The sequence below is a fragment of the Dendrobates tinctorius genome, unplaced genomic scaffold (assembly GCF_039654945.1).
Source record: "Dendrobates tinctorius isolate UK_male_01 unplaced genomic scaffold, ASM3965494v1 ptg000046l, whole genome shotgun sequence".
Lineage (NCBI taxonomy): Eukaryota > Metazoa > Chordata > Amphibia > Anura > Dendrobatidae > Dendrobates > Dendrobates tinctorius.
In genome coordinates this window covers 43,753,341-44,041,698 of record NW_027361714.1, presented here as the reverse complement: position 1 = coordinate 44,041,698, position 288,358 = coordinate 43,753,341, and the positions used below count along the sequence as shown (strand labels likewise).

Sequence of the window (288,358 nt, the reverse complement as noted above, 5' to 3'; positions counted from 1 at the left end):
GTTCTTACATGGTGGATGGTATCACCTCCAATAGCACCTAATTTACTATTGGTCATACAATATAATGTCCAGAAAATTATAGAAATAGGAGCAGTCTTGATTACTGATGAAGGCTATTTGATACAGCCGAAACGTCTATATTTGTGACTGCAAATAAAAATTCTTCATCTTTGCAACGACTTGAGTGCCAAAAATTTTTTGATTATTCTATACTGGTGAGGGAACCTTCTTTTGTGCACCGACACAGCTGTGCCACGTTATACTATTGATCTACACATACTAGGACAAACTCATACACTTCGAGTAGTTGTATGCAGTCAATCTGCAGTCTCTCAAACGCGTAAAGAGGCCTTGGTGTCACTTTCCAAGGGACTTTTACTATTTTACCTGGGTTGTGTTGTGCACAGATGAGGCAGGATTGCACGTGTTTTGCAACTGCGTAACTTTAACCAGGAGCGATCCAGAAAGCATTTACCATGGTACACGTCACTTTTTAAGGCGTGAGTGGGGCCATGTGTTGCCTGTGCCATTACAGGGAACCTGGACCTTGATAAACAATATCCCTATTCTCCCATACTCCATTTGAGTTCAGCTCAGCTCCCATTCTCCCTCAGTGATCCTTCTCTGTTTGAGTAACGTGTTGCTGTTGAAATTTTAGGACATCTAGGCTCACCATGGCTGGAATTTGCTGATTCCCCACCACCATCCTCTGCTCCTTAGGTTGCTTTGCTTCTACTTTAGCAGCCTCATCTGCCCTTCTGTGGCCCTCTATCTCCAGAGAGACACCATTTGTGTGTGCTTTCACCTTGATTATGCCAACCTGGACTGGTAACATCAATGCCTCCATTTATTGTTTCACCAGCTCTGCATTTTTAATGTGCTTACCAGCTAATGTAAGAAAAGCTCTCCTTCTCTAGATAGGGATGTAATCATGTGATATTCCCATCCATAATTCGAATCTGTGTAAATGTTAGTGACTCTACCTGCAGCAGCTCTACAAGCCTCAATGAGTGCCTTCAACTCCTGTGCTGACGTGGAGAGAGTGGTTCACCTCGGATTACGTCATGTGTGGATCCTACTGCATATCCAATGTAGAATCTCCCATCCTGGTGGTATCTGGATGCCATTTACAAAAAGCACAAAATCTAGATGTCCTATGGGCAGTAGTGGGGTAATGATCAATACATTCAAAATATGTTCAATAAGCGCGCACATCAATCAAATAAATACTAGATCAATCCAGCACTAAGTGTGCTTACAAATAGTGAATGCTTTCAGGACACGACCCCCGGCCTTAACACACACAGGAGGCTACCCCCTCCCCACATACAGCCCCTGTGTTAAGCAGTAACCTACATTATATAGGTATAACCACACCCAGGAACCTATCACATGACTAGTCACATGACCATTACATCACTGCAGGTCCTGAAACACATATAGAGGTATGGTGATGCCCCTACCCAGGGATGTGGTATATAGGTAGGCAGACCCTCCTATCTCTCAGAGCTATCCATAACCTGGACCCAAGTGTACTAAACGACCCCTTAGCGCTTACGTGCACTAAAGAAAACACTCTGGGCTACATCACAGAGAAAAGCCATCTCTGTGACACATACCTCCCATCGACTATATGACCCTTAGCCATGCTACCATATATACAGCTCTGGCAAAAATTAAAAGACCACTGCAAAATTTTCAGTTTGCCTAATTTTTCTCTTTATAGGTATATTTTTGAGTAAAATGTAAATTGCTCTTTTATTCTATAAACTACTGACAACATGGCTTCTAATTTCCAAGCATTAAATTTTGTATTTATTTTCAGAAAATGAGAAATGTGCAAAATAACAAAAAAATGCAGTGCTTGCAGACCTTAAATAATGCTAAGAAAACTATTTCAATCATTTAGAAACAACAATACTAATGTTTTAACTCAGGAAGAGTTCAGAAATCAATATTTTGTGGAATAACCAGGGGCGTTACATCCCCGGTCGCAGGGGTCGCAGCTGCGACGAGGTCCCTGAACGCTTAGGGGCCCGGGCCCCAGGGCCGCCAGTCAAGGCATTAATGAGCAGAGGGGGCCTGCATCGGGCCCCAGTGGCGGAGAGGGGGGTCAGAGACGCACCATGTCAGCGCCGACGCTCCCTCTCCCACAATTCCCCGCTCTGCCTCTGACACACAGCGGGTGCGCCATGACATCATCGCGCACTCACTGTGTATCAGGCAGAGCAGGAGACAGGAGCAGCCAGCAGCGCGTGCACGAGGAGAAGGTGAGGAGAGTTTCTTTTTTTATGCAACAGTGAGGACAGCCAGGACTATGGGGCCATTCTTGGGGGGGCTGTATACCATGGTGCTGTATACCATGGGGGGTGCTGTGCTGTATACCATGGTGCTGTATACCATGGAGGGGTGCTGTGTTGTTCACCATGGAGGGGGTGCTGTGTTCCATGGGGGATGTATACCATGCCATGGGATTGCTGTGCTGTATACCATGGGGTGTGTATACCACGGTGGGTGCTGTGCTGTATACCATGGGGGGTGCTGTGCTGTATACCATGGGGGTGCTGTGCTGTATACCATGGGGGGCTGTATACCATGGGGGTGCTGTGCTGTATACCATGGGGGGGTGCTGTGCTGTATACCATGCGGTGCTGTATACCATGGGGGGTGCTGTGCTGTATACCATGCGGTGCTGTATACCATGGGGGGGGCTGTATACCATGGGGGGGTGCTGTGATGTATACCATGCGATGCTGTATACCATGGGGTGCTGTGCTGTATACCATGCAGTGCTGTATACCATGGGGGAGTGCTGTGCTGTATACCATGGGGGGCTGTATACCATGCGGTGCTGTATACCATGGGGGGTGCTGTGCTGTATACCATGGGGGGCTGTATACCATGCAGTTCTGTATACCATGAGGGGGTGCTGTGCTATATACCATGGGGGAGTGCTGTGCTGTATACCATGGGGGGCTGTATACCATGTGGGGCTGTGTTGTATACCATGCGGGGCTGTGCTCTATACCATGCTGGGCTGTGTTATATACCATGTGGTGCTGTGCTATATACTATGCGGCTGTGTAATATACTATGGGGGTACATTATATTCTATGGGAGAGGCTGTGTTACATAATATGGGGGTGACATTATATTCTATGGTGTAGCAAGTCGGACACATGCCCTCCGCTTCTTTCATTCTTTATGTGGGGGTGGAGTTATGGGAGCGGTGGGGCTGTGGACAGTTCAAGGTATGGAGCCTGGGCTGGTCTCAAGGGGGCACCAAATATTTTGCCAGTATGGGGCCCCAAAATTCCTAGTGGCAGCCCAGGGTGGGGGGCCCCATGTGAAAGTTTGCACCGGGGCCCATAATTTTGTAGTTACGCCACTGGGAATAACCATGTTTTTTAATCACAGCTTTCATACGTCTTGGCCTGCTTTCCACCAGTCTTTCACACTGCTTTTGGGTGACCTTATGCCATTCCTGGTACAAAAATTTAAGCAGTTCTTCTTTGTTTGATGGCTTGTGACTATCCATCTTCCTCTTGATTACATTCCAGAGGTTTTCAATGGGGTTCAGGTCTGGAGATTGGGCTGGCCATGACAGGGATTTGATGTGGTGGTCCTTCATCCAGACATTGATTGACCTAGCTGTGTGGCATGGCGCATTGTCCTGCTGGAAAAAACAGTTCTCAGAGTTGGGAAACATTGCCTGAGCAGAAGGAATCAAATGGTGGCGCCGCACCCCATCTCCAGCACAGGCCACAAACCACCGTATTTACTGACAGCTGTGACTGCATGGAGGTGGATGGGCAGGCAGCGGCGGGACACACACCCCACACGCACACACACACACTACAGACAAGAATGTACACACACTACAGACATGAATGTACACACACACATACAGTACATACATACACGTATTCACATATATACACACACACACATAGACATGCATACATATACAACCCCTGGCAAAAATTATGGGATCACCGGCCTTGGAGGATGTTCATTCAGTTGTTTTAATTTTGTAGAAAAAAAGCAGATCACAGACATGACACAAAACTAAAGTCAATCCAAATGGCAACGTTCTAGCTGTAACCCCTTTCCTACAATGGCCATAATATTCCGTCCATGTGACCTGGGACCAAGGACGGAATAGTACGTCTAATGCGATCAGATGCGCTCATGGGGGGAGCGCAGCTGATCGCGGCAGGGTGTCAGGTGATTATCATGGCTGACACCCGTCAAAATGTGTCAGGGGTGGTCACGGACCGCCCCTGACACGTTAACCCCTGGCACACCGCGATCAAACTTGATTGCGGTGTACCGGGGGTTAAAGGAAGCATCGGCAGGGAGGGGGGCTCTCTCCGTGCTTCCCTGCGACCCCCACAGCGGCACAATGTGCAGCGCCACTGCGGGGGTCGCCTTCCCTGCAGGTCCCTGGATCCAATATGGCGACGGGGACCTTCGGGGGCCTGCAGGGAGGTGGCTTCATCACTGACCGCAGAGCGCAGGCATGAGGAAGCCTGCAGCAGTGCCAGTGACAGATCGCTGATCTGTCACAGCGATTGACATTTTTTGAAAATAAAAAACAATAAAAGTACACATATTTGGTATCGCCGCATCCATAATGACCCACCCTATAAAACTGTCCCATTAGTTAACCCCTTTAGCAAACCTCTTAAAAAATAAAAATAAAAAACGAAGCAAAAAATAATGATTTATTATCATACCGCCGAACAAAAGGACGCATATAAATATCCATGGTACCGCTGAAAACATCATCTTGTCCTGCAAAAAAACGAGCCGCCATACAGCATCATCAGTGAAAAAATAAAAAGTTATAGCTCACAGAATAAAGCGATGCAAAAATAATTATTTTTATATAAAATTGTTTTCATTGCATAAAACCGCCAAAACATAAAAAAATGACATAAATGAGGTATCGCTGTAACCGTACTGACCAGAAGAGTAAAACCGCTTTATCAATTTTACCGCACGCGGAATTTCATGAAGCGCTGGTTTTTGTTCATTCTGTGTCCCAAAAATCGGAATAAAGAGCGATCAAAAAATGTCACGTGCCCAAAAATGGCACCAATAAAAATGTCAACTCGTCCCGCAAAAAATAAGACCTCACATGACTTGGTGGGTCAAAATATGGAAAAATTATAGCTCTCAAAATGTGGTGATGCATAAACTATTTTTACAATAAAAAGCGTCTTTTAGCGTATGACAGCTGCCAAAAATAAAAACCCGCCATATATAGTAAATCCAACCCCCCTTTATCACCCCCTTAGTTAGGGGAAAATAATAAAATAAAATTTTTTTATTTATTTCCATTTTCCCATTAGGGCTAGGGTTAGGGTCAGGGTTAGGGCTAGGGTTAGGGCTAGGGTTAGGGTTAGGTTTGGAGTTAGAATTGGGAGGGATTCCACTGTTTTGGCACATCAGGAGCTTTGCAAACGCGACATGGCGTCCGATCTCAATTCCAGCCAAAAAAGTTAAATGGCGCTGCTTCCCTTCCGAGCTCTGCCATGTGCCCAAATAGTGGTTTACCCCCATATATGGGGTATCAGCATACTCAGGACAAATTGGACAACAACTTTTGGGGTCCAATTTCTCCTGCTACCTTTGGGAGAATAAAAAATTGGGGACTAAACTATCATGTTTGTGGAAAAAATATGATTTTTTATTTTCACTCCCGGGCGTTATAAACTCCTGTGAAGCCCTAGAGGGTTCAAGGTGCTCACCACACATATAGATAAGTTCCTTAGGGGGTCTAGTTTCCAAAATGGAGTCACTCGTGGGGGGTTTCCACTGTTTGGGCACATTGGGGACTCGTCAAACGCAACATGGCATCCAATATCAATTCCTGCCAATTTTAGGTTGAAAAAGTCAAACGGCGCTGCTTCCCTTCCGAGCCCTGCCATGCACCCAAACAGTGGTCTCCCCCCCTACATATAGGGTATCAGCATACTCAGGACAAATTGGACAACAACTTTTGTGGTCCAATTTCTCCCGTTACCCTTGGGAAAATTAAAAAATTGTTGCTAACAGATCATTTTTGTGACTAAAAAGTTAAATGTTAATTTTCTCCTTACATGTTGCTTCTGCCTCTGTGAAGCGCCTGAATGGTTAATAATCTTCTTGAATGTAGTTTTGAGTAGCTTGAGGGGTGCAGTTTTTAGAATGGTGTCACTTTTGGGTATTTTCTGCCATATAGACCCCTCAAAGTGACTTCAAATGTGAGGTGGTCCCTAAAAAAATGGTTTTGTAAATTTTGTTGTGAAAATTAGAAATCGCTGGTCAACTTTTAACCCTTATAACTTCCTAACAAGAAAAAATTTTGTTTCCAAAATTGTGCTGATGTAAAGTAGACATGTGGGAAATGTTATTTATTAACTATTTTGTGTCATGTAACTCTCTGGTTTAAGGGCATAAAAATTCAAAGTTTGAAAATCGCAAAATTTTCTAAATTTTCGCCATATTTCCATTTTTTTCATAAATAAACGCAAGTTATAGCGAAGAAATTTTATAACTAAAGTGAAGTACAATATGTCACGAGAAAACATTGTCAGAATCGCCTAGATCCGTTGAAGCGTTCCAGAGTTATTACCTCATAAAGGGACAGTGGTCAGAATTGTAAAAATTGGCCCGGGAGTTAGCGTGCAAACCACCCTTGGTAGTAAAGGGGTTAAGAAACACTAAAAGAAATCTAGAACAAAAAATGTGGTAGTCAGTAATGGTTACTTTTTTAAACAAAGCATAGGGGAAAAATTATGGAATCACTCAATTCTGAGGGAAAAAATTATGGAATCACCCTGTAAATTTTCATTCCCAAAACTAACACCTGCATCAAATTATATCTGCTCGTTAGTCTGCATCTAAAAAGGAGTGAGCACACCTTGGAGCACACCTCACAATATATATATTGTGAGGGGTTGACTCGCTCTGCTGCTTCACAAAGCCAGTGACTCTGTCACATATTACCCCCCTCTGCCCAAAGCCGGGGGTTTTAGCACCATCAGACAATAGACAGGGAATTTGGAAGAGGGCATCCGTGTTGCCATGCAACCTCACTGGCCTGTGTTCGACATGAAACCAGAAGTCCTGCAGAGCTAAGAACCACCTAGTCACCCTGGCATTCTTACCCTTTTTCTCACTCAACCATCTCAGCGGGGCATGGTCAGACATTAATTTGAAACTACGGCCCAGAAGGAAGTACCTTAGTGTATCTATGGCCCACTTTATGGCCAAACACTCCTTCTCCACAATTGCATAATTCTTCTTGCAAAAAGAGAGTTTTCAGCTCAGATACAGGATGGGATGCTCTTCTCCGTTTATTTCTTGTGAGAGTACCGCTCCTAATCCAGCCTCTGAAGCATTGTTCTGTACCACAAACTCCTTCTTAAAGTCTGGTGTGACCAAGACCCGAAGCCTACACAGAGTCGACTTGAGTTCCTGAAATGCCTTCTCTGTGGCAGGAGCCCATTTTATCACAGACGGCGAAGTTTGGGATAAACCGCTGGTAATATCCCACAATCCCAAGAAATGCCCTCACTTGTTTCTTGGACAGCGGTTGCGGCCATTCCTGAATTGCCTCTATCTTATTCCATTGGGGCTTGATTATACCATGCCCGATGATGCAGCCCAAATACATGGCCTCCTCCTTCCCGATGGCACATTTCTTCTGGTTTATCTTAAACCCTATTTCGTCAAGGCATCGAGGACCGCCTGTACTTTTGGAAGATGCGAGCTCCAGTCATGGCTGAAGATGACTATGTCATCCAAGTAAGCGGTGGCATACTTCCTATGTGGTGCCAAGATACGATCCATTGCCCTCTGGAAGGTAGTGGGGCCCCCCTGCAGACCGAATGGCATCCTGGTGTAATGGAAGCAGCCGTCCGGGGTTGAGAAAGCCGTCTTCTCTTTGGGGCTCTGCGACATGAGAATCTGCCAGTACCCATTCGTTAGGTTGAGGGTGGTGATATACCTCGCAGGCTCCAGTCGCTCGATCAGTTCATCCACCGGGGGCATAGGGTATGTGTAGACACTGGAAAACTTATTGAGCTTGCGGTAGTCATTGTAAAATCGCCACTCGCCACTGGGCTTTGGTACAAGGATGATGGAACTGGACCAACCACTTTTTGATTCCTCTATTACCTCGAGGTCCAGCATCCTCTTCACCTCTTGTGAGATTATCTCCCAGTGTGCTTCGGGGATTCTGTAGAGTTTTATGTTCACCCGTACCTGCTGTTCCATTAATATGTCATGTTCAACTACCTGTGTGTTCCCTGGCAATTCCAAGAATAGATCACGGTCAGGGGCTGGCTGGCACTTTTCAGCCTGGGGGGCAATCACAAGGCAGTGGCCCTCGAATTGTGGTGGCCCACCTCTGCCCTGCTTATCTCTGGCCGCTGCATTAAAGCAGCAGCGATGACAATCTTTAAAGACAGGCCGGTACATAGATATTGGAACAGAACAAAGCTTGCTGCATAGATATGGGAGTAGAACCAAGCTTACTGCCTACATAGATACTGTAACAGAAGCAAGCTAACTACATAGACACAAGAACGGAACCAAGATTACTACGTAGATAAGGGAACTGAAATGAGCTTACTACAGAGATAAGGGAGCAGAACCGAGCTTGCTACAGAGATAAGCGTGTAGAACTGAGCTTACTACAGAGCTATGGGAGCAGTACCGAGCTTACTAGAGAGTCATGGGAGCAGAAATGAGCTTACTACAGAGATATTGGAGCAGAACAGAGTTTACTACAGAGATATGGGAGCAGAACAGAGCTTATTCCAGAGATATGGGAGCTGAATCGAGATTACTAAGTCTACTACATAGATACGGAAACAATACCAAGCTTACAGCATACATATGGTACCAGAATCTAGATTACTACATCGATACAGTACCAGAACCAAGCTTACTGCTTAGATATGGTGCCATAACTGAGCTTACCTTCAAACATACAACTCCAGAAACACGGGCATATAAACACACAGTATGCAGGAGCATTGCTAGGGTCCTAAAAGACCAGGGGTCCAAGCCCCAAAGTGCATGTTTCCCCATATGACCCCCTATATCCATATAAAATAGCATCTGTACATACAGTATGTAATTACAGTATATCACTGTTGCTAGCCAACAACACACAATGCAAAGACCAATATTATCAAAATGACTACTACAGAAGACAAAACAATACAGCTACACAATGTCCACTACCATCACCACTACACAGCGAATACATAATAATATGACCATTACCTCTACATAACAAGACACTCTATACAAAGACCAATGATACCACCATACTCCTTCTACTACACAATGCCTGAAACACATTAACCTGTTACTAAATAAAAAAAATAAAAACACTTCAAAAAAGAGCAATATTACCACCTTACAGTAACCGTATGTTGGTAGATACCAGTCCCACAGAACATACACGTGATTACAGTACAGTTTAACTTACACATGACGTTCTTTCTGATTCGGGTTGTTCACTTTTCCAGTCTTTTCCATCTGGCCCAGACCTCCATTACCACTTCTCCAGCCACAGCTTGTCTGCACAGATTACAACAAAAACATATTTAAAGCGATGTCGCCATCCATTTCCAACCTACAAAAACTCCCCACTCTGCGTGCACTTGCGGTATGGAGCACTGACCTCAATATTTAAAAAATGGTGCCATTATTAGGATTACTCCCTCCCCAAAAAATTAAAGTGTCCCATAGAAAGTATTAATGCCCCTACTGGTCAAAGGCCTGTATTCTATATAATATCCTAAGTGCCCCCTTCCAAGCAACAAATACCCTTGAGTGTCCACTTAAAGTTAATAATGCCCCCCCAACAAAATAAATAATGGGACCTGAGTGACCCTATCAAAACTAATAATGTCCCCTTTTATAACAAATAATGTCCTCTGAGTACCCACACAGCTCTGTATATACAGAATGATGGTCCTACAGCCCTCAATACACAATATGATGGTCCCCAAAGCCCTTTATAATACATTGAGGACCCCAGAGCTTCCTATATATAGTAAAATGACTACATAGCCCCTATATACAATATGATGTCCCCACTGCCCCCTATATATAGTGTGAAGGTCCTCACTGTCCTATATGTATTATACAGTGGGGAAAAAAAGTATTTAGTCAGCCACCAATTGTGCAAGTTCTCCCACTTATAAAGATGAGAGAGGCCTATAATTGACATCACAGGTAGACCACAACTATGAGAGTCAAAATGAGAAAACAAATCCAGAAAATCACCTTGTCTGATTTAGCAAGATTTATTTTGCAAATTATGGTGGAAAATAAGTATTTGATCACCTAAAAACATGCAAGATTTCTGGCTCTCACAGACCTGTAACTTCTTTAAGAGGCTCCTCTGTCCTCCACTCATTACCTGTAGTAATGGTGCCTGTATGAACTTGTTATCAGTATAAAAGACACCTGTCCACAATCTCAAACAGTCACACTCCAAACTCCACTATGGGGAAGACCAAAGAGCTGCCGAAGGACACCAGAAACAAAATTGTAGCCCTGCACCAGGCTAGGAAGACTGAATCTGCAATAGGCAAAAAGCTTGGTGTCATGAAATCAACTGTGGGAGCAATAGTAAAAAAATGGAAGACATACAAGACCACTGATAATCTCCCTCGAACTGGGGCTCCAAACAAGATCTTACCCCGTGGGGTCAAATTGTTCACAAGAACGGTGAGCAAAAATCCCAGAACCACACGGGGGGACACAGTGAATGACCTGCACAGAGCTGGGACCACCATAACAAAGGCTACCATCAGTACTCACTACACAGCCAGGGACACAGATCCTGCAGTGCCAGACGTGTCCCCCTGCTAGTACATGTCCGGGCCCATCTGAAGTTTGCTAGAGAGCATTTGGATTATCCAGAAGAGTATTCTGAGAATGTTATATGGTCTGATGAAACCAAAGTAGAATTGTTTGGTAGAAACAAAACTCGTCGTGTTTGGAGGAGACAGACTGCTGAGTTACATCCAAAGAACATCACCATACCTACTGTGAAGCATGGGGATGGCAACATCATGCTTTGGGGCTGTTTCTCTGCAAAGGGACCAGGACGACTGATCTGTGTAGATGAAAGAATGAATGGGGCCATGTATTGTGAGATTTTGAGTGCAAACCTCCTCCCATCAGCATGGGCATTGAAGATGAAACATGGATGGGTCTTTCAGCATGATAATGATCCCAAGCACACCTCCAGGGCAACAAAGGAGTGGCTTCGTAAGAAGCATATGAAGGTCCTGGAGTGGCCTAGCCAGTCTCCAGATCTCAACCCCATAGAAAACCTTTGGAAGGATTTGAAAGTCCGTGTTGCCCAGGGACAGGCCCAAAACATCACTGCTCTAGAGGAGATCTGCATGGAGGAATGCATACCACCAACAGTGTGTGCCAACCTTGTGAAGACTTAGATAATTCGTTTGACCTCTGTCATTGCCAACAAAGGATATATAACAAAATATTGAGATGAACTTTTATTAATGAACAAATACTTATTTTCCACGATAATTTGCAAAATAAATCTTGCCAAATCAGACAAGGTGATTTTCTGGATTTGTTTCCTCATTTTGACTCTCATACTTGTGGTCTACCTATGATGTCAATTACAAGCCTCTTGTCTTTTTAAGTGGGAGAACTTGAACAATTGGTGGCTGACTAAATAACTAAATACTTTTTTCCCCCACTGTGTGTGTATACATATATATATATATATATACACACCCACATTATGAAGGCCCTCACCCCCACCATTCCTCACACAGCGCCTCATCATCCACCTATCCCCCACACAGCCCCTCATTATCCCCCCATTCCCCGCACAGCCCCTCATCATCCCCCTTCTCCCTACAGCCCCTCATCATCCCTCCTTCTCCCCACAGCCCCTCATCATCCCCCTTCTCCCCACAGCCCCTCATCATCCCCTTCTCCCCACAGCCCCTCATCATCCCCCTTCTCCCCACAGCACCTCATCATCCCTTCTCCCCACAGCCCCTCATCATCCCTTTTCCCCACAGCCCCTCATCATCCCCCCTTCTCCCCACAGCCCCTCATCATCTCGCCACAGCCCCCCTTCTCCCCACAGCCCCTCATCATCCCCCTTCTCCCCACAGCCCCTCATCATCCCCCCTTCTCCCCACAGCCCCTCATCATCCCCTTCTCCCCACAGCCCCTCATCATCCCCCTTCTCCCCACAGCCCCTCATCATCCCTTCTCCCCACAGCCCCTCATCATCCCTTTTCCCCACAGCCCCTCATCATCCCCCCTTCTCCCCACAGCCCCTCATCATCTCGCCACAGCCCCCCTTCTCCCCACAGCCCCTCATCATCCCCCTTCATCCCACAGCCCCTCATCATCCCCCCTTCTCCCCACAGCCCCTCATCATCCCTTCTCCCCACAGCCCCTCATCATCCCTTTTCCCCACAGCCCCTCATCATCCCCCCTTCTCCCCACAGCCCCTCATCATCCCCCTTCTCCCCACAGCCCCTCATCATCCCTTTTCCCCACAGCCCCTCATCATCCCCCCTTCTCCCCACAGCCCCTTATCATCCCCCTTCTCCCCACACACCCTTTATCATCTCGCCACAGCCCCTCATCTCCCCACAGCCCCTCATCATCCCCCTTCTGCCCACAGCCCCTCATCATCCCCCCTTCTCCCCACAGCCCCTTATCATCTCCCCTTCTCCACTCAGCCCCTTATCATCTTGCCACAACCCCTTATCATCTTGCCACAACCCCTCATCTCCCCACAGCCCTTTATCATCTCACATTCTCCCCACAGCCCCTCATCTCCCCACAGCCCCTCATCATCCCTTCTCCCCACAGTCCCTTATCAACCCCCTTCTCCCCACAGCCCCTTATCATCTTGCCACAGCCCCTCATCATCACCCCTTCTCCCCACAGCCCCTCATCACCCCCCTTCTCCCCACAGCCCCTTATCATCCCCCCTTCTCCCCACAGCCCCTTATCATCTTGCTACAGCCCCTCATCTCCCCACAGCCCCTTATTATCCTCGCTTCTCCCCACAGCCCCTCATCATCCCTTCTCCCCACAGCCCCTCATCATCCCCCTTCTCCCCACAGCCCCTTATCTCGCCACAGCCCCTCATGATCCCTTCTCCCCACAGCCCCTTATCATCCCCCTTCTCCCCACAGCCCCTTATCATCTTGCCACGGCCCCTCATCTCCCCACAGCCCCTCATCATCCCTTCTCAGCACACACAGCTCCTCATCACCCCCCCTTTCTCCTCACAAAGCCCCTCATCACAATCTTCCCTTTGCAGGCCCACTCAAGTAGCATCAACCCCTTTCCAAAATACATCCTGAGGGTCCTCACACCAAGTCCTGCGTCCTCACTCCCATTTGCAGCACCTCAGTCCTCTCCTCACAGGGCTCCATGCTGCAGCCCCTCAGTTTCATTCTCCAGCAGCCTTGCCAAAACACAGCTTCACTTCCTGCTATTGGATCGTCACTGGACTGAAGGAGGCCCCGCCCCTTCCAGTGACATCATTACCTCAAGAAATCAACTCCGATCTTCTAGACACAAACCCTGCTGCCAGCTGTATTACACCGACAGTACTGTGCTGCACAGCAGATACAGCCACACACAGTTTGCTGTGTGCAGCCATCAGGAGGCCGGCCCTGCACAGCTGCTGGGTGAGTGGCCCGGGGGGCATTTGCCTCCCTGCAGTCCGCCCCTGATCACGGTTCTGCTGTAGTAGCACTCAACATTGCTGCTTCTGGGCTGGCATTAACATCTCTGCAATCACGACCTCCTCGACCTTAGCTTCGGGACAGGCCTCCTTGGCAAGGAGCTTCCAGCAGTTCACGGTCTTGCCATGGTTTGAGCAGGTTCACATGGTACACCTGGTATGGCTTTCTGCGACCGGGCTGGTGTACATTATAATTCACGTCCCCAAGTTTCTCCACGACCTCATATGGGCCTTGCCACTTGGTCAGGAACTCGTTCTCTACCATTGGTATAAGAACTAGCACGCAGTCGCTGGGCTGGAACTGCCTCAGTCTGGCTGATCGGTTGTACATCCTGGCTTGGTCCTCCTGCGTATGGAGCAGATGTTCCTTCACGATAGGCATTATGTGAGCCATCCTCTCCCGCAGCTGGGTGACATCTTCTATCATGCTTCAGTGCGGTGTGACCTCGGCTTCCCAGGTTTCTTTGGTGATGTCCAGGAGCCCTCGTAGATGTCGGCCGTACAGGATCTCAAACGGCGAGAACCCTGTGGATGCCTTTGGAACTTCTCTAATGGAGAAAAGCAAGAACGGGAGCATATACAGTAGACCCAGTCTTGACCATCCTTCTCAACAACCCTCTTGAGCATAGCCTTCAAGGTTTTGTTGAAGCGCTCCACCTTGCTCATAAACAGTGTTCCCTGATCCATCAAGATTTCCTTGGGCAAGCCGATCCTGGCAAAGATGTGTACCAGCTCCTGGGCGATACCTTAGCTAACAAGTTCCTCAGTTGCACTGCTTTGGGGTATCGGGTGGCATAATCCATCACATTCAAGATGTATTGGTGGCTGCGTGCCAACTTAACAAGAGGACCCACCAGGTCCATAGCGATTCTCTCGGAGGGAGTTTCCATCTCCGACAATGGCACTAAGGGGCTTCAGAAGTGAGACACAGGGGCAGTTATCTGGCAGATGGGGCAAGACCTACAATAATATAGAATCTCATGGTAACAACCTGGCCAATAAAATCTCTGCAGTATTCTCTCCTGGGTTTTCTCTACCCCTAGATGACCACCCAGAATATATGAAAGGGCCATATCTAGTACCCTCTGCTGGTGTGATGTCGGAACACACAGCTGTTCCACAATTTTTCCACACCTCAATTTGGTCACCCAATACAGTAGCTCTCTAGTCACCATAAAATGAGGGAACCTGGTGTCCGCCCCCGGCTTTTGAGCAACCCCATTACAAACAGTGACATTTTCAAAAGCATATTTCAACGTGAGGTCTCGAAGCTGAGCAGTCCCGAAGTTTTCCCCGAGCACCTCTAAGACATTGAAGCTGGGATCCTCTGGTACAGTCTCGTTCCCCTCTCCAGCAAGGACACAAAGGGAAAACTCAATCACCTCCGTCCCCAACGGAGTTACCTTCAGAGGGGCCTGGTTTTGCACCTGGACACTTGGTACAGCCCCCTTCTGCCACAAATCCCAGAATAGGGTAAAGTCTAGCCCCAGTATGACGGGATGGATCAAGTCTTTAACTACCCCAACCTTGTGGGTCTTTTTACCACAGTCTGTCCCCATAGTTACTCTGGTGACAGGGTAGTCCTTGGTGTTTCAATGTATGCAGCGCACACCCACCAACTTATTGGGGATTAACTGGTGGGGTACTGCAGCGCTGATTAGTGTCACCAGACTTCCAGAGTCCAGCAGCCCGAGGACCTTCACCACATTGACGGAGACTGCACACGACTGGGGGCCGTCGCTGGGTTTACAGTCCACCCTGCAGACCGGGTAAGCATAATACGAGCACCGTCTGCTGAGACTGCTGTCCATCGGTTCAGGGAGTATATTGCACCAGGTGGCTACGTGCCTGGGATTGTGACATCAACAGATCACATCTTTCATCCTAGTCTTAGAGGTTCCCTCAGCAGGATTGGGTCATCACCATGTCGTGTGCCTAACCATCCTCTTTGGTGATCACGTCCCCTTTTGGGTATCCCAGTATAGGGAAATAGTAACGTCTGGTCACCCCAGGAATTTCTCCACCATATGGTACCTCTCAACGAGTCCAACCAAATCGTATGTGTTCTGGGGGTCACCCTGGGAAACCCAGATCTGTATTGGCCTGGGAAGGAATGAATGAATCAGTCCACCACCACCCACCCGACCATCTAGGCCAGCGGAAACGACTCTGGCTGCAGCCACTTTGGGACCAGGTGTAGCAAGTCAAACATCTGCAAGCGAGGTGGTTTATCTCCAGCATATACCCTGCGGTGGACTCGCTGAGCCCTTACAAACATTGTCACCCCCAGGCGTGCCAGTATATCAGTTTTTAACTTCCAACACTCCTTAGCATCCTTGAGGGCTAAGTTATAATATGCCTTCTAGGGCTCCACTGTTAGATATGGCGCCAGTACCTCTGTTCACTGCTCCGGTGGAAGTCTCTCCCATTCAACCACCCGCTCAAAAACTGTTAAGAAGGCTTCCACATCATCACCCGGAGTAATTTTCTGCATAGGTCGCCTTACCGCCTTCCGGGCGTATGCATCACCTTCCGGAGATGAATAGGAGACCACCGGCCTTACCCGAACCGCCTCTGCGAGGAGCTCGACATGTTGCGTTAGCGACTCCTGCTGCTGTCGCTGCTGCTGAAATTTCTGAAGCTGCTGTATCAACAGCTTATTTGTTTTTTGCTGTGCTAGCTGTGCCTGCTGACTATCAAGTTGGTTTCCAAACAGGGGGCCAATATAATAATGCTTACCCAAAAACAAATCATAAGTACCCAAAGACAAAGATTGGACAAAAGAGCAAGTACTAAATTAATATATTCAAATTTTATTAATAAATATACAAAAACAGCAAATAAAAATACAAGATAAAAAGTTCTTTATAATAGCAAGGGATGGCGACACTTAGGTGCCATGTCCAATAGGGTTGGCATATAAATCCATTAAAAAATGCCAAATCAAGGTAAAAAAAGTCTCCACAAAATTGTAATACTCAATATAATAGGGTGGTAATAGTGCAGAACAAAATCACAAGACCTTTTTCATTATATATAGAAGGACCAATGGTCAAGACATATAAAGTGATAAATGCAGCAGTGTGGTCAAACCAGACTTACAAATAAATAGAAAGCCCATTCATAATTTAGAAAAATGGATTTTTTTAAAAGTGCAAAAAAAGAGGAGAGGAGACACTCATATAATTAAAGATACATGCAGGACCCTTATAAATAAATAAAGACCAAGTGGTCATCTAGGTAAAATACTGTATATCATTGAAGAGACCAACCTGATAGAGAACGCGGGAAGAGGGACCCCAATGCGCATTTCGCAATTGTGCTTCTTCGGGGGCGTTTTGCAGATGTGCCTGCACAAGATGTTTCACCAGCTCCTCCATGTTGCCGGACGTATTGTGCTGGATGGCGGAATTCACCCAAGACATGCAGATGTCTGCAGCCTCTATCTGGGTTCCTGGATCGCTGCCCACACTCAAACCACCACGTGTGAGGGCTTGACTCGCTCTGCTGCTTCACAAAGCCAGTGACTCTGTCACAATATATATACATATATATATATATATTCAAACAATGTAAAAAACATATAGCCAGCTCACCATAAAGGAGTTCCTCTTAATGCAATAGTCGGTGTTCACCTTATATTCTGCACGGATCCAGGCAGGGAGTATGCCCCAACAAATAGGAATATAAGAGAATTGGGATCCAGCAAAAAGATGAAAGTTCACCAGAATTATAAAATCTTCTTCTTTATTTATCCATCAAATCATATAAAAAATATGTGAGGAACTCCAAACAATTGGTAACATTCCAGCAAGGGACTACATGTTTCAGCACTATGTGCCTTCTTCACGGTCCTATTTATTTAATAGGACCGTGAAGAAGGCACATAGTGCTGAAACATGTAGTCCCTTGCTGGAATGTTACCAATTGTTTGGAGTTCCTCACATATTTTTTATATGATTTGATGGATAAATAAAGAAGAAGATTTTATAATTCTGGTGAACTTTCATCTTTTTGCTGGATCCCAATTCTCTTATATTCCTATATATATATATATATATATATATATATATATATATATATATATATATATATACAGTGAGTACGGAAAGTTTTCAGGGCCCTTTAAATTTTTCACTCTTTGTTTCACTGTACAGAGATATCTTGGATGAAAACCTCTTCCAGAGTGATCTGGACATCAGACTTGACTGAAGGTTCACCTTCCAACAAGACCATGACCCTAAGCACACAGCTAAAATAACAAAGGAGAGGCTTTAGAACAACTCTGTGACCATTCTTGACAGGCCTAGCCAGAGCCCTGACCTATACCCAATTGAGCATCTCTGGAGAGTCCTGAAAATGGCTGTCCACCAACGTTCATCATCCATCCTGACAGAACTGGAGAGGATTTGCAAGGAAAAATTGCAGAGGATCCCGAAATCCATGTGTAAAAAACTTGTTGCATCGTTCCCAAGAAGATGCAACAAACAATTTTGTATATCTGCTGTTTGATAACGTTCAAAACTAGACAGAGACAGCGTGTGTCAGTCCCTATACAAATAGACGGAGATTGACAATTTTCAATACACACACCGTATAGAGCTGTCTGATTCTCAAACAGTATTGTATATCTGCCGTTCGCATTACAGTCACATCTATACAGAGTCAGCATGTGTGTGTGTGACACTCCCTAAATACATATACGGAGATTGTTAGTTACACAAAAAACGTATACAGCTGTACACTTCTGATACAGTTCCGTATATCTGCTTGTTGGATTCCGGTCCAATACATACTGTGAGAGCATCTGTGACTAACAAAATATATACGTAGATTTAATTTTTTTAATACACCTTACACAGCTGGACGCTCCTCATACAGTACCATCTCTCTGCTGGTATTTTTGGTACATTTTCCCAAACATGAGGAAGTGTGGTGGAAGAGTCCACAGACGTGGGCAGGGGGGCGCAGCTGGTACTGATGGTGGTGGTGCATCGGCTGGTTCTGGCAAAAGCACAATAGCAGCTAAGGCAGGAGGTGTTGAGCCTGCGTCATCCTCTGGCCCAAGAAGGCCTGTAAGGTTGCCTTTTCTTGGAGTAGGAAAACTGCTTTTAAAGCCGGAGCATCAGGAACAGGTTTTGGCATACATTGCCGAAACAGCCACCAGCTCTATTGCCTCCTATTCTGAACGTTCGAATCCTGCAAGCACGGAGTCGTCAGTGCAGGGTTCTAGTCAGGAAAAACACCTTTCCTTGTGTCCTTCACCCCCATCAAAAGTTTAGGATGCGGCAGCCCACACTTCAGATTACTCTATGGAGCTCTTTTCACATACCATGCCTGGGTTATCCAGTCAAATTCAGAATTCCCCAGTCCAAGATGAATATGACATGGAGTGCACTGATGCACAGCCACTGCTAGCTGATTCTGCTGGTACATCGACCCAGAGCACTACATTGCCCTCGCAGTCTATTGAGCCAGAATCTGACCCTGATGAAACTCAGGTGTCCCTTCCCGCATACTATATCACATTACACGGTGATACAGAGGAAGGTAAAGAGGAAGGTGCAGATGACTTTGAAGAGGAGGTGATGGATGACTCAGTTCTTTACCCGGATTGGCATCCATTGGAGGAGGAGGAGGGTGGCGCTGGCCATAGTTCAGATAAGGAGAAGGACCTGCAGCAGGCATTGACATCGCAGCAGCGGTTATCTGGCAGGCCCGTAACTGTCCAAAAACTTGGATCAAAAACTAAAAGAGTTGCAGGACAGCTTGGCCAGACGGTCAACTTAGCACAGCGTGCAAGGTCAGAAAATGTATACCATAGTAGGAAGAGTGCAGTGTGGCACTTCTTTGTCCAAAATCCTACTGATGAGGCAAAGGTTACCTGTAAGAAGTACGGAAGGACCTTTAGCCAAGGTAAACAACTCAGAAATTTGAATACCAGTTGCATGCTTAGACATTTAATCAACATGCACTTGCAAGCATGGACGGACTACAAAACCTCAGGTAGTACGTGTGCACCTGCTCTGACTGAAGGTGGCCAGCAACACTCCATCGCTTCCCCCACTGTAAGACCACCGCCACCGTTAAGCACACCACCAGCACTAAATGTGGAGGTGTTGTCGCAAGGCCAAAGCACTCAGGGAATCACAATGGTTTTACAACACAACACTGAATCTAGGCCATCACCACCAATACCATCACCAACCCCCTCTCACTCCGTCCGGTCCACCGCTACTTCCCCCATATGCAGCTCCCCAGTCCAGCCCACCCAACCAGACACTCTGAGTAGGACAAGAAAGTACTCATCCTCTCATCCGCGTACACTGTGTTTGAATGCCTACATTGCCAAACTACTCTCATTAGAGATGATGCCCTACCACTTGGCTGAAAGCGAAGCTTTCCGTGACCTCATGGCCTACGCTGTCCCATGCTATGACCTGCCCAGTCGGCACTTCTTTTCTCGAAAAGCCATCCCTGCCCTTCACCGACATGTGAAAGACCGCATTGTCCATGCACTAAAACAGTCTGTGAGTGGAAAGGTACACCTCACAACAGATGCATGGACCAGTAGGCATGGCCAGGATCGTTACGTGTCCATCACTGCGCACTGGGTTAATGTGGTGGATGCAGGCTCCACTGGGGACAGCAGCGGTGGAACAGTGCTGCCTAGCCCACGGTATAGGAAACAGTGGGCTATAGGCTTTCGATCCTCCTTCTCCTTTATCAGCGAAAGCTCGTCCACAGAGCGCAATCGCACGAGCACTCCATCCACAGCTGGCAGTGTTGCACACGAGGTGTCCCACTATGGAACAGCTAGTAGTAAGCGTCAGCAGGCTGTGTTAAAGATGATGTCTTTGGGCGACAACAGACACACCGCGGAGGTACTGGCCGACTACTTGCAGCAACAAACAGAATCATGGCTGGGCAGTCTACATCTTGAGGCAGGCAAGGTAGTCAGTGATAACGGCCGTAATTTTGTGGCAGCCATAGCCCAATCAAAACTCACACACATACCTTGCCTGGCTCACACTTTGAACCTGGTGGTGCAGTGCTTCCTTAATAATTATCCGGAGCTAACATCCCTGCTCCATAAGGTGCGAAGACTGTGCTCGCACATCCGTCGCTCGGCCGTACACTCCAGTCGTATGAAGAAGCTGCAGCGATTGCTCCACCTCCCCAAGCACCACCTAATCATAGACGTTGCAACAAGGTGGAACTCCACCCTGCACATGGTTGAGAGGCTGTGCGAACAGAGGCAGGCTGTAATGCATTTGTGGGAGGATACACGGGCAGGCAGTTTGAGGGAAGACATGGAATTGTCGGGTGTGCAGTGGTCAAAGCTGAAAGACCTCTGTAAAGTCCTTCAGTGTTTTGAGAAATACACACGGCTGGTAAGAGCAGATAACGCCATCATAAGCATGAGCATCCCACTTATGCGTCTGCTCATGCAAAGTTTAATGCACATTAAGGATCAGGCGTCTGCAGCGGAGGAGGAGGGAAGCCTTGATGACAGTCAGCCATTGTCTGGTCAAGGAACTGTCTTGGACGAGGTGGAGGAAGAAGAGGAAGAGGAGGAGGATGAGGGGGATTATTATTTTGGGCAGGAGGATGCTTCTCAGGGGCCAAGAGAAAATGTTGGCGTTCCAAGGTCAGGTACAGTGTTTGTGCGTGACTGTAGGGATGTGGATTTGCCAGAAAGTGCTCCTCCACCCAGCACTCGCAGTGCATCATTGACACCTAGAACATTGGCACACATGTGCGATTATGCCTTGCGGATCCTAAAAAGAGACCCCCGCATTGCCAAAATTATGAGAGATGACGACTACTGGCTAGCCAGCATCCTCAATCCACGCTACAAAGGCAAATTACACAACATCATGTCACAGGAGAACCTAGAGATAATATTGGCTAACAAACAAGCAACTCTGGTAAACAGGTTGTTTGAGGCTTTCCCAGCACACAGCAGCAGTGCTGTTTCTCCCACGAGCCGTAGTGGGCACAATGGAAGAGGTGTTCGTGGTGCACACAGCTGAAGTGGCGTTGGAGACAGGGGTTTATTGACCATGCTGTGGAATGATTTCTCAAGTACCGCTCACACGATTGCTAATACTGCATCGATTAAAAGTGACAGGAGACAGCAGTTGTCAACTATGGTTACAAACTACTTCTCCTCCCATATCGATGTTCTCCCTCACAAGTCATTCCCCTTTGACTATTGGGCCTCTAAACTGGAAGCCTGGCCTGAATCGGCACAATATGCCTTACAGGAGCTTGCTTGCCCTGCTGCTAGTGTGTTATCTGAAAGAGTCTTCAGTGCTGCTGGATCAATCCTGTCAGAAAAAAGGACCCGTCTGTCTACCCAAAATGTTGATGATCTAACCTTCATTAAAATGAACCATGCACGGGTTGCAAAGGATTTTCTCCCACCTTCCCCTGATGACACATAGGTTCCCAGAAAACTGCCTCGCTTTTGTCCTCCTCTTCCTCGGACTTGCCCAATTCCGCCCTTTGCAGCAGCTGAATGTCCAGCCAACACATCAACATATGCCATTTTTTAAACCTCCCTAAGTGGGTTGCCCACCCCCCCAATGGCTGGGGTCAACACCTGGCGCACCCGGGCAAGTGCCGTTGCTCTGAACAGGTGGATGGGCCCACAGATGGCCAACGGCACTGGCACAGGGCCCCTCATAGTACAATACAGTGTCTCTGACGGTGGGGGGGCCCACTCGCCGTCAGACACACCAGCATACTATGAGGGGCCCTGTGCCAGCACCGTCGACCACGAGTGTGCACCCCCGCTTGGTCATGGCCACAGCACTTGCAAGTTGCAATACTTACCTCTCCCTGCTCCACCGCTGTGTAGTCTGGGTAGTTAAATCCTTCACAGGGACGGCCACTAGAAATTTGGTGTATTGATCGATGATGGTTAAGATGTAGCTATGCCCTGTCCTGCTGGCCTCTACCTTCAGATGATCACTGGCTACCATTTGTAATGGACGTCAACTTACAAGCGGATGCAGTGGTGCTTTATGATCACCTTTCACAGTTGTGATAGTCACAGACGTGTGACATTCCTGCCACCATTTTTCAATGTTTCCTCTCATGCCAATCCAATATAATCGCCTGCAGCCTGTGGCTTCTGTCTTTGGCACTACAAAATGACCGGACCCATCATGATAGGCAGTGAGGACCATGTCTACATCTCTCCCTGTGATCACAGTTTGATGGAGACGAGTAACGTCTGATGTGATCATAACGAGTGATGTGATCCTCGCTACTGCGATAAAGCAATCCTTTCTTCACAAAGAACTGTTTTTGCTGTCTCCACAGACATAGTAATTGAGGGTCAGCATCGCCTCTGCAACATCTACCAGGAGGTTTTCCCGCGATGAGTAATTCCCAAATTTCTGCTAACACTCGACTTTCCGTCTGTACTTGCATCCATGTAGTTTCCAGTAGCGAAGAGTCTGGACTGGCTTATTGAGATTGAAATATATACGAAGATTTAAAAGTACCACAACACTGTATACTGTTGTACGCTTCGACTACCTTTCCCTTTTTCTACTTGTTAAATTCTGGTGTAATACATACTGAACCTGTGAGTGTCTGTGTCTGACTCCGGAAGTATAGACGGAAATTTACAATTACCCCTAGACTGGATACACCTGGTTTGTGCTGATACAGTACCTTTGTTCCAAATTTTGTATTACGGTATCATCCATAGTGAGTGTGTGAGCGTGTGTTGTTGTGAATTCACTTTCTGGTCTACCTCTGGTTACTAGTGAAGGTAGTGGAGCTGGTTATATTGACAGAGGGGTTGTGAGTTCTCTTTCGGGCTCCCTCTGTTGGTTACAGGAGGTAATGGAGCTGATCTAATTAACAGAGGCCTGCCACCTGATAATGAGGAGGACGATTGGACATCTGGAGTTTCTGACTGGATTTAAGACAGCCGACTCCCTCTATCCCTGCTGGTGATTTTTTCCTGATCTAATTAACAGAGGCCTGCCACCTGATAATGAGGAGGACGATTGGACATCTGGAGTTTCTGACTGGATTTAAGACAGCCGACTCCCTCTATCCCTGCTGGTGATTTTTTCCTGCCTCCTGAGGTCTTAGTTTCTGTTAGAAACGGCGGAAAGCACTAAATAAAAATATAAATAAAGTGCGTTCGCCGCTCGGGGTCCACCGTGCAGTAGATGGTATAACCGCTGCTAGATGGTGGCAGAGCAATATGGCGGAGGTGCGCACGGGGTTTGCCTTCACCCTGGTGCGCAAAGCAATCGCTGTTTAGTCACAGAGATGGTAAAAACATAAAGTACTGAGCCTGTTAGGGTCACAGGAGCTCAGAGCAATAACACACACGGTAAGCGGTCACAGGAATAGCCCAAGATGGCGGCACTAAGTCATTCTAGACCTACCGTGTGTGTCCGAGTATATAGCGTCGCAGCCGCGAACGCTCAAGTGGGCTGCTACTGCAGCGCGGCGTGAATACTGCCGCTCAACGACATTGCTATGGCGCAGGCGCAATGTCGGACGCTAGCAGCTGAGTATGGAGCAATAGCGCACTAGCACTGGTAGTAACTCAATCCCTCACACAAGCGTATTATCAAAGGAAAGGGGTTTCAAATGACTCATTCACCAGATCATGCATCCATCAAACATTCACTCAGCAGCAAGTATGTCTATACTAGCGCATGGCGGAACAGCCATGCGCGCCTTTTATAGCAGCCGGGACCTTCCGCACGCCTCCAGATCTCAGAGATGGACAATTGAGATTTGGAGCAGGACCTGAGCACATGACTCCCGATCTCCAATGGGAGATCGTCCTATGAGCATGCTCAGTAAGTGGAGAGAAGGACTTAGCCTCAGGAGAGATTTGCTGCAAGGCAATCTCCTCTGCAATCTCTTCTGCAGTGGATAAAGAGCAGGAGACTACAGAATGTGAGGGTCTGGATTCCTGCATAGCGACCGCAGAAACCTGACTCCTAACATTACCCCCCATCCTAGGGCCCCCCCCCTCCCTGAGACTTCCGACCCGTCAACTTGTGCCTTTTAGTGGCGTAGGCCTCAGACTCGTACGAAGGCAAGTTTGATGTCCGGGTAGGTGACAAGGAAACCCGGGACGCGCGGAAGGCATCAGGGATGGCAAGATGGCCAGGTTTGAGAAGGGACACATGGGATACAACGGGAGCGGAAGTTAAAGTGGGACGCCGCCGTGTGTCAGCGGGCGTCGCCACTCTCCATTTGGAGAGGCTATCCCGTGAACAAAAGGCACAGGCCCGACTATATTTTTTTTTTACATCCCGAGCCCTGTGCGGCCACCAATAAGACCCAGCCAGGAGTTTTGTGGTCTGCATATAGCCGCAGTGACCACTCCTCCTGGAAGTGTGTGCCCACGCGAGAACCCTCGGCCGAAGGTGATGAGGGACAACGGTCTTACCCGGCGGCACAGAGTTTGGCCATTGCAGGAGCAACAGCATGTTGACAACGGTAACCGCAAATGGAGTCTTGTGCCGGACACGCCTCGAGAACGGCGCGAGACACCTCCATGGGCTCAGGGGGTGGAAACTCTGGCTCGGGTGGTTCCAGAGGCTCAAAAAAGTTGGGAGCTGGGTTAACTTTCCGCTTGGATTGAGCACGCTCCATACCGCGCTCCGAAAAACGGAGGTCAATGCGGGTGGAAATGGCAATCGGCTCCTCCAAAGTTGCGGGTACCTCCCTGGTAGAGAGAGCATCTTTGACGTGCTCCACCAAACCTCTCCAAAACACAGGGATAAGGGCTTTCTCAGACCACTCCAGCTCGGAAGCCAGTGTCCGAAAACGAACGGCATATTGACTAACCGAGAGGGATCCCTGGATCAAAGCCAGAAGCTGAAGAGAGGTGTCGTGCGTGACCCGTGGACCGAGGAAGACCTGCTTAATAGCTGTTAAAAACTGAGCAGCAGTCCGAACCTCTGGGTCACCTCGCTCCCATAGTGGCGTAACCCACTCCAACGCCTTGCCTGACAGAAGGGAGACAATAAACCCCACCTTGACCAGCTCCATAGGGAATCACGCAGCCAGTAGCTCCAACTGGATAGAGCACTGGCTGATGAAACCCCTACAGGAGGCGCCATCGCCAGAAAATTTATCAGGCAGCGGGAGGCGGTTAACAGTCGGCGCGTGGGAGGACGTGGACATACGCATAACCGCGTCAGTGATTGCCTGCACAGCAGCTTCGGTGGATTGCGCAGCTGAGGGAGCCCTCTCAAGAGTGGCCAACCGGCCCTCAAGCTGCCGAATGCACTGCAAGAGTTGCTGCTGTTCTGCCATCAATAGCCAGACCCTGGCGCTAGTATAATGTTAGGAACGGTGGAAAGCACTAACTAAAAATATAAATAAAGTGCGTTCGCCGCTCGGGGTCCACCGTGCAGTAGATGGTATAACCGCTGCTAGACGGTGGCAGAGCAATATGGCGGAGGTGCGCACGGGGTTTGCCTTCTTCCTTTCTAATTCTGTTAACCTCCTTGCTCTTACTGAAACCTGGATCCAGCAGTCAGACACTACCGCTGCTGCTGCTCTTTCATACGGGGGGCTACACTTCTCTCAAACCCCAAGATCAGACAATAGAGCAGGTGGAGGCGTTGGTCTGCTCCTATCTCCAAAATGTACCTTTCAGGTTATCCCTCAAGTACACTCACTTGTCTTCCCTTCTTTTGAGGTCCATGCCGTCAGACTCTACACCCCCTTCTCCATGCGAGTGGTGTATCGTCCTCCCGGACCCTCCCATCAGTTCCTGGATCATTTTGCCACTTGGCTTCCACATTTTCTCTCCTGTGACATCCCTACCCTCATCATGGGAGATTTCAACATCCCCATTGCTCTTCCCCTCTCATCACCTGCTACTCACCTTTTATCTCTAACCTCTTCATTTGGCCTTTCGCAGCTTACTAATTCTCCAACGCATGAAGACGGTAACTCCCTCGACTTGGTCTTCTCTCGGCTTTGTGCAGTGGATGATTTTGCAAACTCCCCTCTCCCGCTCTCTGACCACAATCTTCTTTCATTCTCTATCAAGAACTGCCAGGCTGCTCAGGTCACCCCCACTGTCCAGACTTATAGAAACATACAGGCCATTAACACCCAGAAACTTATGAAGAACTTACAGTCTTCATTGGCCCCTATCTTCTCCCTCTCATGTCCTGATTCTGCATTGAAGCATTACAATGAAACACTTCAAAGTGCCCTGGATGAATTTGCACCCCCTATAAATAGAACAACACAACGCAGACGGCGACAACCCTGGCACACGGTGCAAACACGTTTCCTGCAGCGGTGCTCCAGGTGCGCCGAACGTCTGTGGAGAAAATCCAATCTACACGGAGATTTCATCCATTTTAAGTTTATGCTTAGAACATACAGCACTGCCCTTCACCTCTCCAAACAAACCTATTTCAACACCCTCATCACCTCACTGTCCAATAACCCGAAACGTCTCTTTGATCATGCTCAGTAAGTGGAGAGAAGGACTTGGCCTCAGGAGAGATTTGCTGCAAGGCAATCTCCTCTGCAATCTCTTCTGCAGTGGATAAAGAGCAGGAGACTGCAGAATGTGAGGGTCTGGATTCCTGCATAGCGACCGCAGAAACCTGACTCCTAACAGTTTCCAGCTCAGTCCCTGCATGCTCAAGCTAAGTGTTCTTTTGCTATTGTTCACATTTGATTTGGTTTTGACTATTCAGTTTTGTGTGGTCAGCCAGCCCCGGCTGGGGCTGTGCTGAATTTCCATCCTTATATTACTGCTTGTGCCAGTTTGTTTTTGTCCCTTATTAGATTGGCCTCTTTTTTCTCTGGTTTCAGAATATGCCAGAGTGCTGATATAATGGGTGAAGTCGAGTGACTTCAATATTTTTCTATCAGACGTGTTTAGACATTTTTTGCAGGGTTTTTTGCGGGATTGCAGAGAGTCTTTCCTTTCCTGTCCTGTCTAGTTAGTGTGGGCCCCATCGTTTGCTCAGCCTATTTTCCTACCTGCGTTTGTGTTTTCATCTTGTCTCACCGACAATATATGTTTGGGGGCTATCTATTCCTTTGGGGTCTGCTCTGGGGCAGTTTAGATTTCCCCTTTCTTGCTTTAGACTTATTTAGTTCTCCGGCTGTGTCGAGGCATCTAGAATCATCGTTGGTACGCTCCACGGCTACTGCTAGTTGTGTGGATAGGATCAGGGGTCTGCAATCCGCTTAGTTACCAACCTCTCTGGTTTTCTGTGGCTTAGCTTGGTCTTGCTTTCCTCCTCGGTGACCCAATCATAACAGAATCACCAGCCAAAGCCGCAGATTCTAGGGTACTCAAAAGCAGGAGAGAATTGTAAAAAGAAAAAAAAAAGTGTCAGAATTTTTTTATTTTTTTATATATATATTTTCCTCTTTTTCTCTGGGGCCATAGGAGGATTTTTTTTTCTCTTTAATGGAGATTGTTAGGAACGGCGGAACGCACTAAATAAAAATAATAATAAAGTGCGTTCGCCGCTCGGGGTCCACCGTGCAGTAGGTGGTATAACTGCTGTTAAGTGGTGGCAGACAAGCAATATGGCGGTATGATGCACACGGGTTCAACTTCACCCGGAGTGCGCAGAGCGACCTCTGTTCACACACAGAGGTGCCGCAACAAAAAACATACAAAACGCTGAACCTGTTAGTGACACAGGCTTCAGGTAGATGCACACACGGTATATGGTCACAGGAGCAGGAACTAAAGACAGAGGAGTTGCGTCCCTCTAGACCTACCGTGTGTGAGGCGTCGCTTCTGCGGATGCCAAGGAGGGCTGCAGCGCAGCGTAGGACACTGCCGCTCAACAACAAAGCCAGAAAGCAAGAGCGATGTCGGACGCTAGCGTAGCGGTGCGGTGAGCACAGTGGCTTAAGGCTTGCCACTGACTGGCGCTGACTGCTAAACTAATTCCCTATCCACATGCGTATTATCAAAGGGAAGGGGTTTCAAATGAGTCAGTCACCAGAATCATGCATCCGTCACCATTCACACATAGCAAGTATAGTCTATACTAGCACATGCAAAGTAATCTTCTCTGCAGTAGATGGGCAGCAGGAGACTGTAGTGTTGTGTGTTCATTCTCTGGATCACCAGTTGTGAGTTCCCCTTCTGGATTCCCTCTGGTGGTGACGGGAGGTGGTGCGGCTGGTTTGATCGGTGGAGATCTGCCACCTGAGAATGAGGATGACGATTGGATCTCAGGATTCTCAGATTGGATTTAAGACAGCCGACGCCCTATTCAGTTGCTGGTGATTCCTTCTGGCTTGTCAGCTCTTGGTTTTCAGCTCTGTTCCAGTCATCTAAAGCTAAGTTTTTCTGCTAATGTTCACACTTAATTTTGTTGGTCTATTCAGTTTTTTGTGTGGTCTGCCAGCCCCAGCTGGAGGCTGAGCTGAATTTCCACTCTTATTTATCAGTATTTTGCCAATTGGCTTTTTGTCCCTTACTAGTTCGGTCTCTTTTTGCTCTGTCTCAGAATATTTCAGAGTGCTGATATAGTGGGAGAAGTCTAGTGACTTCAGGGTTAATTTTGCTATCAGAAGTGTTGGAAATTATTATTGTAGGGTTTTTTGCGGGTTGCAGACAGTGTCTTCCCTTTCCTTTCCTGTCTAGTTAGTTTGGGCCCCATCATTTGCTCAGCCTATTTTCCTGCCTGTGTTTGTGCCTTCATCTTGTTTCACCGTCAATACATGTGTGGGGGCTATCTATTCCATTGGGGTCTGCTCTGGGGCAGTTAGTTTTCCCTTTTCTTGCTTTAGGCTTATGTAGTCCTCCGGCCATGACGAGGCGTCTAGGTTCATCGTAGGCACGCTCCACGGCTACTGCTAGTTGTGTGGTAAGATCAGGGATCTGCAATCTGCATAGTTACCAACCACTCTGGTTTTCTGTGGCTTAGCTTGTTTTGCTTTTTTCTCTTCAGTGACCCATTCATAACAGAATCACCAGCCATACCGCAGATTCTAGGGTACTCAAAAGCAGGAAAGAATTGTAAAAAAAAAAAAAAGTGTCAGAATTTTTTTTTATATGTGCATTGTTTCCTCTTTTTTCTCTGGGGCTGTAGAAGGATTTTTTTTAATGGAGATTAAGCAATTGTCTGATCGTGTGGAGCAGCTCACTGCTGAAGTGCGGGGAATTTCTGCCTATCTCGCTCATTCACATGCTGCTGAACCAAGGATCCCTACTCCTGATGTGTTTTTTGGGGATTGGTCTAAATTTTTGAATTTTAAGAATAATTGTAAATTATTTCTTGCCTTGAAGCCTAATTCATTGGGGAGCTCTGCACAGCAGGTTAAAATTGTCATCTCTTTGCTGCGCGGCGATCCCCAGGATTGGGTGTTTTCTTTGACACCTGAAGATCCTATTCTGACTAATGTGGATGCATTTTTTCAAGCCTTGGGGTTGTTGTATGATGAACCTAATGCTATTGATCAAGCTGAGAAAGCCCTATTGGCATTGAACCAGGGTCAGGATTTTGCAGAGTTATACTGTCAAAAATTCTGAAAGTAGGCGGTCCTTACTACCTGGAATGATGGTGCCTTGGCAGCTCTCTTTCGGAAGGGTTTGTCAGAAACCGTAAAAGATACTATGGTGGGATTTCCTGTTCCCTCTGGTCTTGACGATTCTATGTCATTAGCCATTCAAATTGATCGGCGTTTACGTGAACACAAATCTACACGAGAGGAGTTGCCACCTTTTGGACAAATGTCTGAACCTATGCAATGTGATAGAGTTTTGTGTAGGGCGCAACGTCAGGAGTTTAGAAGGCGTAATAAGCTGTGTTTTTTCTGTGGAGAGGTCTCTCATATTATTTCTGACTGCCCAAAACGAGAGAAACATTTTGCACACACATTTGCTGTGGGCAGCATACAACGTAAGTTTCTTTTGGCAATAACTCTGATCTGCTCCTTATCCACATTTTCCACGAAGGCTTTTGTGGATTCAGGAGCAGCATTGAATCTGATGGATTTGGACTTTGCTAAACGTTGTGGTTTTTCCATGACGCCTCTGCGGATGCCTATTCCTTTGAGGGGTATTGATGCTACTCCTTTGGCGGAGAATAAACCTCAGTTTTGGACCCAGGTGACGATGCGGGTTGCCCCAGACCACCAAGAAAATTGTAGATTTTTGGTGCTGCATAATTTGCATGATACTATTGTTCTGGGTTTTCCTTGGTTGCAAACTCATAATCCAGTTTTGGATTGGAAATCTGGGTCTGTGGTGAGTTGGGGTTGTCAGTGTGTTCTTAGGGATGCTCCTGTTTTCTCCACCTCTCCTCAGTCTCATGATATTCCTGATTATCTAGCCGATTCTTCTGATGTATTTAGTGAGAGTAAGTCTGCGTCTTTGCCTCCTCATAGGAGTTATGACTGTGCAATTGAGTTGATGCCTGGGTGTAAATTTCCCAAGGGTCGGCGTTTCAACTTATCAGCACCCGAACATGATGCTATGCGATCCTATATTAAGGAATCATTGAAGAAGGGTCATATTAGACCATCCTTTAGGTGCTGGGTTTTTTTTTGTGGCCAAGAAAGATGGTTCATTAAGATTGTGTATTGATTATCGTTCCCTTAACAAGATGACGGTTAAATATCAGTACCTGTTACCTCTGATGTCTGATTTATTCTCCAGAGTTAAGAGTGCCTGCTGGTTTACTAAGCTTGACCTCAGGGGGGCGTATAATCTTATTCGCATCAAGCACGGGGATGAATGGAAGACGGCGTTTAATACTCCGTAGGGACATTTTGAGTACCTGGTGATGCCTTTTGGGCTCACTAATGCCCCTTCTGTCTTCCAGTCCTTTATGAATGATATTTTCCGTGACTTTGTGGATAAGGTTTTGATCATCTATCTGGACGATATTTTGATCTTTTCTAGTGATTGGGATTCTCATGTGGAACACGTCCGGACTGTGTTCCGTATTTTGAGGGAGAATTCCCTGTTTGTTAAGGGATCGAAATACCTCTTTGGTGTACAGAGGATTTCATTTTTGGGATTTATCTTATCTCCATCGACTATTGAAATGGACCCATCCAAGGTACAGGCCATTTATGATTGGGTTCAGCCTACTTCTTTGAAGGCCCTCCAGAAGTTTTTGGGTTTTGCTAATTTCTATCGTAAATTTATAGGTAATTTTTCTGGTATTGTCAAACCACTGACTGATCTGACCAAGAAGGGCGATGATGTGCTGAATTGGTCTCCTGAGGCTATCTCAGCATTTCAGGAGCTTAAGCAGAGTTTTACTTCAGCTCCAGTTTTACGGCAACCTGATGTCTCACTTCCATTTCAGGTGGTGGTAGATTCTTCTGTGATTGGTGCAGGAGCTTTTTTGTCCCAAAAAGACCCTGTGACTTCTAAGATGAATCCCTGTGCCTTCTTTTCTCGAAATTTCTCCCCATCTGAACGCAACTATGACGTGGGGAATCGGGAATTGTTGACCATGAAGTGGGCATTTGAGGAGTGGAGACATTGGTTGGAGGGAGCTAGACATCAAGTTGTGGTCCTCACCGATAACAAGAATTTGATTTATCTGGAGTCGGCCAAATGCTTGAATCCTAGACAGGCTAGATGGGCCTTGTTTTTCACGCGTTTTAATTTTGTTGTCTCTTTTCTTTCTGGCACTAAGAAAATTAAGGCAAACGCCCTTTCTAGGAGTTTCTTTGCTGGTTCTCTTAGTGTGACCGAACCTACTTCCATCCTAGGTGAGGGGGTAGTTCTTTCTGCCTTTTCACCCGATTTGAGACGTGCCCTGGAGGAATTTCAGGAGGATAAACCTGAGCGTTGCCCTATGGGAAAATTGAATGTTCCTGACCAGTGGAGAAAGAGAGTGATGTCTGAAATTCATTGCTCCGCGTTGGCTGGTCATCCGGGTATTTTTGGTACCAGAGATTTGGTGAGTCGGTCCTTTTGGTGGCCTGCCTTATCCCGTGACATCAAGAGTTTGGTACAGTCCTGTGGGACTTGTTCTCGGTCTAAACCCTGTTCTCGTTCTAGTGGGTTGCTGATGCCGTTGCCGGTGCCCAAGAGGCCATGGACCCATATCTCAATGGATTTTATTTCTGATCTTCCTGTCTCTCAGAGAATGACTGTTTTCTGGGTGATTTGTGATAGATTTTCGAAGACGGTCCATCTTGTACCACTCCCAAAGTGGCCATCTTCTACTGAGTTGGTGCCCTTGTTTTTACAACAGGTGGTTCGGTTACATGGGATTCCTGAGAACATTGTGTCCGACAGAGGAGTCCAGTTTGTTTCCAGATTCTGGAAAGCCTTTTGTTCCAATCTGGGAATTCAGTTATCCTTCTCCTCCACGTTTCATCACCAGACCAATGGTCAGACTGAGAGAACAAACCAGACCCTGGAGTCTTATTTAAGATGTTTTATATCTGCTGACCAAGATGATTGGGTCTCATTTTTGCCCTTGGCCGAATTTGCGCTGAACAATAGAGCTAGTTCTGCCACTCTGATGTCACCCTTTTTCTGTAATTTTGGGTTTCATCCTCGATTCTCTTCAGGGCAAGTTGAATCTTCGTCTTGCCCAGGTGTGGACACTGTGGTTAAGAGAATGCAGCAGATATGGGACCAAGTGGTGGATAAGTTGTCACTCTCTCAGGAAAAGGCCCAGTGATTTTCCAACCGACATAGGACCATTGGTCCCCGATTTAAATTGGGTGATATGGTTTGGTTGTCGTCTAAGAATATTCCTATGAAGTTTGCGTCTCCAAAGTTCAAGCCAAGATTCATTGGACCTTATAAGATTTTGGAAATTCTTAATCCTGTTTCGTTTAGATTGGTTTTTCCAGTTACGTTCAAGATCCATAACGTATTTCACAAATCTCTGTTGAAGAGGTTTGTTGAGCCAGTAGTTCTTATGGCGGCACCTCCTGACCCTGTATTGGTTAAAGGCAATGTGGAATATGAGGTAGAGAAAATATTGGATTCTCATTTGGCTAGACGGAGACTCCAGTACTTGGTCAAATGGAAGGATTATGGCCAGGAGGATAGTTCTTGGGTCTCTGCTTCTGACATTCATGCCGATAGATTGGTTCGTGCTTTTCACCGGGCCCATCCTGATCGGCCTGGTGGCGTGGATGAGGGTTCGGTGACCCCTCCTCAAGGGGGGTACTGTTGTAAATTCACTTTCTGGCCTACCTCTGGTTACTAGTGAAGGTAGTGGAGCTGGTTATATTGACAGAGGGGTCGCGAGTTCACTTTCCAGGCTCCCTCTGGTGGTTACAGGTGGTAATGGAGCTGATCTAATTAACAGAGGCCTGCCACCTGATAATGAGGAGGACGATTGGACATCTGGAGTTTCTGACTGGATTTAAGACAGCCGACTCCCTCTATCCCTGCTGGTGATTTTTTCCTGCCTCCTGAGGTCTTAGTTTGCAGCTCAGTCCCTGCATGCTCAAGCTAAGTGGTCTTTTGCTATTGTTCACATTTGGTTTGGTTTTGTCTATTCAGTTTTGTGTGGTCAGCCAGCCCCGGCTGGGGCTGTGCTGAATTTCCATCCTTATGTTACTGCTTGTGCCAGTTTGTTTTTGTCCCTTATTAGATTGGCTCTTTTTGCACACAGTTTTTGAAGGAACTCGGCAGGTATGTGGTTAGAGACGAAGCCACCGATCTTTTGTGGATGTAGGCCTGCACAAATTCTTTGGTCTCTTTATGTAATCTTCATGTAAACCCAGATGGACTCATTGATGTTGGGATCAGGGCTCTGTGGGGGCCATATAATCACTTGCAGGATTTCTTTTTCTTCTGTACGCTGAACATAATTCTTAATGACATTTGTGTATTTGGGTTTGTAGAATATATTTGGAGCCAATCAGATGCCTCCCTACTAATATTGCATAATGAATTAATATTTTCTTCTACTTCTCAGCATTGAGGACAACAAGAAATGGATAACATTGAGGACTGCGTATGCAGTGGTCAGAGAAGAAAACTTAGTACAGCAGATAAAAGACACACCGTGCTTTCTACCCTTTAAAATCTGAAGATATCAGGCAGTACCATGGTTGGTTCCTTTGATTGTCTGTTTAGCCAGACCAAATAATTGTCCCTTAAAAGATTGAAGCATTCTGACTGCGCAAAGTTTGCCTCTCCGTCTGCTTCACTGCCATTAACTAAGTCTAATGCATGGCAAAGACAATTGCCCTGAGAACAGAGGCAGCTAAAAAGTGTGACAAATAACAGAAATTAAGAATATAGAAATATTGTAGAATTCTGATCTTGAACATTTCCAATGCAATCTTTGTCCAGCCCATCCTTACTGAGGAGCCAAGGAAAGTTCAGGTAAGGCTGGAGTCACACTGCCATATTTCTCGTGCGATAATCGCATCTCACTTCACAGACTGGCCGGCACCTCTCCTGACCTGAGCATGACAGCATAATGGATTACTATGCAGCTTTCAAGCTCAGGTCAGGTCAGGAGAGGTGTCGGCCAGGGCAAGTTTACCATGCAATTCTCGCACGAGAATGATGGCAGTGTGACTCCAGCCTAACAACCTCCTTGGCAGAAGTAAACTGATTGTAAATTAGCTTCATCAGAAGTACATATGAAAAATGGCTAAATAGGTTTGGTAACAAATTATCAGAAAAGAACAAGTACTCTTTCTCAATGGAGGTCCTAACCATACAATGAACTGCTTACATCCGCAGTCAGTAAAGATCTGTAGAAAGTGAATTATGCAATTTCACTGCATAAAAGTCTCATTGTGAACACTAGCCAAGGGGAATTTTTTTTACTGAGTCACAGCTACTGATAAAAACAAAACAGATGCTAGTTCATTAGCGGGCCAAAACTTTGTATAGCCAAGCTTTGTGTTAGGTGTACAATAGTGCTGATCCTGTTTACCGGCAGGGTACTCTGTCTTCAGCTGCATCTATAGGTAGCTGGTATATCCTCCGCACTGCCTGCAGCTAAATGATGGTTTCTTTGAAAGAAACCACAGATTATTTTATTTATTCATGCATTGTGAGGCTCTTTTTGCCTCTCACACCCCCACATCACTAATTCAGAATATTAAATTAACCGTCCTTTGTCTCTAGATGGTTCCCACATAATCATTCACCTGGTTTTGTTTTACAGATACAGTATTATACATAGGTAAAATTAATACATGCCTTATAGAGCTCTAGATTTGTGATATTCAGTCATGGCCGAAAATGTTGGCACCCTTAAAATAGTTCCAGAAAATAAAGTATTTCTCGTAGAATATTACTGCAATTATACATGTTTTGTTATACACATGTTTATTTCCTTTGTGTGTATTAGAACAATACAAAAATTTTGAGGAAAAAAAAGGCAAATTTGACATATCTTCATACTAAACCTCCCAAAATGGTCCAGACAAAAGTGCCACCTTTCCAAAATTGTGGGTAAACAACTTTGATTCAAGCATTTGATGCTTGTTCAAACTCACCTGTGGCAAGTAACGGGTATGGGCAATTTGAAAATCACACCTGAAACCAGATAAAAAGGGGAGAAGTTGATTCAGTCTTTGCATTGTGTGCCTGTGTGTGCTACACTAGACATGGAGAACAGAAAAAAGGTGAAAAGAACTGTCTGAGTACTAAAATTGTTGATCAGTATCAACAATCTCAAAGTTACAAGTCCATCTCCAGAGATCTTGAAGTTCCTTTGTCCATGGCGAGCAACATAATCAAGATGTTTACCACCCATGACAGTGTAGCGAATCTCCATGGATGTTGACAGCAGAAAAAAATTGATGAAAGTTTGCAAAGCAGGATAGTCTAGATGGTGGATAAGCAGCCCCAATCAAGTTCCAAATAAATTCAAGCTGTTTTGCTGTCTCAGGGTGCATCAGTGTCAGAGCAAAATATCCATCGACATTTCAATGAAATTAAACGCTATGGTAGTAGACCCAGGAGGACCCCATTGCTCACACAGAGACATAAAAAAGCTTGACTGCAGTTTGCCAAAATGCACATAAGTAAGCCAAAATCCTTCCGGGAAAGCATCTTGTGGACAGATGAGACCAAGCTAAAGCTTTTTGGTTAAGCACACTATTCTGCTGTTTACCAAAAACAGAATGAAGCCTACAAAAAAAAGAACACACTACCTACAATCAAATATCATGGAGATTCAAATATTCTTTTGGGTTGTTTAGCTGCTTTTGGCACTGGGTGCCTTGACTGTGTGCAAGTCCTCATGAAATCTGAAGATTACCAATAGATTTTCGATTGCAATGTAGTGCCCAGTGTCAGAAAGCTGGGTTTGCATCCTAGGTCATGGGTCTTCCAGCAGGACATTGATCCTACACATACTTCAAAAAATACCCAGAAATGGATGGAAACAAAGTGCGGGAGAGTTCTGAAGTGGCCAGCAATAAGTCCAGATTTTGTCTGGACCATTTTTGGGGTTTTGTGTGACATTGACACGGTTCCACCCCTCAGTGTGTCTGGGATCCAGTTACTGACAGCTCAGCCATCCAATCTGGTGCAGGGGCATGCTGAATCTGTCAGTACTTTGATTGACAGCTCAGTAGTCCAGTCTGGTGCATTGGTGTTCTGAGCTGTCAGTGTGTTGATTGACAGCTAGGCCATCCATTCTGAGACTGGAAGGAGCTGGATGTATCCAAGTGTTCATTATCCCAGGTGATTGCCAGGCTACTTAACTGGGCTGTATCTCCCAGACCTCTTCCAGACGTACATTCACCTACTCTACGGTTTGTCTCTCTGTGCCTTGTGTTCTGTTGGTAGATCTTTTGTTGCCTGCCCTTGGACCTCATTCGGACCATTTGTCTGTTTAACCACTTCTGCTCTGATCCACTATCCACCTGGTATTCTGACCTTGGAATGTTACCTGACTATGCCTTCATCTCTTCCTTCTGTTTATAAAGTACCTTCCTGGCTTTTGACCTTGAACTTTGAGTACGCTGCTTCACGGCTAGTCCATGAGTATTGACTATTGTCACATTACGTCTCGACAATACGTTTTTCTTTTTTGCCACTATGGAGCCTGTTGCCACGCTCTGTGACCAGGCGGCGAATTTGATGCAGATAACTCAGGATATGGCTAAGGAATGCCAGAGTCTGGAGTCATCACAATGTTAGTTGCAGGGTCAGATAAGTAATTAGTTGAAAATCTCCTACTGCCCTCCAGGACTGGCAGTGGCTGTGACAACAGTACCCTCTGATGCACAGTTGGTCTCTTCCGAACCTGTAATGGCCCTCCGTGATAAATTTTCAGGAAAGAGCAGTTTTCAGGAAGAGTTATTTTTTACCCTGAGCCTCAGGTTGTTAGGTTAGGCGTTCCAGCAGGTAGGAATAATCATGTCCCTACTGCGAAGGGGCCTTGGACATTTTTCTTGTCCTACCAAGCCTCAGAACAGTTTTCTGCTGACACCTTTTTTGACAGTTTAGGTCTGATACATAACAAACCCAAAAGGATCCAGAAGTTGCTGAGGCTAATATCATGAACCTAATTTAAAAAAACTGACCACCACATCCAAGCATAAACTAAGTGTGAACAGGTGCTTAACCTGGAGTCACCAACTCATATACACTCAAACAAAAAAGGAAGCACTCTGTAGCGCCATAGCATGCAAACATGAAATATGAAAAATGAATTGCATTACTGCATTAGAATTATGAAAAACTTGCTTGGCCCGTGCAAAATTTTCGCACATTGGTCGTTGAGGATGCAGGCAATTTCAGCAAAAGCAAGCTGGTCAAATGTAAATATATTTCATGAGCTGATGAACACAGACAGGTATTTATATATGTAGATTAGTATTACAATAAATAGTTTTGATAAGTAGAGGCCAAAAAAATGTTTCCGGTTGAGGTGCCACTTGCAGCTCATTGTGTCTTTCTGCAGGTTTATGAAAATGAATGTTTAAACTGTATTTAGTGATAAAATTGTGAATGTGTGGCTTGTTTGGCTGTTTTCTTGCTGAAGGGAGCAAGTTTACCTTTCAAATGGTGTATCATGTGTGTGTGTGTGTGTGGGGCGAAGTAATGAGCAAAAAAGCAGTGTATGTTTACAAATGTGTTGGTAGTGTGCTTTGGGGTACTGTGGTGCCACCTGCAGGTAATTCTTCCTTACTGCAGGTTTATGAAAATTAATGTTTAAACTGTATTTTGTGATCAAATCGTGGATGTGTGGTTTGTTTGGCTATTTTCTTGCTGAAGGGGGCAAGTTTACCTTTCAAATTATATATCATTTGTGTGTGTGGGTGCAATATGAACGGGGATACAAAGGAATCTCTGAAAAACAATGTTTAGAAATAATAGAATAGCTTGAGAAAGCTTAGCGCATAAAATGGCCAAGTTATGGGTACCTGGAAGCCACGTTAAGGCGTTTTTTGCTTTCCAGGACCCTAACCTAAAGCTAATCCTCACTTAGACTAAAGTCTTCATCTGTATGGTAACCTATGTAAATCCTCTCCTTAGACTGAAATCTATATCTTTGTGTAGGGGTGGTGGCCCTCCTGTGATTAAAAACGCCTGCGGCTAAGAGGTGGAGCGCTCAGTCAGAAGGTTAATGAATACAAATTTCAAAAAACTGACCATCACATCCAATCATAAACTAAGTGTGAACAGGTGCTTGACAACCCCTGGGTCATCCAGCTACAGAAAGCCTCTGAGACCATGCTCACAGCATGGTCTCAGAAGCTTTCTCCATAGGGTATAATACATTGCAATGCTAGAGCATTGAAATGTATTATACCTGCAAATCAAAGTGAAAGTCCCATAAAGGTAAAAAAAAAAACATTTTTTTTTTAAAATTATGTTAAAAAAAATTAAAAAATAATAAAAATAATTTTAAAAAATCCCCTAAAAAGTACACATTTTTATGTAAAAAAATAAAATGAACAAAAAAATACACGTTTGGTATCGTCGCGTCGGTAAAAATCCCATCTATAAAAGTGTCACCTTAGCTAACCCCTTCAGTGAACGCCATAAAAAAACACAAAAAAGTAGCAAATTATACTTTTTCCAAGAAGTATCATCATACCACATACTGCTTGGAAAAAGTGTAATAAAACACTATAAAAAAACGAATGGTGATAAAAATAGTATCACTGAATGCGCCATCTTGTCCTGCCAAAAAACAAACTACCATACAGCTCCATCAGCCGAAAATTAAAAAAGTTATAGCTCTCAGAATAAAGTGATTCAAAAATAATTATTTTTTCTATAAAAGTTTTTATTATGTAAAAAACGCCAAAACATAAAAACACGATATAAATGAGGTATCGTTGTTATCGTAGTGACCCAAAGAATAAAGCTGCCTTACCAATTTTACCACAAGCGGAACGGAGAAAAAAAAAAACAATTCCTGAATTGCTGGATTTTGTTCATTCTGCCTCCACAAAAATTGGAAAAGAAAGCGAACAAAAAAACGTTATGTGCCTGAAAATGGTGCCAATAAAAACATCAGCTCATCCCAGAAAAAACAAGCCCGCACATGACTCTGTCGGCCGAAATATGGAAAAATTATAGCTCACAAAATACGGCGATGCTAAAATTTCTTACAAAAAATTCTTCCAAAAAAAAGTCTTTTAGTGTGTGACAGAAGCTAAACATGAAAAGGAATAAATCTGGTAACTCTGTAATCGTACCGACCCGAAGAATAAAGTCGCCTAATCACTAATACCGCACAAAGAATGGCGTAAAAGATAAGACAAATTCTTCACCTTTTGTGGATTTGTTCATTCTGCCTCCCAAAGATCGCAGAAAGGCGATCACAGTGGTTTACCCCACATATGGGGTATCAGCGTACACAGGACAAATTGCACAACAACTCTGGGGGTCTAATTTCTCCTGTTACCCTTGTGAAAAAAAAATTGGGGGTAAAAGATCATTTTTGTTGAAAAAATGATTTTTTTATTTTCACGGCTCTACGTTATAAACTTCTGTGAAGCACTTGGGAGTTCCAAGTGCTCACCACACATCTAGATAAGCTCCTTGGGGGGTCTAGTTTCCAAAATGGGGTCACTTGTGGGGGGGTTTCCACTGTTTAGGCACATCAGAGGCTCTCCTAACGCGTTGAAAAAGTCAAACGGCGCTCCTTCCCTTCCGAGCTCTGCCATGCACCCACACAGTGGTTTACCCCCACATATAGGGTATCAGCGTACTCAGGACAAATTGCACAATAACTTTTAGGGTCCTGTTACCCATGGTAAAGTGAAAATTGGGGGTGAAAAGATCATTTTTGTGGAAAAAATATGATTTTTTAATTTTATGGCTCTATGTAATAAACTTCTGTGAAGTCCTTGGGGGTTCAGAGCTCTCACCACACATCTAGATAAGTTCCTTGGGGGGTCTAATTTCCAAAATGGGGTCACTTGTGGGGGTTTCCACTGTTTAGGTACATCAGGGGCTCTCCAAACGCGACATGGCGTCCGATCTCAATTCCAGCAAAAAAAGTCAAATGGCGCTCCTTTCCTTCCTAGCTCTGCCATGCGACCAAACAGTGGTTTATCCCCACATATGGGGTATCAGCGTACTCAGGACAAATTGCACAATAACTTTTGTGATCCTGTTACCCTTGGGAAAATAAAAATTGGGGGTGAAAAGATCATTTATGCGGAAAAAATATGATTTTTTAATTTTACGGCTCTACGTTATAAACTTCTGTGAAGCCCTTGGGGGTTCAAAGTGCTCATCACACATTTAGATCAGTTCATTGGGAATCTAGTTTCCAAAATGGGGTCACTTTTGGGAGGTTTCCACTGTTTAGGTACATCAGGGGCTCTCCAAACGCGACATGGCGTCCGCTCTTGATTCCAGCCAATTTGACATTGAAAATCTCAAATGATGTTCCTTCCCTTCTGAGCACTGTCGTGCGCCTAAAGATTCCACACATGGGGTATCAGTGTACTCAGGAGAAATTGCACAACAAATATTGTGGTTTATTTTCTCCTGATACCCTTGACAAAATAAAAAAAATTGTGTCCGAAGAAAATGTTCATTTTTTCCTTCCACATTGCTTCAATTCTTGTGAAGTACCTAAAGGGTTAATAAACTTATTGAATGTGGTTTGGAGCACCTTGAGGGGTGCAGTTTTCAGAATGGTGTCACTTTTGGGTATTTTCTGTTATATTGACCCCCCAAACTCACTTCAAATGTGAGGTGGTCCTTAAAAAAATGGTTTTGTAAATTTTGTTGGAAAAATGGGAAATCGCTGGTCAACTTTTAACCCTTATAACTTCCTAACAAAAAAAATATGTTTCCAAAATTGTGCTGATGTAAAGTCGACATGTGGGAAGTGTTATTTATTAACTATTTTGTGTGACATCACTCTCTGATTTAAGGGTACAAAAATTAAAAGTTTGGAAATTGCAAAATTTTCAAAATTTTCGCCATATTTCCATTTTTTCACAAATAAAGGCAAGTCATATCGAAGAAATTTTACCACTAACATGAAGTACAATATGTCATGAAAAAACATTCTCAGAATCACCAGGATCCATGGAAGTGTTCCAGAGATATAACCACATAAATTGACAGTGGTCCGATTTCACAATTAAGGCCTGGTCATTAAGGCCTGTTTCACACATCCATTTTTCCCCATCAGTCAAAATCCGCTGTTTTGCAAGAAAAACGGATCCGCCATTTTTCTTGGCGGATCCGTTTTTTTCCCCATTGACTTGTATTAACGGTGGATCTTGACGGATGGTCATCCGTTCGATCCGTTTTTTTACGGATCCGCCAAGATTTTGCCGTCCGCAGAGCGGACAGGACGGACAATGAAACATTTTTTTTTATACTCGGGCAAAATGCCTGTGTCGGAAATTTAACCCTAAACTCAGTTCTGGCGTCTGGAAAAAATTCTTTCTCTCTCCTCCCCGGGCAGCGGTTCCTTTAAAATTCTTCCTTCGCCGGATCCGTTAAAACAACGGTCTGGTGCCAAACGTTGTGGTCAGTACAGAAACGGATCCGTTGTCCGCCATTTTGCGGATTTTAACTGACGAAAAAAACTGATGTGTGAAACAGGCCTAACCTACAAAGTGGCTTGGTCCCTAAGGGGTTAACAGGACTCTTTCTCCCAGATGCACATTCAGCTACTGGGTGGTTTGTCTTTGTGTCTTGCATTCTGTTGGTAGATCTTTCTTTGCGTGACCTTTGACATCGTTCTGACCATCTGTCTGTTAAACCCCTGCTACTCTGATCCGCTATCCTCCTGGTATTCTGACCTTGGAACGTTACCTGACTACTTATTTGTCTCTTTTTTTGTTTGCCTTTTTTTCTGTTTTTTTTTGTGTTTCTCAATACACACAAAGGAAATAAACATTGGAATAGCAAAACATGTGAAATTTAAATAATTTTCTGGTATACATACTTAATTTTCTGGAAAAAGTTCAAGGGTGCCAACAGTTTCGCGCATGACTGTGTATGGCATCTTACAAAAGTATAGAACCTAAAAAGATCCAAATTTGTCAAGATTCCATTGACACATTGGGGGAGAAATACTAACCTAAATGCCCTCAGAATATTGCTCCAATTTGTGGGAAAACTGTTAGCACTACTCTAAACAGATAATTTAACAATATCAATACATTTCTTAATAACACATTAGTAACTTGTTCACCAGTCTAACTGAGGGCATTGGCTGCTCTTGCATGTCATAGCTGCTCACTCACTCGCTTATCTGAAACTGGTCTCATATACTGGAGCTTCCTATATGGAGCAAAATATCCTAAAATGTCATTATTAGGCAACTTCCTTTCCTTTGGCAAAATAGGTCCGAAGAAACATTTGACGGACTCTGAAAAGTCAAAAATTGTGAGATGTCTTGCAGAGAGATGCAGCAGTCTTGAAATTGCCAAACTTTTGAAGCGTGATCACCGAACAATCAAGCGTTTCATGGCAAATATCCAACAGGGTCGCAAGGAGCGTGTTGATAAAAAAAAGGCGCAAAATAACTGCCTATGAAATGAGGAAAATCAAGCGTGAAGCTGCCAAGATGCCATTTGCCACCAGTTTTGCCATATTTCAGAGCTGCAACGTTACTGGAGTATCAAAAAGCTCAAGGTGTGCCATACTCAGGGACATGGCCAAACTAAAGAAGGCTGAAAAATGACCACCTTTCAACAAGAAACATAAGATAAAATGTCAAGACTGGGCCAAGAAATATCTTAAGATGATTTTTCTAAGGTTTTATGGACTGATGAAATGAGAGCGACTCTTGATTGGCCAGATGGATGGGTCCAAGGCTGGATCAGTAAAGGGCAGAAAGCTCCACTCTGACTGTGACATCGGCGGCTGTGCCCGCCGATGTCCCTCCAGCGGCAGCGCACGCCGCAGCGTCCTCTTACCTGCGCGCCCCCGTCCAGGCGCGCGCCCGTCCTGCGTTCCCCCTCACAGCGGCTCCTGGCACCCGCTCCCTGCCGCGCGCACGCCCCCTCCCGCTCTCTCCCTCCGGCGGTGGGCGGCGCTGAGGGGCAGGACAGGTGGACGCACTTCCGGGTGTTAGTATACTTCAGGCATCCTCGCTGTTAGGAGGACGCCTGATGATTGTGTAGCTTACTGCACCCTCTGGCCGCTACAGTACACCTGTAGTCCTCCCGTTCTCTGCCTTGATCTCCTCCTTCTCCAGCCCCTTCAGGCTCAGCCTCCCTGCCGTCCTCGGTCTTGTTTCCCCCTCTCTCCAGCCTGTCCAGGCTCAGTTCCCCTGCTATCCTCTGCGTTCCTCTCCCTCTGTCTCCAGTCAGTCCAGGCCAGCCCTCTTGCCATACCCCCGTATTGTGTTTCCTCTGTGCCCTCCGGTCCCTGGCCGTATCTAAGCCCACCGTCTCCCGAGCCCTCTTATGTCCGTGGAGCCGTCCCTCTTGGTTCCGGCTGTCGCGCCTCCGTCCTCTGTGGTCCTGCCCCAAACGATCCCTGTATAGGGGTCGGTCTTCACCTGGCGTGCTCGGCCCAGGGGCTCCGGATCCGCGATCCAGAGGGTCCACTCTCTGACGTAGTTTTTACCTAAAAACGTTACAGTATCATCAGGCCATGGACCCCGCCGGTGCCGCGGCTGCCACTCAGAAAGAACTGCTTTTCTTAAGAGAGAATCAGACCCGAATTATGTCATTCATGAAGTCCATGGACACCCGGCTCTCCGCCCTGCAAACCGCTGACCCAGCGCATGCTCCTCTCTTAGCCAGCCTCCAGCAGGAGCTCGCGCAGCAGCACGATGTGCAATCTCACATTTTGGGGTATATGGCGTCCGTGGATGATCGGCTGCTTGCTCTGCAGTCCTCCGCGGCCGCTTCTACCCAAGCCCGGGACGCTGTCTCATCCCCACCTCCCCGCCTTGGAAAGCCGCCCAGGTACTGTGGGGACCCAACGTTGTGTAGGGGTTTTTTAAACCAGTGCAGACTGCACTTTGAGCTTCTGCCCCAACAATACCCCACGGACCGTGCTAAGGTGGCCTTTATAGTGTCCCATCTAGAGGGAGAGGCGTTGGCTTGGGTGAATCCGTTGTGGGAGAGGGATGACCCGGTGGTTACTAATATCCTGAGTTTTTTGGAAACATTTCGTAAGGTGTTTGATGAACCCGGGCGCCTTGCTTCCTCTACGGAGGCCCTTTTTAACCTCCGCCAGGGGTCCCTTACGGTAGGGCAATACGCCATCCGTTTTCGGACCTTGTCCTCGGAGCTGGGGTGGAATAATGAAGCCCTTGTTGGTGCCTTTTGGAGAGGCCTTTCTAGTAAAATCAAGGATGAGCTGGCCGGGCGTGACTCCCCAACCACCCTGGAAGATCTCATCTCTCTAGCTACTCGTATTGATCTGCGTTTTCAGGAACGCGCTAGAGAGTCAGCCAGGGAGAAGAGGCCCTTTAGGTTATACCAAGCCCCCATTCCGCACGCTGTTGCTCCCTCTAGTAACTCTGCTCCTGAGCCTATGCAGGTGGATCGCGTCAAGCTGTCCGAACAACGGCGCAAGGAGAGGATGACTAATGGACTCTGTTTATATTGTGGAGGGGCCAATCACTTTGTACGCACTTGTCCTGAGAGACCGGGAAACGCATCCACCTAGGCCAGGTAGGAGAGGGCCCCCTAGCTGATCAGACCCCCTCTCTTCCACTTACTCTTTCAGCTCTGCTTATTACAGGTCGGGGGCGTGGCTCCGTGGAGTCGTATGTGGACTCGGGCACAGCAGGCAACTTCATCCGCCAGGAAGAGGTTGACAAACTCCAGATTCCCGTGGTCGTCTTAAGTAATCCGCGAGCAATCACCTCCGTCGATGTCAAACCTCTGCCTGGACTCATCACCACGGTTACCACCGAAGTTAAGCTACAAATTGGCGCACTTCACTCCGAGAAGATTGCCTTTTATGTCCTGCCTCAACTATCCCACGCCATTCTCTTAGGGTTACCTTGGCTTAGGCGGCATGAGCCAGTTGTCGACTGGCGCTCCGGGGAGATCTTGCGCTGGGGGCACGCCTGCCATGCACGCTGTTTGCGTACCCTTGTTCGTCCCCATTCTCTGCCTAGGCCAACGGATCTCCCGGGCCTTCCTGTTCCATACCACGCCTACGCTGATGTTTTCTGCAAGAAGGAAGCGGATTCCCTGCCTCCACATCGGTCCTATGACTGCCCTATCGACCTGATTCCCGGAGCTGTCCCTCCCAGAGGAAGAACGTACCCTCTTTCTCCAGCCGAGACCTCTGCCATGACGGAATACATTCATGAAAACCTGTCCAAGGGGTTTATCCGGAAGTCCTCTTCTCCTGCGGGCGCAGGTTTTTTCTTTGTCCGGAAGAAAGAAGGATCACTGCGGCCTTGTATAGATTACCGGGGCCTAAACAATATCACCGTTAAAAATCGATATCCCCTTCCGTTGATTCCGGAGCTCTTTGACCGGCTGAGAGGAGCTCGGATCTTCACGAAGTTAGATCTGCGGGGAGCTTACAATTTGATCCGGATCCGCGCAGGGGATGAGTGGAAAACGGCCTTCAATACCCGTGACGGGCATTATGAATACTTAGTCATGCCCTCCGGCCTTTGCAATGCCCCAGCTGTGTTTCAAGAATTTATCAACGAGGTGTTCCGGGATCTGCTCTATTCCTGTGTGGTCGTGTATTTAGACGACATTCTCGTTTTCTCGCCCGATCTGTCATCCCATCGCAAGAGCGTACGCTTGGTCTTGCATCGCCTTCGAGAGAATCAACTCTATGCCAAGATTGAGAAATGCCTTTTTGAGCAGACGTCATTGCCCTTCTTGGGATATATTGTCACCGATTCCGGTCTGAAGATGGATCCCGGAAAACTCAGTGCGGTACTCAAGTGGCCCCGTCCAGTGGGGATAAAGGCCATCCAGCGGTTCCTTGGGTTCGCAAACTATTACCGTCAATTCGTGCCTCATTTTTCTACGGTTACTAAACCCATCACGGCCTTGACCCGTAAGGGAACGAAGCCCAACAGCTGGTCCCCCGAAGCGGAAAACGCCTTCCTGGCTCTGAAACGTTCTTTTGCATTGGCACCCATCTTGCATCGGCCAGTGACCAGCAGGCCCTTCGTCCTAGAGGTGGATGCCTCCTCCACTGGAGCGGGGGCGGTCCTGTCCCAGCAGGCTTCATCCGGGCGGCTGGTCCCTTGCGGCTTCTTTTCTAAAACCTTTTCGCCTGCGGAGTGCAACTACTCCATTGGAGACCGGGAATTACTTGCCATTAAGATGGCCTTGGCTGAATGGCGATATTTACTCGCGGGGGCTGTACATCCCTTCACCATCCTCACGGACCACAAGAATCTGGCTTACCTGCAGTCTGCCCAAAGACTCAATGCCCGGCAAGCCAGGTGGGCCCTGTATTTCTCTCGCTTTGACTTTCAACTTCACTTTCGACCTGGTAATAGGAACATCAAGGCCGATGCCCTTTCCAGGTCGTTACAGTCACCGGAGAGGGATGAAGACCCATCCTATATTATCGAGCCTACTAAGATGATCACTGTGGCTCCTGTGAATTTTTCTACTCCTCCGCCTGGTAAAACTTTCGTCCCTCAAGGCAGACGTTCAGAGGTGTTGCGCTGGGGGCATTCCTCCAAAGTTGCTGGACACGTTGGGACTAAGAAGACTCTCTTGCTGCTTTCCCGGTATTACTGGTGGCCCACGCTTCGCCAGGATGTGATGGACTATGTAGCTTCGTGCACAACCTGTGCCCAGAACAAGGTGGCTAGGGCTTTGCCCGACGGTCTTCTTCACCCATTACCAGTTCCAGAGGCTCCCTGGCAGCAAATCGCCATGGATTTTGTGACTGATTTACCCCGCTAAGCTGGATGTACCACCATCTTAGTCGTAGCAGATCGTTTTTCCAAGATGGCCCACTTTGTTCCCTTACCGGGACTGCCGTCCGCCCCGAAGTTGGCCGAGATCTTCATCCACCAGATCTTCAGGCTACATGGTCTTCCTCAGCGGATTGTGTCGGATCGGGGGGTCCAGTTCACCTCTCGCTTCTGGAGGGCTCTCTGCCGGCTTATGGGTACATCTCTCGACTTCTCCTCTGCATACCATCCTCAGACCAACGGGCAAGTGGAGCGAATTAATCAGGTGTTAACCACCTTCCTACGTCACTTCTCCAACGCCCATCAGGACAATTGGGTCGCGCTCCTACTTTTTGCTGAATTCTCGCACAATAACCATCCCAGCGAATCTACCGCCAAGTCACCATTCTTTGTGGTAACCGGTCAAAATCCAGGTATTCCGCTACCTTTTTCCACGTCTACGGGAGTGCCCGCAGCTGATTCTCTCGCAATGGAATTCTCGCAGATTTGGATAGAGACCAGGGAAGCGCTCAAGAGTGCCAACAACCGAATCAAGAAACATGCGGACAAAAGACGAAAGGACGTGCCTCCGTACCATCCTGGTGACAAAGTCTGGCTGTCAACTCGACATATCCGTCTGAGATTTCCCTCTTACAAGTTGAGTCCTCGGTACATTGGGCCGTTTGAAGTGATCGGACGCATTAATGAAGTGGCTTATAAGCTGAGGTTGCCTGCTTCGCTCCGGGTTCCCAACGCTTTCCATGTCTCGCTCTTGAAACCCGTAGTCCTGAATCGGTTCCAACCAGTTTCCATCACCCCTCCTTCACCTGTTGTCTCGGACAACGTCTTTGAGGTCAGGGACATCTTGGCTATGAAAAGAGTCAGGGGAAAGACCCTTTTTCTCATCGATTGGAAGGGTTTTGGCCCCGAGGAAAGCTCCTGGGAGCCTCGAGAAAATATCAATGCTCCCCGGATTCTGAAAAAGTTTTTGGCCAATCTCAGTGGGGGAGGACGTAAGGAGAGGGGTACTGTGACATCGGCGGCTATGCCCGCCGATGTCCCTCCAGCGGCAGCGCACGCCGCAGCGTCCTCTTACCTGCGCGCCCCCGTCCAGGCGTGCGCCCGTCCTGCGTTCCCCCTCACAGCGGCTCCTGGCACCCGCTCCCTGCCGCGCGCACGCCCCCTCCCGCTCTCCCTCCGGCGGTGGGCGGTGCTGAGGGGCAGGACAGGTGGACGCACTTCCGGGTGTTAGTATACTTCAGGCGTCCTCGCTGTTAGGAGGACGCCTGATGATTGTGTAGCTTACTGCACCCTCTGGCCGCTACAGTACACCTGTAGTCCTCCCGTTCTCTGCCTTGATCTCCTCCTTCTCCAGCCCCTTCAGGCTCAGCCTCCCTGCCGTCCTCGGTCTTGTTTCCCCCTCTCTCCAGCCTGTCCAGGCTCAGTTCCCCTGCTATCCTCTGTGTTCCTCTCCCTCTGTCTCCAGTCAGTCCAGGCCAGCCCTCTTGCCGTACCTCCGTATTGTGTTTCCTCTGTGCCCTCCGGTCGCTGGCCGTATCTAAGCCCACCGTCTCCCGAGCCCTCTTATGTCCGTGGAGCCGTCCCTCTTGGTTCCGGCTGTTGCGCCTCCGTCCTCTGTGGTCCTGCCCCAAACAATCCCTGTATAGGGGTCGGTCTTCACCTGGCGTGCTCGGCCCAGGGGCTCCGGATCCGCGATCCAGAGGGTCCACTCTCTGACGTAGTTTTTACCTAAAAACGTTACACTGACTCAGACACCAGCAAGGTGGAGATGGGTTACTGGTATGGGCTGGTATCATCAAAGATGAACTTGTGGGACCTTTTCGGGTTGAGGATGGAGTGAAGCTCAACTCCCAGACCTACTGGCAGTTTCTGGAAGACACCTTCTTCAAGCAGTGGTACAGGAAGAAGTCGGTATCGTTCAAGAAAAACATGATTTTCATGCAGGACAATGCTCCATCACATGCATCCAAATACTCCACAGTGTTGCTGGCCAGTAAAGGTCTAAAAGAAGAAAAAATAATGAGATGGCCCCCCTTGTTCACCTGATCTGAACCCCATAGAGAACCTGTGGTCCCTCATAAAATGTGAGATCTACAGGGAGTGAAAACATTACACCTCTCCGAACAGTGTCTGGGAGGCTGTGGTGGCTGCGGCACGCAATGTTGATCGTAAACATATCAAGCAACTGACAGAATCTATGGATGGAAGGCTTTTGAGTGTCATCGTAAAGAAAGGTGGCTATATTGGTCACTGATTTTTTTGTTTTGTTTTTGAATGTCAGAAATGTTTATTTCTAAATTTTGTATTGCTTTATTGGTTTACCTGGTGATAATAAACAAGTGAGATGGGTATATATTTGGTTTTTATTAAGTTGCCTAATAATTCTGCACTGTAATAGTTACCTGCACAAACAGATATCCTCCTAAGATAGCCAAATCTAAAAAAAAACCAACTCCAACTTCCAAAAATATTAAGCTTTGATATCTTTGAGTCTTTTTGGTTGATTGAGAACATAGTTGTTATTCAATAATAAAAAGAATCCTCTCAAATACAACTTGCCTAATAATTCTGCACACGGTGTAGTGGCAGTTAATTTTTTTCATTTATTGCGTAGCTTTGGGGTGATTGTACCAAAGTATAAATGTGTGTAAATATGTTTGTGTATATATATATATATATATATACTGTATATATACCGTATATATATTTACATTCATATACCCTGGACGATTGCTAGACAAGTGTGGAATCAGATGTATATATAATATATGTTCCCGGTGAAAGCACCAATAACCTGCCTAGTAGCAATATACACAACAATATATACAACGCACAGGAAAAACTGTGACTGGTGCATATACAGCATATAGAAGATATCGGGATTGGTTTTCCTACAGCACATAGGAGACCCTGGGACTAGTGTATATACAGCACATAGAAGTCTGCTTTATATACATAACATAGGAGACACAGGGACTGGTTTATATACAGCACATAGGAGATACCACAACTAGTTTATATACAGCAAGAAGATAGATAATGAACAACATTGGCTATCCTTAAATCAAGTCATGTAATATTAAATATAAATCGAGTACTACCAATGTCATGCAAGAACATAATAAGGACAAATCGTCAATTAATACCAGGAAAAAAACAAAACGGGAAAGACGATCCAAAAATCCAAAAAATAGAAAAATCAATTTTATTGCACACAAATTACAGGCATTAAAAGTAACCTTGAAATACACACGCAAAGAATGAATAAAAACATAAAGGACATACAGGATCCAATGGGACAACTGTTAGGGCAAAACAATCACAAAATGCAGAAACATAGGAAATATCCCCTGGTGATATGGCTAGACCAAGTCCACAAAATCCAATAAAGCAGGGAATATCCCTATCAATATAACTAGAACAAGTTCAATAATATATCAGACCTACCTATTGGAAATAATATAACTTCCTACAGTATGCATTAGGCAGGACCTAATACCAGGGAATAGTATTGTAAGGGATATATCCCATAAATGTGGACCGGATACGGTAATTAGACATCCACAATATATCAACCTACAATGTGCATAAGACAGTACATTGTAATAGGGCATGGCACTCAGAGTGGTATAACCCATACAGGAAACCAAATAGGGTAGAACACCCATAAACAGATAATTACCTTTTAGGTTGCACCTACAGAAGCCAAAGGGGTCCGCCAGTCCGCCCACATAGGAGACACTGGGACTAGTGTATATACAGCAAATAGAAGTCTGCTGTATATACATTACATAGGAGACACAGGGACTGGTTTATATACATCACATAGGCGATATCACAACCAGTTCATATAAAGCATATAGGAGACACTGGGTCTGGTGTATATATAGCACATAGGAGACATCAGGATTGGTGTTTATACAGCACATAGGAGACACTGGGACTAGTGTATATACAGCACATAGAAGACACTGAGACTGCTGTATATATAACATAGGAGACACAGGGACTAGCTTATATAAAGCACATAGGAGACACTAGGACTGGTGTATTTACATAACATAGAAAACACTAGGACTGGTGTATATAAAGCACCTAGGAGGCACTAGGATTGGGGTACACAGTGGCATGTAAACATTTGGGCAAGTTGAAGATTAAATGATCACTAAAAGGCATAAAGTTAAAAACGATATTACCGCCATGTCTGCCTGTGCTCCCCACGCTCCGGTCTCCCAACGGGCTGCTGGGATCGGGACGCGCCACGCTGTCTCTATGCTCCTAGCCTTGCAGCCTCCCCAGGTCCCTCGATGTCCACACATGCACACTCTTAGGCCTCGGCCGTGTGCTTGCCGTGGGCACTAGGCTTCTGCCAGAGTCCTGACCTGGAAGTGATCTCACCGCGCCCGGTGTCAGGTACATCAGACTGCTTCGGCTGTTACTTGGCGCCTGATTATTATTTCCTGCACTTGCCTGTGTAGGTGCTCTTCCAGGTCCTTGTACGCTTCCAGTGCATGCGCTGCTCCGCTCTGTCCTTGTACACTTCCAGTGCGTTCTCTGCTCTGTCCCTGTACGCTTCCAGTGTGTGCTCTGCTCTGTCCCTGTACACTTTACAGTGCGTGCTCTGCTCTGTCCTTGTTCACTTCCAGTGTGTGTTTTGCTCTGTCCATGTACGCCTGCCAGTGCGTGCTCTGCTCTGTCCAGGATCTCGCACCCTCTGTGAACTCTGCCTTGTTCAGGACTCCGTGTCTCTCTGCGACTGCTCTGCTCCGTCTCATTCTCAGTGAGTACCCGGATTCTTCTCTTTGTCTTCGAGCCATTCCTCTGGCACTAGCTATTGTGGTATACCTTCCTCCTGGGCCTGCCCTTAACAGTCCCTGTATAGGGGTCAGTTCCACCTGGCCAGCTCGCCCAGGGTCGGTCAGCACCGCGATCCAGTGAGTCCACTCTAGGTTTCATAACAAACAACACATTTCCTTTGCATTTTAGGAGAAAAAAAAAACAACAAAAATGTTCATGTTTTACATTTGAAAAATGACAAAAAGGAAAATGGGTTGATGCAAAAGTTTGGGAACCCTGTAAGGTTAGTACCTAGTAGCACCTCCTTTTGAAAGTATCACAGCTTGTAAATACTTTTTGTAGCCAGCCAGGAGTCTTTCAATTCTTGTTTGGGAGATTTTCATCCATTCTTCCTTGGAAAATTCTTGGAGTTTCTGTGAGATTCCTGTGTTGTCTTGCATGCACTGCTATTTTAAGGACCAGTCACAGATTTTCAATGATGTTCAGATCAGGGGACTGTGTGGACCATTGTAAAACCTTCAGTTTGCGCCTTTTGAGGTAGTCTACTGTGAATTTTGACGTGTGTTTAGGAACACTATCCATTTGTAGAAGCCATCATCTTTTCAACATCAGCTTTTCTACAGATGGTGTTGTGTTTGAATCAAGAATTTATTTAAATTTCAATAAATCCATTCTTCTTTCTACCCCTGAAATGTTCCCGTGTCATTGGCTGCAACGCAACCCCAAAGCATGATTGATTCACCCCCAATTGGCGAGATGTTCTTTTCCTGAAATTTTGTGAGCTTTTTCTTCATACATACCTTGGATCATTGTGGCCAAAGAGTTCTATTTTAACCTCATTGGTACAAAGAGCTTGTTTCCAAAATGCAGCAGACTTGTTTAGATGTTCTTTTGGCGGTGTTTCCGATCTTTGCCGCCTCCCCATCCTTGGCCGCCGGCCGCAGTTTTTTCATGAATAGGTGTAGGTGTCCGCCATTTTTCCCGCGTGCGCTAAGCATTCTTGGCTCGCGCACATGCAGTATGCTTTGCCCAACTGCGGGCAAAGCCGAAAAGCCTGACAGCGCATGCGCCGGTTAACTAAGCCCTGGAAGTAGAGTTGAGCGAAACGGGTCGAAAAAATTCAAAAGTTGCCGACTTTTGGCAAAGTCGGGTTTCATGAAACGAAACCCGACCCTAGGATGAGGTCGGCCACGAGGTCGGCGACTTACGCGCCAAAGTCACGTTTCAAAAGTTTGTTTTGCGCTCTTTTTCAGCCAATCAGGATCCACGGACACTGTGGGCAACGTGATGACCTAGGCACGGGTCACCACCATCTTTCAGAAGGGCATGCAAGTGATTGGCTTGCTTTGGTGGGCGTCACAGGGGGTATAAAAGGGCGTGCACGCCGACCGCCATCTTACTTCTGCCGATCTTAGTATAGGGAGAGGTTGCTGCTGATTCTGTAGGGAGAGCGTTAGGCAGGGAAGAAGACAAAAAAACTGCTTCTGCTGCTAGCGATTTGGCCTGCACAACACACAAGTCACTGTGTGTGCAGTGCAAGGGGAGGCTATATTGTGGTGTATCAGTGGTGTTGGTTGTTGGGCTGCCTTTTAAGGCTTCCTGACACGCTGGCATTGCTGTTTACCCACTGCTCCGCAAACTGCTTTTTTAAAAGCAATCCAATCTCCCTTATCCTCTAGTCACTTTTGTCACAGCTGTGCCATCGAGCCTGTCACATAGCGCTCAGATATCAGTGGGCCTCACACAATCCACAAGTGTCCAGTGTCCAAAAGTGTGCGCAGAGATTCAAAATCTCCATTATCCTCTCGTCACTTTGGTCACAGGCAACTGTGCCATCGAGCGTGTCACATAGCGCTCAGATATCAGTGGGCCTCACACAATCCACAAGTGTCCAGTGTCCAAAAGTGTGCACAGAGATTCAAAATCTCCATTATCCTCTCGTCACTTTGGTCACAGGCAGCTGTGCCATCGAGCGTGTCACATAGCGCTCAGATATCAGTGGGCCTCACACAATCCACAAGTGTCCAGTGTCCAAAAGTGTGCGCAGAGATTCAAAATCTCCATTATCCCCTCGTCACTTTGGTCACAGCTGTGCCATCGAGCCTGTCACATAGCGCTCAGATATCAGTGGGCCTCACACAATCCACAAGTGTCCAGTGTCCAAAAGTGTGCGCAGAGATTCAAAATCTCCATTATCCTCTCGTCACTTTGGTCACAGGCAGCTGTGCCATCGAGCGTGTCACATAGCGCTCAGATATCAGTGGGCCTCACACAATCCACAAGTGTCCAGTGTCCAAAAGTGTGCGCAGAGATTCAAAATCTCCATTATCCCCTCGTCACTTTGGTCACAGCTGTGCCATCGAGCCTGTCACATAGCGCTCAGATATCAGTGGGCCTCACACAATCCACAAGTGTCCAGTGTCCAAAAGTGTGCGCAGAGATTCAAAATCTCCATTATCCTCTCGTCACTTTGGTCACAGGCAGCTGTGCCATCGAGCCTGTCACATAGCGCTCAGATATCAGTGGGCCTCACACAATCCACAAGTGTCCAGTGTCCAAAAGTGTGCGCAGAGATTCAAAATCTCCATTATCCTCTCGTCACTTTGGTCACAGCTGTGCCATCGAGCCTGTCACATAGCGCTCAGATGTCAGTGGGCCTCACACAATCCACAAGTGTCCAGTGTCCAAAAGTGTGCGCAGAGATTCAAAATCTCCATTATCCTCTCGTCACTTTGGTCACAGGCAGCTGTGCCATCGAGCCTGTCACATAGCGCTCAGATATCAGTGGGCCTCACACAATCCACAAGTGTCCAGTGTCCAAAAGTGTGCGCAGAGATTCAAATTCTCCATTATCCTCTCGTCACTTTGGTCACAGCTGTGCCATCGAGCCTGTCACATAGCGCTCAGATATCAGTGGGCCTCACACAATCCACAAGTGTCCAGTGTCCAAAAGTGTGCGCAGAGATTCAAAATCTCCATTATCCTCTGGTCACTTTGGTCACAGGCAGCTGTGCCATCGAGCCTGTCACATAGCGCTCAGATATCAGTGGGCCTCACACAATCCACAAGTGTCCAGTGTCCAAAAGTGTGCGCAGAGATTCAAAATCTCCATTATCCTCTCGTCACTTTGGTCACAGGCAGCTGTGCCATCGAGCGTGTCACATAGCGCTCAGATATCAGTGGGCCTCACACAATCCACAAGTGTCCAGTGTCCAAAAGTGTGCGCAGAGATTCAAAATCTCCATTATCCTCTCGTCACTTTGGTCACAGGCAGCTGTGCCATCAAGCGTGTCACATAGCGCTCAGATATCAGTGGGCCTCACACAATCCACAAGTGTCCAGTGTCCAAAAGTGTGCGCAGAGATTCAAAATCTCCATTATCCCCTCGTCACTTTGGTCACAGCTGTGCCATCGAGCCTGTCACATAGCGCTCAGATATCAGTGGGCCTCACACAATCCACAAGTGTCCAGTGTCCAAAAGTGTGCGCAGAGATTCAAAATCTCCATTATCCTCTCGTCACTTTTGTCACAGGCAGCTGTGCCATCGAGCCTGTCACATAGCGCTCAGATATCAGTGGGCCTCACACAATCCACAAGTGTCCAGTGTCCAAAAGTGTGCGCAGAGATTCAAAATCTCCATTATCCTCTCGTCACTTTGGTCACAGCTGTGCCATCGAGCCTGTCACATAGCGCTCAGATATCAGTGGGCCTCACACAATCCACAAGTGTCCAGTGTCCAAAAGTGTGTGCAGAGATTCAAAATCTCCATTATCCTCTCGTCACTTTGGTCACAGGCAGCTGTGCCATCGAGCCTGTCACATAGCGCTCAGATATCAGTGGGCCTCACACAATCCACAAGTGTCCAGTGTCCAAAAGTGTGCGCAGACATTCAAAATCTCCATTATCCTCTCGTCACTTTGGTCACAGGCAACTGTGCCATCGAGCGTGTCACATAGCGCTCAGATATCAGTGGGCCTCACACAATCCACAAGTGTCCAGTGTCCAAAAGTGTGTGCAGAAATTCTAAATCTCCCCTGTCCTATAGACACCTTGTACCTTGTTTTACATTACTATATAGTTTGTTGGATTTTGTCTACATTTCTACCAAAAATGAGGAAGGCTGGTGGAAGAGGCCGTGGAATTGGGCGGGGGTTGGCAGCTGGTAATGATGGTGTTGGTGGTGGATCTGATGGTAGTGGCAAGAGCAAAATAGGACCGAATGCAGGAGGTGCTGACCCTGCGTCATCGTCTGGCTACATAAGGCCTCGAACGCTTAGTTTTCTAGGAGTTGGCAAACCGTTTTTAAAGCCAGAGCATCAGGAAAAAGTTTTGTCTTACATTGCTGACTCAGCCTCCAGCTCTATCGCCTCCTCTTCTTCAGTTGTAAAAAGTAAAAGCACTGAGTCGTCATTGGAGGCTCATGTTCATGAACCACACCTTTCCTTGTGTCCTTCACCCCAACCAAGATTGAAGGATGACGCAGGCCATACTACTGATTACTCCATGGAGCTGTTTTCACATACCATGCCTGGATTATCAAGTGAAATGGTGAATTACCCAGGCCAAGATGAATCTGACATGGAGTGCACTGATGCACAGCCGCTGATGGATGATTCTGCTGGTACATTCACTCAGAGCACTACATTGTCCTCGCAGTGTACAGAGCCAGATTTTGACCCTGATGAGACTCAGGTGCCCCTTCCCGCACACTATACCACCATACACGGTGACACAGAGAAAGGTGCACATGACATAGAAGAGGAGGTGATGGATGACCCAGTTGTTGACCCAGATTGGCATCCATTGGGGGAAGAGGGTGCTGCTTCCAATAGCTCAGATGAGGAGCATCCACAGCAGACATCGACATCGCAACAGCTGTTATTTGGCAGGCCCGGAGCACTCCAAAGACAGGTTCCAAACATCAAAAGAGTTGCTGGACAGCTTGTCCAGAGGGTCAAAAGATCACAGCGTGCTAGGCCGCAAAATGTCTGCCAAAGTAGGAAGAGTGCAGTGTGGCACTTTTTTGAACAAAATCCTCATGATCAGGCCAAGGTTATCTGTAAGAAGTGCGCAAAGACCTTTAGCCGAGGGAAAAATCTGAAAAATTTGAATACCAGTTGCATGCTTAGACATTTAACCAGCATGCACTTGCAAGCGTGGACACAACACCAAACCTCAAGTGCCACATGTGCAACTGATCACAACGAAGGTAGTCAGCAACGCTACATTGTTTCCCCCACTGTAAGCCCACCGGTTAGCACAGCAGCAAATGTTGAGGTGTCGTTGCAAGACCACAGCAGTCAGGGAATCCCACTGTTATATCAACGAAAGACTGATTCTAGGCCATCAGAAAGAACACCAACTCCATCACCATCATCAACCCTCTCTCAGTCCGCCCTGTCCACCGCTACTTCCACCATATGCAGCTCTCAAGTCCAGCTCACCCTCCCAGACACTATGAGTAGGTCAAGAAAGTACTCAGTCTCTCATCCGCGTACACTGGGTTTGAACACCCACATTGCCAAACTAATCTCGTTTGAGATGATGCCCTTTCGGTTGGTGGAAAGCACAGCTTTCCGCGAACTCATGGCCTATGCAGTACCACGCTATGACCTACCCAGTCGCCACTTCTTCTCTCGCAAAGCCATCCCAGCCCTCCACCATCATGTGAAAGACCGCATTGTCCATGCACTCAAGCAGTCAGTGAGCGGAAAGGTGCACCTCACAACTGATGCATGGTCCAGTCGGCATGGCCAGGGCCGTTACGTGTCCATCACTGCGCACTGGGTTAATGTGGTGGATGCAGGGTCCACAGGGGACAGCGGTGGTGGGACAGTGCTGCCTAGCCCACGGTATAGGAAACAGTTGGCTGTAGGCGTTCGACCCTCCTCCTCCTCCTCCAGAAGCGAAAGCTCGTCCACAGAGCGCAGTCGTACGAGCACTCCATCTGCAGCTGCCACTGTTGCACACGATGTGTCCCCCTATCGAGCAGCTAGTGGAAAGCGTCAGCAGGCTGTGTTGCAGATGATGTGTTTGGGCGACAGACACACCGCCGAGGTGCTGGCCGAGTACTTGAAGCGACAAACTGAGTCATGGCTGGGCAGTGTACATCTTGAGGCAGGCAAGGTAGTTAGTGATAACGGCCATAATTTTGTGGCAGCCATAGCCCTTTCAAAACTCAGCCACATACCTTGCTTGGCTCACACCTTGAACCTGGTGGTGCAGTGCTTCCTCAAAAATTATCCGGAGTTAACAGCCCTGCTCCAGAAGGTGCGAAGACTGTGCGCGCACATCCGCCGGTCGCCTGTACACTCCGTTCGTATGCAGAAGCTGCAGCGATTGCTCCACCTTCCCAACCACCGCCTCATTATCGACATTGCAACAAGGTGGAACTCCACCCTGCACATGGTGGAGCGGCTGTGCGAGCAGAGGCAGGCCATAATGCATTTGTGGGAGGATACACGGCCAGGCACTTTGAGAGCAGACATGGAGTTGACAGGCGTGCAGTGGTCGAAGCTGAAAGACCTTTGTAAAGTCCTTCAGTGTTTTGAGGAATGCACACGGCTGGTAAGCGCAGACGACGCCATCCTAAGCATGAGCATCCCACTTATGCGTCTGCTCATGCAAACTTTGACGCACCTTAAGGAGCAGGCGTCTACAGCCAATGTTGATGAGGAAGAGGAGGAGGGAATCCTTGATGACATTCTGCCATTGTCTGCTCAGGGACCTCTCCTGGACGAGGTGGAGGAAGAAGAGGAGGAGGAGGAGGATGATGGGGATGATTACTTAGGGGAGGAGGATGCATCTCGTGGGGCAAGAGAAAATGTTGGCGTGGCAAGGTCTGGTACAGGGTTTGTGCGTGACTGGAGGGATGTGGATTTGCCAGAAAGTGCTCCTCCACCCAGCACTCGCAGTGCATCATTGACACCGGGAACATTGGCCCACATGTCAGATTATGCCTTGCGGATCCTAAAAAGGGACCCCCCGCATTGCCAAAATGAGGAACGATGACGACTACTGGTTGGCCAGCATCCTGGATCCACGCTATAAAGGCAAATTACAAAACATCATGCCACAGGAGAACCTTGACCTAATATTGGCTAATAAACAAGCAACTCTGGTAAATCGGTTGCTTGAGGCATTCCCAGCACACAGCAGCGGTGATGGTTCTCACACGAGCCGTACGGGCCGGGGGCAGCTTGGCAGAGGTGTTCGTGGTGCACACAGCAGAAGTGGCGTTGGAGACAGGGGTTTCATGACAATGTTGTGGACTGATTTTTCAAATACCGCTCACACAACTGGTAATACTGCATCGATGGAAAGTGACAGGTGACAGCAGTTGTCAACTATGGTTACAAGCTACTTTTCCTCCCATATCGATGTTCTCCCACACAGGTCATTCCCCTTTGACTATTGGGCCGCTAAACTGGACACCTGGCCTGAATTGGCCCAATATGCCTTACAGGAGCTCGCTTGCCCAGCTGCAAGTGTGCTATCGGAAAGAGTCTTCAGTGCAGCTGGATCAATCCTGACAGAAAAAAGGACCCGTCTGTCAACCCAAAATGTGGATGATCTAACCTTCATTAAAATGAACCACGCATGGGTTTCCAAGGATTTTGTCCCACCTTCCCCTGATGACACATAGGGTGACAGAAAAATGGCTTGCTTTGGTCCACCTCTTCCTGGTACTTCACCTATTTCGCCTTTTGCATCAGCTGAATGTCCAACATCAACATATGCCACTTTCTAAAACTCCCTAACTGTGCTGCCTCCCCCCCCATGGCCGGGGTCACCACCTACCGCACGACACCGTGCGAGTGCCGTTGCCCTGGACAGGTGGGTAGGCCGACTCTTGGGCGCGGGCACTGGCACAGGGTCCCTCATAGTGCAATCAAGTGTCTCTGACGGTGGTGGTGCACACCCGCCGTCAGACACACCGCTGTACTATGAGGGGCCCAGTGCCAGTACCGACGCCCACGAGTGGGCCCCCCTTGCTTGGGCAGGGCCCCAGCATTTGCAATCTTTACCTCTCCCTGCTCCTCCGCTGTGTAATCTGGGCCGTCAAATCCATACTGTGCCTGACACCGTCTGAGCCTGCCTCCTGAGACATATATTTTGAATGTGTACGCTATCCATACATATTATCCGGGGATACGGTACCCTTTCTAACCTTTGTGCAATCACGTGCAATCCATACTGGGCCTAACACCGTCTGAGCCTGCCTCCTGAGACATATATTTTGAATGTGTACGCTATCCATACATGTTATCCAGGGATACGGTACCCTTTCTAACCTTTGTGCAATCACGTGCAATCCATACTGTGCCTGACACCGTCTGAGCCTGCCTCCTGAGACATATATTTTGAATGTGTACGCTATCCATACATGTTATCCAGGGATACGGTACCCTTTCTAACCTTTGTGCAATCACGTGCAATCCATACTGGGCCTGACACCGTCTGAGCCTGCCTCCTGAGACATATATTTTGAATGTGTACGCTATCCATACATGTTATCCAGGGATACGGTACCCTTTCTAACCTTTGTGCAATCACGTGCAATCCATACTGGGCCTAACACCGTCTGAGCCTGCCTCCTGAGACATATATTTTGAATGTGTACGCTATCCATACATGTTATCCGGGGATACGGTACCCTTTCTAACCTTTGTGCAATCACGTGCAATCCATACTGGGCCTAACACCGTCTGAGCCTGCCTCCTGAGACATATATTTTGAATGTGTACGCTATCCATACATGTTATCCAGGGATACGGTACCCTTTCTAACCTTTGTGCAATCACGTGCAATCCATACTGGGCCTAACACCGTCTGAGCCTGCCTCCTGAGACATATATTTTGAATGTGTACGCTATCCATACATGTTATCCGGGGATACGGTACCCTTTCTAACCTTTGTGCAATCACGTGCAATCCATACTGGGCCTAACACCGTCTGAGCCTGCCTCCTGAGACATATATTTTGAATGTGTACGCTATCCATACATGTTATCCGGGGATACGGTACCCTTTCTAACCTTTGTGCAATCACGTGCAATCCATACTGTGCCTGACACCGTCTGAGCCTGCCTCCTGAGACATATATTTTGAATGTGTACGCTATCCATACATGTTATCCACGGATACGATACCCTTTCTAACCTTTGTGCAATCACGTGCAATCCATACTGGGCGTGAGAACGGCTGGCGAGCTGTTAAGCAAGCTACAGCACCTGTCCAGACAAGTACAGGGATTCCCTAGCGAGGAGACTTATTTGATTGTTTTCAATGTTGGGACAGCAATTTTTGGGGAGCACTATACTCTGGAGAATGATAGATGGGGCCCACCATACACTGGAACATTCCAAAGGTGGACATCAGACACTGGAGCAGCATTTACAGGGCCCATTATACACTAGAGCATTAGAAATGGGGCCCATTATGTTTGGAGCATTATTTGGGCCCATAAGACAGTGGAGCTTCATCCATGGGGACCAACATATACTGTAGCATTATGTGGAGCTAATCATATACTGTTTCAAACATTATATGGGACCAATGATTCTGTATGGAGAAATAGATGGGCCTCGTCATGAGATGTAAAAAGTGAGGTATTTTTCATTGTACTATACCGCTATTTATCTGCCGTATCGGAGCATGATGAGTTGTGGTATGTGTTAAAGGGGCGCTCTTTCGCCCAGGGCACATGAAAACCTGCAGCCAGCCCTCCCCCCCCCACAACTTTAGCCAAATAACCCCCATTTTTCAGTGCGTAACTTGTATTATGAAGTTAATTAAGGTTGACAAGCTTAAGTAAGAAGAATTGATGCTTTTGGCATTCAAATGGGCACTGTAGGTGTGTTTCCTGTCCTCCTCTCACTGCCGACTTTTATTCCCCATTGACTTACATTGGGTTTCGTGTTTCGGGACGACCCCGACTTTTCCCTATAATCGGACGATCTTGCTCGACCCGACTTTTGGAAAAGTCGGGTTTCACGAAACGAAACGCGACCCTAAAAAACCAAAAGTCGCTCAACTCTACCTGGAAGTATTTTGCTGCGTTCTGGGGCCTAGTTACCCGGCACATGCGCAGTCAGGCTTTTCAAATCTAAAGGTCTTTTACAGTCAAGAGGGGGTTCTGATTTGCCTCTCTAGCAATCCTACGAGCAGATCTCACTGAAAGTTTGCTTGGTTTTCCAAACCTTATCTTGACCGCCACTGACTTGTTAACAGCCATTTTTTAATTACATTTCAAATTGAGGAGAGGGCAACTTGAAAATGCTTTGCTATCTTCTTATAGCCTTCTCCTGCTTTATGAGCCTCCACCATTTTCAAGGTTAGAGGAGGCTGGGTTTTTATAAAGCTGGAAAATTTGCATCACCTGGCCTTTCCTAACGATCAGTGTCAGACTGGGGTGCCAAGAACCCACCAGTAGCCAACTCCAGGGCCCCACTTTTCAGCTACATGCAAATGTGACATTATACTTAATCACAAATTTCTATAACAATGAACTGTGTAGATCAGGGGTCTCAAAAAAGTGGCCCGCGGGTGGCCCCTGAGGCTGCTTCATCCGGCCCTCAGGCACTGTACACCCCTTGGTGATCCCTGCCCGTTCAGGGGATCCACAAATGTTCGCGTTTTATTTCAGCTGAATGTGCGTCCATAGGCACATATTCAATTGAAATGATGTACCTGCTGTGGTGGGGAGGTGGGGTAGCGGCATCGGTGGAGCTGCAGGTCACAGGAGGCAGGAGCCAGCTGCCGCGGCTAAACCATGTGCCTGCTGTTAAAGAGAAATGAATATTCATGACTCTCCATGCCAATGGGAGTGGAGAGCAGTGAATATTCATTTCTTTTTAATAGCAGAGACAGTTGGCGCAGTCTCCGGCTTCCTGCAGCTGGCTGGGCACACATGATCACCTGGCTGCAGGAAGCCGGCTACTGTGCCCGCTATTAAAGATCAATGAATATTTACTGCTCTCCACTACTATAGTCTCGGCATGGAGAGCAGTGAGTATTCCGGCAGCTGTCCTCTGCTTGCAAGCGGCGCATGATGTCACTGCCATGTGCTGTTTAGAAACATAAATCAGCTGCTGCAATCAGAACAGGACACTGCAAGGGAGCGTAGTGAAGGTAAGTATAATGGTTTATGTTTTTTTATTGTTTTTCATGATGGGGGCCAAGTTTAACAGGATAGGGAAGAGGGGGCAATGCATACCAGGATGGGGATGAGGGGGCCATGCATACCAGGATGTGGTGAGGGGACCATGCATTCCAGGATGGGCGCCATGCATAGCAGGATAGGGATGGGGATGAGGACCATGGAAACCAGGCTAGGGATGGGGATGGGCACCAAGCATACCAGGATAGGGATGAGGAGGCCATGCTTACCAGGATAGGGATGAGGAGGCCATGCATACCAGGATAGGGATGAGGAGGCCATGCATACCAGGATAGGGATGAGGAGGCCATGCATACCAGGAGAGGGATAAGGGGGCCATGCATACCAGGAGAGGGATGAGAGGGCCATGTATACCCAGGAGAGGGATAAGGGGGCCATGCATACCAGGAGAGGGATGAGAGGGCCATGTATACCTGGATTGGGAATATATATATTAGTAATTGACCGCATTTTTGCTTCACTTTTTTTCTATTTTCCTCCACTAAAACCTAGGGACATAACTACAATATGAGAACCTGGATGGGGACATGTCTACAATATGGGGACCTGGATGGGAACATAACTACAATATGAGGACATGGACAGGGGCATAACTACAATATGGGGACAAAACTACAATATGAGTGCACAATTGTTATCACCACATCCATAATTACACAAGCTCTAAAAAAAATAAAAAAAAACAGCAAAAATGTTCAAAAAGTGTATAGGAAAAAAATGATATCACTAAAAATGTCACTTTGTCCTTCAAATAATGTGGCCCCCCAAATTCAATTTTTTTCTGTATGCAGTCCATATACCCAGCCGAGATTGAGACCCTTGGTAAAATGAATAATATGCTGCCTTTGTCTGTACATAGTGATTCAAGCACACTGTGCCATGTACTGCTCATACAAAGAGTGAAAAATGTAAAGGGGTCTGAATACTTTCCGTACCCACTGTAAGAGGATAGTTGCACAGGGGCCCACTGGAGGATTCTTCTGTGGATCAGTCCAAGCCTGCTAACGATGATAGTGAACAAACCATAAGGCTGGGTGCACACACAGCGATTTTGTTTAGCGGATTTGCCAATAAATCCGCTATAAAAACGCTAAAAATAAGCTTCCCATTCATTTCTATGCATTTTGCACATATTGATGCGTTTTTTACAGCGAAAAAAACGCAGCATGCTCATTAATTTTGCGGATTTTTCCGCATTTCTGGCTATTTCTTTGTGTCAGGAACCGCGCAAAAAAAACCGCGCGGTTTCTGGGGAGTCCGGTTTTTAAGCAGAAATTTTCTCCTACGTTTGCACATAGCCATAACAGGCTAATTAAGGTGTGGAGCCTTGGTTGAAGTTATCCAAGCACACAAATCTCAAAGGGTGCCCAAACTTTTGCATCAGCTCATTTTTCTTTTTGTAATTTTAAAAATGTAAAAAATATTTTTTGCCTAAAATATAAAGCAAATGTGTCATCTTTAACTTTAAAACCTTTAGAGATCATTTCATGTTCAACTTGCTTATGGCTGTGTTCACACACAGTTTTTTTTAGCGGTTTTTCCAATAAAACCGCTGTAAAACCGCTAAAAATAAGCTTCCCATTCATCTCTATGCATTTTGCACTTTTTGTGCATATTGATGCGTTTTTTACCGCGAAAAAAAACACATCGCGGTAAAAAACGCAGCATGCTCATTAATTTCTCGTTTTTTTCCGCGTTTCTGGCTATTTCTTTGCGTAAAAAAAAGAAAGAAAAAAAACGCGCGGTTTCTGGGAAGGGAGTCAGGTTTTTGAGCAGAAATTTTCTGCTACGTGTGCACTTAGCCTAACTGTTCAACATCAGTAATTTTGACCAGGGGTGCCCTAACATTCACATGCCACTGTATACAGCACACAGGTGCTCAGGGAGCGGCGCCACTGAGGACAGTTTATAAATGTGCTCCAATGTGGAGATTGTGAAAACCTCCTTCTTTCACAGAGCAGTGGCTCGAGATGACCAGAAACTGCTAAACTCATAAAGTTGGTTCAAAACTTTGAACAGGATCCGTACGTGTCGCTACGTGCGTGTGAAAAACTCCGCTTCTTCTATGGCCTTCACAGCAGTCAGCTGGACAGAGAGGCGAATCATTGAAAGTGAGGTCTTCGGTAAAATGGCCGCCACCTTATCACTACGGAGTTGTATCACGAGACATTTTACTGATGTGTCCAGAATAGTTCGGCCTCTAGTGACAGGCGCGTTCCGTACGCTTCGTCGGCCGCATACAGTGACGTTGGCTGCAGCAGTGGCGGCGCCGGAGCTGTAGGGGGCGGGCAGAAGATGTGCAGGTGCTGAACGGAGGAAAAGGAGAACGCTGCGTCCGCCATGGCCAGGCACCGAAACGTGCGCGGGTACAACTATGATGACGGTGAGAAGCTGAGCGGCTGGTGGGAGGAGCCTCAGTGGCCGAGCCTGCTGTCTGTGCACGGGCGCTCTTCCATATGTTTGCTGGGCACTGCCCGTAGGTGGAGGGCAGTTTGCTCTGAGGCATGGTTACCATAGGATGGCCGGTATGTGCTGTCTCCTCTGTGAGAGCCGCCCGCTCCATGTTATACTATGGCTTCTCATAGAGAGCTGTCAGTATAACCGGGCCCAAGTGACTGCAGCTTCCTGATTGGTTGGCGTGGGCCGGCCATCCATAGTCTCCTGTTTCTTTTTAAAACTTTATTCAGATCTATTGTACGGTCACCCACCCCCCTATTCAGATCACCCACCCACCCCTCTATTCAGATCGCCCCCCCTCTATTCAGATCGCCCCCCCTCTATTCAGATCGCCCCCCCTCTATTCAGATCGCCCCCCCTCTATTCAGATCGCCCCCCCTTATTCAGATCGCCCCCCCTTATTCAGATCGCCCCCCCTTATTCAGATCGCCCCTCCCTTATTCAGATCGCCCCTCCCTTATTCAGATCGCCCCTCCCTTATTCAGATCGCCCCTCCCTTATTCAGATCGCCCCTCCCTTATTCAGATCGCCCCTCCCTTATTCAGATCGCCCCTCCCTTATTCAGATCGCCCCTCCCTTATTCAGATCGCCCCTCCCTTATTCAGATCGCCCCTCCCTTATTCAGATCGCCCCTCCCTTATTCAGATCGCCCCTCCCTTATTCAGATCGCCCCTCCCTTATTCAGATCGCCCCTCCCTTATTCAGATCGCCCCTCCCTTATTCAGATCGCCCCTCCCTTATTCAGATCGCCCCTCCCTTATTCAGATCGCCCCTCCCTTATTCAGATCGCCCCTCCCTTATTCAGATCGCCCCTCCCTTATTCAGATCGCCCCTCCCTTATTCAGATCGCCCCTCCCTTATTCAGATCGCCCCTCCCTTATTCAGATCGCCCCTCCCTTATTCAGATCGCCCCTCCCTTATTCAGATCGCCCCTCCCTTATTCAGATCGCCCCTCCCTTATTCAGATCGCCCCTCCCTTATTCAGATCGCCCCTCCCTTATTCAGATCGCCCCTCCCTTATTCTGATCGCCCCTCCCTTAGGCCGGTTTCACATTAGCGCATTTTCAGCGCGCGCACGGCCGGGGGTAGCTCCGCCCCCGAGCCGGCTCTCTGCCCGGCGTGCCCGCCCCTTCCTTGTAGCGCCGCCTCCTAGCGGACAGCGGCGCCTGCGATCGGCGCACCCTATCTTTAGCATAGGGTGCGCCGATCGTGCGCAGGCCGTGCGCTAGTTGCGCTTTGACCTGCGCTGCGCACTTTTGACGGTGCGCCGTGCGCGCCAAAATCCGAAAAGTTGGATTTTGGCGCGCACGGCGCACCGTCAAAAGTGCGCAGCGCAGGTCAAAGCGCAACTAGCGCACGACCTGCGCACGATCTGCGCACCCTATGCTAAAGATAGGGTGCGCCGATCGCAGGCGCCGCTGTCCGCTAGTAGGCGGCGCTACAAGCAAGGGGCGGGCACGCCGGGCAGAGAGCCGGATCGGGGGCGGAGCTACCCCCGGCCGTGCGCGCGCTGAAAATGCGCTAATGTGAAACCGGCCTTATTCAGATCACCCCTCCCTTATTCAGATCACCCCTCCCTTATTCAGATCACCCCTCCCTTATTCAGATCACCCCTCCCTTATTCAGATCACCCCTCCCTTATTCAGATCACCCCTCCCTTATTCAGATCACCCCTCCCTTATTCAGATCACCCCTCCCTTATTCAGATCACCCCTCCCTTATTCAGATCACCCCTCCCTTATTCAGATCACCCCTCCCTTATTCAGATCACCCCTCCCTTATTCAGATCACCCCTCCCTTATTCAGATCACCCCTCCCTTATTCAGATCACCCCTCCCTTATTCAGATCACCCCTCCCTTATTCAGATCACCCCTCCCTTATTCAGATCACCCCTCCCTTATTCAGATCACCCCTCCCTTATTCAGATCACCCCTCCCTTATTCAGATCACCCCTCCCTTATTCAGATCACCCCTCCCTTATTCAGATCACCCACCCCTAGACCCTCCAGGTCCTTACCGGGCTACACAGACACTGGTACCTGCCAGAGGTCCCCGACACTTGTGATACTTGCCACAAAGCGCCTTCTGTGTGTCATCCATTTTACATGGACCCCCGTAAACTTTAAAGGGTTTGTTCACTACTCGAACAACCCTTCTCAGTCCTCTTGTAAAATAATATCATCTATACTCACCTCTGGTGCCGTTCCAGCAATGTCGTCATTAGCTGTCCCAGGGCTCACGTGACGTATTATGTCATGCGAACCCTGCGGCCAGTCAGCGCTGGCTTCTCTCTCATCACCTCCGGAAGGAATGAGAGAGAGCGCAGCTCCGGATGTATATGATTTATCTAAAGACGGTAGAGTGAAGCCACAATGTTGTGCGATTCCCGGGAGAGCCAGTGCCAACATTGCTGGAACGGCGCCGGTGGGCATGTGTGTCGTCATTTTATTGAGGGAAGCGTAGGGATTGAGGAGAAGTTGTTCGAGGAGTGAACAACCTCTTTAATGTACGAGTTTGATTCGCAAAACTGCTGAGTAGGACGAGCTTCAGTCAGAGACGTGGATCTTTATGGCTCAATAAAAGTCTGTTGGGTCAGTGTGTTGGTCAAGGAAAAGCCTGATGTCATCGTGTCACCCGGATGTGTGAATGCAGGCCAAAGAACATAGCTTCCCTCCTGGATGGATTGTGGTGAACACCTCCTTCCACATGGATTGTGCTATAGAATGATGAATGCTCCGTACAGCAGAATTCTCCGTTAGGTCGCCATCAGACAGGATGCGTCTGCACCAAGCGAACAAATCACTGAATGTATAAAGTCTCTTTAAAGAAGAGAAGCAAAATAAAGAAAAATGCAAAATTATATTTTCATGTGTTTAGAGCGTAAAATTATTTTTTGCACTTGGGTTTCACTGAAGCTTTTGCTCTCTATAGCCGCTGTACAGTCATGGCCAAAAGTTTTGAGAATGACACAGATATTATATTTTCACATGATCTGCTGCCCTCTGGTTTTTATGTGTGTTTGTCTGATGTTTTTATCACATACAGAAATATAATTGCAATCATATTATGAGTAGCAAAAGGTTATATTGACAGTTAGAATGAGTTAATGCAGCAAGTCAATATTTGCAGTGTTGACCCTTCTTCTTCAGGACCTCAGCAATTCTCCCTGGCATGCTCTCAATCAATTTCTGGATCAAATCCTGACTGATAGCAGTCCATTCTTGCAAAATCAATGGTTTATTTTGTCTAAATTTGAAGGTTTTTGTTTGTCCACCCGTCTCTTGATGATTGACCACAAGTTCTCAATGGGATTAAGATCTGGGAAGTTTCCAGGCCATGGTCCCAAAATCTCTGTTTTGTTCCCTGAGCCATTTAGTTATCACCTTTGCTTTATGGCAAGGTGCTCCATCATGTTGAAAAAGGCATTGTTGCTCGCCAAACTGCTCTTGGACGGTTGGGAGAAGTTGCTCTCGGAGGACATTCTGGTACCATTCTTTATTCATGGCTGTGTTTTTAGGCAAGATTGAGAGAGAGCCCATTCCCTTGGCTGAGAAGCAACCCCACACATGAATGGTTTCAGGATGCTTGACAGTTGGTATGAGACAAGACTGGTGGTAGCGCCCACCTGGTCTTCTCCGAATAAGCCGTTTTCCAGATGTCCAAAACAATCGAAAAGGGGATTCATCAGAGAAAATGACTTTACCCCAGTCCTCAGCAGTCCACTCCCTGTACCTCTTGCAGAATATCAGTCTGTCCATGATGTTTTTCCTGGAGAGAAGTGGCTTCTTTGCTGCCCTCCTTGAGACCAGGCCTTGCTCCAAGAGTCTCCGCCTCACAGTGCGTGCAGATGCACTCACACCTGCCTGCTGCCATTCCTGAGCAAGCTCTGCACTGCTGGTTGCCCGATCCCGCAGCTGAAACACTTTTAAGAGACGGTCCTGGCGCTTGCTGGTCTTTCTTGGGCGCCCTGGAGCCTTTTTGGCAACAAGGGAACCTCTCTCCTTGAAGTTCTTGATGATGCGATAGATTGTTGACTGAGGTGCAATCTTTCTAGCTGCGATACTCTTCCCTGTTAGGCCATTTTTGTGCAGTGCAATGATGACTGCACGTGTTTCTTTAGAGATAACCATGGTTAACAGAAGAGAAACAATGATGCCAAGCACCAGCCTCCTTTTAAAGTGTCCAGTGGTGTCATTCTTAATCATGACAGATCTCCAGCCCTGTCCTCATCAACACCCACACCTGTGTTAATGGAGCAATCACTGAAACGATGTTAGCTGGTCCTTTTAAGGCAGGGCTGCAATGATGTTGAAATGTGTTTTGGGGGATAAAGTAAATTTTCTAGGCAAATATTGACTTTGCAAGTAATTGCTGATAATCTGATCACTCTTTATAACATTCTGGAGTATATGCAAATTGCCATTAGAAAAAATGAAGCAGTAGACTTTGTAAAAATTAATATTTGTGTCATTCTCTAAACTTTTGGCCATGACTGTATAATGCAGGCTGCAGAATGAGATCCCTTAGAATCCACCAGTCAGCCCGCCATGCTTGTCTGACGGCGACTCTGTAACTCTTGTATCTGACTTTTCCTGAGCTCCTCTCAGCTGATTACTGACCACACAGACCTTGAATGTACCAAGGCACAATTAACAGTGCAAAATATTTAACCCCTTTACGACTTGACATAGGTAAATCCAAAGTCATGTACCTACCTTTGGTGCGGGCTCCGACGCTGAGCCCGCATCTTTCCCCGCAATTGACAGCTGATCTGAAAAGCTGTCATGTGCCTCTAATAGCTGCGGCTGGATTGGAGATCCGTCCGTTGCTGTTAAGATGTTAAATGTCACTGTCAGTCTCTTGACAGCTGCATTTAACACCTATTTGTGCTTATACATCAGATATACATTAGGTCATATCAGAGAGAAAGTGTTAATGTTTGCTACCTTACCGTGTCACAATTCCTTGGTCTACTCTGTCCCTATGCAGGTTGCCTAAATTCCTTCTTTTTTCTTTATAATTTATGGTGTATGTGATATATAAGCACATTTTTAATCTTTCTGTATCACCTTTTAAAAATTGACAATCATGATGTAATTATTATAAATCTTGCCCTCATCCCAGTATAGTATAACAATTATATAAAAAAAGTGTAATGTAACTTATAAGAGAAATCCGCTTCTTCTCCCTGAACTCATTATTCAGAATACCCTGAAAAAACTTCAAATCCATCTTCATCACAGCATGATGTACTGCCCCTGTTACTTTGTAGGTTCATGGGGGTTAATGCCTTCATAATAGTATATTTTGGTGATTGATACACTCATGCTTTAACTAGACTTGTCCTGACTATTATTTTTATTTTTTCTTTTAAAGATTTTGATGATGATGAGATGTATGGACAGTCCGTAGAAGATGACTACTGTATCTCACCAGCAACAGGTATACATGAACTCTATTCTCTGACAGCTTGTGGAATGTGAAACGTTTCTTAGGTGTTTGGCTGGCTAACCAGGTCCCACATATGCCACAAATACGGCTGTGTACACAAAGCATGATACAGTTTCTAATGATTGTGACCTGCCCAATCCAAACATTATTATTACTGATAATGATGACTACAAATGGATGGTGGTAATGATTGTGACCTGCCCAGTCCAACCATTATCACAGATAATGATGACTATAGATGAATGGTGGTAATGATTGTGACCTGCCCAATCCAACCATTATAATCACAGATAATGATGACTGCAGATGGATGGTGGTAATGATCGTGACCTGCCCAATCCAGCCATTATCACTGATAATGATGATTATAGATGAATGGTGGCAATGATTGTGACCTGCCCAATCCAACCATTATAATCACAGATAATGATGACTATGGATGAATGATGGTAATGATTGTGACCTGCCCAATCCACCCATTATTATCACGGATAATGATGATTGATGGTAATGATCGTGACCTGCCCAATCCAATCATTATAATCACAGATAATGATGACTATAGATGAATGATGGTAATGATCGTGACCTGCCCAATCCAACCATTATAATCACCGATAATGATGACTATAGATGATTGATGGTAATGATCGTGACCTGCCCAGTCCAACCATTATAATCACAGATAATGATGACTGCTGATGGATGGTGGTAATGATCGTGACCTGCCCAATCCAGCCATTATCACTGATAATGATGATTATAGATGAATGGTGGCAATGATTGTGACCTGCCCAATCCAACCATTATAATCACAGATAATGATGACTATGGATGAATGATGGTAATGATTGTGACCTGCCCAATCCACCCATTATTATCACGGATAATGATGATTGATGGTAATGATTGTGACCTGCCCAATCCACCCATTATTATCACAGATAATAATGACTATAGATGATTGATGGTAATGATCGTGACCTGCCCAATCCAACCATTATAATCACAGATAATGATGACTATGGATGAATGATGGTAATGATTGTGACCTGCCCAATCCACCCATTATTATCACAGATAATGATGACTATAGATGATTGATGGTAATGATCGTGACCTGCCCAGTCCAACCATTATAATCACAGATAATGATGACTGTAGATGAATGGTGGTAATGATCGTGACCTGCCCAATCCAACCATTATTATTACTGATAATGATGACTACAAATGGATGGTGGTAATGATTGTGACCTGCCCAATCCAACCATTATCACAGATAATGATGACTATAGATGAATGGTGGTTTTGATCGTGACCTGTCCAATGCAACCATTGTAATCACAGATAATGATTATAGATGAATGGTGGTAATGATCGTGACCTGTCCAATCCAACCATTTTTATCACTGATAAATGACTACAGATGCATGGTGGTAAAGATTGTTACCTGACCAGCACGATCATTGTTATTATGATGATGACTACAGGTGATTGGTGGTAATGTTTCTGACCTGCCTATTGAAATAGAAAACTATTTTGGAGAACAACATGTAAAAATGTACGAAGCTGATATCTGCTGCAGGTAATACAAGGCAGGGAGCAAAGATGTCACCTCCCACCTTCCTTTTTTTCACTGCTTGTGTAAAATAAATCAAAGTGACAGGTTGCACCATCCATTGTACTTGCTTCGCCTCTGTGACAGTATATTATTGAAACCTGTTCGTGGTTCTCTGTGGCACCTTTGACTCCCAAATATTTTTTCTCTGGTGCAGCCTGCCTTCTGATTCCCTTGCTTTTCACTGTTGAGTTCTTACTTGTCACTACTCCTTATTTAGCTGAATCTATAATATCACTGACACTTTTTCGTATCTCAGTCCCAATCGAGGCCTGTTTTACACAAGCATTTTTGCGCCTGTAACACTCAGTCTGATCATGGTTCTATTAACCTATGCAGCTTCTTTGGGAAACAATAAAACTGGCCTAACACCCCTCATACACATTAGACTTTTGTCAGCCAAAGCCAACAGAAATCAGTGGGTTCAGCCAACAGCCTATCATGTATGGGGACAACGAACCGATGATAGTCATCATGGGTGTTCCGGATCTGGCATGCCCCTTTTTGGACTGCCAATCTTCTCTCTGAGATAAGCCGCCACCAGACGTGTTTGTCAGCGGTTCTCTCATAAAGAACATGGAGTGCTCGCTTGGCTGAGATAGTCGCTGAAGAAACGTTTGGCCAAATAATGGTTAGACCGATTAGATATCTTAAGGTGTGGGAGTAGGGATGGCGGAGGGGTTGGTTCTTAAGGGTCTGTTAATGTCTTGGTTTTGGCCCTGTATTCGGCATATGTGCTGTAAAACACTCGTGTACACTTAATGTATCCTTAAGCCCCCACTTAGAGTATTCTTTTGTCATACACTGTATCGATATGACTATAGGTCGTGAATAGCACTTACAGTAAAACATTATACCCTGTGTTGTGTTTTTAATGAGAGGTTATTAGACAAGTATGTGGCTACAGGCCTTTTAGCAGGGGTGTACAGTAGGGGATCCTTTTATAGGAAGCTCTTTGCTTGATGTTTTCAATAAATATATATACCTAAGGGAACAGATGCATAAAAAAAGAGTATACCATACCCTGAGCATGTCGACCAAAGATTGCCACAAACCAAAAGGTTTGACCCCCAATTCATCAAGCAGGGTACATTTGCTTTTTGCATAAAACTTCATGAAATGTTGAAAAATGTGAGTACCATTAGTAGCAATGGAAAAATTATACTGCACCAATCTCAGGTAGCTGTGCTAACTTTCTAACATGTGGGTGAACCTCGGCCGGGAGCGGGTGTGGCAGAACGCACCCAACAATTTTTTATGTAATGAAGTGTCACCCTGTGTTGTTGGACACAATCATGACGTGTTGACCTTGTAACTAAGCTGCATTATTAACCCTCTACCATAAGCAATGGCCCTTGAACCAATGCAATGGGTGCTAATTGGGCAACAGTAATTGCTCATTCATGTAAAAGTAATTTTTGGACGTTTGCTGGTGGCTTTTTCTATGTTTAATTAATAACTAAGTTATGTCATAAACGTCTTGCTTTATTTGATTTTTTTTTTTTAGCAGGGTGACTCCAATTATTGTAACTTTTTTAAGAATTTAGGAAATTCCTGAAAACACAAAATTGCTGGGTAAAAGTGGACATTTTTAGCGAATGCTGAACTCCCTCTAAGGCCAAGATCAAACATGCGAAAGACTCAGACGAGTCTCACATCTCAATACCTGGCACTGTCGCAAGCACTCGGGAGCGGAACGTGCCGCTGCCTAGAAATACATGGAGCCGCACACTCTTGTCAAAATGGCCCTATGAGGACTTGTTTTTGCAGGACGACTTGTACTTTTGAATAATGCCATTGGTTTTACCATGTTGTGTAATAGAAAACAGGAAAAAAAAATTCCAAGTGCGGTGAAATTGCAAAAAAAAGTGCAATCGCACACTTGTTTTTTGTTTTGCTTTTTACCACGTTCACTAAATGCTAAAACTGACCTGCCATTATGATTTAATAATAATAATTTTATTTCTATAGCGCCGACATATTCTGCAGCACCTTACATTTCAGAGGGGACTTGTACAGACGATAGACATTACAGCATAACAATAATCACATAGATCATAATAGATACCAAGAGGAATGAGGGCCTCTAGGGAATGACGGCCTTCTCTAGGTCATTACAAGTTCATTAGATACCAAACATGTCTAGGTTCTTTTTTATCTAAGTGGTGAAAAAAAATTCCAGTCTGTAAAAAAAAAATAAAAAGTTGCCATTTTCCAAGGGGACGCGTAAGGGCTTATTTTTTGCCTGCCGACCTGACGTTTTTATTGATACCATTTTGGTGTAGATACGATCTTTTGATTGTCCGTTATTGTATTTTATTGCAGTGTTCCAGCGACCTAAAAACGTAATTCTGGCGTTTCGATTTTTTTCTTGCTACACCGTTTACCAATTGGATTAATTGTTTTTACATGTTGATAGATCAGGCGATTCTAAACACGGCTATATCAATTATGTGCATGTTTGAGTTTTTTTATTGTTTTATTTTGAATGGGGCAAAAGGGGGGTGATTTGAACTTTTATGTAATTTTTTTATCATTTTAAAAACTTTTTTTTTTTTTTACTTGCTTCAATGTTCTCCATGGGAGACTTGAAGCTGCAGTTGTCAAATTGCCTCTGCTGCAACCCTGCTCTATGTAGCAGATATGCTCACTTCCTATGAGCGCCGACCATAGCGTTCCAGCAATGACAACCACAGTGTTCTTCTGCTGACCCCGGGTTGTCATGCCAACCCGTGGTCATGAGACATGGGCGCCGATGGGAGGAGGTAATGACGCGCTTCCTGAGTGCGCATGCTAGATGCCGCTGTCAGAGTTTGACAGCAGCATTTAACATGTTAACAGCCACGGGTGAATCGCGATTCCACCCGTGGCTGTTCCGGGCACATATCAGCCGTCATGTGCCGGAAAAAGGGCGGGCTCATTGTCGGAGCCCTCACCAAACGGGTTAAAACACCACTCCGGCGTTTGTTTTTTTTCAACGCTGGAGTGGTGCTTTAATTTTATATATTCACCTTCTGGTAACTTCACCTTTTACCGCTACCGCTTCGGTCCTGCGGTGCCATCTTGTGAGCGGGGCTTCCGACTGGCTGGTACTCTTGCAAATCTGTGTGGGCCAGTAGGAGACTCACAGACTTGTATTGATTAATGACCTCTGTTGCGCTTGATGAAACACTGGCGCAACCGGTAGGTCACAAATTGCGATGGTGAAAACGGATGAAAATGCCAGAAGGTGAGTAGCAGGCAGGGGACCGGATGCGAGTCATTAGCTCCTTCCATCGGCGCTGGAGTGGTGCTTGACCCCTTTACCACTTTACCACCTTGAGTTTTTACATTTTTACTCCCATCAACTCCTTTCAGAGCAAACAGGCAGGTAGTTAGCAACTGCCAGCCTGTAAGTTCTTGGCCTCAAAAGAGAAAAAATCGAAAAGTCTAGGGTAGCCCCTTACATCAGAGCAGGGGTGTTTATTAATATGTGTATCAGGTGGTAAGTGAACACTAGCTTATTTCCATTCCACTTCTTGCTTGTGTGCAATGGTCCTTACACAGAACAGTGTTAGACATTGTGCAAATGGCCTATTTTATGCACAGACTTGAAAAAAGATTAGCAGCATGTGCTAGTCTGGTCCAGACTAGTGCTTGTAAAAAGTATGCAGCTCCTGCGTCTGCGGGCGAGTACACAGAGCTGCACACGGAGCCAGTTTCATCTGTAATGTGGGGACATGATTGGTCCACAAAGCTCAGTGTTTTCCTGAGCGTAGCCTCAGGCAGCTTTTATTAGACTTGGTATAACCTTGCAGTTGTGAAATATTTGCTTGTTTTTTAGCTTCCTAGCATTTGCGTTGCTTGTACTTCTTTGCGTCAATATGTTATCTAAATAATTAAAAGCTTGCTTTACTTACCTGGCATGATCCACAGTGGTGGTAACTGATGTCCTTGTTGGGTACTGCATGAATACGCATGTTAGTGTTCGTATAAGTTCTGTTATTTTAATCTGTGTCTTTGATTATCTTTTGGGGTTCTCCAAAAGCAGGGCTGTGGAGTCGGTAAGCCACAGTTGCGACTCCGACTCCTGGATTTTATCAGGCTCCGACTCCGACTCCTTCATAAATGGCCAATTCATAACAACAAATTTACTGTTGTAAAATATTAAACATCGTGCTTATTCAGTTTCTCACCATCATATAAGTAATCAGACCACTTAGAGCAAAAACTAAATTAGAATACAATTAGAATATAGCAAATAACTTTTATAAACTTTTCTAAACTGTAAGTAAATATGCAATAAACACTTTTATGCAGTTAATAAGAAGAAATCTATAAATTTGTCCTCAGAAAAAGTATTGCCTCTGTCAGATCCTCCTTCATGGATGCCCTCAAATCTGATCTAATTATTTTGAGAGCAGAGAACAACCTCTCTACACTAACTTGTGTTGGTGGCAAAGCAGTAACCACTCGGGCAACATCTCTGACAATGTCAGGATACAGAGGAATCGCTTGTTGCACTGTTATTTTTGATGAATGGTCAAATTTCTCAATTTCTTTTAGGGCACATGAAAAATTCTGCTGAAATGTACTGGCTGTGTTCCTTGATGGGGATGACTCTTCTATGCGGGAACGCTTTGCACGGTCCTTGTGATCCAAATATTTTTCGAAATTAAATTCTTCATCAGTTGATGATGAGGGTGAAGATGTGGCAGGACGACCAAATTCTTCTTGTTCCTCCTGACTGTTCTGCAACCCTTTCATCCTTACTGCTATTTCAAACAGAGCTTCTTTTCCTTTACTTAGCTGTTGATCATCTAGAAGAATCCGATGCATTGGGTCTACATAAACAGCTGCCAAAAGAATGTTATTTTGTAATAGTAGCTCCTCTCTCCGTTTCATTGATGTAGCAATGCCACTTGCAATTAACCCTCCTTTTTGGGACAGGCGAAACATCAGGTTCTTCCACTCCTTTAAGAAAATACCTGGAGTTAAGTCCTCTGCTTGTAATTTTTTAGTCACTGTAAATGGGTGCTCTAGCAATTTTTCCAGCTCAGTCACCTGATTCCACTGACTTTCATTTAGCATCAGTTGAGGGTTAGCCATGTCTACAAGAAAGGTTTTCAGTTCAACCAAGCGCTGAATCATTAAGTAAGTACTGCCCCATCGTGTGGCTTGATCAATAATTGCCCCTTTTCCAGAACGTCTCTTCAAAATTGAGTCAACTTTAGGGGTTCTAGCAACAGTAGCTAATTTTCTCACCTTGCCAATCAGTGCAGCAGCATGTCCTTCTTGCAGACTGTCTCTTATAGCCAGCTGTAGCATATGCACAACACAGCGCATGTGATGAATGAAAGAACATATTGACAAAGTTTCAACAAGATCATCTAAACTATCATGTTGCTGTTCATCTGAAGCAACTTCAGTTTGCTCCTCAGTTACAATACTGTGTTCCTCTATTTCAAACATTTCTGTGTCTGTGGACCCAGAATGTTCTTCTAGCTGCTGGTCACCATCATTACTCTCATTCATTAGCTTAATAGTACTTATCATATTTGAAGCATTGTCAGTTACGACAGAAAGAACTCGTTCTTTTTTAAGTTCATAGTCTTGCAGAACCTTTTCCACCAAGACCTGGAGAAACTCACTGGTGTGATGAGCTTTGGTGTCTTTTACTGCCAATGTCTTGGTAACTATTTCATTTTTGTCACAAACAAATCGGACATTGATGGCAAAATAGTTCACTCTGTGACGTGTGCAGGCATCCATTTTAAGAAACAGAAAGCGTCCCTTGAGAGTTTTTTTAAGTTCTTCCTTTTGTTTAAAAGCTTCTTCGATTACTAATTTTCTACTACTCTCTCTCTCCAGAGAAACACCAAGCTTGCGGGCCATTTCCCCATTCAGACACATAAAAGCTGGTCGTGAAAATAATGAAATAGGCACACTATCCTTTACAACAAGCTCTATGATCTGTTTTTTAAATGTATCTACTGTCATTGTCACAGTAACTTTGTCACTGACAAAATATCTTGCAACTGATGGCTGCAAAGTTCTCTGCTCCTTTGTTTGGCTGGAAGAGCTGGGCACTGGTTCATTGGTTTGGATGCAGTCTTTCTCATCCACTGCTTTCAGTACTTCTGGATGAAAGCGCTGTAAATGTCTCTTTAGATTAGAAGCTCTGGTAGGAGCATTTTTATCTTTGCCTGAATATGCACTCATCTTGGCTTCACAGCATTTGTTTTCGTCTGGATCATTTGTCATACACTGACAGACATAATGTTTTCTATCTTGAGTGATGGTGAAATGTTCAAATACAGCTGATTTAATGTGATGCTTCTTTGACATTCTCAGGTTTTTAATTCTGCATTCACAATCCAAATGACAATTGTTTTTCCTAAAAACAATTGTACAAAATTATTGCCATGTCGTACAACTGATATAGTGGTCAGTAATACTGACATTATTCCTCATGTACTCACAGTTTACTGATGCAAAGTTTGTTGAAAGGATAATACTTCTTACAGTCTTCCTCTTCTGAGTAGCAGGCAGCTGTGAGATGCTTGGAAGACGCACACCTAGTATGATCTAGTCTAGAGGAAGAGCTTTACTACTAAGAATTTGCAACACATTTTCACTTTCAGTTTCATACATTGTAAGTAGGGGGGTTGGGGCAGCATGAGGTTAACCAAGTATAAGATTAGATACAGTCGTATGTTAAAGTTTGGGCACCCCAATTAATGTTAACCTTTTTTCTTTATAACAGTTTTGTTTTTTGCAACAGCTATTTCAGTTTCATATATCTAATAAATGATGGACTCAGTTATATTTCTGGATTCAAATGAGGTTTATTGTACTAACAGAAAATGTGCAATCTGCATTTAAACAAAATTTGACCGGTGCAAAAGTATGGGCACCCTTATCATTTTCTTGATTTGAACACTCCTAACTACTTTTTACTGACGTCCTGAAGCACTAAATTGGTTTTGAAACCTCATTGAGCTTTGAACTTCATAGCAAGGTGTATCAAATCATGAGAAAATGTATTTAAGGTGGCCACTTGCAAGTAGTTCTCCTATTTGATTCTCCTATGAAGAGTAGCGTCTTGGGCTCCTCAAAACAACTCTCAAATGATCTGAAAACAAAGATTATTCAACATAGCTTTTCAGGGGAAGGATACAAAAAGTTATCTCAGAGATTTAATCTGTCAGTTTACACTGTGAGGAACATAGTAAGGAAATGGAAGAACACAGGTACAGATCTTGTTAAGCCCAGAAGTGGCAGGCCAAGAAAAATATCAGAAAGACAGAGAAGAAGAATGGTGAGAACAGTCAAGGACAATCCACAGACCACCTCCAAAGACCTGCAGCATCATCTTGCTGCAGATGGTGTCACTGTGCATCGGTCAACAATACAGCGCACTTTGCAGAAGGAGAAGCTGTATGGGAGAGTGATGGGAAAGAAGCCGTTTCTGCAAGCACGCCACAAACAGAGTCGCCTGAGGTATGCAAAAGCACATTTGGACAAGCCAGTTACATTTTGGAAGAAGGTCCTGTGGACTGATGAAACAAAGATTGAGTTGTTTGGTCAAACAAAAAGGCGTTATGCATGGAGGCTAAAAAACACAGCATTCCAAGAAAAACACTTGCTACCCACAGTAAAATTTGGTGGAGGTTCCATCATGCTTTGGGGCTGTGTGGCCAATGCCGGCACCGGTAATCTTGTTAAAGTTGAGGGTCACATGGATTCAACTTAGTATCAGCAGATTCTTGACAATAATGTGCAAGAATCAGTGACGAAGTTGAAGTTACGCAGGGGATGGATATTTCAGCAAGACAATGATCCAAAACACCGCTCCAAATCTACTCAGGCATTCATGCAGAGGAACAATTACAATGTTCTGGAATGGCCATCCTAGTCCCCAGACCTGAATATCATTGAACATCTGTGGGATGATTTGAAGCGGACTGTCCATGCTCGGCGACCATCAAACTTAACAGAACTGGAATTGTTTTGAAAACAGGAATGGTCACAAATACCTTCATCCAGGATCCAGGAACTCATTAATAGCTACAGGAAGCGACTAGAGGCTGTTATTTTTGGAAAAAGGAGGATCTACGAAATATTAATGTCACTTTTGTGTTGAGGTGCCCATACTTTTGCACAGGTCAAATTTTGTTAAAATGCAGATTGCACATTTTCTGTTAGTACAATAAACCTCATTTGAATCCAGAAATATAACCGAGTCCATCAGTTATTATATATATGAAACTGAAATAGCTGTTGCAAAAACCAAAATTGTTATAAAGAAAAAAGGTTAACATTAATAGGGGTGCCCAAACTTTAACATATGACTGTAAGGGCAGTGGAGAACAGTGACACACAAGAAGTAAGAAATGTCTCTATCTCCAGCAGAACTGCTTATCACTGTTGTTCATAGTTTGATAGAACATATATATTTGAGTAACATTTATAAAATTCATATGAAAGTTCAATTATGAAATATTAATACATTTTTTTTAAAGTCGGATTCGGTACATTTCTACCGACTCCAACCAAAACTAACTCCGACTCCACGACTCCGACTCCACAGCCCTGTCCAAAAGTAAAATATTTTTTTAGGGTTGCATTGCTTGAAAATAACAAACAGAAACATAATCCCCTTCCATCTCACTCGCGGATCCAGCACAAGCCTCGCAGAATGTCTGTGCTGACTCCAGAAATGATGATACTTGCTTCGCTTGGAAGTAACAGTACCACTGCAGTGATGAAGAGACTATAAGAGCTCGTCTTAAGATGTTTTTCTGGTTACATGCTCTTCTAGCTACGTGAACACTGCAGCAAATCACTAACTGTAGTGGTACAGTGAAATCTGAACCAGTTACAGAGCTTGCACAGAATTCTGAAGCTGCCTACACTGGGTTTGCGATGGAGCTTTAGAATTAGTTTTAACAAACTTTTGTATAAATCAGTAGTACAAGAGAATATAACAAACTTTCTCTTTCCCCCATGACGGCACCACGGATAGAGAGGGGATCTGCCCCACGGGGACAGGAAACTTACAGAAAAAAGGCGGTACCTCTCTCCCGCATCAGTTGGTTTCCTCATTCTCGAATGCAGCTAGAAGGGCCCTATGGCTCAATTGCTGGACGGGAGACCTGCAGACAAAATCAAAACTTTGCTCCATTCCCTGTGAAGGTGAATTCCTTTTCGGACCTACGCTAGACGATATACTTGACAAAGCGGGGGATAAAAAGAAGTCTTTCCCTAACCCATCCAATTTCCCCTTCAAGCATTTTCGGAGCAGGAAATTTATCCAGAGGAAGCCGCCTAAGAATTCCCAGGACAAGTGGGAAGATAGAAGAGGCAAAGGAAAGGGGTTCATGTTTGGAAAACCGGCAGACAAGAAGCCACCCCAATGAAGGTGTCTCCCTGGTAGGAGGAAGATTGGCCCTCTTCTTCCCAACCTGGGAAGACATTTCAAAACAGTCAATGGATCTTAGACATCATAAAAACAGGCCTCAAATTAAAATTTCACATCTCACCCAAACCCTCTTTCGTAGTGACCCCACAGAGGCAGTCGGCAGAAGAACAAGCCGCAATTCAACAGGAGATTCAGACCCTGGTGGAGAAATCAGTACTGCAAGAGGTCCCTCACCAAGAAAGAGGAGAAGGCTTCTATTCCCCTATCTTCCTGAGGAAGAAGCCAGATGGGACATTCAGGACAATAATAAACCTAAAAAAATTAAACAAGTCTGGTAATCCACCCATTCAAAATGGAAACAATAAAATCTGCAGTGAAAATGCTGTTTCCGTCCTGTTACATGACTGTACTCGATCTAAAGGACGCGTACTACCACGTCCCCATACACACGGACTACCGCCAATTTCTCAGGATAGCAGTAACCGTGGGGGGGAGAGATAAAGCACTACCAGTTCAAAGCTCTTCCATTCGGGCTGGCCATCATCCCGAGGGTATTCACAAAAATCATAGCAGAGGTTATGGCACATCTAAGAAAACAGAACGTCCTAATAGTCCCATACTTGGACGATTTCCTAGTAATAGGCAACTCCCCATCACACTGCAGGGACCAGTTGCACAGGACCATGGATTCTCTGACCGACCTAGGTTGGCTGCTAAACCTACCAAAATCCCGAACGGTCCCGAGCCAAGTACAAGAGTATTTGGGCATAACCATAGATTCCCTCAGGCAGGAATGTCGACTCCCGGAAGGGAAAATGCTACACATAACGCAAATAGCAACAGGGGCTATAACTCACACAGTAACAAAACTGAGGAAGGCCATGTCCCTACTCGGGTCATTGACTGCCTGTATACCAGCCGTATGCAAATATAAAAAGAGAGAAGCCAGCGCTGCTGGTGGTCAGAACGCATAACATGAAGTGCAATGCACATATTAACATTTAACTGTATTCAAAATGAGACATTTGGCAAAGGCAATCTCATGTGGGGGGTCCTACTCTACATTATTATTCACTCTGCCATTACGGCCTCCTGAATATTTTAAAAGTAAGACCATATCTATTGCAAATGTACCTGAAACATGTCTGAATCGCTCCCATGCAGCCAGATGAAACAAGTGCAGATAAAGGCCAACCAGATAAAGATGTTAATATGTGCATTGCACTTCATGTTATGCGTTCTGACCACAAGCAGCGCTGGCTTCTCTTTATATTTACATATTGTGTTGTGGCCGACCACCACTGTTGCCGTGCGCGCTGGGTTATGTTAGCCTTTTTTGCTGTGTTCATTGTGATGGCTCTAGGCTGCTGTGCACACACACAGCAGCCCCGACCTGCCCCAGGCTTTATTTAATTTGTGCACCTGTGTCTGAGCCTGCATCGCCCTTCATCTGTGTTTGCTGGTCGGGCAGTGTGTGGAGGTCAAACCTGAGATGTCTATGTTCAGACCTGGCTGGCCTTTATCTGCACTTATTTCATCTGGCTGCACGGGAGCGATTCAGACATGTTTCAGGTAAGTTTGTATTAGATATGGTCTTGCTTTTAAAATATTCAGTAGGCCGCAATGGCACAGTGAATAATAAAAATGTAGAGTAGGACCCCCCACATGAGATTGCGGCGGGGTGGCTCAATTTATTGATCAATATTTTGCCAAATGTCTCATTTTGAATACAGTCAGATGTTAATATGTGCATTGCACTTCATGTTATGCGTTCTGACCACAAGCAGCGCTGGCATCTCTCTTTTTATATTTGTATACTAGCCGTGCAGTGGGCTCAAGCCCATACAAGGGATCTACAGGGGGAAATACAAGCGGCAGAATTTTCCCTTCACGGAGTTTTAGAAGGGCGGTTAGACATATCACCCGAAACAGCTCATTCACTACAGTGGTGGACGGAATCAGCCATTATACCGGGGTCCCTTGGGTAATACCGGTATCTCGAGTCCTCACTACAGACTGAAGCCCCAGGGGGTGGGGGGCTCACTTGGACAATCAGGTAACTCAAGGGGTCTGGACAGAGGACGAAAAGGCAGCCTCCTCGAATATGAAGGAGCTGTTAGCGGTAAAACTCGCCCTCCTGCACTTTGTGTAATCCCTCAGATCCCACCACGTAAGGGTGTTTTCGGACCACAGCACGGTAGTGGCTTACGTAAACCATCAGGGGGGCACAAGATCCCGCGCCCTAATGACAGTGACAAGATCAATCCTCCAGTTTGCAGAGGGAAACCTGGGCTCACTGACGGCACTCCACATAAAAGGGGACAGACAACGTCACGGCGGACTTTCTAAGTCGCACACAGTTGAGACAGGGCGAGTGGGAGTTGAACCAGGAAATTTTCAACTAGATCACGAAACTATGGGGGAAACCCGGTATAGATCTATTCGCCAACAGGACGAATCGGAAGGTGAAAATCTTCTATTCCATAGACCCCTCCGGGAATCCAGTAGCCCAGGATGCCCTCATGATCTCCTTGCACTTCCCTCTTGCTTATGCGTTTCCACCAATAGCCCTAATTCCATCAGTTCTGAGGAAGATTCGGGAGGACAAAGAAAGGGTAATATTAATAGCGCTCTTCTGGCCAAGAAGGACGTGGTTCTCGTGGTTGAGGAGAATGTCCATCTCCGACCCTTGGGTCCTCCCGGATATCCTGAACCTACTCTCTCAGGGCCCGGTACTACACCCTCAGGTGGAGAACCTACATATAACGGCCTGGAATTCGAAAGGGCTCTATTAATCAACAGAGGCTTCTCCCAAAATTTGGTATCCACTCTACCACGAAGCAGAAAACCGATAACCACTAAACAGTACGGGAGGGTCTGGAGGAAGTTCCTTTCAGTATCAAGGGCCTGTCCAAAGGGGAAGGTACCCATACCAAAGATCTTTGAGTTCCTGCAAAAGGGCTTAGAGCAAGGTCTGGCTACCAGCACATTAAAGGTTCAAGTGGCGGCCCTGAGAGCCCTATACAACTGTGATTTGGTAGGGAATCGTTGGGTGTCCAGATTCATTAAGGCAGCCGGTAGATCCAGGCCCGTGTCTTCCTTAAACACCCCTCCCTGGGATCTAAACTTGGTACTCTCAACCCTGACCAACCCGCCCTTTGAGCCTTTGCAAGAAGCTCCGCTAAAATTAATATCTCTCAAGACCTCCCTCTTGATAGCCCTTACATCGGCCCGTAGAATTAGTGACATCCAGGCCCTATCAGCCTTCCCTCCATTTACACAGATCCTGGATGACAGGGTGGTACTTAGGACAGACCCAGCCTATTTGCCAAAGGTAGCGTCCCGATTCCACAGAACTCAAGAAATCTCCCTCCCCTCCTTTTGCCCCATCCCAAAAACAAGGGAGAAGAGCACACATTAGATGTCAGGAGATGCCTAATTGAATACCTAGCAGCCACCAGGGAGTGTAGAAAGGATAGGTTTCTTTTTGTCTGCTTCCAGGGGTCAAAGAAAGGGTGAAAGGCATCAAAGAGCATGCTGGCGAGGTGGAAAAGGGACCCCATCACCTTGTCGTACTCGTCACAAGGTGCGGACATTCCAGGCAGAATAACGGCCCTTTGCACAAGAGCGGTGTCAACTTCCTGGGCAGAGAGAGCAGGCGTCTTCATTGAACAAATATGTAGAGCCGCCGCTTGGTCCTCTCCTTCGACTTTCTTTAACCACTATCGGCTGGACCTAGCCACCTCCTCTGATCTAACCTTTGGTAAAAGGGTGCTGGAGGCAGTGGTCCCCCCCTAATAAATAGTCTCTGCCATTCTCTCCGTGGTGCCGTCATGGGGGAAAGAGAAAATCGTAGTTACTTACCGTTAACGGTATTTCTCTGAGCCCATGACGGCACCCATATATTCCCTCCCTACACGCATGGGGTGCGCACTTATTGTAAATACAGTTTAATCGAAAAGTCACGTGGTGTCTCCTCTACGCAGTTTATTGATTATAGAAATTTATTTTTCTTAAAGTTGTTGTGTTAGTATTAGGCTGAAGTTCTGTTAATGCTCTGTAAAACAACTGATGCGGGAGAGAGGTACCGCCTTTTTATCTGTAGGTTTCCTGTCCCCGTGGGGCGGATCCCCTCTCTTTCCGTGGTGCCGTCATGGGCTCAGAGAAATACTGTTAACGGTAAGTAACTACGATTTTGTATTGTGTCTTAAAATAGAACTCTGCTCCTTTCCAGGACGTCCTTCCTGACAGCCGCATGGAGGTTGTCCTTCCTTCCTTACAGGGACAGGAAATTTACGAGAGGTTAAAAGTCCCCCCCCCACCCACATTCAACAGTGTTTTTCCTGTCCCTGTAAGGACAGGGACGAGAGAGAAGGTTGGGGTTGGAACTCCGGAGGGATTTACCTTTTTGATGCGCTCGGGGGTGCATCTTCTTCTTCCCCCTGTTAAGACACCCGGGGCCGACACCCCCCCGAGGGGGGGTTCCTCAGCCAGGTTCCCCGTTGAGCGGGTTGGAGCTGCTGACATCACATCTGGGGCAGCGGAGGAACTTCCGGATGTGTTCCAGGCTGGAACGCAAGATGCGACGCTCTTACTAGTGACGTCAGACGCCGGGTACTCAGCAGATGGATTCCGGAAAAGGACCTGCCGGGCAGTGGGAAGAGAAGGTAGGAAATAAAACTGCCTAAGGCTAGTTTCACATTAGTGCTTTTGAGCGCAGCGACGGCCTGCGCACAGCCGCCGCTAAGCCCTGCCCCCCGCCGCGCTTCCGCCGGTAGCGCCCCCTACCGGCGCATGACGCTGCATGCGTCCTGCGTCCCCTATCTTTATCACTGGGGGCGCAGGCCGTGCGCAGTATGCGTTTGGCGGCGCATGTGCCTTTTTGACGGTGCGCCGAGCGCAACCAAACTGCAGCAGGTTGCAGGTCGGCGCACCGTCAAAAGGACGCATGCGCCGCCAAACGCATACTACGCACGGCCTGTGCCCCCAGTGATAAAGATAGGGGACGCAGGACGCATGCAGCATCATGCGCCGGTAGGCGGAGCTACCGGCGGAGGCGCGGCAGGGGGTGGGGCTTAGCGGCGGCCATGCGCAGGCCGTCGCTGCGCTCAAAAGCGCTAATGTGAAACTAGCCTTAGTCAGTGTCAGGCTGTAACAGAATAAACCTCTGGAACAGCATGGAGGACCCTGTGAGGAGTATTGCCCCCCCGAATCACCAATGATTGCTAATACAATACCGGCCTCAACACCTGTGGCCAGGAGGTCTGCCATTGCCTCAGGGAAGTCCAGGAGATGTGCCCTCTGTAGAAGCAAGCTGCCTGACTCGGGCTAAACAGCTGTGTGAAGAATGCATATGTAAAGTCATCAAGGATGAACAATCTTCCTTTCTGAAGGAAATGCGATCAATGGTTAGAGAGGAAGTTTAGGATTCCATCTCAGGCCTTTTACCATCCCAGTCACCCCAGCAGGGTCCCCTTTCTAAAAGACCGAGATGGGAAATGGAGCAATCCTCAGAGGAGGAGGATCAGTCCATATGCTCAGACCTGGAGGAAGAGGGGGAAATCACCTCGGAACCTCCTGAAATACCTTTTTTCCTCGGACGACACAGATGAGCTGCTCCGGGCCGTCAGAGCGACTATGCAGATAGAAGAATACCAGAGGCCTCAGTCGATACAAGATGAGATGTTTAGGGGTCTGAGGTCACAAATTCTGTCTGTTTCCTGTCAATGACCATATCCGTGCAATGATCATAGAGAAGGGTTTGGTTATCCCTCTGGATTTGAGGCTCCGTCTGCCTTTTGACCCAGACGATATAAAGACCTGGGATGACATTCCAAAAATTGATGTTCCAGTAGCCAGAGTGTCTAGAAAGACTTGAATTCCGTTTGAAGACTCATCTAGCCTCAGAGACCCTATGGACAGAAAGGCGGAAGGACTCCTTTAACCGCTTCCCGACCGCCCACAGTAGATAAACATTGGCGCTTGCTGGGCTTTGTGCAGCGCCGACGTTTATATACTGTCGGCGGTTTTGTGCCCCCCGGGACCCCCACATACTTTACAACACGGGGATCCCGGTGCACAATGCATGCTGGGACCCCCGACGTCATCGAGACCTGATTGGTTCAGGTCCTGATGACGTCAGCGTCACAGCAGCCAATGGGAGCGATCGCTGGGAAAGCTGCTTGTTTCCCGGCGATCTCACTCATTGTAACGTGGCTTCTCCTCTGATCTAACACTGACAGATGATCAGAGGTGAAGCAGCGTTACTGTGTGACTAGATCGCTGCCTGGCAACAGGGCTGTGGAGTCGGAGTCGTGGAGTCGGAGTCGGTGCTCATTTTGGTGGAGTCGGAGTTGGAGTCGGTATAAAATGGACCGACTCCGACTGCTAAAATATATAATAAATTGGGTAGAGTAATTCAATGCAGGATGTGCTGAATATTTTTTCATAGGAGTTTGGGAAAGTTATGAAATGTCCTATAAATGGCTGTTATATTCCTGATCTAAGGCTACATTCACACACAGCGTTTTTCCTGTGTTTTTTGAGGATACGTTTTTCAGCTGCAAAAGCTGATCATCTTTTTAAAAAACCGCATCACCTGAAAGGTTTTTGAGCTCATAGATAATGTTTTCAATAGCAAAAGCAGATTAGAAATCTGCTCTATCTATCCATTTATCCATATCTGTCTATCCATATCGTATCTGTACCAAAAAGAATGAAAACCGGGTAGTACACCAATATATATTCTGTTCTATCTAAATATCTTGATTATTGGATCATAAAAATGATTAAATGTCTGAGGTTCACATTGTACTACAATAAATTTTTCATTTAAATATAAGCAATATGTGTGGGAGTCGGAGTCGTGGAGTCGGAGTTGGAGTCGGAGTCGGTGTAAGGGAAATTGAGGAGTCGGAGTCGCAGGTTTGGCTTACCGACTCCACAGCCCTGCTGGCACAGCTGATCGCTGCCTGGCACAGCTGTGCCAGGCAGCGATCTTGTCACACAGTAACGCTGCTTCACCTCTGATCATCTGTCAATGTGAGATCAGAGGAGAAGTCACGTTACTGTGTGCCAGGCAGCGATCTTGTCACATAGTAACGCTGCTTCACCTCTGATCATCTGTCAATGTGAGATCAGAGGAGAAGTCACGTTACTGTGTGCCAGGCAGCGATCTTGTCACATAGTAACGCTGCTTCTCCTTTGATCATCTGTCAGTGTGAGATCAGAGGAGAAGTGGCGTTACTATGAGTCAGATCGCAGCGCAGCGATCTTGTCACAAAAATAAAAAAGTAAAGAAAAAAAAAAAAAGCAGGTACACGGGTTAGGGTTAGGGCTAGGGCTGGGATTAAGGTTATGGGTGTGTTGGTGTTAGGTTTGTGGTTAGGGTTATGGTTAGGGCTGAGATTAGGGTTAGGGGTGTGTTGGGGTTAGGGTTGGAATTAGAATTGGGGGTTTCCACTGTTTAGGTATTGTACATCAGGGGCTCTGTAAATGCATTATTTTGCCCGCAGAACATTCCATCAAAGTCTGCATTTCAGAACGTCACTACTTCCCTTCCGAGCCCCGACGTGTGCCCATACAGTAGTTTTCTCCCACATATGGGGCATCAGCGTACTCAGGACAAATTGGACAACAACTCTTAGGGTCCAATTTCTCCTGTTACCCTTGTGAAAATAAAAATTGGGGGCTAAAAGATCATTTTTGTGGAAAAAAAAATGATTTTTTTATTTTCACGCCTCTACATTATAAACTTTACTGAAACACTTGGGGGTTCAAAGTGCTCACCACACATCTAGATAAGTTCCTTGGGGGGTCTAGTTTCCAAAATGGGGTCACTTGTGGGGGATTTCCACTGTTTAGGTACATCAGGGGCTCTGCAAACGCACATGACACCCGCAGACCTTTCCATCAAAGTCTGCATTCCAGAACGTCACTACTTCCCTTCCGAGCACCACCGTGTGCCCAAACAGTAGTTTTCTTCCACATATGGGGTATCAGCGTACTCAGGACAAATTGGACAACAACTTTTGGGGTCCAATTTCTCCTGTTACCCTTGTGAAAATAAAAATTGGGGGCTAAAAGGTCTTTTTGTGGAAAAAAAAATGATTTTTTATTTTCATGGCTCTACGTTATAAACTTCTGTGAAGCACTTGGGGGTTCAAAGTATTCACAACACATCTAGATAAGTTCTTTAAGGGGTCTAGTTTCCAAAATGGGGTCACTTGTGGGGGGTTTCCACTGTTTAGGTACATCAGGGGCTCTCCAAATGCGACATGGCATCCGATCTCAATTCCTGCCAATTCTGCATTGAAAAAGTCAAACGGCGCTCCTTCCGTTCTGAGCTCTGCCGTGTGCTCAAACAGTGGTTTAGCCCCACATACGGGGTATCTGCGTATTCAGGAGAAATTGCACAAAAAATTTTGTGGTTCATTTTCTCTTTTTACACTTGTGAGAATAAAAAAAAATGGTTTTGAAGTAAAATGTTTGTGAAAAAAAGTTAAATGTTTATTTTTTCCTTTCATATTCCATTCATTCATGTGAAGCACCTGAAGGGTTAATAAACTTCTTGAATGTGGTTTTGAGTACATTGAGAGGTGCAGTTTTTAGAATGGTGTCACTTTTGGGTATTTTCTGTCATATTGACCCCCCAAACTCACTTCAAATGTGAGGTGGTCCCTAAAAAAAAATGGTGTTGCAAATTTTGTTGTAAAAATGAGAAATCGCTGGTCAACTTTTAACCCTTATAACTTCCTAAAAAAAAAAATTTGTTTCCAAAATTGTGCAGATGTAAAGTAGACATGTGGGAAATGTTATTTATTAACTATTTTGTGCAATATCACTCTCTGATTTAAGGGCATAAAAATTAAAAGTTTGAAAATTGCAAAATTTTCTAAATTTTCGCCAAATTTTGATTTTTTTAACAAATAAGCGCAGCTCATATCTAAGAAATTTTACCACCATCATGAAGTACAATATGTCATGAGAAAACAATGTCAGAATCAGTAGGATCCGTTGAAGCGTTCTAGAGTTATGACCTGATAAAGTGACACTGGTCAGAATTGAAAAAATTGGCCCGGTCACGAAGGCAAAAACAGGCTCGGGTGTGAAGGGGTTAAAGGGCTTGGGAAACATCTGCGGCAATCATTAAAGCAAATATTGCCTCCCCATCAGTGGCCAGGTCCATTCAGATATCCAGTACAGGGGAAGAAATAAGGAAAAGAAAGCGTCAAAATCTTCCTGAGCTAGATGGATAATAGCCGCCATCTCCCTAGTATATGAGGCCCAGGGGTTACTCATCCCGGTAGGTTTGAAAGCCCACTCCACCAGAGCAGTAGCAACCTCTTGGGCAGAGAAGGCAGGTGCCTTGGTGGATCAAATTTGTAGTGCAGCTACCTGGTCTAGCTTAAATACGTTCTGTAAACATTATAAGCTGGATACTTTGGCAGGAAATCAGATGGCCTTTGGCCGTAAGGTTCTGCAGGCAGTAGTACCGCTTAAAGTACTTTGGTATTCTCCATGGTGCTGTCAGGTGGGATGTCGTGGAAAACCGGAATTGGATCTACCGGTAATGTTATTTCCAGGTGTCCATCTTGACAGCACTGGTAATTCCTTCTCTTAAATTTTGTATTTGTGATGTTTAATCTTGTACAAAATTTGAATAAATAACAATTGCACCCATCCAGGTGTTGTACTTGGGAAAAATCACTGGTGAAGGTGGGTGGCGGGGGGGGGGGGGGGACTTTTAACCTCTCGTGCATTTCCTATCCCTATATGGAGGGAAGGACAACCTCCATGGTGCTGCCAGGATGGACTCCTGGAAACAACATTACCGGTAGGTCTAATTCGTTTTTTTTTCCCCACTTAAAAGCCATTTCTTCCCCTATACATCCTGAACTCATCATTCACTCTGAAAAACTGCTCAAATTCATCTTGCAAGGTGAATTGCCTGCAAAGTGAGGTGTCACCTTTCACAGCATATTGGAGTCTATAGAGAAAGTAAGCATGAACAGCAAAGAGACAAATAGATCTGTGCTGCAGATTCCCTAGCATGTCCTTTTTCACCCCCAGAGCTGGATTCACAGCTACAAAGCTCAATGTCCTCCATGCTGTTTCTATGTGCTACCAAAGGAAAGAGCAGGAAACCCTGTTTGTGTGTTTAGTGTATGGGAGCTAGTTACCACTCATTAGCTCAGTCAGTCGCAAATTTAGCTCCCATTCAATGCATTGTGAATAAGATTTCTGGTTTAGATTTCTCTGTTCTTATTTGCAGCTGCTCAGTTCATATATTCTAAGCGGGACAGACATTCTAGCTTCACTGAGCCTTTGGAAGAAGAAGAGGAAGATCAATATGAAGATGATAAATCCAAACCTTCCTGCTCGACGCTGAGTCCTTTAGATCAAGGTAGCGGAGGCTCATTTCTCATATACTCACAGTTTGCACTCTTAGGGACCCATTTAACATATTTCATTTATTTTTCAGCTCGCTTATATTCCTGCCTGGATCAAATGAGAGAAGTCCTAGGAGAATCTGTGTCGGAGCAAATGATGACCGATGCAGTATTGCAATGTGGCTTTGACGTAGCAAAGTCCCTGGATTTCGTCTTCAAGCAAGATAGCAACACTAACAAGAAGCCTGTTACCCAAGACTCCTCTATTGAAAGACCAGGAAAAGGTATGTTTCTTTTATAATTGCTTCTTTTATATTCACACAGTTCACAATTTCACAACTTTGACTATGTAGTGCTAGGTCAGTTGTCAGGCTTTGGAGTGTGGAAGCTTTAATTAAAAAAGAAAAAAAAACCCTGTTCACTGGAAGCAGCTGACACTCTAGTAGCGCTGTTCTAGATGTGTATTTTGGATTTATTTGTGTCACTGGATATTTCCTTGTTTATTATGCTTCAGACATGTAGTAGTCTTACTGTGCATACAACTTTTGATTGTTTTTAAAGGGAAACCTCTGTCACTGTTTTTGCTACCCCGTCTGAGAGCTGCATGATGTAGGGTCAGAGACTCTGATTCCAGCAATGTGTCACTTACTGGACTCCTTGCTGCAGTTTTGATAAAATCCCTGTTTTTTTGCTGCAGATCTATCAGTAGGGATGAGCGGATCTGTGGAAGTTCGGTTCGGGTATCAGAACTGTACCCGAACTTGAACCAACCTGAACCCCATTGAAATAATTGGGGACTCGCACTTTTTATCTGGAAAATATCTCTCTCCCTCCCTCTCCCTGAACTTTCAAACTGTAAAACGGACTTCCAGGAGAAGTTCATGTTCGGAGTTCAGCACTGCACATCCAGTACAAACCCTGAATTTTAGAGTTCGCTCATCTCTATCTACCAGTTCTCTGAATGCTGAGCTCTGTATAACCCTTGCCACATCACTGATGGACAGCTTCCTATGTAAACTGTGCATAGGCAAAAAACTGTCAATAAGTGTGGGGGTGTAGTTATACAGAGCTCATGAATATGGACAGTGTAAACAAAAAAATACCTACCAGATATTGCTGTTTCTATAACGACCTGAGCTATAAAGTGATTTATTTTTCTAATTTAATTTATTGTGCAGAAAAAATAAGGCTAGTTTCACACTAGCGTTTTGAGGTGCAGCGGACGCTCGCCATGAAGCCCCGCCCCTTTCCGCGCCTCCTCCGGTCAGCTGTGCCTATGGGTGCATGACGCTGCATGCGACCTGCGTACCCTATCTTTAGCATTGGGTATGCAGGCCGTGCGCAGGTATGCTTCTGCCGGCGCATGCGTCCTTTTGACGGTGCGCCGGCCGCACCAAAATGCAACACGATGCATTTGGCGCAGGTTGGCGCACCGTCAAAAAGACGCATGCGCCGGCAAAAGCATACCTGCGCACGGCCTGCATACCCAATGCTAAAGATAGGGTACGCAGGTCGCATGCAGCATCTTGTGCCCATAGGGGGAGCTGACTGGAGAAGGCGCGGCAGGGGGCGGAGCTTCTGCTGCGCCTCAAAGCTCTAGTGTGAAACTAGCCTAAAATACAAAAAAAAAATATTTTCAGAAGTGAATCAAACTTCAGAACAAAGCATATAACTTATACCTGGCAGAGAATGCTGTAAAAAAAATAAAAATAAATAAATAATAAAATAAAATCATAGAGAGCAACGTAAAGTGTGTTAACCCTTTTTGGTATTTCACAGGATTTAAATAGTGTTTTCTTTTTTTTTAAAGGTGTTATCCCAGACCTTTATATTGGCGGCCTATCCTTAGGATTTCTCATCAATATCTGATCAACGGGGATGTGATGTCCGGCGCGTTTACCAATCAGCTGTTCCCGGTGCCCATGGCACTCGATGTTCTGAGTGGTGGAGTGCTGCTCCGTCAACAGATTTCAGGCCATGGACATGTACTGCAGATCTACCCCCTATTCAAATCAGTATATCACTATGCACTGCAAAGATATTGATAATTTATCCTAAGGATATAAAAGTCATGGACAACCCCATTAAGTCACTTTAAGGAAAGAAACAGTGTTTAATTCCTGTGAAGTACCCAAAGGGTTAACCAACTTCCTAGTTTTGAAAACTTAGAGCTGTATAGATTATAAAATTGGGTAATTTTTTGATGTTCCCAATATGTCAGCCCCTCAAAGCCAATTCAAAACTGAATTGGTCCCTAAGAATAGGTTTGCAAAATTTCCTGGAAAATGTAAAAAATTGCTCCTAAACTTATCAGGCTACTAAAATTCTATAGGAATGATAGGATTATTAACGTGAGGCCAACATAAAGTAGACTCGTGGTCAATGATGTTCACTACATATTCTGTCTAGTATGACTGTCTTCTAAGCTCAAAAAGTACAAGTTGAAAGGAACATAGTTTTCCAAATTTTCTGTGTATTGGAAATGTTATTAATAAATGCAAGTCACGTTGACCTAAATTTACTACTAGAGTTGAGCGATACCAGCCGATACTTGAAAATATCGGATCGGAATGGATCGGCCGATCTTAAAAAAAAAAAAAAAGTATCGGTATCGCCGATTCCGATACCGGGAACCAATGCAAGTCAATGGGGCCAAAATATCGGAATTAAAAAAAAACCCTTTCTTTCCTTGTAGGTTAATTCTACATGAAGAAAAACAACTAAGAATAATGTAGAATGTATTGTGGGAGGTGGAGGAGACATTAAAGCCATAGAGGTTTAGCCCAATCAAATGGAATAGCAGGAATTAAACTTTTTTTTTAAAGACGTCAGGAGTTACAAAGATATTGACTGTTAGCCTCATTTATATTTTGCCAGACATGTATGTCTTCTTCTTCTTTCTTCTTTCTTCTTCTTTCTTATTCTTCTTCCTTTTTTTACCTTCTTCTTCTTCTTCTTATTCCTTTTTTTTACATTCTTCTACTTCCTTTTTTTACATTCTTCTTCTTATTCCTTTTTTTACATTCTTCTTCTTCTTCCTTTTTTTACATTCTTCTTCTTCTTCCTTTTTTTACATTCTTCTACTTCCTTGTTTTACATTCTTCTTCTTCCTTTTCTTACATTCTTCATATTCTTCTTATTCAAGAATTATTATTCTACATATTCAACTTCTTCATCTTCTTCCTATTCTTCTTCATCATATTCTTATTTGTGTCAGGCATTCCTGTAGTTGTTATCTAGAAAAGTTAGAAGTTTACACCTTCCGTTCTGCCTGTCACAAAAGATTTACAACAGGATTTGTCCGCGTTCAGTTTGGCCTGCAGCAGCAGGCCTTTTCCAGGGACACCACGAGGAGGAACGGACTCACCCCCATACACTGCTTAGTCTTCTTCTGCTTATAAATAAGATATCATTTGCTCAGAGTATTAGTCTTATGCTTAATGTTCTTCTGCTTTGTTTTTTTATGCTTCTTTGTCTTCTCTCTTGTTGTTATGCATCTTGGTGGTTGTCTTCCTGTTCTTTGTCCTCTTGAACCAGCTGACGGTACTGGCACCCGGAGGGGCAGCAGCATGAACAAGAGCCAATGGCACTACCGAGGACCAGCTGACGGTGCTGGAACCGGGTTACTAAGCAGGAGGTACCTGTGCTACAAAGCACTACCAAGGACCAGCAGACGTTGCCGGAACTCGGATACCGAGATGGAGGCACCTAGGCCAAAGGCTCTGCCGAGAACCAGCTGACGGTGCTGGAACCCGGAGGGGCAGCTGAAGTTACCCCTGAAAAGCAAAGTTGGCATGCCGCAAGCTGGCCGCAGTTACCGAATCACACAGTCCTACAGGGGGTGCTTGTCCTACTGGCACTACGGAACAAGCCTTTCTTACCAGAACCCGCAGTCCACATAGGAAGCACCTAAACTGCTGGCACCCTAGCCTCGGCTAACCCAACCGCAACACGACATGGCAACTTGGGGTGGCAAACTGACATTGACACTTCCCGGAAACAGCAGGCAGGGCTGGAACCAAGCTGGGCAGGAGGGAGTACCCGTGCCAAAGTCAGTTATGAGCAGCAACTGGCGATGTTGGAGCCCAGGGACAAGCACTTAGCAGGCTGAGGCCTGATGTGCTGTCAATTGGGAGGCAGCAGGACAGATTGCCATCAAAACAGCAGGGGAACAGCTGACGTTACTGAACCCCACAAACACAGGAGCTAGTGTTTTACTCTGTGAAGACGGCACTTCCGAGCAACAACTGGCTGTGTTGAAGCCCAGGGACAAGTACGGAGCAGGCTGAGGCTGCATTGAAGACATTTTAAGATCGGTTGTAGACTTCTACTAATTTTAACCAAGCTCCACTTAGGCCTGTGGCTTCACTGATTTTCGTATTTCCCCTGTCCTCCAACCCCGCCAGTTACAGCTCCGAAGTGGCGTCTGCACAATCCACACTTGTTCCTGTGTTACAGGTGTTCAGTCCCGTCAGTTAATCCCCTGATGTGTGTCCGGCAATGTCGCCTGCTCTGTCCACATTCCCATGGGAATGTGGACAGAGCAGGCGACATTGCCGGACACACATCAGGGGATTAACTGACGGGACTGAACACCTGTAACACAGGAACAAGTGTGGATTGTGCAGACGCCACTTCAGAGCTGTAACTGGCAGGGTTGGAGGACAGGGGAAATACGAGAGACAGTGGAGCCACAGGCCTAATTGGAGCACGGTTAAAAATCAGTAGTAGTAGGACTGTGTAGGCAGCAGGAGACTTTGCCATCCACACAGCAGGGGATCAGCTAGCGTTACAGAACCCCACTGAGACACGGGAGTAAGTGTCTCTTTCCGTGTGGACGGCACTTCCGAGCTACAACTGGCTGTGTTGAAGCCCAGGAAATAGGAGGGTGTAGGCAGAGGCCTACTGTCTTTGGAATGCGGAGACAGCAGGAGAGACTGCCATCCACACAGCAGGGGAACAGCTGACGTTACTGAACCCCACTGAGACACGGGAGCAAGTGTCTCTTTCCGTGTGGACGGCACTTCCGAGCTACAACTGGCTGTGTTGAAGCCCAGGAAATAGGAGGGTGTAGGCAGAGGCCTACTGTCTTTGGAATGCGGAGACAGCGGGAGAGACTGCCATCCACACAGCAGGGGAACAGCTGACGTTACTGAACCCCACTGAGACACGGGAGCAAGTGTCTCTTTCCGTGTGGACGGCACTTCCGAGCTACAACTGGCTGTGTTGAAGCCCAGGAAATAGGAGGGTGTAGGCAGAGGCCTACTGTCTTTGGAATGCGGAGACAGCAGGAGAGACTGCCATCCACACAGCAGGGGAACAGCTGACGTTACTGAACCCCACTGAGACACGGGAGCAAGTGTCTCTTTCCGTGTGGACGGCACTTCCGAGCTACAACTGGCTGTGTTGAAGCCCAGGAAATAGGAGGGTGTAGGCAGAGGCCTACTGTCTTTGGAATGCGGAGACAGCAGGAGAGACTGCCATCCACACAGCAGGGGAACAGCTGACGTTACTGAACCCCACTGAGACACGGGAGCAAGTGTCTCTTTCCGTGTGGACGGCACTTCCGAGCTACAACTGGCTGTGTTGAAGCCCAGGAAATAGGAGGGTGTAGGCAGAGGCCTACTGTCTTTGGAATGCGGAGACAGCAGGAGAGACTGCCATCCACACAGCAGGGGAACAGCTGACGTTACTGAACCCCACTGAGACACGGGAGCAAGTGTCTCTTTCCGTGTGGACGGCACTTCCGAGCTACAACTGGCTGTGTTGAAGCCCAGGAAATAGGAGGGTGTAGGCAAAGGCCTACTGTCTTTGGAATGCGGAGACAGCAGGAGAGACTGCCATCCACACAGCAGGGGAACAGCTGACGTTACTGAACCCCACTGAGACACGGCAGCAAGTGTCTCTTTCCGTTTGGACGGCACTTCCGAGCTACAACTGGCTGTGTTGAAGCCCAGGAAATAGGAGGGTGTAGGCAGAGGCCTACTGTCTTTGGAATGCGGAGACAGCAGGAGAGACTGCCATCTCCACAGCAGGGGAACAGCTGGCAGTGCTGAACCCCACTAACACTTGAACGAATGTGTTTGGCTCTGTGGAGACGACACTTCTGAACACCAACTGATGCTGTTGGAGCCCAGGATCAGGCGTGGAGCAGGCTGGGGCCTACTGGATTTTGGCAGGTGTAGGCAGCAGGAGACTTGCCATCTCCACAGCAGGGGAACAGCTGGCATTGCTGAACCCCACTAACACTTGAACGAATGTGTTTGGCTCTGTGGAGACGACACTTCTGAACACCAACTGACGTTGGAGCCCAGGATCAGGCGTGGAGCAGGCTGGGGCCTACTGGATTTTGGCAGGTGTAGGCAGCAGGAGACTTGCTATCTCCACAGCAGGGGAACAGCTGGCATTGCTGAACCCCACTGACACTTGAACGAATGTGTTTGGCTCTGTGGAGACGACACTTCTGAACACCAACTGACGCTGTTGGAACCCAGGATCAGGCGAGGAGCAGGCTGGGGCCTACTGGATTTTGACAGGTGTAGGCAGCAGGAGACTTGCCATCTCCACAGCAGGGGAACAGCTGGCAGTGCTGAACCCCACTAACACTTGAACGAATGTGTTTGGCTCTGTGGAGACGACACTTCTGAACACCAACTGACGCTGTTGGAGCCCAGGATCAGACGTGGAGCAGGCTGGGGCCTACTGGATTTTGGCAGGTGTAGGCAGCAGGAGACTTGCCATCTCCACAGCAGGAGAACAGCTGGCAGTGCTGAACCCCACTAACACTTGAACGAATGTGTTTGGCTCTGTGGAGACGTCACTTCTGAACACCAACTGACGCTGTTGGAGCCCAGGATTACGCATGCCGCATGCAGAGGCCAATGGGCAGCGGTTTTTATGGAGGTTGTTGACTACTACTGATTCTAACCATGCTCCACTTAGGCCTCTGGCTCCACTGTCTCTACTATTTACCCTGGCCTCCAACCCCGCCAGCTACATCTCTGAAGTGGCGTCAGCACAATCTACACTTGTTCCTGTGTTACTGGTGCTCAGTCCCGTCAGTTGATCCCCTGATGTTTGTCCGGCAAGTTCGCCAGCTCTGTCCTCATTCCCACTACTGGTTATGGGAATGTGGACAGAGCAGGAGACCTTGCCGGACACACATCAGGGGATAAACTGATGGGACTGAGCCACAGGAACAAGTGTAGATTGTGCTGACGCCACTTCAGAGATGTAGATGGCGGGGTTGGAGGCCAGGGGAAATAGTAGAGACAGTGGAGCCAGAGACCTAAGTTGGGCACGGTTAAACATCAGTAGTGGTTTGAATGTTGATGGAGCTGGTGACTTTGCCGTCCACACAGCAGGGGATCAGCTGGCATTACTGAACCCCACTAACACAGGAGCTAGTGTGTTTCTCTGTGCAGACGACACATCTGAGTGACAACTGGCTGTGTTGAAGCACAGGGATTATAGTTCAGGTGGTAGAAAAATGAACACACCAGCAGACCTGGATACAGTTGCCAACCACTAATTTAGTCTGTAAGAGGAATGGCAAAGTCTTTGGAGATCCAGGCCTTGTTCATTTTCAGAAAAGTCAGCCGGTCAACATTATCGGAAGATAGTCGCGTGCGACGGTCTGTTAGTACACCACCTGCGGCACTAAAGACGCGTTCCGATAATACACTGGCAGCAGGGCAAGCCAGCACCTCCAATGCATACTGACTAAGCTCTGGCCATGTATCCAGCTTAGAGACCCAAAACTTGAAGGGGGAAGAGCCATCTGGGAGTACAGTGACAGGGCAAGACATGTAGTCTGACACCATCTGACGGAAGCGTTGCCTCCTGCTGACTCGAGGCGTCGCTGATGGTGTAGACAATTGTGGTGGACACACAAAACTTTGCCACATTTGGGCCATAGTGGTCTTGCCTTGTGCTGCGGCGCTGCCTCTGCTCCCTCTTTGTGCAGAGTTTCCTCCACTGCCTCGACGCACAGAGCTGCTTTGTAAAGCACTAGTAACAATGCTGTCGGGTGGAATGGAAAACATTATGGACTGCACCAGTGACTCTTCGTACTCCCGCAGTTTACGCTCCCGGTTCAACGTTGGTATGAGCCTTTGTACGCTGTCCCGGTAGCGAGGATCTAGGAGGGTGTACACCCAATAATCAGCCGAGACGAGAATGTGGGCGATGCGGCGGTCGTTTCTCAGGCACTGCAGCATGAAATCAACCATTTGCTGCAGACTCCCAACTGCCAAAGAACCGCTGTCCCCTGTTTGAGGCGTGACCTCGGCCTGCTCTGCATCACCCCACCCTCGCTGTACATACTGAGTAGAGGTTTGTGTACCTCCCTCCTCTGGAGAGATGTCTTCCTCCTCCATCGACTCCTCCTCATCCTTCTCACAAAGTGTCCCCTGCCTAGGCCTTTGTGAGGAAACACATAGCGCAGACTGTCCAGAAGCAGATGGCATTTGGGACTCCTCATCCTCCACCTCTTCCGAAACCTCATCCCTTAGTGCTTGCAGTGTTTGTTGAAGCAGGCAGATAAGGGGGACAGTCATGCTGACTAGTGCATCATCTGCACTCGCCATCCGCGTGGATTCATCGAATGCACGCAAAACGAGGCAGATGTCCTTCATAGAGGCCCACTCAATGGTGCTGAAGTGTGAACGGCGCACAGTGCGACTTGTTTGCGCCTGATGCAGCTGGTACTCCATGACTGCTGCCTGCTGCTCACACAACAGCTCCAACATATGTAACGTTGAATTCCACCGGGTGGTTAGGTCACATATGATGCGATGTTCCGGAAGGCCAAATCGTCGCTGCAGAGCAGCGAGGCGCGATCTTGCCGTGCTGGAACGCCGCAAGTGAGCGCACTCTATGCGGACCTTGTGCAACAGTGCATCAAGATCCGGATAGTCCCTCAGAAAGCTCTGCACGACCAAGTTAAGCACATGTGCCAGACATGGGATGTGTGTGAGGTTGCCTAGGCCAAGAGCTGCCACCAGATTTCGGCCATTGTCACACACTACCAAGCCCGGCTGGAGATTCGCTGGCCCAAACCACACATCGCTCTCCTGCTTGATAGCATTCCAGAGCTCCTGCGCTGTGTGGCTTCGATTCCCCAAAGAAATTAATTTGAGTACAGCCTGTTGACGTTTGGCCACGGCTGTGCTCATATCGGTCGTAACAGGCTCCTGCTCTGCTGTTTCTGAGGAACTTGAGTAGGAGGAGGAGTCTATGTGTACAGACTGGAGTCCTGCAATCCGTGGCGTTGGAAGAACACGTACAGCGCCACTCTCCAGATCTGTACCCGGCTCCACAACATTGACCCAGTGGGCAGTGAGGGAAAGGTATCGTCCCTGTCCATGGTTACTGGTCCACGCATCGGTGGTCAGGTGGACCTTGCTACTAACGGCGTTTGTAGGGCATGTTTTATTTTGCCCTCAACATGTTTCTGCAGGGCAGGGACTGCTCGACTGCTGAAATAAAAGCGGCTGGGCACGTTGTATTGGGGGACTGCCAATGCCATTAAGTCCCGGAAGGTGTCAGTGTCCACCAGCCTGAATGACAGCATTTCAGCTGCCAGAAGTTTGGCAATGCCAGCATTCAGAGACTGTGCTCGGGGATGGTTTGCAGAGTAAGGGCGCCTTTTATCCCATGCCTGTGCTACCGATGGCTGTGATGGATGGGAACGTGCTGCTATGGGTGGAATCTGACAGGGTCTCCGGACAACAGTGGCAGAGGTTCTTCCTTGGCGATCCTGTGAGGAAGCCGAACCAGCAGTGTGTGAGCTGGAGGAATTGGCCCCAACACGAACTGAAGAGGTGGTAGGTGGTGCTGTACGTTGGCCTACGTCTTCAGGGTGTCTCTGCAACTCCAACTCGTGCTTGGTGCGCACATGTTTCCATATATTTGTGGTATTGAGGTTGCTGACATTTCTCCCTCTTTTGACTTTCTGATGACACAGCTTGCATTTGACAAAGCAAATGTCATCTGCAACTGTGTCAAAAAAGGACCACGCACTGCAAGTCTTGGGAGTGCCCGTTTTGCCTTTGGAATGAGGAATGCTCCTAACGGTTGCCGAAGTGGAGGGTACAGGCAACCAAGTCTTCCCCCTCCTTCTGCCTCCTGTTTTGGCCGGTAGGGGAATCTCTTCCTCCGAGCTGCTCCCACCACCTTCCTGTTCCTCACGCCATGATGGGTCAAGGACCTCATCATCTTCCCTCCCCTCTTCAAACAGCTGCTTCTCCGGGGTTGTCTCGCCAGCACCGTACGCACCAGAAAGTGGCAACTGAGTCTCGTCATCATCTGATGTGTACTGAGGTGTGCTGACCATAGGCACTGGCCCACTCGCCTCTTCAGATTCAGAGGGACAAAGAAGTTGCGCATCACTGCATACTCCCTCTTCTTCACATTCAGGAATGCTGTTTGGCTGGCCCCCTCTTTCCAAGCCAACAGATTCCGAGAACAGAAGTAGAGACTGTGATGGCTCCTGTCCATGTCTCTCTGACTGCCTGGGCACTTTGGCAGGTGGTGAAGAGACAGATGGTTGCTCTTCGGTGCTCTGGTCCTGAGAGGCTGTGGAAGTAATTGAAGTCGATGCGTTAGCTGCCATCCATCCGACAACGGCTTCAATTTGTTCCTCCCGCAGCAGTGGGGTACGTTCAGGTCCTACAAAGCTGCGCATAAAGGACTGTTGCCTGCTAAAACTGGGGGATGCTGATCCACTGGTGCCCGCAGCAGGCCCAGAATCCCCACGTCCTCTACCTGCAGAACCCCCACGTCCTCTCCCTGCAGAATCCCCACGTCCTCTCCCTGCTGAAACTCCACGCCCACGCGCCTTACTCCCTGCCTTCTTCATCTTGCCAGACTGCTTAAGATAGGCAGAAAAGTACAAAGGGGGGCCTTAGGCCTCTTTCACACATCAGGTTTTCGCCGTCAGGCGCGATCCGGCGCTTTTGACAAAAACCGGATCCGGCGAAATGCAATGCCGGATCCGGTTCCCCCCCATTGACTTGCATTTGCGCCGGATCGCGCCGGATGGCCATGCGTTTCATCCGGTTTTCGCCGGATCCGGCAATGTGTCGCGATCCGGCGTCTGGAAAAAACGGCTACTGTAACGTTTTTTGTCTCCGGCGAAAAAGCCGGACACGCCGGATCCGGCGCGTCCGGCTTTTTCGCACAATGAAAGCCTATGAGCGCCGCAATGCGCCTGATCCGGCGAAAGCCGGATCCGGTAGCCGGATCCGGTTTTTTTGGTCTGAGCATGCTCAGTAGCTCTGCCCACAAGACATATATAAAAGCAAGACAGTGGGACCCACAGCCACACCCAACATGCCACCCAAGAAAGCAACCAAGCGCAGGAGAAGGCAGGAGACCACTGCAGCACCATCAGCACCACCACCACCCCAAATGGAGCAGCAAATGGAACATGCTGAGGAGGGGAGGCCAGCAGCAGATGAGAGACGGTAATTATCAAATCCCCCATTCCTCCAAACTAGGGCTATTGAATATCAAGATATTCATTGGCCCTTTGTTTCTCTTTATTCAACAGCCGCCCAATAGATGCAGCAGCAGCTGGAACACCACCCACAGGCATGGAGTGTGGCCACCAGGAAGACAGCACATCATCTTCTGGGAGCCCTCCCTCGCATCGTCAGCGTTTGACGGTAAGTTTTTATTTCCAAAATCCATCATCTCTGTAAATATATGTCTATTCATTGCCTTTTATTTCAAAACAGGATTCACAAGATGAAGAGGAGCTCCCAGAAGAAGAAGGAAGGGGTGGACAGACACTTGGAGTGGGCTCACAATTGGTAAGTTTTTTGCATCAAACGCAGAAACACAACATCACACTACACACAACACATAGAAAACAATGTTCTGCAGACCACACACAGCAAACAAATGCCTACATCCAAAGACATAACATTTTTTGTTTTCTTCTCTAGTCTTCCCAATCTGGTGCTCGGCCAAGAGGTCCTCGCAGTGCCTCCCAGGGTCGTCGGCGACAGCAACGCGGCGGTCACCAGCGTGTAAGTATAAATATTTTTGCTTTGTTTTTTTGCACTTTTTATTTCATTTCTTTTGTGGAGGCTAATTATGTTATTTTTGTCTTTTTCTTTAACAGCCTTCACAGCGTGCTCCCGACTCTGACGGTGAGGATGGAGGACTCGATGTGGACCACCTCATCGATCTCGTCAGAGAAAGGGAGCCGCTCTGGAATATGGCTGACCGCCGCCATGCTGACCTTATCGTTACCCGACGACTCTGGGAGGAAATCTGTTCGCTCCTTGTGGGCCGCTGGGAGGACCTCGATGCTCGGGCCCAGATTAAAGAGCGTAAGTATATACAGTACCGGTTGCTTGATGTAAACCAGTGTTTCCCGAACTCCAGTCCTCGTGGTCCCCACGGATCATGTGTTCAGGATTTCTATTTACTATGGAAATCCTGAAAACATGACCCCTGGGGACCATGAGGACTGGAGTTTGGGAAACACTGATGTATACTAACCACTCCTTTCTCGTTTCAGGGAACAGAATTGTGAATCGTGGCGGTCTGTGAGGGATCGTTCAATAAAGAGATGCGGGCCCCGAGTGGATCTGGAGGACGCAGGAGCAAGTACAAGTACGCACAAGCCCTGTCGTTCCTCCGGGAAACAATGGTCACTAGAAGGTAAATATTACACACCACATGTGAAAAAAAAATGTTAGATGTAACTTTTTTTTTTCAGCCAGGGCCATACCATGTCAGTATTTTAATTGTTTTTTTTTCTCTTTATTCCACAGCACGGTGAGCAGCACTCGGGAGCCTGCACAATTGGACCCTTCTGAGGCGATCCCTGAGGAGACCGGCACCGAGGGACACTTCGACCGCCCCGGTACATCTGCACCTTCCCAGCCTTCCCACACATTCGACCCATCTGTCCCATCCACCAGCACAGGAGCATCGTGGCCGCCTACATTACATGAAGCTGCTGGTGAGGAGATCGCTTTCCCTTTACCCCACCCTTCTGCCCCTGCCACCTCTAGTACACCTGCGGGTACTGGGCGGCAGCGGCAGAGGGGTCAGGAAAAGAGTTATGCGCCAGAGTTCTTGCATCTGAATGCATCTTTCCAGAACTGTCTAAAAGTCTTGTCAGAGCAAATCTCCGCAGGCTTTCAGCAGATCAACTCCAGCATTCTGGAGGTGAAGACACTTCTGCAAACCATGCATTCAGAAGCAAGATCTTCGCCAAACCACACCTTTTTCAGGTCTGTTGTGGAGCGCATGGCAACACTATCTCCTACCCAGCAGATGCATGTAATGCATTCGTGCCACGGTGCTCTACAGCAGGTTACCTCCCAACCTCCACCTCCCACCACTGTAGTTCCTCCACCTGCACCCCCTCCAGCCACTTTCCATCCTCCCCCTCCTATTACATCTGCACCCCCTCCAGCCACTTTCCATCCTCCCCCTCCTATTACATCTGCACCCCCTCCAGCCACTTTCCATCCTCCCCCTCCTATTACATACCAGCAACCTCACCAGTACCAGCAACCTCCCCAGTACCAGACATCTCCCCACTTCCAGCAACCTGCCCCGTACCAAACTCCTTCCCCGTACCAAACTCCTTCCCCATACAACTTTCCATCAACATCATCTGCTCCTACAGTCCCTGCCCAACCCTCCACTCCACCGCCCACCACCTCTTCTGCCTCCCACATGTCCACCCATTCTGTAGCTTTTTCCACACCATCACCTCTAACTGTTCCTTCCCCACCACGATCCCAGTCCTCTCTCCACACTCTCATTGTCGAAGTGTCCCGCAGCCCCTCCAGCAGTATTTCCACCCCACACTACACCGAGTTATAATGTTTTTTTTGTAATAAAAATGCCCATTTGGTTGGTTTCAAACCTTTATTAAAAAGTTTTTTTAACTTTAAAAACAGTTTACACAAAAAAAAATATTTTAAATAAAAGTTAAATTGTTTACACTGGTTGTCTGTCATTTCTTTCTGCGGCGAAATATGTTTAAAAAAAAGGTTAAATACAGGGTATTTAAAAGGTAAAAAGGTATTCAAAACCAGGTATATACAGTCATGGCCAAAAGTATTGACACCCCTGCAATTCTGTCAGATAATATTCAGTTTCTTCCTGAAAATGATTGCAAACACAAATTCTTTGGTATTATTATCTTCATTTAATTTGTCTTAAATGAAAAAACACAAAAGAGAATGAAGCAAAAAGCAAAACATTGATCATTTTACACAAAACTCCAAAAATGGGCCGGACAAAAGTATTGGCACCCTCAGCCTAATACTTGGTTGCACAACCTTTAGCTAAAATAACTGAGACCAACCGCTTCCGGTAACCATCAATGAGTTTCTTACAATGCTCTCCTGGAATTTTAGACCATTCTTCTTTGGCAAACTACTCCAGGTCCCTGATATTTGAAGGGTGCCTTCTCCAAACTGCCATTTTTAGATTTCTCCACAGGTGTTCTATGGGATTCAGGTCTGGACTCATTGCTGGCCACCTTAGAAGTCTCCAGTGCTTTCTCTCAAACCATTTTCTAGTGCTTTTTGAAGTGTGTTTTGGGTTATTGTCCTGCTGGAAGACCCATGACCTCTGAGGGAGACCCAGCTTTCTCACACTGGGCCCTAAATTATGCTGCAAAATTTGTTGATAGTCTTCTGACTTCATAATGCCATGCACACGGTCAAGCAGTCCAGTGCCAGAGGCAGCAAAGCAACCCCAAAACATCAGGGAACCTCCGCCATGTTTGACTGTAGGGACCGTGTACTTTTCTTTGAATGCCTCTTTTTTCTCCTGTAAACTCTATGTTGATGCTTTTGCCCTAAAAGCTCTACTTTTGTCTCATCTGACCAGAGAACATTCTTCCAAAATGTTTTAGGCTTTTTCAGTTAAGTTTTGGCAATCTCCAGCCTGGCTTTTTTATGTCTCGGGGTAAGAAGTGGAGTCTTCCTGGGTCTCCTACCATACAGTCCCTTTTCATTCAGATGCTGACGGATAGTACGGGTTGACACCGTTGTACCCTCGGACTGCAGGGCAGCTTGAACTTGTTTGGATGTTAGTGGAGGTTCTTTATCCAACATCCGCACAATCTTGCGTTGAAATCTCTTGTCAATTTTTCTTTTCCGGCCACATCTAGGGAGGTTAGCCACAGTGCCATGGGCTTTAAACTTCTTGATGACATTGCACACGGTAGACACAGGAACATTCAGGTCTTTGGAGATGGACTTGTAGCCTTGAGATTGCTCATGCTTCCTCACAATTTGGTTTCTCAAGTCCTCAGACAGTTCTTTGGTCTTCTTTCTTTTCTCCATGCTCAATGTGGTACACACAAGGACACAGGACAGAGGTTGAGTCAACTTTAATCCATGTCAACTGGCTGCAAGTGTGATTTAGTTATTGCCACCACCTGTTAGGTGCCACAGGTAAGTTATAGGTGCTGTTAATTACACAAATTAGAGAAGCATCACAAGATTTTTCGAACAGTGCCAATACTTTTGTCCACCCTCTTTGTTATGTTTGGTGTGGAATTATATCCAATTTGGCTTTAGGACAATTCTTTTTGTGTTTTTTCATTTAAGACAAATTAATTGAAGATAATAATACCAAAGAATTTGTGTTTGCAATCATTTTCAGGAAGAAACTGAGTATTATCTGACAGAATTGCAGGGGTGTCAATACTTTTGGCCATGACTGTAACTGTGGGTAAATTTTAGCTTTTTGCCACAGTTGTGTTCCTGGTTGTGTTTGAAGCAAAGTATTTCACCTGAAAAGTTGTGTTTATTGTTGGTGATTTCCTAACAATGTACACAACTTTTGTTAAAAGGTGAAATACTTTGCATAAAACACAACCAGGTACACACCAGTGGCCTAAAGCTAAAAATAGAGACCATGACAAGATAGCCAACTTTGGTTGGCAAAGGTATATACTGTTGGTACAGAAGGTACACAAGTTTGGTTAGGGCACAAATCTTTCACACTCTGTCATCCTGCCAGTGTACTCTGCCTTGAGGTGACATAAAGTATAGTGCAAAATTGTCCCTCATTACTGAAACCGTCACAGAACTTCTAGTGGTAATGTCATGGTAATCTTGCAAGGTGGTTTCTTCAGAGGTGTCCTCAATGGAAATGGGTTCCTTGCAGATAACAAAATTGTGGAGTACCACGCAAGCTTTGATCACCTCGTCCACAGTTTCTGTCTTGAGGTTGATCGCAGTCAATAGGACCCGCCATTTGGCTGTCAGAATACCAAAGGTACATTCAACCATTCTTCTTGCTCTTGTGAGGCGGTAATTAAAAATGCGTTTTGGTCTTGTCAATCCTCTGCTAGAGTACGGTTTCAAAAGGTGTTCTGACAGCTGGAAGGCTTCATCCCCTACACAGACAAATGGCATAGGTGGACCAGATGTTTGCGGCAGCGGTCTAGGTGGTGGGAACTGGAAGGTGTTTCCATACAGTTTACGCCCCATGGCAGACAGTTTGAAAACTTGAGAGTCATTGGAGCGGCCATAGGCCCCAATATCAACCGCAATAAATTTGTATTCCGCGTCAGCGATAGCCATGAGGACAATTGAAAAATATTTCTTGTAATTGAAATATTCCGATCCCGATCCAGCTGGCTTTACAATGCGGATATGTTTCCCGTCCACAGCGCCCAAGCAGTTGGGAAACTGACATATCTGTTGAAACTTGTCAGCAATTTCAATCCACCTCTCTGTTGTGGGCTCTGGTAAAAACTCCAGCTAAGGAGTCCCACAGTGCACGGCATGTGTACTTCACAATTCCAGATATGGTGGAAATCCCGAGTCTGTACTGGAAATGCAGTGACGAAAGGGATTCTCCAGTTGCAAGAAATCTGTGGGGAATTAAAAAACAATAAATTAGTTTTAAATCACAGCATTACATACCAAAACTGAGCTATAACACTTGGAGATACAAACTACCACCAACAAGATTGCAGTGAAAGTGTGCTCTGATGCAATCACATCCAATAAATGTGGCTTACCTTAAAGTCACCATCAGACGCTCTGCGGGTGAAACAGAGAAGCGGCAATAGGTGTCCGCTTTTCTTATGAGGTGTGCAATGCGCTCCACCAAGTAATCAAAATTCTCCATTTTCATCCGAACATATCCAAAAAATTTATCCGGGTTTCGTCGAAGGTCCATGCAGAGTGTAGAATAGACCCCACGCGTCATTCTCTTGGCTGTGATGGGGTGGATCCACAAACGTCGGCTACGATGCCTGATGCGCTGCTGTCTCGCTCTCTCCTTCTCCAGAACAATCACCCTCAAACGATTCGCCTCCGCTATAAAATCCGCCAAATTCTTCAAAATATTTCCAATGACAACATCCACCTTCGCCAGTAACTTGCTCTTCTCTCCAACCTGCGCTTTCTCCTCTACAACCTGTCAAAGAAGGGCTGTAGGAACATGCTATATATAGTTTTCCAGTAGCCAATCCCGTTCGGAAGGCCACAAGGGTCAATTTTAAAAACCGGATCCGGCGTAATCCGTCGAAAAACGGATGAACCGGATGAGACGGATCCGGTTTTGTCTGTCAAGAAAAAGACGGATCCGGCAGAAAACCGGATCCGGCACATCAGGTTTTACAAAACATTTGCCGGATCCGGCATTCCGGCACGACGCCGGATCGCGCCTGACGCCGAAAACCTGATGTGTGAAAGTAGCCTTAGTGTGCTTATTCCTGAACAGCTGGTTACAGGTACAAGAAACACTAATTTTATGAAGTGTGTGCGTGTGGACTACACTTTAATAGGAGCTGATGTGGCATACACAAGTTCCAATTGTAGTGTTTGGTGAACTTTTTTTGTGGTTTCTTTGTTGGAAACAAACTCAAAGTATGTGAACAAAGAATTGAAACTGATAGTATCACCAACTTTTTGGAGCTATTACAATGCAGGCAGGTAACCTACAATGCAAAAGATGAGGCTCCAAAAAAATTGGGTAATACTAATCTGGCTGCGCCGGCAGGGCACAAGCCAGAAAAAAAGGCTCCTCTATCTACTCCTATATAGTGTTTGCAACCAACCAATGTTGATGGATACGGATGGATGCACACTAATAGGAGAAGAAAAAATTAGCTGCACTCAAAGACAAATATGTGTGAGGCAGTGACGCACCTTGAGCGTCCTACAACCAGACGTAGCTGCAGGACACTCTACTCAGCGTGAGCTGCACTCACACACAGTCAAGAGACCTCTCAGACAGCCGTGAACAGTGCAGCTAAGTGGGCACTGGCACTGACAGGCTGCAGAAAGGCTCCGCTGTGTACTCCTATGTAGTGTTTGCAACCACCGTAGATGGAGACGGATGGATGCACACTAATAGAAGAAAAAATGAGCTGCACTCAAATAAAAATGTGTGAGGCACTGACGCTCGCTGAGCGTCCTACAACCAGACGTAGCTGCAGGACACACTACTCAGCGTGAGCTGCACTCACACACAGTCAGAGACCTCTCAGACAGCCGTGAACAGTGCAGCAAAGTGGACACTAGCACTGAAAGGCTGCAGAAAGGCTCCGCTGTCTACTACTAGTGTTTGCAACCAACGTATATGGATACGGATGGAAGCACACTAGATTGAAATTATGTAAAAAATGCAGCTCAAAAATTAAAAGATGTATGAGGCAGCAGTGAGGCACGCTGGGCAGCCTACAACCAGACGTGGCTGCAGGACCCACTCCACAGCGTGAGCTGCACTCACACAGCCCTTGCAGACAGCTGTGAACACTGCTGCTAGGGCAAAGAAGGCTACAGTGGTGGTTTATGTAGCCTGGGTAAAGCACTATATGTTTGGTGGAATCGCTATTTCTAACTGTCCCTCACAGTCTTCTACAGCAGCCTGTCCCTAACTGAATTCACAGCAGAGTGAACCAGAAATGGCGGCTGCGGTGGCTTTTATAGTGCATCATGACATCATTTCGGCAGCCAATCACAGCCATGCCAATAGTTAACATGCCTACATGCCTAACAGGATGTGCCCACACTTCGGAGGATTCCCATTGGCTTAATCAAAGCAAGCAGGCTCATAGCATGATGGGAACTTCCGATTCCGGTATCCGATATGACAAAAGTATCGGAAGTCAGTATCGGAATTCCGATACCGCTAATATCGGCCGATACCCGATACTTGCGGCATCGGAATGCTCAACACTATTTACTACTAATGTGCAACGGAGAAACAGGCTGTGAATCACCGGGGTGGATACAGTCATTCCAAAGTTATTACTGCATATCAGAGTTTAAAAATGGATAATACTGCCTGTGACATTAAAGGCAACCTGTCACGTAAAATAAGGGTATTAACCTGCAGATTTGGGGTTACTAGTGTTCTTACACCGTGCGGCTGCTGCAGTGAGAGCCCCGCTGCCGGGAGGAATTGAACTTTATTAGAGGTTCCCTTTACCTGCTTCATAAAAGCATAAACGTTTAGGTGGTCCTGCTTCTTCTTTGCAGTTGCGTCCTAAAGCATCACTGCATAGTAGCGCAGCTCCGTGCCATTCTGTATTCTGGTCAGGGTTGGGAGTAAATGACCCAGTCTTGATCTGATAAATGAAGCCCTCCTGTTATTTTTTTGATTCCTGAAGTGTGTGTTAATATACTCACGGCTCAGTCTTTTCTGCTATACACCACCTATTTAAGTCATGTGACTGCTCTTTCAACTCTGTCCGGATGACCCTGCGCTCTGCGTGACCCAGAAGTGCCTTACAGTGTAAGTCTATAGAGTAGTGTTTCCCAAACTCCAGTCCTCATGGCCCCCAACAGATCATGATTTCAGGATTTCCTAAGTATTGCACAGGTGATGGAAGTACTATTATGGCATCCGAAACTGCCACAGGTTCTGTCATGTGTGCAATACCTGATGTGTTGGGGGCCAAGAGGACCTGGTTTGGGAAGCCCTGCTAACGAGCATGAGAATAGGTCTCCATAGACTTAAAATGTAACCGCCTAACGGGTGACACAAAGTGCAGTGTGGTCCAGAGAGGAGCTCAGAAGAGGAGCGGTGCTGGAAACAGTAGAAGGCGGCGATTGGGGGGCATATAAACACCTACTCATGTTTAGAAAATAAAAATAACGGGAGAACTTTAGGGGGGATAAAACTGGTTTCTACGTAGTGCTGTTATTTGTCTGCAAAAAATAGCTCTTTTCTATGTGCGCAAAAATTTCTTTAAAAAATGATCTATGTTATGTAAGGATTTTCTTGTGACATTTAGCAAATAAATGCCTTTTTTGTCTTTCTTTCTCTTATGTATTGTTCCTGCTGACATCTTGTATGGATTGCATTTTTTTCATCAACCTGAATACTATTGGCCATGGTAAGGTAAGAAGCCTTATTTACCTCTTTACAGCACTTACCCAGTGACCAAGCGTTATCGTCTTTACTCCTGAACTCAGAATGTGCCGACCATTCACAGTTAACGATTAATGAGCCAGCAAGTAGACGGTCGCAGAGTAGTAGTCTTCCTGGTGGTCGTATAGATGGTAGCAAGAACATTTTTTCTGATTCTACTCCCAGTTTGACTCTATCTGCCCTTATAAACGATGGCTCGCAGCAAACCTTTGGCGATGGAAAACCCGTTGCACTGTCACAGATTAGTCTGCAGGATTTAATGAATCATTCGCCTGTGAGTGACATGTCTGTGTCCTGCCATCAACCCTCAGCCCCGCTTCCTGATTTGATGCAGCTAAGTCAATCATCTATTAGTGTAGAAAAATCCATGAATGTGACTGTCGGTGGCCTACATGGTTCTCAAATAAGTTCCTTCCCCATAAATTCTGGGCCAGAAAATCATGTCTTGCGTGAAAAGGCAACTTTATTTGGAAGCCTAAGTTCAGTCTTAAATTCAGAGGATAGTATGTCCTCTGATGGAGAAAATCTGTCTGTACCAAAGTATGGAAGTCCATCACTGACTGATCTGATCCAGGAGCACCAGGAAAGGAACCCTTTACAGATTCTTGTGATCAATTCCCCTCAGAAGAATCGGTGTAATACAGACTTGCAGACTGGATTGTTTGCTCCATTGTCTCAGTTATCTGACGGGCCTAGTGCAGCATTAGATGTCCCATCTCTGACCACATCTCTGTCATCCCTAGCTGTTTCTCAGAGCACTGATCAGGGAGACTTTCACGTTTCCCTGTCTGATCTCATTGTTGAAGCCAACAACAAACCTCATGATGACCTCCACAATTTGTTTCAGTCCAGTGGAGTGACCCTGACGGAGACCGATACCAACATAGATCTCCGCTTTCTCATTAGTGAGCCTCTGGACGGTCTCGATCCTTCAGGTCTTACTGTAAACCCTGCTGCACCTGATCCGTTAGAACACAAAAGTGAGAAGTGTATACCTTCAGTGAAAAGTCTGAGCTCTAAAAATCGCAAGAAACCCGACCTTTGGGTTAAATCGTTGAAAGCCAAGCCCTCCACATTTGCATTAAGCTTATGTTTTACCTACATTCCTAAAGCATGCAGGAAGTCGTTTTTAGTAGCGCAACCACCAAACTGCCGAAATAAGGAATTAACGCTACCTAATTACACAAATCAAACCCAGATAATGCCATTTGATTTCCAGACTCCCTCCCCTGATGACATTGTAAAAGAAAGTCAGAAAAAGGCCTTTATGAGATAGTTAAAGGAGTCCTAATATCTATGTTTACCCCTTTTTTTACAGAAATATTTTCTTGATTGTATGTGTAAATTGAGCTGTATATTTAGTTATATTTTAGAAACTTTTTATATTTCATTATATGCCGAGGAGTTTTATTACTTTTAGATCCAAAAGCAGTATCTTTTTTTTTTTTTTTTCTCCTCTTGAAAGTATTTTGTACGTGAATTTATGGGCCTTAAAGGGTCTTTCCCTCACAGAAAGTACATTTTAATTGCGGTAATAGACATTGGAATAATAAGTTCCACAATTGGATGCGTTTAAATAAAATGTTCCTGTGCTGAGATAATCTTATAAATGTGCCCCTGCTGTGTACTGTGTAATGGCCGTGTCTGACTATACAGGAACATGGTCTGATCATACCACAGCTCCTGGCGGGGGGAGGAAGCAAAATAGTATACAGACATGACAGCATGGGATCACAAGTTATTCATTTTATGAGGCAAAACATTTCACTGCCATTTCTTAAAACAAAGTTTTTCCTCGAAGAAACAATCCCCTGCTGTAATGTCTGTATACTGTTTTGCTTCCTCCCCTGCCCAGGAGCTGTGGTATGATGAGATCATATCCCTGCACGGTCAGACACAACCATTACACAGCAGGGGCACATTTATAAGATTATCTCAGCACAGGAACAATATTTCTAAAGACATCCAATTGTGGAACTTAATATTATTCAAAGATTTGTTGATTTAAATGTTGATTAAAAATAACTTTTTTTTTTTTTGGTTAAAACCGCTTTAAGGGGTTATCTAGAACATGTCTCTAATGCGTTTAGATGTTAAAAGTGCTGTTGACATTGTGTTGACAGCGGGAAATGTTCACCTGTCAGTAAGTGTACGATATGTGCAGGCCATGCATGAGACCTGTCAAACGGACGCCTCTGCAACACCAGCAACTTTTCGATTCGGAAGTGAAAGGGGCCAGATTCTGCATACATTTGGAAAATTCAGTTTTAGGGGAGATAAAGGAGCATTCACTGTATTTTTGATTGCCTAACAACCTACCCAGATTTTTTTTTTTACAACTAGTAATTTTATCAGTGATTTTTCTGATACCTACAAAATACTTTTTATACTCCGTATTATTGATATTTATTTTCCTAAACATGCACTGCCTATTTCTTAGCTTTTGCTCAAATCATGTAAAGCCTGGGCTTACAAATATTTTTAGTTTCTTTGTTGGAAACTTTTTAAATGCCATAGATATAATATTTTTCTTATGAAATATGTTGGCTCTTGTGTGTGCCTATTAGATGTATACTTAATAAAGATGCAAGAGGGAAACCCCTCTATCTAAACGACTGCAGCTTACCCTTTTCATCATTCCTAGTGTATATTATGCGCATGATATTCCAAGGTTTTAAGATTCGCCATTAATGGGTATTTTCAGCTTCTCTAAAATCATTTTACATTTTCCTAATACAGTGCAAAAAAACCAAAGCTAAAGCAAAATCATCCACAAATGATTGTCTTTCTGCAGCTGTGAGGTTCGAGGGTCATATTGTAAAATCTCATGCTTTTTCACCTCTATGCCAAGCTCAGCCTACATTTAAAGGGTTTATCCGCCATGGACGGCTTGTGCCAGCAGCTTGTTTTCTGCTTTGCTCTGTTGGCAGCGCGTCTCTGCCGATGTCATGCTGATTGACAGGTGCCTCCTCCATCACCTAACTGTCCGCCGCCGGCTATCAATCAGCATGCCCCTTCGACAAAGTAGACTAGAATAATGAGGACTGCTCTGTTGCTGTGTAATCAAACAAAGCGGCAGAATCGCCTGCAGGAGCGGTCCATGACCACTCTGAGCCAGCATAAATCGGTGCCAGGCAGGCAGCAAGCAATAAAACATAACTGCGCATGCCCGCAGTAGGGCAGAGGACAGTGCATCTGCACAAGCTGGCTATACTCCGGCACAGGCGCGTGATTTCGTTGGACTATGTGGATAACGTAGGACTCGTGATCCACATCAGTCGAAACCGGAGGACAGTGATTAGCAGCAACGAGGGGGAACAGATGCCAGAGCCGTGTGACACATCGGACCGGACAGTCCTGATTTCCATACAGTGCGGGAGCAATTCAAAAGGTATTTTTGGGGATATACAGGTTCCCTTTAGATAAAAATGCAAAAGTCCCAGATAAGCCCTTTAGCCCCTTCATGAGCTTGTGATTTTCTGTTTTTGCGTTTTTGTTTTTTCCTCCCTTAAGAGCCATAACCTTTTTATTTTTCCGTCAATATAGCTGTATGAGGGCTTGCTTTTTCATTTTACCATATAGCGTACTGGAAAAAGTCCAATTCCACAATTGTTTTATGACTTTTTTATTTACCATGTTCACTGTATGGTAAAACTGACTTGGCAGGTCTTTATGAATAGGCAAATCCCAACATGTATCGTTTTTCTTTTATTTAAATAGTCAAAAACAGTTCAGAAATTTGTAAGACAGAATTTGTCTCCATTTTCCGAGACCAGTAGCGTTTCCATATTTCGGGATCTGGGGCTGGGTGAGGACTTTTTTTTTTTTTTTGCGGCTTGAGCTGACATCTCTTATTGATACCATTTTGAGTTAATGCAATGTCTTGATCGCCTCTTTTTTGCAATGTTGCTGCTATCCAAAAAACGTAATTCTAGTGTTTTTTTTTTTTCTCGCTATGTCATTTACAGATCTGATTCATTTATTTTATCTTTAGATAGATCAGACATTTCTGAATGCACCAATACCAAATGTGTATTTTTTTAAATTGTTTTATTTTTAGTGGGGGATAAGGTGGGTTACTTGAATTAGAGTTTTATTTTTTTCACTTTTTACTGACTTCAGTAGTCCCCTCAGGAGACTTGAAGCTGTGATCGTCTGATTGTTTTTGATATACATAGTGGGGCTTCAGCATTGCTGTGTATAGCAGAAACGACAATCAACTATTTTACAAGAAATTCACATTGTCAGGTACGGGGATCCTCAGTAGAACTACAGATGTAATGACAACCCATTGGTGCCGCGCGATCACAAGACAGATGCCGATTGGCGGGATTAATGACTTTCTTCCGGCTGACGCGTGTTAAATGACGAAAGCCACAGGGGCACGACCTTTGGCGTAAATATACATCAAAAGTGGTGCATGGGTTAATGAGTAGCTATGCCTTTATCATTTTTTCTTATTTTTTTCAAGCATATGGGAAAGGGTCCAGATTATAAATTTTGTTTTTTTTACTTTATATATTGTAAACCACACAATGGAGGTGGTTCATATGAGATTTGTGCCAGTGCACTTCTTCACTGCCGTGGTATTTTGCATTGTAGGCATCGAGCAAAGGATGTGGCTTTTATTACAACAAAACACGGTGTGAACAGTTCAAACACAACATTTTTATTTTATTTTTTGTTTTACCAGCTCGCCCACACTGGAAAGTCTGAGACTCTCCTTCTTTTTTCAAGTACACGTGTATAAATGAATTGAGTAGCCTATAAGTAGATGCTGTTTAATAGACAAACATCTGCTGATCAATATCTTTTAGTTTTTTCCATGTACTCTACAACTGCAGCAAGTGTGAGAACGACATTTCTATTGACGTCCTGCTTGCTTTCCTATAGAACATCAGGCATAAGCTCTTAACCTGTGGGCTCTGGGCAGAAACATGAAATATATCTTTATATAGAGCTGGTGAACACGACACCAATTTTCTAACTAAATATATTTCTAAAGGTGCTATTGACCTGAAATTCTCCAGATGCTGGTAAAAACCCATCCAATCCACACAGGGAAAGAAATCAGACCATAAATGTCCATAAATTAAGTGATGTGTAATAATGAGAAATGACACAGGGAAAAAAGTATTGAACACATGAAAGAGAGACGCAAAAAGCGAGATCTGAGCATGAGCCGCCCACAGCGGCCATTTTCCTGGAGGCCACCACATCGCAGCACAAAGCCTCCGGGCTTTGACAAAATGCCAGCAGAGCCGCCCCCCCAGCACAGCGAGCCGCACAGAGCACCACTACCACAATGAGGTAATAGGGATACTTCACTTACCCCTCGCCTCGACGTCGGGACCACCCCCCCCCCACAATATGTGGTGACCGCAGAGCTCCGCATTCGCCCTATAAGATGACACACAGCGCATAAGACGACCCCCTACTTTTAAGAAAATTTTCAGGGGTTAAAAAGTCGTCTTATACGCTGGAAAATACGGTAATTAGAAAGCAAAATAATATCAGCTGGTTCAACTGATGGCCTATAAAAATGTCTCATTACCAAGTTCACGAAACAATCACTGACCTCAGGGAGACCAGTCAAAGAAAACACTGCGGCAGCCGGCAAAGGCACTCAATCAGTGAAATCCTAGGTGCAATGCTCCCTGGGAAATACGAATATGCAAATAAAGTCCGTGGAGCGTCATTTAACCCCTTCACGACCAATGACACCACATAGGCGTCATGAAAACTGGTGCCAATCTGACCAGTGACGCCTATGCGGCGTCATGACTTCAAAGCCCCCCTGCGGTTCGGGTGACCTAGGTCACTGAAAGGTCACCCGACCCGCAGATACAAGGGGCTTTGTTCTTCACCATAGGGGGCGTGGCTTTGCCCCCACGTGACTACGATCGCTCTGATTGGCTGTTAAAGCGATAGTAATATTTCATCAATGAAAATTGATGAAATATTACTATCCAGCCATGTCCGACGCTGCTGTAGCATCGGACATGGCTGGTGACAGCGATCCGTCCCCCTCCCCGTTAACAGGGGCGATCTGCCCCCCACCACTGAATGACAGCGGCGATGTGCCGCCGCTGTATTCATCTCCCCCCACCTTCCCTCCGCTCCCCCCGGCTTCTGATCACCCCCCGGTACTCACCGAGTGCCGTTATGGCTCCCAGTGTCCCGCGGTCCCGGACCATGGGCGCCGCCATATTGGAAAATGGCGGGCGCATGCGCAGTGCGCCCGCCGGCTGTAATTTCCATTCATTCATTTTGATCACTGTGATAAACTCTCACAGTGATCAAAATAGAATGAAAAGTAAATAAACCCCCCATTTATCACCCCCATAGGCAGGATCTACTAATAAAATAAAGAAATTTTTATTTTTCCGTTAGGGTTGGAAAGAGTGTTAGGGTTGGAATTAGGGTTAGGGTTGGAATTAGGGTTAGGCTTGTGGTTAGGGTTAGGCTTGTGGTTAGGGTTATGGTTAGGGTTGGGATTAGGGTTCGGGGTGTGTTGGGGTTAGGGTTGGGATTAGGGTTAGGGATGTGTTGGGGTTAGGGCTGTGGTTAGGGCTGTGTTGGGGTTAGGGTTGAAGTTAGAATTGTGAGGTTTCCACTGTTTAGGCACATCAGGGGGTCTCCAAACGCGACATGGTGCAACCATTGATTCCAGCCAATTTTGCGTTCAAAAAGTTAAACGGTGCTCCCTCCCTTCCAAGCCCCGACATGTGCCCAAACAGTGGTTTACCCCAACATATGGCATATCAGCGTACTCAGGAAAAAGTTCGCAACAACTTTGGGGGTCTAATTTCTCCTGGTACCCTTGGGAAAATAAAAAATTGGGGGCTAAAAAAATATTTTTGTGGAAATTTTTTTCTTTTTTTTTTTTTTTCACGTCTCTGCGTTATAAACTTCTGTGAAGCACTTGGGGGGTTCAAAGTGTTCACCAGGCATCTAGATAAGTTCATTGGGAGATCTAGTTTCCAAAATGGGGTCACTTGTGGGAGGTTCCTATTGTTTAGGCATATCAGGGGCTCTGCAAACGTAACGACGACCGCAGACCATTCCATCAAAGTCTGCATTTCAAAACGTCACTACTTCCATTCCGAGCCCTTACGTGTGCCCAAATAATGTTTCCCCCCATATATGGGGCACCAGCGTACTCAGGACAAACTGTACAACAACTTTTGGGGTCCAATTTATCCTGCTACCCCTGTGAAAATGAAAAATTGCTGGCTGAAAATCATTTTTTTGAGGAAAAAAAAATATTTTTTATTTTCACGGCTCTGCGTTATAAACTTCTGTGACGCGCTTGGGGGTTCAAGGTACTCACCACATATCTAGATAAGTTCCTTGGGGGGGTCTAGTTTCCAAAATGGGGTCATTTGTGGGGGGCTTCCACAGTTTAGGTACATCAGGGGCTCTGCAAATGTAACATGATGCCCGCAGACCATTCCATCAAAGTCAGCATTTCATAATGTCACTACTTCCCTTCCGAGCCCCGACGTGTACCCAAACGGTGGTCCCCACCCACATATGGGGTACCAGCGTACTAATGACAAACTGGACAACAACTTTTGGGGTCCAATTTATTCTGCTACCCTTGTGAAAATAAAAAATTGCGCACTTAAATATAATTTTTTGAGGGAAAAAAAAATATTTTTTATTTTCACGGCTCAGCGTTATAAACTTTTGTGAAGCACTTGGGGGTTCATAGTGTTCACTATGCATCTAGATAAGTTCCTTAGGGGGTCTGGTTTCCAAAATGGGGTCATTTGTGGGGGAGCTGCAATGTTTAGGCATACAGGGGCTCTCCAAACACGACATGGTGTCCGCTAACGATTAGAAGTAATTTGCATTTCAAAAAGTCAAATGGCGCTCCTTCCCTTCTGAGCCCTGCCGTGTGCCCAAACAGTGGTTCCCCCTCACATATGGGGTACCCGCGTACTCAGGACAAACTGGACAACAACTTTTGTTGGCCAATTTCTCCTTGTGAAAATTAAAAATAGTGTGCTAAAAATCATTTTTGAGGAAAAAAAATTATTTTTTATTTTCACTGCTCTGTTATAAACTTCTGTGAAGCACTTGGGGGTTCAAAGTGCTCACTACACATCTAGATAAGTTCCTTAGGGGGTCTAGTTTCCAAAATGGGGTCACTTGTGGGGGAGCTCCAATGTTTAGGTACACAGGGGCTCTCCAAACGCGACATGGTGTACGCTAACGATTGGAGATAATTTTCCATTCAAAAAGTCAAATGGTGCTCCTTCCCTTCCGGACCCTGCCGTGCGCTCAAACAGTGGTTTATGACCACATATGAGGTATCGGTGTACTCAGGAGAAATTGTTCAACAAATTTTAGGATCCATTTTACCCTGTTGCCCATGTGAAAATGAAAAAACTGAGGCTAAAAGAAAATTTTTGTGAAAAAAAAGTACTTTTTTTTTTTTTTTTTTTTTTTTTTTTTTTTTTTTTTTTTTACAGATCAATTTGAAGTACCTGGGGGGGTTCAAAGTGATCACTATGCATCTAGATAAGTTCCTTGGGGGTCTAGTTTCCAAAATGGGGTCACTTGTGGAGGAGCTCCAATGTTTATGCACACAGGGGCTCTCCAAACGTGACATGGCAACCGCTAAATATTCCAGCATATTTTCCATTCAAAAGTCAAATGGTGCTCCTTCCCTTCTGAGCCCTGCCGTGCGCGCAAACAGTGGTTTATGACCACATATGAGGTATCGGTGTACTCGGGAGAAATTGCCCAACAAATTTTATGATCCATTTTATCTTGTTGCCCATGTGAAAATGAAAAAATTGATGCTAAAAGAAATTTTTTGTTGGAAAAATTAAAATGTCCATTTTTTCTTTCCACGTTGCTTTAGTTCCTGTGAAACACCTGAAGGGTTAATAATCTTCTTGAATGTAGTTTTGAGTAGCTTGAGGGGTGCAGTTTTTACAATGGTGTCACTTTTGGGTATTTTCTGCCATATAGACCCCTCAAAGTGACTTCAAATGTGAGGTGGTCCCTAAAAAAAATGGTTTTGTAAATTTTATTGTAAAAATGAGAAATCGCTGGTCAACTTTTAACCCTTATAACTTCCTAACAAAAAAATATTTAGTTTCCAAAATTGTGCTTTTGTAAACTAGACTTGTGGTAAATGTTATTTAGTAACTATTTTGTGTCACATAACTCTCTGGTTTAATAGAATAAAAATTCAAAATTTGAAAATTGCGAAATTTTCTAAATTTTTGCCAAATTTCTGATTTTTTTCACAAATAAATGCAAAAATTATCGACCTAAATTTACCACTAACATGAAGCCCAATATGTCAGGAAAAAAATCTCAGAATCGCTAGGATGCGTTGAAGCGTTCCTGAGTTATCTTGTAAAGGGACACTGGTCAGAATTGCAAAAAATGGCCTGGTCATTAAGGTCAAAATAGGCTTGGTCATGAAGGGGTTAAGAGTCTCAAACACGGGACTAGCCAGATCTTCCTCCAGGGAAGGACCCAGCCAAGGGTCAGTGATTGTTTCGTGATGTTGGTCTACTAGGTATTGCTCCCACCTAGCCAAAATCCTACTCCACACTGATGAGGGGCAACACCCCAAAACAGCTGTCTGTGGATGGATCCCTGGCCTTGGTGTTTCCCTTGTCATATCTGTAAACTCGTAAAGAGCTGGATATTGATTTAAAGGGCCACTTAATATGGTGGTAATGGTGGTTTCCGAAAGGAGCCACCCCTTGGCTGGGTCCTTCCCTGGAGGAAGATCTGGCTAGTCCCGTGTTTGAGACTCTTAAATGAGGCTCCATGGACTTTATTTGCATATTCATTACCAAGTTGACACACAAGAAACATCTCATGATTTGTAAAACCAGTGAACTGTCTCAAGACCTTTTCAACCTTATTGTTGCAAAATATACTGATGGCATTGGCTACAGAAGAATTTTTAAAATAAAAGTTGAAAGAACATCATTTCACTATAAACCGGCTACGACCATGTGCTCCCCTGAAGATTTTAGACAGGAGTGAGTATAATTATCAGAAGGGTTGTCCAAGGACCACATGTGGAGAGCTACCGAAACTCCTGGAATCAGCAGTTATAATTGTTTCAAAGAAAACTATTAAGTAATGCACTCAACCTCAATGTCCTGTGCGAACACTCACCATGCAAGATTCCAGTGTTGAACAAAAAGCATATGCAAGCGCACTTAAAGTTTGCTCAACAACGTTTAGACAAGCCTGTGAAATACTGGGATAATATAGTCTAGTCAGATGAGACCAAAATTTTTCCTGCTGTAATACACACCATGTTTGCAGGCTAAAAGGCAATGCATATCACCCAAAAACACCATACCAAAATACTTGCCCGAGCTGAGCGTTTTGGTGGGCGGTCCTCTCTTGGTAGGTTTGTTGTGGTACCATGTTCTTTCCATTTGATGATAATGGATTTGATGGTGCTCCGGTGCATCATAAGAGATTGGAATATTTTTTTTATAACCCAGCCCTGACTTCTACTTCTCAACAACTTTGTCTCTGATTTATTTGGAGATCTGCTTGACCTTCATGGTGTTTCTTTGATTAGTGTTGCCTTTTGCTTAATGGTGTTGCAATTTTGTGGCCTTTCAGAAAAGTTGTGTATGTGCTGACAGACCATGTGACACTTTGATTGCACACAGGTGGGCTTCCTTTTGCTAAGTATGTGACTTATGAAGGTAATTGCTTGCATCAGAAATTTTTAGGGGCTTTATAACAAAAGGGGTGATTACATATGCTCATGCCAATTTTTAGTTATTTGATTCCATAAATTTAATTTATTCCTATATTTTTGTCACTTCACCAACTTAGACTATTTAGTGCTGATGCATCACACAAAAATCGGATTACAAAAATATTTAAACACAGACTGTAATATAACAAAATAGGTAGACTTCTTGAATGGAAAATTAGCTCCAATCGTTAGCGGACACCATGTCGTGTTTGGAGAGCCCCTGTGTGCCTAAACTTTGGAGCTCTCCCTCAAATTACCCCATTTTGGAAACCAGACCCCCTAAGGAACTTATCTAGATGCATAGTGAGCACTTTGAACCTCCAGGTGCTTCACAGAAGTTTATAACGCAGAGCCGTGAAAATAAAAAAAAAAAAAATTTTCTCAAAAAATAATTTTTTTTAGCCCACTAATTTTTATTTTCACAATGGTAACAGGAGAAATTGGACCCCAAAAGTTGTTCTCCGGTTTGTCCTGAGTACGCTGGTACCCCATATGTGGGGCTGAAACCACTGTTTGGGCACACGTCGGGGCTCGAAAGGGAAGTAGTGACGTTTTTCAAATGCCAACTTGATGGAATGGTCTGCGGGAGTCATGTTACGTTTTCAGAGCCCTTGATGTAGCTAAACAGTAGAAACCCCCCACAAATGACCCCATTCTGGAAACTAGACCCCCCAAGGAACCTATCTAGAAAGTACACTACATCTCCTGTAAAACGTGATTGAGGCAGTGTGATGGCTTCCAATAGCACTGGGTCAGTCGTTTATTGATGATGTGACTGAAGACAGAAGCAGCCAGATGAATTTTGAAGTGTACAGGGCGATACTTTCTGCTCAGATTCAGCCAAATGCAGCAAGGTGGATTGGACGTCTCTTCAGAGTACAGATGGACAATCACCCAAAATATGTCATTACATTCCTAGGAGTTTTTTTTAAAGAGGTTGTCCACTACTAGGTCAACCCCTTCTTGAATTAAATAGTTTAAAATAAAAAGAAAAACCTATACTCGCCGCCTGTGCCGTTCCCGCGGTGTCAACAATTGTGGAAAGCAATTGCTGACACCCTGGGAATGGCGATGGCACGGGAGGTGAGTATAGGTTGTTTTTTTTTTTTATCGGGCCCAAACATTTAGTTAAAGAAGGGGTTGTCCTAGTAGTTTTAGGCGGAGAAGAGGAATATTCTACATGACTGAATCAATCACCACTTCCTCACCCATCGAGCAGCATTTCGCATACCTAAGACAAAACTTAATGCAGAAAGACTCACAAACGAGCAACAAATCAAGTCAGCTGCAGTAAAGGCGTGACAAATCATCAAAAAGGAGGAAACCTAGTGTTTGGCGACGTCCATGACTTCCAGGCTTCAGGCAGTCATTGCCTACAGAGGATTCTCAAGTTTTCTTCAAAGAATTAAAATGGAGCATTTTTTCTCTCTCACCCATGACAGCACCACGGAGAGAGGGGGTCTGCCCATCAAGACAGGAACCTACAGATAAAAAGGCGGCACCTCTCTTCAGCCCCCAGTTGGGTTCCTGTCCTTGACGGGTGACCCGTGGAACCAGCGGCAGCAGCTTACCTTGAAGAGGAGTCCAGGGCTGTCCCGCCCATAATGCTGGCAGCGGGGAGGCCCCTGTCGCCGCAGGGTCGGTTCCTGAAGCTGCCACCGCTGTAGCCGACAGGCTTCACAGGGTGAGCGGGGGGGAGAGGACCGAGCTGCCGCTCCGGAAAGGAGGCTGAGGGAGGCCGGCACACGCGCCGGCAGCGCTGCGGTACAGAGGTGTACCAATATGGCGCTGCCCCGGAAATGAAGGAGACTACTTCCGGGTCCCCGCGGTCGACGCACTGCGCGCTCCCCGGTGCACAGAGCGGAACAGGCTGGGAGAGGAAGTGACGTCACAGCCGGGAAATTTAAAAGGAGAACGCTGGAACTACTCCTTGCTGGAAGCGTCCTGTAAGTATGGAGGACAGCGACCAGCACGAGGAGCAGCCAGAGCAGCAGCCTAAGCAGCAGCAGCACAGGCAACACCACCATCACTGGCAAAAGGATAAGGACAGGCGCTAGTGCCGGTTCAGTAGCCACTCCATGCAGCGCAGCAAGTCGACTGCGAGGAGCAAGTCACCTTCCTTGGATCAACCCGTGAGGGATCTGAATCCACCTCCCGAACCGGTACCTGCAACCGCGCATACTGGGGTGAGTGATCTACGTGAATGTTCCCCATTGTAATAGACTTCTTTCCCTTATTAGAAAACAAAGACCAGGGAATGCCCCACCTGTAGCAGACCACTACCAGCTTCTTGGGATAAAAAGCTCTGCGAATCCTGGATACAGGAAGTTCTTTGTGATGAAACCCCGGATTACGCCTCGGATCTAAGAGCTGTAATCCGATCGGAGTTTGAGTGCCTTTTCACCCCTAAAACACAAAGGGAAAGCAAAAAAAAAAGGGATGTAGTAGTAGGCTCCCAGTCAGAAGTCTCGACGTCAGGGGAAGTTACCTCACAGACTTCGGACACCGACTCGTCATCCTCAGACGAAGAAACGGGGGGCCGTCACTGTTTTCCCCTAGATGAGGTAGACATGTTAGTAAGGGTAGTAAGGTCTACCATGGAGGTGCCAGACCCTCGGCCTGATAGATCAGTCCAGGACATAATGTTCGGGGGACTGGGCCAAAAGAAACAGTGTTTCCGCTAATCGAGATTGTACAGGGCCTGATAAAGAATGGGAAAGACCGGATAGGAAGAACTACACGGTCCCTTCCCTTAAGAGAAAATATCCATTCGACAAGGAGGCGTCCACGTCTTGGGACAATGCCCCGCAACTAGATGTAGCGGTCGCCAACGCCTCAAAAAAATTTGCACTCCCCTTTGAGGATATGGGTACTCTAAAACAGGGTTCCCCGACTCCAGTCCTCAAGGCCCACCAACAGGTCATGTTTTCAGGATTTCCTTAGTATTGCCCAGGTGATAATTGCGTCACCTGTACAATGCAAGGGAAATTCTGAAAACATGACCTGTTGGTGGGCCTTGAGGACTGGAGTTGGGGAACCCTACTCTAAAAGACCCCTTAGATAAAAAGGCCGATGCTTTCCTCAAGGGCACTTGGGAATCAGCTGGGGGAAATCTTAGACCAGCGATAGCGGCATCATGTACCTTCAGAGCCCTCATGGTATGGGTGGATCAACTAGAGAAACAGTTAAGGGAAGGTACACCCAGGGAGAAGATCCTGGAATCCATTCCAGTAATAAGGGGAGCGGCGGCCTTCTTAGCCGACTCATCAGCTAATTTAGTAAGGTTGTCATCCAAAGCAGCAGCCCTGTCAAACGCAGCCCGAAGAACGCTGTGGCTCAAATGTTGGCCAGGGGACTTAGACTAAGATGAAGCTATACTCCATCCCCTGTGAAGGGAAATTCCTATTCGTCGAGACGCTGGATGACATCCTCCAAAAGGCAGGGGAGAAAAAGAAGGGATTCCCAAACCTGGGTCCTACAGGTTTTGAAAGATCCTTTCGAAACAAAAAGTTTTTTCAGAGAAGACCCCCGAGAGAACAGAAATGGGACGACAGAAGGAGAGACAGGGGGTTCTTCTTCGGTAACTCGTCCCGAGACAAAAAAACCCTCCAAGTGACTGTTTGCCCAGGGTGGGAGGGAGGCTAAGCTTTTTTCTCCCAGCCTGGAGGAAAATATCAAACAACCCTTGGTTATTAAATCTGATAGGATCAGGCCTAAGGATAGATTTTCTCTTTCTCCCACCTCAAAAAATGTGGTGACCCCACTAACATCTTCAATAAGAGAACAAAAAGCTCTCTCAAAAGAGGTCCTAAGCTTGTTGAGTAAAAGAGTCCTCCAGGAGGTTCCCCCCGCAGGAGAGAGGCAGAGGGTTCTACTCCCCTCTTTTTCTAGTGACCAAACCGGACGGTACCTTCCGGACAATTATAAATCTAAAGAGGCTAAACGATTACGTCATAAACCAAAAATTCAAACTGGAGTCAATCAAGTCAAACACCAAAATTCTCTTACCACATTGCTTCATGACAGTATTAGATCTCAGTGATGCATACTATCACATCCCCATCCACAAAGACTCCCGAAAATACCTCAGACTGGCGGTCTCCATAGAAGACGAAATAAGGGATTTCAGTACAGGACCCTGCCATTTGGAATTTCTGTAGCCCCCGCGAGTTTTCACGAAACTAGTAGCAGAAATGATGGCTCATCTGAGGGTATGTGCACATGGTGCGGATTCTGCTGCGGTTCCGCAGCGTTTCTGCAGCTGCGGGCTCGCAGCAGATTCTGCTGCGTTGTACAGTACCTTTATTTCCTATGGAAATTAAAAAATGCTGTGCACATGCTGGGGATTTTTTCGCGCAGTTTTGCTGCGGTTTACATTCCGCAGCATGTCAATTGTTTGGTGCAGAAACGCTGCAGTTTTACACCTCATCCATTATGAGGTGTAAAACCGCAGATAAACCGCAGGACTTTTGTCCTGCGGATTTACCTGCGGTTTTCTCTCCAAAATCCGCACACCAAAAAAACTACGTGTGCACATAGCCTAAGAGAACAAGATATTTTAATAATCCCATATTTGGACGACTTTTTAATAGCAAGCAACTCGGCCCAAAGATGCAAGGTACAGAGGGACAGAGTGATGGACAATCTACAGAATCTCGGCTGGCTTCTAAACCTAAAAAAATCGAGGTTGGAGCCCAGCAAAGTTCAGGAGTTCCTAGGACTAACACTGGTCTCAAACACCCAGGAGTGTTACCTTCCAGACCGCAAAAAAGAGAGAATTGCTCAGATGGTAGCAAGAGCGATTCAGAACCCTTCCATGATGCTAAGAAAAGCGATGTCACTACTAGGGTCCCTCTCCGCCTGCCTGCCAGCGGTCCAGTGGGCGCAGCTACATACCAGAGATCTCCAATGGGATGTATTAGCCAACCAGTTAGCATTAGGAGGTCACTTGGAAGGCCATGTTACACTAGACTCCAAAACTATTCATTCCCTAGCTTGGTGGAGAAACAGAGACAACATATCCAAAGGGATTCCCTGGGTAATAAAAATCATACACATAATTACCACGGATGCCAGTCCCAAGGGATGGGGAGCACATATGAGCAACAGGGTGGCTCAGAGGGAATGGGGAGGTCAGGAACTGGAAGCCTCCTCGAACCCAAAGGAACTATTGGCAGTAGGTTATGCCCTAACACACTTCCTACCTGTGCTACGGGGTCATCACGTCCGCATATTTTCGTACAATCGGGTGACTGTGGCCTACATAAATCATCAGGGGGGAACCAGGTCCCGAACACGAATGAACACATCCTCCGTAATCTTCACCCGAGCCGAGACAAACCTACTATCCCTCTCTGCACTGCATATACGGGGAACAGAAAACCAGAGAGCAGACGTTCTGAGGCGCACCCAGTTACGCCAGGGAGAATGGGTTCTAAAACAGTCCATTTTTCGGCAGATTGTAAAAATGTGGGGAACCCCGGACATAGATCTGTTTGCCGACCCCAAAAACAAAAAAGTAGAAGCATTTTGTTCCCTAGACCCCAGGGGAAATCCCCGGACCAGGGCCCCCATTCGAGCCCATCCAGTCAGCACCCCTAAAAACCCTGTCATTAAAGACTGTACTTCTAGTGGCCCTAACCTCCGCTCGCAGGGTGAGCGGTATTCAAGCTCTGTCAGCGATGCCATCATTCACTAAAATCCTAGACAATAGAGTCATATTGAAACCTGACCCGGCATATCTACCTAAGGTAGCGACACTTTCATAGGTCCCAAGAAGTAGTCCTTCCTTCCTTCTGCCCAAATCCTAGGAATAGGGGAGAGGAGAGATTTCACACCCTAGATGTGAAGAGGTGCCTAGTTCAGTACTTAGAGGCCACCAAGGGATGTAGGAAGGAAGGGTCTCTCTTTGTGTGTTTCCAGGGACCTCGGAAGGGACTCAAGGGATCCAAGAGTACCCTAGCAAGGTGGATAAGGGATGCAATTGCCCTGGCGTATTCATCCAGCTGGAATACCATCCAGGAGGGTTTAAAAGCTCACGCTACAAGGGCAATGGCAACGTCATGTGCAGAAAGATCAGAGGTATCGATAGAACAGATCTGTAAGGTGGCCACCTGGTCAACACCTTCCACCTTTTTCAGACACTATCGTTTAGATCTAGCCTCTACGTCTGACCTGACCTTCGGGAGAAGGGTCCTTCAGGCGGTGGTCCCTCCCTAAGCTACCAATCTCTGTAATTCTCTCCGTGGTGCTGTCATGGGTGAGAGAGAATAGCTTAGTTACTCACCGATAACGGTGTTTCTCGGAACCCATGACAGCACCCGCTTATTCTCCCCCCTTCACGTGTGCGGTGAGCACGGTTTAATGTGTGTAGAGTGTTTTCGTTTAGACACTGTGCTTCTCCATAATATGCAATATTATAATGTTATGTATATACTTTTGTTAACTAACCGGGAGACCCTCTGATGCTCTGTAACCAACTGGGGGCAGAGGAGAGGTGCCGCCTTTTTATCTGTAGGTTCCTGTCCTTGATGGGCGGACCCCCTCTCTCCGTGGTGCTGTCATGGGTTCCGAGAAACAACCTTATCGGTGAGTAACTAAGCTAATTTGTTAGTTAATTTGTCCAATTACCTTTGAGCCCTTGAAATGAAGACGCTTTGTAGAAAAATGGTTGCAATTCCTAAATGTTTCACAGGATATTTTTATTCAACCCCTTTAATTAAACCTGAAAATCTACACTTCACTTGCATTTCAGTTGCTTCATTTTAATTAAAAAATAAAATGGAGGCATGCCGACACCATATAACACAGATTTTTTGGGTTTGGGTTTTCACGGAGTCCTTTAAAAAATAAATATAACTATTTTATGAATTAAAAAAAAATAGGTAAAACCTACTTATTAATATATATCTGTGTCCCGTAATACAAGGTGACCACTGAAACGTAGATTATAAATATTAAAGGGGTAAACACTTAAACAACAAAAACCTTGGGTCCATACAATTGCATACTTGTAAACCAACAAACACCGCTAGTACTTGCCTTCTTTCTGATGCTGCTCCAGACTCTATGTATTGGCTTCAGCAGTAACGTCGTAACTATAGTGCACGTCACCGCTGCAGACAATCGGGGTGAGATAAGTGGCTGTGCTGATATAGATGGCACACTGAACTCTGCGATTGGCTGAAGACAGTAAAAAGAGAATCAGGCAGGGGTGGAAAGAGGATGGGTACCATCTGTGTTTTAAGCAGAAGATTTTTGTAAGTGAAAACCCCTTTTAACATCTACATGTGCAAAAATGTTACTCTACAGTGCTTTATCAGAGATGGCTGAATCATATGAAAATACTATTATTTCACCCTCATAATGCGATGTTATATCACAAGGATATCCAAGTACTTAAAGGGAATCTGTCACCAGGTTTTTGCTGTGTAATCTGAGCATAGCAAGGTGTAGGGACTGAGACCCTGATTCCAGCTGTGTGTTTCAATAAAATCAGTGTTTTATTAGCAGGAAATTATCACTAGAGGATTATTTTTATAGTGCCATGTAATCCTCCTGCTGTATGTAACATCACCCCCACCACTGATTAGCAGCTTTCTGTGTACACTGTATTTTGATTAAAGCTGTTAATCAGTGATGGTCCGGTGGGTTTATACAGAGCTCAGCATCCCGAGATCTGCTACATCTGCAGCAGAGGAAACTGTGATTTTATTACAAGTGCTGCTCCTAGTAGACTAAGTGATACATTGCTTCAATCAGGGTCTCTGCCCCTACATCATTCCCTTTAAAGGGAACCTGTCATGTGAAAAACCTGCATGTGGGATTAATCTGCACCTTAGTAGCATTCTGACCCGGCTCAATTAGCTTTATTCCCCCAGCAGTGTTCAGGTTTCAGTCACGGGGGCAGCGCCAGCGTTGGTTCAGTCACCGCTCTGAGTATAGAGAGCGGCAGATTTAACCGCTCCCCCCGGCCCTGACTGACAGCAGCTCATCATTGGAACCGGTTGTCAGTCATTGCCAGGGACGCGGTTACAGCTGCCGCTCTCTATATACAGAGCATTAACTGAACCTGTGCTGTCACCGCCCCTGTGACTGAAACCCGAACACTGCCCCTGCAGCTGGGATCTAGGTGCAGGCACCAGGCATGTTCAGAACGCTAATAACGTGCAGATTAACCCCATATCTGCAGGTTAATAGTGTTTTATTCACACTACAGGTTCCCTTTAATGGTTAGTGTGACTTTATCATTAAACCGTCACCACTACTGGAAATGAAGGAGTTAATTTAGAGCTACAGTGGGCACGGAAAGTATTCAGACCCCTTTAAATTTGTCACTCTTTGTTTCATTGCAGCCATTTGATAAATTCAAAAAAGTTCATTTTTTTTCTCATTAATGTACACTGTGCATCCCATCTTCACTGAAAAAACATAAATGTAGAAATTTTGGTAAATGTATTAAAAAAGAAAAACTGAAATATCGCATGGCCATAAGTATTCAGACCCTTTGCTCAGTATTGAGTAGAAGCACCCTTTTGAGCTAGTACAGCCATGAGTCTTCTAGGGAATGATGCAACAAGTTTTTCACACCTGGATTTGGGGATCCTTTGCCATTCTTCCTTGCAGATCCTCTCCAGTTCCGTCAGGTTTGATGGTGAACATTGGTGGACAGCCATTTTCAGGTCTCTCCAGAGATGCTCAATTGGGTTTGGGTCAGGGCTCTGGCTGGGCCAGTCAAGAATGGTCATAGAGTTGTTCTGAAGCCACTCCTTTGTTATTCTAGCTGTGTGCTTAGGGTCATTGTCTTGTTGGAAGGTGAACCGTCAGCCAAGCCGGAGGTCCAGAGCGCTCTGGAAGAGGTTTTCATCCAGGATATCTCTGTACTTGGCCGCATTCATGTTTCCTTCAATGGCAACTAGTCATATTGTCCCTGCAGCACAAAAACACCCCCATAGCATGATGCCGCTACCACCATGTTTCACTGTTGGGATTGTATTGGGCGGGTGATGAGCAGTGTCTGGTTTTCTCCACACGTACCGCTGAGAATTATTACCAAAAAGTTCTATGTTCATCTCATCAGACCAGAGAATATTATTTCTCATAGTCTGGGAGTCCTTCATGTGTTTTTTAGCAAACTCTATATGGGCTTTCATATGTTTTGCACTGAGGAGAGGCTTGTGTTGGACCACTCTGCCATAAAGGCCCAACTGGTGGAGGGCTGCAGTGATAGTTGACTTTGTGGAACTTTCTCCCATCTCCCTACTGCATCTGTTGAGCTCAGCCACAGTGAACTTGGGGTTCTTCTTTACCTCTCTCACCAAGGCTCTTCTACGATTGCTCAGTTTTGCTGGACGACCAGGTCTAGGAAGATTTGCGATGGTCCCAAACTTCTTCCATTTAAGGATTATGGAGGCCACTGTGCTCTTAGGAACCTTGAGTACTTCAGAAATTCTTTTTAACCTTGGTTAGATGTGTGCCTTGCCACAATTCTGTCTCTGAGCTCCTTGGCCAGTTCCTTTGACCTCATGATTCTCATTTGGTCTGACATGCACTATGAGCTGTGAGATCTTATATAGACAAGTGTGTGTCTTTACAAATCAAGTCCTATCAGTTTAATTAAACACAGCTGGACTCCAATGAAGGAGTAGAACCATCTCAAGGAGAATCACAAGGAAATGGACAGCATGTGACTTAAATATGAGTGTCTGAGCAAAGGGTCTGAATACTTATGACCATGTGATATTTCAGTTTTTCTTTTTTAATACATTTGCAACAATTTCTATATTTCTGTTTTTTTTCAGTCAGTATGAGGTGCAGTGTACATTAATTAGAAAAAAAAGACCTTTTTTGAATTTACCAAATGGCTGCAATGAAGCGACGAATGAAAAATGTAAAGGGGTCTGAATACTTTCCATACCCACTGTATGTCCTTTTCCTAGATGTCCATGCACAGTGGCTCGCTTGGCCCACCCAGTCGTGCTGCGCAAGGAAGGTTGTGAAGGGGACGGAGCTGTAGCTGATGGCCCCATTTATCCATCAGCTATTTCTCCAGACTCTTCCATCTATAATAATAAATGCCCTAAGCAGCTTCCGGTTGTAACAACTTCCGTCCAGTTGTAACCGGTGACGTCACCGCACACCTCTTTCCATGTTAACCCTCAACACACACACTCCACTCACCTTTCACCATCTCCACTCACTCTTTCACTCCACATACGACCCCTTCTCTCACTCCGTCTCTCATACTCACGCCATCATCGCCGCTGATCCACGATTCCCGACATCTTCCGCCGGCGCCATTTTGGATCCAGACGTCCTCCACGCCGGCGACATGTTCTTGCGGCGACGCCATTTTGGATCGGCGAAATCCCGCGATAGTCAAGATGGTGTCGCCGCAAGAATATGTCGCCGGTGTGGAGGACGTCAGGATCCAAAATGGCGTCGGCGAAATCTCGCGAGATTTCGCCGACGCCATTTTGGATCCCGATGGCATCCACGCCGGCGACATGTTCCTGCGGCGATGCTATTTTGGATCGGCGAAATCCCGCGATACTCAAGATGGCGTCGCCGCAAGAACATGTCGCCGGTGAGGACGACGTCGGGATCCAAAATGGCGTCGGCGAAATCTCGCGAGATTTCGCCGACGCCATTTTGGATCCCGATGGCATCCACGCCGGCGACATGTTCCTGCGGCGATGCTATTTTGGATCGGCGAAATCCCGCGATACTCAAGATGGCGTCGCCGCAAGAACATGTCGCCGGTGAGGACGACGTCGGGATCCAAAATGGCGTCGGCGAAAACTCGAGAGATTTCGCCGACGCCATTTTGGATCCCGATGTCGTCCACGCCGGCGACATGTTCTTCCGGCGACGCCATCTTGAGTATCGCGGGATTTCACGATACTCAAGATGGCGTCGCCGCAAGAACATGTCGCCGGCGTGGACAACGTCTGGATCCAGGATGGCGGCGGCGGAAGATGATGTCGGGGATCATGGAGCAGCGGCGATGATGGCGTGAGTATGAGAGACGGAGTGAGAGAAGGGGTCGTATGTGGAGTGAAAGAGTGAGTGGAGATGGTGAAAGGTGAGAGGAGTGTGTGTGTTGAGGGTTAACATGGCAAGAGGTGTGATGCTATCGCATCCTCCCGATGCGATGGCATCGGGCCATAATCTAGTACTTAAGAAGTGAGAAAGCTGCTGTCAAATAGCCATGATATTGCCTTAGCTCCTGGGGAACAAAAGGGTCGAGTCTTCAAATTGTCCGACCATTATGTCTTGATGTGTTCTGTCAGAGGACAGTCAGCATTAGGCTGGTGGTGGATCCAAACATACCATTCATTTCCATAATTTTCTGTGATCCATATTATACTTGTGTAGGCAGAAAAGACTATTCATGTAAAATACGTAGGGAACATCCTATATCTATACACAGGTCCGTTTTGTGTTTTGGATTATTTTTAGCCCGCTAGCTCCCCCAGGTGGTCGATATTGTCACTGGCTTGAAATGAACAAAATGCAAGGTAAAATTGTTTTTCCAATTCTTCACCTTTGTACTATCTTCATTAATCTAGAAAGGGAATAATGTTTAGGCGGCCATTATGATGTTGTATAAAATGCTGCGCTGCTGCGGATACATTCCATGTGGTGGTGTTAGCAGCATCTCTACTAATCTGTGACAGGACATCTCACAATATTGTAAGCGACACTCGTCACTGCATGATAGAGCATTAGGGGAACTGCAATTAATTCCATGTTATGTGACACATTCTTTTATTGTGTTGCATAGGGGAGTGTTTTTTTTGTCTTGCGGACGTATGTACAGAGGACACACTTGGGTCTGCCGCACGTGTAAAAATTACAAATATCCGACCATGTTGGTGTTAGGCTTATGATATAAACTGGTTGACAAGAGTAACATCTCTTTTACCAGAAAAGGAACATCACAGTTCTAGTATATCAGCTAGATCTTTGTCGTTATATAAACTAGGTAGGGGTTTCTGGAAGAAAGGGTCAACCTTGGTACCCTTATCCCATTTTATTATTTATTTATTTTTTTCTCGCCATTAATTTCCATAGCACTTTACAGACATCTTCATCACTGTCCCCATTGGGGCTCACAATCTAAATTTCCTATTCGTATGTGTTTGGCGTGTGGGAGGAAACGGTGAACCCGGAGGAAACCCTCACAAATATGAAGAGAACATACAAACTCCTTGCGGGGCAATTGAACCCAGCACTAATGACTGAGCCACTGTGATGCCCCTATGTTTTACCCTTTATCACGCGGTACGATAACGCTATAAACCTGCAGATATAGGGGTAATCCGTGTTATGAAGGTACCCGGTCACTGTACTGAAAGTGCAGCACCCGGGAGAAAATGAACTTTATTTCTCCAGGGGACCATCGACATTCCCTCATGCGGGTGTATTAGTAGAAATAACAGTCACAGCTGACACCACTGAGCGGGAGTAACCACTCCCCAACTATGGCTGACAGTCGGCTCAGCAGCGCATCAGTACGGAGCCGACGGTAAGTGCTGGATTTTTCTAATGATTTTTTCCGATCTGAAGTCAGTGACTGCCCAACACGTTTTTTTCCTGATCTGCTTCCATCCCAGGTTTCCTCATCTTTTCACTCATGAATTCATTGTGTTATGAGAGGTGAACTGAACTTATTTCTTTTTCAGTCATTGACTTTCGCAAAGTAAAATGATGGACGAGAAACCAATTTTCATTCTCTTGGACTCCTCTGTTTTTCCTTCCTGAGTCCTTCATAAATGGCCAGTGATTAATCTTTAACAAATTTACTGTGGTATAATGGTAGCCACCAGTATCTGTGTTTTTCTGGTCAGATTGATAAAACATGCGATATATTTATATTGGAAGAATATTTCTAGATGTCAGTGTTCCCATGAAAGTTATTAAGTTAATTAACCAGTATTACAAACTCATGATCTATTTTCTGATAGCTGGAGTCCGTCTTCCAAAACTAGCTCCAACTCCACAGCCCTGGTTTTAACTTCTTGTAATAAAAAAAAAAATGAAAATGTGAATGTTAGTTTTCAACATTTTAGCCTAAAATCTGTTAAAGGGAAGCTGTCATCTGATTTCTGCTGCCCATACGATACATTTGCAGCCGGGTGTAGTTCCAAAGCGTTTCAAGTAGAACATTATTTTCGGCTGTGTTCTCACGATGAGTTTTTGGTGAGTTTTTGATGTTGCAAAATTTCTGCACCTATTGAATGGATCCTGTCTCATGAAAAAACCACTATTAACATGCAGATATGGTGTTAATCTGCAGGTTAATAGTGTTCTGAATTTGCCCAGTGCCTGCACTGAGAGCCCCACTGCCAGGAGGAAATGAACTTTATTCCTCCCGGTAGTGTTCAGGTTTAAGTCATGCGGTGGCACCGGCTAGGTTTCCTTTACCACTCTTTGTATAGAGAGTGGCAACTGTAATTTTGCCCCCGGCACTGATTGTCAGCTGCGCTAATGCTGAGCTGCTGTCAGTTAGTGCCGGAGGCGTGGCTACAGTCACCGCTCTCTATACACAGAGCGGTGACTGAACCCGCAGCAGCGCCGTCCCCATGACTGAAACCCAAATGCTTCCCCAGATCACCATCAGTCTTTGTTGTGTGCCAGTCTCAATCAGTGACATATACTGTAGTTGTGATACCACCGTAGACATTCACGGGTGGCATTGTCTTGCTTTAAAAAAACGTCATTGTTTGAAGGCTGGAAACCATTGCTATAGCGCAGCGAGGGATTGGCAAGCTGAGCGCAGTTTGGATTTCCTACATTTTCATTTTTCCCACATCTTGTGAACCTCTCCCCTAAGCTTAAAAAAATGGGTCCATCAAGTCCATCCTGTTACCCTGCTTTTTTGATCTTGAGGAAGATGAAGGCAAAAGGTCTGTGAAGTAGTTTGCCATTTTATCTTTAGAGGAATTATCTAGAATTCGAAGAAAGCACCTTCTATTGAATGGGGACGATAGACGCAGCCCAGGGACAAGGATGGCATGTTTTCTAATTAAGGACAGCCCTTTAAATAACAGTAAATATATTCTCAATATTTGAGAGGGTCTGGTCACTACGGAGTCAACAATTGATGTGCCCCCCTAGCTTAATAGTTAATAGGGTTCATTACCGTTGGTTTGTTACTTAAGAGAATCTGTCAACAGGATTTTGCTATAAATATAGGACAAGAGCGCCTGCCTGATTCCAAGGATGGGTCACTTATTAGGCTGTGTGCTGTTGTTTCAATAAAATCAATGTTTTATCTGCAGGAGATTATCACTGCAGGACTAGTTCTCATGTGCACAGCACACCAGCTAATCTGTATAACCCCGCACCACCACTGATTAGTAGCTTGTTCACAATGCATAGTATATACAAGAAGATTGCAAAAATGTAGAAATAATGGCACTCACTGGGTAAACTTTACCCGGTGAGTGCCATTCTTTCTACATTTTTGCAATCTGGATTTGCTTATTTTTCATGAATGTGCACCTAAGGGTTAACAGTTAATTGCCGGCTGCGTCTCTCTCACACATACTAAGTACGGTTCGGAGGTGTGGATCTATGTGACGGTGCCCGCCATCTATCTTTGCATTTTTCAATATACAAGAAGATGCCAATCAGAGACACAATTTAGCAATATGACCAGATAAAATGGGGATTTTATCAATACAACACCAAGCAGTCCAGTAAGTGATATATCACTTGAATAAGGCTTTCTTGCCCGATATTGTGCAGCTTTTGGATTACATAACAAAAACCTGCTTCCAGATTCCCATTATTGTACTACTTCTTTTGGGGCTGGAAGCGGAGGAGTCAGGGAATGAGGGTGTTAGTGTATGAATGGGTATGTCTTTGTACGTGGATGTGTGTGAATTTCCCTGCGTGCCTTTAGATGTGTTCCATCTGGAATTGCCCCACTTGTCGCTATAAATCCTTCCTTACTCCTGGATTACAGTGACGTCCTCCTCTGGATGGTGGCCTACGTGTCTTCGGGATGTATATTTACTCCATTTGTATATTTCTTGCTGAGAAGAGTGGGTTCCGATTAGCCTACTGCTAAAATGACAAATGTGCCTTTTGTAGTTTGCTCATAAGTTTCACAGTTTGGTGGCCTGAACTGTGCGCCCTCTGATGCTGCTGGCCGAGGCTGCGGTTTGCCTCTGCAACACCCTAGGAGCACTTTGACTGAAGCTGGCCGTATCCAGCAAGCAGGGCAGCGCTTACAAGCTGTACTGGAAACCGCTTACAACTGCCCGCTCTTTGCCTAGGAGACCAGTCTCCTCTGGCTGGGTGCCCATGCACAGGAAGAGTAGCGTTTTGGGCGCAGTGTATTCTCGCTGCGTTTTACATTCCAAGTACAGTGGATGGAATTTATACAAACCCCACACCTGCTGTGCTTCTTCTTATCTCGGTGGAAAGTGACCTGCGGTGTTACTTTCTGTAGTGGGGACACTAGTCTCTTCTGTACTGTCCCTGAATAGACTGTCATTAGATGCGGTAAATCTGTAGAGTTCTAACAGACAGATGCAGTGAAATGTGCTGCGTCCAAAACGCTACAACTCCTGATCGTGGGGACGCACCCATAGACTGCAGATGCGGCTGGTAACTTTGGCAATAAGCTGGAACTATACAGGGTGGGCCATTTATATGGATACATCTGGGTGGGCCATTTTTAAAATGACCGCCATGGTCACCACCCATCTTGAAAAGTTTTCCCCTCCCAGATACTAATGTGCCACAAACAGGAAGTTGATATCACCAACCAGTCCCATTTTATTTAGGTGTATCCCTATAAATGGCCCACAAAGGTGTATCCATATAAATGGCCCACCCTGCAGAATTAAAGTTCCCTGCATGCATGAGAACAGAGAGGATTTTTAATACGTGATAAATTGCAATGTTACTTGTTTTTGCTATCACTTTGCAATCTGACCGATCTGATAAGATGAGACCACCTCTTTTATGGCCATTTAGCTTACTGTTGTCTGCTTTTGCAGTTGCTGGGTGAAAACCTACTTTCCCCATGCTTGTAGGTGGCCTTGTTTTGTAACTATTAGTAAATGTGCGCTTTGCGCTCGGCATGCTTTCTTCTTTGAAAAACCCTAATGTTCTCTGAATATTTACGCAGCAGCGTTCTGAGTATGGTGTACAGACAGACTGAAACTGTTCAAAGTCTCTGAGAAAGCCCCAGCCTGACTACCTGAATAACCGTATCTGGTCTTTGCCGTATCACAAGTGTATTCATCGCTGCATATGGAAAAGTAGTTACAGCCTAGGCCCTTTGCTGTTGCACTTTGGTTATCCCTGCTATTCCCCTTCTAAGCATAGAAAACCTCATAAGATAATAATGAGGACTGCAATGGGAACTCAGATCTGCAGACCCATCAGATTCTTTTTTTGCAAGGGTTTTTTCCAAATGATACTTTTTGTAAATTTGAAGTGTCGTTAAAGTGGTCCTCCAATGTGACCTAACAATGTAAGGTAGAAGGGAATTATTTGGTAAAGCTACCTGGTGCCCTCCTTTTGCTTCTGCCTCCAGTTCTTGGACCACATGCCATTCCACTAATAGTATTTCTTAGGCTGCATGATACACTGTGTGTAATGGTAGTCAGTGGCACACTTCATGGACGTAGCGCTACCCATTCCAAGAGTTGGGGGAATTCTCAGCCTGCACTGGGTAGTTGAAGATGTGGCCTTCTTACTTGACGTTAGAAGGGACGGATAATCGGCACATAAGTGGCCAAAGCCTTAAGAAGTCTCCAATTGTTACAATTTTACACAAAGTCAAACCCGCAAAAATCTATATAATCTGTATTATGCTGATTGTGCTGGAGAGATGGTGACATAAGCACCTTCTCCCAGTAAAGTGAATAGGATATGTATTTTAGTGGGGAGATGATAAGCGCTGTGACGTATCTCTAGTGGTAACAATGCATCAGACCAAATGAAATCCAACATGCCCCACTCCTCTTTCCCTCATGGAAATAGGTGACAGACAAGAAGCACTGTGTACTGACATTTCTTATGTTCATATATCACCATCTTCTAACGTAAACTATATGAAAATCTATATGCTATCTGAGAACCTAATTCTTTAGGCTGGAACGTCTTTATTTTTTTAGCACTATAGGGGTGTTTGTGCATTCTTAAATTGCTTTAATTAGACAGTATGAAAAATAAGCAAGTTTACAATTGACTTGCTTTTTCTATCAGCTGTCATTCTCCAACAATGAGAGATTTTATCTTTCATAGCAGTGGTGGGGAACCTTTTTCTGCCAGAGGCTATTTTAATATTTATAACCTCATTTGAGCCCCTTGCAAAATTATCAATTTGGAAATGATCATGCTATATAATGAACTCACCCCTAGTGTGATGGCTGGAATCGCTTCTCTTTGGTGAGACGTGTGATCTTAGGTGGTATTAATAATGTTGCTACTCTGAACTGGTTCAGGTTTGTGTTGGTCTGTAACGCAGTCGACTCTTTGCGATATGTTTTGTAAAAAACTACTCACATAAGTAGATTGTTCTGAACACAGATGTATATTTCACTGCAAGTCTCACAGTGAGAAATTCATCGCTGCTCACGTTACATTTATAGAACTCAAGCACTGGGAGGTCACTAGTATACATCACTTGAAGGACACCAAGACTGCTGTATATAATCACATTGAAGGCACCCGGACTGGTGCATATACAGTCATATGTTAAAGTTTGGGCACCCCTATTAATGTTAACCTTTTTTCTTTATAACAATTTAGGTTTTTGCAACAGCTATTTCAGTTTCATATATCTAATAACTGATGGACTCAGTTATATTTCTGGAATCAAATGAGGTTTATAGTACTAACAGAAAACGTGCAATCTGCATTTAAACAAAAATTGACCGGTGCAAAAGTAAGGGCACCTCAACATAAAAGTGACATTAATATTTCGTAGATCCTCCTTTTGCAAAAATAACAGCCTCTAGTCGCTTCCTGTAGCTATTAATGAGTTCATGGATCCTGGATGAAGGTATTTGTGACCATTCCTGTTTACAAAACAATTCCAGTTCAGTTAAGTTTGATGGTCGCCGAGCATGGACAGCCCGCTTCAAATCATCCCACAGATGTTCAATGATATTCAGGTCTGGGGACTGGGATGGCCATTCCAGAACATTGTAATTGTTCCTCTGCATGAATGCCTGAGTAGATTTGGAGCGGTGTTGACCACCTTAAATACCTTTTCTCGTGATTTGATACACCTGGCTATGAAGTTCAAAGCTCAATGAGGTTACAAAACCAATTTAGTGCTTCAGGAAGTCAGTAAAAAGCAGTTAGGAGTGTTCAAATCAAGAAAATGATAAGGGTGCCCATACTTTTGCACCGGTCAAATTTTGTTTAAATGCAGATTGCACATTTTCTGTTAGTACAATAAACCTCATTTGAATCCAGAAATATAACTGAGTCCATCAGTTATTAGATATATGAAACTGAAATAGCTGTTGCAAAAACCAAAATTGTTATAAAGAAAAAAGGTTAACATTAATAGGGGTGCCCAAACTTTAACATATGACTGTACATCACATAGGAGACAATGAGACTGCTGTACACATCACATAGGAGACACCGAGACTGGTGCATTGCATCACATAAGAGACACTGGGACTTGTGTATATACATCATATTGGAGACTCTAGGGCTGGGACTGGTGTATATGCATCATATACTAGCCACTTGGGGCTGGTGTACTTGCATTACATAGGTGACAGTGGGGCTGGTGTATATACATCACTTGATAAGTGACAGTGGGGCTGGTTCATACATTACATAGGAGACAGGCAGGCTGGTGTATATGCATTTCATAGGCAACAGTGGGGCTGGTGTAAATGCATCATACGAGGCATTGCGACTGCTTACTTCATCATCAGAAGGTTGGGAGTGCAGAGCACGCTAATTCCGCCAACAAAGAAAAGAACATTCTGGCACTGGCCAGCTTTAAGACCTATTACTTCATTGCATTTGCTTCAGCATTCGGTAGTGAATACGGCGTGCTTGCAGTGTAGAGAGGAATTAAAGGACTTGGCAGATGGGAAACACATGGTTGCCAGCTCGATCACTGCGGTCACCAGGAATCTGCCCATGGGCTTTAGGTTGTTCCCCCCAGGGCTGTGGAGTCGGTAAGCCAAACCTGCGACTCTGACTCCGACTCCTCAATTTCCCTTACACCAACTCCGACTCCACGACTCCGACTCCCACACATATTGCTTATATTTAAGTGAAAAATTTATTGTAGTACAATGTGAACCTCAGACATTTAATCATTTTTATGATCCAATAATCAAGATATTTATATAGAACAGAATATATATTGGTGTACTACCCGGTTTTCATTCTTTTTGGTACAGATACGATATGGATAGACAGATATGGATAAATGGATAGATAGAGCAGATTTCTAATCTGCTTTTGCTATTGAAAACATTATCTATGAGCTCAAAAACCTTTCAGGTGATGCAGTTTTTTAAAAAGATGATCAGCTTTTGCAGCTGAAAAACATATCCTCAAAAAACACAGGAAAAACGCTGTGTGTGAATGTAGCCTTAGATCAGGAATATAACAGCCATTTATAGGACATTTCATAACTTTCCCAAACTCCTATGAAAAAATATTCAGCACATCCTGCATTGAATTACTGTACCCAATTTATTATATATTTTAGGAGTCGGAGTCGGTCCATTTTATACCGACTCCAACTCCGACTCCACCAAAATGAGCACCGACTCCGACTCCACGACTCCGACTCCACAGCCCTGGTTCCCCCGCTCTTGGTTTTATAGTATCCAGCTCATTTCCATGGAGCTTGGCCTCTAGGGCATGCCAAGATCCTGTCCGAGAGTGTGCAGTAGTTAAATTCCAGGAGAGGGGTTCACTCTTAACATAGACAACTTTCTCCAATCTGTTGATTTTTATACATCAGCTAGCTGCTTGCCTCCCTCCTGTCCCTCTCATCTTCTGAAGCATGGGCGGACAAACCGCTGGTTCAACCGGTGCGACTGCACCGGGGCACAGAGCCGCCAGGGGGCCCTGCAGGGCGGCTATAGATGAGGGCAATCTGGCCGGTTTCTCCGGACCCGAGGCTTCGAGGGCCCCTGGCCAGATTGCCCTCATGTGCAGTGGGCAGGGAGCGATCCCAGCAGCTCTGCTGCCTGCAAGAGAAAATAGCGGAGCTGCAAGGATCTGTCCTGCCTCCTGGCCACCGCCCGCGCTTCCTGTCTCAGACACAGAGAGCAGCGCCGCTGGATGACGTCATCATTCAGCAGCCGCTTCTGTGCCAGAGCGAGGAAGCGCGGGCGATGCTGCGGACAGGTGAGAGGAGAGAAGTGGTGTGTATGTCTGTGTGTGTGTAGGTGGAGCCTGGCCCTGGAGGAGAAGGCAATGATATGATGTGGACATGAGGAGAAGGCCATGATGCCTGGGATGATGGGGTAATGGGAGAAGGCCATGATGGGGTGATGGGAGAAGGCCGTGATGGGGAGAATGCAATGATGGGATTGATGGGCAGAAGGCAATGATGGGAGTGATGGAGAAGGCAATGATGGGGAGAAGGCCATGATGGAGGTGATGGAGAAGGCCATGATGGGGTGATTGGAGAAGGCCATGATGGGGTGATTGGAGAAGGTCATGATGGGGGTGATGGGAAGAAGGCAATGATGGGTGTGATGGGGAGAAGGCAGTGATGGGGTGATGGAGAAGGCAATGATGGGAGTAATGGGGAGAATGCAATGATGAGATGATGGAGAACCCAATGATGGAAGTGATGGGGAGAATGCAGTGATGGGGGTGATAGGGAGAAGGCAATGATGGGGTGATAGAAAGGGCAATGATGGGGTGGTGGGGGAAAAATAAATGATGGGGGTGGTCGGGGAGAATGCAATGATGGTGGTGGTGGAAATGGCAATAATGGGGATGGTGGAGGAGGAGGAAATGATGGAGGTGGTGGAATGGGTAATGATGGGAGTGGTGGGAGAGAAAGCAAAGATAGTTGGAGAGACGAAAATGATGGAGGTGGGGGAGAGGACAATAATGGGATGTGGGAGGAGGAGGACAGTGAGTGGTGTGGGGTATTGGGATTTGAGGAAGGGGGACTTATAACGGCCTTAGGAACAGGGGGAGGTGGAGGAAGACATTATTACCGCTTATTATGTCTAACGCAGCCCCTTAGTATATAGTGTACTCACTATGTCTAACACAGTCCCTTAGTATATAGTGTACTCACTAATTCTGTATAACACCATCCTTAGTTACATAGTGTCATGCCGTCGCTCTCCTCACTCGCTCCTGCTGTGCCACCGCCTCCTGTACCCCGTCTGACTCACCGGCCTGCAGCGTCCCGGCGCGTCCCCGTCTCTGCTCCTGCTCCCATGACTGCGCGTGCCACCTTCCGGGCGCGCGCTCCCCGCGCCCGGGCACTTCCTCCTCTTTGAGCCGGTCCCTCCTCCTGGCCCTCTCTATGGTCAGGAGGACCCTGACCCGAGGGCTCCTCCCCACTCTGCTATATCAGGCCGTCGCTCCCTAGTGACGTTGCCTGATTGTCACTTGCATTCCCTAGTGATTCTGGCCCCACTCCTGCTGGCGGTCGCCGCTGCGTCCTCCGCTGCGCTTTTCCTGTCGGGTCCTTCCATTCTTGTTACCTGTGCCCTCCTGTCTTCCAGCGTTCCTGACGTTCTACCCTGGTCCAACCTCCTGTGTTCCTGACGTTCTACCCTGGTCCAGCCACCTGGGTTCCTGACGTTCTACCCTGGTCCAGCCTCCTGTGTTCCTGACGTTCTACCCCGGTCCAGCCACCTGGGTTCCTGACGTTCTACCCCGGTCCAGTCTCCTGTGTTCCAGCCGTTCTCCCCGGGTCCAGTCCTCCGGCTTCTCTGGCTTCCACCTGTTTGATCTCCCCCGTCTGGCCTGGGTACCAGCTGCCGCGGTAATAGTCTTCCCTGGGCCTGCCCCTAACGCTCCCTGTATAGGGGGTGGTTCCACCTGGCCCGCTCGCCCAGGGAGGGTTCGTTGCCGTGGTCCAGTGGGTTCACCCTCGGGGATCCTAGCAGTACAATCAGGCCATGAATCCCGCTGGTACTCCAACAACCACCCAGAAGGAACTGGCGACTCTACGAGACAACCAGGCTCGGATCATGACTTTCCTAAAATCTATGGAGTCCCGGCTATCGTCACTGCAGCCTTCAGATCCCGGAAACGCATCCCAGCTGGCTAGTCTCCAGCAGGAGCTTGCCCAGCAACGTGATACTCAGGGCCATATTTTGAATTATATGGCTTCTGTGGATAATCGACTCCTCTCTCTCCAGTCTGCCGCAGCTGCCCCTGTTCAGGCGCCGCTTCCACATCCACCACCCCGTCTAGCTAAGCCTTCGTGGTATGGCGGAGATCCCCGATTGTGCAGGGGGTTCCTTAATCAGTGCCAATTGCATTTTGAATTGCTACCTCAGCAATATCCTTCGGACCGGGCCAAGGTGGCCTTTATAGTATCCCACTTGGAGGGCGAGGCATTGGCCTGGTTGAACCCTCTCTGGGAGCGAGACAATCCGGTGGTCTCCCAGCTTTCCACGTTCCTCGAGACCTTTCGCAAGGTTTTTGACGAACCGGGACGCCTGGCCTCAACCACGGAGTCCCTATTCAATCTCCGCCAGGGTACTCTCTCCGTGGGTCAATATGCCATTCAGTTTCGCACCCTGGCCTCCGAGCTCGGGTGGAACAACGAGGCTTTGGTGGGGGCATTTTGGCGGGGTTTGTCTGCTCGTATCAAGGACGAGTTGGCGGGTCGGGACACTCCCACATCCCTAGAGGATCTCATTTCCCTGGCGACTCGCATTGACTTGCGCTTCCAGGAGCGCTCCCGCGAGTCCGCCAGAGAGAGAAGACTTCCCCGGTCCCTTCTAGCCACACGCAGTCCTTCCGGCTCGCGATTTGGCTCCTCCTCCGCTGCCCCAGCCCCGGAACCTATGCAGGTAGATCGCCTTAAGCCGGCAGAGCAGCGCCGCCAGGAGAGGTTCGATAAGGGTCTCTGCCTGTACTTCGGCAGTTCCTCCCATCTTCTGCGCTCATGCCCAGTGAGGCCGGGAAACGCCTCCGCCTAGGACAGGTAAGAGAGGCCTCCCTAGGTGTCAGTGATACCTCTCTTCCCTTGACCCTTTCTGTCCTCTTGAATCTTGGTTCCTCCCGTGTCTCCGAGCTGGCCTATATTGATTCAGGAGCTGCCGGGAATTTCATCCAGCTCAAGGCGGTCAAAAGGTTGCGGATACCTGTCAGATCCTTGGAGTCTCCTCAGCAGTTAGCTTCTGTCGACGGTGCTCCCCTATGGGAGGTCGTTACCTTGGTCACCGAAGAGGTGGAATTACAAGTTGGGGCTCTACATCGAGAGAAGATAGCCTTCTTCGTTTTACCCTCGCTGTCCCACACCCTCCTCTGAGGCCTTCCGTGGTTAAGGTCCCATGAGCCCGTTCTCGATTGGCGATCTGGGGACATCCTTCGTTGGGGTCAGTCGTGCCACTCTTCGTGCCTACTTCCCGTTCAACCCATCAAGACGCCTAGGACTTCATCGGTACCCGTAGGTCTGCCGTCGGCCTATTGGCCCTTCGTAGACGTCTTCAACAAAAAAGAGGCAGAGTGCCTGCCTCCGCATCGTCCTTACGACTGCTCCATCGACCTCGTCCCAGGTTCCACGCCACCCCGGGGCCGAATTTATCCTTTGAATCCTCTTGAATCTTAAGCCATGTCCGAGTACGTCCAGGAAAATTTGGTTAGAGGCTTTATCCGGAAGTCTTCCTCACCCGCAGGTGCGGGCTTCTTTTTCGTGAAGAAGAAGGATGGGACCCTTCGTCCATGCATCGACTACCGGGGCCTCAATGAGATCACTATCAAGAACAAGTACCCGCTTCCCCTCATTCCGGAGCTATTTGATCGGTTGCGAGGGGCACGAATTTTCACCAAACTGGATCTTCGCGGGGCTTACAATCTCATCCGCATCCGCCCTGGTGACGAATGGAAGACCGCGTTCAACACCAGGGATGGCCACTATGAATACTTGGTCATGCCCTTCGGCTTGTGCAATGCCCCCGCCGTGTTCCAGGAATTCGTGAATGACATTTTCCGGGACCTCCTGTACTCTTGTGTGGTAGTATATCTGGACGATATTCTTGTCTTTTCCCCGGATTTGGCTACCCATAGGAGGAGTGTGCGTCTAGTCCTCTCACGCCTGAGGGAGAATCGTCTGTATGCGAAGCTGGAGAAATGCTCCTTTGAACAAACCTCTCTCCCGTTCCTGGGGTACATTGTTTCTGATTCTGGCTTAAGCATGGATCCAGAGAAAGTGTCAGCCGTACGCAACTGGCCACAACCTCGTGGAGTCAAGGCGATTCAACGATTCCTGGGTTTTGCAAATTATTACCGGCAATTCATCCCTCACTTCTCATCCTTGACCGCTCCCATCTCCTCTTTGATTCGTAAAGGGGCCAACCCGCACGTTTGGTCCTCTGAGGCCGAAGAATCCTTCCTTGCCCTGAAGCAGGCCTTTGCCTCTGCTCCTGTCCTTCACCGTCCGGAGACTAACAAACCTTTCATCTTGGAAGTGGATGTCTCGGCCATCGGGGCCGCAGCTGTGCTCTCTCAGAGATCCCCTTCTGGGCGACTGGTCACCTGTGGCTTCTTTTCCAAAACGTTCTCGTCTCCGGAACGGAATTACTCCATTGGCGACAGGGAGCTTTTGGCCATCAAGATGGCGTTACAGGAATGGCGGTACCTTTTGGAAGGAGCTGTGCATCCTTTTAAGATCTACACGGACCATAAGAATTTGGCTTATATCCAATCGGCACAGAGACTTAATCCACGACAAGCAAGATGGTCTTTTATTTTTCGCCCGTTTCGACTTTGAATTGCACTTTCGCCCGGGTCAGAGGAACCTCAAGGCTGATGCATTGTCCAGATCCTTTCTTGCTGTCGATAGCGAGGAAGACCCTACGCACATCCTGGACCCCTCCAAGATCATCACGGTGGCACCCCTCAGTTTATCTACCCTACCACCGGGTAAAACCTTCGTCCCAGTGACCAACCGGAGGCGAGTCTTGCATTGGGGCCATACCTCCAAGATTGCAGGCCACGTTGGATTGAAAAAAACCCTTCATCTGATCTCACGCTACTATTGGTGGCCTACTCTTCCTCAAGACGTTCGTAGCTTTCTAGCCTCGTGCCCATCCTGTGCCAAAAACAAGGTTACCAGGCAATTACCGTCTGGACTCCTGCACCCGCTTCCAGTTCCTTCTGCTCCCTGGCAGTCCATTGCTATGGACTTTATCACTGATCTACCTCGTTCTTCTGGATGTACTGTCGTCTTAGTCGTTGTGGATAGATTCTCCAAGATGGCTCATTTCATCCCCCTGTCCGGATTACCCTCGGCTCCTGAACTGGCGAAGGTTTTTATCCACCATATTTTTCGTCTCCATGGCTTCCCTCAACGTATTGTCTCTGATAGAGGAGTTCAGTTTACCTCCCGATTTTGGAGAGCGCTCTGCAAGTTTATGAACGTCACGCTGGATTTATCCTCCGCCTATCACCCTCAGACCAACGGTCAAGCAGAACGTACTAACCAAGTTTTGGTTAATTACCTCCGTCACTTCTCCAATGCTCACCAGAACGACTGGTCAGACTTGCTCCCATGGGCCGAATTTGCGTATAACAATCACGCCAACGAATCTTCTGCCAAGTCTCCCTTCTTTATCGTCTACGGACTACATCCAGGCGTGCCTCTACCTGTTCCCCCCCGTCTCGGGTGTGCCGGTTGCTAATCTTCTGTCTGGAGAGTTCTCCAGGATCTGGCAGGAGACCAACACCGCTCTCAAAGAAGCTCAGGTTCGGATGAAGAGACACGCAGACAAGAGACGCTTAGACCCACCTCTCTATCATCCCGGCGACAGAGTGTGGTTATCTTCTAAGTTCATCCGCCTTAAGGTTCCCTCGCACAAGTTGGGTCCCCGGTATATTGGACCCTTCGAGGTCTTGACTCGCATCAACGATGTTTCTTACAAGTTGAAGCTCCCTGCCTCGCTTCGCATCCCCAATTCGTTTCATGTTTCCCTTCTGAAACCTGTGGTCCTTAACCAATTCCATGCCACTACCACCCGCACCCCTCATCCTGCTTCCGTCGATGATGTCTTTGAGGTTAAAGACATTCTCGCCATGAAGAGGCTGAGGGGAAAAACCTTTTTCCTGGTCGATTGGAAGGGTTTTGGTCCTGAGGAGAGATCTTGGGAGCCTCGGGAGAACGTTCAAGCTCCCCGGATTGTGGCAAGATTTCTTTCTAGCCTTGGGAGGGGGCGCGTAGGGAGGGGGGGGTACTGTCACGCCGTCGCTCTCCTCACTCGCTCCTGCTGTGCTACCGCCTCCTGTACCCCGTCTGACTCACCGGCCTGCAGCGTCCCGGCGCGTCCCCGTCTCTGCTCCTGCTCCCATGAATGCGCGTGCCGCCTTCCGGGCGCGCACTCCCCGCGCCCGGGCACTTCCTCCTCTTTGAGCCGGTCCCTCCTCCTGGCCCTCTCTATGGTCAGGAGGACCCTGACCCGAGGGCTCCTCCCCACTCTGCTATATCAGGCCGTCGCTCCTTAGTGACGTTGCCTGATTGTCACTTGCATTCCCTAGTGATTCTGGCCCCACTACTGCTGGCGGTCGCCACTGCGTCCTCCGCTGCGCTCTTCGTGTCGGGTCCTTCCATTCTTGTTACCTTCCAGCGTTCCTGACGTTCTACCCTGGTCCAGCCTCCTGTGTTCCTGACGTTCTACCCTGGTCCAGCCACCTGGGTTCCTGACGTTCTACCCTGGTCCAGCCACCTGGGTTCCTGACGTTCTACCCTGGTCCAGCCACCTGTGTTCCTGACGTTCTACCCTGGTCCAGCCACCTGTGTTCCTGACGTTCTACCCCGGTCCAGTCTCCTGTGTTCCAGCCGTTCTCCCCGGGTCCAGTCCTCCGGCTTCTCTGGCTTCCACCTGTTTGATCTCCCCCGTCTGGCCTGGGTACCAGCTGCCGCGGTAATAGTCTTCCCTGGGCCTGCCCCTAACGCTCCCTGTATAGGGGGTGGTTCCACCTGGCCCGCTCGCCCAGGGAGGGTTCGTTGCCGTGGTCCAGTGGGTTCACCCTCGGGGATCCTAGCACATAGTTTCCTCTTTTGTTATGTATAACACGTCCCTTATTACGTACCATCCTCTCTAGTTAAATATGGTGCCGTCCCTTATTATACAGCTTCCTCTGCTGTTATGTATAGTGCTGTCTCTTACATAGTGTATTCTTGTTAATTTTGTTATTCACAGCACCCTCTTTTATTACATAGTTCCCTCTCTTTTTAGATATAAAATGACTGCTGATCGAGGAGCCGGTGACTAAACTACCAGTCCATCAGCTCCTCCATTAGAAAGGACTCTTTCCCATGCTCCATCAGCCATCATTGCATTATACAGCTAACAAGACAGGATGGTATGTAATAAAAAACAGGGCTCTATATAATCCAATATGTGAGGGGGGACGGTACTGTACATAACAAGAGAGGGCACTGTATAATAAAGGACAGCAATATACATACTAAAGGAGACTATGTAATATATAATAATAATAATAATAATAATAATAATAATTTTTATTTATATAGCGCCAACATATTCCGCAGCACTTTACAATTAAGCGGGGACATGTACAGACAATAAATTCAATACAAGTTAAGACAATTCAAACAATGACATTAGGAGTGAGGTCCCTGCTCGCAAGCTTACAATCTACAAGAATCTACAATATATATACATGTATGTGTGTGTGGATATATATATATATATATATATATATATATATATATATATCCACACACACATGCAGCTTTAATGCCATAAAAGGAGGGAGGCCCAGACACATTTCTGCCCCTTTATATGCAGTTATTCATCAGTCTGGCAACTTTCTCACAGTCACTGAAAGCTAAATGTCTGATGGCAGAACTTGTGTTAGGATTGATAATTCTACTAATGCTACAGTATTACTATTCACCAGAACTGTCACTAAAGGAGGAGATTCCGCTCTGCTAAAAAGTAGTAAGTAAGGAAGCTAAGGAGACTGCATTGCTTTGATCTGCTCGAGAGAGAACCTGAGAATACTCTTTTAACTAGTGTAATAGCTGGTATCCACCTAAGTATTCCCACTTCTCAGAACAGCCTGCTCTCCAGTAACTTGGCCACTGGTCTTACAATGGGTTTATAAACCAACCACCTCCTTGTGAAGTAAAGATGGAAATACTGGCCTCCAGTATTGAAGTAGTTCTGCTTCCTACCACCCTAGTATGTATTCTAAAATCCATAAAAATGAGCATACCATGGGACACATCATCATATGGACTTAAGGTCTGATATCATGTAGCCCAACTTGATTCCTGCCCTCGCGGCTTCTACCGAGCCATGACTGTCATATTACTGCCATATTACTAGTATTACTTATACTTAATCGCTAACAAATATCATCTGCATTAAAATACTTTTCACAATGCTTGCAAAAAAACAACTTTAGTCAAAAATTTTAGCCTGACACTTGACAGAATGAAATTTCTGAATGCAGTTTGGCTTTTGTTAGCATCCACGGTTTGGAAAGTCTTGACTACATGACCTGATTAAGGGAGCTGGAGGTGCCCAAAGTGAAAAAAGCCCCTGTCTGACACCTCTGGTAGTGGCTCATCTTCCCTGAAAACAAGAATAGGATAAGACATTGAATTTGGACTGTCCTTTTACATTTTATCCCCTGACAGAAATCGAGACTTTGGTGCACATAACACCAACATTTTTTTTTGAAAGCCAGTCGTAATAAATATGGGCCATTGTGTCTTAAATGGCACTTGTCACTTTCCGAAATGTCATTTATCTCCAGATATAAGAGCAATCTACAGGTAAATATTGTTTAAATCCTGACTGGCCAGTTTACTGGAGCAGCGGCTACAGGGAGAAAATAGTTGTATTTTCCCTGCAGTGGCACACTTCCCATCATCGGGATGGTGCCGTGAGCACCATAAGATTCACCATAAGGTTACCGCACTGTTATCACTCCCTAGGACGTTTTTTGACAACCTGCTCTGCACATATATATGCTGCAAAGCATGTCTCAATCATCTCTGTCTCCCAATGTTCTTGGGAGTGATTACAGCCCTTTAACTATGTAATGCCTGCACGGCTCCAATGACTGGAAGCGAGTCGCTGCTGGGAGAATAAAACTTTTTCTCCTTGTAGCCTCTGCTCCAGTTAGCTGGTTAATTGGGAAACAAAGCAATTTATCTGCTTATAACCCTATACCTGCAGGTAATTAGTCTTTGTGAACGTGAAAGGTTCCCATTAATGCAGCAATTAACATTGGATAGAGGCTTTATATACCCAAACTACTCAATTTGTAATAGATCAGCTAACAGCATCTGAATTTCAATGCAAAAATTGTCATTTTTTTCACCTTAATATTTTTAGGTCTTCAGAGCTACAAGTGCTTTCTTTGCTCCATGAATCGTGCACTTGTAGTTTATCTATTTTTGCTTTTGTCCACTGATAGCAAACTTGCGGTTTGCTGCTTCCTTACCTGAAGCTAATGTGTGACATCTGTAACCACAAAATGTAACCTTAGCAGCGATTGATAATGTGGTATGTAAATGACATTTGTCTAGTCAAACAGGACTCTGGATGAATTTTTTTTTATTATTATGACCGGTGTGTCAAGTCAATGAATTCTTCCTTGTACAATATCCTTATATTGTGTGATTACATCAGAAGGCTTTGAGAGGCTTGAAACTTTTGATTTGAGAAGAAAATATTTCTTGGTTTGGAGAAAGGGGCAATACAATATATCAAAGTTTATGCCACTTTTCTGGTTCTAAAAAGTTGCGGATTTTTGCTCAAACCTTGTTACCGCTGAAGATTTAGCTGTGGATTATCTGCTGCTGGAATGTCCGAAGTCTGGAGAACACGTACCCAAAGAGATTGAGAGGTAGCAGTCACAGCTGGGCCTTCTGCCACATGAGAAAATGGCAGTATTGGAATTGGCATATGGTCGATGGGCACAGTTTCACTTTACGTATTGAGGCTCCGAAACTTCAAGTTATGACTCTGAAATTGTTGATTCACAAAAGTCAATTAAGTAACAACATGCCAATCGTGATTATAAGAAAATCTCAGTTCTTACAACTGATTAGTTGTAAGTAGTAAGCTACCTGTCCTACAGAATGGCTGTTATCAGTTTGTATGAGTTACATTGTCCATACACACTAGTATGGCCGACAGCTCAGTCTTTCCACTCCATGCATGGTTTGATTGGGGAGGGGGGAGAAAGCCACAACCAGGAACCTTTGCCATCGGCTTACCTCTAGATAGTGTTTAAATTCATGCTTTCAGATTCTTCATCAACAACAAAAGATATCAACAAACTGGAGCAAGTTCAGAGAAGAGCGATCAGAATGGTGACCGGTCTGCAAACCATGTCCTATGGGGAATGTATAACTTGCAAAAAAGAAGGCTGAGAGGAGACTTAATAGCTGTCTGCAAATATCTCAAGGGCTGTCACATTGTAGAAGGATCATCTTTATTCTCATTGGCTAGACTAGAAGCAATGGGATTAAACTGAATGAAAGGAGACACAGATTAGATATTAGAAAAAACTTTTTGACAGTTTTTGAGTGGAACAGGCTGTCACGAGAGGTGGTGAATTCTCCTTCAATAGAAGTCTTCAAACTGAGGCTGGACAGACATCGGTCTGGGATGATTTAGTACTTTGAGCAGGGGGTTTGACTAGATGACCCAGGATGTCCCTTCCAACTCTACCATTCTATGATTCTCTCTTCCAACAGTACCTGCCAGAGTACAGTTGCGATTTTCTTTTCCAAAATTTTTATTAGCGTTTTACATAACAATAGAGGGGGAGGGGAAGGGGAAAGGATCGGGAGGGGAAAAGACAAGGGAAAGAAGGGACCAAGTGGACCTTGCGCCCTGATTAACAAGAAAATGGCATGTAAACTTGTACAAACATTTCGCTTATGAAGTAACTACACAGGCACTTATAACACATAGTATCAATTTACCTGGAAGTGACACAATAATGTAGTCTGTCTAGATAAACTTCTAGGGAAATAAATGTATCCAACTGGACCATTTTTTTGTGAATTTGTCTAGGTTGTCATGTACCATTGCTATTTTTTGTTCGAAGGCTTTATGAAGGGTCATTCTGTCAATAATTTCTTGAAAAGTGGGAGGGTCTGGTCTCTTCCAATGAAATGCGATTAAGTTCTTTGTAACTAATAAAATGTGTATCACTAAAGGAGTGGAGGAATGTTCAATGCAATTTGAGTTTAACGATAGGAGAGCTAGTTGTGGATACAAAGTAATGGGTTTAGGAAGTAGTGAGTAAATTAAAGACAATATATCTTTCCACAGAGGTTTAATAAGGGGACAGTGCCAAAATATATGAAGTAAACTACCGTACTGGCCGCAACCTCTCCAACAGGATGAAGAGTGTTCTGGGTTAATCTTAGAAAGTCCGGCTGGCGTATAATACCAACGAGTTAGTACTTTGTAGTGGGCTTCGTGAAGTGACATAGAGATATGAAATAGAGCAGGCTTGCTCCCATTCTTTCTTGCTTGGGGTTACGTGTAATTCTTGTTCCCACTTTAGTAAGTTGTGGGTCTTGACAAGAGCATGACTTTTATTAAGCCACATATATAGGGGGTGCTCCAAAAAATTTTATGGCTTATGTTGATGATGAGGTTGGCAGCTGGTTCCGAAAAGCTTGATTTAGTAGCAAGGAATTTCTCGATTAAATCTTTCAATACGATGTATTGGCAGAATAAAGAGGAGGAGACCTTGAATTTTTCTTTGATTTCAGAGAAGGGGATGGGACTAGAGTCATTGTAAAGGTCCTTAAGTTTTTTGACCCCATGTTCCTCCCAAATGGGATCGATAACTGTGTTGTTTAAGGAAGAGATTATATGGAGTGGAAGATTTTTGAGGTAAGTTAATTTGTTTATACCCCTTTTTTGCTTGGAGAATGCTTTCCAGGCATCCAACGTGGCACAAAATATGGGGTGGGAGGCAGAGGAAGATTTTTTAAGAAGAATGGAGTCAAGAAGTAAACGATACGGTGGGATATTGTTATTAAGGTGACATTACAGTTCGTACCAGGCAGGGGGGTCTGGAAGAGGCCACCAAAGAAGGCTTTGCTTTATAAGGAAGGACATGTATGCTGAGAAGTTTGGTAGACCGGCCCCACTGAATCTTTTGCTGTTATAGAGAATATTAGAGGCGATACTCGCCTTTACATTACCCCAAATGAAGTTGTTAGCACGGGTTTGTAGGTTCGTTAGATAAGGGACAGAGATTGGTAATGACCTAAACACGTATAAAATTTTAGGAAGAATATAGGATTTAAAAGTAATGATCCTACCCCACCAGGAAAGGCCTTTGTCTTCAAATGAGGACATATCATTGGCACTAGATTTGTTAACGGGGGTTAAGTTTAGTGAGATCAGAAACGAGATAAAACTGGAAAATTTCAGGCCTAAATAGGTGATGTGTTTGTATGACCAACTCCAAGGAGTAGACTGTTTAATATCTTCAATGAGAGATGGGTGTAGGTTTAGAGGCAGAATTGTCGATTTAGAGTTATTTATCTTGAAGAAAGATACTTTAGAAAATTGTGAGAATAAAGTTTCGAGTTTCTTGATTGAAGCGGAAGGATTGAGGACTGTTAAAATAATATCATCCGCAAAGAGTCTGATATTGTAATCCCTAGGGCCTACTGGGATACCATGGATGTCTGGGGCGTCCCTAACGAATTGGGCCAACGGCTCTATGGCCAGAACAAAAAGGAGAGGTGAAATTGGACACCCTTGCCACTTTGCGTTTGAAATGTTAAAGGAATGTGACAGATGATTATTGGTGTATAACTTCGCGGTAGGGTTAGAATATAGGGCTGAGATACTAGACAGGATTTTTGAATGAAAGCCAAATTTACAAAGAGTTGCAAATAAATAATTCCAGTTGAGTCGGTCAAATTCCTTTTCGGCATCTAGGGATATTATGACAGCTTTTGATTTCTTGGAACCAATCAATTTGATCAAATTGATAAACCTCCTTGTGCCATCAACAGATTGCCGGTTAAGAACAAATCCAATTTGATCGTTATGAATCAATTTGGGGAGGAATTGATTTAATCGATTTGCTATGGCTTTGGCAGAGTTGCGATTTGCAGTACACATTACATGGTCTGATGGTACTGCTGGTTTGGACAGCTTTAATATTTATTGGGGCCTTTACTTTTGAACATCACGTGAATCCCTCCACAACTGACTGACAGCCTCACCTGTCAGGTTGGAAATGCTGTACAACCTATGGCCAATATTTTATATTGCAGTAGAAGCTGAATAGATTGACATATAGGTTTGTGGGCATACCAATCAAGGGTTAGTTCATGCAAAAGAACATTTACACAAGTCTGATGCATTTTGGAATTAAGTTCTGTGGAGAAATGAGGTTAAAATAGAACTCTTTGGCCACAATAATCACAGGTATGTGTGGAGAAAAAAAGGGCACAGCATTACAGGAAAAGAATATCTCGCCAACTATTAAGCATTGCCGTTGATCAATCATGCTTTTGGGTTGTGTTGCATCAATGGCACGTGGAACGTTTCACGGGTAGAGGGATAAATAGATTCAATAAAATTGAAAAGCTGAAGTTGAAAAGAGGATGGCTTCTACAAATGCATAATGATCCTAAACAAGCTGAAGGTTTCTACAAATGCATAATGATCCTAAACAAGCTGAAGGTTTTACAACGGCTTGCAGTCCCCTGATGCAGTGCAAGCAAGACGACCCAGGAATCTCACAGAACTGGAAGAATTTTCCAAGGAAGAATACATGAAAATCCCTCAAGCAAGAGTTGAAAGATTCTCTTCTGGCTATAAAAAGCATCTACAAGCTGTGACACTGGAAAAAGGGGGTGCTACTAGGTGCTAACTATGCAGGGTGACTTTTGCACTTTTTGCCATTTTTAAAAAGTAAATAATGACAATGTCAATATGCAGCTTGTCAGTAAGATTTTACAAATCTGTAAAATCCTGTTTTTCCACATGAAAAAAGCAGCAATAACGCTACTTGTGAATAAGTCCTAAAGGTTGTCTGATGTTCGAAAAGCTTTTGTTTTGTAGGTGTTCAATAAATATACTTGTTGATTTTCTTAATTTTCAGAACTCCATGGATTGCTTAATTACAGTCCCTCGTGTATGGTCCCAGACGTTCTGTGCCAAGATTCATTAGCTAAGCCAGGTTCCTTCACTATAACTGAACTGAGCCAGACAGCCAGGCTTGTGATAGGCACGGAGGTGAAGGAAGCTTCCTGCCACTAGAGCAGGTGTTGGTGCGTCACAGCTTACACCAGAAGCTCTGTTGACCATGCGACAAGTACTGGAATCAAGCATTTCATTCAGTTTGTAAAGCCAAAATGTAATAGTAACTTATTTTACAATGAAGAACTTTCAACCTCCGCAGACGGGCTCTTTAACCTAACAAATAGACCCATATAGAAATTACCAGGGCACAAAAAACTGATTCAGTAGATCAACACAAGGAGAACTACAGTGTATAGTGCCATAAAAAGGTCTTTTTATTTAAACTTATTAAAAGTTATTCAAAAGTAGAGTCATAAATCATTATTTACAAGTGTCCAAGGCAGCTGCTATCCAAACAAGGAAAACACCAATACAAATGTTATAATTCACTCACAAAGAAAGTGCCCATTTACCGCCCTGTATTTAAAGCCTCTTAAGTATCCTGTTGTTGGTACATGTCAGTACCATTAGAGTCAGGCAATCATTAAAGTATTATAAGGCAGCACTTACATGAGTGATAAATCTGTGTGTGGCGTCCCCATCGCCCCAACGCGCGTTTCGCTTCTTCGTCAAGAGGCGAAGAAGCAAAACGCGCCATGGGGCAACAGAGACGCCACACACAGATTTATAGGAAGCAACAAATTCCAGCGGATTCTTCCTACTTGGCAATTAAAATCCATTTTATTATTTCATCTTTAAAAAATATTCCATTTAGCAGAAATCCTTATTAAACACAGGGGGATCAGATAAAAAGGGCACACTGCTGCTTTATGCTTGCAAACAGCACGTTTCGACCTTCTTAGGTCTTCTAGCGTATACAAGTTTTTACTGATTTGAGTTTTAGTGCATTTAATTTAGAAAATGTTATTCCATATAGTTTGAAAGGAGTACCTGTCATCCGGTTTCCCTTTATAAAGTAGGGCCAGCACCTCTAAGCCCTCTTATTACAGCATTCTAAGATGCAGTACATGTAAGGGAAAAGACCGGACTGCGAGTACTTGCTTGCCGGGACCGGAACTGTTGAGGCTGCATCCCCTGTTTCCTGGGGGAAGGAATAGGGGACCGGACAGGCCCCATGACCCAGGAAGAGGGGGCATGTTTAGTCAGAGAACCCGGCCGGAAGCTGAGGTAGAAAGCGCGCAAAGCTGTTGAGAGGCCCCCCGCCGTCAGCGTGCGAGCAGCAGGGCAGGCAGCTCGCTCCGCCCCCGAACCGCTGACACACTGACGGAATGCAGCAGACAGACCCGGTGACCTAGAGACAGTTTTGGCGCTTGCAGGCGGCGTGCAGCAGGCTGAGAGGAGTGGTCCGTCCCCAGAGCATTGGAGCTGCGCAGGCATGCGTCCGTTAACCCCCGCCACCAACCGTAGGGACTTGAGAGAGATAGAGGTGCAGGGTGCCCGGTGACTACCAGAGAGCAAGGTGCCATACATTCCATGTCCATGAGTACAGCGCACGTGCCACATAAGAGAAACCGGGTACGGGACAAACACTTGCACTCTGATTTGCCAGTTGATACTTGCTGGACTACGTTGGACTCAGACAGAGCTGCGGCCTTAATTGACTCGGCCGCATAAACTTATGGACTAGGGGCTCAGTGGAAGGTACCAGAGACCGACCACTGCTTCCAGAAGACGGATCCTCGTGTCCTACAGGGCCTTCTTGAATAAGCACTGCGCCAGCCGTTGTTGGCGCTATTGACTTCCCAGCAGAAGTCACAATCTGAGGAATTTCTGCCGTTATCTGATTCATTATTCCTTAAGTCTGCATATCCTTTGCAAAGTGAACCTTGTATTCCCTCATTTAACTGTTTACCTCCCTGCGTGCAGTCTCCCAATGTTAATTAAAATTGTTAACCCTTGCTCTGCATCCCGCAACCTGTTACATATATATGTCCCCAATATGCTCTGTAAGGGTCAAAAAAAGCTTGTATTATACTCACAGATGCTTTGGTCCAGCCTGATGGGCATCTCTGATCCTGATCCAGTGCCACCTCTCACTATCGCCGTTGTTCTGCTTGCGTCATATATGTGACATGTCCTATGTCATTCACAGTGTCCTCCATTGCGCTCCTGCCTAGCCACTCTTCTCTTTGCCCTGCTGAGGGCAGAGCAAAGTACTGTAGTACGCATGCGATGGCTTTACCTACATTCGGCATTTCCTGCGCATGTGCACTACAATAATTTAATAAAGAAGATGCCTGAGCAGTAGCGCGATGGAAGACTGTGAATGACGTAGGACATGTCTCCCACATGAAGCAAGGAAGGAGGACATCGATCATAAGAAGAGGCGTAATATCAAGACCAGTGACGCCCATTGGACTGGACTGCGCCGTCTAAGTATAATAAGAGCTTTTATTATACTCACAGAGCGGATTGGGGGGGATATATACAGCATACCAGGATGCTGTAACAGGGCTTACAGTTGCTGGCCATACAGGTACCTTTTTATTAAAAAATTCAGCTTTTCAATGTAAAAACGTACGCACTTCTCAGTATGCTAGTGAGAAATGTACATGTAGTATTCTTCTGGAAAATATCTAAATTATTTGCAAAGGATGTACTTTTACTTTACATGCACCGCTGCTACAGTATGTCTTCATTGTGGCCAGACTTTATAAAAAGGTGACGCTTGTGTGGCAAGAGCCAAGCCCCAGACGTTTGTGGTTCGGAAGATAAAAGTTATTAACTAAGCAGGCTTTCTAACCTTAAAACCAATTGTGGTTACAATCACAACTATGACACACAACTGAAATGTTCTCAGGAGAATGTGTCCTTATTTCTTAAGTACAGTCGTTATCTATGGGGTACCTTTTTATCTTGGGTGTAATTCTTCTCTTAATTAATAGACGTAAAAGTAGCATAGGTTCTTTATTACCTAATTTTATAACTTTTCTGCACGTAGCATTATGGAGTGTTTATTATGGTGTGGGAATGGTTTTTGCCTAACAATGTGCATAGCTAACAATCCATCATAAAGGAGAACTCCTGCATGACCATATTTTTTATAAAACATTCCTTTGGGTTTTACCTTCTGAAAACTCACTAATTTGGCCAGTGAAATTGACTGAATTATTATATGAGATCTTATTCTCATGTAATTAAACTGGTTTAGTTAAACAGCATGAAAATAAGCCAGTTTGCAATTGACTTGCATTTTCTATCCTCTGACATTCTCCTGCAATGATGGTTTTATCTTTCATAGTGCACAGCTTGTTTCCATGGAGCTTGGCCACCTGTGCTTTCCAATACCCTGGCCGAGTTACATTCCAGGAGAGGGGTTAACTCCTTAACATACAAGTCAGTTCTGTAATCAATTGGTTGATAAGCAGCCAACTACTGTACAGTATAGCTCACTCTCAGCTCTCATCAATCCTGTAGAATCATAATTCCCCAACATCCCAGCATCAGCAGTTTCCAGAACAGTTCTCCTAATCTCCGCTCTCACTTTTCTGAGCCTTGTGCTTGTTCAAAGGCACTGTTATCTCTTTATGTACAGTGAGTACAGAAAGTATTCAGACCCCTTACTGCCATTGGGCGGAATAGTACGTCCAATAGCAGTTTCACCTGCTTTGATGTGGGCTCCGTCAGTTAGCCCATCTTAAAGCCAGGACATGTCAGCTGTTTTGAACAGCTGACGTGCCTGCAATAGGCGCAGGTGGAATTGCGATCCAGCCGCGCCTATTAACGAGTTAAATGCCGCTGTCAAACGCTGAGCCCACCAAAACTCTCAGCTCGGACAAGTATTTTGGTATTGTTTTTTTGGCTGATATGCATTGCCTTTTGGCCTGCAAACATGGTGTGTATTATGGAGCACAAAGTTTTGGTCTCATTTGACTAGACTATATTATCCCAGTATTTCACAGGCTTGTTTAAATGTTGTTGAGCAAATTTTAAATTTTTCACTTTGTTTCATTGCAGCCATTTGGTAAATTCGAAAAAAGTTCATTTTTTTTCTCATTAATGTACACTCTGCACCCCATCTTGACTGAAAAAAACAAATGTAGAAATTTTTGCAAATTTATTAAAAAAAACAAAACTGAAATAACACATGGTCATAAGTATTCAGACCCTTTGCTCAGTATTGAGTAGAAGCACCCTTTTGAGCTAGTACAGCCAGGAATCTTCTTGGGAATGATGCAACAAGTTTTAAATACCTGGATTTAGGGATCCTCTGCCATTCTTCCTTGCAGATCCTCTCCAGTTCCGTCAAGGTTGGATGGTGAACGTTGGTGGACAACCATTTTCAGGTCTCTCCAGAGATGCTCAATTGGGTTTAGGTCAGGGCTCTGGCTGTGCCAGTCAAGAATGGTCACAGAGGTGTTCTGATGCCACTCCTTTGTTATTTTAGCTGTGTTTAGGGTCATTGTCTTGTTGGAAGGTGAACATTTGGCCAAGTCTGAGGTCCAGAGCATTCTGGAAGAGGTTTTCATCCAGGATGTCTCTGTAGTTGGCCGTATTTATATTTCCTTCAATTGCAACCAGTTTTCCTGACCCTGCAGCTGAAAAACATCTCTGTAGCATGATGCTGCCACCACCATGTTTCACTGTTGGGTTTGTATTGGGCAGGTGATGAGCAGTGCCTGGTTTTCTCCACACATACAGCTTAGAATTATCACCAGAAAGTTCTATGTTCATCTCATCAGACCAGAGAATCTAATTTCTCATAGTCTGGGAATCCTTCATGTGTTTTTTTTTTTTTTTTTTTTTAGCAAAGTCTATGTTTGCTTTCATATGTCTTGCACTGAGGAGAGGCTTCCGTCTGGCCACTTTGCCATAAAGGCTTGACTGGTGGAGTTCTGCTGTGATAGTTGACTTTGTGGATCTTTCTCCAATCTCCCTACTGCATCTGTGAAGCTCAGCCACAGTGATCTTGGGTTTTTTCTTTACTGTTCTCACCAAGGCTCTTCTCCCATGATTGCTCAGTTTGGCTGGACGGCCAGGTCTAGGAAGACTGCTGGTGGTCCCAAACATCTTCCATTTAAGGATTATGGAGGCCACTGTGCTCTTAGGATCCTTGAGTACTGCAGAAATTCTTTTGTAACCTTGACCAGATGTGCGCCTTGCCACAACTCCGTCTCTGATCTCCTTGGCCAGTTCCTTTGACTTCATGATTCTCATTTGCTCTGACAAGCACTGTGAGCTGTGAGGGCTTATATAGACAGGTGTGTGAAAATCAAGTCCTAGGAGTTTAAACACAGCTAGACTTCAATGAAGGAGTAGAACCATCTCAAGGAGGATCATAAGGAAACGCACAGCATGTGACTTAAATATGAGTGAGCAAAGGGTCTGAATATTGATGACCATGTGATATTTCAATTTCAGTTTTTCTTAATACATTTGCAAAAATGTCTACATTTCAGGTTTTTTCAGTCAAGATGGGGTGCATAATGTACAATAATGAGGAAAAAAAATGAACTTTTTAGGATTTACCAAATGGCTGCAATGAAACAAGGAGTAAAAAATTTAAAGGGGTCTGAATACTTTCTGTACCCACTGTAAATATATTGATAACAGTGTAGACTCAAAACAAGCAATGACAGAAAGTGTGTAGGAGCAGAATGAAGCTACTCTCCAGAATTGTCCAGCAATGAGGAGTGGTCAGTCCCCCAAGCAACCAGGATACTTCATAGCTTTGAACTGGTCAAGTGACAGCTTGAGAATACCCTTTTAATGTAAACTTACAAGTAGCTATTGATGTTCTAGGGTTGGGTCTGAGGGGATATACAACTGTTCTGTATTGTTCAAGGGGTTGTGAAAGCATTGTATCCCTTAAACATGGGATAGATCACAACTTGTTGATGGGTCAAAGCCTGACCACTGGGACCTGCAACGATCAGCAGAATGGGAAACAGTTATCATTGATTTAATTTAGCGGCAGTGCGCAAGCTCGAACTGCACTCCATCCAGTTTCTATGGTTTTTCTTGGCTGTATCCAGTAGCCCCAAAGAATGAATGGAGAAACACAGGATCTTGGGAACACTTGCCCCTGCATGCATCCTATGTCTATCCTATAGCTTTTGGTCACAACTTGATCCATGTCTGTCTCCCAAAACTGCTTATACCTGATGAAGGGCAGAGTCAATGACCGAAACATTCTGCACTCACTTTTGGAATGCAAATACATTTTCTATCTAATATCTGAGTGATTAGTTTTTTGGATTTACAGCAGGAGTGGGGAACCTCAGGCCTGTGGGCCGTTATGACTGACCTTTTATCCAGCCCCGGGCAGATTTCTGAGGACCTCTGTACTTGGCTGGCAGCTGTATTTTGATCGCCGCTGGCCTGTTAATGTCTTCTTGCCCTGTGGACATGGGCACGCAGTGGTCACTACTGAGCGCTGAGGGGCATGCTGTGAAAGATTACTTCCTGAAACCAGTGCCAGCGTCAGGATGTACTTTGTGTGAGGAGATAGCTCGCAACTTGTACGGCCCCCGAAGGATGATATAAATTTTGAAATGGCAGAAAAAAAGATTCCTTTTCCCTGTTTTACAGTATACAACGGCTGTGCTCCAACTCACACGATCACATCTGGAGTGCCGTGGTTTATACAGAAATTGTGTGAAGTCATACGCAATCATTAGAACACATGAAAATAAGAAACTTATGTAATAGAACTTATCAGGGAAATCCAATTTTTTTTTCTCTACCGGGACTGATCGCTCATGCTCGAAATTCTTGGGTAAAATTAGTATTCGGTGAAGACAGAAGTCACATTGCTGAGATTAGTTGCTGCTGATGTGATTTTTTGTGTAGATGGGGAAGACTAGGGAGGAGCTCTGCCTCTAGCTCCTTTCTTTTACACTTCCCTCAACCCTCTACATAGAATCTTATCAGTAGCAACTGTCATCTCCGTAATATACAAATCTGTCTTCATTGAATACTGATTTTACCCGAGAATTGAGAATTTTTTAAATGAAGGATCAGTCCAAAAAAAGTGGATTTCTCTCATAAGATACATTACAAAGTTTATTTTTGAGTGTACTATTGTTTTATCTCATAGTTACTCATCTCAGATGATGTGTCCTTATTTACAATACTTTTCAGTGCATTTCCTATACCATTAATTAATTCCATAGTTATAAAGATGTTCTATAGGTTCTGCTCATTACAAAGAAATAAGCTTAAGGGAACCAAGTCGGTGCAATGATTGTTGTCAAATTCCCAACCTCCCACCACCTAACATTGCAGAGTGACAGCAGATGACCGAGCCTGTTGTTGTGTAATGTTTAGAATTCAGGTAAGTTCCATGTTAATGAGGACCTATCCATTATCCGGACATTTCTGCTTTAGTAAATACATTACCCTTGAGATGGTGGTGACAAGTCTTCTTTAATAGGCGGTTTATTGTAGTAGGCGGTTTATTGTAGTACACGAAAAAAGACGTTTCGGTCAATGTGACCTTCTTCAGTTATGAGGAGAATAATCTCTCTAAGGTGATGAGCTTGGTAGTATACAGGAGAGGGGCAAACGTGCCTCAGATGCGGTGTCCACCGCATCTGGAGCACGTTTGCCCCTCTCCTATATACTGACAAGCTCATTACCTTAGAGAGATCATTCTCCTCAATGCCTAAAGCACCATCGTCCTTTCTGATAGATGCCTATAAGCTCTACACAATCTATATACCACACGTAACTGAAGAAGGTCACATTGACCGAAACGTCTTTTTTCATGTACTACAATAAACCGCCTTACAAATACCTTTAAGTTGAGTGCTAGGTTTATATTTGTTGCTTTAACGGTTTGGGAACCTAACCTTAGCACCATCTTGAGTTGTGCTCACGGTGTTCTTTCTATATAAGTCTTCTTTAATGTCTGCCCACAACAGAATTTTCACCCTTAAGTGGGATCCAAGAAGTAGCGTTTCCCCTTGCAGAGAATTACATGTTAAGCATGCCAAGATGAGGAGACTTAAAGCTGCAATGCTCCCCTGTGGAAAATGCAAATTGTCTCTTCAGAGAGGAAGAGGACTAGAACTCTAGTGCCACCTATTGGAAGTAGCATTCCTAGAAGTCAATGTCGACCCTTTAGCCAGCCTTGTCACATGACTTAGGATAAAAGCCAAACCAGAATCTCAGTTTGCAGACACTGTTTCGGGGTACTGCCCCTCTTCAGTGCAAAGTGAGAGATCTGATTTGGCTGTGTGAGAGGCCAAGTCAGATCTCAAACTTTGCACTGACGAGGGGCAGTACACTGAAACACAGTGTCTGCAAATTGAGATTCTGGTTTGGCTTTTATCCTAAGTCATGTGACAAGGCTTGTTAAAGGGTCGACATTGACTGTTAGGAATGCTACTTCCAATAGGTGGCACTAGAGTTCTAGTCCTCTTCCTCTCTGAAGAGTCAATTTTCACATTTAAGTGGAGTAGTGTTTTAAACACCATGGTATTGATCCAAAGCTTATGGTGTTACAACAGATTTGTGTTCTTTCCTTTCATTGTATCTTAAACCAGTGGTGGTCTAGTCATGCACTGTTCAGTTGTGTGCAGGATCCTACTGGGGTACGAATTCAAGTTGTAGCTGCACATATCACTTTTCATTATTCCTCCCTGATCTTGGTAAGCTTGGAATCTGTATGTTCTGAACTTTTGGGGCAGCTAATACAGAACTTCATTTTAGATAACTGATCGTTTTTCAATTTCTGTTTCATTATAGGCAAATCAAAAGAAATGCCTTCTCCAGATATCCAGATTGTTCCTAAAATTGCCAAGTTGACTGTTTCTGGAAACAAGCAGACGATGGGATTTGCTGTTCCAAGGTGTGTGTATAATCATATGGATGAGTGGAAACCACCAAGAGGAATGTGTAATTTTGCTCTAACAATGTAAAGTTGGGGACAGCATGACTGGTCATAATCCATATGGAGCAAAGACCATAGGGTCTAATGGCACTTATAGTATGAGCTCTTATGCTACAGGAGTCACAGCAATGGGATGCTCTGCATCTCACTGTGTATGTAGGAGCAGCACAGGCTACTAATAGTAAGAGGTGAAGAACTCCTGGCTCACAATCTCTTTTCAAGTTTTTCCCAAAGATGTTTGATGGGGTGGAGGTCAGAGCTCTATGCAGACCAATTCTTTTCTTCCACATAAAGCTCGCCCAACCATGCTTTCATGGGCCTTACTTTGTACTTGTTCCACAGTCATTGGGAACAGAAAAGGACCTTCCCCAAATTGTTACCATAAAGTTTGTTTTTTCCTCCCCATCTTCGACGAGCCACTACCTTTTTATTTAAAATCTTTCTCAGTCGATATACCATGTTTCCCTGTAAATAAGACGGGGTCTCATATTTTTTTTTCACCAAAAGATTGGTTAAGGCTTATTTTCAGGCGATGTCTGAAAAATCAACATTTATTCAAATCTAATCATGTCATCACAAGCACACACAGCACATACACAAGTGTGTGTATATATACACTGCACATAGATACACACTGCACAAATGGTACATGCCAGTGTGTCTTATCTTCTGTTCCTCTAGACTTCCGCAGTTAAAGGACCAGTTGGTGACGACATGGTCACATGACTGTGATGTCGCCAAAGGCCCTTAAAAAGTCTTAACCTCGGAATTAAAATGCTGGGGACCGCTAAGAGTGTGGGAGCCCTGGCCAATTGCTCAGTTACACCCATTCCCTCCGAACGTTGGCCCTTCTGGTAGCGACGGCTTATTTTTGGAGTAGGGCTTACATTTTAAGCAATCTTAAAGATCCTGTAAAATCGTGGTAGGTCTTATTTCCTGGGAAACACAGTAGCTGCATGAGGGCTTGTTTTTTTGTGTGGAATTGGTTATTTTTTAATGGCAATACTAATTTTACAGTAAGTTCACACGTACCGGAACTCTCGCGGAAATTACTGCGAGAATTCCGGAATTCCATTCCGCGGGAAAATCGCATTTTAAATTCCCGCCATTTTCCCGCGGAAAAACTAGCATTTTGCAAGCGTAATTAGCTTGCAAAATGCTAGCGTTTTCCAAGCGATCTGTAGCATCGCTTGGAGAACTGATTGACAGGTTGGTCACACTCGTCAAACACAGCGTTTGACGAGCGTGACCAACTTTTTACTACTGAGGCCGCCTATGCAGCATCAGTAGTAAAAGATAAAATGTAAAAAAAAATAAAAAATGGTGTTATTCTTACCTTCCGACATCCCGCGCAGCCGTTCCCAGTAATCCTTTGCGAAAATGCCCGCGATTACATACGTTCTCGCGGGATCGCGACGTCTCGCGGTTATTCGCGATGACCGCGAGACTTCGCGATCCAGCGAGAACAGACGTCATCGCGGGCCTTTTCGCAAAGGATTACTGGGAACGAGAGCGTGGAGAGAGGCGGGAAGGCTGCGCGGGACGTCGGAAGGTAAGATTAACAATATTTTTTATTTCAAATTCTATTTTTTACAGGGATATGGTACCCAAAGCCCGGAGGACAGTCTCCTCTCCTCCGGACCGTGGGTACCATCCGCAATTGTTCTGCTTACTTTTCGCATGGTGTGCACAGCCACATGCGGAAAGTAAGCGGAACAATGCATTCCTATGGGTGCGGGATCGCCGCGATTCCGCAAAATTAATGAGCATGCTGCGGTTTTTACAGCGAAGCGATTCCGCCGCGGTAAAAACAGTAGCATTAGCACAGCATTGCGGAATCCCATAGGAATGCATGGAATGCTTATTTTTCGCGTTTTCGCGGCAGAATCGCACGGTTAAAACCGCCGCGGAAACGCGAAAAAAATGCAACGTGTGAACTCAGCCTTATGGTTTAGTTTTTTCCAGCATTCATTTTGCAGTAAAATTGACCTGTTAACATGATTCTCCTGGTCAGGTTGATTATGATTGTACCAAATGTAAGTGTTTTTTAATTGTATTCAAGTGATGCAATAAGAAATAAAAAATAGAAATAAAAAAATATAAGAGATATATATATATATATATATATATATATATATATATATATATATATATATATATATATATACATACATTTTTTATTTTTTCTTCTTCTGGCCTATACAGATTGACATGTTCCTTTCCCCGTTCATGATCTGCTAAGTACATAGCATAGTTGACTTGTCATCTGGAACAGGATATGAGCCTAGCTTCTGAGGAAGGATAGAAATGTATTTCAATTGGACAGGTGGGGTGGGTTGAGTCAAACTTGAGAGAAATTGAGAAGAAGGCATTAGTTACAGCAGGAAGATTCTGTAGGTAACAAGTGCAAAGATGACTAATATCTGTGTCCGTTACTTAAATCATTTGGGGTTTTGCATTTTTCTATATGTGAATGGCCGTTACAGTCCCAGCTAGGTTGCACTTCTAGCAGTTTGCAGACTTTTTTTTCTGTGCATCTTAAACTCAGCTGAAATGTTATTTGTTTTATACGAGTCGTACAAGCTTGAAGAGCTGAGACACTATAAATTGATAACATTGAAATAATTTATACTAAACCATGCATGATACAAGAATGGAAAAAAATGAAGTTATAACACAACTGTGCTTTCCACTCAATAGCCATCTGGGCGGCGGAGTTGACTTGATTTTTAAAAGGGTTTTCCACTTTCTAGAACGTCGACCCCCAAATGCATTAAAATGCCTAAAATAACAAACAGAGCAGGTGGTAGTCCTCCCTGGGTATGGCTCTGCCTTCCCGCCACTGCTCGAAAGTTGGCATCAGTGACATGATGTTGACGGCTCTCATTACCGCTGTAGCCAATCACTAAGCTCAGCTGCTGGTGCTTTGTACTTTTGCTGACTCTCAGAGCTTAGCGATTGGCTATAGCAATGATGCGCAAAGTTAATGTGACGTCACCGCTGTAGCCAGAACACCTAGACCTGATCAGTTGCAAATAGCCTGCCCTGGACCCAGGATGGGTGAGTACCTGCTTTGTGCTCTTTTAGCCAGTTAAAGCGGTATAGGGTCCACATTCCTCAAAGTGGGAAAAAAAACATTTACTCTCCCCTGACTTCCCCATACACAGGAATATTATTCAGCCTGGTTAAGCGCTTTAGTGTTCTCTGACAGAGCTGCTGCCAGACTTCTCTGGCAGTAGCTTTTCTCCCGAAGAACCAAAGGATCAGCCACCAGAATTACAAAATGCCGTTCCTGCTCTCCTCCAGCTGTGTGGGGAAAAGTGAGGAGACCCCACTCCCCCATGCATATTAGATTGTTGGTTGATCATAATCAATCTTCTTCATTGATTGACATCCTTTTAACATGTCCCACTCACAGTACAGTTAGTATTACTATTACTGAAGATAGCAATTGAGAATTAAAAGGACTGAGCAATTGCTCTAGCTCTTCAAACTACTTGTTTTGTTATACTTTCCATTCAGGCTGTTCTAGTATAAATTATGCCTAAAATATCCTTCTTTTTATGACTTGTAACAGTGCATCTGAATTGAATGGTCAGGGTGGTACTGTGTGTACGAGGGGCCAGGCTATGGACGACACTATGGAAGAAGCTGACAGCAGTGTGGCATCCCTCAATGTAACTAACATATCTCCGAACTCAGAAGACCTGAATTCTACCCCATCACAAGGGAAAGGCGCCGGCAAATCCAAGCAAAAGATAAATATTAAAGAGGAGCTAGAGAAAAGACAAGGAGGAAAACAGCTGCTCAACCTTGTTGTTATAGGTATAAATGTGAAGATTTTGCATTTATTGCCATTATGTTTTATGTGAAACGTAAAGGTTTTCTAATGAATAATCGTTTTCACCTAAACCATCATAAATGTCTCATTGCTTTGGGTCCAGTGGGACCCCTATCAGCTGGGCTTCCAAGCCCCACCATTCTTCTTAAAAGGCACTAACGATTGAAAGGAGTGATGCATGCGTATCACTGTTGTATTAATTATTTATGGGACTATCGGCCATAGCTGGTTTTACACAGAGCAGATCATTTACGGCCTCATTTACACATGAATAAAAATCAGGAAGGCAGCAACAGATGGAAGATATAAAGGTGTCAATGGATTTTGATTTCAGAGACCAGCATGGACATATATGTGGTTTGGAGTGGGTTGATCTTACTAACAGATTCACTTTTAACTATGATAAATATTTTAAGATAGGGGAACAAAGTCAATTAGATAATACGTTCCGGCGTAGGTGCATAACTCGCTGCATTATCATTGTACACTTTACAATAGTTTAGGTAAAACATAGAAGCTGGAAAGCTGACTATGCATCTTCTTGGCAAACATAGGACTTCCGTAACTGTAGTAGACTAAGGAGTATGGGTGAGTATACATGCTGTGTTCTCCGTTTCTTACTCTCTCTCAATTCAGGTCATGTCGATGCCGGTAAAAGCACTCTCATGGGCCATTTATTATATCTCTTGGGACATGTGAACAAAAGAACTATGCACAAATATGAACAAGAATCCAAGAAAGCAGGAAAAGCTTCTTTTGCATATGCGTGGGTGCTAGATGAGACGGGAGAAGAAAGGCAAAGGTATTTTGTCCTTTACGCGTTGTGTGACGTGTACAAAGGTTTCTGGAGTTGTCTGGGTTACTCATTACCAGGTCAACCTCACAATTGCTTGTCCAGTAGTTTTTATTGACCTGAAAGTAAATTGTCATTAAAAGTGAGCCCATATTTAAGAATCTATAATGCTTCTTAGCATCTATGTACTATAGCTTAGAGACTCCCTCTATGACTTCCATGCGCCTCTTTAGATCATATGTTAAGAGGTTGTTCAGATAAGACGACACTTCTTTTTAACTGGTATCTATTATTCATTTTTGTAACTTTCAATTTTTCTTGCTCTTGTGGTAGAGGGGTAACTATGGATGTTGGCATGACAAAATTTGAAACAAGGACTAAAGTTATTACTCTGATGGATGCTCCTGGGCACAAAGACTTCATCCCAAACATGATAACTGGAGCTGCACAAGTAAGTTGATGTTCTATTCTGCACCCAGTGCTGCGCAGAAGTCAGTGGTTGTCGTCCATTTCATTATTTTCCTATCACAATAGCCATTTAGTACCAGTCATTCAGTCTTCAGCTTCAGAATCCGTCAAAAACTAGACAAACGCCAATATTTTATAGTGAAAAAAAGGAGCAGCTTCAGAAACAGTAGCAAAAGAAAGTTAAAGAAAATATAGAAAACTGGAAATTAAGAGAAACCTGCCATCTCTAAAAATGCTTTTTATTTGCAGATAGAGTAATGTGCTGCAGGTATCTAGCGTTTAAATCTTGTCTGGCTAACTTACTAGAGCAGAGGCTACAGAGAGAAAATGAAGTTTTATTCTCCCTGCAGCCACTTCCTCCCAGTCAGGGCGGTGCAGGGGCTGTTACAGCCAAATCTCAGTACCCAATGAGGGCGCTGAATTCACTCACTGGAACACTGACTGCTCTGCAGTGTATTTGTATGGCATGTGTGCCCAGCTGGTTGTCAATGACCTGCGGTGTGAGAACAGTGACTAACAGCTCTCTGCACCGCCCCAATGACTTGAAGCAGATGGCTGCAGGTAGAAAAGAGTTTTATTTTCTCTCTGTCTCGGTTTGTCTAGTACAGTAGATTGGATTTAAACCTTTGCCTCCCATAGAGGGTTATTAATTTTGGGTCATAGGTCAAAGTAGCTTTCACTGCTTTGTTACCTCCTATGCCTCTAGCTATGAGATCAGTACTCCTTTGAGGATGTATGTAACATTTCGAGGGGACAATGTGTTTTAGATTGATGGCAAACATCTTTTAATACACCATAGAATATGTTTATATTAAATTATTTGTTATGCAATCTTCTAGTTTTTACTGATATTTTTTCCATATGATGATGAATAAGTTAGTTGGTATGCTGCTGTTTTTTTGTCTGCCACTCAGAAAAACGCAGCTTCACCTGTAATACTCCCATTAATTCTAATAGGAACTTTCCAGAAGTTGCGTCCGGCCTTGTAGGAGCAGAGATTTAGGTAAATGAAACTGTTCTGTAGATGGTTCAACCCTAACAAATGTATGACATACCTAATATATTCTTCCCAAAGTTGGAGATGTATAGATGGAATGAGTGAAATCATTGCTATATAGAAACATAAGGAATAAATCTGTAAATCCTTGAATTTAGTGTCTACACTTTTATATAGTGGTTTATAGTTATATTGTCCTCCTGTCTTTTAGGCTGACGTGGCCGTTTTGGTTGTAGATGCCAGTCGTGGAGAGTTTGAAGCCGGCTTCGAAGCTGGTGGACAAACCCGTGAACATGCGCTTCTGGTCCGATCTTTAGGAGTTACTCAATTAGCTGTGGTAGTCAATAAAATGGATCAGGTATGTTATGCAGTCATCATTTCAATGTGTATCTAGTGCCATTGTTGTAACGACTATGGGATCGTTTAAGTGCGTTTACTATTCTAGCAGAATCTCTGTCCTTCTTGGTTTGGCCTAATTTATTCCAGAGCTCTGCTGCAGAAATTCTTCAGATCGTCATCTCTTCAGGTTCTTACATTTAGTTTGCACTTTATTTCAGCTGTGGGCTTCATCTGATGTACTTGTGTGGAGACTATCCCAAAGTTCAGTGCCCCTTACATTTTACTTTATTACTGTCATTTGTGGGTTTTTTTATCAGGTATGTTATGCTGTGTACAATAGAGATGGGGGAAACTGGCCATTGTGTCTGCCAGGCTGCAGTGATGTGGTGATCAGACGATTGCCAACTTTACTTTGAAAAGGGTTTTGTCTTCATAGTACTACACTTTTCAAGTATATAATCTGTTGGTGTCTGGACGGCAGATTGCTAGGTGCAGACCTCTTATAGGTGGCTGAGAATTAAACTGACCAAATGAGCTGGATTGAATGGATGTCCACCTCAAGTAGTCGTCTGTGTGCAGTGAAAGTTCTCTTCAGCTCATCACTACTGTTGATATATCACAAATTGTCAAGATATGCTGTATATCAAGATCCATGTTGTTTCATGCATAACACGATAATCCCAAACATTTTCTGAGCACTCAAGCAGTCTAGTTCCAACAGGTTAACTGGCAGGAGGAAAGGTTTCGTGAAGTTACTAGTAAGCTCGGACACTTCCTAAAGCAAGCTGGTTTCAAGGTACTGTGGTCATGAGTTAATACTTCTGATATAAAGTGTAACGTGTGACAACTCGACCTCACGCGCATGTCACCTCTTGTAGGACAGTGATGTTCATTACATTCCTACCAGCGGTCTAAGTGGGGAAAATCTGTCGAAAAAGAGCGAAATTAAGGAACTGACACGTTGGTATCAAGGACCGTGCCTTATTGACCAAATTGGTGAGACTTGAATTTTGGACAGATGTCTCTCTACAATAGCAGCTCTTGTTGTTCTAGATAGGTTATTTTGATTCTATGTCTGTGAATTAATCTGCAAGTCCACATTGTACAGAAGCTTGTAGCTTTAACATGACCACATTACAGGCAGTCCAAAAAAAAATAACCCATGTCTGTTGATTTTATTTGTTCAATGCAGATTCATTTAAAGCACCACAGCGTTCAATAGACAAGCCTTTCAGGTTATGTGCATCTGATGTTTTCAAAGGTAAGAATTTAACTTTAGTTAGCATGATGGATTTGTGATATGTGCTTATCACGCCTCCTTCTCTGCCAGGCACAGAAAATGTCAGTGTGAGCTGAGTGTGCAGCAGACCTGTTCTTCCTTACTTTTCTTTTTGGCTTCACATATTCAGATGAGTAATGAGGGAGAACCATCTAAAAGAAGAACCTCGACGTTTACTTTACTCTGGCATTTTTGGCATTTTAAGTAATGTAAAAGTTTTTGAGGCTCTATTCGTCAAAGTGTTTAAGGCAGCAATGTGGACCGGGCAAACATTTGGCAACCTTTAGCATTTTGGCAGCTCTGCCAAAATGAGAGGAGTTGGGGGGTGCTGAGACATGGTATTCATACCATAGAGTAACATTTCTGGTCAGGCACACACCACTGCTGTGCAATGCCGAATTCATTAATTGGCATGCGCTTTTTAATGAATTAAATACATCTTATTTTTGCATGTCCCCCATTAGAACTGGTATGCATGACGCCAGTCTTAATGAATTGGTGCCTTTGTTTTTAAAATTTACACCACTCTTTTCATCCAAGAATTAAGGAAGGAAACATTTGGGAGCATAAATGAATAGCAAATCAGAAAGTTATCTGTAAAATATATGTATGAATGCAGGTTAAGGCTAGTTTCACACTAGCGTTTGGGAGCGCAGCGACGGCCTGCGCACGGCCGCCGCTAAGCCCCACCCCCTGCCACGCCTCTGCCGGTAGCTCCGCCTACCGGCGCATGACGTTGCATGCGTCATGTATCCTCTATCTTCATCACAGAGGGCGCAGGCCGTGCGCAGTCTGCGCACAGTCTGCGTTTGGCGGCGCCAAGCACAACCAAAATGCAACAGGTTGCGTTTGGCGCTGCTCGGCGCACCGTCAAAAGGACGCATGCGCCGCCAAACGCAGACTGTGCGCAGACTGCGCACGGCCTGCGCCCTCTGTGATGAAGATAGGGGACGCATGACGCATGCAACGTCATGCGCCGGTAGCTTGCTACTTGTGGCCGGGGCTTGCTACTACACATCCGCCTCCTATTCAAATCAATAGGAGACAGATGTATTGTACCCTGCGGCAGCCACTACAAGTAGACAGCCAGCTCCACAAATAAGTACTTACGACTCCCGACACTGATAACAGCTGATCGGTGGGGATGCCGAGTGTCGGACCCCGGCTGATCAGACATTGATGACCTATCCTAAGGTAAAAGTAGTGGACAACGTCATTAATGCCTGGGGAAATCTTCTTTCAAGCCAGCAAAATTACAAAAAACAGCTCTGAGCTCTGGTGTGACAACCCAAGAAAAGATGAATCTTTTTATATAGAATCATTGTAAGACATACGCTTGAAGTATATGGTAAAACTATGATCACAAAGAGCAGTCATATTATATAGATTAAATAAAAAAAATACAAAGAATGAAATCGACTATAAAGAGACTCATGTTGATAGGGGTTGGTAAAGTTCAAGATTTTGTATCTTTCGAACAGTGGTTGATTGTGAAATGCAATCACTATTTAAGGAGATGCACAAGGTGCATACTGTGTAACATGGATCTGTAATGAGTGAGGAGTTGGTGTGAAATCTTCTGGGGCATGAAGCTGGCAACAGCTGGGTTTACCAAAGTGAATTTGTAGCCCCTTCATAAGGCTCGATATTGATGTTGCATCTGACTAGATTGCCATCAGTGTAGGCGCTCATTTACATTGGATGACCCGTGACAAAAGCCAGCTACATGTTTGCCTGTCATTTAGGGCTCATGCAGATGAGCGTATAAATGAGACTTTGTTATTCAGTAGGGCTGTTCAGATGTACAATTTTTTTCTTGGTCCGACTGTCCTTGAGAAAGGAATGGCAGCGTGCACTGCTTTCTTTTGAGTCTCGGATGAGACTCACACATTGAAACCTACGGGTACATGAAAATAATCGGATACATATGTAACTTCTGAGTGCCTTCCGATTGTTACAGATACATTTCTATTCTAAAGATAGGAAACCGTAGTTAAGGAAGCTTAAAAATCATTTCACCTGATGAATGATCGCTTTGCTTATTCTTCGTGTGATTGCCTGTTTACGCTGCATGATTGAGAAACGAGCGCTTCTAGGAGCATTCGTTTGCCATAACCGGCCAGTGTAAATGCACCTTCAACCATTTTTAAACCCTTCACTGTCAGGTATTTTACCTTTTTATATCATGAGATTGGATAAGAGAAAGAACTTTGATTGTATTTAATTTACACAGATCAAGGCTCTGGATTTTGTGTGACTGGCAAAATAGAAGCTGGGTATATCCAGGCTGGTGAGCGCTTACTAGTGATGCCCCCTAATGAGACCTGCACGGTGAAAGGTGAGTAGCTAGACATGGCTGGAGTCTGTTATGGAAGATACCCTAGCTCATCTCTCACAGCATCTGTTTTGGGACGGCTTCTGAAAGCCCTTTCTGCACCTGAAACTGGAACGCGCTGTCAAACTGATACTGACTGTTGAATAATTTATCCAAAATCTTGAAACGAATTTCCTCACAGGTGACTGTGTCTGAACATTTCTGGGGCTAGATGTTTGAGACATTTCACTTGATGCTTGATCTTGAGGCTTCTTTTTCTCACGCCATGGTATGATTCCCCCATTGATTTATTAGTCATCTTGTTTATACACCGTTTCTTTGATTAGTATCTCTTTGCATCATGCTGCAATCAGACTATTAGGACGAGTGAGAGGGGTTATGTTTTGGATTTAAGGTCCTAAAAATAAAACGTATGTACTTGTATTTGATCATTTTGAAAGTCTGATATTTCTTACAACATCAGCAATATAAGTGCAAGCTTGTCAAGCTAAAGGGGTTTCCCCATCTCGACACGTGAATATCTCTATGTCTCTGAGTGTCGGCAACATAAGATTGGGGCTACGAAAACAGGTTGCAGTGCTTCCATAGGTCACGTTCTTATCTCAGCCATTCATCGTCCCAAAGAAGTGAATAACCTTTCAGGCACAAATTCGACATTGTTGTGAAGTTCTGAAGTGACTAAACAGCTTTCTATATGACGCCATGTAAAAATCCAGTTCACATATAGCAAATTAAGTCTGCACAAAAATCAGAGCGTGGTGCGAGTTTTCAAATCTACAGCATTCACTTTCTTTAGTACATTTTCCAATGCTTGTAATAGACCAGATTGAAATCTGTAGAAATGTTCTGCCATGTGTGACCATAGTCTGAAGGTATTGTAAACCACCCTAGTCTTTAATTTTATTTTCTTCCTACAGTAATGGTCAATAGTTTGTTCTTATTGGAGGTGTACACATTGTAGATTCAGACTGAAGGCAGCAAAATCACAAAGGAACACATGTGAAACAAACCGGAGGACATGATAAACCTTAGAGACCTCAAAGTACCCCCTTATTCTGAGGACCCGCTTTACACTCCCTTGGTATTCTTCATCAGTTAATCCCTTGGCATGGCTTCTAATAGTCTTGAAAACATTCCTACTGGCGCTGAGCACTTGTTGGCTGCTTTGACTTCCTTCTGCAGTCCAACAGATCCCAAACCATCTCAGTTAGGTTGATGTCAGGTGATTGTGGCCATGTCACAGACACAGCACTCTTAACTGGAGATATGTTTTGGATCATGGTCTTATTGCAACACAAATGATGGTCCCACTAAGTGCAAAGCGAATGGGATGGCATGTCATTACAGAAAGCTTTGGTAGCCATGCTGGGTAAGTGTGTCTTGAATTTGGAATATATCTCCAACAGCGTAACAAGCAAAGTACCGTGCATATACTCGTGTATAAGCCGAGATTCTCAGCCCATTTATTGGGGCTGAAAGTCCCCCTCTCAGCTTATACACGAGTCATATACCTGGGGGTCGGTGGGGGAGGGGGAGCGGGGGTGTCAGAGATCATACTGCCCCCCTTGGCACGGTCTCTGCATCCCCCACGCTTCTCCCACGGTCTCCCTTCCTGCCTTCAGCGGTAACGTGGTACTGCTCATTAAACTCATGACTATGTGCATATTCATGCGTTTAATGAGCGATACCACGTGACCGCTGAAGGAAGAGCTGCCGGAGACCGTGGGAGTCGGAGAAGCGGGGCTGCAGAGATCGCGCCAGGAGGGGGTAAGTATATCAATATTCACCTGTCCCGGGTCCATCGCTGTCTGCTGCGTCCTGTGTCAGTGACGTTTAGGCCGCAGGGGGCGCGGTAACGTGGTTAGTGTGCGCTGCGCCCTCTGCTGGCAGAACAGTCACCGACACAGGAAGCGGCAGACAGCGGTGAGCAGCAATGGACCCCGGAAAGGTGAATATCTCAGGTGCCGGGTCCTGAGCAGGAGAGGTGAGTATGGCTTTTTTTTTTTGCAGCAGCAGCATATGGGGGCATATTCTAAGGGGCAGCATATGGGGGCATAGTCTATGATGCAGCATATGGGGGCATAGTCTATGGAGCAACATATGGGGGCAGCATATGGGGGCATATTCTATGGAGCAGCATATGGGGGCATATTCTATGGAGCAGCATATGGGGGCATATTCTATGGAGCAGCATATGGGGGCATATTCTATGGGGCAGCATATTCTATGGGGCAGCATATGGGGGCATATTCTATGGAGCAGCATATGGGGGCATAGTCTATGGTGCAGCATATGAGGGCATATTCTATGGAGCAGCGTATGGGAGCATATTATATGGGGCAGCATATGGGGGCATAGTCTATGGAGCAGCATATGGGGGCATATTTTATAGAGCAGCATATGGGGGCATATTCTATGAGGCAGCATATGGGGGTATAATCTATGTGGCAGCATATGGGGGCATAATCTATGGAGCATTTTATGGGTGCATAATCTGTGGAGCATCTTATGGTGCCATTATTAACCTTTGTGCAGCATTATACGGGGTGTATTTTGTATGGAGCATCTTATGGTGCCACCATGAACTGTATGAAGCAGTATCTAGCCTGATGAAGAGACCTGAGTAGTCTCGAAAGCTTTCAATGTGTTACCATCTTTTCAGTTAGCCATTAAAAGGTATCAACTACTGAGGACTCTCAATCCTGAATATTTTTATATGGGGCTCCTGATTCAATAAGGATATTCAAAAACATTTAACCTACTGATGTTTCAATTAATTTCACTTTTATTGGTATCTATTTTTATTTTTGAAATTTATCAGTAGCTGCTGCCTTTTCCACCCTAGGCTTATATGCGAGTCAATAATTTTTCCCTGTTTTTTTGTGGCAAAATTAGGGGGGGTCGGCTTACACTCGGGGCGGCTTATACACCAGTATATACGATACCTTAATGCCATCACACCTCTCCCTCCATGCATCACCGTGGGCACCACACATGTAGAAGCCATCTACTCACCTTTTCTGTGTCTCACTAAGACAATTTTTTTTGTACCAAAAATCTCAACTTTTTACTTTCTCAGACCAGAGTAGAGATTTCCATTGATGTAATGTCTCATTTTTTCCACATTAGTTTAAGAGTGAAACCTGACCTATGATTGGTTTATATTCAGTTTTTCGGTCACGTAGTCTGGATAAATATTTCCTGCTGTTATCTCGCTAGGAGGTCTCACTGATTTTGGGGAATGACTGGGTTTCGTTTTCAGAATCCTACTCCTGATACCATCCAATATGGCTGATACAGATATTTGAGAGTCTTGTACATTCCTCCACAGGAATTGAAGTAATAGAAGTTTGGAGCACAAACAAGAAGACAAAACTGCACATTTATGGTTGTCCTAAAAAGATAAGCGAGGTCTCTTATTTGAGATTTCAGCCCAGTTATCTAAAATGTGGCTTTACAAGCTGGTATCTGAGTGGCCATCCATGTAAGACCAAGAAGTGCCAGCCATGCAGAGAATAGTCTGCACTTAGTGATGGGACAAAAGTGGAATTCAATAACCCAATTACGTTATCTTGTTTTGGTTCAGTGCATACTGTCCAGTGCAACCAGTGTCCTCTCCTGATTATCCATGTGCCTTTCTAAGCTTTACTAGAGTTTCATAGAGAAGCCTATTAGGTCTAGGTAGAGCGGGCAGTCTTCTGCTTCTTGCTTTGGTGGCTTATGGGAATTTCTACTCATTTATTGGCTTTTTTTATAATAGCAACAAATATGTTGTGTGCCTCTAATGCTGAAAAGATTTGTAATAGCAGTCAAAGAAGTTTTTATAATGTGAAGAGACCTATGATTTGAGATTTGCCATGCTGCGCTATTGGGTAATGTGCACTCAATGTCTTTTTCTGGCAGAGTCCGCTCAGTGCCTGCCTGAAAAGCAACGCAAACTGGCCCTTAAAATGAACGTAATGCACAGCAATGTCAAAATGACATCGATGTGCACCTGTTCTGTCTTGTGTAATTTCTTTTAACCACTTCAGGGTGCGGAATCCCTGAATTGGTTAAACGAAACGACATACGTATTCTTTGGGCGTCTTCCACTGGGAAGCTGCTCGCTCTCTATACTTCACGCTATAGAGTGAAATACACCGGTGGTGGAGCTGCCACAAGAACGGCAGCAATACGCCTGCAAATCCGCTTTAAGACAACACCCGCTGGCATTCTCCTGAAGCTGCTTCACCTATGAAAACTTGACTGCTGCACCTAAAAAAAATATTATATGTTTTGTGCACATAGCCTTACTGAACTGTATGCTGGTAGACGTTATCCAGGATTTTATACTAATGGACTCATCTAAGATGCTGGATTATTTATTTTTTTGCTAGTCTGTAGCTTATTATTTCCTCTTCCAGTGTTATATGATCAAAGATTATTCACTGTAAGGTGAAAAGTTCTGGAACTATAGTTTATGATTCAGTTCTTAACTTTTCCAAGCTCACTGCTTGCAGGCAGTGAACTGATGAAGCTTCCACATCATGATTAATTGACCATGAAGTGCATATGATTTCTCTATCCAGCCGTGCCCATAAAACCATATCAGGTCTGGTTCTCAGCATGGCACTGTTCACATTGAGTCGGAGCTTCTCAATACGGGTATACAAAGCGGTAAAGATCTGCCAATCTTTTCCAATGATTGGAGGTTTGTTGACTACCACTGTATACGGGATCTCTATAACGTAATTACACTTTTCAAAAATGGCGGAGACTGAAACGGAGTAAAGAACTTTGGAAGATGGATCCTGGGCATGGAATATTCTATAAAAATATGAAGCCCTGTGTTACCTGCAGTGCATGCCCCCTCATATTGCTGCCATGTAGGTTTTCATTCTAACCATTTATAACTGAAATACAATGACTCATGTATCATGTTTGGCACCTGAGAAAACCTTGTGGTTCTTGCATCCAGCAATAATGTTCTATTCTTACTCATTTCCAGGAATCACATTACATGATGAAGCAGTTGATTGGGCCGCTGCCGGCGATCACGTTAGTCTCACTTTGACCGGCGTGGATATCATCAAGATCAAGTAAGTGCTCATCAATCAGTGTCTGACTCAGCAGCAGTTTCAGGACCTCGTGCGGAGGGCGTAGTCTCTGAGAGTTGAGTGGTTTTATTTTTAGACAGAATTAACTGTTACTTAAAATTTGTCAATTGTTAATGAAACCGGGTCTGAAACCGATCTCCCGTAAACAGGAACATATTACTCTGCAGTTCTCAGCCAGAAGGCATCGGTTGTCACCACATTGCAACCTTTGCAAAACTCGGCACCTGGGTGTGGTATTCCCTCTTGTAGCTTTTCAGTCACGTTAGTGGCTTCTTCGTTTGCATTGCGGTTACCAGTGAATTGGACTCTGATTTTGGAATTGTCCTGCGGTCAAGAGATGTTCTAACTGCTTGATGGATATTGACGTCACATTAAATTCTGGCTTACAATGTCATATTTACAGCCTTTCATTTAGTGTTTCCTCTCCCAACTCAATCCGTCTGGTATCCTTGCAATATTGGGTATAGATCTCCAAAAATTTTCTCCTAGATTCCACTTTTGTTTTTTTAACAACTTGTTAGCCCTAGGCACAGATTATAGAAAGAAAGTCACCTGTAGGAGGCATACTTACTGAATAATTATTGGACATCTTGTTGGTATGCCATAAATGTATAAGGGTATGTTCACACTAAATGTTTCTGAGACGTTTTTTGGTGCAGAAACTACCCTAAGTGGAAACTCTCCAGATCCTCCTAAAAACTCAAAACACCTCAATGCCTTAAAGTTTCCACTCCAAAAACTCGGCAAAAAACTGTGTTACTATCCTGATGGTATGTTCACCCGTCATCTTTGATGCCACCTGAAAAAGCGCCGCAAAAAATGAACATAATGCACAGCAATGTCTAAACGATATTACTGTTTGCTTGTTCCCTCATATGTCACTTCTTTTAATCGCTTCAGGGTTTGGAAACATTGGAGAGCTGAAAAGAAATATGTTCATTCTTTCTGATTGAAAGTGTAGAGCTAAAACGACTAAAAAAAAAAAAACACCAGCAAAGACTTTTCAATAATCAGCCACTTGGGTTTTGCTGAAGCTGCAAGACGCCTTGTTCACATACCCTATGGTGGGACTACCATTATGGTTCTTTAGTAGTGGTCCTGGCAGCAGTCCTGAGGTGGTAAGATTGAGCCACGGACACAAGCAAAATACTCTTTATATTAGCTGTGGCTTAGCACATCTATACAATCCTCAATTTTGAAATAAAAAGAGACTTCACAATTCGCAATCATCTTTATGTATATAACCTGCAGGAACACCTGTTTTGAAAAGCTTACTGTGTTATTGGTTTCAATAAGTGCTAACTAGTGATGAGCGAACCTGCTCAGATAAGATGTTATCTGACTGCGCTCGGGTATTGTCAAGCGAACCTGCTCATATAAGATGTTATCTGACTATGCTCAGGTGTTATTGAGCGAACCTGATCGGATAAAATGTTATCTGACTATGCTCGGGTGTTATCGAGTGAACCTGCCCAGATAAGGTGTTATCTGACTATGCTCGGGTGTTATCGAGCGAACCTGTCCAGATAAGGTGTTTTCTGACTATGCTCGGGTGTTATCGAGCGAAGCTGCCCAGATAAGGTATTATCTGACTATGCTCGGGTGTTATCGAGCAAACCTGCCCAGATAAGGTGTTTTCTGACTATGCTCGGGTGTTATCGAGCGAACCTGCCCAGATAAGGTGTTATCTGACTATGCTCGGGTGTTATCGAGCGAACCTGCCCAGATAAGGTGTTATCTGACTATGCTCGGGTGTTATCGAGCGAACCTGCCCAGATAAGGTGTTATTTGACTATGCTCGGGTGTTATCGAGCGAACCTGCCCAGATAAGGTGTTATCTGACTGCGCTCGGGTATTGTCAAGCGAACCTGCTCATATAAGATGTTATCTGACTATGCTCAGGTGTTATTGAGCGAACCTGATCGGATAAAATGTTATCTGACTATGCTCGTTTGTTATCGAGCGAACCTGCCCAGATAAGGTGTTATCTGACTATGCTCGGGTGTTATCGAGCAAACCTGCCCAGATAATAAGGTGTTATCTGAGTATGCTCGGGTGTTATCGAGCGAACCTGCCCAGATAAGGTGTTATCTGACTATGCTCGGGTGTTATCGAGCGAACCTGCCCAGATAAGGTGTTATCTGACTATGCTCGGGTGTTATCGAGCAAACCTGCCCAGATAAGGTGTTATCTGACTATGCTCGGGTGTTATCGAGCGAACCTGCCCAGATAAGGTGTTATCTGACTATGCTCGGGTGTTATCGAGCGAACCTGCCCAGATAAGGTGTTATCTGACTATGCTCGGGTGTTATCGAGCAAACCTGCCCAGATAAGGTGTTATCTGACTATGCTCGGGTGTTATCGAGCGATCCTGCCCGGATAAGGTGTTGTCTGACTAGGCTAAGGTGTTATCGAGCGAACCTGCTCGGATAAGGTGTTATCTGACTATGCTCGGGTGCTAACCGAGTGACTTTGCTGTACTCGAATAATATGCTCAAGTCCCTGCGGCTGCATGTCTCGCGGCTGTTCGACAGCAACAACACATACAGGGACTACTTGTTTGTTAGGCAATCCGTACATGTATTGGGGCTGTGTAACAGCCTCGAGACATGCAGCCGTGGGAACTTGAGCATAGTATTCGAGCACGACAAAGTCACTCGGTTAGCACATGAGCATGCTTGGATAACACCTTATGTGAACACATTCGCTTGATAACACCTGAGCATAGTCAGATAACACCTTATCTGAGCATGCTCGCTCTTCACTAGTGCTAATAAAGGTGCATTACCTTTGCTTATCACAAGCATAGAATATTCTGTCCAATTACAGCCCCGTTCTGATCTTTTCATTACTCCTATGTTAAAAACGTGTGCTTTATACCTGTTTGGTGCAGAAATGAATTACCAGATAAGGGCTGGCAACATCAAAGCACAAAAAGGACTTTTATACATGTTTGTTATAACAATACATATACAGTAATAATAGATAACGACGGTTTTGGTACCGAAAAATGAAATAAGTCAAGAACCTATTGCCCTATATGAACCCATCGTGACCCTGGCATTTCAGGAAGTGTATACCATATGCCAGTCTCCTGACTACAGTAATACGTGGCACCCTTTGAAGTGGCAAACAGATTTCCTGATTACAAAAACCATTTAATTGTCGAAGCTCAGCCAAATAACAGACACAGGTTTTGTGGGTTTAGTGTATGGTTTGTCAGTAATAAGGGATCACTATCTTCTAATTGTTGCAGTTTAGTATGCGTCCTATGGATAAGGAAGGGAGCTGGCAACACACAGTGTAAAGTTGGCATATTTAAAAATTCTTGTTCTGTTGATCTGTACATTCACGTTTTTGCCAATCAGGTATGTAACGGATATTTTCTGGCCATCTGTGATGATCAGTGTTAAAGCCTTCCTACACGTCTGAACTCTGTATCATGGGGTTTGTGATTGCAGCCTGACGCCAGTATTCTTTCCTTTACAGCGTGGGCTGTGTGTTTTGCAGTCCTAGTGAACCTATCCGAGCAAGCACACGATTCCGAGCCAGAGTTCTCATCTTTAATTTTGATATTCCTGTAACACAGGGATTCCCAGTAAGTGTTTGATCTTGCATGCTTAGTCCTAGATAAAGGACTTTGTTAGTGTCTAGTTAGTTGTCATTACTTTCTAGGTCCTTAGTCCTGTTACCCGCTCATTGTTACATGTTGCCCTTTTTTCTTTCCCCATGTAGGTTATTATACATTACCAGACTGTGAGTGAGCCTGCCACCATCAGGAAGCTGATTAGTGTACTGCACAAGAGCACAGGAGAAGTGGTCAAGAAAAAGCCAAAGTGAGAGGCCGCTTCTATCCTGAGTATACACTACTGTACTATATGGAAGATCTCTTGGCAATGTGATGGACAGAGTACTGTGTCCATACAGAAGTGTTCAAAATAATAGCAATCTGTTCAAAACATGAGTTAATCACAAAATCTTTATACTCGTTTTTATTTCCAGCATTGGGAACATTGCACACTGTTTTCTAATTCAAAACATGTAGATAAATGTATAGAATTTTTAACTACTTTACACAAAATAACAAAAAAATGAACATCGGGCTGTTAAAAAAACTAGCAGTGTCTGCATTTGCTTTTACAAACACATATGCACTTTTTTTTTTTTTTGAGGATTTAGCACTCCTGTGAATCACTAACCTAATATTTAGTTGAATACCCACAGTTTTTTAGAGCTGCTTCCACTTCTGTGTTGCTTAGAGTGAAGCAACTTCTGGCCTGTCACCTGTTATTAAAGCCCAGGATGCTTTGCCTACATCCCACAATTTTTTTTGCCATTTGTTGGCTTTGCCTCTGAAACAGCATTTTTAATGTCACTCCACAAGTGTTCTTTCAGAATAAGGTCCAGGGATTGGGCTGGCCACTCAATAATCTTAATTTTGTTGGACTGGAACCACCGAGATTTTTCTAGTTACTGGTGTTTTTTTAAGGGTGGCTGTATTGTTGAAACACACATTTCAAGGGCATATCCTCTTCAAGTTTTTTAATTTATGCAAACTGGTCCCTAATCCCTGGTATTCGGCACCATAGTAAGAGAAATATGCCATGTGATTCTTGCACCACTATGCTTCGCTGTCTTCACAGTGTACTGTGGCTTGAATGCAGAGTTTGGGAGTTATCTGATGAACTGTCTGTAGCCCTTGGACCCAAAAAGAACAATTTTACTTTCATCAGTCCACAAAATGTTTCTCCATTTCTCTTAAGGCTGTGTTCACACGTCGCATTTTTTTCGCGTTTCTGCAGCGGTTTTAAACGCGCGATTTTGCCGCGAAAAATAAGCTTCCCATGCATTCCTATGGGATTCCGCAATGCTGTGCTAATGCTGCGGTTTTTTCCACAGCGGAATCGGTTTGCGGTAAAAAAAACGCAGCATGCTCATTAATTTAGCGGAATCACGGCGATCCCGCACCCATAGGAATGCATTGTTCTGATTACTTTCCGCATGTGGCTGTGCCCACCATGCAAAAAGTAAGCAGAACATTTGCAGATGGTACCCATGGTCCGGAGGAGAGGAGACTGTCCTCCGGGCTGTGGGTACCATATCCCTGTAAAAAATAGAATTTTAAAATAAAAAATACCACCATGGTTACTTACCGGTAGCCGTTTTTTCCGGAACCCATGACAGCACCACCTGAGAGAGGGATCCGCCCTGCCAGGACAGGAACCTACTGAGACATAAGGGGCGGCACCTCTCCCCCGCTTCAGTTGGGTTACAGAGCACTGAGAGGACTTCCCGGTTAGTTGCATGTTTAATCCAACACCACAACACACAAAAACACCCTACTAATTGTGCACACCCATACGGTGAAAAAGGGGGGGGGATTATACGGGTGCTGTCATGGGTTCCGGAAAAACCGGCTACCGGTAAGTAACCATGGTGGTTTTCCCTTCACCCATGACAGCACCACCTGAGAGATTTTTGGAGACTTCGAAACACCTAAGGGAGGGACCACCGCTTGCAGCACCCTTCTACCGAAGGTTAAGTCAGCAGAGGAGGATAGATTTAACCTATAGTGTTTAAAGAAGGTTGAAGGTGAGGCCCAGGTAGCGGCCTTACAAATCTGTTCAATCGATACCTCTGCTTTTTCAGCCCAGGAGGTCGCCACGGCTCTGGTGGAATGAGCCTTGATGCTGTCAGGAATCGGGATACCACTAGCTGTGTAGGCTACACTAATGGCCTCCCTAATCCATCTAGCAATAGTCCCTTTTGAAACCCCATAGCCTTTCCTGGCACCCTAAAAAGCTACGAATAGGGACTGGGACCTCCTCCACTGGCTAGTGACAGATATGTATTCTACGAGAGCTCTCTTAACATCCAGACTATGGAATTTTTCCTCCCCCAGATTTTTTGGGTTCTCGCAGAAAGATGGAAGGACAATTTCCTGACCCCGATGGAAATCTGATGCTACTTTGGGCAGATAAGCGTGGTGTGTTCTTAACCTACCCTATCCTGAAAGACTTGCGTATAAGGTGGATTTACTGAGAGAGCCTGTAAGTCGCTTATTCTGTGGGCTGACGTAAGGGCCACTAACAGGATCGTTTTTAGGGTCAGAAACTTTAGGGGTAGCTGATGTAATGGCTCATACGGATCTTTTGTAAGGGCTTCTAGCACCAGGTTTAAATCCCAGGGGGCTATCCGGGGTATTGGGATAGGCCTAGCTCTATGGCAGGATTTAATAAATCTGGCTACCCACCTATTTGATGCCAATTTGCAGTTGTAGAGTGCCCCTAGTGCAGACACCTGAACTTTAAGTGTGTTCACTGCTAACCCCACTGCAACCCCGATTGTAAGAACTCCAGGATGGCATTAATTGGGGGTTCTTTTCCTAACTGCTTACCTAAGAACTGCAGGAACTTATTCCATGTTCTACCGTAGATGTTAGTCGTCACTGGTTTCCTACTCTTTAGCAGGGTGGCCACCAACCCGGGGGAGAACCCTCTATCCGTTAAAAGCGACCTTTCAAATTCCACGCCGTCAGATGGAATCATTTGACCTGAGCGTGGAATATTGGACCCTGAGCTAGTAGGTCCGGGATTTCTGGCAGAACCCATGGATCGGAGAGGGACATCCTTCGTAGCAGAGCAAACCAGGGCCTTTTTGGCCAAAATGGAGCTATTAGAATCACCCTGGCTTGATCATTTCTGATTTTTCTGACAACTGTTGGGATCAGAGCCACTGGGGGAAATGCATAAGCCAGCCTGAAGTTCCACTGGATGTGCAACGAGTCCACTGCCCATGGTTTTTCTCTCGGGTTTAGAGAGCAGAACCTTTCTGTTTGCCTGTTGTGGTTGTTGGCAAAGAGGTCTATCACCGGTTTCCCCCAAAGCTGAGTTATTTTTTGAAAAATCGACCGGTTTAGCACCTATTCCCCTTGCTTCAGGGTTTTGTGACTCAGGAAATCTGCCTCTATGTTTTCTGCCCCTTTTATATGTAAGGCTGTCAAGGAGTGTAGGTGTTCCTCTGCTCTGCTCAGAAAGTCTGTCGCCGCTTCCATTAAGGAGTGTGATCTTGTCCATCCTTGGTGGTTGATGTATGCCACTGCTACCTTGTTGTCTGACATGATGCGTACATTTCGACCCTGGAGTAGTGGAATGAAGTGACTTAGGGCCTTGCTCACTGCCCACAGTTCTCTCAGGTTGGAGGATGCTTCCCTTTCTTGACTCGTCCAGGAACCTTGACCTATGATGCCCCTTAGGTGTGCCCCCCACCCCGAGGAGCTTGCATCTTTTAAGATTATATCTGACGTCTGTCTGTCCCACGGTATTCCCAAGGTCAGATTTGTCTTGTCCAGCCACCAGTTGAGAGAGTCTCTGGTTTTTAAGGAAAGCTCCAGCTTCCCTTCCAAACGCCCTCTTAGCGATCTTTGTGCTGTTAGTATCTCCCCCTGGAGTTGCCGGGTGTGAAACTGAGCCCACCTGATCGCCGGAATACAGGATGTCAGGGTACCTAGCAGGGACATTGCTCTTCTTAATGTCATACGTGGTTGGTTTCGGCCCGTCAAGGCCAGATTTTGCACCTTCTCTATTTTGGACTCTGGGAGCAGACCCTCTTGCGTTTCTGAGTCTAGTATAAATCCTAGGAAGGTCTGTTTTTTTAGGGGTTGCAATTTTGATTTTTTGAAATTGACTATCCACCCTATTTCCTGCAAGGTGTTGATCACCCGGGTCAACTGCGCTGTACAGTGGTCCTCTGAGCTGCCCACTATAAGAAAATCGTCCAGGTATGGTATTATGACCGTATCGTGAATCCGGAGAAAGGCTGTCACTTCCGCTATGACCTTGGTGAAAACTCTCGGGGCTATAGATATGCCAAACAGAAGAGCCCTGAACTGAAAGTGCCTTAGTATGCCTTGAATATAAAGTGCTACCCTCAAGTATTTCTGGTAATCTGGGTGGATAGGGATGTGATAATACGCATCCTTTAAATCGACTACGGCCATGAAGCAATCTTGATGTAGCAGCTTCACCGCCATAGTTACTGATTCCATCTTGAAGGTCGGGTTCCTTATCCATAGATTGAGCCGTTTGAGATTTATGATTGTCCTGAATGTTTGATCTGGTTTTTTTTATCAGAAAAAGGGGTGAATAGAACCTCTTTCCTTGTATGCGTGGTACCTCGGAGAGTACCCGCTTGTCTATCAGGCTCAGGATGTCTGTTTCTAAGGCCACCTGCTCTTCGGTCACCTTCCTGATGGGTGTGATAACGACCACGGGTTTTGGCTGACGAATAAAGGGGATTTTCAGGCCTTCTGTTAGGATGGTCAGGATCCAGGCATTGGAGGAGATCTTTTCCCAAGCCTGGAAAAAAAGTGCCAATCCCCCACCCCCACTGGAATACTGGCGTCACTGTGGCGACTTCTTTGAGGTGGATGTGCCTCCACCAAACATAAACCCAGATTCTTTTTTTTTCTTATCCTCCCATCTTCTCCTGTCAGCGGGAGGACGCCCCCTATTGAATCTCCCCCTCCGAAAGGGCTGTCTCCTCTGATCCATAGGGAATCTGGGGAAGCCTTTTTTCTTATCGCCTGCTTTCTCCAGATTATCGTCCAAGTTCTTGCCGAACAAGAATCGACCATCGCAGGGGAGGGAGCACAATTTGGCCTTGGACTGAAGGTCACCCGGACAGCCATTAAGCCATAACGCGCGTCTAGCGGCATTTGATAGTGACGCTGCCCTGGCTGTCATCCGCGTAGAGTCCGCCGAGGTATCTGCCAAAAAAGCTGCTACCCCGTGCAAGAGATACATATCCGATAGGATTTTCTCTCTTGGGACCCTTGAAGCCAGCTTCTCTTCTAACTGCTGCAGCCAGATCATGAGGGAGCGTGCCATGCAAGTGCCCGCTGTCGCCGGCTTTAGTCCCCCTGCTGTCGCTTCCCATGTGTGCCTCAAATATGAGTCCGCTTTCTTGTCTAGCGGGTCTCTAAGAACCCTGCGTCTTCCAGGGGCAGGGCCGACCTTTTGGAGGACCTGGACACTGCTGCATCTATTTTGGGGATTTTGTCCCATATCTCCGCATCCTTATGATCAAAGGGATATCGTCTCTTAGAGGTGGATGGAAGGGCCCCCGATTTTTCGGGCTTTTTCCAGTCTTTCTCAATAAGTGCCTGGATTTTCTCGTTTACTGGAAAGGTTCGTTTTTTCCTCTGCTGAAGCCCCCCAAACATGACGTCCTCTAGGGTTTTAGCCGCCTTTTCTTCCTGTAGGCCCATTGTAGCTCTAATGGCCTTTAGGAGGGCATCTGTGTCTTCTACGGGGAAACATGGTTTATCCCCCATGTCATTGTCTGAGGAGGATGATTTTTCCGCTTGAGACGACATTGACGCGGAATCCGAGGGGGAACTAGGGGGATCCTTACTGCTTTTTTTCCCTTTTTTCAATAGGGACTTAATTGAACCTTCCATTTCTGACCTTAGGGCAGATATCAGATTGGCTGCGAAACTAGGCGCTTCCTCCGCCATAGTCCACTGAATGCACGAAACACAGAGATCTTTTTGCCAATCTCTTGCTAGGGGAGATTTACATATAGCACAATCCCTATTGTTCTTCTTGCTTCCCGCTTTTCTGGGCCTTTCCTACAGGGTGAAGCATACAACAGAAGCCCCTATTAACATAATGCTAACATTCACGAAGATCACTCACCACCCGAAATCAAGGGTACCGGACTCGGAGCCTGCGTCGGAGCACGTGACCTGCGCTCTTTGGATCTTGAGGAGTCCCCCGACCTACGGCTGGGGCGACTGCTGCTTGAATGGCTTCCATGCTTTCTGCCAGAGGGCTGAGAGGGAGGCAGGGACGCTGAACGTTCCTGCTCTGACTCCATGTTGCACCGCCCGTTTGCTGCCTCCTCTTTTTAAATGACGCGCCTCCGCTCTGGTGAGCGTGTTTCTCCCCTCCCCCTGCGACCGCCGGCCGACCGCTTCAGAAAGCTGGCCGGCGTCGCACCCGGCGCCATTACACCGTCGCCTTTTTCTGACGTCAGCTGGCGCACCCAGTATCCAACGCGCCGCTGACGTCAGCGGCCGGAAGAAGCCAGCGTCTCTCCCCTGCTCTGGGGATCGAGATGCAGCATGCGCGAGGGGAGGGCGGCGCGTTGGGGACTTCCCGCAGACCCCAGGGATCCCACCAGCGCCCACACGAACCCGGATACCCCACATATGGGGTATCTGCATACTCTGGAAAAATTGCACAACAAATTTTAGGGTCCATTTTCTCCAGCTACCCTTGTGAAAAACATTTGGAACTAAAGTAAAAGTTTTGTGAAAAAAAGTTGAATGTTTTTTCCTATCACATTGCTTTAGTTCCTGTGAAACACCGGAAGTGTTTTTCAGGGTCTTGAATGTGGTATTGAGGGGTGCAATTTTTAGAACAGTGTCATTTTTTTGCGTATTTTCTGTCATATGGGCCCACAAAGTCACTTCAAATGTGATGTGTTCCCAAAAAAATGGTTTAAATGGTGTATATTTTGTTGGAAATATGAGAATTTGCTGATCACCTTTTAGCCCTTGTGACTTCCTAACAAAAAAATGCTTAAAAAATGATGCAGTGTAATGTAGACGTGGGAAATGCTATTTATTAACTATTTTATGTAACATAACTTTCTGATTTAAGGGCATAAGAATTAGTAGTTTGAAAATTACAAAATTTTCAAAATTTCTGCCAAATTTTCAATATTTTCATAAATACAGACGTCCTATCGAACAAATGTTACCACTATTATGAAATTCAATATGTCATGAAAAAACAGTCTACCAATCAGTGGGATCCGTTGAAGCGTTCCAGAATTATTACCACATAAAGTGGCATTGGTCAGATATAAAAAATTTGGTCATTAAGGTCAAAATTGGCTTGGTCACTAAGGGGCTAATGATCGTTATCACCTGTTTGGTATAATTAATTACTCATACTCCTGACTATAAATCCTGCAAAATCCCTAACTTTGCAAGTGTATGTAGAAGAATTGATGTTGTTTTGCAGGCAAAAAGGTAGTCACACCAAATATTGATTTGATTTTTTATTTCTCCTTTGTTCATTTACTTTGCATTGTCTTAATTTACAAAAATAAAATATTGACACCTGTATTTTTTAAATTATTATTACTTTGCAGCAGTTTTCCACATGTGTCTGACACTTTTGCACAATTGTGTGTGTCTGTATATATGTATATAGAGAGAGTTGTTTTTTTTTATTTTTTGTAACTCCAGTTATTCAAGTGGTTGCTTTATATTGTCTTTCAGATGTCTCACAAAAGGAATGAATGCCATTATAGAGCTCCAAACACAAAGACCTGTTGCTTTAGAATTATACAAGGAGTTTAAAGAACTTGGCAGGTTCATGCTTCGGTATAGTGGGTCTTCTATAGCAGCTGGAGTTGTCACAGAGGTCAGTTGCTGATGTGGATTTTTTTTATGTTCCCTGAATCATGTTTCACTTGGCTGAAGTTTGTACCTGTGGAATGCTAATTTGAGCAACTGAGATTTATCACAACATAAGGGGTCCAAACATTTTAATTCTGAGACGAAATATAGCCATTTTTGCTACAGCATTAGAGGGCTATTCTATACCACTTATGTGTGCGCCATGAACAAATCAAGAATTAAAGGGGTATTCCCATTTCCAAGATACTATCCCACTATGTAATAGGCACAGCAACAATATTAGCAAATACCTCCAATTAGAAATGTATATTTTTTCTTATTCGTTAGGTCTCTTTCCTCATGTTCCTCTCCATCATACCCCCTCTGCGTCTGTCGTCTCAGTGCAGAGGGAGCGATGATATCATTACAATGTGCCTGCTGTACCGAAATGTGTACAGGATCTGCAGACTAGAGTTGATCGAATTTGATCGGGTCAGGGCTTATTCGGCAAGCTATAGCTCTTACCGAAAAAGCTGCAGAGGGAACCTGGCTTCCCAGATCGATCCGGCTGATCAGCTGTTCGGCTACACAGCTGCATGTGTTGCGGTTGTGTCACTCTCACAGCACATGCATGGAGAGCCCAACAAACAAGCTCTCCATGCATGTGCTGTGACTGTCACACAGCTGCAATACATGCAGCTGCGGAGTCGAACAGCTGATCAGCCGGAGCGATCTGGGAAGCCAGGTTCCCTCTGCAGCTTATTTGGTAAGAGCTATAGCTTGCCGAATAAACCCTGACACGATCAATTTCGCTCATCTCTACTGAAGACCATGAAGAGACCGTAACACCGAGGGAACAAGCAGAGGTGAGTGTTTGTTTTTTTAATGTAGGGCCTATTATACTATGTGAAGCACTATGTTGGGCTCATTATGCTATATATGGAGCTCTATGTGAGGACATTATGCTGTATGTAACACTATATGGGTCACATTATACTGTATAGAGCACTCTGTTTGGCTCATTTTACTGTCTGAAGCAGTATGCAGAGCCATTATACTGTATGGAAGGCAATGCAAGGCCCTGTTATAGATATTTTTTTAAATATCAATGTTGGCCCGTAACTTTGTCCAAGCTTTTAATTTTGGCCCTCTGTGTATTTGAGTTTGACATAGCTGCACTAGTAGTAAGGAATCCCTCCCATGAAGTTTACGTTTAATTAAATCTGGGTATACAGCTCTGGCAAAAATTAAGAGAGCACTGCACAGTTTTATAAAAATTCTCTGATAATGTCTGAAAGCCATTCCATCTAGTGTCTGCTGAATTCCAACCAGGGTATACCTCATTCTGCTTAATGTGCTTCTGATTAGGTGATCACCTTAACCTAATCTTATTTAAGGAAGGAAAGTATAAAAACCCTGCTTTGGTGTTCACAATCCTCTTGCAATAGGACAAGCTGGATAGCAAAAGAAGTGCTAGCAATATCCCAAAAGTAATAGGAATGAAAAAATAATTTTAACCATGCCAAAGGAGTTAAAAAGAAAATTCTTGAGTGAGGAAAAGAAGGGCTCAATTCTGGCTTTACTATCAGTGGGATACAGTGAGCATCATGTTGCCTCCATCCTTAAAATTTCTAAGACAGCAGTCCATTACAAGAAGGTCAAGCAGCAGATATTGGGGACAACAAAGCTACAGACCGGCAGAGGGCGAAAACAACTCTCCACTGACCGGGATGTCCGTCATCTTATTTGAATGTCACTCAGCAACCTCAACTGACCTACAAAAGGAAAGGTAAATGGCTGCTGGGGTGGGGTGAAGTGCACTGCAAGAACAGTTTGTAACGAGCTCCTAGAGACAGGGCTCAAGTCAAGTAAAGGCTTTCATCTTTGAGAAGCAAAGGAGAGCCAGACTGAAGTTTGGCAAACACCATAAGGATTTGACCATAGAGGACTGGAGTAAGGTAATCGTCTCTGATGAGTCTAATTTTCAGCTTTGCCCAACACCTGGTTGTCTAATGGTTAGATGGAGACCTGGAGAGGTGTACAGGCCACAGTGTCTTGCACCCACTGTGCAATTTGGTGGAGGATCGGTAATGATCTGGGGATGCTTCAGCAAGGCTGGAATTGGACAGGTTAATCTTTGCAAAGGAAGTATGAATCAAGCCGCATACAAGGTTATCCTGGAAAAGCAGTTGATTACTTCTGCTCAGACAATGTTCCCCAACTCTGAGGACTGGTTTTTCCAGAAGGACAATGCGCCATGCCACACAGCTAGGTCAATCAATGTCTGGATGAAGGACCACCGCATCAAATCTCTGTCATGGCCAGCCCAATCTCTGGGCCTGAACCCTATTGAAAACCTCTAGAATGTAATCAAGAGGACGGAGGATAGTCACAAGCCATCAAACAAAGAACTGCTTAAATTTTTGTACCAGGAGTGGAATAAGATCACCCAAAAGCAGTGTGAAAGACTGGTGGAAAGCATGCCAAGACGCATGAAAGCTGTGATTAAAAATCATGTTTATTCCACAAATTATTGATTTCTGAACTCTTCCTGAGTTAAAACAGTATTGTTGTTTCTAAATGATTATGAACTTGTTTTCTTAGCATTATTTGAGGTCTGCAAGCACTGCATTTTTTGTTCTTCTGACCATTTCTCATTTTCTGAAAATAAATACAAAATTTAGTGCTTGGAAATTCGAAGACATGTCAGTAGTTTATAGAATAAAAGAGCAATTTACATTTTACTCAAAAATATACCTCTAAAGAGAAAAATCAGACAAGCTGAAAATTTTGCAGTGGTCTCTTAACTTTTGCCAGACCTGTATGTGCATATATTGCAGTGTGAGTGTGATTATATACTCACCTAGCGACATCTTCTCCGGGATCCAGCTTTATTCTTCTCCTCTTTTCAGTGACGTCACCGCACTGTAGACTAGCCTGCTCACTCTATCTTCATTGCGTGAGCCGGAAGTCTCTATGACATGTAAGCCTATGTAGCCTGGTTGTGATATTCCATAGACTTGCACTGTCAAAGCCACTTCTTGGTCATGCAGTTCACAGTGTGACCCTGGGAGTCTGAAGAGCAGTGACATCACTGAGAAGAGGAGCTGGCTGGTGGTGGATCTCGGAGAAGGTGACGATAGATGAAGTATATTATCACACACAGATTCAAAGGGGTTTGGTTTCCCACGAACAAAGTTAATTTTAATCAACAATTTAATAGATCATTGAATAATACTAATCTCCTCAATTGGATGTGTTTAAAAACATGTTCCTATGCTGAGATAATCTTATAAATGTGCCCCTGCTGTGTAATGGCTGGGATGGCTTGTTTCACCTGCATGGAGAGCTCCTTTGACCGCTTGTTTCCTTCACAGCAAAACCTTCCAAATGCAAGCACCACACCTCAAATCAACTCCAGGCCTTGTATCTGCTTAATTGAGAATGACATAACGAAGGGATTGCCCACACCTGTCCATGAAATAGCCTTGGAGTCAATTGTTCAATTACTTTTGGTCTCTTTATAAACAGGGTGGCACATGTTAAGGAGCTGAAACTCCTAAACCATTCATCCAATTTTAATGTGGATATCCTCAAATGAAAGCTGAAAGTCTGAACTTCAACTGTATCTGAATTGCTTTGTTTAACCCCTTCCTGACATCAGACGTACTATCCCGTCCATGGGACCCGGGCCCCTATGCCCATGGACGGGATAGTACGTCTAGCGCGATCAGCGGCGCCCACTTGGTGAGCGCCGCTGATCGCGGCCGGGTGTCAGCTGATTATCACAGCTGACACCCGGCACTATGTGTCAGGGGCGGTCATGGACCGCCCCCGACACGTTAACCCCTTGCACACCGCGATCAAACATGATCGCGGTGTACCGGGAGTTAAAGGGAAGCATCGGCAGGGAGGGGGCTCCCTCCGTGCTTCCCTGAGCCTCCCACGGCAGCGCAATGTGCAGCGCTGCTGCGGGGGACTCCTTTCCTCCAGGCCCCCGGATCCAAGATGGCGACGGGGGCCTTCGGGGGCCTGGAGGAAGCTGGCTTCCTCAGTGCCTGCAAAGCGCAGGCATGAGGAAGCCTTGTGCACTGCCTGTGACAGATTGCTGATCTGTCACAGCGATCTGTGATGTGACAGATCAGCGATCTGTCACAGGACAGTGATGTCCCACCTGGGACTATGTAATAAAGTAAAAAAAAAATTAAAAAAAAGTGTAAAAATAATTTTAAAAAAATCGCCAAATAAATTAGTAAAAAAAAAAAAAAAATATTCCCCAATAAATTCATTTTTTGAAAATAAAAAAACCCCAAAACAATAAAAGTACACATATTAGGTATCGCTGCGTCCGTAACGACCCGCCCTATAAAACTGTCCCATTAGTTAACCCCTTTAGCGAACCCCTAAAAAAATTAAAAATAAAAAACGAAGCAAAAAATAATGATTTATTATCATACCGCCGAACAAAAAGTGTAATAACGCGCGATCAAAAAGACGCATATAAATATCCATGGTACCGCTGAAAACGTCATCTTGTCCCGCAAAAAACGAGCCGCCACACAGCATCATCAGCGAAAAAATAAAAAAGTTATAGCTCGCAGAATAAAGCGATGCAAAAATAATTATTTTTTATATAAAATAGTTTTCATTGCATAAAAGCGCCAAAACATAAAAAAAACGACCTAAATGAGGTATCGCTGTAACCGTACTGACCCGAAGAATAAAACCGCTTTATCAATTTTACCGCACGCGGAACGGTGTAAACGCACTCCCCGAAAAGAAATTCATGATACGCTGGTTTTTGTTCATTCTGCGTCCCAAAAATCGGAATAAAAAGCGATCAAAAAATGTCACGTGCCTGAAAATGGTACCAATAAAAACGTCAACTCGTCCCGCAAAAAATAAGACCTCACGTGACTCGGTGGGTCAAAATACGGAAAAATTATAGCTCTCAATATGTGGTGATGCAAAAACTATTTTTACAATAAAAAGCGTCTTTTAGCGTGCGACAGCTGCCAAAAATAAAAACCGCCATAAATAGTAAATCAAACCCCCCGTTATCACCCCCTTAGTTAGGGAAAAATAATAAAATTTAAAAAATGTATTTATTTCCATTTTTCCATTAGGGCTAGGGTTAGGGCTAGGGTTAGGGCTTGGGTTAGGGCTGAGATTAGGGTTAGAGGTGTGTTGGGGTTCGGGTTGGAGTTAGAATTGGGGGTTTCCACTGTTTGGGCACATCAGGGGCTCTCCAAATGCAACATTGCGTCTGATCTCAATTCCAGCCAATTCTGAGTTGAAAAAGTCCTATGGTGCTCCTTCCCTTCCAAGCTCTGCCATGCGCCCAAACAGTGTTTTACCCCCACATGTAGGGTATCAGCCTACTCAGGACAAATTGCAAAACAATTTTTGGGGTCCAATTTCTCCTGTTACCCTTAGGAAAATAAAAAATTGGGGGCAAAAATATCATTTTTGTGGAAAAAAATGATTTTTTTATTTTCACGTCCGAGCGTTATAAACTTCTGTGAAGCACTTGGGGGTTCAAAGTGCTCACCACACATCTAGATAAGTTCCGTGGGGGGGTCTAGTGTCCAAAATGGGGTCACTTGGGAGTTTCAATAGTTTAGGTACATCAGGGGCTCTCCAAACGCACATGACACCCGCAGACCATTCCATCAAAGTCTGCATTCCAAAACGTCACTACTTCCCTTCCGAGCCCCGACGTGTGCGCATACAGTAGTTTTCTCCCACATATGGGGTGTCAGCGTACTCAGGACAAATTGGACAACAACTTTTGCAGTCCAATTTCTCCTGTTACCCTTGGGAAAATAAAAAAAAATTGGGGACTAATTGATCAGGTTTGTGGAAAAAATACAATTTTTTTATTTTCATGCCTTGGCATTATAAACTTCTGTGAAGCCCTTGGGGGTTCAAAGTGCTCACCTCACATCTAGATAAGTTCCTTAGGGGGTCTAGTTTTCAAAATGGGATCATTTGTGGGGGGTTTCCACTGTTTAGGTACATTAGGGGCTCTCCAAAGGCAACATGACACCCGCAGACCATTCCATCAATGTCTGCATTCCAAAACGTCACTACTTCCCTTCCGAGCCCTGACGTGTGTCCATACAGTAGTTTTCTCCCACATATGGGGTGTCAGCTTACTCAGGACAAATTGGACAACAAATTTTGGGGTTCAATTTCTCCTGTTACCCTTGGGAAAATAAAAAAATTGGGGAATAATTGATCATGTTTGTGGAAAAAATGCGATTTTTTTATTTTCATGCCCTGGCATTATAAACTTCTGTGAAGCCCTTGGGGGTTCAAAGTGCTCACCTCACATCTAGATAAGTTCCTTAGGGGGTCTAGTTTTCAAAATGGGGTCATTTGTGTGGAGTTTCCACTGTTTAGGCACATTAGGGGCTCTCCAAAGGCAACATGACACCCGCAGACCATTCCATCAATGTCTGCATTCCAAAACGTCACTACTTCCCTTCCGATCCCCGACGTGTGCCCATACAGTAGTTTTCTCCCACATATGGGGTATCAGCATACTCAGGACAAATTGGACAACAACTTTTGGGGTCCAATTTCTCCTGTTACCCTTGGGAAAATTAAAAAATGGTGACTAAAAGATCATGTTTGTGGAAAAAATACGAATTTTTTATTTTCACGCCCGGGCGTTATAAACTTCTGTGAAGCACTGGGGGGTTCAAAGTGCTCACCACACATCTAGATAAGTTCCTTGGGGGGTCTAGTTTCCAAAATGGTGTCATTTGTGGGGGGTTTCCACTGTTTAGGTACATCAGGGGTTTTCCAATCGCGACATGGTGTCCGATCTCAATTCCAGCCAAAAACGTCAAATGGCGCTGCTTCCCTTCCGAGCTCTGCCATGCGCCCAAATAGTGGTTTACCCCCACATGTGGGGTATCAGCGTACTCAGGACAAATTGCACAATAACTTTTAGGGTGCTGTTACCCTTGGAAAAATAAGAATTGAGGATGAAAAGATCATTTTTGTGGAAAAAATATGATTATTTAATTGTACGGCTTTATGTTATAAACTTCTGTGAAGCCCTTGGGGGTTCAAAGTTCTCACCACACATCTAGATAAGTTCCTTAGGGGGTCTAGTTTCCAAAATGGTGTCATTTGTGGGGGGTTTCCACTGTTTAGGTACATCAGGGGTTTTCCAATCGCGACATGGTGTCCGATCTCAATTCCAGCCAAAAACGTCAAATGGCGCTGCTTCCCTTCCGAGCTCTGCCTTGCGCCCAAATAGTGGTTTACCCCCACATGTGGGGTATCAGCGTACTCAGGACAAATTGCACAATATCTTTTAGGGTGCTGGTACCCTTGGAAAAATAAGAATTGAGGGTGAAAAGATCATTTTTGTGGAAAAAATATGATTTTTTAATTGTACCGCTGTACGTTATAAACTTCTGTAAAGCCCTTGTGGGTTCAAAGTTCTCACCACATATCTAGATAAGTTCCTTGGGGGGTCTAGTTTCCAAAATGGGGTCACTTGTAGGGGGTTTCCACTGTTTAGGTACATCAGGGACTCTCCAAACGTGACATGGCGTCCGATCTGAATTCCAGCCAATTTTGCATTGAAAAAGTCAAACGGCGCTACTTCCATTCTGAGCTCTGCCATGCGCCGAAACAGTCATTCCCCCCCACTTATCAGGTATCAGCGTACTCAGGACAAATTGCTCAATAACTTTTGCAGTCCAATTTCTCCTGTTACCCTTGGTAAAAGTATTTTTTTTGTGAAAAAAAGTCAGATGTTCATTTTTTTTTAAATATTCAAAAAAATTCCTGTGACGCACCTAAAGGGTTAATAAACTTCTTGAATGTGGTTTTGAGCACCTTAAGGGGTGCAGTTTTTAGAATGGTGTCACTTTTGGGTATTTTCTATCATATAGACCCCTCAAAGTGGCTTCAAATGTGATGTGGTCCTAAAAATAAAATGGTGTTGTAAAAATGAGAAATCGCTGGTCAACTTTTAACCAGGGCTGTGGAGTCGGAGTCGTGGAGTCGGAGTCGGAGTCGGTGCTCATTTTGGTGGAGTTGGAGTTGGAGTCGGTATAAAATGGACCGACTCCTAAAATATATAATAAATTGGGTACAGTAGTTCAATGCAGGATGTGCTGAATATTTTTTCATAGGAGTTTGGGAAAGTTATGAAATGTCCTATAAATGGCTGCTATATTCCTGATCTAAGGCTACATTCACACACAGCATTTTTCCTGTGTTTTTTGAGGATACGTTTTTCAGCTGCAAAAGCTGATCATCTTTTTAAAAAAACTGCATCACCTGAAAGGTTTTTGAGCTCATAGATAATGTTTTCAATAGCAAAAGCAGATTAGAAATCTGCTCTATCTATATATCCATTTATCCATATCTGTCTATCCATATCGTATCTGTACCAAAAAGAATGAAAACCGGGTAGTACACCAATATATATTCTGTTCTATCTAAATATCTTGATTATTGGATCATAAAAATGATTAAATGTCTGAGGTTCACATTGTACTACAATAAATTTTTCACTTAAATATAAGCAATATGTGTGGGAGTCGGAGTCGTGGAGTCGGAGTTGGAGTCGGTGTAAGGGAAATTGAGGAGTCGGAGTCACAGGTTTGGCTTACCGACTCCACAGCCCTGCTTTTAACCCTTATAACTTCCTAACAAAAAAAAATTTTGGTTCCAAAATTGTGCTGATGTAAAGTAAACATGTGGGAAATGTTAGTTATCAAGTTTTTTGTGTGCCGTATCTCTGTGATTTAAGGGCAAAAAAATTCAAAGTTGGAAAATTGCGAAATTTTCGCCAAATTTCCTTTTTTCTCACAAATAAACGCAAGTTATTTGAATGAAATTTTACCACTAACATGAAGTACAATATGTCACGAGAAAACTGTCAGAATCACCGGGATCCATGGAAGCGTTCCAGAGTTATGACCTCATAAAGGTACAGTGGTCAGAATTGTAAAAATTGGCCCGGTCATGAACGTGCAAACCACCCTTGGGGGTGAAGGGGGTAAAATTCATTATGGTAATGTCTAGAACCAAAATTAAAAAAAATGTTGTCTCTGTCTAAATATATATATCATGCAATATAGTTTATTTTACTCTTCTGCACAAAGTTCACCACAGTATTAAGTGACAACATAATGGAGAAAAAAATAATTATTTTAAAGTGATTCTTTTAACGTTTCGACCCGAGCCAAGGTCTTTCTCAAATTCGCAGGTATAATATATAGATAAATTGAAAAGAACCGGTGACTGTTTGTTTGCATGCATCCTTAAATAATGGACGTTTTCTTGCATCGCTATGTATTCCTGATGACACTGGCTCCATTGAGTCTACCAGGATACCCTATATTATCTACTTACACCTTTACTTCTAAGTAAGGTTTTCCTCATTATTTAGGATGTTGATTTCTCTTTAGGAGACGCTTCACCAATACAATATATTGAAGGCAGTGAATCTGCATGGTTCAGTGAATGCATGCGGATTCGCCTACGTTCAATAGATGGCAGCGCTTTGGATGCAGCGAATATATGCTGCGTCCAAAATGCTGCTAGCTCCAGATCGTGGACACCCGGCCTACATTTTCCTCTTTATTTTCTAAAGAAAAAAATAAATAAATGAGCTGTGGAAAAAAGAGAAGCATGGCGAGAAGTGACCTACAAAGTATCCAACAACACAATTGAATTGATATAATCATTATATATATATATATATATATATATATATATATATATATATCAAAAAAAGGGCAGCACTACCAAAATTAAATAGTTGGTGCAAAACCTATTCAGCAGTGTCCAAACAGCCAAATTAACAAAAGTAAAAAAATAGGCAGCACTCCAATTAAATGTGAAAAAAAGTGGATACTTTACTGATCCTCAGGTGGCAACGTTTCAACGGTGACCCGTCTTTATCAAGCCTTGATAAAGACGAGTCACCGTTGAAACGTTGCCACTTGAGGATCAGTAAAGTATCCACTTTTTTTCACATTTAATTGGAGTGCTGCCTATTTTTTTACTTTTATATATATATATATATATATATATATATATATATATATAATCTGTAGTAGCCCGCTCTATACCCGATTTGGGTGAAATTTGGCACGCCCCCTCTCCACTCACAGGAGCAGAATACTGCGCACGTTAAATCTGGCTAGCGTCCCTCGTCATGAGATTGGGGCCCCTATACATATAATGGATAAATGTAAAAGTGCTGAGGGGAAAGCAACAGTTGTGACTGACAAATTAGTAAAATTTCAAAATAATAAAAATTTAAAGTGAAAAAAAAAATTACTATAGCAGTCTGAAAATGTCAATTTCAGGGTGTCACAGAAAATTTTACTTTAGCTACCATAACCAACAATTTAACATATTTTCCGCGAGCAGAGCCACGGGTATTCTACTAGTTAAATATAAAATAAACCTATTCAAACATATACGGAATAGACATTTGCTGTAGTTAAATTTATAAAGGTCTGAACTTTAAGGGGTCATGCACACATTCGGTGTTTGGTCAGTTTTTTACCTCAGTATCTGTAAGCCAAAACCAGGAGTGGAACCGTCAGAGGAAAAGTATAATAGAAACATTTGCACCCATTCTGCATTTTTCACCCACTTCTGGTTTTGGCTTACAAATAAGTAGGTAAAAAAAAGTCACCAAATACTGAATGTGTGCATGTGGCCTAAAAATAGATCATTATTAATGATGAGCGAACGTGCTAGGATAAGGCTTTATCCGAGCATGCTCCGGTGCTAAACGAGTGTTCGAAAAATTAGTTTCATCCCCCGCACCTGCAACTCTCGTGGCTGTTCGACAGCCAAAACACATACAGGGATTGCCTGTTTGTTGAACAGCTGCGAGACATGCAGGTGCGTGGACTCAAACTTATTTTTCGAGCACGACGGTCACTCGTTTAACAACTTATCCGAGCAGATTCACTCTTCACTAATCATTATTTATCCAGTAGGATAAATGGCTGAAAAAAAAGAATCATTGATCATTTCACCTCCCCATAAAAATTAAAAATCCTTTAAACACTAAAAATAAAGGTGTATCAATTTGACATCAATGAAATCACACTGACCTGCAGAATAAAGTCACCAAGTGATTTTTACCACACTGTAAATATTGTTAAGTAACACCCAAGCAGCAGTGATGGAATTACATTTACCGTGTATACTCGAAGTATAAGCTGACCCGAGTATAAGCTGAGGTCCTAAATTTTGCCACAAAAAACTGGGAAAACATATTGACTCGAGTATAAGCCTAGGGTGGGAAATGCAACAGCTACTGGTAAATTTAAAAAATAAAAATAGATACCAATAAAAGTCAAATTAATTGAGACATCAGTAGGTTAAATGTTTTTGAATATTCATATTGAATCAGAAACCCCATATACAGTCATATGTTAAAGTTTGGGCACCCCTATTAATGTTAACCTTTTTTCTTTATAACAATTTTGTTTTTTGCAACAGCTATTTCAGTTTCATATCTAATAACTGATGGACTCAGTTATATTTCTGGATTCAAATGAGGTTTATTGTACTAACAGAAAATGTGCAATCTGCATTTAAACAAAATTTGACCGGTGCAAAAATATGGGCACTTCAACATAAAAGTGACATTAATATTTCGTAGATCCTCCTTTTGCAAAAATAACAGCCTCTAGTCGCTTCCTGTAGCTATTAATGAGTTCCTGGATCCTGGATGAAGGTATTTGTGACCATTCCTGTTTACAAAACAATTCCACTTCAGTTAAGTTTGATGGTCGCCGAGCATGGACAGCCCGCTTCAAATCATCCCACAGATGTTCAATGATATTCACGTCTGGGGACTGAGATGGCCATTCCAGAACTTTGTAATTGTTCCTCTGCATGAATGCCTGAGTAGATTTGGAGCTGTGTTTTGGATCATTATCTTGCTGAAATATCCATCCCCTGCGTAACTTCAACTTCGTCACTGATTCTTGCACATTATTGTCAAGAATCTGCTGATACTGAGTTGAATCCATGCGACCCTCAACTGTAACAAGATTCCCGGTGCCGGCATTGGCCACACAGCCCCAAAGCATGATGGAACCTCCACCAAATTTTACTGTGGGTAGCAAGTGTTTTTCTTGGAATGCTGTGTTTTTTAGCCTCCATGCATAACGTCTTTTTGTATGAGCAAACAACTCAATCTTTGTTTAATCAGTCCACAGGACCTTCTTCCAAAATGTAACTGGCTTGTCCAAATGTGCTTTTGCATACCTCAGGCGACTCTGTTTGTGCCTTGCTTGCAGAAACGGCTTCTTTAGCATCACTCTCCCATACAGCTTCTCCTTGTGCAAAGTGTGCTGTATTGTTGACTGATGCACAGTGACACCATCTGCAGCAAGATGATGCTGCAGGTCTTTGGAGGTGGTCTGTGGATTGTCCTTGACTGTTCTCACCATTCTTCTTCTCTGCCTTTCTGATATTTTTCTTGGCCTGCCACTTCTGGGCTTAACAAGAACTGTACCTGTGTTCTTCCATTTCCTTACTACGTTCCTCACAGTGGAAACTGACAGGTTAATCTCTGAGACAACTTTTTGTATCCTTCCCCTGAAAAGCTATGTTGAATAATCTTTGTTTTCAGATCATTTGAGAGTTGTTTTGAGGAGCCCATGATGCCACTCTTCATAGGAGAATCAAATAGAACTACTTGCAAGTGGCCACCTTAAATACCTTTTCTCATGATTTGATACACCTGGCTATGAAGTTCAAAGCTCAATGAGGTTACAAAACCAATTTAGTGCTTCAGGAAGTCAGTAAAAAGTAGTTAGGAGTGTTCAAATCAAGAAAATGATACGGGTGCCCATACTTTTGCACCGGTCAAATTTTGTTTAAATGCAGATTGCACATTTTCTGTTAGTACAATAAACCTCATTTGAATCCAGAAATATAGCTGAGTCCATCAGATATATGAAACTGAAATAGCTGTTGCAAAAACCAAAATTGTTATAAAGAAAAAAGATTAACATTAATAGGGGTGCCCAAACTTTAACATATGACTGTAATGCTCCATACAGTTCATGATGGGCCCCATAAGATGCTCCATACAAAATACACCCCATATAATGCTCCATAAAGTTCACGACGGGCCCCATAAGATGCTCCATAAAGGATGATGGGCCCCATAAGATGCTCTATACAAAATATGCCCCATATAATGGTCCATAAAGGTGGATGATGGCCCCATAAGATGCTCCATATTAAAATATGCCCCATATCATGCAGCACAAAGGTTAATTGTGGCCCCATAAGATGTTCCATAATGCAATATGACCCATATAATGCTGCACAAATTTTAATTGTGGCCCCATAAGATGCTGCATAATACAATATGCTCCATAGAGTGCTGCACAAAGGTTAATAGTGGTCCCATACAAATATGCCCCATATGATGCTGCTGCTGCGATTAGAAAAAAAAAACATACTCGCCTCTCATCGCTGGGGACCAGGTGCCGGTGTCCTGAGCAGGTAGGGACACCGGCGCACTATGGGGGCCAGATGCCAGTGTCGCCGCTGGCTTATGCCCCCGGCACTGGCTATATTCACCTGTCCCCATTCCGCCACGCGCTGCTCTGTCTTCCGGGTCCTCTGCCAGTGACTGTTCAGGCAGAGGGCACACACTAAACACGTCATCGCGCCCTCTGACCTGATCGTCACAGCCAGACGACCCGGAAGACAGCGATGCGCGGCGGTGGAACACGCACAGGTGAATATAGCCACTGCCGGGGGCCTGAGTAAGCGGCGACACCGACACCTGTCTCCCATAGCGCTCCGGACACCGGTATGAGTTACAAGGCATGCGATCGATTTTCGCGTTTCGAGTGGCTAAGCACTCTTAATCATGATACGCAGCTTTGTCCATGGGTAGATCTTATATACTCTATCCGGTCTACACACCGGTTAAATAATTAAAACAAATCTAAAACAAATAGAGAAAAAACTAACAATCACAATTAAATATAAAAATTTGATTCATTAAGATACAATATTATCGCCTTCAGTAGTATTTTCTTTTTTTTATTTCTTAATTTTTATTCATTATTCTCTTATTATCCATGAAAAAATGAAGCAAACTTCTGAAATAGAAGAGAAACATAACAGAGCTCAATGTTGCAACCATTCACAACAGTAAAATTCACATAGATACAATTTTTTCAAGATGCATGCGGTTTTCAATTACATGTCAAATTTTTATTTCTTTTTTGTGCAATGTTAATTTTAGCACAACAAACCGTTTTTTAGTATACACATGTATACAAAGAAAAAATATTAAAAAAAAATAAAAAATCAAGATTAGAAAGATTTTTTAGGGACTATTTCAATTAGCGCACCAAATGTGCACACAGCCATAATATATTCGTTTAAAGAGGAGATAGAAAACTCCACTTTGCACTGTTCTAAAGAATTTTTTTCAGTGTATATGATTTTTTTGTTTATATACACAGCCAAAAAAAATTTAATTCTTTTATTCCCCATCATACACCAATCATAAAAATCCGTTCTGATACATTTATTGAAAAGTCGTTATCATAAACTTTCTCAAGACAGAAAGATGGAAAACTTCAATTTGCACAAAAAAAAAATTTTTTCGTTATATTTAATTTTTAGTTTATATCTGCAACCCAAAAAAAGGGGGGGGGAGCATTTGGTTATTATATTTCCCCTTCATGCACTGAAAAAAAATGTTCTAATGCATATATAGAGAGATTATTATCATAGACTTTCCCAAATAAATGAAATATTTCCTAAGTAACTGATCAACACAAAATTATGTCGAATATTTTAGTTTTTATATTTTAAACATGCAGATTCGAAAAACGGCATGAAAATACAGTTCTATGCACAAAAAATACCCTATGAAAAACCCAGCAAAAAACTACCATATTCCCACATATTTTAATATATATTTAATCAGAACATGAGGATTCATTATGAATGTAATAAAATAGATATTTCCAAGAGGAAAGGGTTGATAAGTGCTAGTCTAATAAAAGAGCATGGTATCTTTTCTTTTATTCAACCCTCGTGGCATACTGGTGTTTAATTTGAACATCCACCACGCCTCCCTATTCCTAAGCACAGGTTCTAAGTCCCCACCTCTAATCCGATTGTGGACTTTCTCAATCCCATATACTTTTAATGAGTCCAGTTTTTTACCATGAGTCTCAATAAAATGTCGGGAGAGCTGCGATATGTTTCTATTCATATTAGCATTCTCTATATCGAGAATGTGCTCTCTAATACTAGTTTTTAACGTGCGTTTTGTGCTACCCACATATTTTAGTCGGCAAGAAGTACATTCCATGATATAAACTACATTTTTGGTGTTGCAGTTTATGAAATCTTTGATGTCAAATAGATTACTGTCATCAAAATCTCCAAATTGATCACACCTTTTGGTATAGGTACACATCTTGCACTGACTGGCAGCACATTTAAAAAAACCTCTCGTTTTCAACCAATTTGCCCGTATGTTCTTGCCGAGTACAAAGAAAACTTGGTGATAAACTATTTTTTAAGGATGGTGCTTTTCTGGAAACTATCCTTAATCCTTTTTTTATTATTTTTTCAATATCTGGATCTTCTTTTAAAATTGCCAGGTTATCCTCAACTATTTTTTTAATATTGGAAAACTGATTATTAAATTGTAACACCATTGTTATAGGATTAGCAGAATTTTTGGACAGTTTATGCGAGTCTTTAAAACGAGATTTTTTTGAAACAATCTTTTCAGCCCTAACCAGACTCCATCGATCATAACCTCTCCTACCCAAACGTTGTCTAATGTCAGAAACTTCTTTTTTATAATCAGAGGGACAACTACAATTTCTCTTCGCACGCGTCATTTCACCCACAGGTATACCTTTAATTGTGTGCCTGGGGTGATGACTTTTTGCATGGAGAATTGTGTTCCCAGCTGTCTCCTTGCGATATGTACGAGTAATAACGGATTTGTTAGGTATGCCAGTCAGATTTAAATCCAAAAAATCAATAGTGGTCTTTTCATGTCGTGTTAGAAATCTTAGATTCAGAGAGTTGCAATTGATATACGCATCAAACTTCTGTACTGTTATTATATCTGATTTCCAAATAATGGCAATATCATCAATGTATCTACCGTAAAACTGTATACAATCAGTGTAAGGATTATCAAGATTGTAGATATACATTTCTTCCCACCAACTCATAACGAGATTTGCTAGGGAAGGGGAATATTTAGCTCCCATGGATACGCCATTCACTTGTATATAGTAAGTCTCATTGAATATAAAATAATTGTTGGAAATCAACAAAAAAGTGACATCCAAAATGAAATCTTGGAAGTCACACGAGAAATTACTATATTTTTGTAGATGAAATTTTAATGCGTTAATTGCTACTGTGTGTGGAATCGATGTGTAGAGAGAAACAACATCAGTAGTTATCCATGAGAATTTGGAATCCCAGATTAAACCATCCATTGAGTTTAATACTTCTGTACTGTCTCTAATAAAACCAGGGACCCTCTGAACCAAGGGTTGTAGAAGCAAATCTAACCATTCCCCTAGTTTCTCACTCACAGATCCTATCCCTGATAAAATCGGTCTCATGGGTGGAGGAAAGCTTTTTTTTTTTATGGGTTTTTGGTAACGCATAAAGCATTCGTGTAACTGGATTTAACACCTTTAGACTTGTAACTCATGCTGGCTTTTAAACCTCATTTCTATTGAGTGAATAAAGAATATTTTTCACTACATCGTGGAGCTGGACAAAGTTTTTTCTCATTGCCTTGGATTGTGCGCTTTGACACAGCGGTCTCGTGCTCCGATGTTGGAATGCTATGTCTGGTGAGCTGGATTTGTATCCTGATCCGGACACCGGTACCTGTCCCCCCAGCGACGAGAGGCATGTCATTTTTTTTTTAATTAAATCGCAGGGACCGTGACTTGTGTATAAGCCGAGGTGGTCTTTTTCAGCCAAAAAGGGGGCTGAAAAACTCAGCTTATACACGAGTATATACGGTGTATATATGTTTTTTGGTGGGTTTTTTTTCAGTATATGATATGGTTTATAAAATGGTGGCATTCCTAAATGCAACTCACACCAGAAAAACAAGCCTTCGTGTGGCTATTTTGATTGAAAAATAGAAATTTATAGGACCCAATTCATCAAGTAGTTTCAGTTCTGGCATAAAATTCCTTAAAATGTTTGCATAACTCAAAGTTGCGCAAAAATGTTGCGACTTTTGGCATTTTGATACCAGTCCTGGCTATCTACACTAAAGTGGGCAGAGCTGTGGCCAGACGGGCATGGCCAAGCCCTCCCGACAAATTCATAATTTATGGCGGTAGCACAAAGGAGTAGAAAGATGTGTCAAATGCAATAAAGAGAGGCGCCTGTTAATGAATTTGTTAATTTCATGAAGACTGGTGTGCACAAAGCTAGCCTTAATGAATCGCGTCCAACGGTCTTAAAAAGCGTTTGCAGAGAGGAAGAGTTGTTTCCCTGCAGCTAATCAAGAGTGTTGAATGCCATCGTTGGGGCCTCTCTAATAGCCCGGATAAGGCGAATAATGAATTTCTTTCTTACAATTTGGGGTGTCCGTTCTTATTTTGTTTACGGCACGTGGTAATGCTTCTTCTGTTTCATGTATTTCATATTCCTTTTGAATTTTCTTTTTTCATTACCAGATTAAAGAATGACACTTAACTTATTATGGAGACTTTAGCAACCAGTTGAGTACATCCAGCTTGGCCGCCCAAGTTCTCTACCTTTTTAAAATGCCTGATTGAAGACAAAAGTGCAATTAAGACATAAAACCCTAGAGAGTCACTGTGGACAGTTACAAGAGGACTTCTCAGTCTCGTCATCTCCTAGAACAAAGAGCCCAGAAACCTCGTCCTGTGTCATCATGAAGAACACCATACCATTAAAGCGTCTCTCTCCATTTCTCTACCGTCCTGTATCATGTATCCTTAATGACTTGCAGCAACTTCTCATACAAAATGCTAAATTAATTTATATTGATAATTTTTCAGGACTTGGCACGCTGTTCATCTTAAACTGCCGACACGTTTACAGTTCTCCTTTCTGAAATGTCTGCGGTCTTTTTTTTTTTTATCTTCTTTTTTTTCTTTACATTAATGAGATTTGGTTTAAAATATTTAGTGCTTAGTGTAAATTGTTTATGTGCAGCGGAACAAAACGGCACTTTTTTTTTTTTTTCAAGCATGAGTGACCATCGAAAATTGAGAAGCAATGGCTGGTTGCTGTGTGTGCCAATTTTATTATTTTATTAAGCGGTCAACATGGATGTAAAATAGATTAATTAAAAGCCTTGGTTTGTGCATAACATATACATTGTGTGTGCGTTTAATTGGAAAATTGAGTACTTTGACCTGAAAATGTATATGGAATTACCTGCTCTGTAGGGCTGTAGCAATCTATAAACCGCACGTCTTTGACCACCCAATTCTCAGCCTGTGTCTTCTCATAGAATCTTAAATGGTTCCTGTAATTTCATCAAACCTTGCATAAATTAATATAACAGTTGAATATAAGAAACTTTGTAATACATCTCATCGGAAAAATGTGTTTCTTTAATTGAGACCGTTTTTCCTGTTCCCAGCTCCATCTTGGTTAAAGAAAGACAAACTGTTAGTATTATGAGGTCCTATTCTATTTTATGGAATTTGGAGGAGGAATGAGGAATACTAAGCTCTGTGAAAGTTGGGCAGACACAGGCAGATTGAGCTGCAGCTTCATTTAACGGTTTTTCTTCACTTCAGTGTTGGGTTCACAGGTACACAGCTCAGTACTGTGGTTTAATGTCCTCCATGCTGCTGCTGTTTCTTTGTGATACAGACAAAAACGAGCATAAATCCTTCTCTCTTTGTGTAAAATGTACAGAAAACATGATAGAAGCTGGTCTCCAGCAACCAGCTCAGAGAGGAATAAAAATTAGAAGGTGCTGAGAGGAAACCTGGTGAAAAATACATGTGGATATATATGCCTGAAATTGTTATCATTTACACACACCCCATCCTATTATGAGAAGTTATTTGAAACGACAGGTACAGTTTAAAGCAACAGCAGAGGACAATGCACAGTTCCTGATATGTACAGAAGCTGGACATAAACCTTTACAGCTGAAACTGACACTTCTCGAACTAATGTCTTCAGTTTGACAATAGTAACCCTTTCACTGACAGTGGTTTAAAGGCCCTGTCACACTAAACGAAGCACCAGTGATCCCGAAAACGATACGACCTTGTCAGGATCGCTGGTGCCTCGCTACATGTTCGCTGGTGAGCTGCCAAACAGGCAGACTCACCAGCGATCAGGACCAGCTAGGACTCTGGTATCTAAGGTAAATATCGGGTAACTAAGCGCGCGCGCGCGTCACTTAGTTACCTGCTGTGTACCTTAGATAGCTGCGTGCTTACGCTAGGACGCTGGTATCTAAGGTAAATAACGAGTAACTAAGCGCGCATCACTTAGTTACCCGCTGTGTACCTTGGAGACCAGCTCCCAGCGCGAGCACACAGGTATCTAAGGTACACAGCAGGTAACTAAGTGACGCGCGCGCTTAGTTACCCGATATTTACCTTAGATACCAGCTCCCAGCATCTGCTCACAGCGCTGGGAGCTCGCTGATCGTTGTTCTCCCGCTGCCACACGCGATGCGTGTTGGCCAGCGGGAGACCAACGATCAAAAAATGGGCCAGGACATTGCTGCACGATCAGCAATACCCGGCGGGGGGGAGGGGGTCGCGTCACAAAATCAGCGATCTCGCTGTGTGTGACGGGGCCTTAAGGATATTTTGACCTCTGACCTTTTTTGACATGTAAGGCTGAGTTCACACGTGGTGTTTTTTCCACGTTTCCGCGGCGGTTTTAACCGCGCGATTTGCCGCGAAAACGCGAAAAATAAGCATCCCATGCATTCCTATGGGATTCCGCAATGCTGTGGTAATGCTGCGGTTTTTACTGTGGCGGAATCGCTTCGCGGTAAAAAACGCAGCATGCTCATTAATTTTGCGGAATCGCGGCGATCCTGCACCCATAGGAATGCATTGTTCTGCTTACTTTCCGCATGTAGCTGTGCCCACCATGCGAAAAGTAAGCAGAACAATTGCGGATGGTACCCACGGTCCGGAGGAGAGGAGACTGTCCTCCAGGCTTTGGGTACCATATCCCTGTAAAAAATAGAATTTAAAATAAAAATTATTGTTATTCTCACCTTCCGACGTCCCGCGCAGCCTTCCCGCCTCTCTCCACGCTCCCGGTCCCAGTACGCCTTTGTGAAAATGCCCGCGATGTCTGTTCTCGCGGGATCGCGAAGTCTCGCGGTCATTCGTGCGACCTCATCGCGAATTACCGCGAGACGTCGCGATCCCGCAAGAACGTACGTCGTCGCGGGCATTTTCGCAAAGGATTACTGGGAACGGGAGCGTGGAGAGAGACGGGAAGGCTGCGCGGGACATCGGAAGGTAAGAATAACACCATTTTTTATTTTTTTTTATTTTTTACTACTGATGCTGCATAAGGCGGCCTCAGTAGTAAAAAGTTGGTCACACTTGTCAAACACTATGTTTGACGAGTGTCACCAACCTGTCAATCAGTTCTCCAAGCAATGCTACAGATCGCTTGGAAAACGCTAGCATTTTGCAAGCTAATTACGCTTGCAAAATGCTAGTTTTTCCGCGGGAAAATCTCGGGAATTTAAAATGCGATTTTCCCGCGGAATGGAATTCCGGAACTCTCGCGGTAATTTCCGCGAGAGTTCCGCTACGTGTGAACCCAGCCTAAAGATAAACTAAAGTAATACAATAAATACAATAAAAACTCATACTTTGTCTTAAACTGTAATTGTTCATAATATCATGGAAGTGGTATCTAAAAGTGTGAACCAGTAGAAACCTAGATGCACCACACCTCCTAAAGTAAAAGTTGTGCAGAGTTCATACATGCCATATGTCTCAGTGTCTACATGCACATATTTTTATAAAATCTCCTGAACTGGAATGATGGAAAAACATCTGGATTTAATCAGGTGTAAAAGATATATATTTTTGAATCTTGAAATGTGCGTGCACCCCTACATCCCTATATATTTCCTTTAAAGGGAATCCTACATCCCTATATATTTCCTTTAAAGGGAATCTGTCAGCAGGTTTTAGTTTAATCTGAAAGTATCATTAATATAGGACATGTCAGCCTGATTCCAATGATGTATGACTTTTATTTAATAATAATAATAATAAATTTTATTTTTATAGCGCCGACATATTCCGCAGCACTTTACATTTCAGAGGGGATTTGTACAGACAATAGACATTACAGCATAACAATAATCACATACAGTAGATTATAACAAATACCAAGAGGAGTGAGGGCCCTGCTCGCAAGCTTACAGTCTATGAGGAAAGAGGTAGACACGAAAGGTGGGTGGTAACAGTTGCCCTGATTGTATAGACCAGCCATAATGTTAAGTGTGTAACAGTACAGACACAGAGGGCTAATGGATGCATAAAGCATGTGGGAACATGATGCTGGGAACCTGGTTATGGTAAAATTTTTGGCTCTGCCACACAGGGATAGGTTAGGTTAATGTGTTGAGGCGATAGGCCAGTCTGAATAAATGCGTTTTCAGGACACGCTTAAAATTGTGGGGATTGGGGACTAATCGTATTGACCTGGGAAGTGCATTCCAAAGAATTGGCGCGGCACGTGTAAAGTCTTGGAGACGGGAGTGGGAGGTTCTGACTATTGAGGATACTAACCTCAGGTCATCAGCAGAACGGAGGGCGCGGGTAGGGTGGTATACTGAAACAAGGGAGGAGATGTAGGGTGGTGCTGAGCCATGGAGGGCTTTGTGGGTGAGGGTAATAAGTTTATACTGAATTCTGGAGTGGATGGGTAGCCAGTGTAATGACTGGCACAAGGTAGAGGCATCGGTGTAACGATTGGTGAGGAATATGATCCTGGCTGCAGCATTCAAGACAGATTGGAGAGGGGAGAGTTTTGTAAGAGGGAGACCGATTAGAAGAGAGTTACAATAGTCGAGACGAGAATGAATAAGAGAAACAGTAAGAGTTTTTGCAGAGTCAAAAGTAAGAAAAGGTCGAATTCTAGAAATGTTTTTGAGGTGCAGATGACAAGAGCGAGCCAGTGATCGAATGTTATTTTACTGGTTGCAGCAGTTGTGACACCGTCAGAGCTTTTAGATGTAGGATGTAGCAGAGCTGAGAAAGCTAACCCCACCCACACCAGGCTCCCTATGTACATGTTACCACAAAAAAGTCCTTTTCTATTAATATCCCCAATCAGGGGTCTATACTTAAAATTAATCATAGTATGTCCATAGACTAATCTAACCAAATTACCCAGTAAAAAAGTGAAATTGCCTTAATAAAAAAAATAATTTTTATTGATGCTTTATTAAAATAAGTTTAAAAACCACAATGGTGCCAACACATGAGGGACCACGTCGTCTTTATATTTTGACATGGATATATATGAATCTGTAAAACATGTTCAAAAGTTTGAAATAGGTAATAAATTATTGATAAGCACCTATTGTTATGGCGTGTATCCTTTACATTTTTTTCAGCTTAGATTCAAATATTATAAAGGATTAAATTGAAGAGATGATTTCAAAAACTACGGCTGTTTTTAAACTTATTTTAATAATGTATCAATAAAAATGTAATTTTTTATTAAGGTAATTTCACTTTTTACTGGGTAATTTGGTAGCCTGTTCTGCTGCTGTAGTCCAGGCAGTGACCATCTCCTTGTGATAAAATCTTCATCTAATATATAAAGCTCAAGTGTGTATGTATGTACAGTTGTGGCCAAAAGTATTGACACCCCTGCAATTCTGTCAGACAATACTCAGTTTCTCCCTGAAAATGATTGCAAACACAAATTCTTTATTATCTTCATTTAATTTGTCTTAAATGAAAAAACACAAAAAGAATTGTCCTAAAGCCAAATTGGATATAATTCCACACCAAACATAAAAAAGAGGGTGGACAAAAGTATTGGCACTGTTCGAAAAATCATGTGATGCTTCTCTAATTTGTGTAATTAACAGCACCTGTAACTTACCTGTGGCACCTAACAGGTGTTGGCAATAACTAAATCACACTTGCAGCCAGTTGACATGGATTAAAGTTGACTCAACCTGTGTCCTTGTGTGTACCACAAGAAAGAAGACCAAAGAACTGTCTGACTTGAGAAACCAAATTGTGAGGAAGCATGAGCAATCTCAAGGCTACAAGTCCATCTCCAAAGACCTGAATGTTCCTGTGTCTACCGTGTGCAGTGTCATCAAGAAGTTTAAAGCCCATGGCACTGTGGCTAACCTCCCTAGATGTGGACGGAAAAGAAAAATTGACAAGAGATTTCAACACAAGATTGTGCGGATGTTGGATAAAGAACCTCGACTAACATCCAAACAAGTTCAAGCTGCCCTGCAGTCCGAGGGTACAACAGTGTCAACCCGTTCTATCCGTCGGTGTCTGAATGAAAAGGGACTGTATGGTAGGAGACCCAGGAAGACCCCACTTCTTACCCGAGACATAAAAAAGCCAGGCTGGAGTTTGCCAAACTTACCTGAAAAAGCCTAAAACGTTTTGGAAGAATGTTTTCTGGTCAGATGAGACAAAAGTAGAGCTTTTTGGGCAAAGGCATCAACATAGAGTTTACAGGTGAAAAAAAGAGGCATTCAAAGAAAAAAACACGGTCCCTACAGTCAAACATGGCGGAGGTTCCCTGATGTTTTGGGGTTGCTTTGCTGCCTCTGGCACTGGACTGCTTGACCGTGTGCATGGCATTATGAAGTCTGAAGACTACCAACAAATTTTGCAGCATAATGTAGGGCCCAGTGTGAGAAAGCTGGGTCTCCCTCAGAGGTCATGGGTCTTCCAGCAGAACAATGACCCAAAACACACTTCAAAAAGCACTAGAAAATGGTTTGAGAGAAAGCACTGGAGACTTCTAAGGTGACCAGCAATGAGTCCATACCTGAATCCCATAGAACACCTGTGGAGAGATCTAAAAATGGCAGTTTGGAGAAGGCACCCTTCTAATATCAGGGACCTGGAGCAGTTTGCCAAAGAAGAATGGTCTAAAATTCCAGCAGAGCATTGTAAGAAACTCATTGATGGTTACCGGAAGCAGTTGGTCGCAGTTATTTTGGCTAAAGGTTGTGCAACCAAGTATTAGGCTGAGGGTGCCAATACTTTTGTCTGGCCCATTTTTGGAGTTTTGTGTGAAATGATCAATGTTTTGCTTTTTGCTTCATTCTCTTGTGTTTTTTCATTTAAGACAAATTAAATGAAGATAATACCAAAGAATCTGTGTTTGCAATCATTTTCAGGAAGAAACTGAGTATTATCTGACAAAATTGCAGGGGTGTCAATACTTTTGGCCACAACTGTATGTGTGTATGTCCGGGATTGTTATCTACACCATCGCAGCTACAGCCACAAAATTTGGCACAGTCACACGTTTGGACGTCTGTGTTGTGAGGCGAAATTTTAACCCCGCGCATTCCAATTCACCAAACAAATTTGCCCATATCTACATAATGGGGGAAAAAGTGTGTGTGTGTATCAAGCCCAGTCCCTCATTATGATGTCATAATGGTTGCCATGGCGACGCTTATGTCATCATAGGTTGCAAGCCCCGCCGCTCATTATGATATAATGGTTGACTATGGGATGGAGCATGTGTGATGGGTATATGGGCACTGGACTATGGGATGGAGGATATGTATGATGGGTATATGGGCAAGGGACTATGGGATGGAGGATGTGTGATGGGTGTATGGGCACTGGACTGTGGGATGGAAGATATGTATGATGAGTATATGGGCAAGGGACTATGGGATGGAGGATGTGTGATGGGTGTGTGGGCACTGGACTATGGGATGGCGGATATGTATGATGGGTATATGGGCACGGGACTATGGGATGGAGGATATGTATGATGGGTATATGGGCAAGGGACTATGGGATGGAGGATGTGTGATGGGTGTATGGGCACTGGACTGTGAGATGGAAGATATGTATGACGAGTATATGGGCATGGGACTATGGGATGGAGGATGTGTGATGGGTGTGTGGGCACTGGACTATGGGATGGCGGATATGTATGATGGGTATATGGGCACGGGACTATGGGATGGAGGATATGTATGATGGGTATATGGGCAAGGGACTATGGGATGGAGGATGTGTGATGGGTGTATGGGCACTGGACTGTGAGATGGAAGATATGTATGACGAGTATATGGGCAAGGGACTATGGGATGGAGGATGTGTGATGGGTGTGTGGGCACTGGACTATGGGATGGCGGATATGTATGATGGGTATATGGGCACGGGACTATGGGATGGAGGATATGTATGATGGGTATATGGGCAAGGGACTATGGGATGGAGGATGTGTGATGGGTGTATGGGCACTGGACTGTGAGATGGAAGATATGTATGACGAGTATATGGGCATGGGACTATGAGATGAAGGATGTGTGATGGGTATATGGGCACTCAACTATGGGATGGCGAATTATGTATGATGGGTATATGGGCATGGGACTATGGGATGGAGGATGTGTGATGGGTATATGGGCATGGGAGTATGGGATGGAGGATGTGTGATGGGTATATGGGCACTCGACTATGGGATGGAGGATATGTATGATGGGTATATGGGCACGGCCCTATGGGATCGTGGATATGTATGATGGGTATATGGGCACGGGACTATGGGATGGAGGATACTTATAATTTGCTATATCTAACCACAGTTAGTTACTATGCCCGGGCAGCGCCGGGCTCTTCAGCTAGTTGTAAGTAAACAGCATCACGCAGCCTAATAAGTGGCATTGTTGAATTCAGTGTCTCAGCTGCTACATTATTATTATTAATTTATTTATAAAGCGCCATTGGTTCCATGGTGCTGTACATGAGAAGGGGTTACATACAAATTACAGATATCACAGTAACCAAACTAACAATCACAGACTGATACAGAGGGGAAAGAGGACCCTACCCTTTCGGGCTTACATTCTACAGGATGGTAGGGAAGGAGACAGTAGGTTGGGGGGTTGCAGCAGCTCCAGTGATGGTGAAGTGGTAGCTGCAGTAGTGGTGAGGAGGCAGGGGAGATCCATTGCAGGCTGTAAGCTTTCCTGAAGAGATGGGTTGTCAGGTTCCGTCTGAAGGATCTGAGAGTGGTTGATAGTCGGACGTTTTGGGGCAAAGAATTCCAGAGGATGGGGGCTATTCGGGAGAAGTCTTGGAGGTGGTTGGGTGAGGAGCGAATAAGTGTGGATGAGAGAAGGAGGTCTTGGGAGGACCGGAGATTATGTGAGTGAAGATATCGGGAGATTAGTTCAGAGATATGGAGGAGACAGGTTATAGATGGCCTTGTAGGTCAGTATTAGTAATTTGAATTGGATACGCTGAGGGAATGGGAGCAAGGGAAGAGATTTGCAGAGAGGAGTAGCGAGGAGAGAGATGAATTAGTCGGGCAGCTGAGTTAAGGATGGACTGGAGAGATGCGAGGGTGTTAGCAGGGAGGCCATAGAAAAGGATTTTGCAGTAATTGAGGCGGGAGATGATGAGGGCATGCACAAGCATTTTAGTAGATTGAGGGTTGAGGAAGGGACGGATTCTGGAAATATTTTTGAGCTGGAGGTGACAGGAGGTGGAGAGAGCTTGGATGTGCGGTTTGAAGGACAGGGCAGAGTCAAAGGTTACTCCGAGGCAGCGGACCTCCGGTACGGGGGAAAGAGTGATGTTGTCAATTGTTATAGATAGGTCGAGTAAGGAAGATCTGTGAGATGGGGGAAAGATGATCAGTTCAGGTTTGTCCACAATGAGTTTGAGGGAGAAGGAGTAGAATATGGCTGCTAGACACTCCGGGATTCTGGAGAGCAGAGAGGTGACGTCTGGGCCAGAGAGGTAGATCTGAGTATCATCGGCATAAAGGTGGTACTGGTATCCGTGGGACTTTGAGTTGCCCCAGGCCTAATGTATAGATTGAGAAGAGTAAGGGTCCTAGAACAGAGCCTTGGGGGACTCCCAACAGAGAGAGGGTGGGATGAGGGAGGTAGTGTGGGAGTGGGAGATGCTGAATGTGCGGTTGGAAAGGTTTGAGGAGATCCAGGATAGGACGAGGTCTTTGATGTTAAAGGAGGAGAGGATCTGTAGTAGGAGGCAGTGGTCAACTGTGTTGAAAGCAGAGGACAGGTCTAGAAGGAGGAGTATAAAGTATTGTCCGTTAGTTTTGGCTGTAAGTAGGTAAGTTTTTTTTTAAATCAGATAATTTTTATTAGAAGTTTTTGGAAATGACAGGCATGTACAACTTACAACATGTTATCAAACATCCCCTTCCCCCATAACCCCCCCCTCCCTTTGTCCGATGGCATGGACTGGTACATAGCGAATAGACCAATTATAACACATAACCAAATCGCTTGAGAAAAGGCAGAAACCAACCCATAGTAGACCACCTCCAAAGCCCACCCACTAATCCAGAAGATTCGAGGCAACCAGGCTGGGAATCTTCAACCACCCCTCCCATATTTTCCCAAAAATATGCGGCACACCTCTCCTAAGATACAGACTTTTCCCTATATAATATATGGTTCAACCTATTAATATATTCTTTTCTTGAGGGGATTTTGTCAGAAATCCAGTGATAAGCTATCAACTTTCGGGCCACATATAACATTCTGGCCACAGCAATTTTAAGATATTGGTCCCCTCCCACCTCATCAACATAACCCAGAACACAAATCATGGGGTCCCTGGAAATATCCTGTCCCGTGACCAAGTGTATAAGGCCAAGCACCACGATCCAAAATATCTGCTGGCAAGAACATGTCCACATCATGTGTAAAATGTCCGCATTATCTATTGTACACTTGGGGCACCTTGAGTCCGACGGCAACCCTCTATTGAACAACCATTCGGGAGACCTATATGTCCTGTAGAGGACATATAGCTGAGACAGGCGTCCAGGCTCACTAAGAGACAATCTGGGAATCATCTGTAGAATCGAGTCCCACTGTTCCACTGATATCGTACCCAGCTGTTGTTCCCACTTTATCAGTGCGCCAATAGGATGTTTTGACAGGACCTGTCCAAGTAAACCACCATACACCATTGAAATTAGTCCTCTGGTGGACCCTTGCATACCGAGCCTATGAATAAGGACGTCATGGTGTATGGTTAGGTCAACTTTTTTGCTCTGCACCATATACGCGTGACGCAGATGCAAATATTGATAAAACATAGAGCGTTGGAGGGGAAATTCCCGTCCCAGTTGCTTGAAAGTTTTAAAAACCCCTCCCTCCACCAGCTGCGACACCCACCATATGCCAATCCGCCTCCAGTGAGCAAAGCCTCTGAGCGTTTTCATACATGGCAAATGTTGATTGTCCCATATGGGGGAGTACTTTGTAAGACCGCGTATTCCTCTCAGCTGCCTCAGCTTATCCCATACTCTCACCATCAGAAGCACCGTAGGAAACCTAAATGCAAAGGATCGAAATCTACCCGACTCCAGACTCGACACCAGTGATCCCCGTCCCACTAGAAATTGAAGGATCTTCCGACCTCCCACCAAATCCGCCAACTCGCCCTCCATCCCTCCTGCTACATGTTGGCACTGGGAAGACAAAAAATAAAGCCATGGGTTGGGCAATGCAAGTCCCCCCTCATCCTTAGGTTTTTGCAGGTGTTCAAGTTTAATTCTCGCGCCTTGTCTCAGCCAAACAAGCTCTCTAAAAATCATGTTAATTTTATGAAACCTGTTCTGAGGAAGCCAGACAGGGGAATTATGAAGGACATATAAGAGTTGCGGCATAACTACCATCTTCAACAGGTTCACTCTTCCCACTACGGAGAGGTGTAACTTTGCCCAGGCATTAACCTTCTGTTTGAACCTGTCCAACAACGGGACAAGATTTAAACTCTCATAATCTGTCAACTTATTGGATATTTTTATGCCCAAATATTGAAGGGACGTTGCAACCGGCACACCTACCACATCGCAGGAGCTTGAGTCCAGTGGGAGGAGCGCAGACTTCTCCCAGTTAATAACCAGACCCGAGACCTCCCCAAACGCCCCAAGAAGTGTCATCGTTTTTTGTAATGATCTGTCCGCGTCCGCTAAAAATAACAGGTCGTCCGCATATAATGCTACCTTCTCCTCATGCTCCCCATATTGAAATCCCTCTATGCCAGCATCCGATCTTATCCTTGAGGCCAACGGCTCCACCGCGATAGCAAACAGCAGCGGGGATAAAGGGCATCCCTGCCTTGTTCCTCTATGAAGTGAAAAGGGGTCAGACAACTGACCATTAGCCCTCAGCCGAGCACTCGGCTCCGAGTACAAGAGCTTAACCCAGCCAATAAAGCCCGGGCCAAAACCCATACAGTGTAGCGTCGCCCATAGATAGTCCCATTCCACACTATCAAATGCCTTAGCGGCGTCTAGAGACAGAACCACCCTCTTCCCGGCATTATCAGGCCTCACCTGCATATTCAGATATAATCTAATATTCATAGCCGTCGATTTGTTGGGCATAAACCCCGTCTGGTCAGGGTGTATTAACACAGCTACTACCTTCGACAGTCGAATGGCCAGGACCTTCGCTAAAAGTTTAATGTCTAGCGTCAACAGGGAGATGGGCCTATACGACGCAGGCAGAGTTGGGTCCTTGTCCTTTTTCAACAGCACGGCAATGACAGCTTCTCGCATAGACGGTGGAAGAACACCCCGTTCCAGACTATCATTAAACACTGTCAATAGAGCAGGGAGCAATACCGTTCTATACCGCTTGTATACCTCAGCTGGCAACCCATCTACCCCAGGAGCCTTACCATTGGACATGGTTCCCAGAGCCTCCTCCAACTCGTCCAGACCTAGAGGTCTATCTAGAGAGCGTCTGTCCTCAGGGGTCAACCTTGGGAGATTAGCAGCCTCCAAAAAGGAAAACAACATCCTCTGTCGGGGCCCTAGCATGTGAGGAATACAAGTCCGCATAAAAAATCTCTAGAATTTTCAAAATCCCCGGTGCGTCAGTGATCAGTCGCCCATTCACATCCTGAAGACCCGCTATAGCCGCCGACCCTCTCTGTGCCGATGTCACGACAAAGCAAATGCCCCACACTTTCCGCACTCTCAAAATACTGAGTAGATTGAAACAGCCGTTTTTGCGCCGCCACCTCCAAGGTCTGTTTGGTCACCTTTGAATGCGCCTCCCCCAATCGCTTCCGAGTGGCAGGTGTGCTCTGCGCCGCAAGGGCCCTTTCCGCATCCTCCAGCTCCCGAAATATAAGTTGTGATTTTGCCCTAGAGGCGGTCTTTATTTTAGAAATCTCTCGTATGAACATTCCCCTTAAGTATGCCTTTAAGGCCTCCCAGACGATCCCAACAGAGGCCGAGCCTCTATTAAGATTAAGGTATTCCTGCAACTCAGGGACAAAGCCACCACTCCGATCGACTAGCTGCAACCAAAACGGGTTAAGGCGCCAGAGAGGTCTATCATTCCTCCCGTTCCCACCCCCCGAAAGCATGACTGAAACAGGCGAATGATCAGATACCGTCCGCGCCAAATATTTAACCTCTAAGGTTTTACCCAGCATAAGATCATTACCCAGGGCCAGATCAATGCGAGACAGGGAAGAGTGAGTAGAGGAGAAGCACGAGAATTGATGGACACCAGGGTTACGGCATCTCCACAAGTCGGTCAAAGCTACCTCCCGCACGAGAATCCCAAATGGCGTAAGATTACCCTGCAGCCTCAGAGGCTCATGGCTACCCCTGTCCCAATGTGAATCCAGAATATTATTAAAATCTCCCACCACCAAATGCGGAACCCCCGGAAAATCTCTCAGAACGGCCAGAACTTTATAGAGAACTTTACTGCTATGCCTTATACAGGTACATATATAGACGTCAACACCAGTGGAATGGAAAAGATTGTACTAGATAAAAGGACGAATTGCCCCTCTGTGTCCACCACCACTCGGTGGCACTCAAATTGAGTCCTGGAGTGAATCAATATACTAACCCCCCTAGAGTATTGGGAATGAGTAGAGTGAAAGCCCGCCTGTACCCATCTCTTATCCAGGATTCCCAGCGTCTCCTGTGTGAGATGCGTCTCCTGCAAACAAACAACCGCCGGCTTCTGGTCCGCTATGAAGGAGAATATGGCCTGTCGTTTTACTGGCGACTTGAACCCCCTGATATTCCAACTAAGTATCTTAAGATCAGCCATTATCGCACCATAGCATATTGCCTACCATCTTCCCCCCGGCCGAACCATAGCCAATATTAAAATGTACAAGCATGCCAAAGGACATTTTGAACCCAATCCCTCCCCCCTCCCCCCAAAAAACACACTCCAACAATTCCTTGGACTGAACCAAGGGTGCAACAAGTAAGGGTACTGCCGAACCCTTCCACCCCATTCAGCAGGCGCTTCAATTCCTGTTCACTACCCGCATTTGACAGGATACAACCCCACAGCACTATACATTGTCCCTTATCCGTATTCAGATTAAGGCCCCACAAGGACCACAAATTCTTAAACCAGCATATAACAGAATAATAAAAGGAGAAATAGAAATATAACTTGTTAGGCAGTCCATTGCATCAGGACCGCAGACTCCAACCGCTCCATAACAGCTAAGCAAGTCGAGAAACCATCAGCCACAGTCCTGTTCCTCCCTCTCCTTCCTCAATTGTCGCTCATTAAGGTCCAACCAATCCACAGCTTCTCTGGGGTCCAGAAAAAAGAGGCTTTTATTCCAGGCCTCAACTCGCAGTCTAGCCGGGAAAAACGTGGAGTACTTGACGCCACAGGCTCTCAGACGCTTCTTGATGTCTATGAACTTCGCCCTCATCTTCTGAACTTCCGGCGAAAAGTCCGGGTAAAAGGAGACTCTGGATCCCTCCATTGTAAGGTCAGGGTGTTCTCTCGAGTATCTGAGGATAGCGTCTCTGTCCCTGTAGTGAAGGATTTTAGCCAGCACAGGTCTTGGTGGATGACCAGGGGGGGGGGGGGCGAGCCGGGACTCTGTGAGCCCTTTCCACTGCATACAGGTGTGTTAGATTGTCCTCAACTACTGTTTCTTTAAGCCATGTTTCAATGAAGGCAGTAGGATTCTTTCCCTCACAGCGCTCTGGCATGCCCACAATACGAACATTATTCCATCTGGATCTATTTTCAAGGTCATCAGTTTTAGCCCAGACAGCTGCCATATCCTTCTTGAGCTCTGTACAATGCTGTCCCGAGTCAGAGGTAGAATTCTCCACAGCACCCATACGCTTTTCCAGCTGACTTGTTCTGTCTCTAACACTGTGCAGGTCATGTCGCACAGTCTGCATGGACTCCTGCAGAAAGCCCAGTTGTGTCAGGACATGTGAGATCGCAGTCCCACAGTGCACCACTGCCAGCATAACATCTTTGTTGGTGGGCTCGTCTGGAACTTGCAATTGCGAGGCTGTGAGGTGCTGTTTATTTCTTTCCACCAGATCACTCCAGCTAGGCTCAGCTCCCTTCCCCCCCTGCTCTCTGGCATGGGCAGCCTCCTCCTCCTCCCCCATTCCCGGGCTCATGTCCTCTGCCACAGTCTCCTGGTCTATATCAGAGTCCTGGAGAGACTCCTGTTCTGCCTCAGCCGTGCGGGCAAAGCGCTGCAGCCTGGCCGCCACTGCCCTGTTTCTAGCCGCGCTGTCTTCTGCGGCCTCATCCAAAGCGCGCGCTGAGGAGGCGGCGCCATCTTGGCTCCCTGCTCTGGCCTCTCCTGCCACCCTTCTCTGACCTCTTTTCCCCATATCCAGGGGTGAAGCGGCAATCTCCGGTGCCCCGCGGTGTCCACCGACTTCGGTGCAGCCTCCAGGGGTTAAATTAGCCGTGCTGTGGGGACGAAACGGCTGAATAAAGCAGGAATATGCAGGAGCTCTGCGGGCACACGTCCTCCTCACATGCCGCTCAGGCCACGCCCGTAAGTAGGTAAGTTAGATGAGAGGTGGAAGGAAAGTTCAGCGTGAACATGCTGTTCCAGGAGTTTGGAAGCAAATGTGAGCAGCGATATTGGGCAATAGCTGGACATAACTGTTGGGTTGAGGGTTGGCTTTTTAAGGATAGGCGTGATTGTGGCATGTTTGAAAGCAGAAGGGAAGGTACCAGAAGTTAGTGATAGGTTGAAGAGGTGGGTTAGGGATGGGATAACAGTGGTGGTGATGTTGGGGAGGAGGTGGGATGGGATGGAGTCAAGTGCACAAGTGGTGAGGTGTGATTTGGAGAGAAGATGAGCAAGCTCCTCTTTAGTGATGTTGGATAAGGAGGTTATGGGGTTTGGGCATTGGTCTGGTATACAGAGGGGCTGTGGTGGTTGAGCAATGAAGACATTATGCTGACTTCAGACTACATAGCAAAAACCTGATGACAGCTTCCCTTTAAAGCATCCTATTACCGCTGTGTAAACCTGTTTAAAGGGAATCTGTCACCCCATTTTTGGCCTATAAGCTGCAGCCACCGCCATCAGGGGCTTATTTACAGCATTCTGTAATGCTGTAGATAAGCCCCCGATGAAACCTGAAAGATAAGAAAAAAGAGTTAGATTATACTCACCCTGGCGTTCGGTCTGGTGGGTGTGGAACAACTGAATAGACTGTTAGCTGCTTTTTTCTTGCCATAGTACAAATTCTAATAGTCTATTCAGTAGGACTATCAGCTGTGTATCCACCAGTCTTCTGCACAACACAACTGATGGTCCCAACCCCATTTATAATGCAAGAAAATCCCACTAATTAAACCTGACAGGGCACACCTGTGACGTGAAAACCATTTCCGGTTACTACCTCTTGAAGCTCATCAAGAGAATGCCAAGTGTGTGCAAAGCAGTAATCAAAGCAAAAGGTGGCTACTTTCAAGAACCTAGAATATAAGACATACAGTATTTTCATTTGTTTCACACTTTTTTGTTAACCCCTTAATGTCCAATGACGGACACAGTCCATCATTGGACTTCTCCTCTGCTTTGATGAGGGCTCCGGCGCTGAGCCCGTATCAAAGCCGGGACATGTCAGCTGTTTTGAACAGCTGACATGTGCTCGCAATAGGCGCAGGTGGAATAGCGATTGAATGGAGGCTATTGAAGCATGACAAAATTAAAAAGTATTTTAAAAAATATGAAAAAAATAAAAAAAAATATAAAAGTTCAAATCACCCCCCTTTCGCCCTATTCAAAATAAAGCAATAAAAAAAAAATACACATACACATTTTTGGTATCGCCGCGTTCAGAATCACCCGATCTATCAATAAAAAAAAGCATTAACCCGATCGCTAAACGGTGTAGCGAGAGAAAAGATCAAAACCCCAGAATTACGTTTTTTTTTCTCTGTGACAATGCATTAAAATGCAATAATGGGTCATCAAAAGAACGTGTCTACATAAAAGTGGTATCATTAAAAATGTCAGATCGGCACGCAAAAAATAAGCCCTCACCCAACCCCAGATCACGAAAAATGGAGACGCTACGGGTCTCGGAAAATGGTGGGGTTTTTTTTGTTTTTTTAGCAAACTTTGGATTTTTTTTTCACCACTTAGATAAAAAAGAACCTAGACATGTTTGGTGTCTATGAACTCGTAATGACCTGGCGAATCATAATGGTGGGTCAGTTTTAGCATTTAGTGAACTTAGCAAAAAAGCCAAGCAAAAAACAAGTGTGGGATTGCACTTTTTTTGCAATTTCACTGCACTTGGAATTTTTTTCCCGTTTTGTAGTACACGACTTGGTAAAATCAATGGTGTTGTTCAAAAGTACAACTCGTCTCGCAAAAAATAAACTCTCACATGGCCATATTGACGGAAAAATAAAAAAGTTATGGCTCTGGGAAGAAAAGGAGCGGAAAATGAAAATAACCCCTGTCCTTAAGGGAGTTAATTATATAATTCCACATGTGTTAATTCATAGTTTTGATGCCTTCAGAGTGAATCTACAATTTTCATAGTCATGAAAATAAAGAAAATTCTTTGAATGAGAAGGTGTGTCCAAACTTTTGGTCTGTACTGTATGTGTCACAGAGATGGTTGCTCTCTGTGATGTAATTCAGAGTATGTTTTCTCCAGTGCAAGAAAGCACTAAGAGGTTTGTTTGTTGCACCTTGGTCTGAGTTGCGGGTAGCTATGAGAGATGGGTGGGTCTGGCTACCCACATACCTCACCTCTGGGTGTGGTTACAGCCTACTTAATGGAGGCTATTGTTTGTCATATGGTCTGTGTGTTGGGAGGGAGAAGGCCTGCTGTATTGGCTCCAGACCAAGCCTGAGAACTGGACACTAACCCAGCCTGTGTGCCCACAGGCCTGAGGGAGCAGAGCCCTGCTAAGGACATTTTGTGTTGTGTTTTACCTGATCTAAAGGCTGTTTATTTTCTGTTTTGCTTCTGGGGTTTATGAAGCAATAAACCCCCAATGAACTTTTAAAGGAACGTACCTCCTGTTTTTCTCCCGCCGCATCCGAGTGAGTAAAACCCCTACAGCGCGCTCTATAGCTAAAAACTCGTAAGTGCTGCGCTCCTTACCTTGGATACCAGCCAATGCTGATAAACCGCTGCATTGGCTGGTAACCTAGGCAATGACAATAAAACAAAATTAAAAATCCTTCTGTTTTTGAGAATAGGGAGGTTTTTAATAAAAAGTAATGTGCAAAGTTGGTTATTTGTGTCAGTGGTGTGACACTTGGACGACACTTTGATCAAAGTTTGATCGACATTATTGGTCCTTTTTTTCGTGCATGGAAAAATCGGATGTGTGAATGAGCCCTAAAGTGTCTCATAGCACTGAACAGCAAACTTGGGCAAGATCAAAATTTGTCAGTCTCAAACCTTTTGGCCATGCAAGCACGTATAGTACATTTATGCTGTATTAGCTGTACAGTCCAACACTTTGGAAAGCATGGCTATGACTATGGGGAATGTGCACTGCAATATTGTAATGCAAGACAATTCGCTTTTCCTGTTGTATATATTTGCCATCTTCTACTCCTTTGGATCCACACCAGCTTTTACTGTGATCTGCAGACTTGAATCTTGAATCCAACTGGCTCACATTGCTTTTAAACAGTGTCTGTTCTATCTGCACATATGCTGTGAAGGGTTACGCTTATGTTCGAAACGCGTAGGAGGTTTTTTGTTTTGTTTTTTGCACGTCATTATTGCCATTATGTAGTTTTATGTGAATTAAGTTTCAACTAATAGATGATAAAAACTTAGACTTGATATGTCTAACCAGTCTTGCACCAGATTTATCAAACCGCATGAACCACTGTGATAAACTGCCGCCTTTCATGGATTATCTAAGAAGTAGATCTATTGATAAATCTGCCCCAATATGCTGAGATGCAATGCAGGCTATGAGCAAGTAGGACATAGACCGTTAGGTCACGTGTGGAATAGGTGAAGGTGCAGCTTCTATTTCCCAGTTGTTCATTTGCAGAGTTAGGAGGAGTTTCTCCAGATGAACTTTACAGTCCAAATTCCAGAGTAATGTACGGTATCTGTTTTCTATAGCTTGGGACAGAACAGAACGGTCCTGTTATCATGGAAACGAAAAAGACTTTTCTGCAGCTACAAAATTGCATTGGTGGCAAATTTGTCCCAAGTAAATCCTACATGAATTCATATGATCCTTCTACAGGCGAAGTCTACTGCAAAGTGCCTGATAGTGACGAGGAGGAGGTGAGCAGACCGACCAGAAATCTATTTCATGTCTCTTTAAAGTGATAAATCCTTACATACCAGCAAATACACTAGGAATAAACTGTCATTATGTTTAAGTGCCCTCTTCTGCCATCTGTAGATCATGCATAATTATATTTTGTTAACTTTCCTAACTCCATGCACATCAAGTCAACTCCACGGACCATGTGTGAACAGATTATTTAATAGGTATATCCCTTATGTTTTTATAGAACCATAATATTTCATAGCTTGTTGCAGTTCATATGCCAAGTGACAACCATCCATTGATAAACTTGTTTGTCCTGTTACACACAGAATAGGACTAGTTCATACAAAGATCATCAGGTGGGCCTAGCTTCTTCTCTATGGCCCCTGACGTGAAAGCCAGTGGAGTTGTTCACTTGCTGCTAGAACCTGTTTTTTGAGATTATCAAATAATCATTTAGACCTCATTAATGAATTTTCTGTGCAATGATAACCATATAGAATGTCAAGTAATAAAATTTCATAAGCTATTATTGCTAGCTGGAAGGGGTGTGCGCACCTTATTGTATGATTCAGGGGCAGACATTCCATTGGTGCAACCTGTGTGGACCACAAGGGCTAAGGGGGCCCGCTTCTACCTCCTAAGCAGGTGGAATTGTACGTTATTATGAGATATTAGACTGCAAAGGGCAGTTCTCTTCTGTCTGTATCCGTCAGTGGTATGGTTGAATGTCATTTACGATTCTCAGGTATTACAAGACCACCGTTTCACAAGCTGAAATTACACATTCTCCAATTAGGAAGCAAAAAAAAGTGGCTGACCCAATGATTACTAATGTAAAGGTATTGTCAGGATTTTTATCCTGGTCATGGATGTTTGATCAGTGAGGGTCCAATCTCCAGGCTCTTGCGAGTGTGGCTTCCTCGACAATGTTTAGGGTAGCACTGAAGCTTATCTGTAGGAGTGTCTGTGACTGGTAATGTATTTGATCTCATTCATGTGAATGCACAGAAGACCCAATGTGACAACACACAATGAAGGGGTTGTTGTACCCAAAAAAGTACACCGCACTTTATTTTTATAGATATAACGGCGTCATATTCCACAGCGCTTTATACACATATCAATGTCTTGATTGAGGCTCAAAATCTAAGCTCCTTATTGACTGGATTCATGAAGAATTGCATTTTGTTTGCCAGTCTTACAGCGGGGCATGCAGGAGAAAGATGTGATAAGTTCATTAAGAGGTGCATGTCACTCAATATGGTGCATCTTCTCAGGAATGTGCACCTCTTTGTGCCTCACTTGAGCTGGAGTAATATTTCTGCTGTAAGAAACGCTGCCGCTTACTGACTTGACGGGCAGGTGTAAACACACCTCATTCCGCCCCTGCTTTTCCCCAGGTCCACCCATTTTGTCGAAATGGCTTGAAACTGGGGAGAAAAATTACAAAAGTCACAATTTTTTTCACAACTTCTTGCAGCTTATCAGAAAATTTTATGCTGGTTTTCTGGCAAAAATACTTAAAAGTATTGGATTCTCAGTCTTTGGGCTCTTAACCTGTTAAAAAATAAAAAATTGGTCCAGTGTTGTTCCTGAAAATTCAGACAAGTGTCATGCAAGTACAATGCGATTTTTATCACCTGTCATCCGAATGACTTGCGAATGCAATCCATATACAATACGATTTTAGCAATGGCTTTTACATAGAATAGTTATGTCATTTAAAGATAGTTTTCAAAGGAAATATATATATATATATATATATATATATATTTTTATATATATATATATATATATATATATACATATACAGCTCTGGCAAAAATTGAGACCACTGCACAGTTTTATAAAAACCAGCTTCTATACATGCCTGACAGCCATTCCATTCCAGTGTCAGTTGAATTCCAACCAGAGTACACCTCATTCTACTTTAATGTGCTTCTGATTAGGTGATCACCTGAACCAAATCTTATTTAACGAAAGAAAGTATAAAAAAAAACCCTCCTGTGGTGTTCGCAATCCTCTTGTATTAGGACAAGCTGGATGGCAAAACAAGTGATAGTAGTATCCTAAAAGTAATAAAAATTAAAAATTAACTTTTAACCATGCCAAAAGAGTTGAAAAGGAAAGTCTTGAGTGAGGGAAAGAAGGTCTCAATTCTGGCTTTACTAGCATAGGGATACAGTGAGCATCATGTTGCCTCCATCCATAAAATTTCTAAAACGGCAGTCCATTACAACAAGGTCAAGCAGCAGACATGGAGACAACAAAGCTACAGACCGGCAGAGGGCGAAAACGACTCTCTACTGACCGTGATGACCGTCATCTTATTCGAATGTCACTCAGCAACCGCTGGATGACATCAAGTGACCTACAAAAGGAATGGCAGCTGGGGTGAAGTGCACGGCAAGAACAGTTCGTAACAGGCTCCTAGAGGCAGGGCTCAAGTCATGTAAAACTGGAAAAAAGCAATTAATGAGAAGCAATGGAGAGCCAGGCTGAAGTTTGCCAAAGACCATAAGGATTGGACCATAGAGGACTGGAGTAAGGTAATCGTCTCTGATGAGTCTAATTTTCATCTTTGCCCAACACCTGGTTGTCTAATGGTTAGACAGAGACCTGGAGAGGCGTATAAACCACAGTGTCTTGCACCCACTGTGAAATTTGGTGGAGGATCGGTGATGATCTGGGGATGTTTCAGCAATGCTGGAATTGGGCAGGTTAATCTTTACAAAGGACATATGAATCAAGCCGCATACAAGGTTATCCTGGAAAAACAGTTGATTCCTTCTGCTCAGGCAATGTTCCTCAACTCTGAGGATTGTTTTTTTCCAGCAGGACAATGAACCATGCGACACAGCTAGGTCAATGAATTTGTGGATGGAGGACCACCACATCAAATCTCTGTCATGGCCAGCCCAATCTCCAGACTTGAACCCCATTGAAAATCTCTGGAATGTAATCAACAGGAAGATGGATATTTACAAGCCATCAAGCAAAGAACTGCTTACATTTTTTGCACCAGAAGTGGCATAAGGTCACCCAAAAGCAGTGTGAAAGACTGGTAGAAAGCATGCCAAGACACATGAAAGCTGTGATTTAAAATCATGGTTATTCCTCAATATATTGATTTCTGAACGCTTCCTGAGTTAAAACATTAGTATTGTTGTTTCTAAATTATTATAAACTTGTTTTCTTAGCATTATTTGAGGACTGCAAGCACTGCATTTTTTGTTGTTCTGACCATTTCTCATTTTCTGAAAATAAATACAAAATTTAGTGCTTGGAAATTCGAAGACATGTTGTCAGTAGCTTATAGAAGGAAAGAGCAATTTACATTTTACTCAAAAAATATACCTATAAAGAGATTAATCAGACGAACTGAAAATTTTGCAGTGGTCTCCTAATGTTTGCAAGCGCTGTATGTGTGTGTGTGTGTGTGTGTGTATATATATATATATATATATATATATATATATATATACACAGTATACGGTGTATATATACATATACAGAGAGAGATATAGATTAGATAGATACAGTGGGGAAAATAATTTAATCAGCCACCAATTGTGCAAGTTCTCCCACTTAGGGTACCGTTACACCTAGCGATGCACCAGCGATCCCGACTAGCGATATGACACGGTCAGGATCGCTGGTGCATCGCTAGGTGGTCGCTAGTGAGCTGCCACACAGGCAGATCTCACCAGCGACATCGCAGGGGTCGGGGATTGCTACTTATCAGACGCGGCGATCCTGCGTCCTCCCGCCCGGCTCCACGCGTCGCTCGTCGGCGCCACAGGAAGCCCAGCAGGAAGTGGCCGATGAGGAATGGTCCAGGACCTTCTCGCGTGATCAGCGATAACCAGCGGGGGAGCCAGTCGGAGGTAAGTATCACATGTAGCGATATCGCTAGCAATATCCCTGCAACGTCACAAAATCGGTGACTTTACAGCGATATTGCTAGCAATATCGCAGTGTGTAACGGGGGCTTTAAAAAGAAGAGAGAGGCCTTTAAATCTTGCCAAATCAGACAAGGTGATTTTCTGGATTTGGTTACTCATTCTAAAGCCCCAGTTACACACTGTGATATCGCTAGCAATATCGCTGTAAAGTCACCGATTTTGTGATGTAGCAGCGATATCGCTGCATGTGATACTTACCTCCGACCGGCTCCCCCGCTGGTTATCGTTGATCGCGCGAGAAGCTCCTGGACTATTCCTCGTCGGCCACTTCCTGCTGCGCTTCCTGTGGCGCCGATGAGTGACGCGTGGAGCCGGGCGGGAGGACGCAGGATCGCCGCGTCTGACAGGTAAGTAGCGATCCCCGTCCCCAGCGATGTCGCTAGTGAGATCTGCCTGTGTGGCAGCTCACTAGCGACCACCTAGCGATGCACCAGCGATCCTGACCGCGTCATATCGCTGGTCGGGATCGCTGGTGCATCGCTAGGTGTAACGGTACCCTAACTCTCAGAGTTGTGGTCTGCCTATGATGTTAATTACAGGCCTCTCTCATCTTTTTAAATGGGAAAACTTGCATAATTGGTGGCTGACTAAGCCCTTTTTTTCCCCCACTGTAGATACTGATCAGATATAAGTATGTGAGATGTATATTCAGTGCTTGCATGTGTAGCTAAATGTACATGTATTTAATTAATAAATATCTGAAAAACATGGCGTGGGATACCCTGTAATTTTATTAACCAGCAGAGGGAAAGCAGACCGCTGGGGGCTGATGCTTATAGTCTGAGAAGGGGGTAATAGACATAGAGCTTCCCAGGCTATTAATATAAACTCACAGCTGTATACTTAGCCTTTACTGATTATCAAAATGGGAGAACCCCCCAAAAAAGACGTAGGGGCTCCCTTTAATTAATAACCAGCAAATGTTAGGTAGACAGCTGCAGGCTGATATTAAGAGGCTAGGAAGCGGTCATGAAGATTGCCCCCCCAAACTAAAAACATCAGCACTCAGCCACCCCTGAGAATTCACATTCCATAAGATGGATCAATTCTGGAGCTTTGCTCTTCCCACTTGCCCTGATGCGTTGTCAAGTGGGGTAATAGTATCGGGGTTGATGTCAGCTTTGCATTGGCAGCTGACATCAAGTCCAAGGGTTAGTAATGGAGTGGCGTCTATTAGATGCCCCCATTACTAACCCCACAGTCATATTGTAAATAAACACCATGAATTAGTCCTTTATTTGAAATAGACACTGACAATTTTTTTTCTTTAAAAATAAAAAAGCAAATTTATACTCACTTTGACACCTAATCCATGGAAGCCCATGTCACCTGTAAAAGAATTAGAATAATAAACAACCATATCCCTCACCTGTCCCCTACGTGAATATAATCCTTCTGATGCTCACGTCCCCTGTAAAACAGTAAAAGGGAAAAACATTCCTTACCTTTCAGACGAGAAGATAATCCATTTGTCCTTTGACGAGACATGCTCTGCTACATTTACTTAGCACGCTGAACTCTGGCATGAGGCGAGCGTTCAGTGTGCCAGCCAGCAGAGACAGTGAGCTGCACGTGATAGCGCAGCTCAGTGCCTCGTGGTGACGAGAGAAAATTGAGCGGCGTTCAGAACTCTACATCACACTGGCATCAGTGTGAGCGCCGTAGGAAAGTTCTCATGCGTATGACAGTGAGGTGAATGGAGTTCATTGGGTTTGAAATTCGCTCAACTTTCTCACTTCATCGCGAGGCACTGAGCTACGCTAGAACACGTAGCTCTGTCTCTGCTGGCTGGCATGCTGAATGCTCGCATCATGCCAGCGTTCAGCGCGTCAAGTAGATGTAGCAAAGCTGAACTCGTCAAGAGACAAATGGATTATTATTTTCCTGTTGGAGAGGCGAGGAATATGGTTATTTTTATTACTCTTTTACAGGGTATGTGGGCATTGCAGAATTATATTCACATCAGGGACAGGTGAGGGATATGGTTGTTTATTATTTTTAATTCTTTTAGAAGTCAAGTGGTCCTCAGTGTATTAGGCGTCAAGATGAGTATAACTTTTTTTTTTTTGTTTATAGAAAGCATTGTCAGTGTCTTTATTTCAAATAAAGGACTTTATTCAGGGTGTTTGTGTATTACCCCCTTGCCAGGCTATAAACATCAGCCCCCAGCTGTCCGCTTTCCCTCTGCTGGTTAATAAAATTAACCAGACACCATAAGGATACAGCCTTCCCAAAACCTGTCCGATAGCAAATGCACAAGCAGGATGCAGCAGCCCCCCCACTGATAAAGGCAAGGGCGGCACAGGTGCAAACTACTGATAAAAACAGCTACCCACACACCTAGCAAATTATGGAGGGGTTGACTGCCTAGTAGAAAAATTGCACACAAATAGGGCTTGAGTAGAACGCCAGTCACACAGGTACGTGTGATGAAAAGTGTCTGGCTAACAGCCTATTGATGATGCCCATAGCGGGCTAACCCCTCCATAATTTTCTAGATGTGTCGGTGGCTGTTTTTATCAATAGTTTGCAACTGTGCTGCCCTTGCCTTTACCAGTAGGGGCCTGCGGCATCCTGCTAGTGCATTTGTTATCGGATATGTTTTGGGAAGGCTGTATCCTTATGGTCTGTGTTTTTTTTGTATTTTTCTGTTAGCTGTTTTTGAAATTAGTGGTAGGACTCGCAAGCATGAGGACCCTTGAAGTTGGGATGGGTACTGGGGCGTTTGTCTTTGTGGGGAGCATATACAGTACATAGTGCTGGGCAGCCCGCCTGCTAATACTATGGGCGTCATCAATAGGCTGTTAGCCAGACACTGCATCACTGGTACCTGTGTGACTGGTGTTCTTCTCAAGCCCTATTTGTGTGCAATTTTTCTACTAAGGGTACTGTCACACTTAGCGATGTACCAGCGGTCCCGACCAGCGATATGACGCTGTCAGGATCGCTGGTACATCGCTAAGTGGTCGCGAGTGAGCTGCCACACAGGCAGATCTCACTAGCGACATCGCTGGGGTCGGGGGTCGCTACTTACCTGTCACACGAGGCGATCCTGCGTCCTCCCGCCCGGCTCCACGCGTCACTCGTCGTCACAGCAGGAAGCGCCGCAGGAAACTGACGACGAGAAATGGTCCAGGCCGTTCTCGCGCGATCAGCGATAACCAGCGGGGGAGCCGGTCGTATGTAAGTATCAGACACAGCGATATCGCTAGCAATATTGCTTTAACGTCACTAGTTATAGCGATATTGCTAGTGATATCTCTTAGTGTGACAGGCCCTTAAGTATCCAACCCCTCCATAATTTGCTAGGTGTGTGGGTGGCTGTTTTTATCAGTAGTTTGCTCTTGTGCTGCCTTTGCCTTTATCAGTGGGGGCCTGCTGCATCCTGCTAGTGCCTTTGTTATCGGACAGGTTTTGGGAAAGCTATATCCTTATGGTATGTGTTTTTTTTAAATTTTTCTATGTTAGCTGTTAATAAAATTAACACCTTTTTTCAGATATTTAGTTATTAAAAATATGCACAGTAAGCTACACAAGCACTGTACTAATTATGTCACTGACTTCTATCTATTCTATGTATGTATATATACAGTGAAGGAAATAATAATTTGATCCCTTGCTGATTTTGTAAGATCACCCGCTGACAAAGATATGGACAGTCTATAATTTTAAGGGTAGATTTAATTTTAACATTGAGAGAGAAAATATCAAAAATAACATCCAGAAAATCATATTGTATAAATTCTATAAATTTATTTGCATTTTGCAGTGAGAAATAAGTATTTGATCCCCTCCCCTACGAACCATTAAGAGTTCTGGCTCCTACAGACCAGTTGGACGTTCCTAATCAACTTGTTACCTGCATTAAAGACAGATGTCTTACATAGTCACCTAAACCCCAAAGTCATTATTTCATTTAATTACCTGCTTGAGATCTAGTGTGATGTTTCCACAATCAGTGATGGTTTGGGGAGCCATGTCATCTGCTGGTGTAGGTCCACTTTGTTTTATTAAGATCAAAGTCAATGCAGCCTTCTACCAACTACTGCCCAATAACTTGCCTTACAACAACCTGGAAACTCCTGTCTGGCATCATAGCCACCAAGCTACAGAACCATATGAACCAGTACATGAATCCAGCTCAGAAAGGCATTGTGACTAACACAGAGGCTCTAAGAAACAGCTCCTAGTAGATAGAGCAGTTGCTCAAGATCCAGACAGACCAATCTCAGCACAGCCTGGATTGACTACAGGAAAGCCTATGACTCAATGCCACACATATGGATCTGTGAATGCTTGGCTCTATACAATGTCAACAGCAAAGTAAGAACCTTCCTCAGAAACTCAATGGGGATATGGAGAACAACACTGGAAGTCAACTCAAGGCAACTAGCACAAGTGACCATCAAATGCGGCATGTACCAAGGTGATGCACTGTCCCCATTGCTATTCTGCAAAGGCTTGAACCCACTCAGTCAGATAATTACAGTCTGGCTATGGATACAAGTTCAAGAGTAGAAGCACCATAAGCCACCTCCTGTATATGGATAACATCAAGCTGTATGCTATAAATGAACGAATCATCAGTTCACTGATCTACAGCGAAGACATCGGGATGTCCTTCGGACTGGAGAAGTGCGGGCGGTTGGTAATGAAGAGAGGCAAGGTAATCAAGACTGATGCAGTGGAATTACCAGCAGGGCACACAGCAGATGTACAGACATGCTACAAGTACCTTGGCATCCCACAGGGATACGGTAACCATGATGAGGAGGCAAGGAAAGCAGCAACATCAAAATACCATCAAAGGGTTAGACAGGTCCTGAAGAGCCAGCTCAATGGGAAGAATAAAATCCACACCATCAATACATATGCCCTGCCAGTTATCAGATACCCTGCTGGCATAGTGTGCTTGCCAAAAGAAGAGATGGAAGCTGCAGATATGAAGAATCGAAAGCTCCTCACAATGCATGGAGATATCCACCCTAAGTCTAGCACCCAAAGATTATATACCAACAGAAAGGAAGGTGGTCGAGGCTTGATAAGCAAACAAGCCACCATCATGGATGAAACAAGAAGTATCCAGGAATACATCAGATAAATGGCACCAATAGATGAGATGTTGAGAGAGCCTAAAGGTACTGTCACACTAAGCGGTATCGCTAGCAATATCGCTATAACTTGTGACATTATAACGATATTGCTAGCGTTATCGCTGTGTCTGATACTTACCTACGACCCGCTCCCCCGCTGGTTATCGCTGATCGCGCGAGAACGTCCTGGACTGTTTCTCGTCGTCAGCTTCCTGTGGAGAGACGAGCATGGAGCCGGGCGAGAGGACGCAGGATCGCCTAGTGTGACAGGTGAGTAGCGACCCCCGTCCCCAGCGATGTCACTGGTGAGATCTGCCTGTGTGGCAGCTCACTAGCGACCACTTAGCGATGTACCAGCGATCCTGACCGCGTCATGTTGCTGGTTGGGATCGCTGGTACATCGCTAAATGTGACAGTACCTTTAGGCAGCAACAACAGCAGATCTGGAAGGAAGAACAGGACCATGAAGCGCCATGGCAAGCCGAGGCGTGGGATGTACCATTGACAGATAATGGAGGTGGCTCACATGGAAAAATCCTACCAATGGCTGGAAAAATCTGGACTCCGAGACAGCACAGAGGCACTAATCATAGTGGCACAAGAGCAAGCACTAAGTACTAGATCCATAGAAGCAGGAATGTACTGCACAAGACAAGACCTAATGTGCAGACTATGCAAAGAAACCTCAGAAACAGTCCAACACATAGTGGCAGGATGCAAAATGCAAGCAGGAACGACATCTGCACAGCATATGGGCTAAGTCCCCCTAAGTCCAGGTGAGAGTATCCAGAGAAAGTGGTGGAGAATGAAAGGGCTAAAATCCTGTGGGACTTCAAGATCCAGACGGATAAGCAGGTGTTGGCTAACCAACCAGATATTGTGATAGTAGACAAGGATCAGAAGACAATGATAATGTGGCAGTGCCAAGTGACAGCAACATCAGAAAGAAGGAATATGAGAGGGCCTCAAAGGAGAACTGGAGAAGATGTGGAAGGTGAAGGCAACAGTGATTCCAGTGTTGATAGGAGCACTTGGATCAGTGACCCCTAAGTTGGGAAAATGGCTACAACAGATCCCAGGAGCAACATCTGAACTCTCTGTCCAGAAAAGCGCAATGCTGGGAGCAACTAAAATCCGGCGCAGAACCCTCAAACTCCCAGGCTTCTGTTAGAGGACTCGAGAATGAGAAAGGACAAAAAAGAGACCATCCCCATTGGGGGTTGAGGAGGAAGTTTATATTCTATCTATTCTAATTTGAGTCACATGATTTTACTGTATGCGGCTGATGAAATGTCGGGTTTTCAAGGAGATGGGTGCGTAAAAATCAGATGGCACACTCATGGTCCACGAAGGGATTGCCCACACCTGTCCATGAAATAGCCTTGGAGTCAATTGTCGAATTACTTTTGGTCCCTTTAAAAACAGGGTGGCACATGTTAAGGAGCTGAAACTCCTAAACCCTTCATCCAATTTTAATGTGGATACCCTCAAATGAAAGCTGAAAGTCTGAACTTCAACTGCATCTGAATTGTTTTGTTTAAAATTCATTGTGATAATGTCTAGAACCAAAATTAGAAAAATGTTGTCTCTGTCCAAATATATATGGACCTAACTGTATGAGGACTATTGCAGCATGCTGCAAATTTTTTCTCAGTCCAATCTGAGCTGAGAAAAAAAAATCGCAGATGAGCAAGGACTCATAGAATAACATTAGTCAGAGTAAAATCTGATTTTTTTTTCTGATTGTACTCTTCAGTTTTTCTTGCAAATGAGTATGAGCCCTTTAGGAAGAAATTGGATTAGCCAAAGGAAACCCATACAAACTCATTGCATATGTTGTACACAATGGAATTTGAACCAAGGACCCCAGCGACACAAAGCAACAGTGCTATCCACCGTACTTCCCAGAAATGTTTCACTGGGTATCTGAGGTCAGACTCTCCGCTGATCAAAAATTGATGACCTATTCTTATAAAATCTGTAATTATAGGATTTATTATTATTATTGTTTAATTTTTTTAATTTTTGAGTACCATTGATTAAATAAATGGTGCTGTGCATGAGAAGTTGGTTCTGTATATACAAATATAAATTACAATTAACAAACTAACCATGACAGACTGGTATAGAGGGGAGAGGGGCCAGCCCATGCAAGATAACAATCTATGAGTACAGGATAATGGGGACGAAGACAGCAGGTTGGGGGGATTGGGGCAGCTTTGGTGGTGGAGAGGTGGGTTATTGCAGGCTGTAAGCTTTCTTGAAGTGATAGGTTTTCAAGCACCATCTCAAAGTTCCGGATGTGCAGGATATTCGGAAGTGTGGGTGCACAGAATATCAGAGGATCGGGATACTCAGGAGAAGTCTTGGAGGCAATTGGGTGAGGAACGTACGAGTGTGGAGGAGAGAAGGGTGTCTTGGGAGGACCAGAGATTATGTGTGGGGAGATAAGTTTGGAGATATATGCAGGAGACAGATTATAGACTGCTTTATAGGTCAATGTCAGTAGTTTGAACTGGATACGTTGGGGAATTGGGAGCCAATAAAAGAATTTGCAGAGGGGAGAAGTCGATTAGTCGGGCAGCAGAATTAAGGATGGACTGGAGAAGTACGAGAGTCTTAACAGGGAGGCCACAGAGGAGGATGTTGCGATAGTAGAGGTGGGAGATAATGAGGGCATGCACGAACACGATTCTAGGAAATAAGCTGCCAATAACATATGGGTAATTCATCCCGAACAGGTTGCTGCTGCTGTCAATGCTGCCAAGGCTGCTTTTCCCTTCTGGTCTTCTTGGAGCCCCCAGGACAGATCAAGAGTTATGAATAAGCTAGCAGACCTTATTGAAAACCAATTGGAAGAGTTTGCACAAGCAGAATCTAAAGACCAAGGTGACAGATGTTTTTACTGTATAGACATTCTGGTTTTAATAACTAGAGTTGAGCGATACCAGCCGATACTTGAAAATATCGGATCGGAATGGATCGGCCGATCTTAAAAAAAAGTATCGGTATCGCCGATTCCGATACCGGGAACCAATGCAAGTCAATGGGGCCAAAATATCGGAATTAAAAAAAAACCTTTCTTTCCTTGTAGGTTAATTCTACATGAAGAAAAACAACTAAGAATAATGTAGAATGTATTGTGGGAGGTGGAGGAGACATTAAAGCCATAGAGGTTTAGCCCAATCAAATGGAATAGCAGGAATTAAACTTTTTTTTTTAAAGATGTTAGGAGTTACAAAGATATTGACTATGTTAGCCTCATTTATATTTTGCCAGACATGTATGTCTTCTTCTTCTACTTCCTTTTTTTACATTCTTCTTCTTCTTCTTCTACTTCCTTTTTTTACATTCTTCTTCTTCTTCTTCTACTTCCTTTTTTTACATTCTTCTTCTTATTCCTTTTTTTACATTCTTCTTCTTCTTCTTCTACTTCCTTTTTTTACATTCTTCTTCTTCTTCTTCTTCTTCTTCTTCTTCTTCTTCTTCTTCTTCTTCTTCTTCTTCTTCTTCTTCTTCTTCTTCTTCTTCTTCTTCTTCCTTTTCTTACATTCTTCATATTCTTCTTATTCAACAATTATTATTCTACATATTCAGCTTCTTCATCTTCTTCCTATTCTTCTTCATCATATTCTTGTTTGTGTCAGGCATTCCTGTAGTTGTTATCTAGAAAAGTTAGAAGTTTACACCTTCCGTTCTGCCTGTCACAAAAGATTTACAACAGGATTTGTCCGCGTTCAGTTTGGCCTGCAGAAGCAGGCCTTTTCCAGGGGCACCACGAGGAGGAACGGACTCACCCCCATACACTGCTTAGTCTTCTTCTGCTTATAAATAAGATAATATCATTTGCTCAGAGTATTAGTCTTATGCTTAATGTTCTTCTGCTTTGTTTTTTTTATGCTTCTTTGTCTTCTCTCTCTTGTTGTTCTGCATCTTGGTGGTTGTCTTCCTGTTCTTTGTCCTCTTGAACCAGCTGACGGTACTGGCACCCGGAGGGGCAGCAGAAGGAACAAGAGCCAATGGCACTACCGAGGACCAGCTGACGGTGCTGGAACCCGGTTACTAAGCAGGAGGTACCTGTGCTACAAAGCACTACCAAGGACCAGCAGACGTTGCCGGAACTCGGATACCGAGATGGAGGCACCTAGGCCAAACGCTCTGACGAGAACCAGCTGACGGTGCTGGAACCCGGAGGGGTAGCATAAGCTGCAAGAGCAAATGGAAATAGCGAGGACCAGCTGACAGTGCTGGCACCCGGAGGGGCAGCAGAAGGAATAAGAGCCAATGGCACAACCGAGGACCAGCTGACGGTGCTGGAACCCGGTTACTAAGCAGGAGGTACCTGTGCTACAAAGCACTACCAAGGACCAGCAGACGTTGCCGGAACTCGGATACCGAGATGGAGGCACCTAGGCCAAAGGCTCTGACGAGAACCAGCTGTCGGTGCTGGAACCCGGAGGGGTAGCATAAGCTGCAAGAGCAAATGGAAATAGCGAGGACCAGCTGACAGTGCTGGCACCCGGAGGGGCAGCAGAAGGAATAAGAGCCAATGGCACAACCGAGGACCAGCTGACGGTGCTGGAACCCGGTTACTAAGCAGGAGGTACCTGTGCTACAAAGCACTACCAAGGACCAGCAGACGTTGCTGGAACTCGGATACCGAGATGGAGGCACCTAGGCCAAAGGCTCTGATGAGAACCAGCTGACGGTGCTGGAACCCGGAGGGGTATCAGAAGTTACCCCTGAAAAGCAAAGTTGGCATGCCGCAAGCTGGCCGCAGTTACCGAATCACACAGTCCTACAGGGGGTGCTTGTCCTACTGGCACTATGGAACAAACCTTTCTTACCAGAACCCGCAGTCCACATAGGAAGCACCTAAACTGCTGGCACCCTAGCCTCGGCTAACCCAACCGCAACACGACATGGCAACTTGGGGTGGCAAACTGACATTGACACTTCCCGGAAACAGCAGGCAGGGCTGGAACCAAGCTGGGCAGGAGGGAGTACCCGTGCCAAAGTCAGTTATGAGCAGCAACTGGCGATGTTGGAGCCCAGGACAAGCACTTAGCAGGCTGAGGCCTGATGTGCTGTCAATTGGGAGGCAGCAGGACAGATTGCCATCAAAACAGCAGGGGAACAGCTGACGTTACTGAACCCCACAAACACAGGAGCTAGTGTTTTACTCTGTGAAGACGGCACTTCCGAGCAACAACTGGCTGTGTTGAAGCCCAGGGACAAGCACGGAGCAGGCTTAGGCTGCATTGAAGAAATTTTAAGATCGGTTGTAGACTACTAATTTGAACCAAGCTCCACTTAGGCCTGTGGATTCACTGATTTTCGTATTTCCCCTGTCCTCCAACCCCGCCAGTTACAGCTCCGAAGTGGCGTCTGCACAATCCACACTTGTTCCTGTGTTACAGGTGTTCAGTCCGGTCAGTTAATCCCCTGATGTGTGTCCGGCAATGTCGCCTGCTCTGTCCACATTCCGATAATGGGAATGTGGACAGAGCAGGCGACATTGCCGGACACACATCAGGGGATTAACTGATCGGACTGAACACCTGTAACACAGGAACAAGTGTGGATTGTGCAGACGCCACTTCGGAGCTGTAACTGGCAGGGTTGGAGGACAGGGGAAATACGAGAGACAGTGGAGCCACAGGCCTAATTGGAGCACGGTTAAAAATCAGTAGTGGTACGACTGTGTAGGCAGCAGGAGACTTTGCCATCCACACAGCAGGGGATCAGCTGACATTACTGAACCCCACTGAGACACGGGAGCAAGTATCTCTTTCCGTGTGGACGGCACTTCCGAACTACAACTGGCTGTGTTGAAGCCCAGGAAATAGGAGGGTGTAGGCAGAGGCCTACTGTATTTTGAATGAGTTTACAGCAGGAGAGACTGCCATCCACAAAGCAGGGGATCAGCTGACGTTACTGAACCCCACTGAGACACGGGAGCAAGTATCTCTTTCCGTGTGGACGGCACTTCCGAACTACAACTGGCTGTGTTGAAGCCCAGGAAATAGGAGGGTGTAGGCAGAGGCCTACTGTATTTTGAATGAGTTTACAGCAGGAGAGACTGCCATCCACACAGCAGGGGATCAGCTGACGTTACTGAACCCCACTGAGACACGGGAGCAAGTATCTCTTTCCGTGTGGACGGCACTTCCGAACTACAACTGGCTGTGTTGAAGCCCAGGAAATAGGAGGGTGTAGGCAGAGGCCTACTGAATTTTGAATGAGGTGACAGCAGGAGAGACTGCCATCCACACAGCAGGGGATCAGCTGACGTTACTGAACCCCACTGAGACACGGGAGCAAGTGTCTCTTTCCGTGTGGACGGCACTTCCGAACTACAACTGGCTGTGTTGAAGCCCAGGAAATAGGAGGGTGTAGGCAGAGGCCTACTGTATTTTGAATGAGTTTACAGCAGGAGAGACTGCCATCCACACAGCAGGGGATCAGCTGACGTTACTGAACCCCACTGAGACACGGGAGCAAGTATCTCTTTCCGTGTGGACGGCACTTCCGAACTACAACTGGCTGTGTTGAAGCCCAGGAAATAGGAGGGTGTAGGCAGAGGCCTACTGAATTTTGAATGAGGTGACAGCAGGAGAGACTGCCATCCACACAGCAGGGGATCAGCTGACGTTACTGAACCCCACTGAGACACGGGAGCAAGTGTCTCTTTCCGTGTGGACGGCACTTCCGAACTACAACTGGCTGTGTTGAAGCCCAGGAAATAGGAGGGTGTAGGCAGAGGCCTACTGTATTTTGAATGAGTTTACAGCAGGAGAGACTGCCATCCACACAGCAGGGGATCAGCTGACGTTACTGAACCCCACTGAGACACGGGAGCAAGTATCTCTTTCCGTGTGGACGGCACTTCCGAACTACAACTGGCTGTGTTGAAGCCCAGGAAATAGGAGGGTGTAGGCAGAGGCCTACTGAATTTTGAATGAGGTGACAGCAGGAGAGACTGCCATCCACACAGCAGGGGATCAGCTGACGTTACTGAACCCCACTGAGACACGGGAGCAAGTGTCTCTTTCCGTGTGGACGGCACTTCCGAACTACAACTGGCTGTGTTGAAGCCCAGGAAATAGGAGGGTGTAGGCAGAGGCCTACTGTATTTTGAATGAGTTTACAGCAGGAGAGACTGCCATCCACACAGCAGGGGATCAGCTGACGTTACTGAACCCCACTGAGACACGGGAGCAAGTATCTCTTTCCGTGTGGACGGCACTTCCGAACTACAACTGGCTGTGTTGAAGCCCAGGAAATAGGAGGGTGTAGGCAGAGGCCTACTGAATTTTGAATGAGGTGACAGCAGGAGAGACTGCCATCCACACAGCAGGGGATCAGCTGACGTTACTGAACCCCACTGAGACACGGGAGCAAGTATCTCTTTCCGTGTGGACGGCACTTCCGAACTACAACTGGCTGTGTTGAAGCCCAGGAAATAGGAGGGTGTAGGCAGAGGCCTACTGAATTTTGAATGAGGTGACAGCAGGAGAGACTGCCATCCACACAGCAGGGGATCAGCTGACGTTACTGAACCCCACTGAGACACGGGAGCAAGTATCTCTTTCCGTGTGGACGGCACTTCCGAACTACAACTGGCTGTGTTGAAGCCCAGGAAATAGGAGGGTGTAGGCAGAGGCCTACTGTATTTTGAATGAGTTTACAGCAGGAGAGACTGCCATCCACACAGCAGGGGATCAGCTGACGTTACTGAACCCCACTGAGACACGGGAGCAAGTGTCTCTTTCCGTGTGGACGGCACTTCCGAACTACAACTGGCTGTGTTGAAGCCCAGGAAATAGGAGGGTGTAGGCAGAGGCCTACTGTATTTTGAATGAGTTTACAGCAGGAGAGACTGCCATCCACACAGCAGGGGATCAGCTGACGTTACTGAACCCCACTGAGACACGGGAGCAAGTGTCTCTTTCCGTGTGGACGGCACTTCCGAACTACAACTGGCTGTGTTGAAGCCCAGGAAATAGGAGGGTGTAGGCAGAGGCCTACTGTATTTTGAATGAGTTTACAGCAGGAGAGACTGCCATCCACACAGCAGGGGATCAGCTGACGTTACTGAACCCCACTGAGACACGGGAGCAAGTATCTCTTTCCGTGTGGACGGCACTTCCGAACTACAACTGGCTGTGTTGAAGCCCAGGAAATAGGAGGGTGTAGGCAGAGGCCTACTGTCTTTGTAATGCGGAGACAGCAGGAGAGACTGCCATCTCCACAGCAGGGGAACAGCTGGCAGTGCTGAACCCCACTAACACTTGAACGAATGTGTTTGGCTCTGTGGAGACGACACTTCTGAACACCAACTGACGCTGTTGGAGCCCAGGATTAGGCGAGGAGCAGGCTGGGGCCTACTGGATTTTGGCAGGTGAAGGCAGCAGGAGACTTGCCATCTCCACAGCAGGGGAACAGCTGGCAGTGCTGAACCCCACTAACACTTGAACGAATGTGTTTGGTTCTGTGGAGACGACACTTCTGAACACCAACTGACGCTGTTGGAGCCCAGGATTAGGCGAGGAGCAGGCTGGGGCCTACTGGATTTTGGCAGGTGAATGCAGCAGGAGACTTGCCATCTCCACAGCAGGGGAACAGCTGGCAGTGCTGAACCCCACTAACACTTGAACGAACGTGTTTGGCTCTGTGGAGACGACACTTCTGAACACCAACTGACGCTGTTGGAGCCCAGGATTAGGCGAGGAGCAGGCTGGGGCCTACTGGATTTTGGCAGGTGAAGGCAGCAGGAGACTTGCCATCTCCACAGCAGGGGAACAGCTGGCAGTGCTGAACCCCACTAACACTTGAACGAATGTGTTTGGCTCTGTGGAGACGACACTTCTGAACACCAACTGACGCTGTTGGAGCCCAGGATTAGGCGAGGAGCAGGCTGGGGCCTACTGGATTTTGGCAGGTGAAGGCAGCAGGAGACTTGCCATCTCCACAGCAGGGGAACAGCTGGCAGTGCTGAACCCCACTAACACTTGAACGAATGTGTTTGGTTCTGTGGAGACGACACTTCTGAACACCAACTGACGCTGTTGGAGCCCAGGATTAGGCGAGGAGCAGGCTGGGGCCTACTGGATTTTGGCAGGTGAAGGCAGCAGGAGACTTGCCATCTCCACAGCAGGGGAACAGCTGGCAGTGCTGAACCCCACTAACACTTGAACGAATGTGTTTGGTTCTGTGGAGACGACACTTCTGAACACCAACTGACGCTGTTGGAGCCCAGGATTAGGCGAGGAGCAGGCTGGGGCCTACTGGATTTTGGCAGGTGAATGCAGCAGGAGACTTGCCATCTCCACAGCAGGGGAACAGCTGGCAGTGCTGAACCCCACTAACACTTGAACGAACGTGTTTGGCTCTGTGGAGACGACACTTCTGAACACCAACTGACGCTGTTGGAGCCCAGGATTAGGCGAGGAGCAGGCTGGGGCCTACTGGATTTTGGCAGGTGAAGGCAGCAGGAGACTTGCCATCTCCACAGCAGGGGAACAGCTGGCAGTGCTGAACCCCACTAACACTTGAACGAATGTGTTTGGCTCTGTGGAGACGACACTTCTGAACACCAACTGACGCTGTTGGAGCCCAGGATTAGGCGAGGAGCAGGCTGGGGCCTACTGGATTTTGGCAGGTGAAGGCAGCAGGAGACTTGCCATCTCCACAGCAGGGGAACAGCTGGCAGTGCTGAACCCCACTAACACTTGAACGAATGTGTTTGGCTCTGTGGAGACGACACTTCTGAACACCAACTGACGCTGTTGGAGCCCAGGATTAGGCGAGGAGCAGGCTGGGGCCTACTGGATTTGGGCAGGTGAAGGCAGCAGGAGACTTGCCATCTCCACAGCAGGGGAACAGCTGGCAGTGCTGAACCCCACTAACACTTGAACGAATGTGTTTGGCTCTGTGGAGACGACACTTCTGAACACCAACTGACGCTGTTGGTGCCCAGGATTACGCATGCCGCATGCAGAGGCCAATGGGCAGCGGTTTTTATGGAGGTTGTGGACTACTACTGATTCTAACCATGCTCCACTTAGGCCTCTGGCTCCACTGTCTCTACTATTTACCCTGGCCTCCAACCCCGCCAGCTACATCTCTGAAGTGGCGTCAGCACAATCTACACTTGTTCCTGTGTTACTGGTGCTCAGTCCCATCAGTTGATCCCCTGATGTTTGTCCAGCAAGTTCGCCAGCTCTGTCCTCATTCCCACTACTGGTTATGGGAATGTGGACAGAGCAGGAGACCTTGCCGGACACACATCAGGGGATAAACTGATGGGACTGAGCCACAGGAACACAGGAACAAGTGTAGATTGTGCTGACGCCACTTCAGAGATGTAGATGGCGGGGTTGGAGGTCAGGGGAAATAGTAGAGACAGTGGAGCCAGAGACCTAAGTTGGGCACGGTTAAAAATCAGTAGTGGTTTGAATGTTGATGGAGCTGGTGACTCTGCCGTCCACACAGCAGGGGATCAGCTGGCATTACTGAACCCCAGTAACACAGGAGCTAGTGTGTTTCTCTGTGCAGACGACACATCTGAGCGACAACTGGCTGTGTTGAAGCACAGGGATTATAGTTCAGGTGGTAGAAAAATGAACACACCAGCAGACCTGGATACAGTTGCCAACCACTAATTTAGTCTGTAAGAGGAATGGCAAAGTCTTTGGAGATCCAGGCCTTGTTCATTTTCAGAAAAGTCAGCCGGTCAACATTATCGGAAGATAGTCGCGTGCGACGGTCTGTTAGTACACCACCTGCGGCACTAAAGACACGTTCCGATAATACACTGGCAGCAGGGCAAGCCAGCACCTCCAATGCATACTGGCTAAGCTCTGGCCATGTATCCAGCTTAGAGACCCAAAACTTGAAGGGGGAAGAGCCATCTGGGAGTACAGCGACAGGGCAAGACATGTAGTCTGACACCATCTGACGGAAGCGTTGCCTCCTGCTGACTCGAGGCGTCGCTGATGGTGTAGACAATTGTGGTGGACACACAAAACTTTGCCACATTTGGGCCATAGTGGTCTTGCCTTGTGCTGCGGCACTGCCTCTGCTCCCTCTTTGTGCAGAGTTTCCTCCACTGCCTCGACGCACAGAGCTGCTTTGTAAAGCACTTGCAACAATGCTGTCGGGTGGAATGGAAAACATTATGGACTGCACCAGTGACTCTTCGTACTCCCGCATTTTACGCTCCCGGTTCAACGTTGGTATGAGCCTTTGTACGCTGTCCCGGTAGCGAGGATCTAGGAGGGTGTACACCCAATAATCAGCCGAGACGAGAATGTGGGCGATGCGGCGGTCGTTTCTCAGGCACTGCAGCATGAAATCAACCATGTGCTGCAGACTCCCAACTGCCAAAGAACCGCTGTCCCCTGTTTGAGGCGTGACCTCGACCTGCTCTGCATCACCCCACCCTCGCTGTACATACTGAGTAGAGGTTTGTGTACCTCCCTCCTCTGGAGAGATGTCTTCCTCCTCCATCGACTCCTCCTCATCCTCCTCACAAAGTGTCCCCTGCCTAGGCCTTTGTGAGGAAACACGTAGCGCAGACTGTCCAGAAGCAGATGGCATTTGGGACTCCTCATCCTCCACCTCTTCTGAAACCTCATCCCTTAGTGCTTGCAGTGTTTGTTGAAGCAGGCAGATAAGGGGGACAGTCATGCTGACTAGTGCATCATCTGCACTCGCCATCCGCGTGGATTCATCGAAGGCACGCAAAACGAGGCAGATGTCCTTCATAGAGGCCCACTCAATGGTGCTGAAGTGTGAACGGCGCACAGTGCGACTTGTTTGCGCCTGATGCAGCTGGTACTCCATGACTGCTGCCTGCTGCTCACACAACCGCTCCAACATATGTAACGTTGAATTCCACCGGGTGGGTAGGTCACATATGATGCGATGTTCTGGAAGGCCAAATCGTCGCTGCAGAGCAGCGAGGCGCGATCTTGCCGTGCTGGAACGTCGCAAGTGAGCGCACTCTATGCGGACCTTGTGCAACAGTGCATCAAGATCCGGATAGTCCCTCAGAAAGCTCTGCACGACCAAGTTAAGAACATGTGCCAGACATGGGATGTGTGTGAGGTTGCCTAGGCCAAGAGCTGCCACCAGATTTCGGCCATTGTCACACACTACCAAGCCCGGCTGGAGATTCGCTGGCCCAAACCACACATCGCTCTCCAGCTTGATAGCATTCCAGAGCTCCTGCGCTGTGTGGCTTCGATTCCCCAAAGAAATTAATTTGAGTACAGCCTGTTGACGTTTGGCCACGGCTGTGCTCATATCGGTCGTAACAGGCTCCTGCTCTGCTGTTTCTGAGGAACTTGAGTAGGAGGAGGAGTCTATGTGTACAGACTGGAGTCCTGCAATCCGTGGCGTTGGAAGAACACGTACAGCGCCACTCTCCAGATCCGTACCCGGCTCCACAACATTGACCCAGTGGGCAGTGAGGGAAAGGTATCGTCCCTGTCCATGGTTACTGGTCCACGCATCGGTGGTCAGGTGGACCTTGCTACTAACGGCGTTTAGTAGCGCATGTTTTATTTTGCCCTCAACATGTTTCTGCAGGGCAGGGACGGCTCGCCTGCTGAAATAAAAGCGGCTGGGCACGTTGTATTGGGGGACTGCCAATGCCATTAAGTCCCGGAAGGTGTCAGTGTCCACCAGCCTGAATGACAGCATTTCAACTGCCAGAAGTTTGGCAATGCCAGCATTCAGAGACTGTGCTCGGGGATGGTTTGCCGAGTAAGGGCGCCTTTTATCCCATGCCTGTGCTACCGATGGCTGTGATGGATGGGAACGTGCTGTTATGGGTGGAATCTGACAGGGTCTCCGGACAACAGTGGCAGAGGTTCTTCCTTGGCGATCCTGTGAGGAAGCCGAACCAGCAGTGTGTGAGCTGGAGGAAGAGGGCCCAACACGAACTGAAGAGGTGGTAGGTGGTGCTGTACGTTGGCCTACGTCTTGAGGGTGTCTATGCAACTCCAACTCGTGCTTGGTGCGCACATGTTTCCACATATTTGTGGTATTGAGGTTGCTGACATTTCTCCCTCTTTTGACTCTCTGATGACACAGCTTGCATTTGACAAAGCAAATGTCATCTGCAACTGTGTCAAAAAAGGACCACGCACTGCAACTCTTGTGAGCGCCCGGTTTGCCTTTGGAAGGAGGAATGCTCCTAACGGGTGCCGAAGTGGAGGGTACAGGCAACCAAGTCTTCCCCCTCCCTCTGCCTCCTGTTTTGGCCGGTAGGGGAATCTCTTCCTCCGAGCTGCTCCCACCACCTTCCTGTTGCTCACGCCATGATGGGTCAAGGACCTCATCATCTTCCCTCCCCTCTTCAAACAGCTGCTTCTCCGGGGTTGTCTCGCCAGCACCGTACGCACCAGAAAGTGGCAACTGAGTCTCGTCATCATCTGATGCGTACTGAGGTGTGCTGACCATAGGCACTGGCCCACTCGCCTCTTCAGATTCAGAGGGACAAAGAAGTTGCGCATCACTGCATACTCCCTCTTCTTCACATTCAGGAATGCTGCTTGGCTGGCCCCCTCTTTCCAAGCCAACAGATTCCGAGAACAGAAGTAGAGATTGTGATGGCTCCTGTCCATGTCTCTCTGACTGCCTGGGCACTTTGGCAGGTGGTGAAGAGACAGATGGTTGCTCTTCGGTGCTCTGACCCTGAGAGGATGCGGAAGTAATTGAAGTCGATGCGTTAGCTGCCATCCATCCGACAACGGCTTCAATTTGTTCCTCCCGCAGCAGTGGGGTACGTTGAGGTCCTACAAAGCTGCGCATAAAGGACTGTTGCCTGCTAAAACTGGGGGATGCTGATCCACTGGTGCCCGCAGCAGGCCCAGAATCCCCACGTCCTCTACCTGTAGAATCCCCACGTCCTCTCCCTGCAGAATCCCCACGTCCTCTCCCTGCTGAAACTCCACGCCCACGCCCACGCCCCCGCGCCTTACTCCCTGCCTTCTTCATCTTGCAAGACTGCTTAAGATAGGCAAAAAAGGACAAAGGGGGGCCTTAGTGTGCTTATTCCTGAACAGCTGGTTACAGGTACAAGAAACACTAATTTTATGAAGTGTGTGTGTGTGGACTAGACTTTAATAGGAGCTGATGTGGCCTACACAAGTTCAAAATGTAGTGTTTGGTGAACTTTTTATGTGGTTTCTTTGTTTGAAACAAACTCAAAGTATGAGAACAAAGAATTGAAACTGATAGTATCACCAACTTTTTGGAGCTATTACAATGCAGGCAGGTAACCTACAATGCAAAAGATGAGGCTCCAAAAAAATTGGGTAATACTAATCTGGCTGCGCCGGCAGGGCACAAGCCAGAAAAAAAGGCTCCTCTATCTACTCCTATATAGTGTTTGCAACCAACCAATGTTGATGGATACGGATGGATGCACACTAATAGGAGAAGAAAAAATGAGCTGCACTCAGAGACAAATATGTGTGAGGCAGTGACGCACGTTGAGCGTCCTACAACCAGACGTAGCTGCAGGACACTCTACTCAGCGTGAGCTGCACTCACACACAGTCAGAGACCTCTCAGACAGCCGTCAACAGTGCAGCTAAGTGGGCACTGGCACTGACAGGCTGCAGAAAGGCTCCGCTGTGTACTCCTATATAGTGTTTGCAACCACCGTAGATGGAGACGGATGGATGCACACTAATAGAAGAAAAAATGAGCTGCACTCAAATAAAAATATGTGTGAGGCAGTGACGCACGCTGAGCGTCCTACAGCCAGACGTAGCTGCAGGACACACTACTCAGCATGAGCTGCACTCACACACAGTCAGAGACCTCTCAGACAGCCGTGAACAGTGCAGCAAAGTGGACACTAGCACTGAAAGGCTGCAGAAAGGCTCCGCTGTCTACTACTAGTGTTTGCAACCAACGTATATGGATACGGATGGAAGCACACTAGATTGAAATTATTTAAAAAATGCAGCTCAAAAAATAAAAGATGTATGAGGCAGCAGTGATCACACTGGGTGGCCTACAGCCTGACGTGGCTGCAGGACCCACTCCACAGCGTGAGCTGCACTCACACAGCCCTTGCAGACAGCTGTGAAAACAGCGCTGCTAGGGAAAAGCAAGCTACAGTGGTGGTTTATGTAGCCTGGATAAAGCACAATATTGTTTTTAGAATCGCTATTTCTAACTGTCCCTCACAGTCTTCTACAGCAGCCTGTCCCTAACTGAATTCACAGCAGAGTGACCAGAAATGGCGGCTGCGGTGGCTTTTATAGTGCATCATGACATCATTTCGGCAGCCAATCACAGCCATGCCAATAGTTAACATGCCTACATGCCTAACAGGATGTGCCCACACTTCGGAGGATTCCCATTGGCTTAATCAAAGCAAGCAGGCTCATAGCATGATGGGAACTTCCTATTCCGATTCCGATCCCGGAATCCGATATGAAAAAAGTATCGGAATTAAGTATCGGAATTCCGATACCGCTGATATCGGCCGATACCCGATACTTGCGGTATCGGAATGCTCAACACTATTAATAACCCTTACAGGTTTGTAGTCATATAAACGCGCCATGTATGATGAATGCGCGTGTTAGAACCCCATGTTCAAGCTTCTAGTGTGGTCATTGGTCCGAAGAAAAAACTAAAGCATACATTCCCATCCTGTCCAGAACAATATATGGTTGCCTAGATGATTATGGCATTAAACCACACTACCAACGTCTCATGGGGGGACAATAGGAGAAAATGAATCTGTGCTACATGTACACTCAGCAAATTAGCTTTGTATGCAAGCAGCACTGTCCCACGTGATGGCGAGAGCGGAGTTCCCCTTTAAGACAAATCACATACAAGCATTATGTGATGCTTTACTGGAATTGAACATTGCATTTATCACTAAATATCGTGTTTAATGAAACTATGCTGCATGATTAAGCCTCTATCACATAAGGTAAAACACTTCACTTGCAAATACACTTTAAGGTGTTGTAATGGGTCACAAATGAGTCACACAAGAATTCTTTATGCCTGCAAAATCCCAAACAGGGAAAGTTAGCTTGTATGCTAAAGGAAATGAGTTTGCATAAAAACTGAGTTGGTTTGCACTAAATCTACTAAATTAAAATGTGCATGGGTATTTCCTAAAGAAGCAGTCTACACGCCTCTGCCTGTACTGTACATCAGCCATTTCCTCTCAGAGGTACCTGCACCAAATGCAGAGACTTGCTTTTCTATGCTTCACCCATCCATCTACGAAAAGATAGAAAATTCTAGGTGGCCACATTTCCCAGAAACCACATCATAAAAAATGTCAACTGTCAAAAATATCAAGAGGCAATAAGCAAAAACTTAGGTATTCGACTTGGTACGTTTTTCACTGGTTAGAAGAATATACAGTTCTTCTCGTTTATTACTGGAATGTACATATTATTTTCTGACTTAATAGTCAGTCTTTTCCAAAAGATGTTCTACAGCAGCTGAGGTGTCTAAAGTGGCTGTCCCACAATCGCAGACTGATGATACTGCCTGGAGCTCCATTTCAAGCCTATGGGACATGCTGCTCGGCACACATACTCCACAGCAGGATGTCACTCGGGGGTCAGTGGGTGTGATTACATCGCTCTCATGGTGTAGAAGGGAGTAACTGTCCGCTGTCCCCGGTGCCACTCAGATGACTGAAAACTTTATATGGTATCCCATCTTGCCCCTTGTGTGGTCATTACGCTTTAGACTGAATGGTGGCATCTTATAGTCTTTAAAATAAGCCTACTAGACCTCAATGTGTAACATTTTCTACTGGTCTTATAAAAAGTGAATTCCTTTTCTTACTTTTCAGGTAAAACCATTACATTTGCACGTACTGTGGATATACCACGTTCTGTGTACAACTTCCGGTTCTTTGCCTCATCCATCCAGCATCACACCACAGAATGCACACAAATGGACCACCTGAACTGCATGAATTACACTGTGCGCACCCCCATTGGAGTTGGTAATATCTACAAACCATTGGTTGGCTTGGATCGCAATCATTTCACACTGTCATTCCTAACTGCATTTCTTCCTATCAGCTGCTCTCATCAGTCCTTGGAACCTACCCTTATACTTGCTGACCTGGAAGATTGCCCCCGCTATAGCGTGTGGAAATACTGTTGTGGCCAAGCCGAGTGAGATGACCTCAGTTACAGCATGGATGATGTGCAAACTCCTGAGTGAAGCAGGTACTGGTGGTATTGGTGTATGAAGAATAGTACCTTTACTAAAACAACTGTGATAAAGCTGTACACTCTTAAAAGGAAAGCTGGGACAAGGCCAAATTGCAAAATGGAAGGTGAGGGGTTTCATTAAAACAAGTTTTTTGGTCTCAGATAACCACTGTTTCCTAGCTGCAGTTTGTTTAAGAAAACAAAACAGTTTTTACTCAACCTCCCCAGGTCCATCGCTGAGTCTCCATCACTGCTCCCGCTGTCTGTTATTGTTGGCATCACTAATGTCACCTCGACAGTGTTGCAGTCAGTCAGTGAGCTCAGCAACTCGTGGTCTTAACTTAGGCAGATTCTCTAAGCTCAACTATTGGCTGCAGCGCTGTTCACATAATGTCAGCGCTGCAGACAATAACAGTTACCAGTCGCAGCGGTTGAGACTCAGCACTAGACCTGGGGATGGTGACTGAAGCAGAGTTTTTTCTTTTGTTTTTCAAAACAAAATGCAGCCGGGGAGAGGGATTTTCTCAAACCAGAAAATTCCTTTAAGTGGCCCCTTGTCTTCTTGTATATTCTAGTTTATGAACATAAATTAAGGTAATGATTTTTTTACCTTTTACCTGTGGATACAAACACCTGAAACAATAAAAATATTTTTTGTAAATGGCAATTTGGTTCCACAGAGATAAAGTAGAACAATCTGAGCCACCAACCATGTTCACAATGTTCACACTAAATTTATTCAGACTATTGTACCTTAAGGTGAAGTCATAGCTGCCGACTGTCCCAATTTTTGGATGTCAGAGGGGCATTAATACGCCAAACGTATCTTATCCCCTTTAAAGTGAAGCCTAGACTAGTCATAACACTTATTAAAGGATATCGTGTAAAGGATATAAGGTCTTATCCAATCATGCTTGAGAGTCATCCGAGCATCTTGGGTGTGCTCGTATATTATGTTCGAGTCCCTGCGGCTGCATGATTTGTTAGACAGCCTCAACACGTGGGGATTGCTTACCAAACAGGCAATCCCCACAAGTGCAGACAGCCTCAAATCATGCAGCCGCTGGGATTCAAAACATAATATAGGAGCACACCCAAGATGCTCGGATGACTCTCAAGCATGCTCGGAATAAGACCTTATCCAAGCATGCTTGCTCATCCACTAGTAGATATCTGTAAAGATCTCAGCCGGTGTTGTTGGATTTTTTGTGGAGTGCTGTCGTTAAAAAGTCTTACATGCCAATCAACAGATGCATATCCCATCAATAGAAGCCCACGGCAGGTTGCGATTAACTATAGACCAGGCAGAGATCAAGTCATTGATTTTTCTTCTTAGCTTGGTGTTCACAGAACAGTGACTGGCAAGTTGTTCAGGAGATAACCAACTAATGCATTATTGGGGACTGTGCTTTGTGCTGTATGGAACATGATTCCCTCCTTCAGCAAATAATCTAAAACCTAAACTAAAAATGGTTCACCCGTCTATAGTGACATGGAGACTAAAAGAGTCAAATGTTTCCTTTTTCTTGATCATTCATACGTAACTACAACATAAGCGGGTCACTAAAATTAAAAATTTAGTGTGGCAACAAACTGTGTTCAATGAAAGAATAGATTAACCCTAAGGGTGCATTTACCTATACATAAATGATATATAGAAGTCATCTCAGTATGATTCATGGTGAGTGTAGGTGATTATTCATGACACATATTAGTATTATTATCACTATGTACTGTATTACTGAAAATTGTTCATCATTTTTTCTACAACTATTAGATGTTGATTTGTTGGTTGAGTTTTATAGGACTTAAACATTTATGACCTATTCTTGAGACTCCCATACACATTAGACTAAGCTCAGTGGGACCAGTCGTTAAAGTGTAACATCTAAGAGAACCTCACCACTCTTAAAGTGAAAATCTGTCAGGTCATTTTTGTGTCGTATAGTAATAGTATCCTGAAATAGAGCTTGGACAGCCTTTGCAGGATACGTAACTTATTTCTGTACGTGGCCCTGATGTGTTCCTGTAAGCCCTAGACAAATTTGTCTAGTGCCAGCAAGTCAAGCATATTTAAATTGCAAATGAATATTCACCTCTTCCCCAACCATAATCCCACTCATCCTTCTACACTGGCCTCACTGATTCAGTCAGACTGCCATATGCCTGAGGATCGCATTGCAATCCTTGGACTAGCCCTCTGATCTCCTGGCCTGAAAGTGACTGCTGCATACAAATACCGGGAGTGTGACTATAAATTTGTCTGGGGTTTATATGAACACAATAGGGCCACATACAGAAATAAAAGTTACATATCCTAAAAGGGCTGCCCAAGTCCTGTTTCAGAATACCATTAGTATACTACATAAAAATCACCTGACAGATTCCCTTTATGAGTCAGATGGTAATGTGTTATGAATGGGTCACCGAGGAGGATAGCAGGCCCAGGCTAAGCCACAGAAAACCTGAGAGGTTGGTAACTAAGCGGATTGCAAACCCACACAACTAGCAGTAGCCGTGGAGCGAATCTACAATGATCCTAGACGCCTCGGCACAGCCGGAGAGCTAACTAAGCCTAAAGCAAGAAAGGGGAAATCTAAACTGCCCTGGAGCAGACCCCAAAAGGAATAGATAGCCCCCAAACATATATTGTCTGTGAGACAAGATGAAAACACAAACGCAGGCAGGAAAATAGACTGAGCAAATTATTGAGCCCACACTGACTAGACAGGACAGGAAAGGAAAGACACTGTCTGCAATCACACAAAAAACCCTGCAAAAAGTCCAACACATCTGATGCCCAAAAAACACTGAAGTCGCACGACTTCGCCCCCACTATATCAGCACTCTGGTATATTCTGAAAGCAAAGCAAAAAGAGACCAATATAACAGGGGACAAAACAAACTGGCACAAGCAGTAACATATGGGCGGTGGTTCAGCACAGCCCCTGCTGGAGCTCGCTGACCCGCACAAAGCAGAGATAGACAAAACCAGATCAAATACAAACAGAATAGCAAATGAACCACTTAGCTGAACCATGCAGGGACAGAGCAGGAGACATCAGACCTCAGAAGGCACAGGAAGAAAATCACGAGCAGGGATAGAGGGAGTCAGCTGTCTTAAATCCCAATCAGAAACCCCAGATCTCCAATTGTCATCCTCATTATCAGGTGGCAAGCCCCTTTCAATCAGATCAGCTCCACTACCTCCAGTAACTACCAGAGGGAGTCCAGAAAGAGAACTCACAACCCCTCTGTCAATCTGACCAGCTCCACTACCTTCAGTAATAACCAGAGGGAGGCCAGAAAGAGAATTCACAACACACAACAGTAATGTCAGATTTCCAATGCCTGATCCTTTTCTTCTGCATGAGATAAGTCGTCCCCAGAGGAGTCTGACATCCACTCTTTCATAGAGAATAAAGAAACGCTCAGCCCACAGAGTGCTCCTGTGTATGGACAGTTAGCTGTCTGTCGAAGGACTATGTTTTTTTCAACAGTATATGGAGTGAGTCTTTGTTTTGCTGATTAGTGTCAGACCCTCGTGGATTTTGGTAACAACATGTCAATTCAATCTCTCCTTGGCAAAAAAGAATGATAAGGGCTCGGCGGTGGTACTGCTGCAATAAAATAAAAATTGCCACTGTCTCATGTATGATGCAAACCTCATCACTTGGGCAAGTGATAGAGCTGTGATAAGCAGTGCTATTCCAGGAGGACATTATTCCTTGTTCTTCCCCGTGATTACATTACATTTAACACTGTACATTTGAGTTACAGGTGTCCCACCAGGAGTTGTTAATATAGTGTTTGGAACAGGCCCAAAAGCAGGGGAGGCTCTGGTCTGTCATCCTGATGTACCCATTATCTCCTTTACTGGGAGCACTGTGACTGCGCAGCGCATAATAGAAAAGAGCGCCCCCTTCTGCAAAAAGCTGTCATTGGAACTCGGAGGGAAGAACCCAGCTATTGTGTTTGATGATGCAAACCTAGAAGAATGTGTTCATGTTACTGTTCGTTCAAGTTTCTCCAATCAGGTAAGTGACACGTATAGTAAGTTATAAAAGTCATCATCTGTTTCGATATATATAAGCGAATAAATATATATATATATATATATATATATACTGCTGAAAAAATAAAGGGAACACTAGACACTTACTGAGAAGACGCATGGATGTTACTGACCTTCCTATCATTTCTACCTGTTGTTTATTCCACTGGCACAACAGCAGGAGAAATTGAACTTGGAGTTACATTTTGTTGCTTAAGTGTTCCCGTTATTTTTTTGAGCTGTGTGTGTATACACACACACACACACACACACACACACACGGGAAAAGTATTTAGTCAGCCACCAATTATGCAAGTTCTCCCACTTAAAAAGATGAGAGAGGCCTGTAATTGACATCATAGGTAGACCACAACTATGACAGTCAAAATGAGAAAACAAATCCAGAAAATCACCTTGTTTGATATGGTAAGATTTATTTTGCAAATTATGGTGGAAAATAAGTATTTGGTCACCTGAAAACATGCAAGATTTCTGGCTCTCACAGACCTGTAACAACTTCAAGAGGCTCCTCTATCCTCCACTCATTACAGTAGTAATGGCACCTGTTTGAACTTGTTATCAGTATAAAAGACACCTTTCCACAACCTCAACCAGTCACACTCCAAGCTCCACTATGGTGAAGACCAAAGAGGTGTTGAAGGACACTAGAAACAAAATTGTAGCCCTGCATCAGGCTGGGAAGACTGAATCTGCAATGGGCAAGCAGCTTGGTGTGATGAAATCAACTATGGGAGCAATAATAAGAAAATGGAAGACATACAAGCCCACTGATAATCTCCCTCAATCTGGGGCTCCACCAGTAACGTAGCTACCGGAGGGAAGAGGGGGCAGTGGCCCCAGGGCCTGCGCTCTGAGGGGGCCCAGCCGGAGCTACGCTACATTTTGTGGCAGAGCAGGAAGAATTGATCTCCCTGCTCTGCCACTCGGCCGCTATGGGGCCCCTGAGCAGGTGATGGGGGGCCCTGTGCCAGCAGTGGGCCCCCCTCCCGTCATCACAGGGTCAGCTGTATCGGCATCTAGCCAATACAGCTGACCGCAGTGATGAGAGGAGTGAACGCTCCTTCTCCCATCATCCCCCTCTCCCTGACAGCGAGCGCCATGATGTCACTGCCCGGCGCCCACTGTCAGAAGAAGAGCGGGAGAGCAGGGAGCAGCGCAGGAGCCGGGAGGAAGAGAGGTGAGAACTGGATTTATTATTTTTTGGAATGGGGGGTGCATTATACTATAAAGGCTGCCTGTGAGAGGGGGGCTGCATTATAATATACAGGCTGCCTATGGGGATGCATTATAATAGGCTGCCTATGGGGGTGCATTATAATAGAAAGGCTGCCTATGGGGAGTGCATTATAATAGGTTGCCTATGGGGAGTGCATTATAATAGGTTGCCTATGGGGAGTGCATAATAATAGGTTGCCTATGGGGAGTGCATAATAATAGGTTGCCTATGGGGAGTGCATAATAATAGGTTGCCTATGGGGAGTGCACTGTAGTAGGCTGCCTATGGGGAGTGCATTATAATAGGCTGCTTATGGGGAGTGCATTATAATAGGTTGCCTATGAGAAGTGCATTATAATAGGCGGCCTATGGGGAGTGCATTATAATAGGCTGCCTATGGGGAGTGCATTATAATAGGCTACCTATGGGGAGTGCATTATAATAGGCTGCCTATGGGGAGTGCATTATAATAGGCTACCTATGGGAGTGCATTATAATATAGAATCTGCCTATGGGGGTTTATTATAATATAGAGGCTGCCTATGGGGAGTGCATGATACTATACAGGCTGCCTATGGGGAGTGCATTATACTATAGACTCTGAATATGGGGGTGCATTATACTATAGACTCTGCCTATGGGGGAGTGCATTATACTATAGAGGCTGCCTATGGGGACTGCATTATACTATATACTCTGCCTATGGGGAATGCATTATAGTATAGACTCTGCCTATGGGGAGTGCATTATACTATATTGAGGACTATCTGGTGTATTATGATATGGATGCTATCTAGGGGGCAGTGTGGAGATTATAGTGACGGGGCCATCATACAGTGTTGCAGCCATTAAATAGTTTGGGGATATTAAGGGGTCAGTGTATATACAGTGAGGAGGCATTATACTGTGTATAGAGGAGCTGTACAGGGGGGAGACTTGGGAAATTAAAATGTAAAGTGGGCACTTATTGTTATAGGGGAACTTGGGTTACTGTGACTGTCAAAGGGGCACACAGAGGGCAATATTACATTCTACGGGACAAAATGTGGGCCCTGTTTTCTAGGGCACTTGCACCCGACATTACTATTTTCTAGAGAGTTGCTTTAGAATTTAGAGGTCACACAGAACCACACAATAGGTGCAGTAATAGGGACACATACAGCAGCAGTGGCTCAGTATTGGGGTATCAGGTGCAGTAATAGGGACACATACAGCAGCAGCGGCTCAGTATTGGGGTATCAGCAGGATGAGCAGTTTGTGCAGGTTGAGAGTAGTCCAATTGGTGACAGTGCTGAAAATATGAGAAGTGAATCGTGTCTTTGTTGTATTCTCTGCAGCCGAGTCCTGGCTGGAGGAGTCGTCATGTCGGTCTGGGCAGGTGGAAAAGACGTGAAAAGTGAATGGTTCCATCAGAAAGAACGTCAGCGGTAAGTCATTATCTGTAACTCTGCTGTAATCTATTATATGTTCTGTAGGACTGGTATTATTTACCACTGACCATATGGCGGTAATATCAATACTGGTCTTTTTATATATAGATTATTTTTGGCAAGAGCGCGGTCATCTGCTGAGGTTCTCTGGTTAGGGGTCCACTCAGAAGTTTCGCCCCCTTGAACCAAAACCCTAGCTACGCCTCTGGGCTCCACACAAGATCTCGTCCCATAGGGTCAAAATGATCACAAGAACGTTAAGCAAAAATCCCAGAAACACATGAGGGGACCTAGTTAACGATCTACATAGATCTGGGACCACCGTAACAAAGGCTACCATCAGTAACACTCTACGCCGCCAGGGACTCAGATCCTGCAGTGTCAGACGTGTCCCCCTGCTTAAGCCAGTACATATATGGGCCCTTCTGAAGTTTGCTAGAAAACATTTGGATTATCCAGAAGAGTATTGGGAGAATGTCATATGGTCTGATGAAATCAAAGTAGAACTGTTTGGTAGAAACAAAACTTGTCGTGTTTGGAGGAGACAGAATGCTGAGTTGCATCCAAAGAGCACCAAACCTACAGTGAAGCATGGGGGTGGCAACATCATGCTTTGGGGCTGTTTCTCTTAAAAGAGACCAGGACGACAGATCCGTGTACATGAAAGAATAAATGAGGCCATGTATTGTGAGATTTTGAGTGCAAACCTTCTTCCATGAGCAAGGGCATTGAAGATGAAACGTGGATGGGTCTTTCAGCATGATAATGATCCCAAGCACACCGCCAGGGCAATGAAGGAGTGGCTTTGTAAGAAGCATATGAAGGTCCTGGAGTGGCCTAGCCAGTCTCCAGATCTCAACCCCATAGAAAACCTTTGGAGGGATTTGAAAATCCATGTTGCCCAGCAACAGGCCCAAAATATCACTGCTCTAGAGGAGATCTTCATGGCGGAATGGGTCAACATACCACCAGCATAGTGTGCCAGCCTTGTGAAGACTTAGGACCCCGTGACACATAGCGACGCACCAGCGATCCCAACAACGATATTACCTTGTCAGGATCGCTGGTGTGTCGCTGCATGATCGCTGGTGAGCTGCTAAACAGGCAGCTTCACCAGCGATCAGCACCAGCGACACGTGGGTAGCAAGCGACGCAAGTCGCTTAGTTACCCACTGTGTACCTTAGTTACCAGCGTGCTGGTGCAGGGAGCTGGTAACCAAGGTACACATCGGGTTTCTCAGCGGAGTGCGGCACTTAGAAACCCGATGTGTACCTTGGTTACCAGCTTCCTGCACCAGTGCGCTGGTAACTAAGGTACACATCGGGTTTCTAAGCGCTGCGCGCCGCTTAGAAGCCCGATATTTACCTTAGTTACCAGCGGCAGCTCGCTGGTTTCCCGCATGTCACATGCAGCGATGCGTGCTGGCCAACGGGAGACCAGCGATCAAAAAAAATGTCCTGGCTATTCCAGGACGATCAGTGATACCCGGCAGGGGAGCCGGTGACTTGTGACTCAGCAGCGATCTCGCTAGCGAGATCGCTATGTGTGACGGGGGCTTTACAGAAAACGTTTGACCTCTGTCATTGCCAGCAAAATATTGAGATGAACATTTGTTAATGACCAAATACTTATTTTCCACCATAATTTGCAAAATAAATCTTGCCAAATCAGACAAGGTGATTTTCTGGATTTGTTTTCTCATTTTGACTCTCATAGATGTGGTCTACCTATGATGTCAATTACAGGCATCTCTCATCTTTTTAAGTTGGAGAACTTGCACAATTGGTGGCTGACTAAATCCAGTTTTCCCCCCACTGTAATATATATGTATATATGTTTCCCTGTGCAATAAAGCGTTCAGTGCATTTAGGGCAGTTTAATATGAGAACTTTAATGGACTATATGCTTCCTCACCGATTAAGATTTCTATGGAGACTGTGAAATCCATCCAGATTAAAAACATAAAGTAAAAAAAAATAATAATAAGTAATCGTTAAAAAATAAATAAATGCAGTACCAATGATGGTCACCAGATGGCAGAGTTCATTTAGCACAATGTGTAATACTTGCTCATTCAGGAGACTAACTTGTACAAGAGTACCCGCAAAGCAAGGAAGTGAACCCCTACTGTGGTGATATCGTAAGGATTCATGGAGGACGAAAAATTTGGTGCGTTTTTAAACATTTGAAAAGTTTGTAAATCAAACTGTATCACCGTGCTAAATGAAAAAAATGAGCCCATCAGCCAGGAGTGAATACAACCATAGAATTAAACAAAATGTGTACTTTATTAGATATTAATAAGAATAGACATACAAATACAACAACAAGGGCCTCCAGTGCGAGGAATGTACGGGATATAGACCAAACTTATAGAAATGCAATGAATGCAGTGCAAACTTACAGATATCCTAATAGATTTCAGTGCACCAAATAATCAAGTACAACTGTGCGCTAGTCATGTTTAATCACAATTATATAAATTAAACGTAAATGTATGTAAGGAGATAAACTGGCTCAAGATATTGCACTGTTTCTTTAAAGTGCTAGTGCATAAAGAAATTCAAAATATTAGAAGCAGCTTAGTGTTGCATATGACCCATATACCTATGTCTAATGCATAATTGCAAGGTTAGCTTATCATAAATTATAAAGTATGTTGCCGACTGTATACAAGGTGCCAATGACGACTTCCCTCAGCCACTGAGGAAGTGTTGACGAAATGCTCATCGGGCTGAGGGATGTGGGATAGACGCTACATCATCTCCTGTAAGGGGCATTGCAGCATTCCCACATGCATACATCTATCCCTGTTCAGGGATCTTGATTATTTTTCCTCATTGGCACCTTGCATACAGTTGGCAACGTACTTTATAATTTATGATAAGCTAAACTTGCAATTATGCATTAGACATAGGTATATGGGTCATATGCAATAATGAGCTGCTACTACTACTATTATGTAATATCCAGGCAAAGGTCAGAATCAAAGATAGCAAACAACAAACTAGCACACTGGGGAAACCAAGACTATATCTGGCGGCCTGCAAGACCAGCCCCAAGGTATTTGAGGGATCAGATCATCCCTCACAGGTTAACGGTCTGATGACGTCATTTGGACCGCCCCCAGGACCAGGCCAGATGGTGATGCACCAACCCCTTCATGACCGACAGAGGAGCGCAGCCTGCGGCCGCCAGATGCCTGTGGAGGAGCCTCCTCCCTGTTAGCAGTACCCACGGGCGGACCACGGCACCTCCCAGTGGCCGAGGCAGGAACAGCTGTCCCCGAGTTTCACCGTGACATGACACTCCGGCGCCTCCCAGAGGCCGAGACCAGAATAGCAGAGCTCGGGTGTGACGGCGACGTGCCAGTCTGGTGCCTCCTGGTGGCCGAAGCAGGAACAGCAGTCCCTGTATCCGATGGCGACGTGACAGTACCCCCCTTCTAAGAGGGGCCTCCGGACCCTCAAAACCAGGTTTGTTAGGGTGAAGGAGGTGAAATTTTCTAATCAAACCTTTGGCATGGATGTCACTAGCAGGAACCCAGGACCTCTCCTCCGGGCCGTAGCCCTTCCAGTGCACCAGGTACTGCACTGAACCTCTCACTAAGCGGGAGTCAAGAACACCCTGGACTTCATATTCCAAGGTGCCCCTGACCAAAACTGGAGGAGGAGAGGACTGGACAGGATGGACTGGGGAGCGGTACAACTTGAGGAGAGATTTGTGGAAAACATTGGGCAATTTAAAAGACTGAGGGAGTTTTAAACGAAAAGCTACCGGGTTAATCACTTCCATTATTTCATATGGACCAATGAATCTGGGACCCAGTTTGGCAGACGGCACTTTAAGCTTGATATTCTTGGTGGAAAGCCAGACCTTGTCCCCAACTCCCAGGTGCGGTCCCCTGGATCGCCGTCTATTTGCAGCCAAAGCTTGTCTAACCTGGGACCCCTTCAAGTTTGTGTTTACTTCCGACCAGATAGTCTTTAACCGATGTATAGATTTTTCTACCCCCGGGAGCCCGACAACCTGGCCGAAAATGAACCAAAGCGTGGGTGCAGTCCGTGATTGCAGTAGAAAGGGGTACTTTTGATGGACTCCTGGTATTGGTTGTTCATGGCGAACTCAGCTAGCGGCAGATGTTCCACCCAATCGGATTGATGCTCCAATACGTAACAGCGGAAATACTGCTCCAGAGCCTGGTTGCTGCGTTCAGTTTGACCATTGGTCTCAGGGTGATAGGCAGAGGAGAAGGACAATTCAACGCCTATGCGTTTGCAGAACGCCCTCCAGAACTTGGAAGCGAACTGGGTACCCCTGTCTGACACAATATTCACCGGAGCGCCGTGTAATCGTATAACATGAACAATGAAGAGCTTACTCAAAGTTTCAGAATTAGGTAAATCAGACAGGGGAACAAGATGACATTGCTTACTGAACCTATCCACCACCACCACCACCCAGATACACGTCTTCCCTTCTGAGGGCGGCAGGTCAGTAATGAAGTCCATGGAGATGTGGGTCCATGGACTCTCAGCGGTGGGCAAGGACTGGAGCCAGCCGGCAGGGCGATTATGGGGGGGACTTGGCGCGGGCACAGATTTCACAAACTAACACGTAATCTTAACAATCCTTAACCACCGTCAGCCACCAAAAATTCCTAGTCACCAGTCTGGTGGTATTATTGACACCAGGATGGCCTGCCAGAACAGAGTCATGCGACTTCTTCAGAACTTGCAGGCGAAGCGTGGCCGGAATGAACAAGTTTTTGGGGGGCATCATGTCAGGGGCTTCTGGGGACCTACGGATCGCCTCCAGAAGGTCCAAAGATACAACCGAAACAACAATCCCATTGGCCAATATTGGAACTGGTTCAGAGTCCTCGGCTTGTGAGGGGCAAAAACTGCGAGAGAGGGCATCATCCCTTACGTTTTTAGTACCTGGACGAAAGGTGATTACAAAGTCAAATCTCGAGGAAAAACAAGGCCCACCTTGCCTGTCTAGAATTGTCTTTTGGGTGACTCCATGTAGGTCAAGTTCTTGTGATCTGTGATCACTGTAATTTTATGTTTAGCACCTTCGAGGAAGTGACGCCATTCCTCAAAGGCCCATTTTATGGCCAACAATTCCCGATTCCTTATGTCATAATTCCTCTCCGTAGGAGAGAACTTTCGGGAAAAGAAAGCAAATGGACGAAGTTGCGTAAGGGATGCCGTGCCTTGTGAAAGCACTGCCCCTACTCCAACCTCAGAGGCATCCAATTCAACCACAAAGGGCCGGTCCAGGTCAGGCTGGATTAGTACCGGGTTAGCCACAAAACACTCCTTTAAAGTAGAAAATGCCTGAAGTGCCTCAGGTTTCCAATTAGCCACATCTGCCCCCTTCCGGGTCAAATCCGTGAGTGGTTTGGCAATCTCTGAGAAACCCTTGATAAATTTGCGGTGGTAATTGGCAAACCCTAAGAATCGCCGCAGCGCTTTTAGCGATTTGGGTTGTACCCATGCTTTAATGGGTTTGATCTTGGCAGGATCCATGCGGAAACCTTTGCCTGAGACCATGTACCCCAGAAACTGTACCTCCTCAACAAAAAAAACACATTTCTCTAGTTTAGCAAATAAAGAATGTTCTCGCAGTTTTTGGAGCACAGAATAGACGTGTTGAGCGTGTCACAGGATCAGCAGAGTAAATCAGGATGTCATCCAAATATACGACTACATACACCCCACAAATGTCTCTGAAAATATCATTCACAAAATTTTGAAACACGGCAGGTGCGTTACTGAGTCCGAAAGGCATTACGAGGTACTCAAAGTGGTCAAGTGGGGTGTTAAATGCGGTTTTCCACTCATCTCCCTCTCTTATGTGGACTAGATTATATGCCCCCCATAGGTCAAGTTTAGTAAACCAACGGGCACCCATAAGCTGATTAAAAAGATCAGGGATGAGTGTAAGCGGATACTGGTTCTTTACAGTGATTGCGTTCAATTCCTGGTAATCAATGCAAGGTCTGAGACCTCCATCTTTCTTTTCCACAAAGAAGAACCGGCCCCAACTGGTGAAGTGGACGGTCTAATAAAGCCTTTTTGTAAACTGTCCGCTATGTAATCATTCATGGCCTGACGCTCTGGACCGGAGAGATTAAATATTCTCCCCTTTGGGAGACGGGCATCCGGAATCAAGTCTATAGGGCAATCATATTCTCTATGAGGGGGCTAATTTCTCAGATTCCACTTCAGAAAAGACATCCTCATAGTCTCTGAAAGCATAAGGTATGCAGGGGGTTTTAACATTAACCTGGTTCACTGCTAGCGATATGCAGTTATCCTGACAGTGTGGACTCCAGCGCACAATATCAGCAAGGTGCCAGTCAATGACAGGATTGTGCTTGTGTAACCATGGCATCCCCAAAACAACTGCGGCTGATAAATCATCAATCACAAAAAATGAGATATGTTCAGTATGTAATGTCCCCACTGACATTGCAATTCCTGGAGTAACAAATTCCACTCCACCCTGGACAATAGATGTGGCATTGATTGCAGTGGTTTTAATAGGGGCATTAAGCCTCAGTAACGGTACACCAAGATTCCTGGCAACCAAAGAATCCATGAAATTTCCCTCAGAGCTACTATCCACATAAGCCTTCAAACACAGATATTTCTTACAAAATGAGAGAGAGACGGGTAACAAAACTTTAGCCGCATTTGCCGGCAATACCTGAGCCCCCGGGCAGGTTTGACCAGAGCTGCCCAGGGGCCGATGTCCCCGGACTGTGGATCTCTGACGTCCGGCGTTTTCCCTGAAGTCTCCAGACTGCAGCATGCTTGTATAGGAGGATGGGAGTGCTCCTCCAGGCTGTGCACTGAAGCAGGTAACAGGTGTTTTAGGTCAAAGAATCAACTCAGGCAGGAGAAAGGAGAAGAAAAAAAAAACTTCAGAGACACTGCTTTTATATATGTTGTATATATATATATAAAAATGTTTTTTTGGCCCAGATATAATGTGACGTCCGTCTGAGAGTCTGGGCTGCAGTAAGACAGCACCCCGAGCAACCCCGATACCCTTTACCCCTATACGGGGATCTGGATTTACAGCAGAACCCAGGAGGTAGCTGTCCGAATAAGAGCAGTGGACCAGAGCAGGACGGTCACCAGAAAGGGGTTAAAAATGGGGCCAAAAGCGTAGTCAGGAATCCAAGTCTAAACTATGCGTGCAGCAGAGGTACAAAAATGGCAGACAGTAGCAGAGTCAAATCCAGGCCAAGGTCAGAGTCGTAAACCAGGAGGGCGGCAGAGGTACAAAATCGTTAGGCAGTCGCAGCGTCAAAAACCAGGCCAAGGTCAGAGTCGTAAACCAGGAGGGCGGCAGAGGTACAAAATCGTCAGACAGTAGCAGAGTCAGAAATCCAGGCAAAGGTCAGAATCAAAGATAGCAAACAACAAACTAGCACACTGGGGAAACCAAGACTATATCTAGCGGCCTGCAAGACCAGCCCCAAGGTATTTGAAGGATCAGATCATCCCTCAAAGGTTCACGGTCTGATGACGTCATTAGGACCACCCCCAGGACCATGCCAGATGGTGATGCACCAACTTCTTCATGACCTACAGAGGAGCGCAGCCTGCGGCCGCCAGATACCTGCGGAGGAGCCTCCTCGCTGCTAGCAGTACCCACGGGCGGACCACGGCGCCTCCCAGTGGCCGAGGCAGGAACAGCCGTCCCCAAGTTTGACCGTGACATGACAGTCCGGCGCCTCCCAGAGGCCGAGACCGGAATAACAAAGCTCGGTCTGACGGCGACGTGCCAGTCTGGTGCCTCCTGGTGGCCGAAGCAGGAACAGCAGTCCCTGTATCCGATGGCGACGTGACAGATACCTGCAAGTTTGCACTGCATTCATTGCATTTATATAAGATTGGTCTATATCCAATATATTCCTCGCACTGGAGGCTCTTGTTGATATTATTTGTATATCTATTCTTATTAATATCTAATAAAGTACACTTTTTGTTTAATTCCATGGTAGTGTTCAATACTGGCTGCTGGGCGCAGTTTTTATGTAGCACGGTGGTACAATTTGATTTACAATTTGTCTTGGTGCCACTTTTTTGTGATATGGATCACTAACCCTTGATTTAACTTAAAAAGGTTGCGTAATGTTATTTTTATAGACTTTTTTTGGTCCAAAATCTTGGCATATCTTAAAAAGGCCATTCTGTTAATATTTTTACTCCCTTAATACCTTGTAAATGTTAGTGTAGTGTCAGTATGTTAATATACTCACCCATCGCCATTCTGCTCCACTTCTGATTCACAGTCCGACGATTCAGACTCTCTTGATCACACTTCACTCAATAACCCCAAATCATCAAGACCAGCATGAATGTCAGTCTTTATGAGGAGGTTTGGTGGAGTCTAATAACTCCTGATTCATTAAAAGGCAAAAATGAATCAGCAGCATCTGACAAGTGGTGTGTGCCTCCATGCACTTGGACAAATCTTACTCCAGTCAAAGACTGGAGTTAGATTTCTAGGGTTATGGTATGTCATAACTTGTCATGATCCAAAGAGAGAGAAACTGGAGATGAGACCAAGAGCAAATAGGGTCTTATTTGTGTAATAATGTAAAAAGATATGCACAATTGCGGTTACCTAGGTGGGTTCTGTTCACACAACCATTTAAAGGTTTAAAGCTGCTGCAGACTGACGAGTAGTTAAATACATATAACTTGAAAACAAATGGGTTACTCTGTGCTGCGTGGAGAAAAAATTAAGGCTGCCAAATGCGTTTTGAAGTATAAAACATCTTCATCAGAACAAACCACGATAACTTATCATGAATTAGACAACCTGTGGTGTCACTGCCCTATCCCTTCCCATCTCCTCACAATTTAGCAGAAATGTGTAAAACTGGAATGAAAAAGGCAAAAGTCGGCAACTTTTTGCTCAATCTCAAGTTCTGTAAAAGTTTTACGACTCATTAAACTGATTTACTTCAGATTTCTGGCAAAACCACTTTTGATGAATTGGGGCGTATGTGTGAGGCAGAAGTCTCTGTTACCATGTAACCCTATTGAATCTTGTTCCGATGCCTCATTGACTTACGTTGTAAAAAACAATTCTGGGTCACACAGAGCACAGTGTGACCCTGAGAGTCTAAATTATTATCACGTGACTCAGAAGAGGAGCAGAGTGGTGCTGGATATTGGAGAAGACAGCAACAGCAATCAGTGAGTATATTACCACTCTGACACTACACTAACATTTACACAGGTTTAGGGAGTAAAAAAATGTATGTAAGTGCTTCTTAAGAGAAGCCCTCCCTTTAACTTTTTTAAATACATGTAGTGTAGTGTGTGCCTAAATATAATCACCTACCACCGCCTTCTCTGGTAACCAGCGCCATACCTGACCTTCTCTGCGCTGTGCGTGATGCAGAAGTGGCTTTTAGAGTGATCTAAATAGTCTGAAATGTGGTGACATCAATCAGAAAAGGGCCAGAACCGCAATCAATCCTGGAGAAGACCGAAGTAGGTAGGTATGTTAACACACATGCTACACTACATACACATATACACAGATTTAGAGGAAAAAAGGACATCTTTAAGACACAGCCTCTTTCAGAAATCTTAAACACGTGATTAATAGGTGCAAAACTAATACCCGAAATCCACCACAAATCCATCCAATCACAATAATAAGGCCACCACTAGAGTCTATTTTAGGCCAGGTTTTCCTCAATTCCATTATGGTGCAGTCTAGCAGTGGTATAGTGTGATTTTTGGTTGGGTGATGTGTCACAGACAACATTACCATTTAGCCTATTATTATTTTACTGAGGGGAAAGAGGGATACAGAAGGAGTTGTCCAATTAGTGACAACACCTTTAATGTACATTAAGTTGATACAAAAAGTACAAAAATATCCCTACATGCTGTAAGATAGAAGTACATGTAATAACGACAAGTCAAAGATTGTTTTCATGTCTACTTGAATTATATTGATGCTTTATCAGTTTTCATTGCTTCTGTCAGGATCAGTGTTTTCTCTACAAACTTAATTATTTTTTTTTTTTTTTTGATCATTGAGGTCAATGTTTGACCAACTGTGAAACTCCTGGAATCAGCCATCAGTATTTTCATCAGTTCAGATCTAATACAGGACAATACCTATTTGTACCACAAGATGGTGCTACTCTGCAAAACATCATAAATAATAATCTTTATTTATATAGCGCCAACATATTCCGCAGCGCTTTACAGTTTAACAGTTTCAAAACACAAGTCATAAGTAACAACGTTAACAATACAGTAATTAAAGTAAAATAAGACGACCCTGCTTGTGAGAGCTTACAATCTACAATGAGGTGGGGGAGATACAAAGTACAGGTGTGTATTTACAGTGATGTATTTACAATGATGGTCCCGCCATCTTGAGAAGGTGGGGGACAGAGATAGTGAATGGGCTACATACTCACACTTGCACATAAAATGACTGATTAGCGAACGTGATAGGCTGCTCTGAATAGATGTGTTTTGAGAGAGCGCCTAAAACTGTGCAAATTGTGGATAGTCCTAATTTCTTGGGGTAGAGCATTCCAGAGGATTGGTGCAGTGCGGGAAAAGTCTTGGAGTCGGGAGTGGGAGGTGCGGATTAGTGCAGAGGTTAGTCGAAAGTCTTTTGCAGAGCACAGCGGTCGGCTAGGCCGATAGACAGAAATGAGGGAGGAGATGTAGGGGGGTGCCGCAATGTGGAGAGCTTTGTGGGTGAGAACAAGTACTTTAAAAAACACTACTACCATGGGAAACCTTATGATATACATGGAGTTTTGGCTTTGCTGATGATGGATGTGCTAGGGAGAACACATTTAAATGGCCATTGTCATTTCATTAAACTTTCCACAAATCAATAGGCAAATATAAGAAACACACCATCCACTCTGAAAAATAGCTCAATTGTGTCTACGTCAAAGCAACAAGGACCTCCAGCACAGTGAGGTGTTTATTTTAAATCTCCTATGCAATGTTGCTACTTTCACATCTCTCTGTGTGCTACAGTGCTCAGCATAAGTGAGTACCCTATGTGATATGTCAGAAAACATTTCCACGGGACACCATATACAAAATTCTCCCACAAATGTGGACCAATGATTACAAACAATATTTGTTATTTTGTATTCCCAAAAAGTAATTTCCCTTAATTCAAGCCCATGTTGCAAAAATGAATACACCCCAATGAAAGTCTTAGGCTACAAAGATCTGCGGTTATTACCAGGAATTCAACCACAGGTAAATCTAATTATTGATTATAAAGGTGTCCTGCAGACAATTGGCTGTAAAAGGGCATTAATTAACAAAGAAAACGCCTTTCCATTTCATGCTGTCTGCAATGGCACCGCATGGAAGAGAAATGTCACAAGATCTGAAAAAGAAAATAATTTCTTTGGACAATAAAAGTGAAGACTACAAGAAGATCAGCAGTGCTTTCTTTATCAGTCAGAATACTGTAGTAAAATTGATATAAAAATGAAACTACAACCATCTCACAGAGAAGGCCAGGCTGACCATGGATGTTAACACCTACACAGAAGGGTCTTTTGATCAGAATGGTTGAAAAAAAAATTGACATGCAAGTTCACTGCAGTTAGCTAAAGAAGTAGAAAGATGAAGCGAGGTGAGTGCTTCCTGTGACACAATACGGCATACATTGCAGAGGAATCGCATGCATGGGTGTCATCCATGAAGAAAGCATCTCCTAAAGTCCATGCACAAAAAGCCCACCTACAATTTGCCAGGGCCCATACTGAAAATTACAAAGACTACATGGATGCTAAACTCTGAAGTGTTTAGACCTAGATGAATATTGTTTAAACTGATGCCTGACAAAACTATATGGCATCTCAGAGGTGAGGCGTACTTGGAAAACTGCATTGTGCCTACTGTGAAATATGGTGATGGTAGTGTTATTATGTGGGGTGGCATGAGTGCTGCTGGTGTCGGGGAGCTACATTTAATTGATGGTACCATGAATTCACAGATGTACTAATCTATTGTGATAGAGAAGATGCTTCCATCACTCAGTGCTCTCGATAGATGTGCACTTTTCCAACATGAGAATGATCCAAAACACATTCTAAGGCATCTGTTGCATTTCTGAAGAACAAGGTGAAAGCTATTCTTTTTATTCCTGTATAAAAAGTAGATATAGCGGCGCTAGTATATAGGCTGGATCAGCTACGTACAGAAAACCCCCTATCACAGCGGGGTAATTTAAACTCTTAAAAGCATATGAACAATATGTACTCGCGATATGATTCAGACATGTATGCACACTACTGATCAATCTTAAATACCTGTGGTGGTGTAGAAAATTTTCATAGTCGAGGTGCGGATTATTGCCTCCGATGTGAATTTAATTAGACGAAATGAAAGGACTTGTGTAAATAAGCAAGAAAATAAATACAGTTAACACTGTGAGTTTTGTGCACAGAAACCTATAAGGCTGTATACACAAATTTATAGTGATAGCACTAGAGTTGAGCGAAACGAGTCGGTCAATTTCAAAAGTCGCCGACCTTCACAAAAGTCGGGTTTCATGAAACGAAACCCGACCATAGCGTGAGGTCGGCCACGAGGTCGGCGACCATGGCGCCAAAGTCACGTTTCAAAAGATGCTTCCAGTGCCTTTTTTCAGCCAATGATGGCGGACACACACTGTGGGCAACGCGATGACATAGGCAGTGGTCACCACCATCTTTGAGAAGGGCATGCAAGTGATTGGCTTGCTTTGTGTGGCGTCACAGGGGCTATAAAAGGGCGTGCACACCAACCGCCATCTTACTTCTGCTGAGCTCAGAATAGGGAGAGCTGCTGCTGATTCTGTAGGGAGAGCGTTAGGCAGTTAAGAAGATACAAAAAACTGTTTCTGCTGCTAGCGATTTTGCCTGTACAACACACCAGTTAGTGTGCAGTGCAAGGGGAGGCTATATTTTGGTGCATTCAGCTCTGTTGGTTATTAGGCTGCCATATAAGGCTCCCTGATAGCTGCATTGCTGTTTTCACACTGCTGTGCAAACTGCTTTTTTAAAAGCAAAAATACTTTTCATCCTCTTTTTTGCCCAGTTACCAAGCGTTCATTTTTCCACACTTTTGTGTGCAGCAGTCCTGCTTATAAGGCTGCCTGCTGCCATACTTGGGACTTAGAGCATCATTGTCAGCTTGCTAAAATCTCTAGGGAGATTCAAATTCTCCCCAGTCCTATATAGACATTTTATACACCATCCAATTTCAGCCTGTTATATTGAGGTGTAATCTACACTGGGCCTGAGATAATAGTTCAGTGTCCTCAAGTCTGTAGGGAGATTCAAATTCTCCCCAATACTATATACACCTTGTACCTTGTTTTACAGTACCATATTGCTGGTGGTATTTTGGGTACATTTTCCCAAAAATGAGGAAGCGTGTTGGAAGAGGCAGTGGAAGTGGGTGGGGGTTGCCAGCTGGTAATGATGATGTTGGTGGTGGATCTGCTGGTAGTGGCAAAAGCACAATAGCACCTAATGCAGGAGGTGTTGAGTCTGCATCATCGTCTGTCTCCACAAGGCCTCGAAGGCTTCCTTTACTGGGAGTAGGTAAACCGCTTTTAAAGCTGGAGCTTCTGGAACAAGTTTTAGCTTACATTGCCGACACAGCCTCCAGCTCTATCGCCTCCTCTTCTGAACTTTCAAAAAATAAAAGCACTGAGTCGTCATTGGAGGCTCATGGTCAGGAACCACACCTTTCCTTGTGTGCTTCACCCCTACCAAAAGTAAAGGATGCGGCAGGCCACTCTACAGATTACTCCATGGAGCTCTTTTCACATACCATTCCTGGGTTATCAAGTCAAATCGTGAATTACCCAGTCCAAGAAGAATCTGACATGGAGTGCACTGAAGCACAGCCACTGCTAGATTTATCTGCTGGTACATTCACTCAGAGCACTACATTGTCCTCGCAGTGTACTGAGCCAGAATCTGACTCTGATGAAACTCAGGTGCCCCTTCCCGCATACTATACCACCTTACATGGTGACACAGAGGAAGGTGCACATGACATTGAAGAGGAGGTGATGGTTGACCCAGTTGTTGACCCAGATTGGCATCCATTGGGGGAAGAGGGTGCCGCTGCCAGTAGCTCAGAAGAGGAGGAGGAGTATCCGCAGCAGGCATCGACATCACAACAGCTGTTAGCTGGCAGGCCCGGAGCAGTCCAAAAACGGGTTACAAAAACCAAAAGAGTTGCAGGACAGCTAGGCCAGACGGTCAAATTAGCACAGCGTGCAAGACCTCAAAATGTCTTCCATAGTAGGAAGAGTGCAGTGTGGCACTTTTTTGAACAAAATCCTAATGATCAGGAAAAGGTTATCTGTAAGAAGAGTGCAAAGACCTTTAGCCGAGGGAAAAATCTGAGAAATTTGAATACCAGTTGCATGCTTAGACATTTAACCACCATACACTTGCAAGCGTGGACAGACTACCAAACCTCACGTACCACATGTGCAGCTGCTCCTAATGAAGGTAGTCAGCAACGCTACATTGTTTCCCCCACTGTAAGCCCACCGGTTAGCACACCACCAGCAGCAAATGTTGAGGTGTCGTCGCAAGGCCAAAGCAGTCAGGGAATCACAATGTTATTGCTACGAAAGACTGAATCTAGGCCATCAGAAAGAACACCAACTCCATCACCATTATCAACCCTCTCTCAGTCCACCATGTCCACCGCTAGTTCCACCATATGCAGCTCTCAAGTCCAGCTCACCCTACCAGAGACTATGAGTAGGACAAGAAAGTACTAATCCTCTCATCCGCGTACACTGGGTTTGAAGACCCACATTGCCAAACTAATCTCGTTAGAGATGATGCCCTACCGGTTGGTTGAAAGTGAAGCTTTCCACGAACTCATGGCCTACGCAGTACCACGCTATGAGCTACCCAGTCGGCACTTCTTTTCTCGCAAAGCCATCCCTGCCTTCCACCTTCATGTGAAAGACCGCATTGTCCATGCACTCAAGCAATCAGTGAGTGGAAAGGTGCACCTCACCACAGATGCATGGTCCAGTAAGCATGGCCAGGGCCGTTACGTGTCCATCACTGTGCACTGGGTTAATGTGGTGGATGCAGGGTTCACAGGGGACAGCGGCGGAGGGCAGTGCTGCCTAGCCCACGGTATAGGAAACAGCTGGCTGTAGGCGTTCGACCCTCCTCCTCCAGAAGTGAAAGCTCGTCCACAGAGCGCAGTCACACGAGCACTCCATCCGCAGCTGCCAGTGTTGCACACTCGGTGTCCCACTATCGAACAGCTAGCGGTAAGCGTCAGCAGGCTGTGTTGAAAATGATGTGTTTGGGCAACAACAGACACATCGCGGAGGTACTGGCTGACTACTTGCAGCGACAAACTGAGTCATGGCTGGGCAGTCTACATCTTGAGGCAGGCAAGGTAGTTAGTGATAACGGACGGAATTTTGTGGCAGCCATAGCCATTTTAAAACTCCGACACATACCTTGTCTGGCTCACACCTTGAACCTGGTGTTGCAGTGCTTCCTCAATAATTATCCGGAGTTAACAGGCCTGCTCCAGAAGGTCTGAAGACTGTGCTCGCACATCCGCGATTGCTCCAACTTCCCAAGCACTGCCTAATTATCGACGTTGCAACAAGGTGGAACTCCACCCTGCACATGGTTGAGAGGCTGTGCGAACAGAGGCAAGCTGTAATGCATTTGTGGGAGGATACATGGCCAGGCACTTTGAGGGCAGACATGGAGTTGTCGGGTGTGCAGTGGTCAAAGCTGAAAGACCTCTGTAAAGTCCTTCAGTGTTTTGAGGAATGCACACGACTGGTAAGCGCAGACGACGCCATCAAAAGCATGAGCATCCCACTTATGCATCTGCTCATGCAAACTTTGATGCACATTAAGGAGCAGGCGTCTGCAGCCGAGGACGATGAGGAAGAGGAGGAGGCAAGCCTTGATGACAGTCAGCCATTGTCTGCTCCGGGACCTCTCCTGAAGGAGGTGGAGGAGGAAGAGGAGGAGGAGGATGATGATGATGGGGATGATTATTTAGGGAAGGAGGATGCTTCTCGCGGGGCAAGAGAAAATGTTGGCATGGCAAGGTCAGGTACAGGGTTTGTGCGTAACTGGAGGGATGTGGATTTGCCAGAAAGTGCTCTTCCACCCAGCACTCGCAGTGCATCATTGACACCTGGAACATTGGCCCACATGTCAGATTATGCCTTGCAGATCCTAAAAAGGGACCCCCGTATTGCCAAAATGATGAACGATGACGACTACTGGTTGGCCAGCATCCTGGATCCACGCTATAAAGGCAAATTCCAAAACATCATGCCACAGGAGAACCTTGACCTAATATTGGCTAGCAAACAAGCAACTCTGGTAAACCGTTTGTTTGAGGCATTCCCAACACAGCAGCGGTGATGGTTCTCCAACGAGCCGTAGGGGGCAACATGGAAGAGGTGTTCGTGGTGTACACATCAGAAGTGGCGTTGGAGACAGGAGATTCATGACCATATTGTGGACTGATTTTTCAAGTCCCGCTCACACGACTGGTAATACTGCATCGATTGAAAGTGACAGGAGACAGCAGTTGTCAACTATGGTTACAAACTACTTCTCGTCCCATATCGATGTTCTCCCTCACAGGTCATTCCCCTTTGACTATTGGGCCTCTAAACTGGACGCCTGGCCTGAATTGGCACAATATGCCTTACAGGAGCTCGCTTGCCCTGCTGCTAGAGTGCTATCTGAAAGCGTCTTCAGTGCTGCTGGCTCAATCCTGACAGAAAAAGGACCCGTCTGTCGACCAAAAATGTTGATGATCTAACCTTCATTAAAATGAACCATGCATGGGTTTCAAAAGATTTTGTCCCACCTTCCCCTGATGACACATAGGTTGCCAGAAAAATGGCTCGCTTTTGTCCTCCTCTTCCTTGGACTTCTCCAATTCCTCCATTTGCAGCTGCTGATTGTCCAACATCAACATATGCCATTTTTTAAACCTCCCTAACTGGGCTGCCTCCTCCCCCCATGGCTGGGGTCACCACCTAGTGCACGCAACCGTGCGAGTGCCATTGCCCTTGCCCTGGACAGGTAGGTGGGCCGACTTTTGGGCACTGGCACAGGGTCCCTCATAGTGCAATCAAGTGTCTCTGACGGTGGGGGTGCACACCCGCCATCAGACACACCGGCGTCCTATGAGGGGCCCAGTGCCAGTACCGACGCCCACTAGTGGGCCCCCCTTGCTTGGGCAGGGCCCCAGCATTTGCAATATATACCTCTCCCTGCTCCTCCGCTGTGTAGTCTGGGCTGTCAAATCCTTCCCTGGGACTCCCACTACAAATTTGGTGAACTGATAGATGATGGTTAAGACACAGCTATGCCCTGTCCTGCTGGCCTGGCTCTAGATTCAGATGATCAATGGCTTCCATTTCTTATGGACGTCGACTCACAATGAGATGCAGTGGTGGTTTATCATCAACTTTCACAGTTTTCCTGCTCACAGACCTGTGACATTCCTGCCCACATTTTTAAATGTGCCCTCTCATGCCAATCCAATAGAATCGCCTACAGCCTGTGGCTTCTGTCTTTTGCACTCCAAAGTTACCTGACAGATCATGATAGGCAGTGAGGACCATGTCTACATCTCTCCCTGTGATCAAAATTTGATGGAAATGAGTAACGGTGATGGGATCAACGGTACTGCGATACAGCAACCCTTTCTTCACAAAGAACTGTTTTCGCTGTCTCCACACACAAAGTAATTGAGGGTTAGCACCACCTCTGAGAATTCTCCCGGGAGTTTTTCCCATGATTAGTAATTCCTAAATTTCTGCAATCACTCGACTTTATGTCGGTACTTTTATCCATCTCGTTTCCTCTTGCGGAGAGTCTGGACTGTCTTACTGAGACAGAAATATATATGAAGATTTAAAAATACCCCAACAGTGTATACTGGTGTACGCTTCAAACACATTTCCTTTTTTTTACTTTTTAGATTGTTGTCTAATCCATATTGAGGCTGTGAGTGTCTTTGTCGGACTCCGGAAATAAACACAGAGATTTTAAATGTTTAAACTATGCTTTATATACCTGTTATCCGGTGATACTGTACCGTTTCTAAACTTTCTGCAATCTTGTCTAATCCATACTGTGCCTGAGACCGTCTGAGTCTGCCTCCTGATTACAGATGAGTGGTGTTTGAGTGGAACTGTTGGCCAAGTTCAAATTCTAGCTGTTTTGGGCGGTGTTAGATCCGTTCGTCGAACTACAACACTTTGATTAAAATTCGGCTGTTCGAGTTTCCGTTCGAGAACGTTTCATTAAACAAAAGCGTATCTTTTTTTTCACATTAATAATGGTTTTCAGTGATAATAGACAGTTTTAGGGCATAGTAATGGTGTCTGGTAGCCAGCGGTGTAGTACACCTGTGAAGGAGCTACACCGTGTGTGTTTCTAAAAATTTTTTACCGCATATTGTCCTGAAAATCCTTTTGGGTCTAGTAACGGTGTCTGCTACTCAGAAGAGGAGCCCACCCATGAACCGAGCTATGCCACCTGTTTATGAAAGAACCAGTTTTTGACTGCATTTTCACCAATTAATACTTTGGGCCTAGTACGTGTGTATGCTACTCAGCAGAGTTGGAGACCCGTGAACCAAGCTATGCGCCTGTTTATGTAAGAACTGTTTGCTACTCAGCAGAGAAGCCCAGCTGTAAAGCAAGCTACAGCACCTGTGGTTTGGACACTTAATTTTTTCACATTCTTTCTGCAATGTGGTTTAGGCCTAATTCTGGAATTACGGTTGACCTGCACTTACTGGGGAAATGCTTGTTCGCGGGGAAGAATTGTATTCCCAGATCTCCGTCACTAATGGGGTTCAGCGTGTTATCCGCACCTGTAAGCGATACACGCTGGTCCTTTCATTGTAGCACGCGTGCAGCCCCGGACATGTAAGGGCATGACAGACCTGTTATTGGCCGATCTCGCGTGCCAGAGCCTCGCGTGTCCGTCTAGTAAGCTGGACGCGGATCGCGGGGAATTACTGAGTCTCGTTCGTTAACGGAATTAAGCTTGCAATCTGTGCAGCTTTATTGTGGATGGCATGGTTAAGGTTGCCCGTGTTGAGTCCAATTAAGCTGCAGGCTCCACTCCTGGTGGTGCCCTTCTGGACATTCCTTTAAGGTTCAGCTTTGCAACCATACTGCCCCTGGAAACCAAACACTTTTCCTGACAGTGACATTCTGGTAAAAGAGCGCGATGACATCACGTCTGTACGCCCTCTGCCTAAACAGTCCAAGTGCAGAGAGATGGAAGATGGGGATGACGAAGAGTCCAGAGTACAGGGATTCCTTAGCGAGGAGACTTATTTAATTGTTTTAAAGGTTGGGAGCAATTTTTGGGGAGCATGATACTCTGGAGAATGATATCTGGGGCCCTCCATACACTGGAGCATTCCAAAGGTGGACATCAGTCACTGGAGCAGCATTTACAGGGCCCATTATACACTGGAGCATTATAAATGGGGCCCATTATATATGAAGCATTATTTGGGCCCATAAGACAGTGGAGCTTCATCCATGGGGACCAACATATACTGTAGCATTATGTGGAGCTCATCATATACTGTTTCAAACATTATATGGGACCAATGATTCTGTATGGAGAAATATATGGGCCTCATTACTCTGTATGGCGCACTATGCGGTGGCCATAATACTGTATGGAGGAATATACTGTCTGTTTTTGGAGCTATTGGAGAATTTAAAATGGATATCAGTCATGTGATGTAAGAACTGAAGTATTTTTCATTGTACTGTACCGCTATTTCTCTGTCGTATCAAAGGATCATGAATTGTGTCATGTGTTAAAGGAGCCCAGTGACACTCTTTGGCCCTGGGCCCACAAAAGTCTGGAGCCACCAGTTTTCAATGCCTAACTATTATTATAAAGTAAATTAAGGTTGACAAGCTTAAGGAATAAGAATTGATGTTTTTGGCATTAAAATGGGCACTCTAGGTGTGTTTCCTGTCCTCCACTCACTGCCGACTTTTCTTCCCCATTGACTTACATTGGGTTTCGTGTTTCAGTCGGACTTCGACTTTTCACAATAATTGGATGATTTCGTTTGACCCGACTTTTGCGAAAGTCGGGTTTCATGAAACCCGCCTCGACCCGAAAAAAGGCAAAGTCGCTCATCTCTAGATAGCACTAATGGTGCTAAGATTGCTTAGTGTGACCAAGGGCTAAAAATCTTATAGCGCCGTGCAGATAAGTTTATGGCTGCCACATTAAGGTGCTGGAAGTGCTCCAGTGTGCTTCACTGTAGGACAGCCGATGTCAGATACCTGCGCTCTGAATAGTACTTTTATGTCCAACCAATAGGTTATTAGGTACTTAGCTTGGGATAAGTCTTGAATTTCTCCAAGGTAGTGGTGAGTCCTGGAGCGTTGTCCCGGCCGGTGACAAGCTCTCACTGTGTCTGACGCTACCCGCGCTTCAGCGTCTGACACAGTGAGAGCTTGTCCACCGGCTAAGTTAAGTACCTAATAGCCTATTGGTTGGACATAAAAGTACTATTCAGAGCGCAGGTATCTGACATCGGCTGTCCTACAGTGCAGCACTCCTGAGCACTTCCAGCACCTTAATATGGCAGCCATAAACTTATCTGCACAGCGCTATAAGTTTTCAGCCCTTGGTCACACTAAGCACTCCTAGCACCATTAGTGCTATCGCTATAAATTTGTGTATACAGCCTTATAGGTTTCTGTGCACAAAACTCACAGTGCTACCTTTATTTATTTTCTTGCTTATTTGCCAAGTCGAAAGGTACCGGAATCACTGTTATAATTGCACATGACACCTCCTTTTAAATATATGTATTAACTTTACATGTTGTATACCTTTTATGAGCGCAAAATTCCCATATACTCCCTAATCATCTGTCCCTTCATTTTAGCTCGTCTTTTTATTCCTAAAGATAAAAGTATTTAGTTATGATATCCTGTAAATAAGAAGCAACTTTGTAATATAAATCTTACTTTTTACCATTTTAATGACATTTATTTACAATTCTTTTTCCAATCAGTATTATTGTTCTGTATGACTTCAAATACACTCCTCAACATTGAAATTGCATAAACAAGAAGGAAAAGTCATGGATTTTTGGAAATCACAGGATGGATAGACACATTATTGATATGCAAATTATGAAAAAATAGGAAACAATATTTTTAAAACATCTTGATTTACTCAGTATTGAGCACAATAGCCACACCTAGAAATACCTGCACTTACACAGCTTAGTGAGGTTACTGATGGTTATCTGAGGAATGTTCCATAGCATTAAATTAACAAGGGTGCGCAAATCATCAAGACCCGCTACTGGCAGCTGCCTTTGCAATTGCCGACCAATGATATCCCAGATGTTCCTGATGTGAGACAAGTCTGGAGATATCACAGGCCATGGTAGCAATTTTAGGCCATGCAGGATGGTTATAATAGCACAAACAACATGCAGTCTAGAATTTGTGTTTAAAAACATGCATTTCTCCAACGTGTCCCAGCAGCGGTTTTTCAACACAACAATGCAAGGTCACATGTTGCGTGGCAGAACGTTAATTTCTAAGACAGCCATTAATAACCTCATTGGTAACCAAGGCGTACAAGTGCGTTTATTTCCACTTGTCGTGCTCATCTTTTGCATATCAGTAACATATGAATGGGATTTCCAAAACTCCATGAGGACTTTTCCTTCTTAGTGTTCCGATTCCATTGTTGATGAGTGTAGAAACTTCTAGTACATTCCTGCAGCATATCCATATCTTTTGGTGATATACATGTTTTGCAGGGGGAGATTTGTCTTTGCACAAGCAGGATTTACGTTCAGAGGTCAATTTATGATGAATTTCTGCAGAGGTTTGTGGATGCTACAAGAAAATGGAAGGTGTCTGTTCCATCTGATCCCACAGCCAATATGGGAGCTTTGATTAGTGAGGTGCATATAGCAAAGGTAATTTTATGTTACGTTACGGTGCTTTTGGTTTATGGAATATGAATGTGCTCTTTAAGTGTAATACATACATTGTTAAATCTATAAGGCCATGTTCACGCGTTCAGTATTTGGTCAGTATTTTACCTCAGTTTCTGTAAGCCAAAACCAGGAGTGGGTGATTAAATAAAGAAGTGGTGACATGTTTCTATTATTGTTTTCCTCTGATTGTTCCACTCCTGGTTTTGGCTTGCAAATACTGAAGTAAAATGCTGTCCAAATACTGAATGTGTGAAAGTGGCCTAATATTGTTGTTTTATGTGGCGTTGGGGCTGTTGTTACTTTCAGGCACCAGGGACCAGATGCAAATCTTGCATCTGCGCCTTATATAGTTAAATCCCTAAATATTTGCCTGGATTAAGATCCATACTTCTTCATCCCTTGCAAAACTCAAGTCTGTACTACATCATCTTTCTCCAGGTGAGGAGCTATGTAAAGAAGGCTTTGGCCGAAGGAGCTACAGTTAACTGTGGGGAATGTGTGGACACGCTAAACATCCCACCAAATAACCAGGGTGGTTATTTTATGTTGCCTACGGTTATCACTGGATTGAAGGAAGAGTCCTGCTGCATGCAAGAAGAGATTTTTGGCCCTGTAACATGTGTGGTTCCGTTTGATACAGAAGAGGAAGTAATTGAAAAAGCTAATGGTGTCAAATATGGCCTAGCTGCAACTGTTTGGACAAGAGATATAGGCCGCACTCACCGTGTTGCCAAGAGACTTCAGTCAGGCCTGGTGTGGACCAACTGCTGGTTAGTGAGGGACCTTAATCTACCATTTGGTGGTATGAAGGCATCAGGCCTGGGTAGAGAAGGGGCAAAGGATTCATATGAGTTTTTCACTGAAGTAAAAACTGTTACAATAAAACACTGATCTATTTATTTTCCCTGTGTCATATCAGACAAGAAATAAAAAGCTCAGAGTGATTCCAGTTATATACGCTGTTCTATTATATACTGTATACTGATCAGCCATAACATCAAAACCAACCTTTTGTGTAGGCCCTTGTTATATGACCAAAATAGCACTTAATAATTGTGGCATGGACTTCACAAGACCTATGCCGATATCCTTTGCTATATGGCACTAAGACAATTGAAGCAGATCCTCTAAGTTGCGAGGTACTATAGGGTACAAGTAAAAGTAGCCTGCACATATTCACACCCAAAGCTTCCTGGAAAATATTGTCCAGAGTATAGCAAACTGTCTTTTATATCATTTGCATTGCTGCACAGGTTAGGACCACTACAAATCCGCTGTCAGAGATTAGTAGTGGCCTTTTAGTGGTTAATCCCTTCAAGACCTTGTGATTTTACGTTTTTGCACGTTAGTTTTTTCCTCTTTTTAATCAACGAGCCATAACTTTTATTTTTCTGTCTGCAATTCCACTATTGTTTTTGGGGTCTTTTATTTACCATGTTTGCAATGTAGTACAACTGACATGACAATATAATTCCCCAGGTCAGTATGAGTATTCAGATACCAAACATGTATAGGTTTTCTTTATTTAAGTGGTAAAAAAAAAATCGCAAATTTGTAAGAATTTTTTTTCGCTCAAGTCGCCATTTTCTGAGACATGTAGCGTCTTCATTTTACAGGATTTGGGGCTGTGTGATGGCTTATTTTTTGGGCCCTGAGCTGACGTTTTTATTGATATAATTTTGGGGTAGATATCATGTTTTGATTGCCGATTATTGAATTTTATTGCAAAGTTGCGGCAGACAAAAAACAAAATTCTGGCATTTTGACTTTTTCTCGTTACGCCATTTACCAATCTGATTATTTTTTTATATTTTGATATATCTGAATTTTACAAACGCAGAAATACCCAATGTATGCATTTTTTTAATCTTGTCTTATTTTTAACCCATTAATGACCTCCGATATGCATTAAAACGGCGGAGCTAATGGGCCTTATTCCCTTATTCCCTTATCGCTGTTTTAAAACGGTGATTGGGAATAAGGGTATAGTGCCCCCAAAGTCCGTAGATCTCCGGGGTTTCAGCTATTGGGTTAGCTGAGATCCTGGAGAACACGAAGAGGGCCAGTTTGTCAGGTCCCCGATCACGAGATCACTGTTATTCAATAAATAACGTTGATCACGCAAAAAAAGTGTTCCCGCTACTAAAATAATTTCTCTCTCTTCTGACATAAATGTTAGAG

General features: G+C 45.1%; 3 protein-coding genes and 1 long non-coding RNA gene across 6 annotated transcripts; all 4 read left to right on the top strand.

Annotated features, from left to right (window-relative positions):
- The first annotated feature begins 66,191 nt into the window (after positions 1 to 66,191).
- On the top strand, positions 66,192 to 212,677 carry HBS1L (HBS1 like translational GTPase). 3 transcript variants are annotated; one of them, XM_073575851.1, is made up of 18 exons: positions 66,202 to 66,404; positions 71,856 to 71,921; positions 93,227 to 93,358; positions 93,437 to 93,628; positions 167,577 to 167,679; positions 171,299 to 171,546; positions 172,199 to 172,364; positions 172,689 to 172,806; positions 174,032 to 174,178; positions 174,881 to 174,955; positions 175,038 to 175,155; positions 175,352 to 175,420; positions 177,672 to 177,776; positions 182,761 to 182,851; positions 186,359 to 186,467; positions 186,605 to 186,705; positions 194,163 to 194,307; positions 212,012 to 212,677. In XM_073575851.1, the coding sequence occupies exons 1-18, from the start codon at positions 66,362 to 66,364 to the stop codon at positions 212,021 to 212,023; spliced, it is 2,040 nt and encodes a 679-aa protein (XP_073431952.1). In that variant the 5' UTR covers positions 66,202 to 66,361; the 3' UTR covers positions 212,024 to 212,677. The 3 variants fall into 3 exon arrangements, with proteins under 3 accessions (XP_073431953.1, XP_073431952.1, XP_073431954.1); XM_073575853.1 differs by lacking the exons at positions 93,227 to 93,358; positions 93,437 to 93,628; XM_073575852.1 differs by lacking the exons at positions 167,577 to 167,679; positions 171,299 to 171,546; positions 172,199 to 172,364; ... (9 more) ...; positions 194,163 to 194,307; positions 212,012 to 212,677 and adding an exon at positions 113,705 to 116,344 and having other exon boundaries at positions 66,192 to 66,404.
- LOC141089446 (uncharacterized) lies at positions 102,530 to 105,192 on the top strand. Its single transcript, XR_012232289.1, has 2 exons — positions 102,530 to 105,013; positions 105,086 to 105,192. It is a non-coding gene; the product is annotated as an uncharacterized lncRNA (long non-coding RNA).
- On the top strand, positions 105,762 to 107,381 carry LOC141089445 (uncharacterized). Its single transcript, XM_073575854.1, has 2 exons — positions 105,762 to 106,019; positions 106,133 to 107,381. Exons 1-2 carry the CDS (start codon positions 105,928 to 105,930, stop codon positions 107,196 to 107,198), a joined length of 1,158 nt encoding a protein of 385 aa, XP_073431955.1. The 5' UTR covers positions 105,762 to 105,927; the 3' UTR covers positions 107,199 to 107,381.
- An 18,221-nt stretch (positions 212,678 to 230,898) lies between the features above and the next one.
- On the top strand, positions 230,899 to 287,130 carry ALDH8A1 (aldehyde dehydrogenase 8 family member A1). Its single transcript, XM_073575850.1, has 7 exons — positions 230,899 to 231,098; positions 242,890 to 243,037; positions 257,007 to 257,162; positions 257,242 to 257,391; positions 261,157 to 261,413; positions 285,995 to 286,156; positions 286,616 to 287,130. The coding sequence occupies exons 1-7, from the start codon at positions 230,961 to 230,963 to the stop codon at positions 287,066 to 287,068; spliced, it is 1,464 nt and encodes a 487-aa protein (XP_073431951.1). The 5' UTR covers positions 230,899 to 230,960; the 3' UTR covers positions 287,069 to 287,130.
- Positions 287,131 to 288,358: the final 1,228 nt, after the last annotated feature.

Coding starts and splice junctions, on each gene's coding strand:
- HBS1L (XM_073575851.1), top strand. CDS start 66,362: ATGGCCAGGCACCGAAACGTGCGCGGGTACAACTATGATGACG. Junction 171,547..172,198: donor GCTCAACCTTGTTGTTATAG/GTATAAATGTGA, acceptor CTCTCAATTCAG/GTCATGTCGATGCCGGTAAA. Junction 186,706..194,162: donor GTGGTCAAGAAAAAGCCAAA/GTGAGAGGCCGC, acceptor ATTGTCTTTCAG/ATGTCTCACAAAAGGAATGA.
- LOC141089445 (XM_073575854.1), top strand. CDS start 105,928: ATGCGGGCCCCGAGTGGATCTGGAGGACGCAGGAGCAAGTACAAGTAC. Junction 106,020..106,132: donor GAAACAATGGTCACTAGAAG/GTAAATATTACA, acceptor TTTATTCCACAG/CACGGTGAGCAGCACTCGGG.
- ALDH8A1 (XM_073575850.1), top strand. CDS start 230,961: ATGGAAACGAAAAAGACTTTTCTGCAGCTACAAAATTGCATTGGTGGC. Junction 231,099..242,889: donor CTGATAGTGACGAGGAGGAG/GTGAGCAGACCG, acceptor CATCCCGAACAG/GTTGCTGCTGCTGTCAATGC. Junction 257,163..257,241: donor GCGCACCCCCATTGGAGTTG/GTAATATCTACA, acceptor TCTTCCTATCAG/CTGCTCTCATCAGTCCTTGG.